The sequence below is a fragment of the Danio rerio genome, chromosome 16 (assembly GCF_049306965.1).
Source record: "Danio rerio strain Tuebingen ecotype United States chromosome 16, GRCz12tu, whole genome shotgun sequence".
NCBI lineage: Eukaryota > Metazoa > Chordata > Actinopteri > Cypriniformes > Danionidae > Danio > Danio rerio.
The window spans coordinates 14017993-14297756 of NC_133191.1; the positions used below are offsets into that span (position 1 = coordinate 14017993).

Consider the following 279764-nt stretch of genomic DNA (forward strand, 5'->3'; position numbering starts at 1 on the left):
CCTGGTAATGATATAAAACCACGTAAATTTAAATTGGTAAAAAGATGTATGAATGGTTCTGCAATAAATGCAACTTTATTTAAGAAGTGCTTTATTGAAGATGAATCATAGGCAATTAATGCATAATTAAATCTCCAGCTATTAATCTGCGCTTAATCTAATATCTAACAAATGAGTTGGAGTTAATAATCTCAAATCATCTGGTGCAGAATCGTGCAATCAAGTGCTGATCCTCAAACGGCGCCTCTGGCTAATCGACAGCCGTCATTCGCCATTTCAGCACCATGGAGAGCGATGCAATCAGCTCAGCGCACATAATCCACCGAGAGCATCAAATATTAACCACTCCTTGCTGGAACAGTAATTCATTTACGGGTTTTTTTTTCTCTCTCCTGGCACTAGGATTTGCACAGGTGAAAAGTGCGAGCTGTTTTGCAGTCTAGGCCCATGTGCAGCCGACAGATTTTAAATCTTTTTTTTTTTTGTATCTCGACTATATTGTGAATACTTGAAGCTCACATCTTCCCCCTCATCGGCTTCCCTTCCTACGTACAGCAATTAACCGGTGTACACTTAGCTATTCCAGGTGGGTGGGCCGCTGATTTGGCCGCTCAGGAAACCGGCTACGGAAACCGATCATCCGTCAATAACCGGCACAAATTACAGCCCGCAGTGCGCCCTCTAAATATGGGGAAAATACTGAGTATTTCATAAAAGTTTCCAGGAGGGAAATGCACTAAATATCAAAAAACTGTACGTGTTTATCATTACGTTTCAAATGCTGATTAAATTCAGGCAAAACAGCCTGCAAGGTAAGATGTCAAGTAAACTTCACAACTAAACAGCAGATCATTTGGAGAAAACGAATCTTTTAATTTCTATTGAACATGCTGTAATTATCCCAACATACAGGAAAAAAAACTTTTTAAATCTATCATTCCCAGTTTCAACTATCTTATATACGCCCAGCACATATGATTCTGTCTGGTTCTCGAATCTGATTGGTTGATAGCTGTGCGATATTTTGCAATATCATCACTCATTCAGCCTCTTTACCTTTGTGTATTACTCCGCCCAAGCAGAGGAATAAGCTCACCACAGTTTAACAATATTGCAGCTGCTGGTCAACATGATGTGATATTGTAATAAGATAAGATAATAAGAATGATGCCTTTTTTAAAAATATTTATTTAGCATGTTGGCAGCCAACAGACACATTTCATCACAAGATGGCAACAAAGACCACTTAATAAGCCCTTAGGGAAGAAAAACTTAAAATTTCAAACTACAGCTAAACAAATCATTATAAAAAAGGTAGGTTACATTCGATCTCTCTTTTGTATTTTTCATTGCTGTATTTATATAGTAATCTGTTAGTGTTTGCTTTGGCGTTTTCAGGGTTAATTATTGTTATCTCCAAATTGCAACATAGAGATACTGGGAAATGTCTGTAGACTGATGGCATTTCATGCCGTTCAGCCTTATAATTCTAAAATGTCAGCAAAATCACCTGTTATGTCATCACTTTAGATATTTCGCTAGAGAATCACTCAAATACTGGCTCTAAACTGATGTTTGTGTTTGCTGTTCTAACGTCAGCTGATATAAAAGCATTTTTAGACTCTCCATGTATTTCGATGAATCATCTGTAGAACTGCATTCCTAATCAAAACATTACTGCAGAAGACCAATTGCAGGTGCATGGACCCAAGATTTTTACCAAGATTCACACAGAAATCCGTTAAGTTTGGTAAAGGATCATGGTTTGGGGTTATATTCATTTTAGAGACGTGCGAGAGATCTAAAGAGTTGATAGCAACATCAACAGCCTGAAGACATTTGTGCTGCTTATTTCATTACATTACAAACCACATGACATGGCAAATTCGTCAGCAGGATAGCGCTCGTTCTCATACTTCAGCCTACACATCAAAATTCCTGAAAGCTAAGGAGGGCAAGGTGCTCCAGGATTGGCCAGCCCTGTCACCAGATAGGAACATTATTGAGCATGTAAGGGGTAAGATGGAGGAGGAGATGCTGAAGATGAATCCAAGTGATCTTGATGAACTCTGGGAGTCCTGCAAGAGCGCTTTCTTTGCCATTCCAGATGACTTTTATTAATGTGTTATTTGAGTCATTGCAGAGATGTATGGATGCAGTCCTATAAGCTCTTGGGAGTCATACACAATATTCATTGTTTTTCCACTGCAGCATGACTTTATATTCTATACTGTACATTATTTCTGTTAAGAGATGAGACTTTCGTCTAAGCAAAGTCAGACCTTACTGTCCTAACTATGTAATTAAAAATCAGGACATGAACATTTTTTATTATGGTGGAAGAAGGGTAATCTAGAGGCCTCTGCCTTTCATATAAGCCACTTCTGATACCAAATGATCAACTAAGTCAAGTAATTATGTGTTGTTCCTAAAACTTGGATAGGCGACAAGACTTTTGTCAGGTAGTGTTTATATTTATTTAAAGCCCAATCTTAATCTATAGAGTATAATATGGAGTTGGCTCACTATATCCAGATATAACTGCTTAGATCTTCAGGGAAAGCTTTCCACAGTTTTTGTGTGGTTATGGGATTTTTTTGTGCATTTGCGAGGTCGTGCATTGATGTTCGATGAAAAGCGCTCGCTTAGTCCACATTCTAAAGGTGTTCAGTTAGGTTGAGGTCAGGACTCTGTTTGGGGAGCAAAGTTCTTCACCACACCAAATTTGCTCATCCAAGTCTTTAAAGAACTTGCTTTTTGCAGTCAAGTTGGAACAGAAAGTGGTCCCTCCAAAACTGTTCCTCAAAATATAGGGGCATAAAATTATCTAGTGTTGGTAAATTAATGGTTGAGGATCACCTTTTGGGGAAAAGCCTAACCCCTGAATAACAAGCCCACACCACAATCCCCATAAAAAGCTGGAGATTACCTGGAGATGTGCCTCAGCATTCAATGACCCTGCTCTGATCTTACATGGCCTACCACTTTGTGGCAGAGTTGCTGCTGCTGTTGTTGTAATACCACTAACAGTTGTCCATGCCATATTTATTAGTGAGAAAATGTCCAGAATAGGCTTATTGCACAGGTGGTGATTGATCACAGTATTCAGTTTGTTTGTTTTTTGAGTTAATGAATGCTAAAACCGATGACCAATCCGAATACATCATGCTATAAAGATTTAACATTTAAAGTATGAACCATGAGTTATTGTCACATTTCCAACAGAAATGGAATATAAAGTAGAGTTTTATGATATTGCTCATCCTCACCATCTCTGTCTTGCAGTATAATAGTAAAATATGTCCCGTCCAAGCCATCAGACTGAGGTTGAAGGGGAAGAACTGTCATTTCCGAGAAAGCAAAATTCAGACCTGTTTTTTTTCTGTGGATTAACTTGACACCTCAAAAACAGCATTAAGTTCTAACAAAGCAAATTTTGTTTTCATGACAAATCAGCAGTCGACAAAAACACAGCGATTATAATTACAATACTATTATGGGGTAAGTACTGTGGGCACAAATGTAGATATCTTTCTTGCTGTAAATAAACATTGACATGTTGACATGACTTTGTTTTCAACAAAAATGGATAAGTTTGTTGGTTCATTTGCATGAAAAAGCCAAATTGGTTTTAAAGAGCAATTTTAAAAAGACAAAACATTTTTGTCTCGATGAACCAAAAAAACATGATTTTGTGAAAATGCTAAGATCAAGCCATGTGTATTATATGTTTTATAGGCATGTGAGAACATGACTAGAGCCCTGCATTTCAGCCAGAGCCCATCATGGCCCAACTTTTATTTTATGCCCCTAGTGCCGGCCTTGTGCCAACTTTTCACATCATAGCTAGCACGCATATCGGGCTTCAGAAAAAAAGAAAAAAAAAGTTCAGAAAAAAAACTTTTTAAAAAAGTTTAATGAGATCCAATGCGTGAGGTCCAGAAGCACCAGTGATGATTTCCAGCCACGTACAATGGAGAACGTAAAGAGAAAAATTGCCAATGGCAAACTTTAAGGTTCAAGAAACCCTCGAGTACTTTGAGATTTTAACAAGTTTGTGTGTGTTGAGTATCAGTTAAGACAATGTTAGCACCTGTCAGCTGCAATTGTGGGAAAAACTGGCTAATTTGGAGCTTTTGTCAGCTAATTTCATCTTCTGGGTTTAAAATGATTTCTGGGGCGGGATCAAAATCGGTGACGTAGCGCAAACCTGCAAGTGCAAAGATGACGCGTCGATTTCTCATTATTATTCATAGCGGAGTTCTCTTATCCTATGAGAAGAGCCGGCTTCTTAATTATTCATGACTGCACATGCTTTCCGAAGGGAAGGCAGACCTGCCAGTGCCAAGCTGTGAGACCCTGTTGATGACTGGGTGATACCGCGTCCACGGACCCACAGCCATTTAGCCATTTATGAAGGGTTGTATATGTTTGTTTCGATGATCCACGGGGTTTGTTGCATGGTTTTTTCAGTCAGAGTATCTTTTGGACATTGGATTTTTATTTTAGAAACGGATATTGAAAAACGAGCCAGTTTTTGATTTATGTTTTTAAATGAAAAAAATCAAATTGAAATTCAATGTTTTTTGATTGTTGGTTTTTAAAACGAAAATCCAAAAATGGCTCATTTTTCTTTTAGATGGTGAAAAACGAAAAACCAAAATTCAAAAATTATTATTATTTTTTTTTATTTTGAATAACAAAAAATAAAATCACCAGAAAAGAAAACGCATAAAGGCAATGCTGCCACACACAGGCTAGCCTATAGGCTATTATTTAATTCCACCTAATTATGTTATAAAAGGTATTTTCTTGTGATTGCAGGATTTTGTTAATACAGATTTTTCTCATTGAAGCCGGTTATATGGAACAACATAATTTACAATATATGCTTTATTTGCATTCCTCTTCAGGAGTGACAGTAACATTGGAATCATTGCTCATCTCTTTGTGTTATAGTTATATAATAGCAGGTTATTTTTTTGTTAAATTTCAATTTCTGTATTAAAATCTGCTGCTATATTTGCACATGGCTGTATGAAATTATGGATATATCCACTGTAGTGGGGTGATGACGCATGCACACAACTCATCTGCAAATTCAGTGATAGCCCGTTTTTAAAGATAAATTTCAGATAAAATTAATTGTTCATTTTTATTTTAAAATACTATGACTCATTGAAATGTGCGTAACGAACAACTGTGTTAATGCCTCCCTCATTTGAAATGAATTGTGGTCAAACTTCAGGAAGTGGAAGTATTATGGTTAACAACATTAAAACTGTCTTTTCAGAAAAGTGTTCAGTAAAGCAACCTAATGCTTGCTTTCAAATGTCAAAATAAAGGTTGATTCATGTAAAACAGGGGTGCTCAATCCTGTTCCTGGAGATCTACCCTACTGCAGATTTCAGTTGCTACCCATATCAAACACACCTGAACCAATTCATTAGGACCTGAACACCACTTGATAATTACAGGCAGGTGTGTTTGATATGGGTAGCAACTGAAATCTGCAGGAAGGTAGATCTCCAGGAACAGGATTGAGCACCCCTGATGTAAAACATGCCAACAAAAAATAAATATATAGCCTATAACCGGCCCTTATATGAGAAATAGGTTGTCTTACTTAGGAAAATTTGTCTTAACAAAATCCTGTTATAACAAGAAAAGACCTTTCATAACATTATAAAGTGGAAAAAAATAAAAGCCTATAGTAGGCTAGCAGGTCAGCATTTTGTCACCGAAATGGCCTACCTGGTTTCGAAATATATTTTTAAAAAAACAAGCCTTTATTCATTTTTGTTTTCTGGTGAATATATTTTTTGTTACTCAAAATAAAAATCAAATAATTATGAATTTTGTTTTTAAGTTTTTCACCATGAAAAAGAAAAACCAGCCGTTTTTTTAATTTTCGTTTTCAAATTTAAAACCCAAAATTAAAAAACGCATTGAATTTCAATTTCTGTTCTTTAATTGTAAAACGAAAATCAAAAAATGGCCAGTTTTTTTGTTTTTCAATATCCGTTTCTAAAATGAAAATTCAATGACCAAAAGATCCACTGACCGTTTTCCTCACGATGCTGTCAGGGCCGATACAGCAAAGCTGTTGGTTTGCAGCAAGCATTTTTATAGGGAGAGCAGTATGTGAATTGGAGAATGGCGGACGTTGTCTTTTATCAGGAGTTTTTTCACATTTAGACACATCGCCGTGCTGCTATGTTCGGCTAAATCCTCCAGATTACCAACAGGGCTAATGGTTAAAATAGCACTGAGTCTGACTCTGCATTCAGACCGGGGGATTGAGGGATAAGTCCTCATTTATAGTGTTTATATGAACACGATTATCTTTATAATAATAGAACAAATTGTAGTTGTGTTTATATGAAATTACAAATGACAAATGTAGCAGGAGATTAAATTACGGTTTATTTCTTTGTATTTTAACTTTGTAAACTTTAAATTCATGCATCTTCTCATGGTTTGTCTCATTTTGTGAACCGACTGACAACAGTTGTTCGCTCCCCTCCTTCTCCCCTGCCCACTCCTGCCCTTTACGCCCATTATCATGCATCTTTTGAAAAAATTCTGAGGTAGACTTGAACCGAAAGTAGGGGATGTCATGCCACTTTAAAGCTGTGAAAATCACTAGAGGAAAGGCAAACTTCTTGTCAACTTTTCAAATAGTGACAACTTTAAATGATGAGATAACTGGTTATGCATAATGCACAGCTTGAGGTAAGACACTGTGGACTACATACCGCTTGGATATTGATGTCACAAAAAAAACCTAAAACTTACATTAAAAAAAACCCCTCAAATTTCTCTAAAATTATTCACATGAATAAAACGAGCGAAAAACATCAACTTCCTATTAAATACAAATCTGGTCTGTTTTAATGGTTGTAACAGCTGTTTGACGAGTAAAAAAAAAAAAAGCTTCAGATTGGACTCGTGCAAAGATTTTGATAAGCTGTTGGACAAGGGCAAAGCTACAGCCTGTGCATCTCGTGCAGGGCTCTAAACATGACATCTAAAACAACATCAGTGTAGTATCCGTTCTTTATATGTGGATTAGTCAATTAGCTTTTATTTGATTATTGATGATTTGACATGATCCAGGATTGTTTGGCTCTTTGAAACTCATCTTCGAGCCGCTGTCCTAACAACAGGTCCGTAAGATCAAAGCTGCTAACGACAAACGCATATTTTGAACAGATATCAGATTTCTATTTCTGAAATATTAATGGTCGTTACTCTCACTGATATTCATTTCTTGAGGAACAATGATATCATTTTTTCTGGAGTCGTGCGCAGACGTAAATTTGAACAATGAAAGCCATAATATGCTGGTGGCTTGATTTTTCGATGCAAAATTATTCAAATGGCTATTCCTTATATCACAGAATAAAAAAACAACTACTTTAATTCCATTAGGCATAACAAATCCACTCTGTGGAAAAATAAATTGATGAAAATAGTAGTTTTTATATAAAGTATAAACCTGTCCTGTACACATATTAGAAATAGTGTTTTGCATTACATTTAGCAAACCATTTCATCTACTAAAACTTGTCATTTTCTTAACTCTTTGATAACTGGATGTTATTTAGATGATGTCATTACACTGCTGTGGTTGCATGGCTGATCATGGTTGCTAGGATTGATATATCTGCACTTGCCAATGAACACGAGTACAAACAGAATCTGAGAAAGCCTCATACAAATCTTTTCATCTGGTTGCTTGAAGAACCAAATCAGCCAGAGATAATTTATAATGGCTAAAATATCCAGTAGCTGTCGAATCATCTCAGATATTTCAAGCACGGCATGAAGAACAGACTACAGGACTGTATTTGCAGAGACGCACAGTGCTCCTTTGTGACATTGCCAACTACTGGCTTGGCATACAGAATACAAAGCTTTTGTGTCATACTTGTCACTTTGGCGGATCTGCGAAGAGCATCCTTTTGACAACACCAAAACCTTTTTAGTTCACTTGTCCTGTAAATATACCCCAACACAAGAGATGAACTAATTTAATCAGCTGATTTTTGATTCATTTAAAACCACTAGAATATCAGATGTTACATGATAAAATAAAACAGAATTAAGAAATACTGTACAAAAGTTTATCAAATGCATGCATCTAGATGCTGATGTCTGCTGCATAATTTATCTGGTTAAAGAAAAACTTCCTAAAAATGAAACCTCGTTTTCTCCGACATCAACAATACTGTTAAACAGATTAAATCCATGTTCTATGAAAATTATTTATACAGCAATATATAAAGCTAAAATGCATGCATTTCTGAACTTCGCTAACTTAACACATGATCAAAATAGTAATGTATTTGAATTAGGAAAGCTCAAATTAGTGTTGAATTGGATAATATTTTATTCAAATCAGTATTGGCAAAAAATAAATAATAATAAAAAGTGCACCCCTAAAAATACTTTTAATCAAATAAAAAGAGGAATCAAATTGCTCCCTAAAATGTCTTTATTTCTTATTAATTTAAATAACTTAAACGGCCACAAAATGCCCTAATGTTTATCCACAAGCTTTTAAATACGGGTAAACGGTTTCTGCCATCACATCCTGCCCAAAGTTTGTATGTTGTTAGCGAGGATCTTTTTTAACTGAAGGTCCACCACAGTATAACAACAGGCAACAACAAACTACAAGACGTGATTCCTTAAAAAAAGAAACATTCCACTTTTGGGAACAGGCTCATTTTACAACTCCCCTGGAGTTAAACAGTGAAGTTTCACCGTTTTTTAATTCATTCAGCTGATCTCCAAGTCAAGCAGGAAAAGTTTTAGCTTTTTTTTTTTTTTTACCATTTTTTTAATCCATTTAACCGATTTCCAGGTCTGTGGAGGAGCACTTTTAGCTTAGCTTAGCATAAATCATAGAATCAGACTAGATCATTAGCATCTTAATACAATAATTTTAAAAGGGAGTTTTTTTATGTTAGTTCTTAGCCATATTGAACTAGAAAACAGCAACTTCCAATTGTAAGAATAGGAAAACCATCAAAATCTTATGAAATTTGAGCAAGATGCTAGTTGTCTAATCCGATTCATTGATTTATGCTAAGCTAAAAGTGCTCCTCTACAGACCTGGAAATCGGTTAAATGGATTAAAAAAATGGTAAAAACTCAACTGTTTAATTGCAGGGAAGCTCTAAAATGAGGTTATTTCATCCCTTAAAAAGTGGAATGTTCCTTAAAAGAGCCTTTAGATAGAGACCAGCAGAGCCAGAGAAAAATGCAGCTATAGACATTTAAGAAAAATCTATTTTTAACAACCAAACTACTCAAAAGATGAGGACTACTTTCCACGATGAGGTTGCTCTTGATGGTTTAAATTTCATGATCAACTATTTGCCCATATTGCTCTGCCCCAACTGGCCTCGAGGCTTTAAGGAATCCATCTTAAACATCAGTGTTGGGTAAATGTAGCTGTTTGCTTAAAAAATGGGAACAAAAGGATTTTTGAAAAGAGACTATGAAATAGAAAAACAAAATTAGTACAAATTGGAAACAAAAATAATACCACACAAATACGCACTCACAAAAAAACAAAACAAAAACTCGAGTTTCAGACCACATTTTACCCCTCCCCCGTCTGTTATTCCTGATCTTCTTTCTCACCACAAACACACATACAATGATCCTATCCTGTGCAATGTACTTTTCCTGTTTAAACCCCACTGATAAACCTCAATGGGTTCAGTCCAAATATAACAAGACAGAATTACCGTCCTATCACACCTGCAATCTATCTAAATATATTATAAATTCTGTGCCGACAATATACACTAAAATCCAGCTGATGGTCATTATGTAATGCTAGAGGCCACAAATAAATGTTCAAAAACTTTTACTACCGCTTTCATAATCTGAACAATGATAAAACTTTCAAAAACATGGATGAAAAACCCCTTTTGTGAATGAAACAAAGAGAGAATTGCCACGAGGACAGTTCAAGTCCTGAGAGTAAAGTGGGAAGAGACGAATGCAACGAAAATGAGAGGAACATGACAAAACCAATGTGCCATCCTAAAACACAAGGACAGTTGGAGGAGGAGAAAAGGTGGTCTGCACACTTCAATATTTATATATACACAGAAAAGCACAGATCTTTTATAGCCGCCTCAGAGCTCGTTTCTTATCTGTTTTTTTCTTTGCGACTATATTAGTATTGCTAATATTGGAGTTGTTGGTGCCAGTACCCATTGTTGGCAAACCTGCCCCAACTACACGTTTGTTTGGGTCTCCTGCATGTTTCTTGGGTTGGGGTCCGTCTGCAGGTTCCTGAGGGGCCCCTGAAGTGCCTCCCATAGCATGAATCTCTGTTAGAAGATGAGCACGGGATGCATACTCCTTATAGTCCTCCAATAGTAACTTCCCAGCCTCTTCATTCAAAGCCGACTCTGGGTTTGGGTGGATCAGAAGGCACTTGATGGTCTAAAAGAAAGATTTGAGAAGTATGGAGGGTAAACAAGCTGTATAAAAAAAAAATCTGCTCTTACGAGTTCAAAAGTTTAGAATATAATGAAGATCTGGTCATCACAAATTTCTTGTTTCCATGGCCACATCTAACCTTGTTTGAACATACGGTTATTGTTGTAATATCAATACTCATTTAATAGATTTACATTGACTAATAGATTCAAGGTCTAATAGAACCACATTGAAAAAGCCGAACTGAATGGAACAATAGGATGAACTGTGCTGTGTTTGAGTTTTATTTCTCCAAGTAAGGAAAAAAATGCTCTAAAACATAATATGACAGAATAAGGCTTATAATAGCGCCACACCACACAAAGTTCTGTTATTTTAAAAGAGATTATTTATTCTGTTGAACACTCAAAGGTGTTTTGATGAAAGCTTAAAATCCTCAAACCATTGACATCTACGATAAGATTACAGTCAATGGTTACAGGTTTCCAGCTTTCTTTAAAATATCTTCTTTTGTATTCAAATGTGAGAAACTCAAACAGGTTTGAAACAAGTGAAGGGAGAGTAAATGACAGTTATCTCATCAAGGGTAAACAATAAAAATCAAGATCGACTTAGAATAAAACTTATGGCTACTGAAAAATTATCTTTGCCATTTAAATGAATAAAACTAATGCAACAATATTATTAGTTTGAACAAATTTTGTCATAATTGATGGAACTAACTACAACCCCAGATTTTAAACTATACATACACATGGATATAAAGATAGCCCAGTTTAGTGTCTGTATCAAATTAAATTGTGATTTTACATATAAAAGCATAGTAATAGAGCTGCACAATTAATCGTTGAAAGATCGCGATCTCGATTGGAGATCTACAATTCTGCCAATCATATTTTTAAGTTCAGAAGAGAAGAAAAGGCGGCTGCACGAGTCTTTTCATTGTTTCACACACGTTGCTCAGTCACATTGACACCTCCAAATGATGTTGAATGAGTCACATAATGTATTTATAAGGTATGATTCACCTAAAAATGTCATTTTTGTTTTCATATAATGATGTTTTCGCGGCCGGGAAATCACACGTGACGAGCTGCTGACCGTGAGCTGTTATCACAGAGAGGGCGCACGCACGCTCTACTTAATGATAATTTAGTGAACAGAACCTGCATATGATGCGAGTAACAGGTAAATAATAATCAGTAATGCAACATGTAAATAATATTCAGTTTGTGGCACAGAGTGATCGTTTGGGAGCAGCGCGCGTAGTATGAACAAGCACTTAGCAGTCAAAATAAAACCGAAAGTGTGCACTTCATTTAAATGATCATATCGCATTTTAGAGTTATGATTACTGCAAGCATTTGATATGTTTTTTTTTTCTTTCATAGCGACCCCACAGTTGTGCATGAAAATAAATGTTTACAATGTCAGTATAACTACTCTAGCCTATATATTGTTGAATATAATCTGATAATGGCAAATGTCTGATTTTACCAGTGAATAAATTTGTCTAATATGACAGATTGCAAGCATATATCTCAAACATATTAATTCAACATCAGAATTATTATAAGTAGAATAGAATTATTTATAAAAACCAGTAGACCTACACACAATATTATTATTGATGTTGTGCTATATTGTTTTACCATTCCTTTATTTTACATCTACAGAATCGTGAGAAAATCGTGATCTTTATTTTGAGCAAAAATAAATAAATAAATCGCGATTCTCATTTTAGCCAGAATCGTGCAGCTCTACATAGTAATTTCAAGTGAGAGTTTCTAAATGAGTAACAATTAGAGCTGCTTTTTTTTTTTTTTTTTTCTTTTTTAAATAGTTGCTAAATGATGTTTAACAGAGCAAAGAGATTTTCACAGTATGTCTGATATTTTTTCGTCTGGAGAAAGTCTTATTTGTTTTATTTCAGCTACAATAAAAGCAGTTTTTAATTTTTTAAAAACCATCTTAAGGTCAAAACTATTATCCCCTTAAAGCTATTCTTTTTTTGATAGTCTACAAAACAAACCATCGTTACACAATAACTTGCCTAATTACCCTAACCTGCCTAGTTAAGCTAATTAATCTAGTTAAACCTTTAAATGCCACTTTAAGCTGTATAGAAGTGTCTTGAAGACTATCTAGCCAAATATTATTTACTGTCATCATGGCTAAGATAAAATAAATCAGTTATTGAAATAAGTTAGTAAAACAATTATGTTTAGAAATGTGTTGAAAAAAATCTTCTCTCCTTTAAACAGAAATAGGGGGGAGGGGAATTAAACAATTCAGAGGGTTTAATAATTCTGGTTTCAACTGTAGTACACATTTGCTTTCTGCGATATAAATTGCGACATGACTAAAATTTCACCAAATGACTTGAATATCTCTATTTGAAAAATAATTGATTCATTTTGATTGATTGGCATGATTTGGCAAGGGGAGGGAACCAGGATCCATAAAACATAATGAATTACAAGCATATAAAAACAGAATAGATCAAATCTAAGTAAAATAAACAGTAAATTAACAGTTTATTGCATGTAAATGTAAATTATCACAGCAAAACTGCATAAATGACTATATGAATGAGTGATGCACTGATCTTGTTTTTTTTTTACATGGCCAATCCAGATTTATTTAGCAAATTTATTCAATACCGATTCCCAATTATACATAGGGCTTAACACTTTTTTCAGAAGCTGACTTTTAAAAGCAAAGCCACTTCATTAATTTGAATACAATAATACCCTAGGTTTTACTGTACTGGTTTATTGGACTGTTTTGATGGTAAACTATTTAATTTTTATTTATAAATGAAGCTTTATGAAGTGTAGCTAGCAGAACTGGGATCAAATTGTCCTTCTAAACTGATCTGGATTAGATTATGGACTAAAGTCCACAATGAACAGGAAGCTGCTGCAACTTTTATTTTTATATTGTGACTCAGTATATTAAATGAGAAAACAGTGGGCATGGCTTGTTTTTTCTGCTGCAAGCTGAATGGATGTAGTAAAGTAGGCATTTCATTCAGAAAGATAGTAAAAGGGGTTTTGAAAGTGATTTCATTTCAGCAAAACAGATTGATTAAACGTATATATTTATTAAATAATATTTTAGTGACTGAACATCTTTAGAAATAGAAAGATAACACATTAAATTCATGCAAAATATTGGAAAAAACAAACAAATTACAAACTACACAATTTACAATTTGTTAATTATATTAATTAAATATATATTTTTTGTTTCTTTTGATTTTCTTCATTCTTTAATTTTGATTTTAGATTTTTCCCTAAACATATAGATTAGGGCTACTAATTTTTGGACTGCTACCTTAAGTTATTTTTTTAGATTAGCTCCAGATTTTGCTTCAGTACTGAATAATCAAATGTATATGTACAAATACAATATTGTAAAGCATCCTATAGAAAACATTAAAAAGATTTGTGAGGGGTGTACTCATATACTGGGCACTGTATGTCCATGTACACGCACATATTTAATTACAGTTTAGATTTATTAATTCAACTGGTAAATCTAAGATGTTGCAGAACCTTATATTTTAGGGCAGGGGTGTCCAAACTCGGTACTGGAGGGCCTTCCCTAAACACACCTGCCTGGACTGAGTTTGGACACCCCTGTTTTAGGGAATTTCTGACCATGAAACAAAAGGGAAAAAAAATTTAGTCAATGTTTGAAAGAACTTCAGAAAGAATAAAATATTACTTACCAACAATACATGTCTCAAGCCCAGCTCTGCTTTCCAGTCTCTCTTGAGTACATTGACACAGATCTCACCCTTGTGCCCAACATTAGGATGGAAAATCTTTGTGAGGAAATAGCCTCTGGGAGGAACGGCAGGAAAGTCCTTCCCAAGCACCAAACGCATCCGGAACACACCACCTGCATATGGAGTTCCTTCTGTTGAGCAGAAGACGGGGGAAAACAAGTTGCAAGTGCAATGATTAGATCACGGCTTTCATTGAGAAGAGGAAACTGTGATAATCTCTACTTGCCTGGGCCCTCAATGGAAGTGTGCAGCTCTGTGATGTCCTCTTCACTGGGGTAGATTTTGATCCCCTCAGGAGGATCTGCTGCTAAAGCTGAAACTTCTTTATAGACGAGTCTCAACACTTGAGGCGGCAAGTTCTCCACATTTGAATTCTGCACACAATAAAATGTCAAATGTAACAAATTGCAAAATTTAAAAAATGGTGGGGAAAACTTTTTATTTAGAAAATAATACAAAATTATTAATTTTAAGAAACTTTAGCCTATACAAGTTCATAAACTTGATACATAATACATACATTACGGGTGAAGATTTTGGGATCAGTAGGATTTTTCAATGATTTAAAATAAGCTCATGTGGCTCACCAAGGCTGCATTTGTTTAATCAAAAATACAGAACAAATTACATAATTGTGAAATGTTATTGCACTGTAAAATAACCGTTCAAAAGTAATTCATAATTTAATAATTTATTCTAGTGATTTTAATGATGAAATTTCAGCTTTATTATTTTAGTCTCCAGAGTGACATGATCCTTCAAAAATCACGCTAACATTAGTTATTATTATTAATGGTAATAGTAATAAAAACAATAATGATGGAGTAATAATTTCATTTGAAACCACATACAGTAAGCAAGCAGTTATTTGATAGTATCACTACTATTAAAATAAACAAATAAACAAATGTAATAAATCAAAATAAATAATATAATGGAAAAAAACAAGAGCCTAGCACATCTGCTTCACCAAACAACAAAAATAGGTGGAATTTCGTTCATTTATCCACAATAAAATACACATTTATTTAATTAAAAAGCAAAAACACGAAGAAAAAAAGTGGAACAATTGTGCGACGTATATCATACTGAGCTTGTATCGTCTGGTAATCAAGCACTTAACAATAAATTATATTTTTCGGAACTTTTAGTTAGGATAAAGTAATAATTACCCAGTTACTTTAATATAATGCTTTATTACAAAAAGTATGACAAATGCCACACAATTCGACATTAGTGATGCATTAACGCGAGAAAAAGTTAAAAAGCCTTTTGTTAACAAACGTTCGTAAAAAAATATTAATGCTGCATAATACAGTGCTTATAATTACTGTCAATTTAACAATCAAAGCATATTTGAGTTTAAATCACATTACTGTAAAGAGTCTCTCAAAACAAGCTGAACGACTAAAAAGTAAGACAAATAAACAGTAAAGCTGTTTTGTTGTTGTTGTTGTAATCAGTTTGATGAATCACTCGTAAACAATACATAATTGAACCTACCATTTTTAGGCGTGCTGGATTTTTTAATCGGCAGCAAATTTGTCCCAAAGGAGAACTTAGCAGAACTGACACTCAACCGGCCGATTTGACGGATTCGGTGATCTGTAACCGGACTGACGGAACAAAACGATAACGAATCTAAAAGTTGCAACCAATCAAAGATAGCAAAGTATTCCAAGACGCCTGACTATTATATAAATAACCAAAACCAATTTTCACTGTGATGTCGGTCGGCTTGCTAGTGCTGCTATCAAACCAGGCTAGGCTAACTGTGGGATAGCTAGCTATTCTCCAGAGCTGCCTTTTGTGAAACTTCAATGCGACGTTGTCTTCAGATCAAATATCTCGTGTAAAGATTTTTTAAATCCAACGTGGTGTTAATTTCGTCTGCGGTAATTGATTTGTTTGATAGCTAGTCTGCTGCTGCTGACGGCTACTGTAGCCTGTTATCAGCTAGCAGTCTTTGACACGGAACAAAAATACAATTCGTCTAAGCAGCAGTTCGAAATACGTTTAACCAATCAGAATGTGAGAAGGACTTCACGTGCTCAACAATTAAAGCGTTTTGACCAATCAGAAGCACGGGTTGTGCTGACGTAGCTGGCCTTGGAAACCACTTCGACCAGAGAAAGTTGAGAATGCGAAAGATGCTGTTTGCTAATAGGTGCGTTTGAAAAACTCCTGCCCTCCCAGAGGCAGGGACTGATGTGTGGCTTCAAATCGACATCCAATGAAAGACGCAGAAAGAAATATAAGAAAAACTTTAGAGGTTTTTTATTACTGTAATTGGTTTCTTCTAGTGCAGATCACGATGGAAGAATTCTGAAAGATTGAGTTAAACTAAAGATTAATTTGCCTTAAAATACAGTTTTACTCACTCAACAATTAATGATTAAAAAGCTACATAATTTTTATTTTATTTTATGTAATATTTTAACAACATGTAATGATTTCACTGTTTTTACTTTTTTATTTTTTTTCCTGCATTCTGTATAAAATGTCAAATATTCCTTGTTTTTTATTTGGCTTTTTTTTTTTTTTTTTTTTTTTGATAATTCAGTTGCCATCATTTTGTTATTGATAATCGAACGAGGGTGTGGCAAACAATTTACCTTATTTCTTATTTAATTTCAATTTCATTTATAAAACACTTTAAAACAGTTGAAAGTGCTGACAATAGAGAGTAAAACAAAGCGTAGCACTTATTATAATGTCCACCTTGTTACTCCTGTCTAACTATATAGTTTTTTCATGGTAATAAATAAAATCAATACACATTACAAATGTTTTTTGGTTACTTGCATCCAAAGAACTAACCAACAGGATTTAATGGCATTGCAGTCTCGAAATACATTACATTTACAAAGTGCCATATAACAAGTCTTTTTTGAGATAATTCTTGTTTAGTAATACCTTTAAAAAATACTATTGCTATACTATACTATTGGTAAAGTGAAAAACATTTTAGCTCCTAGAAAATGTAAATATTACATAAACTATTTATTTGAAACACCTTCTAAAAGATATGAGAATTTTCTGTAATGGGGACATTTAGCCTGTGTTACATGTGAAAATTCTGTAAAAAATGATAAACCGTAATATCCTTAGCTGCACCTGTATATTTTTCTTATAGTTTAATAAGTTCTCCTTCGACTGAAATTTAATCTTGGAAAATAAAACATTTTTTTCAGGGACAGTAACTACCCTAAAATGTCACTGCATAGTTGCACGGTTTCAAAATATCATGGTATTGTGGCTCCAAAACATGTTCTTTTTAAATGTCTGGTTTAAAAAAAATAAAATAAAATTTGGAACAAACATATTTTATTTTGAGAAACATTTAAAATATTTTGGAACAGTAAACATGTCAGATTAAATAATTCATTAAATCACAGATTTATATACAATTTAAAATTGCATCTTTGGATATCTTTTCTGCTGGAGGTACTGTTGTACAAAAAACAAAAACAAAAAAGTAAAACAAAAATCTTACATACTGTAGGAACAGTATAGCAGAACATCTGAACAACTGTTCCAAACCACAGTATACCTTAAAAACGGTTTTCGTCCCATGCCTGAAATATACACAAAACTACATTTCAATTAGTACAACTGCTGTTTGCAGCACAAAAATAATAATGTTAATGCAAAATAAGAAAAGAACGTACTTTATTAACTATTATTTATATTCTTTGTTTGCAGTATATGGTGCTGGACACAAATCTGTAGTTTGATATTAATTGGTCTGTTTTTACTTATAAACAATTATATGGAGACTATATGAGCTGAAATCTTAATGATATTTTTTTCTTAATTTGTAAGTAAGTTTTACAGTAAAAAAATCTAGTTGGAAACACTTGTTTTGTTAACAAAACTACCGGAGGTCTATCATATTATTGAGGATGAAACCTGCAAAAATAAATTACACAAATGTTGGGGGAATAAGAAAATGCATGTTGACCTGAGGAAAAGTACAGAACTTTCTGTTTAGCATTTTCTCATTCCCCCAACACTCATGTAATTTATTTAATTGTTTTCTGCCCACACTATTATTTATTTAAATATTTATTTATGCATGAAATTGAGGATTTATATATACATTTATTTATTTGAATCTTTATTTACAAATTTATTTTATATTTGCATATTATTTATTGATTAATTTGGCTGAAAGACAGAGAAAATATGACTCCATTTCAAATATGAAATATGAAACACTCAACAAATATGTATTTACACGTTTACATAAGTAAAAAATCAGTTAAATGGGCTCAATTCTGTTTACAAATTTCTCTCTTTCTTTGTGTGTATACACACAAAACTTTAGGTTTTTGAGATGAACATATACTTACTACTGTAATGAAGACATTTTCCCTGACATTTATGTTGTCATAAATATTGTTACTGGTTCTGTTGCCAGTGCTGTATTTTGCAGGCTATATACGTTTAAAGAGTGTATAGTAGCATTCCTTTATGTCAAATGTCTCTGAATTACTGTTTATATGTAAGCTGCAATGTATATGGACCATGTAAAATCCTCTCACGCATCGCTCATCCGTAAATGCTGTTGTGACAATAAAGTGAGTTGAGTTGGGTTGAATGTAAAATAGCCAATAGTATCTGGATGCAGCCTTTATGATGCAAGCTGAGATTGCATGCCTCAGCGATGCAGTGTCAGACACTGCACTCAAATGTAACGAGTGACGTCACTGTGATGGTATAGGGGTGGGGTTCGGTGAGCCTATTAAAAAGCTTTGGATGCAGCCCAGATTGCAACTAATAGTTTTATTCATTAATAAATTAATTTTGTCGTTATAAGGAAAACGGAAATGCCTTACTATGAAATGAAAGAAATGAATTGCTGAAATGCAGCTGGATATAAAAAGAAAAAAAACTCAAAAAATAATAATGTTGCAGTATTTCAAGACGGCCGCCAGAGAGCACTCAAAGGCTAAGTATGCTGGATCATTTACTAAATATCAGTATTTAGAATCCATTAGTTAATGCCTAATCATTTAGCTTCTTTAAAATTGTTGTTGCCATAGAAACATTCTGACAGAATCAGTTATTTGCCTTATTTAAAAAAGAACATCTTACAAGAACATCTTACAATCCACTCATCCTGTGGTCATCTGCAGATGCATTGTCTGTAAGTTTATCATCTGTTTGTGTTTATATTCTATCTCAGATATTATTGGTATGCATAGATAACTATTTATGTACATCTTTTACATAGTTTCACTCAGTTTCAACATACTCAATGTGGCATAAAAATAAAGCAGCATTCTTCCACAATCTCACGTCTTGGAAAGAGTTTATCTGTCAGTCTAACTTTGGGAAGAACACTAAGGCTACACATTGTTCTGAGATTATTGCTGCTCTTCTTTTTAGTCTTCTATATGTTCTGTTTTTAGCAGTTAAAAAGCATGTGTCCACAATATAATAAGTTTATATTGGACAACATACACAGCAAAATATGGGGACCCAAAACAACTCTATGGGTGTTAATTTCAACACTTTGAAAGTGTCTCATGGGGTCCACTCAAAACAAAGTTAAATCAACACTTTCAAAAGGGTTGGCACATTGACACCGAAGTAAGGGTTAATTTTAACTCTGGGCAGAGTTAAAAAATTTAACTATATTTAACACTGCCTGGTGTAATATATTGTTATTTTATTCAACTCTCTTGAGTGTAAATATGGTAAAAAGGTCAAATAGACTGTAAATTACAAAAGAAAAAACATTTTATTTGAAAACATTCACCACTTCAACAATTCATTCAGTTTTTAAAATGCAACAATGTCAAATATGCTTTAAATGTTTTATTAGTACAGACAGTATCAACAAAATATGTATGACCAGTGCTCAAAAAGGCTGTTTCAGTCCTTTGGTCCAAACTTGATGTGTTATCAGAGCAATTTGAAAGTTCAATATATCGTCACTCATAGTTTACTTCTGAACTCATAGTTTTCTTCTGAAATTACATTTTAAACAACTTGGCGTGCAAATCTTTCACTTCTGGTGTTTCCTTGGTCCTCCATATTAAACACAGCAGTTTAAATGAAGGTATAAATGCTGTAAACTTGTGTGAAAACAAACTGGAGCTAGGAAATCTCATCAAGCATGTCCTGTGAATGAAGTGCTTCCCAGCCACAGGATGACCTTTTTATCCATGACGATGTATCAGCTGCTGATCGCTCGTCTGGTGGTTCCTGATGCACGGATATAGGGTGATGCTTATCCAAGAACTCTTCAAGACTCCAGCATGACTAAGAAAAATGTTTGAAAACAAACTGCAATCAAATTCTATGATATATTTAAAAGAACATTTAAAGTAAATAAAACATTCAAGAAATCTAAACTCACCTTTTGAAAATCTTCATGATGATCCACAACTTGACTCTCCCAGCTGGTTGATGTGACAGGATATGGAAAAGTAGAAAAAACACATATATCACTGTTGGATCTCCAAAAACAATTAGGTTAACCACTATGACTAGAACTGGAAAAACAGGCAGCTGTCTGTCCAGAATCCTGAATTTAACACAACACTTGGAGCAAAATTTAGAGGAGCTTAAAATCTTTTATATCATTTAGTGATGCTGACTTCCCCAAAATATTGGCCACAGTGTAAAAAATATTCATAAACTTCATAAACAACAGTTTTCTGTAAGCGTGTGCGTGCGTGTGTGTGTGTGCGTGTTTCTTTACCAGATTCAACTTGTTAGGCCCTTTCAGGTCCAGTATTGAGGCCACCTTTACTGGAGTCTAGCAGATGTTTCAGGTCCAAATATAACCTAAAATATTAGGATAAGCAGAAGAGGAAAAGTGCAAAGTAAAGAGCAAAACATTATTTAAATAACAGTTCACCCACAATACAAAACTTATCACCTTCATGTCATTCATTATTCTCTAATGCTCTAATACCCTCTCAGCTTATTGTGAAACAAATACAGAACTTTATCAAACATACCTTCATTATTATCACCACATATGACCAAGAAGGTGTGCTTGGTAATTTCACCAACTCTGGAAATACACCATCCGTCTCTAATCAGCCACCGTCACAGGGTCTTGTGTTATTGTATAGAGAACTGTGGCTGTTAAAAAAACAACAAAAAATTAGTATCTAACACATATGCATAACCTTCAGATAAAAGGAGAGATGAACATCACAAAGTATGCCTCACACTTTTTCAGATATCTTTTGATTCAGATGTTGATTATTGATAATAAATCTACAAATCAAACCTGTATCATCATTAGGCTGCTCAAATATGAATCAGTTGATTAATTTTACAGACAGGTGGCTGTTTACAACGCACTAAATTGTCTTTAATAAAAAGGAAATGTTGTGTACAGTAAGTTTAGCCTATAGTTTTAAGCACAATATCATGCGGGAGAAAAAGCTTGACTAAGATGTTCCTGACAACAGAAATAGCCTAACTTACTAACGTCAGACATCCCGAGTTGGGAAAAGTAATTTTCGGGGGATACAGAGTTGATTTGCGGGAGGTAGCGGGAGAAATGAGTACCTAAAGAACAATGGGATGACTTGCGCGCGACGTACCTAAAGAGCGGTGGGGGTGACTTGCGCGCGACGTACCTGAAGAGCTGGGAGGGATGCGGTGGAGAGGGGTGTGCAAAGTGTTTAATGACCGGGCGGGAGACGCGCGATTTCCGGGAGATTATCATTCATTTGCGGGCATCTACTTAGGCATCTGGGAGTCTCTGTGCATTTGCGGGATAACGTTAATGTTAGTCCCACAACTTCCGGGAGACTTCTGTAACCTTAAAAGTCTGAGAAAGTGCAAACGCGGTCATTTAAAGACATTAATGTTAACATTCCGACTTTAATGGTTGTCAACGCTTAATATAATTCAAGCGTACGTTATCACGCGAGTCTATCAACTAACGGTAACGTTATATGGACGGCCACGAATGAACCAGTTTAAAAGGGCCGCGGTGTTTAAAACAACCAAATTAACGTACACGAATAACAAACAATCATATGTTTTAGTCAGGAAGCCTTTTACAAGTAAGCATATGTTCATTTACTCACCAGATATGTTTTAGAAACTCTCCAGAGCTTATGGAAACCGTCCTGTGTTGCCGTTAGCATCCGGGCAGAGTAGGCTAAGGTTAGGCTGCTCCGGGGATTCCCTCGCTAGTTTGCTTCGAATTAAAGGAGAAGTGTCGATTTTATTTTACAGATGGGTAACAACGCACAAAATGGCATTAAGCGTGACAGAAATGTGTTGAAGATGTACATTTGATGTTTTTATGCACTATGTATGCGTGAGCATATATAAAACATTCTTGAAAAGAAGTCAATAGTAATGCAGTTAAGCTAGATACACAAACGACCATGAATGAACCGCAGAAGATTAAAATTGTCACTCCATTCTAAAGTTATTAACTTAACAATATGTTTACAACTGTATTTCCTTAGAGAAAGTAAGTAAAATACCAACATTTAGGTAGTTTGACTCACCAGTTGCTGTTCTAAACCTCAGATGGTCTGGAAAATTCTTCAGTGACTGGGGCTGCATGAATTCCCGGATGTTGGAAATAACACCACCAAGTGTAGAAAAGATAACTCCTTGATTTCGCACTGAATAAAATCAATTCTAACTCTTATTATATTCATTTATCAAAATCTAACTCTTTAACGTCAACACTTTACTCTGAAATGCTTCAACACCGAGAATTTAACTCAGATGAATTTGCTGTGTATGTCTAACAATTCACAAAGTAATACAAATAGAAAGAAAATGAGTGAAATTATATAATAAAAAACATGCCTCTTTTCTGATCTAGTAATAATAGTTTATTGATGCAATAATATTAATAATAATCACCATCATCATCATCATCATCATCATCAGTATAACAAAAACAATAACAACAACAATCTGCTGCGTAAAACATATGCTGGATAAGTTAGTGGTTAATTCCGATGTGGAGACCCTTGATTAATAAAGGGGCTAAGCCAAAAAGAAAATGAATGATTGAATTAATAATAATAATAATAATAATAATAATAACAAAATCTGCTTAAAAACAACTACACCAATCTGTTAATATGTTTTTGTGATTGTTGTTTTTGTTGTTTATGTTCTCATTATTGTGTTCTGTATTTTTGGCATTTCTTATTAAAATTGAAATATGAAAAGCATGATGATTAATATGTAAAATGTAATTTATTTTCTATTAATAATAATAATAATAATAATAATAATAATAGTTTTCAATAGCATTTGTACAATTATTTTAAAATGTTTTGTTCACTGTAATATGGAATAAAATATGCAAAGATATATACATAAAAAAAGATTTTTAAAGCTCCAACATATATAATATTAATCTATTATTATTATTATTATTATTATTATTATTAGTAGTAGTAGTAGTAGTAGCAGTAGTAGTAGTAGCAGTGGTTACTACAACTAATAATAATATTAATAAAACATTAATGTTTTTGACATTTATACAGTTTATTAGCACACAGTTTACAGTAATGTCTAAAACTGAAAAAAAGGGTTTGAGTTTTTATTTTGATCCCTGGATGACTTTTATATATTCGTATCCTTCATTGCAATTTGATTATTTAGTTAAGTTTCGTTTAGTTTAGTTTAGTTTAGTTTAGTTAATTTGTTTACAGGGTCAATGCACATTAATAAACATTACTGTAAAATGTGCCAGAATTAGCCAAGAATGTGTAGACCCCTTATGGAATGTTAAAAAGTCACACCTAAAATAGAAGCACAGCATTAAACATGAAATAAACTTTCATATATAAAATACAGTTAAAGTAAAAAAGACAAGAACAGACTGATGGCAGCAGAAGAGGACAAAAAGCCAAAGACAACAGTACAAATGTGTCAAGAATACAGTACTAATGCTGACAATGCTGATTTGCCAATAACCAATTTTTAACATGAGATTGAAAAGAACGGAAAGTGAGTGGTCTTCTAATTGTTGGTGGGATGGAGTTCCAATCCTTAGCAGCTTCCACTTTCACACAAGATCATTTTTTATGTAATTTTATATTTTATTTATTCGTTTATTATTCTTTATTATATTTTTTTGTAAAATGAGGGTCCCCCTATGGAGCGGCCGTGTGAACTGCAGCATGATCGCACGGGGCGTTCCCTCAACGCGACAACAACACAACTTCCGGCTGATCCTCACGGACAAGAAACAGGCGGCGTTCCCCTTTCACAGACCGCAACAGATTTCGTTAATAACAGCTTAATATTGTATGTTTAATGGACCAGTAAAGATCAGTTTCGCGGTACGTGTCAGGAGCATCAGTGGATAAATCGTTGCACTGCGGATTCAGTCTTCCAGAAGGTGAGATGATGATGTTTACGATGATGATGATGATGATGTATCCAGTCATGTGCTGTCAGCTTACGGGAACGCGAGTACATAACGTGTTTTTGGCCGTAATTACATGTTAATGGACGGTCTGAATGTGTTTGTGATGGCAGGGTGAGCATGAGCGAGGGCGAGGTGTTTCATGAGAAGCAGAGACTGGAGCTGTGCGCCATCCATGCCTTGAACAACGTGCTTCAGGAGAGAGTTTTCACTAAAGAGACCGCCGATGACATCTGCAAGCGGTGAGCGCGCGCGCGTGCACACGACTACAGTAACTTAACTGAAAGAGGTCATGGCATGGATTTTGTAAAATCATTGTAACATTTAAATTGAAGGTCACTTCTACTGTTAATATCATGTTTACACACACCACGCAAAAATATGTGTAAACAATTGAAGAGTTCAGATGCAAAACCCTCTAAATAAGGGGTCACCAATCTCGTTCCTGGAGGTCCGGTGGCCTGCAGGGTTTAACTCCAACTTGCCTCAACACACCTGCCTGGGTGTTTCAAGTATACCTAGTAAGACCTTGATTAGCTTGTTAAGGTGTGTTTGATTAGGGTTGGAGGTAAAATCTGCAGGACACCGGCCCTCCAGGAACAAGTTTGCTGATCCCTGCTCTAAATCCATCAGACCTCTTTTTTTTTTTTTTTTTTTTGTGAATGAACATTTCCTACCCGGCTTCTGATTGGGTTCAGAAGTTTCATTTATTGATAACGATAGGGTTATTAGCTAGTAAATGCAATATCTTTTTGTTTCAAAATGTCACTTTAAACATTTCAAAATTAGTTTTTTTAGCAAGGTCAATTTTCTTTTGCATCAAAACTAGCTAAATCCACCAGTGCTTTTTTAGCAAAACATACGGTGGCCGGGAAGTGCAAAACAACATTAAAGTTTGAAACACTTTAACAAAGCTCGAGACAAATTTACATTTTGACAAACATGTTTACCTATCATCAGACACAATTACATAGAAAAAAACAATTTTACCAAGGACAAAACAAATGTACATTTTAGAAAACAAATTAACATGACGCAAAACACTTTTACAAATCCCGAAACAAATTTACAATTACAGATTCCCTACGGAAAGGGAATGTACCACACCCCGAAGTGACATAGAATGTACCACACACCGGTAGTGACGCGGGGGAACGTTGTTGTTGTTGCTGGTGTGCGCGGTAAATTCGCGCTGTGGAGTACATGGCGTAAACAAAGTTTATGGTGACCGAACATGGACTGCGGTCGAGGGTTGTTTTGCCCGTTTTGTGGCAAACACTTGTGCAACTTAACACGGTTTTGCTTTGCGTGTGGTCGGTGTTTAGAGTTTATAAAGGACGCGGACCAGACCGAAACGCCAGACATGCTGCATCAATGTGTTTAATATTTTTACGAGATCCCCTCGGTACGCTGTAATTATGAACATGATGTCAAGTCTACACGGTGTAAACCTCTGCTTGAGGACTCTTAACGGTAAACTGAAGGAAGCCTGTGTTATGGTTTAACTGGTGTCCGTGTTAACTGAGGCCCCTTTTCAGATGTGCAAACTATCCACGTTTGCAGATTAGCAGATTGGTCACTTTTTCACAGCAACAAAACATGCCCATACCGAATAAAGATTCTAATTACTTGGTGTCAGTGTATCATTGTTGATTTAATATTTGTGTGGCAGAACAGCATAAACCAAAATTAATCTAAAGAAATTATTATAATTGACATGTCATCAACTGGATTTGAACCCAAGTCAATAGGTTCTACATGAGTATCAACCGACTTATCCAACTGAGCTACTCCGGTGTACAGGTTGAGATTGGTTTTGGTATCTTTATCAGTCAACATGTGCTGTGCTTTAAATGTTTCCATGGACTTGCATTTCCATGTTTTTATGCACTCTCACGCTGATATTTTCTCAGAATAGCTCTAATTTATTTTATCGCAGTTAGTCAAACCATAATTTTTATAGTTGTAGACTTGTGGAAACCTGTCTACAAAGTCACACAGTGTGTGTTACATTCCGGGTCAATACCGGTGTGTGGTACATTCTACGTCACTTCCGGGGTGTGGTACATTCCCTTTCCGTAGGGAATCTGTAATTGTAAATTTGTTTCGGGATTTGTAAAAGTGTTTTGCGTCTTGTTAATTTGTTTCCTAAAATGTAAATTTGTTTCGTCCTTTGTAAAATTGTTTTTCCTATGTAATTGTGTCTAATGATAAGTAAAAATGTTTTTCAAAATGTAAATTTGTCTCGAGCTTTGTAAAAGTGTTTCAAACTTTGTAATGTTGTTTTGCACTTCCCGGCCACTGTAAAAAACCCCTAAATCCACCATTTGAGACAATACAGTGTAGTTAGTTGAAAATCACTAAAAATGCAATTGGAAATAATTTTACCAAACATAAAACACCTAGAATTAAAAATATATAAATCTGTCAAGTAAGTGGTGGTTCATTCCGCTGTGGTAACCCCTGATAAACCAGGGACAAAGCCGAAGGAAAATGAATGAATGAATGAATGAATTCTGTCAAGTAAGAGCATTAATCAGTAACATTAACACTGACATTAATTAAATCTTAACAAGCTGTTGTCATTTCTGATATTTGGGATTTAGATTTAATGTAGATAGAGCAATGTAAACATAGGAAAATAAGCTTGTTAGGTTGAAATAATGTAGTGTAAAAACATTATGAAACATCAATATCTGTGCATTGTCTGTTAATATAAAACGCTGATCAGACATAAAGGTAATATAAAGTATTATATCTTTTAGAAAATAGCTTACATTAAAGGGCCATGAAACCCCCTCGTTTCATCAGGGTGTTTTCACACCTCTACTTTGGAAAAAGTCAGAAAAGTGGGCGTGTCCAGCTCTGTTTAGGGGGGAGTGTCGGAGGAAGAAAAGAGGCTTGGTTTGGGAGTGTCTATTTAGGCGCGCTGAATTTCAAAGTCAAAACACACACACACACACACAGGGGAGAAAGGGACTGTTTACATGGACATCTGTAGTCGAATTATTTGCCAAATTATTAAATGGTGGACTTTAACTGCAGTTTGGCTCTTTCATTCAGGGAATTCATTCATGTCCCTCGCGACAAACGTGATATTTGATTCGAGGATCTGCTCTAAGCGTGTATTTTTTATGCAATGTTTGATACCGCACGGCGAATGAGAGAAAAAAAAACTCAGCATTTCCCGGAAACTTTGATGCAAACGGCAGGTAGCTTCAGAAAGCCTCGTGTGTTAATCCGGTCACAAAATCCAACACGAGGTTATAGTTTGGTTGTAGTGCTAACTTGTTTACACTCTGTGCAATAGTTTGTTTGATACGAATAAAATACGAACTGAATAAACAAAGAGCACTGGTCGCCCACTTACAAAATCTGTAGAGACAGGACAATCACCAGCAACTAGAGCCGCGTCTTTATTTAGAGGAGACTACAAGCGAATTCGGATCTCAGCGTTTGCAGATGAGAACAGCTCTCAGGTAAACAATAATCCTCCTTTGACATGTAAGTTATTGTTGTCGAGCGTCGCGTACACTGTTAATCCACACGTGACTCCAGCTGTGCTCTCACAGGGGGAAAATGAAAACAAAACTTAACGGCAGCAAACTATAAAAGCAACACTTCTCGCTTGTTTTGCCAACACAACGTGGCGTCTCTGCCGTCTAAACACTGTGACAGTAATGAATATTAATGAAGTTGCACAATAGAGCGTGCTGATTGGTTTAAACCAAACTTTACTCATGCATTAATGCATCACACTGTAAGACGTAATATGACACACTCTGGCACAGACGTCCAGTCTGCACGCTGGAATACAACGCTATTATGTCATGGCCGTGACGCAGCCTCAAATTCGTTTTAAACCGGAAGTACGAATTTGCTTGAAATAACGCAAAAACAACCAATTTACACTTTTTAGTGAAATATAGGTGTCCTAATAGTGTTTTTAGCAGTGTGGGACACATATACGACTGTCAACAGCTCAAAAAATGTGTTTTGGTGTTTCGTGACCCTTTAACAGCTAAAACACAAGGTAGGTCCACTAGGCAAAAAGAGGACGTCTCTCAAATTATTTTAGAAACTGTCATTGATTCATTCTCACCATACTTAGGGTCTTGGGGCCTGTTTCAGTAAGGAGGTTCAAACAACTCTGAGTTTAAACTTGAACTTTTAAGTTTAAAGTTGATTTACCGAGAGATTAAAAACTCAGAGTTTTCGGTTTCAGAATAGCTGATCTGAGTTGGGTCAATCAGCTTTGAGTAGAGCAACTCAGAGTTAAGCGCGCACACCGTGACTATGAAAAGGCATTATCAATGGAGCGCAGATATTATGAGTGACCATGGCAACATCTTAAAAAAAAGAGATCAGCATTTCTTTCTCCAGCTGAATTTGATCTGCTCATGCAAAGTTATAGCAAATATGAGCGTATATATTTAAAAAGAAGCAACCATCAGTGAAACAGAGACAGCCTGGGAAAACAGCTGCTCAAGTTAATGCGTAATTTTTAATTTAAAGTATTTAAATATTTAAGTATAATAAAAAAAGGAATATAATGTGTGATGTTTATAAAATGTTTCTACACTTTTATACACGTTGATCAGTTTTAATAGATTAAAAAGTGCACTTGTGTGTCTGCCTTTTTATTAATCAAGTGATAGAGGTTGATAACATTTAGAAGGTAAGCAGAACTAAAAATAATTTTTAAAAAGAATAATAATCCCATTAATCTAGTAACAGTACATGTCAAAGGTTAAGCTAATTATGTATGAAAAAGGACAAGCCTCGTACGTGACTTTGTTCTGTGTGTGACAAAAATGTAGGCAATATCTATGTTTCCATCCAAATATATTACATAAATTTGTGCAAAACTGGAATATTGCATAAAATATGCAAATAAAGCAGCGTTTTTATCCAATGAGTCAAAGAGAACAAAATCGTCACTTCCTGATTAACAGTAAAAACAGAATTTACTGCGGTAGAAGAAGCTGCGTCAATTAATTATTTATTTAACAAATGTACTTGCGCCTCAGAGACACAAGACAATGCTGACACGCAATGAACACGTGGGGGCGTTTGAAGCCAGATGCGGAGACTCCCCAAGTCCAGACGCTCGGAGGTAATTAATAATATACAATAATACTGAAACAGTTCAGGCATTTTAGAATGACCAAAAACAACATTTAAGATGCTCTACAGTGTGCTCAGTCTGCTGGTTTGTCCATTCACTCACATTTTTATCATCATCTCTAACAAACCTTTTTTAAATGTACATACTGTAATTTGTTAAGTGCACTTCGTAGTTTATGCACAACTTTTCTTATCAAATAAAAGTTTAACCTACTCAGTTATGCACATGTTTTATTATGCGTATTTTCAAAACTTATGTGAATTATGACGTTTCCATTAATCGTTTTTATGGGCATCTCCAAAATGAGCTCTAAAATAGGTGGGTGGAAACGTAAGGCTAAGGCGAAAAATACGCTTCTTCTTTACAAAAGGGGAGGAGACCGACAGAAACTCAGAGTTTAGAGAATAAAACCTGCTCTGGACCAGGTTAGATTCACAGAGTAAGTTACCACGGTAACTGACTCTGAGTTAAAGTTACCTCTCTTTCAGAAACAGGTTTGACTTACCCCGATTTCTCGAGTTTAACAAACCTACCATTTTGAAACGGAAAACCCAGAGTTTCTCTCATTTCAGGGTTAAAATACTCTGAGTTTTCACTTAACCTGCTTTCTGAAACAGGCCCTTGGTCTCTTGTTTATCTTCATAGCATGCCTGTGGGATAAAAGAACGGTATCTTAACTCTTTCTTTCGTGAAATGGAGTTGCCGTTTAATGTATAGTAAATCTGACTCATTTAAAGTAGCGTTGCTGTGCAAAAACACGTTATGAATGCATGCTACACTTCCGACTGTACATAATTTTTATTTTTTTTTATAATGTACAGAGTTTTGAGGACAGTCGGGACAACCTCATCCAGTTCATCAAACTCCGTCTTTTAAAATCAAAATCGAAAGCGGAATAAAACACTTTCCTCATAAAAGCCAGCATATCAACGTGCCATTACTTAAAAACAAATGATTCGATGTGCGCCTTCTGATTGGTTCTTGGTATATAGCGGCTTTTGCTGTAAAGGCAAGTGGCGTTTAGCGGCTTTTACCAACAAACTGTTATGATTTGATAAATGGAAGCAAATCTGTTTGTTGATGGTGTAGTGCATGCCTAAAGCATTCACTCAATGTGATTCTCATTTTTGGCACGAGTGGAGTTTAGTGGTTTTGCATCTGAACTCTACTAACTACTGATTTTGTCCAAATTTTATGGTAGATATTTGATAGACCCTTTGGGCTCCTTTCCACTGAGCAGTATGGTTTAGTACAGTATGTTACACATTTATTTCCACTGATTGAAGTATCAAAATAGCGAACTGTACCACATCACTTTGTTGGGGCCCTTTTGTTAGGGTATCTAGCACAACAGTGCGGTACTAAAAGGAGAAGCTATACTCGCGACAGAACGCGACAATCCATAGATATATACACTAGATATGACATACGGACCCTGAGCATGCGTCAATAGCGTCGCCACGTTTGTACAGTACTCCTAGGACAAATGTCATTCAACCGCACTAGTCAGGACTAAAGCCAATGTGAAGATGTTGGACTTTATCGCTGTGTACGGGTGTAGTAACGAGCAAACAAACAAAACAAACTGACCAAAGACTCCCGATCATAGATATATGTATATATGTGTATATATCTCTGGCTCTGGATGGCCAGTCCTCCATTGCACCTGCTATTTCCACAGAGCTTCTTCTGTTTCTGTATTTGAGCTTTAAAGGACACGACACAAAGACAGAAGTGCTTACAGTTCAATATTAATTATGTTTCATAGAATTATAAAATACATAGCAAGCATGATTTGACAAAACACCACCTGAATCTCTCCCAGTTCAGTGCTGAATTCCGTTAAAATCTCCTCAAAGAAGGAGCAGCTCCAACAAGCAGAAGCTGTGAACTCTGAGCCACGACCTGTAAGTGTTTTTTATTTGTTAAAATTGATCATGACATGCACAGTGTCTAGCCTTAATGGTATGCTGTAGCAAAGATGTAAACAATAGGAAATGCTGTTTGGCACCGCTAAGGATTTAGCTACAAATACATATTTATCAGTCAAACTGCTGTACACACACACACTTACACTCACTTTTCACTCTTCACCAGCATGTGCAGTAACTCTCTATAGGCAAGTTTTCCTGCGTTTTACATCTCAGATTATGAAGTCGCAAAAGATATGTGAACGATTCATATTACTTACACAGGCATATTCTGAATATATGTGAAAGTCGTCGTGTAACACGTTGAGTTAAAAAAATACAGGAGAGCTCACCTAACTCATGTAGCAGCAGAAATCAATCACGGCTCACACAGGTTGCATCCCACATCATGTGTTTTATTCTTCTATCAGCGGTGTCCCTGTATATTACAGAAAATAACTTAATCCGAGCATCAGAGAAAAATAAAAATAAACATTGATCCCGTGCACTTGCGCTTTTCGTGTTACACGCGTCTACAGGCAGTTCACATACACACACACACACACACACACACACACACACACACACAAATATAGACACACACACACACACACACACACACACACACATATAGACACGCACACAATGGCAAACTCTCTTAAAGGAGCCGCACCCCATTTTCACTCGTTATAGACACTAGTCAGATTTTATTTTAGAGAGCGGGCATGAGATTGACTGACTGTTTACCAAAAAGCGCGTGCTTCTACTGGCGTGGCGTGGAGCCGATCCGCGAATCACAGCACATTATGACACATGACCAATCAGAGTCACTTGAGGGCAGGCCTTTCAGAGGAACTAGGAAATAATATATGTTTTCTTGTTAGCTGAGTAGCTGTATATAATCAAAGTAATGTAATGTAATGTAATGTAATGTAACTTGGATCATGCGACGGCTGCCAAAGGACAACGACGCCAGTGCGCTCACCACACACCAGCTATTGGTGGAGTGGAGAGACAGTGATACAGTCAATTCGGTGGAAGTGAAAGTGAGATTTATAAAAAAGAACGTGATTTCCTTCAAGTGAATATTCACAGCTAGTGTTTCTTCCCATACTGATGAACTTCTGGTGAACGGTTAATGTGACTTGTTTTCAATTTTATCTGATTTAAATATTAAAATTAAAATAAAATCAGTTAAATAGACTTAAGCGTTATTTATTTGTTCAAGCATAAGTCGTTTAGGTTCAGCAGGCAAATCTATTGAAAATACTGGGTTAAAATACATTTGCATATTTTAAAGACATTTTAATTTAATGCAGTGTTTCTTGTACATTCTGAGACCCACTTTATACCCTATGTCAATCAGGCAGTGAAGATCAAAGATTTTAAAGAAAACAGACATTAAACACAGCGATTTTATAACGGCATACAGTTCACTGGAAGCATTTGACCTAGATTACTGAAAAACTAAAAGTCCTTCTGCATACTTCTGCATATACCCTATACTGTAAAGCAGTGGTTACCAAACTTGTTCCTGGAGGGCCGGTGTCCTGGAAATTTTAGCTCCAACCCTAATCAAACACACCTGAACAAGCTAATCAAGGTCTTACTTGGTATACTTGAAACATCCAGGCAGGTGTGTTGAGGCAAGTTGGAGCTAAATCCTGCAGGGACACTGGCCCTCCAGGACCAAGATTGGTGCCCCCTGCTGTAAAGGAAAAAACTTGTTCCACGTAACGAACGATAAGCATGATATGTGAACAGAACAGAACCAATGGCTTTCTGTTTGTTCTGTTGTACACGACGCCACCATGTTACGGTTCTATTGGCAATGGAAACACAAGCCTGATCAGGGTGATCCATACTCAATCAAACTACTGTACTGAACCCCACCCCTCAGTGGACACTAGGCATTTTACAATTCTATGAGGCTGTGGGGTCTTTAAAAGCCTCTCAGGTAATGGACACTGTTTGGATCGGCTCACATCATTGCATAGGAAACAATACCAACATCCCCTCGCTATTGCACATGATAGCAAGTGAAAGACAGCATACATATAAAAAATGTCATTCAAAGACAAAGCATTGTTAAATTATTAACTTGCATATTTGAATGCAGTGGCTCTCAGATCCAGTACAGCTGATGGCTTTATGCGTCCCAAATGACATACTACACACTATGGATTTAAACACTCAATCATATTGTGTAGTATTTTGAGTTTAGTGTCTTTCTAAATGTAACACCATTTTTTTTTACTAAATGGAAATTCGTACCATTCATACCATTCATACAATACAAATCACAAAGAGAAAGATATAAAATTAGAGCTAAAACAAACAATTCTCACTGATAAAATGCCAAATCAAAAAGGCAAGTTTTCAACCTAGATTTAAAAACAGACAGATATGATATAAATAAAATACAGGGGCAGAGCATTCCACTATCTAGGACCAGCTACAGCAAAAGCACTGTCATCCCTGAATTTCAGCCTTGACTTATGCCGAGTTCAGACTGCATGATTTTCAAAGTAGTCGTGTCACAGATGTTTTCACACTGCATGACTATCTGGGCTTGCGTTTCGTCGCTGCTTTGTTTACACTGCAAGATGGTTCGGCGACATGGACATTCACATTGCACGACTTTACTATAGGGAGAATCTCCGACAACTTCGTCCAAACTACGTCTCACAGCCAAAAACATGTAGTATATCTTTTGGTATTAACTACATAATGAGAAAGAAGCCTTTAATGGGGTAGAAAATGTACATATTTGCTCACCTGGGTTTAAAGGGAATTAGCCATTTCTCCTTAACGTTGATAATAAACTAATTTCTTTCTGTATGAAATGTCAAACAGACACGGTCCTGCTCCTGAGTCTCGTCAAACCTCCACTAGTTTTCCCTCCATTTCGTGGGTCCAAATAAACCGAAAAAGAGCGCTTTTAACTTCTCCCCCAGCCTCCCGCTGGCCTGCAGCAGGTATACACACGCACACACACAAGTGAAAGCTGCTCTCTCATTGGCTGTAGGCGATCGCTGATGTTACTTTCAGTCAAAACTCAATTCACACGGCATGATTTGAATCGCCGACAGCTCCAGATATTTAGCATGCCAAATATCTCACAGGCATCGGCGACTCATCGGCGATTCTCTCAGATCGCGTCTTTGATCATTCATACTGTGTGATTGTCACTCATGTGCACGAGCAACGATTTGCCTGTGATTTCAGGCATTTGTCTGCGATTTCTCAAAACCTGTCGGCGAGCCGAAATCGGGGCTAAAATCACGCAGTCTGAACTAGGCATTAGGAATGTATAATAGTCTCTGGTTTGATGACCGAAGAGATCGACCAGGCTGATGTTCAGTGAACAGGTCTGACAGATATGAAGGTGTCAAACCATTTAGTGATTTAAAAACCAAGAGAAGAATTTAAAAAGTGGCACGATAGTGCACGGGCAACCAGTGCAAAGAGCATTGCTGCATCCCAATCAGCATACTATTCGTTCTAAATAGTATTTGAAAATAGAAATAGTATGACCCAAATCGTAGTATGTTGAAAAGAGGATGTCAAAGGCTTCCCGGATGGTTTACTATTTCCGGTCAAAATTTTAGGTGTAGAACCGTCCATACTCTAACCGCGAATATTGCCCACAGTACATAGTTAGTTGGACGTGAATTCGATGAGAACTACAAACGCGGGTGAAAAGTGTAAACAAACTACAAACATGATGGACTCGCGAGATCAACCTTTAAGTAGAGAGGCTTTGGTAAAGATGTTTGTATGATGGCTCTATTTTGACGGTCCATGCGCTAAACAGAAAGCGCAGGGCGCAAACGCATTCAGGGCATGTCAGAATCCATATTTGCTAATTAAAGGATGGGAAAATCCACTTTGGGTCGTGGCGCATAGTCTAAAAGGGTTGAGTTTATTTTCTTAATGAGTTATAGGTGTATTTTGAGAATAAACCAATCAGATTCTTATCTCCCATTCCCTTTAAGAGCCAGCTGAGTCACGCCATAAGCGCATTTGCTATTTACATGACGTAGTGTAAGTGGAAAAGCTGAGCATTTCACAAGCAAACAGTTAACAGTTTTTTCGCTCTCGTGGATAGGGAAACCTTTATGCACAGACATTATTAGCCTATAAATAATTAATTTTGTTTGTAAGCGCAAATATTTGTTTCAAAACTATATATAAATTCAGTTCTAATTTCCAGCAAACGAATAAATGAACAATAAAAACGAAGTGTATTCAAAAACCTGAGTTATAACCTAATACACATGCTGTGCCCCATCATGGTCTAAAACCTGACAGGTGGGCAAATCTAAGCTTGTTTTTAATAAAACAAATATAAATATGGATATAATAAATAATACTGCTAATAATAATAACATTATACAAAAGCAAATTGTTATGAATGAACTGAAAAAGCCTCCCGAGATGAAGAAGACATAAAAGCAGTGATTTTTCAAATTTATTTAGGCTAAAAAATAATATGTTTTGTAATATTTTAATTCTTTATATTTATATCCTATATATATTCTTTTTATATCCTATATATATCCTTAATATTTTAATTTTTTCATATGTAAAGATATTTGCGTATTGCTCTACATCTTGTGTGTAGGCTATTAAGCAGTGTGTAAGCGAGGCGCAACTCTGCGCCGGAGTTTAGACCGGGTTTGTTTTGGTCTAATGAAAAATCTATTATAGTTTCTCAAAATAGCAACTCACCAGCAGTGCGCCTCAGAACGCCTTGCTTTTTAGACCAGAACGCCTATGGGCGCAAATATATGCGCAAATGCATTTGCTACTTAAACAGCGCGGTGCAAAACGACTCTTGCATCAAGCTAAAACTAGCAAATAACATTTGCGCCGCGCTGCATTGCGCTGGGCGTATGATAGGGCCCAATATGTGCAATATATATTATTATAAAATTAATAAGTTTGGGAACATTGATACAGCCACAATCTTCTTATGATACAAACACAGATTGAATAGATCTGATCATGTAAATGTTTGTACAAACCATACTGCACATTTTCATTAATTTAACAATAACTTATAAAAATAGCTTCCAGTGAACTTATTTCTGCTGCCCAGTTTGAAAGATATTTTTTCAGCTTAAAACTGGATAAAAAATGCATCAAAAAGCTGTGTGAGAAATTAACACTTTAGACACTCAATCTTTAGCAGCTGGTCAGTTAACCATATTTTTTCCTATGTTTCTGCTCTCAGCTGTTTCTAGCATTTGCTGATGGTAAAAAATAAATAACTAAAGTGACCTTTAATTAGTATTTTGCACTTTAAAAATAAATATTCTGTTTATTTAAGATATTTTTCAGGATCTTAATATTTATTCTTTAATTCTTTTAATATATTGTTATGTTAAGGTTCACATTTATGAAACCAATAGTTAATAAGTTGGTTTTTATTTCCATATTTGCTGACTTTTGTTCCCAGTTTGATCTAGCTGTTCATACATTCCACTCAACGAAATAGGTAAAAGTAAAGTATTCATGATTTGTGCTGATATCGGATTTATATTGGTATTGGTTCGTACTAAAGGCTGCAATATCGGTATCGTATAGGAAGTTTAAATTTTGTATCGGGACACCTTAATCTACTATACATTTTCTTACCATAAAAAATTATCATAGAAGCTAGAATGGTGTAAAACTCAAACAATCAAATTAAATCTACTAAGATCCTACAAAAGTCCATGCCAGTGGGCCGAGCCTGAATTCTGAAGGTGGAGTATATGCAAATCAACCAATGTGACATAATGTCACTTTATTGGCAATTGAGTCATTATTACAGCTTGATTTAATGAATGTTTGGTTAATAATAAGTAGGATGTTTGAAGTGTTGAAACTTGCAGGATTAGAAACAAAGAGCTGTTATATGTAGAATGATCAAGACACATTTTAATTCTCATGTCATTGCTTCTCTCACTGTTGTTCTATATTCTCCAAACTAGGGCTGCACAATATATATCATTTCAGCATCGTTATTGCAATGTACGTATTCGCAATAGTCACATCGCAAGATATGCAATGTTGACTCTGAACTACAGTTGACCCGGAGATACAGAAATGTATTTATTTATAATGTATGTAATTACTGTATTAACACAGAATCTATATGATTTATACAAAATAGATTTTCTCACTTAGAATTTGTATCTTGTTTCTAGTCTGAATATCTACATTTCAAAGCAAAAACAAGACTATTTTGCTTGCCCCACTGGCTGTTTAAAGGAAAAACTTTTAATTTGGACCTATTTGTTCTGAAGTTAAAAACAAAACAATATTGTTACTTGCTCTAAGAATGTTTAGATGTTTACCTAAAAACGAGACAAAACAAAGTAAGAAAAGCTTTTTTGCATTTTGATTATTTAATTTCTGTACCTATATCCTGTTAGACCCCCCAGGAAACTTTTTGTGAAACTGTATTCATATCACTATATTTATCACAGAAAAATAAAATATTGCAATATCAGATTTTGTCCAATATCGTGCAGCTTTACTCTAAACCAAAGATGTGCTTGTTCCTTGCAGACTTGCCCCGCAGTGTGTAATGAATCCACACCGCTCAGTGCTGGGCACGGGAAACTATGATGTCAATGTCATCATGGCAGCTTTGCAGAGTCGAGGACTCGCTGCTGTCTGGTGGGACAAGCGCAGGTGAGTGTGAAAACGCTTCATTAATTTATTTTTGCTAAACACAAAAGAAGATATTTTGAAGAATGACAGAAAATGATGGCAATTGACATTCATAGTAGTAAACAAATACTATGGAAATCAATATTAGCTTTTCCATTTATGGCACTGTACTGTTGTCTCACTTTAGTTCACTATTGTTCGGGTTTTCATTTCCACTGCAGTTTATTACCACTTAATGTGGGTGGGGGGAGAGGGGGGGAGAGATTATTACTGTAATTGCTCTGCCTTTACTGTCTACCAATGAGAGGAACATCTGGACCTCTTCTACTGACACTGATGCTGCCATTTCAGCCATCTTTTTCTTGTGGTGGGATAAAGGGGAGCCTCACAGTAGGGCTGTGGGATTTGGGGAAAACATCTAATTGTGATTTTTTTTTTTTTTTTTTTGTTTATTTATTTATTTTTGTCAAATATTGCTTTTTGATTTACGATTTAATTCAAGCTTCAAGCTGATTTCAATTTAATTCAAGCTTCAGCTCAAATAATCTGTAAGCCGTGGCAACAATTCTGCAATAGCTCTTAAAAATGACCTGTTTTTGTTCGGTGTCTGTGACTTTGAAACCAAAATATTCCCATAAAACAACTGCTGTTTTTCTTTGATATTAATTCGTCCATGAATGCAGGTGCCACAATCCCACTTGTCAGCGACTTCCTGTTTGTTTTCTTTTTTTTTTGTGAGCATAGTTCAGCTGCCCAATTCTGATTGGGCAGAACAAAAGTGTGCTAACTCAGTTGGCTATTTATAAAGCCCCGGTTAGATCACACGATTTCGGCGCGATTTCCTTGACGTAGGGTGTCATGGGGAGTTGTAAATAGCAAATGGACAATGTGACGCAAGATTCAATCATTTCTTTTAGTGTAATGTGGCATAGTTCACGACAACTAATACCATGTCTGCAATGCTCGCAGAAAGCATAGCATGTTTATTTTCTGAAGCATAGCGGACTGGTTTCGAAGCACATCACCTCAGATGTTATTCGTTATTCTTCTTTACATATATACATATAAATATTTTATACTGCAGCCTCTTGCGATTTAACTAATCGCAACGTTTCAAATTGCAATTCGATTTCGATTAATTGCACAGCCCTACCTCACAGCAAGAAGATCACTGGTTTGAATCCCAGCTGTACCGGGTTGCCTTTCTCTGTGGAGTTTGCATGTTCTTCCCATGTGGTTTTTGATAAAGCAGGGACTTAGCCGAAGTAAAGTGAGTAAGGGTATAAAGACAGGTTAGTCTTGTGTTTTGTGAACCAACTGCTGACTTTTTAAATGTAGTGTTTGTTTTTGTTTGTTTTATAACAAATCCAGTGATGCTGGTAGTGACGATTCTCATGGACATATCTTGTGCGCATTTGCAATATGGGCATGTGGAAAGCCTTTTGAAGGCAAGCTTGAAATTATTAGCCTGAATAGCATAATAGCTAGTGCTAATTCTGCCTCTATTGGAGACCAAAAGCCACAATGTGATTGGTTCAGATGTGCTTCACATTACCAAGTTAGCATTTTGGGCTTCACAATAATAGGTAATACAGACATTTTCACCCCTCCATAGTAAGAAAATCTTTGTATACGGCATGTTTTAGTAATGGTGCGGCTCACTTGGAACCTCACCCGAGGTGGTACTAAAAGAGTACCAAGTTTTAAAAACAGTACACAGTGGAAAAGCCCCCAAAAGTGAGGATAACCAAAACAAACCATGCCATACCCTGCAGTAGAAAAGTACCTGAAGCCTATCGGTTGCAAACATACTTCAAAATATCTTCTTTTGTGATTTCCAGGAAAAAATAACATCAAACAAGTCTTTTTTTTAAACTTCTCTTGAACTTTCTTCATTTATGTGTAGGTCAGTACAGAATTTGTGCCTGGACAAAATTCAGGGCTTCATTTTGAATGTCCCGTCAAGGGTGTCACTGGGAATTGTGTCTCTCCCACTGAGACGGAGACACTGGCTGGCGGTACGAGAGGTTCACGGACACTTCTATAACCTAGACTCCAAATTAAAAGGGCCTGCCTGTATAGGTGGAGAAACAGAACTCAGGTGAGACTTTCAATAATATAATTATTTTAATAGTTTTAATTAATTTATTTTTAAATAAATAAAAAAAATTTACATACTGATGATTTTCTGCACTTCTGTACTCTGTTTTTCCACTGGAAGATGGAGTACATAATACCTATGTACTGTCATATGTCAAATGTGTAATTGAAATGTCAAAGAACAGATAATTCAATAAGAACATTAGCAGGACTGTACAATGGCAGGTGCTTCATAATATCACAGAAAACAGCAGACATACAGTCCAGACAGATTACATGATCTTATGCACCCCATTTACCCTTCATAAATTTGACATATTATCTAAGACTGCTGATGTGTCTAAAATGACTTTTATCTTTACTCTGTGTAAAAGGGGCTAGACATATATAGTTGAAGTCAGAATTATTAGCCCCCTTTGAATTTCTTTTTTTTAATATATATATATATATATATATATATATATATATATATATATATATATATATATATATATATATATATATATATATATTTCCCAAATTATGTTTTACAGACTAAGGAAATTTTCATAGTATGTCTGATAATATTTTGTCTTCTGGAGAAAGTCTTATTTGTTTAATTTTGGCTAGAATAAAATCAATTTTTAATTTTTAAAAAAAACATTTTAAGGTCAAAATTATTAGCCCCTTTACGCTATTCGATAGTCTACAGCAGTGGTTCCCAAAGTGGGGGTCGGGGGTCGCGGGACCCTGGCGCAGGGGTCGCGAGATGATTTGTATTTTAAAAAAAAGTGGGAAAATGTTTTAATTTAATTCAATACTTGTTAAAAAGTGTTTGCAGAAAACACTGATAAAAATAAATAAAATAAATAAAAACATAATTTAAATTTTAATTAAATGTGTAATTTTGTCCCAGACATTACGAGATTACGTCAGCGTCAATCACAATCAAGCTACATACATCACGCGCAGCAAGACAACGTCCCGCTTTTTTTTTTTTTTTTGCTAAAGCTAAATGTTGGAGGCTACAAATACATAATACCTGCTTTAAAAATGAAACGGTGTTTAATATCCACAACAGAAAAACCGAGAGAGGGAGAAAATTCACAGGTGAGGCCGGTTGATGGTGCGAAAACTGCAGTTGCGGAGGGAACATCCGAGAGGACAGCGGAGGTCAGTGAGGGTGAGCCGCAAGAAATGCCCTCCACTTCTGCTAAGGGTGCGCATTTTCCTCACTGACCAAAGATCTCCTCTCGCCGAGCACCTCACTGATCCTGGCTGGGTTACAAAGCTGGCATATTTGTCATCTATATTTGAAAAACTGAACGGACTTAACATGTCACTGCAGGGCGAAAACACGAGCATCCTGTCTCTTAATGATAAAGTGCAGGCATTTGTGCGCAAAGTGAAGAGGTGGAAAGAACGAGTGGAAACTGGGCGCATAGACATGTTCACCACACTAGACGAATTCCTCGAGGAAAATACATTGAGTGTAAATATTGTCAGGGAGTCTATTACTGAACATCTCCAAACCCTTCTGGATCATTTTAACAAGTACTTTCCAGAGGAAGGTACGCAAGAAAAACACGATTGGATTCGATCCCCTTTCAGTGCCACCGCAAACCATCTGACGTGTGACACGGAGGACGCGTTGATTGAACTTTTATCTGATCGAACCTTGAGGACACTTTTTGACTCAAAAACGCTGGACGAGTTCTGGATTTCGGTGAAGGATGAGTACCCGCAGCTTTCCAAAGCCGCTTTGGATACACTGATGCCATTTAAATCAACTAATTTATGCGAGAAGACTTTCTCCGCACTAACTTACATAAAAAAATAAACATAGATTGCGTCTTAATGTGGAAGATGATCTCCGTGTTGCCATCTCCAAAACTAAACCCAGACTGGATCTGCTTTGCTCAGCTCACAGCGCGCACCCATCACATTAAAGTGGTTCCCAAACCTGTCCTTAAGGACCCCGCATGTGTGTGTGCGCGCAAAAGTAACTAAACACATGAACTGAGGTCAAAACATCAGAGTCTTATGGCTAAAGAAAATATTCTGTCTTTTCTGTAAATATTGTTATGGTAAATTCGGTCATAGTTTAATTAAAGTAGTTCTGATTTAGTCTTTTAAAACAGTTGAACAAATGAAATGTAACTGGGTGACACAATGTTCTCTGAATTACTGTCCTCTTCATAAATGAAAAAATGCAAATAATCTTCTGTTTGACCGAAGTTATAGGTCAGTTCTGTTTTAGAATAAAGGCAAGATATTAATGTGTGTTTGTAGAATTAAACGTTTTAGATAAGTCTGTTTTAAACAGTGATCTTGATTTATTTTCTCAAGTTGCTGAATTATTAAAATCGTCTTACAGATTACATTTGTGTTTAGCATTTATTGTATGAGCCCGATCTCATGAAAGTGCGTATACGCCAAAATGAGTTTTTGCGTGCATATGATATGCACTTTATGGCATGTAATATGCACACACTCCTCACCCCTAATCCTTAAAGGGGAGGGGATGGGGGGTCGTGGGGCAGCAAAGCATTTATCATGGGGGTCGCGGGCTAAAAAGTTTGGGAACCCCTGGTCTACAGAACAAACCATCGTTACACAATAAATTGCATAATTACCCTAACTTGCATAGTTAACCTAATTACCCTAGTTAAGCCTTTAAATGTTACTTTAAGCTGTATAGAAGTGTCTGAAAGTATCTAGTCAAATATTATTTACTGTCATCATGGCAAAGATAAAATAAATCAGCTAATAGAAATGAGTTATTAAAACTATTATGTTTAGAAATGTGTTGAAAAAATATCTCTCGTTAAACAGAAATTGGGGAAAAAATAAACAGGGCGGCTAATAATTCAGGGGGGCTAATAATTCTGACTGCAACTGTACGTGGGTGTGCTAAGAAAATAACCATTATTCATGATGTCAGTTAGCCTACTACTTTATTAAAGGTATAGTTATTTAATAAAAGCAGCTATTGTACACATTGAAAAAGTATAGTTATATTTTATTTAGGGCTATATATTTATTTATTAGTCAAAGAATAAGCATATTCACAAAATAGACTATTGACTATGATTCTACAATTGCAGGTACATTTGGCATTTCAAATATTTAGGGGAAAGCACTTTTTATTAACTGCAATTCCCTCCAGAATCTCACTGAAAGGATATCCTATTAAGGATTTACATGGTTTTGAATAAGTCAGTGCTTAGCCAAACAGAGATTGTTATAATTACTTTTTTTTTTTGCTTTTAGGGAACAAATTATTTCTGTATAGTATTGTTTGTGTGCTCTGTTATAGACAAATTAGGTAATGTGTAGAAGTAACAATGAAGAATGAAATGAGTTAAAACCTTGTTTAAAGAAAATTGCTTTCTGTTTCTTACATTTCAACACTTCAAACCATGATGACATTTCACTTGTGGATACACGCACATCTGTTACATAATGTCAACACTGTTACCTTAAATGGGTAACAGTAACAGAACTTACAGCAAAAAACACTTATACACTGTACACAAAACTGTAATTCTTTAGCCCAAAAGTCTACTAGCTTGCATAAATACTTTGGGCACATGGCACTAACTAAACCAGGATAAAAAAAAATAAAATTTGATTAATGTGGGATCTGTGTCATTTTGAAACTGTGTTAACAGTTTTGGCAGTTTACAAAATAACTCTACTTGTAAGGTCTTTTTTAATTAAATATTTTCTCTGAGTCTACACACACACCTTTCAGTGCTTATCATCTTATCAACGAGAGGTAATTGACATCTTGTGATCTATGAAAATAAATAACACATTTTATAAATAATGTAAAATCTAACAATTCTTTATAAAAAAAAAAAAAGATGACTTTGCACACAAAGCCTACCTGCAATTATAAAATCACCCTTAAGTGACCACAAGACATTGTCAAAAACCTTTCACAAGCAATGGTAAAAGACAATTTTTATAGGCAATAAATAATGACACAACTAATGTGGTTTAAGGAGCAAAAACTTTTCATTTAAATACTCTCCTGCCATAAAATCTGACCAGGAAACTCATGTAAATGCATGTTCAGGAAGGTCAATATGTGCATAAAAAGCTGTGTCCATTTCTTTTTCACACTATTCTTCATTGCGCATGTTTGGTAAATACCGACAGGACAAAAAGCACGTAAAAAAACTGTGTGTAAATCCGACCCACAATTTATCTTGTTTTGAAGCTAGGGATGAAGTTAAACACAACAGGGTAAATTTGAATCTGTAAGTGGATAAAATTAATTTGAACATAGTATATGTTGGAATTTTTTGTAATATGAGTATATTTTATCATTTAAAGAGGTTATGCCCTTTTTACAAGATGTAAAATAAGTCACTGATGTCCCCAGTGTGTGTTTGTAAAGTGTAAAAAATACCACACAAATAATGTTATATTACTCTTTGAAACTGCCCCTTTTAGGCTTTGATCCTAATTGTGACATTGGGTAACTGTCACTTTAAATTCAAATGAGATTTTGCTCTTTTTCAAAAGAGGGCGGAGCTACAGATGCCTGTGTCAGCATAGTGGCAGATTCAAACACATCGAATGCCAATAGAGTGTAGGAACTATGACGTCACCTTGTAAATCGGCTGCTAGCATAAACCTGGTTCCCTTGATAAAATCCCCATAGGATTTTTCCATTGGCTTTTCGAAGATTGCAAATAATAAGCTCTGTGTTCAAACAATAGCCCCTTTCACACAGTGATACCGGTAAATATCTGGAAAATTTCCGGAACGACTTTACTGGTATATTCAAAAAAGCGCTGTTCACACAGGCGAGGACGTTACGGAAATTTTCCGGAAAAGAGCATTCACACATCCATTCCAAAATACCGGTAAATTCTGACATCATTCACCACAAATGAGCTTTAAACGGCTGCGCTTGTATTTGTAAACATTTGACTAAATTACAAACTCTGTGGATGATCAATATTGTGAACAACTTTCGCAGGATCACTTTCTCATGTCGAGATGTTCATAAGGCACAGGCTGTTTTCACAGGCACACGCAAAGCTTGAAGGTAAACAAACAACGGCTTATCATAAGCATCTCATCGATGATTATTTACACAGTTGGCATTAAGAAGAACATATAAACGTGATCTGACTAACTTTTAGCAGCTAAATGTGTCTGGAAAAATATTCAAAGGCTTTTATTCTCATGAACCGCGCGGACGTAAACGCGTCTGACTGTTGTGATTGGCTAAAGCAGACGTCTCACGTCAGCACGTTCTAGACGTGCACGCGCTTATTACGGTAATCTTCCTTTTGCATTCACACAGCGCAGCATTCCGGCAAATTGCCGGTAATGTTACAACTTCTCTTTCCGGAAAATAGCCAGAACGAATTTACCGGTATTTTCAAAAAGGACCTGTTCACACATACAGCCTTTCCGGAAAATTGCCGGCAATTTTCCGGAAAGGTCTGAATGTGTGAAAGGGGCTATTGTTCATTACTTTTTGTCCAGCCAGATAATCCTCACATGAAAATACAACTTTTATTAGTTGGGGCTCGCCTGTGACATCAGCACCACCCTGCGGCAGAGAACTTTTCAAGCTTTTTTTCAGAAATATGGTCTATGACAAAGATTTACCCTTTCACTTTATTTCATCATAATCCACACTATATATTATCAACAAATAAATAAGTGTATCCCTCGCATGCATGCCTCAGTAAAAGACAACAAAAATGAGGTGTAAGGGGACAAGTCTGTCAAATGCCTACAAGTTCCATCATAGACAAAGAACAACATTAAATATTCTTTTTTTTTTTTTTGTCACGAAGTACAGCGAAAAGCAGCACATACAGTCACATCTGCTATACATTTTAAGGAGGAGTGTAAATATTGCAGTTATGAAAGAGTTAAATGTGTTCAGATGAAGAAAAAACATGAAAAATCACTTGATCACGTTAAAATGACAGTTAATGCGATCTAAAATGCGATATGATTATTTAAATGATGTGCACGCTTTCGGTTTTATTTTCACTGTTAAGTGCGGTTCATATTTCTTGTGCGACTCCCAAACAATCGCTCTGTTAAACAAACTGAATGTTATTTACAGCTCAATTACCTGTTATTCACAGCCTATGCAGGTTCTGTTCACTTATTCACAGGCGAGCGCCCGCCCACTCTGAGGTAACCGCTCACGTCACTGGCGATTTCGCAGCTGCGAATACATTAATACATGAAGACAGAAATGGCATTTTTGGGTGAATTATACCTTATTAATACAGTATGTGACACTTTTTACACTGTTTGGAGATGTTCACGTTGCTGAGCATTGTATGTAAAAGAACAGGAAGATTTGTATGGCAGTCTTTGCATCTCTACTTAACGTAAAAAAAAATATGATTGTCAGAATCGTAGAAATGCTGGATTAAGATTGTCGAGAGGGTCGAATCAACGTCACGATCTTTTTTTGATTAATCGTGCAGCTCTAGCATAAGAGGTAACAAGGAATAGAACACAGCCAGGAATTATGCATCAAACCACAGCTCTAGAGGTGTAGTTGCAAGCGTACAAGTTTGCGATGCAGTTTGTGAATGTTCGTTGGAACGACGGATTTGGGAAATGCCAAATCAACAAACTAAGTTTATAAACAGCGGAACTTGCGACCTTGGTTAGCTAACAATGGTTTTCGTAAACACACTCCAGTTCAGCTCGATGATGTATAATGTCTCCGACACCGCCTGTAGTCCCATTTAGCAACTTGATAGCTACTGTCTTTTTAAAGAAGCGTAACCGATAAAAATAAAATAAAACTCAAGAGTGACATGTAACTGATGTGTTTTATGTCGTAGAATAAAACGTGAATAGGTGGTAGCCATGAACGGTATTTAAGCGATTTAATTGAAATCCCATTCAAAAAACCGAAGAAAACCGGGACTCCTATAATGCTAACTTGCTTTCGGGTTTTTATAAATAAATTGGCATCATACTTCCTCCACTCTATGGGGGAAAGATCGTCACTAATGGGCGGGGCTTTCTCCCTCTGATGACATGTACAATGGTAGAATGTCAATCAAACTGTTTCCGCAGACTGTTTTCATAATGTACGATTATTTATTTAATAAAATTTTACTATTAGCGGCTGGCTATATTCACCTTCCGTCACAACACAACTGCTTATAAAAGCCATTTTTGCACAATAGGTCCTCTTTAATTTCATTTTTTGGTGTATGTATTATCAAATGATAATAAAAAACAACTTTTCCTCCTCAATTTCAGGTCATTTCTTACTGAACAACTCTCTCAGGATGTAGCAGAGATGCTCCTCGTCGTCCAAAAGGAAGTGGACGAAGATGGAACATGGCTGAAGCCTGACGACACCAGGAAGTGATGTAACTGAACATTCTCTCTCTCTCTTTCTCTGTCAGTGTGGATTAAATACTGAAAGAGAAACCCTGGAGGCGCAGCAAGATCACATCCACAACCACACACACACATGCAAAGGGAAGTCCTAGTGTTTTCTCAAAACGAAGGATTGACGTCGCTCTCCTCTTTTTTTCTCTTTCTCTCCTCTCAGGAACTCCATCTCTCACTTTATCTCTATCTATGCACTCCACTGCTGAAGTAGATCAAAGATTCGTCTGTCTTTTGTTACAACTATGCACAGAAATGGTACTTTAGAGTCTCGTTCATTGCCTTTTTAGACGTCCGTGTGCAGATCTTTTACTATGCAGAAACACAAGAGGCAAGAGACGGAAGCTCTGTCTCTCGCTCGCGTCCTTTTCTTTTGCAAACCGCCTCATCGACGTCGAGCGAACAAATGAGAAGATTCCTGTTATTTATTTGAATTTCTACTCTGTAGTGTAGCGAATGTTGGAAATCGTCCTCACTGATTACTAATGTTTGTCGATTGTTAATTTCGGTTTTGGTGTCAGAGCTGGGTTTTGTTATTATATAAATGGTATTTAATCAAGACGTTGACTGCGTCAGTTGGATTTTGTTGAGGGAAGGGCGGAGGGGGAATTTAAGCCCGATGGGGTAAATATGACACTATAAGTGGACAAAATTAATAAAATGAATATGAATACAGTACATGTGGGATTCATTTTGTTTGTTTGTTTATTTTGTTTATTCTTTTTTGTATTGTTATTCTTTTTTTCCAGATATAATTGTAGGGGTAACCCAGTGGCTCCGTGGTTAGCACTGTCACCTCACAGCAAGAATGTCGCTGGTTCGAGTCCCAGTTGGGTCAGTTGACATTTCTGTGTGGAGTTTTGCCATCTTTAAAATGCCTCTCGGCAGTATGCTCAGGCATTCTGTCTGAATGGGGAGACATCAAATTCTCCAAAACCGCTTGCCAAGCGTACGATTGAATTTCATATTTGGAATCACCAATACAATTAAACTACATCTGTCTCTTTAGTTTCATTATTAAACGTTCAAATCATACAAAACCTGCAGAAACTCACATCTAGTCCGAGCCCCTTCTCTGAAGTATCGTCAGTCTATAGGGATCGATGATTGGCTCCTGTACTTTAAGGCGGGCTTTTTTTGCCGTAAAGTGATCGACAATTGGCTTCTTTACTTGAAGGAGGGCTTTAGTGGCCATATAATGATTGACGATTGGCTTCTCTACTAGAAGGCGGGCTTTATTCCCCATATATTGTTCAACGATTGGCTTTTCTACTAGAAGGAGGACTTTAGTCGTCATATAATGATCCACGATTGAAGGCAGGCTTTAGTCGCCATATAATGATCAACAATTGGCTTCTCTACTAGAAGGAGGGCTTTAGTCGCCATATAGTCAACGACGATTGGCTTCTCTATTAGAAGGCAGGTTTTATTTGCCATATAGTGATAGACGATTGGCTTCTTCTACTAGAAGGTAGGCTTTATTCGCCATATAGTCAACGATGATTGGCTTCTTTACTAGAAGGCGGGCTTTATTCGCCATATAGTGATCTACGATTGGCTTCTCTATTAGAAGGCGGGCTTTATTTGCCATATAGTGATCAACAATTGGCTTCTGTACTAGAAGGCGGGCTTTATTCGCCATATAGTGATGTACGATTGGCTTCTCTATTAGAAGGCGGGCTTTATTTGCCATATAGTGATCAACAATTGGCTTCTGTACTAGAAGGCGGGCTTTATTTGCCATATAGTACTAGAATGCGGGCTTTATTCGCCAAATTGACTGTTACACATTTCCCCATTCAAAACAATACGAGTGACATGTCTTGTGTACTCTAGTCTTTGGTAAAACATATGCTGTATAAGTTGGCAGTTCATTCCGCTGTGGAATAAAGAGACTGAGCCAAAGGAAAATGAATGACTGGATGATCATAATTGTTTATATTCATGAGTTTATCTCTCCTTCAGGCTGTAGTGACAGATGTTTGCGTTTTGGTGAACTTGTTCTTCTATTTTATTTATTTATTAAACAGAGACAATGCTTATTAATCATTAGTGAAAAACAAAACTGTGAATAAACCACAAGGGCTAATTTTCATCTGAGGCCCCTGACAGATTTTAAAACGGCAACCTTTAAATAAGAAAATAAAAAATTATTACCAAATATTACACATAAAGTATCAGTAAAAATTCACATAACGATAGATACAAAAATTGATAGCAATTTTATAAAAACTAGAAATAAAAATGACATGGATACAAACTGGATTCACTTTTTTATAAACTTTTAGCCGTTTAGCTGAAATTATCAGGAGAGACATTACACTGTTCATTTAAGCATTATTTGTTTAAAACGACTATTTATTTATAGTTTGACTTATTTTTAATATAAAATAAATCATTCAAACTTAGTTATATTTGCTTTTTGTTATATTACGTTTGAGTGTTTGTTTTTTTTAATCTTTGATATGTTTGACATTTATTTTAAGTCAGGTTTTGAATAATTTAAGTCATAGTATAGGCAATAATAGCCACACTGCTGGATAATGCAATGTATGTGTGTCTTTTTATTTGGTTTTGTTGTTGATTTAGACCAGGGGTTCTCAACCTTTTTTCTTAAGAAGGAACAAAAACCAAATATCATTGCAAGCCGTGGGCCAAAGGTAAATATACCATACTATAAAATTCTATAGCTAATTTATTAATACAAAATATTACTTTAAATCATATTAACTAATTCAGTCTAATTTTTAAAATTAAAATTGCAATCCCGGGTGTCACGGGGGTGCAGTGGGTAGCATGATCGCCTCACAGAAAGAAGATCGCTGGTTCGAGCCTCAGCTGGGTCAGTTGGCATCTCTGCGGAGTTTGCATGTTCTCCCCATGTTGGCGTGGGTTTCCTCCGGGTGCTCCCCCACAGTCTGAAGACATGCGGTACAGGAGAATTGAATAAGCTAGAATTTCCATAGTGTATGTATGTGAATGAGTATGTATGGATGTTTCCCAGAAATGGGTTGCAGCTGGAAGGGCATCCTCTGCGTAAAACATATGCTGGATAAGTTGGCGGTTCGTTCCGCTGTGGCGACCCAGATTATTAAAGGGACTAAGCCAAAATGAAAATGAATGAATGAATACAATTATGTTTTTATAGCACAGCGGTGTTCAATGCTGAGTACACTGGTCAAGTCAAGCAGAATCAGCTTTTGTCTCCATTTGAAACATTTAATTTCCATTAGCTTTTTTGGGCTTAGCAATAAAACAAACAAAATAGCAAAAAGTTACATTTAATTAGAAATTACAATCTCTAAACCGTGCCCATCATTCTCCCTCTCTTGTCAGATGGGATGGTGGGCCAAATCAAAGGTTACCATGGGCCAACTTTGGCCCGCAGGCACTAGTTTGGGCATCTCTGATTTAGATTTAGACTAAGATATACATTTGAAGTCATAATTATTAGCCCCCCTGTTTATTTTTCCCCAATTTCTGTTTAATGGAGAGATTATTTCAGCACATTTCTAAACATAATAGTTTTAATAACTCATTTCTAATAGCTGATTTATTTGATCTTTACCATGATGACAGTAAATCATATTTGTATATAGTCTACATATTCTGTAGACTATTGAAAAAATAAATAGCTTAAAAGGGCTAATAATATTGAACTTAGAATGGTGTTTAAAAAAATTAAAACTGCTTTTATTTTAGCCAAAATAAAACAAATTAGAGTTCCTCTGGAGTTTCCTAAAATTAAACATCATTTGGGAAATATTTGAAAAAAGAAAACAAATTTCAAAGGGGGGCTAATATTTCTGACTTTAACTGTAAATAATGTTTAATATTTTATTGAACAAAGTCTGAATTTAATGACAGCTTTAAAAAATGTGCCAAAAATAATCAAATATATTATTTATTTTATCAACTGTAGTATGTTATTGGATGGCTTTTTGTTCTTTGCATAATTTGTAATAGATTAGTAATGCTTTTAGGTAACAATAAGAATGTTGGATAAATCTCCAAATTGTATTTTGGTGGTGTGTTTATGTTATTATATCTACTCTGTTGCTTTTGTATTTAATGTTGACTCATTTTTGTATAATTTATAAAGGTTCATTTATATTTAATGTAATATTAATATTTTCTTAATGTAATAAATAATGTTAAAGAATATGACATGGGGCAAATAATTGCCCCTTAATGTAAAACACCAGACAGTAAGTAATAATGGTTGAAGTGTATGAATATATATGCGATTTATCTGTTTTAAATTAGATTTTTTCCGATTTCATTTCTCTCTAGACATTTGTAAAGGCGTTATGGCGGCTCAGTGGTTAGCACTGTCGCCTCAAAGCAAGAAGGTCGCTGGTTTGAGTCAGGGCTGGGCCAGTTGGCATTTCTGTATGGAGTTGGCATGTTCTCCCCATGTTCACAAGGGTTTCCCTTCGGTTTCATCAATATAAAGACGTGCCATATACAGTTGAAGTCAGAATTATTAGCCCCCTTTCAATTTTTTCTTCTTGTTAAAATATTTTTCAATTGATGTTTAACAGAGCAAGAAAATTTTCACAGTATGTCTGATAATGTATTTTTTTTTTCTGGAGAAAGTCTTATTTGTTTTATTTAGGCTCAAATAAAAGCAGTTTTGATTTTTTTAAAATACCATTTTAGGGAAAAAAATTAGCCCCTTTAAGCTATTTTTCTTCTCAATAGTCTTCAGAACAAACCATCTTTAGGCAATAACTTGTATAATTACCCTAACCTGCCTAGTTAACCTAGTTAAGCATTTAAATGTCACTTTAAGCTGTATAAAAGTGTCTTGAAAAATATCTAGTCAATTATTATTTACTGTCATCATGGCAAAGATAAAATAAATCAGTTATTAGAAATGAGTTATTAAAACTTTTAAGTTAGAAATGTGTTGAAAACAAACAGCTCTCCGTCAAACAGAAATTGGGGAAAAAATAAACAAGCGGTCTTATAATTCAGGGGGTCTAACAATTCTTCAACTGTAGGTGAATTGAACAAACTAAATTGTCAGTAGTGGATGAGTGTGTGTGTGTGTGTGTGTGTGTGTGTGTGTGTGTGTGTCGCGTGCGTGCGTGCGTGTGTGTGTGTGTTGCGGCTAGAAGGGCATCCACTGGAATAGTTGGCGTTTCACTCCGCTGTGGTGTCTCTGAAATAGAGACTAGGCGAACAAAAATAGAATTTGTAAAATTCTAAATTAAAATTCTAAATGACTGTATTATACAAAAATGGTTTGCTTTAAACGTTTGGAAGAGTCAAATAGCATGAGTTTTACATTTAAGGCAATAGACTTCATTTATTCATTCATTTTCATGTCGGCTTAGTCCCTTTATTAATCCGAGGTCGCCACAGCGGAATGAACCACCAACTTATCCAGCAAGTTTTTACGCAGCGGATGTCCATCTCTGGGAAAGGCAATAGACTTAATAACTTAAATAACTTTATATAACAAATACTAAAAATAATCTATTCGTAAAATATTTTAACTTATAAAAAAGCTCATTTCTGCTGTAACATAGATATAACCTATTATGTTTAAATTTCAAGATGCTTGTAGCACTTTGCATGAACAGGTATAAACGTATAAAACACACGCACACACACACACAAAAATATTCAGACCTCCTATGTTTGTTACTGTATTTTTTATTTCATTTATATTAGACTCTGTAGTGAAAAAGGATGCCATTCAAAAGGAGCATTAAACCATAGAAACTCATTTTTCAAGGATTAACAACAGGCCGAGAGCCAAGAGAAGGGACCAATGCAATTCCAAATGTATATACGATATATATACTGAACATGTCAAGAAGACGTCTGATACACACACACAGAGATGGTGTTCGCAGGATGTCCTGATGATTATTGCTGCTTACATTGTAGCCATTGCATTGCAATTGGCGAAACGCAATTGTATTGCTCAGAGCCAGCAGAGGAAACACACACTAGCCCTCAACAATCTTTTGTTTTTTTCAATTGATCATCAAAATGCATTAACAATCAACATTTATACAGTGAATATATATTTATATATATATATATATATATATATATATATATATATATATATATATATATATATATATATATATATATATATATATATATATATATATTTGAACCCAGAAGTTTACACACACTATTAAAGTCAGATGTTCATGTGACTAAACTTTTTCTCTTTTAGGCAAGTTTGAATTATCACATTTGTTTCTGTTATGCTTAATAGCAGAATAATGAGATATTTTTTGTAAAATTGTTACAACTATAATGCCTCTGAAAAGCTCAGATGATGGTGTTAAGGTTTTGGAAGTTTCTGATTGGCTAATTGACAACATTAAATTAGTTAATTGGAGGCACAACTGTAGAATAATATTTAAGGAAAACCTCAAACACACTGCTTCCTTGTGTGACAACATGGAAAAATCAACAAGCCAGAATCAACAAAAAAGTCACATTACAATTTGCAAAATTACACTGGGAAAAAAGAATAATTTTTGCAGACATGACCTGTGGTCTGATGGAAATGAGATTGAACTGTTTGGCCATAATGACCGGTGTTACATTTGGATTACAAAGGGATAGCTTACAAGCCTAGGAACACCATCACAACTGTGAAGTATGGGGGCGGCAGCATCATGTTGTGGGGCTTTTTGCTGCAGGAGGGACTGGTCTACTTCACAGGACAGATGGCATCATGAAGAAAGAACATTATGTAGACATGCTGATGCAACATGTCAAGAATTAAAACTTGGCCACAAATGCTCTTTCAACAGACCATGACCCTAAGCATACTGCCAAATTAGTTCAAATGTGCTTTAAGGACAACAAAGTGAATGTTTTGGAGTGGCCATCACAAAGCCCTGATTTCAATCCTATAGAAAATTTGTGGGCAGAGTTAAAAAAAGCTTGTGCGAGCAAGACAGCCTACAAATCTGACTCAGTTACACCAATTCTGTCAGGAGGAATGGGCAAAAAATCCTTCAAACTATTGTGAGAAGCTTGTGGAAGGATACCCAAAATATTTGAGCAAAGTTATACAGTTTAAAAGAAAAGCTATAAAAATACCAAGGAAATGTATGTAAATGTTTGACTCTCTAGAAATTAATAAAAAAATGTAAAAAATAAAATTCTCTCATTATTCTGGCATTTGGTAAATGTAAATTATTTAAGTAATCCTAACAGACCTAAAATATTAAACGTTTAGTATTTACCATCAGACATTTTAAAAATGGTTATGTTCCTTTTTTTAGAGTGTATGTAAACTTCTGGTTTCAACTGTATATATGTATATATATATATATATATATATATATATATATATATATATATATATATATATATATATATATATATATATATAAACATTATTCGTATATTTTTTATATAAATAATCATACCAGAGGGTATACAAGGTAGTACAGCATCGCCACTTATAAAATAGGGTTCTGTCAAATATTTAAAAAAGAAAGGTGAAGAGAAAACTGTATAATCATACAAAGAAATTGTGCCATCGCCACTATGTTTCTGTGACTACATATAACAATATCAAAACTCCAAAATAAAGTGGTTATACGTTTAAAAATAGAGCACTACTGTAACGTCAATACCATCTTGTTTCCACCAGCTATGTACAGATTGACACTAGAGGGAGAGGAAGTGACGGGGTTTTCGTAAGTCTGTTACACCCAAATGACTCAATGGTACTGACGCTACGCACGGATATTTAACACGTAATGTTTTAAATTAGTCTCCCGTCTCATAAAGTGTCCATCCATATGAAAACTAAACCTGGCTATATAGCTTTCTTTTCTATTATACAGAAAAATAATTAGTGCGAGTACAAGTTTCTTGAATGGGAGGGGTTGGAGTGTGATTGACTGCCGCCGTAGCCAGTCAGCATGCTGGGAGAGTACTGTGAAACCACCGGGCAGATCCGCAGTTCAGGAGAGCAGAGAAGGGAAAGAGAAAAGAGAGTAATATTATTATTTTTTAAAAATCTATACCTGTGTATGTATGCATGTGTGTATATATAAAAACATACAGTTTTTACAGAATTACTTTTAAATCCTTCGCTAAGCTCCACCCTTAGATACTGTTGTTCATGTTTCAGATAGCAAAGTCATTTATTTTTATTTACATATATTTATTTGAAGTATTTTAGTAAAAAATACACTGAACTGTGAAGCCAAGGTCAAACTAGAGTTTGCGATTGAGAAATTCTGTCGTATGGCACTGCAAAAAGGGGCGGAATTAAACAATATGATTAGACATATAACAAAGCGAGTGATTGCTCCATGTTTTAAATTCCTGTCCAGAGAGGTCATGTTTTGATCCTTGATTGGTTTCACGCGGTTAAGTGATGCGATTTCGCAGGTCAGAGTTCACTAAGCCAACTGCAAAACTTGACGCACAAACTTTAATTTCTGGTCTGACGCATTCGCGTGTGTATGAATGGAAGTCTATGGGGAGAAAAATGCAGTGTGACCGCAGCTTGATATGTAAACTCAAAACTGGGAGAGTTCATATCTGAACTGCAAGAATTAAACTCAGAACTGTGAAATTTGAGATGAAATGTGAGATGAAATTGTGAGATGTACAGGCGTAAAATCAAACCTATGAGATAAACTTGGAACTCCAAACTGCCAAAGATTTGAGTGAAGATTTAAACTGTGAACTGCGAGATGTAAACGTCAAACTGCAAAACGCCAATTCGTTAGAGTTGGATGTAAACTCAAAACTGCAAGATGTAAAGATTTATACCTAAAAATGCATGACGTGAATGTTAAACTTCAAGATGTACACTCAGAACTGTAAAAGTAAAGTATAGAACTGCAAGACATCAGTTCAGAACTGTGAGACGTAAATTCAGAAGTGCGAGTCGTAATAAAAGCTTAAATTTGTAAATGCGAGATGAAAGTGTGACAAGCAAAGCTGTAAACTCCAAACGTTGAGATGTAAGAACTGTGATGGTGCGATTACACCAGATATGAAGCAATTAAGCACAAGTGATTCACATGTTAAGTCAATGCAAAGGCGTAATTAGATATCATGCAGCTATTCGCGTGAATGATGCGAATCGAGTGAATGACATGGTGCGAACTGAGCATTTCAGGAGTTTGGCGTGCTTAACGTGTGATTTGCACAAATCGCTCAAGTTTAAAAAAATCTGAACTTTGCTGGACATTCGAGCTATGTTAACCAATCAGGAGCTTGCTCTAGTATGCTCAGGTATTCTGTCTGAATGAGGAAACTTCAAATTCTCCAAAACTGTTTGCCAAGCTTACATTTTTGGATTTACCAATAAACTTAAACAACAACTGTCTCATAAAATTTTTTTTTTAAACGTTTGAATTAAACAAAATTGGCATATTTTCAGGTTGCCTGAGCTAATGCGCATGCGCACTCGGAAGGAACGAAATCACGGTGGCGACCTGCTGGAAACGCAGGCCTGTGTAGTTCTACAGCACAGAGAATACAACCGGCCTCTGAGTGAGCTAAGAGAGATTCACGTGAGCTCTACTGGTCCTCCTATTGGCTGTCGCTCAAGGAAGTCACTCTTCATTAGTATAAAGTTGAATGATTCTCTACTTCTTTGCGTTGCTAGACACGCCCCACCTGGTCACTAACGGTCGCTGTCGCTCATGTAGACGGAGGTCTCTGGAAGTCGCTCACTATCCGTTTAAATGAACAGTCAATTGTTGCTTTTGCCGATGCGAGTTGCTCGTGATGTAAATAAGGCTTAATGTGTCGTCAGATCACGCTGCTCTTCTGAAGTAATTCACAACTTGGTCTTGATGGCGAATCTCTTCCAGAAATGACAGCGACTCTTTGTTTACAAGATTGTGGGCTTTTGAGTAGTTGCTGTCATGTGATGTGCGCTTGACAGGGTGAACTGTACCTCACATTTGTTTCATACAGATTACAAAGCAAAAAAGTACAGATTTTAAGCTTTTGGGATATATTTCTTATGTCTGTGTAACAAGTATATGCTGAGATTCCAGTCCTAAACACACACGTCTGGTCTAAGCTTTTCCCCCAGAGAAACGTCAGTCTATAGCAATTGATATATGGCTCCTGTACTAGTAGGCGGGGGTCTTCATTCGCCATATTCCCCATTCTTGTCTTGTGTATTCTATGGTCTTTGGCTGGGTGCACCTCTGAAGGATCCGATGGTGCCAGAAATGGTGCCAAACAAGTCCATGCTGTTTTTCAGCCTTCCATAACCATGTCATCCATTTTGCAATGAAAATTGAGTGATTTTGCATGACATGAATTTCACACGCAAATTAAATGAACTGCACGCACAAATAAAGCGAATAAACTCAAAATGCTCAAGCATTTAATTACACGACTTGACTATCGCAATTTACTTCTGGTGTAAACGCCCCCATGAGACGTAAAGTAGAAACTGTGAGACTGAAATTCAGAACTATGAGACATAAATATGGAAATGTGAGATGAATGTGTAAAATGTAGAGGCGTAAACTCCAAATTATGAGTTGTAAACTTGGATCTGCAAGATGGAAACGTGGAACTGTTAAAATTTAAAACTCCAGTCTGTGAGACATAAAGTTTTAAACTGGGAACTGCAGGATGTACACTGGGAACTGTCAGACGTAAACATTGAACTGTAAGATGTAATTCCGGAGTCGTGAAAAATAAACCCGTAACTGCTATAAGTAAAGATTTAAACGTCATGATGTAAATGTTAAACTTTGAGATGTAAACTCAGCACTACAAGATACAAAGATTTAAAGTCAAAACAGTAAGATGTAAACATTGAACTGCAAACGTAGGCTCGGAATTGTGAAATTCAGGCAGATAGCGATTGGTCAGTAACTTTTTAAGGTGGAGCTTAGTGAATAGTCGTTAGGTCTGCTCTGTCTTTGGGTCTGTTTGAATCTTTGCTTGTTGATTTTTCTGAGAAGGCCAAAGATCGTAGTGATGCGACAAAGACAAGGGGACTCACAGAGGGGGGTGGGGACTGTCTGTCACTCAAAGGCAGGTTCTCATAACCAGGGTTGCCATTGGAGGAAACGTTTGGAGTCCTGCATAAAGAAAGAGAGAGGAGCAGAGAGGAACCAGGTCAAGGGGACAATGGAGACGAGAGGAAACGGACAATAAAGAGTGACGTGCAGGGAAGAACCAGAGCCAGGAGCCGGGGTGGAGACAGGAAGAGAAAAGTTGGAAGAGAGTTAGAGAGAGGCGACATTTTTCACTTTTTCTAAGAGAAGATTGTTTTGATAAAGAAGTGAATTCTATACAAATATGCTAAATATATATATAAATGTATAGAATATGGATTTATTTTTGCATACATTTATTTTAAAGCACATGGAAATGTGATTGAAATGAGAAAAGATGTTTATGGGTCAAAGACGGGTTCTCTTGGATTTTTTTATTTATTTATTTATTTTTTTGTCTTAACATTAGAATTTATAGGTTCATAGCCAGCCTGATTAAAGGGTGGGGGTGTTCAGGGTTAACTTTTACAGTTATTCTTTTCATTTTCTATTTAATTAAGTAGAGATGTAAATGCTGCTTTTAATGACATTTTAAGCAGTTTTTAGCTTAATTAGCCTGTCAGATGATCTTCATAATTTTTTTATGTAAAAAAAAATATTTTCTCAACATTTAAAATAAAGATATATATATATATATATATATATATATATATATATATATATATATATATATATATATATATAAGTATTTTTTAAAATGCAAAGTACATCATATATCATTAGAAAAAAGAATAGGAATCTGTTTTAAATTAAAAACTTTAGTCTACCGTTCACTTATGTCAGATTGTGTTTTCTAGCAGCTGGATATTGAACTCATGAAAAAATATTTGTTTGCATTGGGCAAAACTGATTAGCTGAAGTCACAACAAATCGACAGCCAACAAAAGGTTTCCGCTTGGTCATAAAGCCTTTTTCGATGGGCTATTTTTACTACACTGTAAAAATGCTGGGTTCCACATAATCGATTTGTGTTGGGACAACATGAAGGAATTAAGTAATTAGTTTTACAAATTTAAGTGGATTGAACATAAATCAATTTAGTTGTCCCTCCCAAAAAAAAAAACCTCAAGAATTGTGTTGTTTCGGCTCATTTTAAATAAGTAGTTTGAACAAACAGCAAACATCATTTTTTGAGTGTACTTATGATGGCATAGAAGTCAAAATAAGACAAATGAGCTCATGTATGGCACAAGTTTTGGACCTTTCTCAGTGAGGGGTGGGTCTTTCGAACTCCCTGTGGCTACAGGCCTGATTTATCATTTTATTTATTGGCAAAATTTGACCAACATACATTTTCAGCTCACATACAGTATTAGAAATGCACTACATTACATTTTCAAGCTGATCATTAAGACTGATATCTGCTGAAATAAATAGTTTATATAAATTATACATAACATAAATTATACCTATATTTACTTGACTGATTATTAATTGAATGATAAATAAAAGGACTAAGCCGAAGGAAAATTAATTAATTCAAGAAATTTGAAAGAGACGGAAATAAAAACAGTTTAACTTCTATCCATTTCGACTAGTTGTTTCAGAATAACTGCTCTCAGTCAAGTACAGAAAACACAACATAACTCAAGTTAACATGCTTAACTACATTTTGAGGATCAAATTTAGATTTTGTTTTTGAATGTTATTTTAAGAGTTCACACTTAGCTGATGATTGATTATAAAGTGTGTTTGGCATGCTGTTCTGGGGAGAGCCCTGAGCTCATAGAATCCTCGAGCCCGGGGCTCTCTCCCGCTCGCAGGGCAAGAGGGGAGTTTGAGCTTAGGTAGATGTTGAGAACTCCTCTGCTATTTATGGTTAATGACAAATTAGAGATTGCTACAGAGAGATATACTGCTGATTAAGCTCGTATATGGTGCTAATTTGGTTTAGTCAATTCACCTATGTCGCAAGTTTTTGGACTATGGGAGGAAACCGGAGAACCTGGTGGAAACCCACGCGAGCACAGGGAGAATATGTACCCTCTGCACAGGAACATCTACTGGTCTGTTAGAGACTTGACCAGTGGAGTTCTTGCTGCGAGGCAACAGTGGTAAACACTTGGCCACCGTGCCACCATATCAAGGAAAAGAAAGGAGAAGTAGGGGTGGAAAAGAGGATTCTTCAAGCCAAAGAGGACCAAGGTAAGGAACTGTCTATTGAAAATGAGTTAGGAATCATTCGATTGGTGAATCATGCGTTAGCTAATGCGGGATCAGCTGTGGTCAATCATAAGCATGTGCTCCTCTCAAAATTAGTTATAAATGAACTTCACTGATATTAACATTGCTTTAACTTTAAGTGTTTAGAACATTAAAAAAAATTATATATATATATATATATATATATATATATATATACATATATACATATATACATATATACACACACATATATATACATATATAAATTGAAACTGAATATATTCATTTAATCCATTATCTATAAAAATAAGGATAGGTCAGGATAAATATGTTACTTTATTTACATCAATGTGTCAAACAATAATAGAACATGATTTTACTCATATTTAGATTTTATTTTTAAATTATTTGAAACCTATAATAGGCTTTCTACGTACGTCTTTGACCCTCATGTCAGATCTAATATACAGTTTTTAAAAAAAGGAATAATTGAAATTGAGAAAGAAACAGGGAATGTTGAAGCAGGGAGAAGAGAGAAACAGCACGGCTGACTGCAGTAGAACTGAAAAGACTGATGTCCATTCTGATAGAAACATCAGAGGGCAGGATTTACCCATATTGTGCATCGTCTCTGATTGGTGGATCTATGTCTGTCTTGTAATGATGGACAGACAAATAGACAGACACACAGACAGACAGACCTCTGGACTCATGTCTGTTATTTGGCTGGACTGTGCTTGACGTATAGACCTGTCTGTGTGTCTGTCTGTGTTTGTGTGTGTGTGTGTGTGTGTGTGTGTGAGAGAGAGAGAGAGAGAGAGAGAGAGAGAGTTTATGTCTGTCTGTCTGTGCGTTCTATCTAACACCTGTCTGTCTGCCTGTTTGTATGTGATCAGAACTTTATTTATTTTTCTGCCTGTGCATGAGACTTGTATTGTTTGTGCATGTGTATTGTCATAGTGTAATGGTCATTTATAACACAACTTAGATGCAAAGCATGAAACTAGAATCTGAGATTCTTCTACCAAAAAATATTAGAAAATCTACAAAACACATAAATATATTTAAAATTATTTTGGTTTAATTGTTTTAAAATGTTTGGAATAGAGTTTATTGAGAATTTATTTAGTGAAAAAGAGTCTAAACTAATACATAGTTTTGTAATTAAATACAAACAAATAACAAATTAATCTTAATAACTGCTTAAATGTAATGTTATTTGTATTATTATTTTAACCTGAAAGAAAAAAAAATGAATGAAGAACTGGAAAATATATGAATCAAGTTTAACTCAACTTTAAAAATAGATTTCTAAAAATGTTATAAACTCATTTCAACTAATAATTAAATTACAAAAACAACAAAAGAAAAACAGAATAAACCGGAATAAAAAATACAATAATAATAATAAATATTTGAATGACATTTAGCTTACGTTTTAAGCTATAATACACGATACATATGTGTATGAAGGTGTGTGTAAATTTAAAGATATAAATGTATTTATTTATTCATTCAAAATTCACATTTGATTCCTTAAAGCGATAGTTCACCTAAAATGAAATCCTTTACTGACACTCAAGTAACTAAACTTTTATGGAGTTATTTCTTCTGTTGAATGTATAAGAAGATATTGTCAAGAATCTTGGAATTACTGACGTCCAGGAACAAAAAAATTACTCTTATTTTTTTATATATTTAAAAATATCTTCTTTTGTATTCACCAAAAGAAAGAATCAAGCAGTTTTAGATCAAGTGAAGGAGAAATAAAGGATGGCAGAATAAACATTTTTGTGTGAACTATCCCCCTATACCCTACAAAGTGTGCTGTTGAGCTGCTGTGTGGGTGTTGTGTTGTGTGTGTGTGTCTGTGCTGTTGGTTTATGTGTTTAAAGCTCATTCTGTCTGTCTGTCTGTGTGTCTGTGCATGTGTTACTCACGGTAATGGAGGTGCGCTAGAAAAGGGGGGAGTCCAGGCGGCCCCCTGGTAACTATAGAAGGGGGGCAAAGCCCCTCGCTGGGAACCCGTGGCCGTCTGTCTACGTGCCTGATGAGAAGTGAAGGGGTCCTCGCTTTCACTGTCCGAGTCTTCATAATCGTCTGAATCACTGTGCCATTCGGTAACAATCATAGAACATAAAGAATGGCGAAACAAAACAAATGCTTTAGATCAAAACATATCCAGACACTGCAAATAAAGAGAGTAAAAAGGCAAGAAATAATAATAATTCTCACTATAATAATTCTGCTCATCTCTTCTAGATGATTGATTACATTTAAAACACATTTTTGTATCTCAAGATGTTTACCTGTGCAAATGGGGGATTATTTAATTAAATATGCACTTACAGCACAAAAATCAGAGCACTGGAGACAGATTTAAAATGACTGTTTAAAAAATCCTGTGAACAGACAGAAAACAGCTGCAACTGCAAATTCTGTAGGACTATTCACTGAACAATAAACGTGTGTAGGCCTGGAGTGTCCGTCTGTAAATTCAGTCTGGTCAAACATTAAGCAGACAGCAGCACCAATTCCACAAGTGTCTTCACACGGAACACATTTGCTCATGAGTTTGACATGTTCTTCCAAAATGTTTAAAGATATAAATCAATCACATTTACATACTATGACTCCACCTATGCACACTCTTATCGCTATGTGCCCACTAAAGTGTTTTTGTGCTGCAGAAATGCTAGCTGAGCGTTTTATTCTGTTGTCAATGGAAGCATTGCGTTGTTAAAAAGGCAGCTGCATAGCTGAGTGTTTTTTAAAATGCTTCGACAACTGGAGAAGGCCTCACAGCTCACGGATGTTTTTAGTACAGCGCTCACATTGCTGCTCAAAAAACACTTTGGTGGACACGCAGCTCACACTGTAAAAAATTTTTTTAATTTATTTATTTATCATTTTTAAACAGGAAAAGATTAAAAGATAATCGGGCCTGACTCAGCTTGAATGCTGTTTTTCAGCAGGTTCCTGCTCTGCAGAACATAAAAACAGACAAACATCTCATCCATCAACACAGTACAAACAATCACCAAACATATAAGATAAAGAAAAGCAAGCTACTAGCTCAGTGGCTACAGCGATAGTTGACCATCAGATGACGAGCATGGGATTTCTTAAAAAGTCTCAGTGTTGGTATTGTTTTGAGATGTTGTGGGATCTCATTCCAGACTCTTGTGAAAACATAAAAGAAAGATCTCTGTCCATAACAGTTTTTAAAAGCCGGTACTGGCAAACATCCATTTGTTATAGATCTGGTGGAACGATCAGTCCTTGTGTTGAGTTGGAAATGCTGGGTTTCACACAATTCTAGCTAACCCCCAAAAACACTCAAGAATTGTGTTGTTTCAGCGCATTTTAAATAAGCAGTTTTAACAAGCAGCAAAAATACGTTTTTGAGTATAATGGAAATGCCAAGATATGCATACATTTAAAAATCTGCATGAAATGTCAGTGTTTTTCTTTAAAGCAAGCAAAATAACCTAAAAAACAAGATTGTTTAGCTCTTTTAAAAATGGGTGTGATATAAAAAATGTACAATGTTTATTTTGCAAGCACAGATTGTTAGGGTGCTTTCACACCTGTGAATCGATTCAGTTGTTCTGAAACAGGGTTTAAAATTGTTACATTTTTGCTCTTTGCTCTTGGTGCGGTTCGCTTTCACACGGCAAAGTTTCTAATCGGACCAAAAGAGCTAAAACAAGTCACGTGTGAGTAAACTCTCCACACATTGATCAGAATGTCAGGGTTTATTATGAGTCCCGCTCAGCTGTCAGGGGAGGTGGTGGTTTGGTGGTGTTTGACAAGGTGCGCGCGCCGTGTCTGAAGAGCGAGGAGAGATGCGGTGGGGGAGGGGTGAGAAGGGTGCGTGACGTATTTGAGGACCGGGAGGGAGACAAAGATTACTGGGAGATTATCACTCGTTTGGGAGCATCCGGGAGACTCTCGAAACTTCCCGCCCAACTCATAATTCTCTCTTCATACAGCCGTATGCCTATTGCATATCCATAAAACACTGTGATATAACTGCACTCAGATCGTATCGCTTTCTCACTGCAATCAATCCGCTCCAGAGTTCGTTTCAATCGAGCCGAGACCACCTCATTCAAGCGACCTCCGACCGATTGATTTGGCGCGGATCCAAGCACGATTGCTGGTTTCACATACGCCAAATGAACCAAGCTAACTGAGCAAACGAGACAGGTTCCGAAACAAAAGTGTAGGTGTGAAAGCACCCTTAGTCTTTCAATGCACAATTAATGTAAATCCACTGAAGACAAAAACGTTTGGTTTGGTAATATTTAGTCAAAGTCTGACCATTTGCTTTCATATTTGGAGGGTTGGTCCTTTTTTTGTTGATCTCAGTTTGCAATAAGGAAATGATGCTTAATAAAAAAAGCCCCACCCCCTACTCAATATTCCATCAGTTGGAAGAACATCGACATACTGAAATAAAAGTCATGCACTTTAGTCCTCATAGACTGTAAGAAAAAAACATTTAATTCTTATTTATTTTGTCTGAAGCGGTGCAATAATTCTAGAAAATGCTTCTTCACTTGAGAATGTATAGATAATTCAGCTAAAGCAGTGTTTCTCAACCATGTAACTGGGGGACCACCAGCCCTGCACATTTTCTGTCTCCTTAACCAAACACACCAGATTCAGATCATTAGAGGCCTCATGTATCAACGCTGCGTAAGCACAAAAACTTTGTGTACGCCAGGTTTCACGCTCAAGTTTGGATTTACTAACGATAAAATTAACGTGAGAATAAGCATTGGTCCACACCAACTTTATGCCTGGCGTACGTTCATTCCTTGTGTGTCTGTTTTATTTCCATTGGCGACTCCTAGAGGCAGTTATGTTAAATTGCTCTCTACAAAGTGTCTTTGAGCTGTGCAATGGCAGCTGGATGAGACAGGTTCATCTGCATGTCTAGCAGGTATATAAATAAGGTTTTCATACAATGCAGTTGACCAGCCAAACATTAAAGCGCAATTTGCAGCAGTCGCCGGTTTGCCCAATGTAATCGAAGCGATCGACTGCACACACATTGCTATAAAGGCGCCATCTGAAGACGAATATGCATATGTGAATCAGATACATTTCCATTCAATAAATGTGCAAATAAAATATGATGCACAGACTTATTAATGATTCCTACTTGTCTTACTCGTGATGAAGAGTAGGTAAAATCTAATACAGTATGTAGCGGGGGGAAAAAGAAGAATGAGTTCATCAGACGCTAGATTCGAACTGAGTTCATGCTTGAACGTGTCAAAACATGTTGCCATCCATTTTACGAGCTACGCCACTCTCGCTCTTAAAGATATTACAAAATCTTACATCTTTACACACTATTTCTTTTTTAATCCACTCAGTGCAATCTTCAGACCCCACTGTGTAAACCACATCAGCTAAACTCTCCCACTCTATTTTTTTTCTTTTGTTATTAAGTATCAAGTAACACCGTTTTTCTCCAGTCTACCTCCGAAAGCAGCACCTCCAATTCACATTCTGTTCAAAGTTTCTCTTTTGGCTTGCTTTTGCCATTGTTTTTACGTTGGGTTTTGCAAAAGTAGAGTCATTAGCATCTTCATACGGGGGAGGAGGCAGGGAGGGGTTTTGTGCTGGTGCATGTGCGCTCAGTTTTACGTTCATTCGGATGTACAAAAAGAATATGCGTGGGATTCGGCGTACGCAGTTTTTCATACATCTGATTTTTTTTACTGCGTAAGCACATTTACAGCTTTGTGCGCAATGTTTTAGTATGATTTCAACACAAGTCTTTGTGCATGAGGCCCCAGATCATTAGCAGAGGCTGAAAAACCTGTAATAGGTGCGACAGACAAAGGAGACATTAAAAACATGCAGTGCTGTTAATCCTCCAGGAACATGGTTGAGAAACACTGAACTAAAGCAATGGGTCTTTTTCACTAAACATGCACAAATGTATTTCAGATGTTTTCAAGGATTCATCAAATAATTTGTACTAAAATTTTGGGAAAAAAGAGTTTAGCATTGGGTATAAACATTTTTGGTTTATTTACATATACATTAAAAAGACTTTATGAAAAGCCCAAAATCTGTAAATTGACAGGTGCGTAAATATTCTGTGCTTTTGCCTGCTGTGTCTCATGGCTATATACATACAGATATTGTCTTGAAATGAAATAATCCCTATCCAGAGCAGCATATAATCCTTTAATCTGTGTCACTCCTCTTTGCCATTTTAGTAATGTATGCATCTTCCATTTCCTGCCTGTGCAAATGGAGTTCAAGCATAGTCTTACCGCAATTAAACACTTCAGGCCGCCTCTGTGACTTCATAAAATTGGATTTGCCAACATCAGGCACTTGGTGGGTATATACCAACTGGAGCTGAATCAACAGTATGTGACTAAGCTTTGTGAACTAATGGTAATGGCGACATTAATACCATATCCAGATAACAGAAGTGAAGTGCATTTGAGCAGTAATGGCCTTAAGTTGAGATCATGTTTCTATCATCTGTGCATTGCTGATGAGTGCGGCTGTCAGGGTTTACATGTATATGACACTGAATGGAGCAGACCAGCAGCTCATCTCCATTAACACTCAGCTGCAGCTGATGTAGAGGATCATGTAAGTTGGTTTGCATTAAAATGATCATGTTTTCCGGTTCTGTGGGAGTATTAATGTCTTTGATAATGTTACACATGCGTACTTGAAAACAATTGACATCTTATTAGGATGACGTGTATTCCTTCGTCTTGATTTATACTGACGGATTGATTCGTTCTATATTTTGTATATAAAAACATAATTTTGTAAACTAAATGAAGGGTTATTATAAAACTGAAAACTTGAAGTGTTAAAAATACATGGGTCAAATAAAAAGGGGTTTAAACAATTGTTAAAACATAGTAACTATAGATGTATTTTTTCATACATTAAATCTATCATACATTTTTACTATGATTTACAAGAAGACAGCCACTAAAAATCTCATTCAGTGTAACCATAGTAAATATATCAAAATATCTTGTTGGGTATTTTTAATACACTTATAATTATTTATGGCATATTCAAATAAAAAAAAAATCACAAAAAATAAATAAATAAATGTCATTTAAATGTAGTTTTAAAACTAAAACAAGCTTTTTCTTTAAAAAAAAGTTCTTTTAAAAAAAGAATTTTAACACAGGTCAGTGTTATTTTTATGTATGCACATAAGTATTTTGGTTTCCAAATCCGATTGGCTGATAGCTTTGAGATATTCTGCAATATCAGCACCCATACAGCCTCTTCACTCTTGTGTATTACTTCGCCTACATGACAAGCAGAGGAACAACATAATGTACTTTTGTGGCTTTTTAGGTGAGAGTGTACAGTTGAAATCAGAATTATTAGCCCCCCTGAATTTTTAGCCCCAATTTCTTTTTAACAGAGAGATTTTTTCAACACGTTTCTAAATATAATAGTTTTAATAACTCAACTCTAATAACTGATTTATTTTATCTTTGCCATGATGACAGTAAATATTATTTGACTAGATATTTTTAAGACACTTCTACACAGCTTAAAGTGACATTTAAAGGCTTTACCAGGTTAACTAGGCAGGATAGGGTAATTAGGCAAGTTTTGTATAACGTGGGTTTGTTTTGTAGACAATCAGAAAAAAATTTGCTTAAAGGGGCTAATAATTTTGACCTTAAAATAGTTCATAAAAAGTAAAAATTGCTTTTATTCCAGCCAAAATAAAACAAATAAGACATTTCTTTAGAAGAACAAATATTATCAGACATTCAGTGAACATTTACTTGCTCTGTTAAACATCATTTAGAAAATTTAAAAAAGAAAAAAAATATCAAAGGGGGGGCTAATAAATCTGACTTCAACTGTTTAGATTACAACTATGCAGTTTATTTATAAGGGATAGTGCCTGTTTTAAATATTTATAATTTCGGAAATTCAGTGCATCCGTGGCCATTACCCTGCCATTGAGCAGAGCAAAAACTATTGACATTCCGCCACAAGATCGCCACAGAGACTCTTTTAGACTTTTCGTGTTTGATTTTCTTATTCATGCCGTCGAACTCGTAACAGTGCAATATGGCACACCTCCCACCAGTGCTGATATACAGCCATATCGCACTGCTATATATATTCAATGAATAGTATAGTATAGTTTAATGAATGAATATTAGTTCAATAAATAGTATGGTCAATGAATGACGGTGAATCATTATTTAATCCAAATTTTAAATGTTTGTTTATTCAAAAGACACTTTTCATGGATTTAATATGATTTTTTAAACTAATCTTTGACCAATATAATTTATACATGGGTCAAAGATTTGTCTGTCTATTAATCCATCCATCCATCTATCTGTCATCTGTCTATCTGTGTGGTTTTAGAGAACTGCAAGGAGTTTGGGAGTTGATATAAACCATGAAAATATGTTGATAAATGAATTAAATATTCATTTATACAATTTCTTCCCCCCCAAAAAATTCAGATCAAATGCATTTGGCTTAAAGAGAAAACTAGACTAAATATAAAAAAAATAGTTTGAATTTTTTAATTATAATACATTTTTAATCAAATAATGTCACAATTTGTAAAAACTTAAAGCGAAAGAGAAGGATTTAGATCAGGGGTGTCAAACTTAATTCCTGGAGGGCCGAAGCCCTGCACAGTTTAGTTCCAACCCTGCTCCAACACACTTACCTGTAGGTTTCAAACAAACCAGAAGGTCTCAATTAGTTTTATCAGGTGTGTTTAATTAGGGTTGGAACTAAACTGTGCAGAGCTGCGGCCCTTTTGGATCTGAGTTTGACACCTGTGCTTTAGATCCTCTGTAGATGTAAATGTATTTTTCTATGATTCTTCATTTCTAACACAGCTTTATAAAATAGAAATCGGTAACAAAAACAATAATAATATAAACTTTACAACTAATCATTTACCGTACAACCATATGGAAGACACAAATTCACATTTACATAAAGCACAGCCCTACTATTTATCTTGCATCTTTATTTTGCTGCTGTCATCAAATGAATTTGCAGCATAAATTCAATCAGATTTTCCTAAAAGCAGCAGCAGATGGGGCATTAGCCAAAGTGAAGGAATAAAGTTTAGCTAACCTGTGGAAGCTCCTCCAGGCTCCAGGGAGGGAGCAAAGAATAGCAGTGAAGGCCAAAGCGGAGAGAAAAGAGTAGAGAGACAGATAGAGCAGCCCCTCCATCCCATCATAGCACAGGCCTTTCAGAGAGTCCACGTAATCCTGAGAGAGTGACAGGACAACACATGAGTCCACTTGTTGTGACATGAAAACTGCTTGGCTGAGGTAAAAACCAGGCTGCCATGTTTACCTTGTTCAGGCCTCGACAGTTGAGAAGAGCAACCAGCTGATGGAAGTTTCCCTCGGTGGTGTTGAGGATCTGCTGAACCTCCCTGAGTGACCTCTGAAAAAGAGAAAACACAGCAGCTCAGCGGCAGGTGGAGAAGAGCTTCACTGCAGCTGCTATTGATCTGTGCTGTCAGTTGTTGGTACTGAGAGCAGTTTTAGCAGTGTTGACATACCTCTGCTTTTGGGAAGCGTGGAAGAGCATCTCTCTCCAGGCTGGAAAGATGAGAGTGGATGCTGGAAAGTGCTCTCTGGGACTGGGTCAGTATCTTATGCCAGTTCAACAAAAAAAATGTCGATTAACAGACATGTAATGACATATTTGAATGCATTCATTGTATGCATTTGTCTAGAGCAACACACGTTTAACTAGGTATTAAAGATTGAAGGCAAACTTTATAGTGGCTTGTGAAAGCCTGTTGGAAGTAGTTTGCTTAGTTTTAAAGGGATTGAAAAAGTAAAGATACTGTAGATAGATAGATAGATAGATAGATAGATAGATAGATAGATAGATAGATAGATAGATGGATGGATGGATGGATGGATGGATGGATGGATGGATGGATGGATGGATGGATGGATGGATGGATGGATGGATGGATAGATAGATAGATAGATAGATAGATAGATAGATAGATAGATAGATAGATAGATAGATAGATAGATAGATAGATAGATAGATAGATAGATAGATAGATAGAAATTAAATTAAAAATAATAATAATTGAAAAAAGAAAAGAAAAAGAGAGAGTACATAAATATCAAATCACAAACGGAAATATAGTACATATTTTTCAATTTTAATTATTAACAAAACCTTTTAAATGCACTTTTATTACATAAAATATCCAAATATTTTTATGCAAAAATGTTAAAAGAGCAAATAAAGAATTTAGATACAAAAACCTCTAAATGCCGCTTGACATTTTCTTCTAAAATTAGTATTTTTCTCATACTCCTGTATGTAGGCTCGGAAATTTGACTTTTAAAATGATGAATAAGTTATTTTCATTGCCTTTAAAGTGAAATAACTTAACATAAACATAGGAGCCTGGGAAAAATGCACATTTTAGGAGAACATTTCAGATGACAATTTCAGAGGTTTTTGCATCTCAACTCTTCATTAGAAATCTAAGAAATCTTTAAACTCTTTTTCTAGCAGTATAAAGAAACTTAGATTTGTGTATGTGAAATTTACATAATAATAAAATAAAAGTTTATAATAAAACCAGGGTCTTTTAAAGAGCAATCTTTAACATAATAACCCAAAATCATGTTTATACAATTAGGAAAATGTTTTTTTTTTTTTTTTTTAATATTATGAGCAATAAAAGCTTCAACATTAATCCAAAAATGTTGAGCATATTGGCAAGATCAAAATAAATGTGAAATAGTTTCATTAAAGCTTTTGAAAAAGAAATGTGTCAATAGAGCCTCCATTTTAGTACAGGGTAGCGCTCCTTTGAAATAAATGTGGGACCAAGGTGCAGTGGAGGACTGGCCATTCAGAGCCAGAGATATACACATATATACATATAGCCTGTCTGTGAAAGGGAGTTTTCATGGTGGTCAGTATTTCTTTTTGGGTGTTTTAAATCACTTTTCTACATTGATGGATAAGTGATCGCACAGGCATTGTCGACAAAGTGCATGTGTTTGTGTGCATGGAATGTATTATCCTCCCTCCCTATTAAATTTGATCTAATCCGTGTCCTGTTTGTGAATGAATCTTCGTCATGAATGACTTGTGTGAACCATCATTATCCCTGCATCTCAATCGCCTATCCTTTCTGATTTAAATGATATATAACCTTTGAAATATTCAATAATTTAGGATGGACAGTATGCACATTGAGGCGCAGGCACTGTTATGTTATCAGGCACTCTTATAAGTTACTTAAAAAAAGCTCCTTTGCCTTATGGTCAGTGCAGTAAGAGACTGTATTATCATCAATAATGATACTCGTTTAGCACAAAAGTTTATAACATACAAAATCACAAAAACGAAATATATGAAAGGTTGTGCCTTTATGCTTCGTTTTCTTTGTTTGCTCGTTACCACACCTGTACACAGCGCTAAAGTCCAGCGTCTTCATCACATTGGTTTTAATTTTGACTAGTGCAGTCAAATGACTTTCGTCCTGGGAGCACTGTACAAAAGTGGTGGCAGTATTGACGCATGCTCAGGGTCTTTATGCGATATCTAGTGTATATATCTCTGATATGAATTAATATGTTGTTAGAATGCATTTAGCATGAAATACTAGGTTGATAACATGTTTCTATTATGGATTTGCATGTTGACAACATGTTTCCAGTATGAATTAGCATGATGCTAGCAAGTTTTGAGTAAGCATTAGCATGTTGCTAGCATGTTTCAAGTATGCATTGGTATGTTGTTTTAATGTTTCTAGTATTAATTAACATGTTGCTAGCATGTTTCCTGTCGGGATTTGCTAGCATGTTTCCTTTACAGATTAGCATGTTGTTAGCATTTTTCCTGTACGGGTTAGCATGTTGTTCTTCTTTACATTATTAACTGGCATGTTGTTAGCATGGAGGGAAAACACAATATTTTTGCCATTCTGTGAGGAACCTTTTTAATCAAAAGAACCTTTATATTCAACAAAAAGTTATTTATAGTAGAAAAGTGCTATTTTTGTAGATCATTCTTCACACTAAAGCCATTTTTGACCTTTTCTTTTTTGAACAGTAGTCTTGATTCCATTACCCTTCAAACTGCACACATATTGACATTAACTAATAAAAATATACCTAATGAAGCCGAAAAGAAAATGAATAAATAAATGAAAGAAAAATGTCTGTTAAGAACTACAATATATGTTTTGATTAATCATAACACGGAGGGTTTTTTTCTTCAATGGAAGGGTACCAACCATTTTGTCCATGTCTTGAAACACTTCAGTCAGACTTACTGGAAATATATGCTTCAGCCTACATTTTTGTTGTTCCAGGTACATTTGTTGCACATTTACAATGACAGGGCACTGTCTGCATTTTGACAAATCTGAAATACATTTCTTGGGCTTTGGTTTTTCAAAAGTGTAAAGTACAAAGTGAGCTACCGAACAAACTGACCACACAAGAGTGTGAAGAAAGTAGTTTGATTTTGTATTCCTACCCAATCGGTTGACACCCGATCACTAATAATCCATAAGAAAATCTTTTTAAATATATTTAAGTAGTTATTGCAAAGAGTGTTTGATACATTAAAAATGTATTGTTAAGACATTTTTACAGCAAATTCTCTAAATAGGGAAACAAAACTAAAGCAACACATCCCTTTACAAAATTTTTATTAATACAAATACTATTTACAGAAGTAACCGGGCCATTAGAAAAAAAAAATCCTTAGTGTTTAGCCCTGTATACATCTAAAATCATAATGGTCTTAAAAGGGTCTTTAAAAAGTCTGCAGAAACCCTGTACTAATAATTAAGGACTGCTGTTTTGACGCATATATGGATCTGTGCTATTCAGAAAAAAAAAGCTAAAATATCAACCATTAGTAAATGCTCTAAAAATGAGTGGCTACAACACAAAGTTGGTAGTTTTAATCTACGGTAGTCTAGGGCACGTTCATAAACTGTGTGTGAGGGGACTACAAATTGCCAAACTCAGTAAAAAACAAATTGCAAAGTATTGATCTGTGTCCGCTAAAATAGGCAGTCTTCATGTGTGGAGAAGACGATGCCATCTCTACCCCTAATTCCTTTACTTAATACTATAGAATGGATTGAATGTTTAATATTGCCACGCAAAAGAAAATCAATGGTTGTATCTGCTGCTTGTACTGTGTATCATCATGGGCTCCTTACGATTATTTGGATGCTGTGTTGCTTTAATTAGTATTAGTCATTCCAAATTAAATTAATCAAATGTGTGTGTGTGTACTTGTGTGTGGTCAGTGTTAAACCAGCTTCTTTTTGCCTAATATTATTTCACTGTTTTTATAATTTGATGACCTTATGAATTCCCTCATTAATTCATCGGCTCCTCCAAAAATTGTCGGTCTATGTCTTTATTATAATGTCATAATCCTCTTTTTGTCTGTTCATCTGCACCGTGACATAAATGTCATTGCTTTCTAATCTTAATCTGTGCTTTGTGACATGACCATAATTCCTTATATTTGGGGTATTCTGCCTTGTGATAGCATATTAATGTTCTATTTTCTACTCCTTCACTAATCTCTATGACATCACCGTCTGCAGCATCATGTAACAAGATCGCGCACCTGTTGGAAAGGGCTGCTCATCTTCCTGCTGCAGGTTAGGTAATAATCCAGGACTTCTATTTGGAGAGAAGAGAGAGTGAGAAAAAATTAAAAATATGTATAGAAAGAGGTGCAGAAGATTATGAATGCGTCTCAGCTGGAGGCAGATGGTCGGACAGTTCTGTTTCAATACTTCGTGAGCTGCTACTGCCTACATAGGGGCTGTTTTTTTACATTCCACTGTTTTATCATAGTTTTAATATGTAGACATGCACTAGACAGACGTGTTTGACCACTGTGTTTGCTTCTTGCATCCTTTGAAGCAGCTTGTGTGTGACGCAATGTTTTAAATTCCAGTTCAGTAGAAAAAGTTCAAATTTGAATCCATAAACCTTTTTTATTTTGTTTTCTTTTTCTTTTTTGCATTCCACTGCCATGCATCTTGCTTTTCTGTGTCAACTGAACAGTAAAAAAAGCATCAGCTCTGGTTTTAGAAGTATTTTTTCTTATTAGTATTATTTAAACCATTAAGTCATTGTTAAAACATTTAAACCAAACCAATAAACAATGAAGAACTTCATTATTATAATCATAACATTACAAACTTTGACTTGAAACAAAGAAGTCTAAACTGTAAAAAAAATATTCATTTGATTTATTTAGGTGTGTGCAAACAATGTATATGGGCTGAATTTAAACAAACAAATAACATTTAGAATGTTCAAATTCATTTGTTTGATTAAATTCAGCCCATATAAATAGTTTGCAACCAATTACCTTAAAATGTGTAAGTCCGATAAATAATTGTTTTTAGTTATTTGATAATCAAACAAAAAGTCAAAAGTACAAGACCGTGTACTTAAAGGGATAGTTAAAAATAGATTAAAAAAATGGCCTTGCTCCAAACTAGTTTGAGCTTTTCGTTCGGTTAAACACAAAAGAAAATATTTTGAAAAATGTTAACAAGCTGTAACCATTTAAATCCACAGTGCAAAAAATAAATACTTTTCATTTGGTTACAGGTTTCCAACTTTTAAAAAAAAAAAATCTTCTTTTGTAAACAACAAAATGATGGCAAAATTTAACTGCACCTTTAAGGCTATAATGAGGGAAAGAGCTATGATTGAAACATTGTGAACAACACGATAATCTTAAAAAAGAAAATATATATAGTTGGTCAGATTTATTAGCCCCCTTTGAATTTTGTACTTGTTTTATTTCGGCTAGAATAAAAGCAGTTTTTAATTTTTTAAACACCATTTTAGGGACAAAATTATTAGCCCCTTTAAGGTATATTTTTTCTTGATAATCTACAGAAAAATCACTGTTATATAATAACTTGCCTAATTACCCTAACCTACCTAGTTAACCTGAATAACCTAGTTAAGCCTTTAAATGTCACTTTAAGCTGTATAGAAGTGTCTTGAAAAAGATCAAGAAAAATATTATATACTGTCGTGATGGCAAAGATAAAATAAATCAGTTATTAGACATTAGCTATTAAAACTTTTATGTTTAGAAATGTGTTGAATAAATCTTCTCTCCTATAAACAGAAATTGGGGAAAAAAATAAACAAGCGGTCTCATAAATCAGGGGGGCTAATAATTCTGACTTCAACTGTATTTGAAGTTGTTGGTTGATCTGTTAATGATATACTTCAAGTTTATTACAAAATATATTTTGCCAGATTTTGCTAAATGTGAGTCTGAGATGGATGAAATGCTGACATAGCATCATGGGTAATGTAGTATTCTGTATGTTTTCTGCTAATAAATAAATCTTTAAAAAGGTTCTATCTGACATTTTTCTCAAAATTGAGATATTCACATATTTTTATTAAATGACAACTTATTTACATTATATGATGTTTTTATTTACATTTTTTACAAGTTGTTTATATTTTAAGACTTTTTATTTAAAAAACGAAAAAGGTTTTTATCTGCAAGGTCGAATTCTAGCGTGGCTCTATAAGGTTCTTTTAGCATTTCAAATGCACACATGAAGACCAATCAAGATCAGCTTTCTTTGTCCTTCCACTGGACTGCTCTGTTGTTAAAGAAAAATGTAATATATTAAATGTGAAATATTTTTATTTGTGTATATATAGCTGGTGAAACATTTTTCTGTGTTTATTAAACTTTGTTAAAGAACTAATTTGCTCTTTGTCTGTTTTCTTTTAAAGTCTTTAAATTTGATATACGGTATATGCCGAGCTAGTGTTTTTCCCATACTGACAATCTTCCGGTAACCTGTTATTGTGAATTTTTTCCCAATCTATACGGTTCCTTTTACAGCAATCAATGTTCAAGCATAAAACAAGACAAAAAGCCATATGCTCTCACATGCCCATCAGAATAGGCAGGATAGCGCAGAAGCTCCATTGAATATACTAGGGTAAAATAAATGCTCATATTACTAAGACATGGCTGGGGGAAATGTAATTTAATGCAGTGCTTCTTTTACAATCTGAGACCCACTTTATATCGGATATCACTCAGCCAGTGGAGATCGCTGATTTTTAAAGAAAATTGACCTTAAATGTGCCAATTTTTGCATTGGCATTGAGTTGTCCGGAAGCGGTTAAACCAGGTTACTGGCAAATTCAAAGTCCTATTAGGATGCTTCGGCATATACTCTTTTAGGCTTGAAGGGCAAATAATTAATTTGATTTGAAGGTCTTAATTACAACAATAAATATGACCATATTGATTACAAAAAATGAACATATGCACTGGAAAAAACATTTAGCACAGCCTTGTATGCTTAATTTGAACAAGAAAAAAATATAAATTCAACATTAAATAAATGCAAAAATTTTACTTTCTCAAACATCAACATTGTTACAACACCAATTCTTATTATTAAATTAATAAGCAGACTGATTGTATTTCTTGAAAAGTAAAGTTTCAATTAATGATCTGCCAGACAGAACCTTAGAATTCCAAGCAGAAAATAACTTTTTAGAATATTCTATCTGCATTTGCTCTGTTTGGTACCCCGATTTGAAAATTTAAGAGAATTTTGAGTACATTTGGAGTACATTTTTTGCTCTCTGTCATGTTAATGTATTAAGGACAACTGTTACACACATATTGTTTGCTATATAAATGGCAAAAAACTTTGAAGCTCAATATCTCAAAGTCCTTTAGAATGCAGTTAGAACCTTATAATTCCAAGGTGACGATTTCTCTATGGACAAAATGAGCAAAGTTTTTAGGTTCAGAGACTAACTGTTGCACAATATTGACCTCATAATTTCACATAAAAGTGGGTGCAACCATTGAAACTAATTGTTTGTTGGTAATTTTTGGCTATAAAAATAAAAAGATGAAGCTTGTTATGATGCTGGACATTCGTCTTCTTTCTATAGCCTTCATATTTAACTCAGATGTGCTCCCTACAAAGCCAACTCAATAAGTTTTGAAACAGAGCAAATGTGTAAGAAAGAGCTTTACAGCACCTGGGCTTGTCCCAGAGTTGAAGTGAGTGGAGTTGAGCACAAATGTGTTTGGGTCAAAGCAAAAATCACTCAGGGCCTGAGAGAGGAAAAAATAGAGAGAAAGACAGCAAGAAAAAGAATTGAGCACTAAAGTGAATACAGAAGAGAGATGTCAACAGTGCGGCACAGTGACCAAGTGACATACTTCCCTCAGTCTCTCCGTCCCGCCGCTCTGACTGCTATTGATCTACAGTTTTCACTGACACACTTACAAACTGACCCTATTTTCATTTTTTTTCATCCCTCAAATTGTTCATCTGTCCGCTCTGCAGTGTCTCTTTATCACACACTTGCTCTCCCTGGTGGAATGTAAGTAATTAATCAAAGTGAAGAGGACTCAAAATTACCAAGAGCTGCACAAGTGGACTAAAGAGGGTAAAAAAAAGAGAGTGAAAGAGCGATAGAGAAGAAGCGAGTGTGTGTATGTGTGTGTGTATTATAAATGGGAGCACTAGGCAATTGTTCCTGTTAGCTGAATCTGTACAATGAAAGCCTTGTTTTGATGGCCAGCAACGGCCATCTCTTCCTGTCACTTTCCTTTCTTTCTTTCTTTCTTTCTTTCTTTCTTTCTTTCTTTCTTTCTTTCTTTCTTAACTAATTTTTTAAAATAAAAAAATGGTACTTCAGTCCCTGCTCTCCACTAATGTTAACTAATTACTAATTAAACAAACAATGGCAGCGAATTACCAATAATATGTTGACTCTTCCTATTTCTCTCCTTTACATTTTTTTTTCTAAACAAAATATATACAGTTACATCCATAAATATTTGGCCATTGACACAATTCTAACATTTTGGCTCTATATATACACAATGAAACGAAATGAAACAAACAAGATGTGCTTTAACTGCAGACTGTCAGCTTTAATTTGAGGATATTTGCATCCATATCAGGTGAACGATGTAGGAATTACAACCGTTTGCATGTGCCTCCCATTTGTTAAGGGCCAGAAGTAATGGGACAGAATAATAAGCATAAATCAAACTTTCACTTTTTAATCCTTGGATGCAAACAGAGGCGTAGCAACTGAGGGGATGTGGCCCTTACTTATACAGCCAGACCATTTAAAAACAGGTGATTAATAGTTATATGAATGTAAACTTTCGGATCTCATTCAACTTTTAAAATGTCCCCCAAACTTTTAAAATGTCCACTACACCCCTGCCCCCTGGTTGCAAATTCTTTGCAGATAATTACAGCCTGAAGTCTGGAACGCATTGACATCACCAGATGCTGGGTTTCATCCCTGGTGGTGCTCTGCCAGGCCTCTACAGTAACTGTCTTCAGTTCCTGCTTGTTCTTAGGGCATTTTCCCTTCAGTTTTGTCTTCAGCCAGTGAAATGCAAGCTCAATCAGATTCAGATCAGGTGATTGACTTGGCCATTGCAAAACATTCCACTTCTTTTCCTTCAAAACCTCGTTGGTTGCTTTTGCAGTATACTTTGGGGTTCATTCTCCATCTGCACTGTGAAGCACCGTCCTATGAGTTCTGAAGCATTTGGCTTAATATGAGCAGAAAATATCGCCTGAAACTCTTCAGAGATCATCCTGCTGCTTTTGTCAGCAGTCACATCATCAATAAATACAAGAGAACCAGTTCCATTGACAGCCATACATGCCCACGCCATGTCACTACTACCACCATGCTTCACTGCTTATGACCATGAGCAGTTCCTTTCCTTCTCCATACTCTTCTCTTCCCCTCACTCTGGTACAAGTTGATTTTGATCTCATCTGTCCATTAGATGTTGTCCCAGCACTGTGAATGCTTTTTTAGAACTCTAATCTGGCCTTCCTGTTTAGGCTCTGTTAAGGCTATCCGATGGTTTACGTCTTGTGGTGAACCTTCTATTCACTCTGGTGTAGTCTTCTCTTGATTGTTGACTCTGGCACACATACACCTAACTCCTGGAGAATGTTCTTGATCTTGCTAACTGTTGTGGAGGGTGTTTTCTTTACCAGGGAAACAATTCTTTAGTCATCAACCACAGTTGTATTCAATAGTCTTCTGGGTCTTTTGGTGTTGCTGAGCTCACTGGTGCACTCTTTCTTTTTAAGAATGTTCTTATCAGTTGTTTTGGCCACGCCTGATGTTTTTGTTATCTCATCAAATCTGATGGGTTTGTTTTGTTTTTTTTAGCCTAATGATGGCTCGCTTGACTGACCTTTTATCTGCTTGTTGTAATTGGGATAAAATAACACACACCCGGCCATGGAACAGCTTAAAAGCCAATTGTCCAATTACTTTTGGACCCTTAACAAGTGGGAGACACAGATGTAAAATGTTGTAGTTCCTACACTGTTCACCTGATTTGGATGTAAATGCCCTTAAATTAAAGCTGACAGTCTGCAGTTAAAGCACATATTGTTTGTTTAATTTCAAATCCATTGTGTTGGTGTAGAGTCAAAAATGAAGAATTGTTTCGATGTCCAAATATGTATGGACCTAACTGTATATTTTATATTGCATGTCATATCGTTTAGCTTGAATATTAACAAAACAAAATGTCAATGTAGATTATTTTGAAATCTATTGTTTCAGAATATTTTTGTTGTTACTGCTTTTGAGGCAAATTTAGGTCAAGAGTAATCTAAAAACAATCAAAAAGTAGACAAAACACATTTCCTAAAATATGTAATCCAAATTAAATGACTAACTACAATTTTCATAATACAACTGGTAAAATGCAGAATACAGTATGTAAGCAATCTATCCAATACTGACTAACATTCACGAAATGTGTTCAAAATGATTAAAAACAACTATTTAACTACAATATTTTAATATGTTTTAGTATTTATTTAGTTTTTTTATTATTATTCAGTTTTCCATGATCCTTTATAAATAATTTAATATGCTAAATTGCATATTAAACAGCTTAATATGCCTGTGGAAAGACATATTTTGCATAGTCATTTTTTGATCGGTTAAATGTGGTCTTGTTAATTTCTTATGTTGTACTTGTTGTTCTTTGCAATTGTAATTTATTTTTATTTACATTTGTATTTTCATATCTTACATATTTATACTTATCTTTCAAATGAAATAAGCTGACTTCTCACTTCCTCTCTGATACACTCAACATCACTCACTTCTTTTTGTTCTCATTGCTTTTAAGATCTCTTATGCTCATCTTCATGCCAGCATCCAATCCCCTTTATACCTCCCCCCATTTTTTATACAAAGAAACACACACACACACACACACACACACACGCACACACATACACACAAACACACACTCACACTGAATCTTTAATCTCTGCCCTATTTTCAAGCCTTTTTGGGATTGTGCCATGACTGCTGAGTTCCCAGAGTGGAAAACCTTTTTCAATCTAACACACTCTATTCCTCTCTCGCTCTTTCATAAGAACACAATAAGTGACTGCATCTTGGCTGTTGTGACCTTTTAAAATGTAAAAAGTCACATTCACAGAGCTTTGGCTGGATTTTTCTCCAAAAGCTCTCTCTCTCACACACACACACACACACACAGATGGTGGTTTTTCTGTGCTGGACGTCCGCTCTCGGAGAGCTGTTGTTTTTGTGTCGGGGAAGACGTTGCCTGAATACTCACCACCACAGTGGGTGTTTCCAGACCCAGAGAACCCCAGCTCATAAACAGAGACAACCAGGCCAGCACTGTCATCCTGCAAACACACACACATTTATACCATCTGCCCCTCTGTGCCTGAGTGGGACTCAGTAAGCAAAAATAAATTGACTTTTTTTCTGTAAGCATTTCCTATCTTGGGGAATTCGGACGCAAAACATACACAATAAAAGCAATGATGTATGGATATCAGCACTTGCTTGCACAGAGCTGATCAGTAATGAGTGTTACTTACAGAATAAGTAGCCAGCGGGACTGTTTGGCTAAACCCAGGAGAATGAAGAAACATACCACCAGATCCACCAAAAGCAGCAGCACATATGACAGCCACCTAAACCACATTTTCAGAACATAATAAATGCTAGATTCAAATCCTAGACCCAGAGTAACTGTTGTCAGACTTTTAAATGACAAATAAAAACATAAAATTCACTGCCCAGTAACCATTTAAATAAAATAAAATAAAATAAAATAAAATAAAATAAAATAAAATAAAATAAAATAAAATAAAATAAAATAAAATAAAATAAAATTAAATTAAATAAAATAAAATTAAATTAAATTAAAGACTTGAAGGCTGAAATTTTGCTAATGTGCCCATAAATGATATTGAATTATTTGATATTCACCTTCCTAGAAACCAAAGATATTTCATTTAATTCTATTGTATTTATGTTTGCTTGTTTGTTGTTGTCATTCATTCTCTACACCAGTCATTGCTTTAGAAGTTAGAAATCAGGAATGCCACAAAAGATAACTAAATTTTTAAATAAATGATGCTCGGCGATGCAGTGGCGCAGTATGTAGTGCTGTCGCCTCGCAGCAAGAAGGTCGCTGGTTCGAACCTCGGCTCAGTTCTGTGTGGAGTTTGCATGTTCTCCCTGTAATCGTGTGGGTTTCCTCCGGGTGCTCCGGTTTCCCCCACAGTCCAAAGACATGCGGTACAGGTCAATTGGGTAGGCTAAATTGTCCGTAGTGTGTGTGTGTGTGTATGTGTGTGTGTGTGTGTGTGTGTGTATGTGTGTGTGTGTGTGTGTGTGTGTGTGTGTGTGTGTGTGTGTGTGTGTGAATGGGTTGCGGCTAGAAGGGCATCCACTGCGTAAAACTGGAATAGTTGGCGTTTCACTCCGCTGTGGTGTCTCTGAAATAGAGACTAGGCGAACAAGAATAGAATTGTGTGTGTGGATGTTTCCCAGAGATGGGTTGTGGCTGGAAAAGCATCTGCTGCAAAATGTGCTGGATAAATTGGCGGTTCATTCCCGAATTAATAAAGGGACTAAGCCGACAAGAAAATGAATAAATGATGCTCTTTTGAACAAATAATTTAAAGAATTATAAAAATACAGTTTACAATTAATAAATAGTATTCAGCATTTTATAAGGTCACAAAAACTAAGACTCAGTTGCAACAAAAGGTTCGAGCGTTGCATCACAGAAATAAATTACATTTCAAAAATATCTAAATAAAGCAGATACAGTACATTCATATAATATTTTATTAATATTCTAACATTACCTCTGAAAAAACAGAGAAGTGAAGTGATAGTCAAAAGAAGCGTCTCAGAAGAAGGCCGTTTATGGAAACTACAGTGTTCATTTGTACATTCTAAAAATCCACATTTATAATGCCTCATAGTCGCTGACATTATACTATGGCTATTACAGTGCTATAACTGTAATGGCTGACAGCTGCTTCTCACTCAGGGCTGTCTATGCTAATGAGAGAAAGATAGTCACTAATAGGTTGGACTTTCCCCTCTGATGACATGTACAAAGGGAGAATGTCAATCAAAGTGCAGACTGTTTTCATGAAGTGTGATAATAAAAAATAAAATCAATTAATGTTTATTACAGGCTGTCTATATCTACTATCTACTGTTTCCACATATCTGTGTTTAAAGCCCTTATAAAAGTCATTTTTGCAAAATAGGTCCCCTTTAGCCTACAAAATCTCATTATCTTCCCTAGTCTTCCTCACCTGTAGTCTTCATTCACCATGAGGGTGTTTGCCGCCCATCCAGGAGAGAATGGTGCAGGAATGCTGTTGGCGGATGGACTGAGGGTTGGCGCTACAGAAGGTGGAGCAGGAGTTAGGGCTCCCACTATACTTTCACTTCCGTTTGTCCTGTAAAAGCCATCTGCGATGGGGATCAGGCCTCTTCCCAGTGTCAGGTTGGAGAGCAGAGACACGACCCGCTCTGACAGACGCCTGCAAGAGCGTGTGGGCACCAGCGCTGGCTTGTGTCCTCCAAACACATCCTCCATAGAGGTCAAGGGCCCTGAGACTGACCGCTGGAGTCCGGAAATAGTGTCTGAAACCTGGGGAGGATGATGGGAAAAGTACTTCATTTAAATGTACAATGTAAGAAATTGTAAACTGCAACCGTTAAATTAAGAAGTAATAATAGACTGGTGGACCCCATATAAACTCGCAAGCCCAGACAATTTTTTTACAATGTAGAGTTTATATTAGGGCTGCACAATATATTGTATAATGTGCACATTGGCAATAGTCACATCACAAGATATGCAATGTTGAGTTTGAATTATAGAGTAAGAACTGTATTTAATTACTTTATTTATACTGAATATATACGACTTAGACAACATTTTTTCTTACTTAGAATTTTTGTCTTGTTTCTAGTCCAAATATCTACATTTGAAAGTGAAAACAAGATTATTTTACTTACCCCACTGCAGATAATAAAGCTTGTTTTAAGGAAAAACTCTTAATTTTGACTTAATTCTTCTGAAGTTGAAAACAAAACAATATTTGTACATAATCTAAGATTTTTTTTTAGATATTTTAACTAGAAATAAGACAAAACAATTTAAGAAAAGCTTTTTTGCAATTATTCAATTTCTGTAGACAAATACTGTTAGACTCCCTAGAAAACAGTCAAATAGTGCTATTCAATCTATCTTGTGAAACCATATTTATATCGCAATAGTTATTAGAGAAAATTAAAAAATCGTAAAGTCCAATTTTCCAATATCTTCATATATTTTTCCAATATCTTTATATAATTTTTTTTGCGATTGCAAGTTTTAATCTTGCAATTCTGAGTTGATCTCGCAACTGTTTTCTGTAGGTTTCAGTTGTTTCACAATTTTGACAAATTTGCATAAATTTGCTTTTTTCCTCCCAATTAAGAAATTCATTTTCTCAGTTCTTTTATATCTTACAATTAATTTTTTTTCTTGCAATTCTGATTTTGTATCATGCAATTCCATCTGTAATTCTCATAATTGTATTATTTTTGCAGTTCTGACCTTTTATTTAGCGATTCTGAATTCATATCTAATAATTGTTTTTGTTCATAATTCTGAGTTTATAATTTGCAATTCAATCTTTTTTTCTGTCTTTAATTCTCAAAATTCTTAGTTGACATCTCAGAACTCTGAATTTCCCAATTTTGGCTTTAACTTGTGATAAATTTTTCTTACAATTTTGACATTTTTTTCTTGCAAATATGAGTTTTTTTGCAGTGAAAAAAAATATGAATTTTCAAATAACCTTATTTATTTATTTACTTTAGTCCATGGAGGAAATAGGCTTTAATAATTTGGATTATTCTGTGATACTAAATGCTTTTTAAGGCAGTTCATTCCCCTGTGGTGATCCCTGATTAATAAAGGGACTAAGCCAAAAGGAAAATGAATGCTTGAATAAATGCTTTTTATTTATTTATTTAAAATATAAATATAAATTTGGGCAGCACGGTGGCTCAGTGGTTAGCACTGTCGCCTCACAGCAATGGTTCGAGTCCTAGCTTGGCCAGTTGGCATTTCCGCCAACTGCAGCGTAAAACACATCTGCAGCGTAAAACACATGCCAGAATAGTTGGCAGTTCATTCCGCTGTGTTGACCCCTGACAATCAGAGAATTATTTTTATTTTAATGTTAATGTTAACTCATTATTCCTTAATGCTCTACAATTTTTCATTGTTAGTGAATATTACTATAAAGAGTGTATAGTTTTTAAAATAATTCTTAGACCCACACTGCAATTATTACAATAACTATACAGAAGAATGATTTTTTAAATCATTTTCAGAATAGAATTTTTTCTTGCTGATGAACAAACAGAAATGTACTCCAAAAATTGTACAAGTCCTATAGAATTCATGCTGCTTTACAGAGCACAGGCTTTTAAAGCGTCCGAGGCTTATAATAAACAGAGCAAAATCTTCTACTGGTGAGTGGACACTTACATACTTCTTATTACAATTATCCTTCTTTGGTGTGAATAGGCCATTACTTACTGAAGAGTGGTGGAAAAGATGTGAGATACATGACAATGGAACGAAAGAAGCAGGAATGAATGGAGAGGGCATTACAAGAGTGTACAGTACAAGTAAAGTAGGTCATTAATCAAACTGACGCACATTCATCGATCAACCATGTGAGCAACCAGCCAAATCAATACCAGGAGATGATTATATCTCAAACACAAATGTATTCAAACGCTCTCTCTCACTCCAACAAAATAAACGTATTTGCAATTACAGTACAATAAAATCAGGCAGCAATTCCTGTGCTCCTCCAATCCCTCATAAGGAGATTGATGGATAAGCTTTTGTGTGTGTGTGTGTGTGTGTGTGTGTGTGTGTGTGTGTGTGTGTGTGTGTGTGTGTGTGCGTGTGTGTGTGCGTTTGTGTGTGTGCGTGTGTGTGTGTGTGTGTGTTTATGTGCAAGTGCGTGTGTGTTTCTCACCAGAAGATCGATGGACGCCAGTGTGTAATTGGCAGTGAGCAAGGATGAGGTCAACTGATACATCCCATCGTTCGCCTCACTATTGCCGTAGAAACCAACGCCTATGGCAACACTACAAAAAGCAGAAATATGAACGAGAAAACAATGAGTGGAGACAAAGACAGACTGAGGAAAGAGAGCACAAACAGAGTACTGAAAGAGAAATTAGGAAACATAAATGAGTTTGGGGTCTGGATGTTTATTTTAATGCGTTTAAAAATGTCTATTATGTTCAGCAAGACTGCATTAATCTGTCAGAAAATGTCAAATTAAGTTAAAAAAAAAAAGTTATTACAGATTAAAAGAATGATTTTTTTATTATATATTTTAAAATGTTTATTTATTATGTTGGCTTGGTGTGACATTACTTTTTATAATTAGTGTCAAAAACAGTGGCGCTGCTTAATATTTTAGCCCAAATTTCAAGATTTCGGGATGTACGGGACGAACATTATTATTGGATTGGATTACTGCAGTATTTCTCAACTAATAGATCACAACTTGGTAAAACTGTATTTTTGGTAACACTTTATTTTGATGGTGCATTTGAGTTTTAGTAGACTGTCTGCTTAAAATCTGTTGATACTGCTCCTTCAACAGGCGTTCAACTGACTAAGAAACTTTGCAAGTACAAGTCAACTTACACTAACCCCAACCTAAAAGTCTGCTTATAATCTAATGAGAATTAGTTGGCATGTAGATGCAATATAGCTTAAATTCAACAAACGGACCATCAAAAAAAATGTGACCTACTTGTTTGTTTGTTTGTTTGTTTTAAGCTGTTGACATTTATGTACAAAATGGATGTGAAATGTGATTAAAAAGAAAACATGTCCTAACTCGGTCTCTGTGGTCTAATAAGATGTTGTCTGGCTACATGTCAGTGTTACATTTCTAATTCACTTTTCAGTACTTGTTATGATAATTAAAAGTCTCTTATCGCTGAAAATCAATCTTTTGTGACATATCAGCTCACAGTGCACTCTCTTTAATTACAAATGCAGTGATGCAAGTCATGTTAAGAAATTGCCAAAAATCTGCAATATATTACATCATGAGGCATTTTAATGGAGGTATCATATTCAATCTTTTAATCAGAAGAATTTTCATGCTGGTATTGTGTATTCTTAATGTTATTTGGTAATACCAAATTATTTTATTAGGTTTATACCAAATCAATAAAGGGATATTACACACATACAAATGAAAATGTGGTCAACATTTTACAACCTCCACTTGTTAAAAACCTGTTTAAGTTTATTTCTTCTTTTGAACACAAAGGAAGATATGCTGAATATTTTCCATTGACTTCCATTGTATTTTTTGTTTCTACCGTGGTAGTCACTGGCTTCTCAGAATATCTTGTTTTTGTGTTCAAAAGAAGAAAGAACCTTAAACAGGTTTTTAACAAGTGGAGGATGTAAAATAATGACCACATTTTCATTTGTATGTAATGTAATGTAATGTGTATTTATATAGCGCATTTATTGTGTATGGCCATACACCCAAAGCGCTTCACAATCATGAGGGGGGGTCTCTCCACACCACCACCAGTGTGCAGCATCCACTTGGATGATGCGACGGCTGCCACAGGACAACGGCACCAGTGCGCTCACCACACACCAGCTATTGGTGGAGTGGAGAGACAGTGATAGAGCCAATTCGGTGGTAGGGGATGATTGGGAGGCCATGATCGTAAGGGCCGATAGAGGGACTTTGGCCAGGACACCGGGGTTAGACCCCTGCTCTTTCACGAGAAGTGCCATGGGATTTTTAATGACCACAGAGAGTCGGGACCTCGGTTTAATGTCTCATCCGAAAGACGGCGCCCACTGACAGTGTAGTGTCCCCTTCACTTTTTACTGGGGCATTAGGACTCACACAGACCACAGGTTGAGCGCCCCCTGCTGGACTCACTAATACCACTTCCGACAGCAACCTAGTGTTCCCTAGTGGTCTCCCATCCAGGTACTGACCAGGCTCAGCCCTGCTTAGCTTCAGTGAGTAACCGGTCTTGGGCTGCAGGGTGACATGGCTGTGGCTGTGTATCTGTGTACTATCCCTTTACTTAATTGGTATGAACCTAATTCTAACCTATTCTAATATCTAACCTAATTCTGAGTACACAGTAAGACACTTTTTATCCATTTAACTACCCCACCAAAAAAAAGAATAACTCCTAATGTCGCTAGTTAGCACACTCAATGCATTGTTTTCAGCACATCCCATAATTTCTAAAATATCAACCCAAATGTTAAAAGTACCATAATTAATACATAATGTATACTATGAATAATCTGATATACTATGAATAATCTGAAAATATGAAGTTAATGACCAATCTATTTAAAAACACAATCAAAATAAAACATTTTTGAACACTGACTCATCTTTATTTTTTTGAAGTATGGCATGAAATATTTCAGATTCTCATTTAACAAGTTTTCTTGTTTATTTTATTTTTTTACAATAAAACCAAAATCAACTGTAGCAGTGCAACAGGATTATGTTTGTAAACAAAATGCAGTGTGTGTAAACCATTATTTAAAACAGTCATTCTTTAAATAACTTAAGCAGTCATTATTTAAAACAGTCAAAATATGGTCAACCATTTGGTAGAGCATGCAGTCAAAGGGCTAACCCTTTAATTGCTTGCTCTACTTAATGGTTGACCATATTAGTGTAAACTATCCCTTTAACTTCACTGTAATAACAAAAACTAGTTTGGGAATTCTATTTAATGTTGCATCCTAAAACTGTTTATTAATCTGGATCAGCCATATTCTTTCAATTTAAGAGTAAAGTCTCAATCTAACATATTAAAAGAAATGGTTCAATGAAAATTCTATCATCATTTACTTACTCTTCACTTGTTCAACACTTATTTGAGTATTTTTATTTTGTTGAACACAAAAGAAGATATTTAGAAAAAGTCTGGCACCCATATAATTTCAGCAACCAGCGTTCTTAAAAATATCTCCTTTTTTGTGTTCAACAGAAAAAAAACAAACTCATAAATGTTTAAAACAATATGAGGGACGGTAAAGGATGAGGTAATTTAAATTTATGGGTGAAATATGCCTTTAAGTAGTGTGTTAAGTAAATTGGGACTGTATACTTATGTGTGGCAGGCATTTTTGCGTAGAAAATATGAGGTTTTCCATAGTTTTTAAAAGTGTTTTTAAAAGAAACTAACTTATTTTTTCTAATGACAATAGAAAATTGTAGATCACATGCTCGGAACAGTGGAGCACCACTGATTTAAAGCACAATTTTATAAAAAAAAAAATTTCATAGTGTTTTAAAATAAAACTTTAGATAATTTTTCTTAATGACCATGAAAAAAAACGCTAGAGAACCGCTGATTAAAAGCATTATTTAATCAAAAATGATCCTTCCTGACCCCCCAAAAAAAACATTTAAACTTTTTACACATTTAAAATGGACTTAAAAAGAGCATTAGAATCCAAATCAACAGCCCTGTAAATCCACTCATTTACGTATCTATTTCACATTAAAATATTCAGATTAATGCTTAGGCCAGATGCTTGCCCGATCCCTTCAAACCTGCCAAATATAACCCAGTCCAATCTGTCTGTAACTGTTTGACCCAGATTACGCCAAAGCAAGCAGAAGTGTGTGTTTACGTGTTTCATACAGTATTTAATAGGAATCCTAAATGTGTTTAGTCCTCTACTACACTGTAAATGACTGTTTAGCCTTCAAATTCTCCAGAAAAAGAGGTCAGCGTGGACGGGAAGGCTGTGACGTCATTGAAACAATACTAATTTACACAAGCAATATATGTGCGACATCAAGGACATTAATGCATCGTGCTGATGGTTCAAACTCAATGAGGCATGAGAATGCATTAGGTTTCATAGCTCTGAATATATTAAACGGGATGGTGCTCTGCCAATATATGTGCGCTGAGATAACATAATTGAAGGAAATCATCCCTCGCAAATGTGCAAATGAAACAGCTTTATTTAGAACAGGAATGACATCTTTATTTAAAGCAAAAGGGAGACTCATATTGTTTCGTTTATATGGGCCGTTGGTTTGAAGTTGTTGCTGATAAGAGAAGAGAAGTCCTTAACTGTTTTTTTCTGCATTTTATGGTGTGAAACACTACATGGTTTAAATGGCTTAAATACTGTCAGGACTGTTTCTCTTTTTCTCTTATTTGTGCTTTTCCTGTGGGAATGAATGGATGATGTCAGGTACTAATTGTTTTCTGTTCTCTAAATGGTGAAAACTGCCTGATTGATGAAACTAAATAAAGATGACCTTATCAAAGTCCTGTCCCATTGTAGGCCATGAGAAATATCAAACTAAATACAATATCTTTGGAGCCTTCATATACAATCTACCCGAAAATACCCCTGGCAAATTCTGACTTCTGAAGTTTTTGTTCAAATGTAAATACGGAAATAAAAGTGAGAAATACTTTTTTCCACAATGATGCCTTTTGTACATCGTCTTATTATCATTTGGGATGAGCCTTTCTCATTTCCAGTAAAATAAAAAAACTTAAAACTTGCAGGTTGAATAAAAGAAACTTTAAGTTAGAATTTGCTAGGAGTATAAATCATTTCTGGCTTGAGTGTGCATACAAATGAAGTCAGAATTATTAGCCCCCTAAATTATTACCCCCTCTGTTTATTTTTTCCCCAATTTCAGTTTAACTGAGTGAAGATTTTTATCAACACATTTCTAAACATAAAAGTTTGTTCTGTAGACAATCGAAAATTAAAAACTGCTTTTATTCTAGCCGAAATAAAACATATACGGCTTTCTACAGAAGAAATAATATTATCAGACATACTGTGAACATTTCCTTGCTCTGTTAAACTTAATTTAGGAAATATTTAAAAAAGAAAAAAAATTCAAAGGGGGGCTTATAATTTTTACTTCAACTGTATATGTATATGTATATGTATATATAAGCTTTATGGAAACGACATTCAGCAGGTTTCTGAAAAGATTCCTTTTAAGTTTAATTATTGTAGACTACAACATGTTGTCATAGGTTTGAAGATGGAACAATTTTATAATGCTATACTTTATTTTTAAAAAATTTATATTTTTAAAAGAAATATGGTATCTTATATACAGTATTGTGTTTTTCAACATGAAAATACAAAAAAAAATAAACAAATAAATGAATTGATGTTACAGAGTCATAGATGTGTTTTTTAATCACAGCTCTCACAGTGACAGTGGTTGTGATCAAGCGTGTCAAATGAAAAGCAAATGAAAAGTGTCTTAAAGAAGGCAGGACATGTCGACTATTTGATTAGTCACAAGATTTGATAAGAAAGTGAAGTATAAGGTGACGTGAAAATAATCTGGGATCCAGAGACAGAAGTGACAACCTGCAAGCTTTGGATGTTTACATGCATCTTCCATGTGAATTTTATAACTGTTTTGGAGCACACTAACTTATGAATGTCCTAATGAATAACATGCAGATACTAACATCTAAAAAACATCTTTCTTTTAAATACCCAAGACCTAATCATCTGTTTCCTTCATTGTCATTCCAGCTTATTTATTTATTATCTTTTTTACTATTTTCATGTTCAAAATCACAAAAAGTTTGAAAAAAAAATGAAACTAGATATATTTAAGACAGGCGTCACAGTGGCTTAGTGGTTAGCACTGTACACTCACAGCAAGAAGTACACTAGTTCAAATCCAGGCTAGGTCAGTGGGCATTTTATGTGGAGTTTTCAAGTTCTCCCCGTGTTGCCGTGGGTTTCCTCAGAGTGCTCTGGTTTCCCCCGCAGTCCAAAGACATGCACTATAAGTGAATTGAATAAACTAAATTGACTGTGGTGAATGTATGTGTGTATGGATGTTTCCCAGTACTGGTTGCAGCTGGAAGGGCATCCGATGTGTAAAATATATACTGGAATAGTTCTCGGTTCATTCCACTGTGATGAATAAATGGACTAAGCCGAAGGAAAATTAATGAATGAATAAATATATTTAAGACCATTTTCCAATCCTAAAAATGTTATAGTATAATATATACGTTTTATTTTTAGACAACACAATAATTTTAACTTCAGAAGAGCCAAGAATTACATATTGAGATCAATAACCCTAATTTTTCTGTTATTTTGACCAATTTTTTTTTTTTTTTGGAAAAAATTATCACAGAATTTCTATTTGAAACTTTATAAAAGTATTATCAGCCCTTTACTGAAGAAAACAAACCCATACTTAATACCTTAAATCCAGTAAAACCAGATAAACTGCTGTATATTTATGCTGTATGCGATTTTCAGAGAAGTAAAAAGTTTACAATCAAACAAAATATGTTTTTACAGATTGTAAAAATATATATAATGTATTCCCACATCCATGCAAACCATTTAGTAAAAAAACAACTTTTAATAGCAACAAAAAGGCCTTTAGTTTCTCCGTTGGTTAAATTAAAAAAGCCAGAATTCACTTTTCAGAAACTTTTTTTTTCAAAAAGCAGTTCCATGCACCTTTACTTGAACAATATTCATATATTTATGTTATATATTAAAAATATTATATTATAGATCATACGCAAAAATAAAACCGCTAAACAGCACCAGCTAAAATTTGCAAAGGCTGTTTTTGCAGAAATGTCTCCACCATCTTCTCATCAGAGAGTTACCGCTGTCACATGAAAATGACTGTCATTAGCGGGTCTTACCAACACAATGTGACGGCTGCAACCGACACCCATGTGACACAGCAGATGCCCCGCCCCTTTTTGCCACTGTAACCATGGCCACCGCTGGCATCATCATCTTCTTCTTCCTCCTCTGCATCTCTGCCTGATTCGCCCCGATGGCAGCAGCAGTAGTGGATGAGGAAACACAGAATCACCAGCAGCGAGAGTACAAGAGCGATGGCCGAGAAGCTGGACAACACAAGCAGAGTCTGTGGAGAGAAATAGAGAAGGAAAAATAACCACACACTCAATAGTTGTTCGTGAAGTTCTTTGCTGGTGTATCAGTATCAGTTTTGTTATTGGTCTAAGACAAGGATTAAGAATCGTTTAGATGCTAAATATGACCATCTTCATCTGAGAGATGCCCATCCTAAAATGTTAAATGTCTAAAATTTATTTTAAACATGTTATTATTAATTACTTTTTATAAATATACATTTATTTTTAAACATTCATTTACTTTATTTTCGGCTTAGTCCCTTTATTAATCTGGGGTCACCACAGTGGAATGAACCGCCAACTTATCCAGCACAGCGGATGCCTGCTGCAACCCATCACTGGGAAACATCCAATACACACTTATACACTACGGAAAATTTTGCTTACCCAATTCACCTATACCGCATGTCTTTGGACTTGTGGGAGAAACCGGAGCACCCGAAGGAATACAGGTAGAACGTGCAAACTCCACACAGAAATGCCAACTGACCCAGCCGAGGCTCGAACCAGCGACTTTCTTGCTGTGAGGTGATCGTGCTACCCACTGCGCAACTCTGACGCCCTATTAAAAAAAATGTTTAATTCAATTTTGTTATTAAAAAATCTCTGTAATTTATTTGACTCTTATTTTAATTTTTATAATAATTATTTTATACTAGTTCTATTAGATTATAATAATTGTAATCTAATCATCATCTGATTTTGCTTTGTTTGTTTCTTTTATAGTAATGGACTATATAAAATATTTTGTAGTTTTGTGAATGATAACAACTTTGCTACCTTAATAAGCCCACTATATACTGTATCACCAGTTGGGAGTTTTTAAAATTTTTATTTTAATTTTTTTATTCATTTAACAAATATAGAAAATTTACTTATTTTTTTATATAGTACTATATTTGGGCGACGCAGTGGTGCAGTAGGTAGTGCTGTCGCCTCACAGCAAGAAGGTCGCTGGGTCGCTGGTTCGAGCCTCGGCTTAGTTGGCTTTTCTCTGTGGAGTTTGCATGTTCTCACTGCGTTCGCGTGGGTTTCCTTCGGGTGCTCCGGTTTCCCCCCCCAGTCCAAAGACATGCGGTACAGGTGAATTGGGTAGGCTAAATTGTCCGTAGTGTATGAGTGTGTGTGTGAATGAGTGTGTGTGGATGCTTCCCAGAGATGGGTTGCGGCTGGAAGGGCATCCGCTGCGTAAAAACTTGCTGGATAAGTTGGCAGTTTATTCCGCTGTGGCGACCCCAGATTAATAAAGGGACTAAGCCGACAAGAAAAATGAAAGATGAAGTACTATATTTTTATTATAGTATAATATTTGGCTTAATATAGTACTTTACAGAGATTTAAAGGATCTGAGTTGAATATTTGTTAAATATAATTTAAATATTGGCTTTATTTATGTAAAAAAAAATCAAATATTACAAAAATATGATATTATATATTTTTGGGTCTGGTCAGGAGCTCAGTTTTTACTTTGCTTTTTACTAGGAATTACTCAATTCATTAAGTTTATTTATTTTATTCGCTGTAAAAAAAATAATTATAGCAAAAGTAGTAAAAAGCAATTATTTTTGAGTGTGTATATTTGAGTGTGTTTATTGGTCTTAATATTTTTTTTCATTTAAGTAAACTTTTTAAAATGTTATTTAAATGAATTAATTTGTTATTATATATATATATATATATATATATATATATATATATATATATATATATATATATATATATATATATATATATTTGAATGAATCAATGAAAAATTGATCATTGATTAAATTAATTTAAGGCATTTTAAAAATGAAAACGTAGCAGTAAATGTAGTAAAATTGATTCCTCAACACTAGAAACTGTAGGAACATATATCATTTCATTAGATCACATTCAATTCAATTGCTTGTCATTTCACTATAATTATTTGTAAAACTTACTATCAATCACACAATGAGAATTATTTTAAGGTAAATCCTGCACCATTTCTTTCCCATTTAATAGCACAGAGTACACGTACATCATATCTGCTTACTGTTCCAGCATCTGCATATACAGTATGCAAAGCAGTGTGCCATAAAATGGAGGATGTCTCTTTAATCTTATTGGCTAAAACAGCACTGAGGCTTCACTCAGAGAGAGCGCAGGGAGGTGTAATTAAAGCTTGACGTCACGTTCAAACACACATTGTGCATTCAGGCTTCAAATACTATACATTTGCAATCTGGTCCTAATTCATCTTCCACAATTTCTCTCTCTCTCTGTCTCTCTTTCCTTCTCGTCTCCCTGTGGTTCACTCTTCCGCTCACTCATCCCTCACTGTTCTCCCCCTTTCTTTCTTTTTATCCACGCCACTGGATCTCTATTAATAATCTGTGACCTACTTAAATACATTTACTGCTTTTCCCTCTGATTCTCTCTCTCTCTCTCTTGTTTTTTTCATCTCTCTCTTTTCTCTCCTCTCTTTCCAGTTCCCACTATTATCCATGAGTATTTCTCTCTCATTTCTCCTCTCTACCATCTCTCTCACAGTCTGTTATTTCCCTAACACATCTTTCTCTTATCATCTGCGTCTTATCCGCTAAAGCCATTCAGGCAGCAGGCGTAATCTGGATTTGTCTCTTCCACCTTTATTAATTTGCAGTTGGGCATTTTTTTATTTTCATTTTTTTTTTTTCAAATGGTAACCACATTGCAGCTGTTTAATTTCTGCATTAATAGTGTCACTAGATGGAATCGCACATAAAGTGCTACAATAGTATCTGAAGCAAACATTATTTATTTATTTGCATAAGAGAATATAGTGTATAAGTCATGTTTCAGAAGCATAAATACCATTAGTATTCTTCAAAGGGACATGAATAACACTATCTGATAAACCTTTTAAGTGAAGAACACTCCACTTGTTTTGGAAATAGGCTCATTTTACAAGTCACCTAAAGTTGAGTTTTACCATTTTTTAATCTATTCAGCAGATCTCCAAGTCTGGCGGATACACTTTTAGCGTAGCATAGCATTAATCATTGAATCGGATTGGACCATTAGCATCTTGCTCAACTTTTTATTTTCTGTTGATCTTAAAGTGTAACTACAGAAGAGTCAAGCTTTAAATTAGAAAATAATCTACTTTTTTTTTTTTTTTTTGAAGTTTTTGATGTTAATGGCTAATGGCTAATGAAGATGCTAATGGTCTAATCGAATTCAGTAATTCATGCTAAGCTAAGTTAAAATAGCTCCCACCAGACCCGGAGATTGGCTGAATGAATTCAAAAATAAACTTTAATTATAGGATCTTGTAAAATGACCCTATTTAAAAAAATATTGACTGTTTCCTTAAAGGCAGATCTAAGTTGTGAACTCCAACACTCTTTAAAAAAAGCGAGGGATTAAAAGTATTTTTTTTCTATTACTTTTTTTTTGGTTCCTCAAAGTGAAAATTTCTATTTGATCATCTAAAAAACGTTTATTACTATAGAAAAGTCCCCTACATGTTGAAGGTTCTTCATGGAACCATCATAGCTAAATAACTTTGTAGGTTTTCAATGACAGGTGTTTTTGGTTTTGTTTGTTAAAAAAAAAAATCATGCAGAAAACTACATTACCCACGATGCTGTACTGAAAATCATCTAAATTCTTAAATCCCTTATCAAATGACAATTTCTATCATTGTGATTCCCCTTGCAGTTGGTGGGTTTTGTTCATGCTTATAAAGCCTTCCAAAAACTGCTTTGACAAAAACAAAAATGTAATAATAATAATAAATAGTAAAATACTACCAGAACTTGCTTTGGTTATCTTGCTTCAAGATTTACCAGTTGCTGAGCATTCATAACCTTGCATTTCACACTGTAGAATCCTAAACCATGACTAAAAGTTCAAATGAATCAGCGTTGAAGAGGTCATTCAATCTGACTTTGTAAAATGCTGAAATCACAATTTGCATACAAATTGCAAAGTTGGGAGGTCCATGTATAATACGCGAATTTGGGCATATTTTTTTGTTAGGTTAGTGAAAAAAGAATGCAACCAAGGTCACTGAAAAACGTAGTAGGTAAAGTTGTTAGCTATAATTACTGTTATTACACAGCTCTTAGGACCACTTGAGGAAAATTGAGGAATGAATACAAGAGGAATTGGTCAATCATGACATTACAAAGCATTCTTAGATAACAGCCACTAAAACTATTGAAAGTATTTAGATCTTAACCAATAGTAAACAGTTTGTCAACTCAGTCACATTTTAAAAAGGCATAACAATCTGTAAATCACTGATTTGATTTCACTTCCACTTCCTTAAAGTTTACACTATTTAACATTAATAATGATTTAATTTGCTGTAAATTAAACTCTTGTTGCTTACAATTCCAGTTTAAGGAAAAATGCTTAAAATGTTCTCAAAATTTTTAATGAATCTTATCTGTCACACATATTCTTGACTGTTTGGTATCATATTGTGATGGAATAATAAAAGAAGAAGGTTTGTGTAGGCTCCATCCAGCCATTTTTTCTTTTTACTGTTATTTTGTTTTCTTATAATTAAAAAGTTAGCAAATTATTATTCCTCAGATTGAAGTTTTCTGTCTAACTGCTTACCTTTGTAGCAAGTAGCTGTGTAATAAGCGAGATAATGTGCATCTAGCTGGTGGTTCTCTAAAAATGAAGCCCAACAGGCTTATTAACAGGCCAACAAAAAGCAGACCTTGATGCCCCATTCATATGGGGCTTCAGCGTCAACGCTTAACTAAAGGTGGTCTGAAGTTGGGGCTAAAATTGAGCGTCATAGCAGCATCAGCCAATGAAATTCAGTCAGCAATGGGCCACTGTCTAGCTGGTGTATTTGCATACAGCGATCTGATTGGCTGATGCTTCCGTCGGCGCTTGAAAAGTTGAACTAGTCCCAACTTCTGCAGCGAGCAATGCTGAAGTGGCGCATATGGATCTACAATGCAGTTCGGCAACGCTTGACATCACCCATTCAAAGTGAATGGGAAGCGTTGACGCTGACGTCCCGTATGAATGGGGCATAACTAACAAGTTTGTACTTCATTAATCAGGTCAAATATAGTGACGCCATAAACTGCATTACTGAGCCAATGTTGCTCAGTTTGGTTGCTAACGATGTTTTGATAAGAACAAAATATGCAGTGTTTGGAGTTTTTACGACCCTGATTTTGTCTTTAATTATTTTACTTAATCATGATTAATTTAATTGTTTACTGTTGGTTGCAACCCAAGCTCATTCTGAAATGTAGTCCCGTGGACGTTTCTGGAGACCGCGAAATACGTCCCGGGAGGTAATTATGGCTGCATTTCATTTTTTTAAGCGAACGCTACAGGGAGGTGTGATGCCGTTCCCTTTCGCGCTTGCCGGCTGACCGCTTACCTCCGTGTGGAGGGCTTTCCCGCCGCAATCAGTTTGTCCGGTTAGCTCATCGTGTGCGTCGGCGGACTTCAGATGCAGAGAGGAGGAGTTCCAGAAATCAGGTAAGACAAAAACAGAATCCAAAAAATAAAGCGAACGAGTTCATAGCAGGGTGAGAACGTGGTGAAATCTGAAAACGTGTTTAAAAACAAACAGACGAGGGCTTTTCTTCTTCTAGACGGCTTTTCTAAATTGTTGCTCAGGTTTAGGGAAGTGAGCGGGCAGGCGAGTCAGTCGGTAAAACTGGTTGGGTTCAGGGAAGGAGGAGGGTGGGTCAGCCGATTGGCCGGTCGCGCAGTCAATCATTCGGTCAGTCAGACATCGGCTTCTGGTGGGTTGACGCGAGAACAGCGCGGGCGTGAGCGGCACTCACAAGAGAAGAAAAGCGCACACAGCAGCCTCTCGCGGATTCGCGTAGACAAAAACTGCACAAATACGTACCTCCCGGGATGTATTTTGCAGTCTCCAGACACGTCCGCTGGACTACGTTTTCAGAATGACCCTGGGTTGGTTTTTTTATGTTTGTTTGAGTGCCGATCTGTGCAGGCTATTGCTGCTAACCAAATTGTCCCTCTAGGACAATAAAGATATTCCAATCCAATCGAACCACAGTTTAAGTACAACATACTTGTAGTTGACTTTTTAAATCTGTACACTTACAATTAACAGAAATAAAACTAAAGCAAAATCTGTCATTTACATACATTACTGATGAAGGTCTGTCTAAAGCTTGCAATTTATAGTAATGGTTACATATAGTATTGGTTATACCTAAGAACTATTTATATTTGTATTGGCAATTTGATAATTTTATGTAATGCAAATCATGCAATTGTGATGTTTTCTTTATGGATGTGCAGTATGTATAGTGCTGAACAGAGGTCTTTAGTCCTGCTCTAGGGACCAACTATCCAGCAGAGTTCAGCTCCAACCCTAATTAAACACACCCGGAGCACTTAATCAAGCGTTTATCAAATGATCCTGAATGCAGGTGTGCTGAAGCAGGTTGAAAATAAACTTTGGGTTCTCAGGAGCAGACCTCTGGTGCAGAGCACAGTAGTTTATTGCTGATGTTGCCACAGAAGAGTTGGCTCAGTCAGTAGGAGTCAGTAAAGTTTTTATTATTTATATTTTTCCCAGTGTATGCCTACATTATTCAAACATTTGACAAAAGAATCTGACAGCTTCTCACATTTACCTCAAGCCCTTCCTATGCTAACAACAATAGCTGGGGTTCAGTAAACAAGATGTTTTAGACAGCATTACGTCACTCTTTCTACATTTGGTCTGTCATATGAAAAGAGACAAAGTCTCAGAACAACACATATAAGTTGTGTTTTGATCCTGTATGCTGAATAGTCAGAAGCTTTTGAACAAATTGGTTAAGTGGATAATTTAATGACTTTTTCATCTTCAAGTCCACATGAAATCAAACTTTACAATACTTATTTTACTAGCGCATTTTGTTAACCTTAAGTTGAAAAATGTATATGTTTGTAATGATAAAGCTGGGCAACTGAAGTGGAATTCCATATACATCCATGTGAATAATCAGCTGTCTCCATTATGCTTGTCTTGTTTACTGTTGGTTACTAGGTAACCAATACTATAGTCAGCTGCTCTATAACAACTTGATGTGAATTGCATTCTTTTTTCCTTCGAAAAAGATTTGGTGACACGGTGGCTCAGTTGTTAGCACTGTAGCCTCACAGTAAGGTCACTGGCTGGACCAGTTGGCATTTCTGTGCGGAGTTTGCATGTTCTCCCTGTATTCACATGGGTTTCCTAAGGGTGCTCCGTTTTTTTGAATTGGGTAAACAAAATTGGCCGTAGTGAATGAGTATGTGTGAATGCCAGTGTAAAGTGATGTTTCCCAGTACTGGGTTATGGCTGGAAGGGCATCCGCTGCATAAACATATGACGGAATAGCTGGCGGTTCATTCCGCTGTGGTGACCCCTGATAAATAAGGGACTAAACTGAAGGAAAATGAATGAATGAATGAATGAATGAATGAATAAAAGAATAAAAAATAGCTAAATATTAGAATGGAAACCCAGCTACTCTCTAGCTGTAACTGATTCAGGAAACTCATGAACATTCAGTAAAATATTGTGTAGAACATTACGTTAGGGGGCGAGGCAGTGAGAAGCAAGAAGGTCGCTGGGTCGTTGGTTCGAACCTCGGCTCAGTTGGTGTTTCTGTGTGGAGTTTGCATGTTCTCCCTGCCTTCACGTGGGTTTCCTTCGGGTGCTCCGGTTTCCCCCACAGTCCAAAGACATGCAGTACAGGTGAATTGGGTAGGCTAAATTGTCTGTAGTGTGTGTGTAAATGTGTGTGTGGATGTTTCCCAGAGATGGGTTGTGGCTGGAAAGGCATTCGCTGCGTAAAAACTTGCTGGATAAGTTGACGGTTCATTCCGCTGTGGCGACCCCGGATTAATAAAGGGACTAAGCCGACAAGAAAATGAATGAATAATTGAACATTATGTTAGGTATAGTGTCTATACCAGGGGTGCCCAAACTTTAAAGGGCCAAAAAACAAACTTAATTGAGGGCTGTGGGCCAAAGGTACATTAAAGTTTCCATGAGTAAGCCCCTAATTTATTTTCTAATATTTAAAAATTAAAGTCCCACTTTATATTAAGTGTCCTTAACTAATGTACTTGCATCAAAAAATAAATACAATGTACTTAATGTGTTGAAAATGTATTGCAGTACACTTCTGGTGCCCTTAAGTTGGGATACAGGTCAGGTTATGCACAGCATTGGTGGTATTGGTAGGTTTAAGGGAGGGTTAAGGTATAAGGGATGGTCAACAGTATAATTACAAATGTAATTACAGAAATTAATTACAGATGTAATTACATACAGATATTTAATCAAGCGTAAGTACAATGTAAAAACATGTATCTATACAATAAGTACATTGTAATGAATTATTAAGGTCAGTGTAATACATATTAATTAAGGCCACAATATAAAATGGGACCAAAATTTTTAAAAAGTTTAATGAATTTATTACAGCAAAAATGTGTTCGGGGGTGAGGTCTCTGAATAACTGTGTTGAGAACCGTAAACTGTAAAAAAGTAACTGTACTGTGGTGTTAGTAACTGTATTATGCACCTGGTTTTGGGCGGCCGCTGCTATACGGCGGATACTGTACCAAAGTTGGGTGTTATATAGCAAAACGGGAGGGTTGCGGGAGGAACATGGGAGACTCCCGGGAAAAACAGGAGTGTTGAAGTAAAAGAACTTCACAGAGGATTTTAAATGCACCTGTACTTTTGAGTCAAAGTTACAAATGAAACAAATTGTATCCAAATATTAGCAAAATGTGGAAACACACTTATGAAATAAACTGTATATCTATCATGACAAAGTTATTGTTTTAAAATCAGTCCTTCATGCTTTTAGTCTCTGCTACTTTGAGTCTACAGTTCTTTACCCACTGAACATTAAAAAACGTGAGATGCAAACTCAATTTTGCCTCTATAAATTGCAGACAGAAAAGTGCTTCTAATGGTTTTGACTTTAACACTCCAGTTTAATCTCTCTGAGAGTGCATTAGAGTGCTGTGAGTTAGAGTATGTTCTGCAAGTCGATAAGTAAATATTTCTGACAGCATGAAAAAAACAATGTTTCTGGATGTTCACATGCTATATGGCACATATGTGATATCATTTGGACAAACTCTCAGAGGGAGCACACGAAGGAGAGAACAAAATAGAGAGAGCGAGACAGAAATAAATGTGTGTCGCTCTGAATGATGAGCGTGCCCACCACCAGCTGTCAGGTGTGAAAATTGTTTTTGAAAGTGAGAAACAAGAAGGCAGAGAGAGAGGGTTACCTGCTGGTACTCCCAGCTGTCTGGAGTGAACACGCTGTCTCGCATCTGCATGGTTAAGCTCAGGCGAGGGATGGCATGGCATAACCGTACCCATACTGAGGGGGTGTAGTTGGGCACTGTTGCTATGGCCGCCATGGCTGCTGTAATCCACCTCTGTTTTTCTCAAGAATCTGTAATGGTTAAAAAAAGTGATTATTAACATAAACCTCAGAGATCGAGTCAGCTGTGATGTTTGTGTATAGACTTTTTATTACTCTTTTTAGGCGCACTTTACAATAAGGCTTCATTAGTTAATGTATTTAATCACATGAAGTAATAATGAACAACACTTGCACAGGATTTATTAATTATGATTCAGCATTTACTAATACATTAATGAAATACAAATTCATGCTTGTTAACATTAGTTAACGCTCTATGAGTTAACAAACTAATAATGAGCAACTTTATTTTCATAAACTAACATCAAAGCCCTGGTCAGATCACACAAATTTGTCATGATTTTGGCACGATTTCCTTGACGTGTGGGATTCGTAAAAGACAAATGGGCATTGTGACACGAGATTGAATAGTTTCTTCACGTGTAATGTGGCACAACAACTGATACCATGCCTGCAATACCTCATGACACCATCACAAAAAGTCTAGCATGTTTGATTTTGAGTTCTATCACGTGGGTGACACTGGGCAATAGGAGCACATAATTTCTCGGTTATCTCAGCGGGTGCCTGCTGTTAATGCACCGGTCAGGTAATTTAAAAAGTAGACGGCATATGTAATTATTGGTGTTTAATGGGTGAATAAGATCAATCATTGGTTTTGCAAACTTTAACTACCTTTTCTAAAATATTAAGGTGTTTTAAGCAATTTTATCTGATAGACTGGCACAAATATGCAGACATCTTCATTCCCACAACGAGTTTCTGAGTTCTCTCATCCTTCCAACAGAGTTTGTTCCTTCAAGGTAATCTGGGAACATGCTCAGTATCGCGAATACATTGCAAAAGCATTTCATGCTAATTCAAATTTGTCATTACTAGTGAAAACAGTTTAATACAGTCTATCTGAAATTAGCCTATTATTATTTTATTTAACAAACCAACACAATCTCACAGCAATTCATGTTTTGGCGCATACAGCAGACTTGTTTTGAAGTGCTTTACCTCAAATGTTATTCGTTATTCTTGTCTATAGATAACTACACAACAAAATATACATAAAAATTAAGATAAAAACTATAGCGAACGAAATTCGAAAAGAAAAAAAAATTAATGAATTATAAGTTTTTTTGAAGTATTTTTGTTTGTGCTCCTCCGCCACTCAACAATAATATTAAATTATTTGTTTTGCTCTATGGAAAATAAAGATTTAATGAATGCTTCACTCTAATTGTTGTATCACAAACCTCTGTCATATATTTGTAAATGTTTTTATATTTCATTATTTTAAAGATTATGTCTTGAGCAATTGATTTTCCTTGATGCTGATGTGCTTTCATTTTCTCTGTCTCACTCTCAGCAGTTCAGGCTAAGGAGTGTTTAATAAGCAACCCTGGCAGGAAAATAAACATTTAGATTACAAAGAAAATATGTTAATATTATAAAGGAATAATAAGTTTAATTCTATCCATGTTGTAACAAACGCCCTTAAATAATGGAGTTAAGACTGAAATAAGATTTTTTTTTTAAATGAAATTGAGATAGAAAATATCGTTAAAGCAACACTTGTTGCTGCTTTGGGAAATAACGCTCGTCGCATACTTAATGGGATGACTGATTTTGAATAAACGTGTAGTCTAGCACTTTGTTACCTACTACAAGTCAGTATTTTATCAAGAGAAAAAAAATGCATAATCTGACAGTGACTTTCGTAACCGACAAAAAAAATCGTGTAATCTGACAGCGACTTAACATAGATTAATAAATACCCTTTTCAATGCAATGTTTAGTGTTTGCTCACGTTGGTAAATACATTAAATAGTACAACCTTATTGTAAAGCATTCCACATATATTCACATTAACACAATATATTTTTTTACCATTATCATATTTTCTATAATATGTAATATTATTGTTTATATAAAGAGAGAAAACAGTAGCATTTGAGTAATAAAACTAACAATGTGTGAAAAATATAAATAGACAAGTTATAATTTGCTTGGTTGACTTGCTTGTTGATTTTTACTTCCTAATAGAGGTTGTTGTGAGATACTTTGGAAAATAAGGTATTTATTTTTTCTACTCATTTTCTAGAACACATTATCTAATACAAATACACATTAAAATTCTTTGTTGTTGAAAAATAATTATTTTTAAAAATGTAAGCGGTTAATTGTAAATAACTAAAATAAAGACATGATTTCAACACTTAAAAGGAAAGTTTACTCAAAAATAAACATTTACTCACTATTTTCACCCCCTCAAGTGTTTTCAGACTTTTACGAGTTTCTTCATTCTGTTGAAACAATGTTCAATATTTTGAAAACCTTCAGTATTTGGAAACCTGTCTGGAAACCATTGATTTAGCAATAAAACAAATACTATAAAAGTCAGTGATTGCAGGTTTCCAACTTTTTTCAAAAGAAATGATTTTGCGTTCAACAGAAAAAAAGAAACTCACACAGGATCTGGACAAGTAAAAGTTGAAGAAATGATGACAGATTTTTCAGTTTGGAGTGAACTATGCCTTTAATGTGTTAAATTAACTTTATACAATACATTTATTACACCGCAGTTTGTGGACCCTCACATCTTTCCATTTGTGTATCCACCTTATTTTTATGTAAGAGCAGACTTTGGCATTTAAAAATGTAATGTGTTTGACTTCCTGTGTCATCCAGTTTAGCTGTTTTACTGCCTGTTTCGCAAACTGTATTTCTGAACATAATATTGCACTTAATGATTAACTCTGGTTTGTAGAACAAACAGTTTTACTGTTTACTGCTCTGTTCTTTTATTTGACAATTCTCTTTAGCGACTAATGAATCAGAAGTGTCACACATTTACAGTAAGCAGCTTACTTGAAAACAAGATAAAAAGGGTGGAATGACAAATGTGGTTCAATGATGTTCGATTTTAATCACACATCCACATAAATACAAACTATATAACATGTACAAAAAGAAAAGGAAACCCTTAAGAAAAAGAAGAGCAAGGAGGAGCAGAATGAAGTAAAGAGGAACATGGAATAACATGCGGAAATGACAGGAGAAACAAGGAAGAGGTTGAAAGTAGGTTAAGTAGAAACACACACACAAACATTTTCATTACCAGGACTGAGGTCCACTGGGAACACAATGGGGATTAAGTGATTAGATCATCAATGTTAAGAGAAGAGCCTTGAGGACACTGAGCATCCATTAGATCTTGATGCAGCTCACAAAAGCTTTTGGGGTTTTGTGGCGCCGAAATCTCACACAAGGGCTCCTTGTATCATTTTTTTCTTTAGGCTTTACAAAGTAATTATGACCTCATCTCGGGGTATTACATTTGTGAAATCATCATTATGTGTTATTGATAGGACTAATGGGATGAGTCCATGACCTATGAGCTACAAAATTGTGATGACCAAATTGTCAAACCAAATTGTCAATCATCAAATGCTTTGTGGAATACACTCCAATAACATTACAACCAGATTTACATTATTATAATAAAAAGCAACACGTTCCAGCACTATTAATTCAACAAGATATTAAAGAGCAAGTACACTGTAAAGAAAAAAAGGTAGACTCTACCTAAAATTTGAAGGTAACTTGCTGCACAGACTCAACCTTTAACCTAAAAAGCAATGCAGCAATTTGCCATCAAATTTTAAGTTGAGTCCACATTTACTTTGTCTAACTGTGATTTTCTGCCCCCTGCTGTGATGGGACCAGTTATGTATATTTTCAATTAAGTAATAGGAAGTTTAATCAAGTCTTTGTCAAAATTGTGAGTAGGCCGACATGAAACCTGCACGTGCAGAAATGTGCAGATTTATGCAGATTTTAGCCCATCATTGACTCTACATATTTACTTGTGTAAATGTGTGTAAATTTATATTTATTCAGTTTTTAATTCATTTTACTAATATTATTTTGATATAATAAAATAATATTAAAATGTTCGAATTATTTATTTACAATACAGTTTGTAAAGTAATATTTTCTTTCCATTAGTAGATATATTATATAAGGGACTTGCTTTGTTTACCAAATAAGTGAATCTAATTGAATTTGCATTGTAAACATTAAATAAAAGTTAAAAAGGTTTTATTTTTTATTTCATATATTATTGGTCCCACTTTATATTAAGTGTCCTTAACTACTATGTACTTCTATCAAAAAATAAATACAATGTACTTAACGTGTTTATGTATTTGAGAACACTTGTGGTGCTTTTGAGTTGGGATAGAGGTTGGGTTATGAACAGGTTTGGTGGTATGGGTAGGTTAAAGGGTGGATTAAGGTGTAAGGGATGGTCAACATTGTATTTACAAATGTAATTACAAAAGTTAATTACAGATGTATTTACATACAGGTTTTTAATCAAGCATAAGTACACAGTTAATACATGTATTTATACAATAAGTACATTGTAACAAACTACTAATTCCTGTGTAAGTACTTATTAGTTAAGGCCACTTAATATAAAGTGGGACCATTAAGTTTTTAGTTATAATACTCCTAAAATCATTCTGCAAAAATCTGCAGTTTTTTTTTTTTTTACAAAATTCTCTGCTGAAATAGCAAAATAAATGTCCGCAAATTCTGTCTGGCCCTAGTTATAAGCCATAAAATAAAGCAACCAGCTATAGGAAAACCATACAGTTACAAACGTTGATTTTATCCAAACGAAATCTGACAAAATAAATCTGACAATAAAAAGTACAATAAAAAGTACAGAACTGTATACCTAATGGCTTTGATGAGGTAAAGAACTGACACAGTAACATTAAAATTAATATATATACAGTTGATGTCAGAATTATTACTCCCCCCTATACCCCGAATTATTGTTATTTTTATTATTTTTCAAATGATGTTTAACAGAGCAAGGAAATTTTCACAGTATATCTGATAATATTTTGTCTACTGGTCAGTATTCTTTATTCATTCTTCATTATAAATAAGTCTTATTTGTTTTACTTCGGCTAGAATAAAAGCAGCTTTGAATTTTTGAAAACCATTTTAAGGTCAAAATTATTAGCCACTTTAAGCTATATATATATATATTTATATTCTACAGAACAAACCATCATTAAACAATAACTTGCCTAATTACCCTAATTAACCTTTAAATGTCACTTTAAACTGTATAGAAGTGTCCTGAAAAAATATCTAGAAAATTATTATTACCTGTCATCATGGGACAGATAAAATAAATCAGTTATTAGAAATGAGTTATTAAAATTATTATCGTTAGAAATGTGTTGAAAAAAAATCTGCTCTCCTTTAAAGAGAAATTGGGTCAAAAATAAACAGGGGGGCTTAATAATTCTGACTTATTCATTATACTGAAAGCATAGGGAGATCTGATTACGTCATCTGCTCGATAGTAGTGTGGGCTGAAGATCTATTTTGATGCTGGTTTCTCAATACTGTTGGTATTATCTGCATAGAATCATGGGTGGGTGGCTCAGTGATAAGCATTGTTGCCTAATATGCTAAAAAGCCTAATATAACCAGGAAGTTGGTGGTTTGAAGGTAGCACTTCATTGTGGAGTTTGCATGTTCTCCCTGTGTCCTCCGGGTGCTCCAGTGTTCCCCACAGTCCAAAGACATGCAGTATAGGTGAACTGGATCAACTAAATTGGCTGTAGTGTATGAGTATGTGTGTGAATGAGAGAACACACCAGCACTAGGTGTTTAAGTGTTAGTGTACTCTTAGTGCTGCTTTGTGGCGGTAGGGCATCCACCGCATATGTCAGAGTAATTGGTGGTTCATTCCACTGTGTGGACCCCTAATAATCATTGACTAAGCCGAAGGAAGATTAGTGAGTGAGAATTATGGATAATGTTGTTTTTCTGCACAAATACAGCAATTAAACATGATTGTGTTAAAAAAAATAAGTTAAATGCATAAAGCTTGAATAAAAAAATACAATCAGAGGTCTTGACAGGAAGCCTTTAACCGGTTATTATATGATAAATTGGAATAGGGCTGCACAATATAGATCGTTTCAGCAATACTGTAGCAGTAGTCACATTCATACATTCATTTTCTTTTTAGCTTAGTCCCTTTATTAATCCAGGGTCGCCACAGCAGAATAAACCGCCAACTTATCCAGCATATGTTTTTCCGCAGCGGATGCCCTTCCAGCCTCAACTCATCGCTGGGAAACATCCACGCACACTTATTCACACACACACACTATGGACAATTTAGCCTACCCAATTTATCTATACCACAAGTCTTTGGACTGTGGGGGAAACCCACACCAACACGGGGAAAACATGCAAACTCCACACAGAAATGCCAACTGACCCAGCCAAGCCTCGAACCAGCAACCTTCTTGCTGTAAGGCTACCCACTGCGCTACTGCGTCGCCTGTAGTCCTGTTGCAGGATGTGTAATTTTGAGTCTGAATAGACCCTTTTGATGTTTTTGAGTTTCTCAGTAGCGGAAGGCGTCATGGTTGGGTAAACTCATAGTGCACTGGATGGGAGAGTTCAACAAAAAATTATCTTACAATCCTATTTGCTGAAATAATAAAAGAAATACTCCACGACGGTGTTCTCAAGACTTTCAGAAAAAGGAAAAAAATAGTGTGAGACTGACGACGGCAGTCAGAGGAGAGAATAACTTCAAATTTACTCTCAACCCCAAAGACGCTGCATTAGAAACACCTCGCATAAGCGGTAATTCGTTTTTTTGTAATTTGACGCAATGATAATATAATACATTCATGGATGCACATATATGTTCATATGCTTTTTTACATTATTAAAATTATTAAAAACTTCCCAGGATTAAAGAGTATGATCACTGTTGAATGCATCATAACAGACTTGTGAAAAGGGTCCATAATAGTTCAACAGGACCTGCTTTTTGTCAAGTTTCTAATCCAAATATCTAAAAACTCTTAAAGCAAGAAGCATTTTCTAATTTTCTAATTGTAAACCTTTTTTTTATAATTCAGAAAAACTTTCTTTAAATTATGGTGGAGTGGGGGGGGGGCAATGGGGATAAGTCAAATATTACTATTTCCAACTAAAAAACAAGATTAACTTACATCACTTGTCGATTATTTTGCAGGTTAAAGGAATAAGTAACAGAAAACAAAAATCTTTTGTTCTTGTCTCGACAATTCTTCTTAATTTAAGAATTGTTATATTTTTGGACAAGACAGAAACGTAAAGCATTTTTGTAAAGATTTGCAGAGTCACTTCAAAGTTTATTAGAGTGATAATGTATCATTTGTATGTGTTTGTGACTGTGTTCAATGTGACGATAACTGTTTTCAAGGTATACCGTGGTTTGGAAAAGTCAAGGTTTTAAAACTGCCAAAATATTTTGTAAAACCATTCCTAAGGTGTGTGTAAGATTTTTTTATTAACATTTTTTTATAACAGTATCTCCAGCAGAAAACATATCCAAAGATGCCATTTTAAATTGTAAAGAAATCTGTGTTTTGTTTACTGTTACAAACTATTTATTCTTTCAAAAATTAAAATATATTGTTTTCAAAGGGAAAAAAATGTTTTTTACCCAGACATTTAAAAAGAATATATTTTAGAGCAGAAATCACAATAGCATGATACAGTGAAACTGTGATATTTTTAATCAAGGTTATCATACCGTTAGAATCTTACACCGGCCCATGCCTAGACTGTGTACACATTTCAAGTGAGTTTAAAACATTTGGGCACAAGAAATTATGAAGTTTAAAGGTTTATAACTTTTATATTTAAACTTTCAATGTTTTGCCCACTCCTACTTATGTGAAAGAATAGGTCAATAGTATGGATGTGTTGAATGCAGATTCTGATTGACTAATGAATATTCTAAGGTATGCACAGTTTGAATTTTAAGTTCAAATGAGTAGAATTAACTTTCAGTAAATTTTGAGTTAACTACAATCATTTAACTTGATAAAGTTGACTGTTGGGTTGGGTGAGAAAAACACATAATTAACCCTTTAACTAATCCACCAAGAAAAAAAAATGTTTGAATTGCATTTCATTACTCTTAATGTCGCTATAACAAACTCAATGCATTTTTTTTCAACAAATCCCATAATTTATCATTATTACATATACTATGAAAAATCTCACAATATGAAGTGTAAGACCAATTTATTTTAAAACATAATCTAAACAAAACATTTTGAATACTAAATCATCTTATTTTTTTGAAGAATGCCATGAAATATTTCACTCTCTCATTTAGTTTTCTTGTTTTGTTTAGTTTTTATTTTACAATAGAAGCAACACCAAGTGTAGTAGTGCAACAGGATTATGTTTGTTTGATGTTTTTTTTTTTGTAAACCAACAATGCTGTGTGTGTAAACCATTATTTAATTCTTTAAATGACTTTAACAGTCATTATTTAAAACAGTCAAAACATGGTCAACCATTTGGTAGAGCGGCAGTCAAAGGGCTAAGAAAGTTTTGACCATATTACAGTTCTATATCAATGCTACAAATGATTTCATTTTTAAAAGTGAAAAGCCAGCAACTGCAAAATGACCAAAACCCACAAAGACATTGATCAAGCAAAGATATATATTAGTATAATAGTAAATGACAAAGCAGGTCCTTGTTTTTCTTCTTACAAAATAGTGTATAATCTAAGAAAAGGGTGTATTTTTTCCCCAGCTCTCTATAAAGACACATATTTAAATGCCCTGCCACTTATCAATGAAACAGAAAGTGTTTTTGAAAGAGGGGAACTTACAGCTTAGATATTAGTAGAGATGCAGCTCAGAGACTCGGGCAACTCACAAATGTTAAATTTCTTTTTATTATAATCTCCTGTCAAAGGCTTAGGATACTCGCTCTGAAATGATGTTTTGAAATTAGCAATGGAGGCTTGGCTATAGAGATATGTAAGAAACTAATGACTTAAATGTCTTAAAACAAATCACCTAAACGCCGTCATTAGCGCATTTGGTAAACATGATAATTTAAACAGAATAACTGACTCTTCATCCGCTTTCTTCACAGCCATATTATCACCTCAGATGTGCTTTATTTCTAATAATTTGGTGGCACGTTGTCAATTGTTTTTACAAGTGAAATTAATACTAGGAATTATTCATTTTGACATATATAAATAAATAAATAAATAAATAAATAAATAAATAAATAAATAAATATATACATACATACATACATACATACATACATACATACATACATATATATATTACAACATATATACATACAATATATATATTTGATTGTAGATATTAACACTTTACATTTGTAAATTATGAACTATTATTAGCTATTATCATTGGCTACACATATCTGATAGGGCTACACTGTAAAAAAAATGCAAAGGATTCCACACAATATATTTATGCTGTCACAACATAAATTGATTAAGTTAACGTAACATATATGGATTGTGGATTGAAAGTGAATTGAAAATAAAGCAATTAAGTTGTAAGCATTAAAAAACCCTCAAGAACTGTGTTGATTTAGCTCATTGTTCATAAGTAGTTCGAACAGGCAGCAAAAAAATTTTTACCATTGTATGTCTGCAACATCCTCTGCATTGATATACCATAGTTAACATTTGAAACAGATAAAAAAAAAAGTTTCAAATAGTTCATATATTTCCTAAGTGATGCTTAACAGAGCAAGAATTCTCACAGTATTTGCTTTGTTTTTTCTGGAAAAAGTCTTACATTTATTTTAGTTTGGCTGCAATAAAATGAATTTTTACCTTTAAAAAAATTATTCAAAGTTCAATATAATATGTTTAATCATTTTAAGATCAATATTATTAACCAGATATGATTTTTTTTTTGATTGGTCACAGATTAAACCACTTGTATCCAATGACTTGCCTTATTAACCCAACTTGCCCACTTAAACAGATTTACATAGTTAAGTCTTTAAATATAACTTTAAGCTGAATGAAAAACTAGTAATGCCAATCCAGCATTATTTGGACTAACAGGTAACCTCACAGCCATAAGATGTTTAAACACTTTCCAACAATAAATCGCAAGTTTCATTTCCATGATCTGACCAATTGCGATAAAACATTGTTTTGTCATTCAGAGCTATTCTGAGAAAATATCAACGTGAGAGTTTTCAGAAACATGAGTCCACAACCAAAGCAAACCATAAGTTGACTGTTAAAGATATCAAACTCGACTCTGTATAGTCCTGAATAGCCAGCCTGATCTCATGAGAAAACGTAAGTATTTTACGTTTGTCAGTTTAGTGGCTAATTTGTACAAGTTCAGTCAAATAAAAATGTACGAATTTAAAAAGGAGGCGTGGCAACCAACTCCACCCCTAAACCCAAACGTCATTGGGTGGTGAGTAAATTTTAATAAATTGTACAAAATATATCGTACGAATTAGCCAGTAAATAAAAAATTTATGAATTTTTTACGAATTACTGATACGTGTGCTGAACCTTTTGACTATACAAGTTTGAATTCCTTGATGACATGTACATTTTACATATTTTAAAGATTAATTTTGGTTATATGTTGTTCTGACACACAAATATTAAAATCAATAATGTTTATAAATAATATTAATAATAATAAACATTAAAAATTCAGTTCTTAAATCAGGTCTACTAATGACTCAGTATCGTTCCTTTTGCACCCACACCTGTCCAGCATTGTTTGATCAAACAGGTAACATCACACCATAGTCATAATATGCTTAAACACCTTTCTAAAAACTATTTCCAAGATCTGACCATGTCATCTGACTTAATCTAAACATTTAACATCTCACATTCCTAAACGAGCAAGAAACTGCAGGCTCCATCACGAATAACCCTTACAATAGTGTCTGATGAATTTAGCTCATAATGATGTCTGCAGGCTATTCATTTACCGTTAGTGTGAACTACCAGAATGCAGTGGGTCAAGGCAATACACTGGTGAATTGTGGTGATTTGCTTGGTGCAGAATTATCACAACAAAGCCCGTTCTCAAATGCAACTGGGAATAAAAGCACAATAATGTGAAACGGTGTTATAAACGTGCAGACCGTGACCGAGACTGGAACACTACAGCGCATCTGAGCATGATGCATTCTGTCAGCTTGTTATAAGAATGGTTCGCATTGCATAACGCAAGAGACATAATGCCAGTTTGGAAATGGAGCAAGAGAGAGAAGATTTGCAGAACAAAACACCTTCCATTTTTATTCCTTTCATTTCTGTACTGAAAGGTAAAATAGTCTTTTTTTTTAGATTCGCTATAATTATACACAACAGATATGTGCAAAATAAAAATGGTTTCCAGGATTACCAATGATGTCATCAAGAGGAGCTGTCATCCAAAATAAGCCATTTTAAGCTTGATGACAACTCAGTAGATTTAAACATATTTTTGGAATTGCCATTTCATGACACTAGAAGTAAACATGCGTCTCTGGCTTAGCTCAATAACATTTTATGAACACTTAAACCATAAATCTGAAATTTTTACATGATTACATGAGCATGCTAATGACATGTAGATATTTGAAAGTGTGGTCATGTCTTTGCAATATTTTCCATTATACTTTTAAATTCAGAATACATCATTTTCATATACAACTAAACTCAGAACCCCTCACCCCCTGCATATTAATTTGTATAATCGACTGCTTTATTAAAAGAAAAAATTAACCTTTGATTACATTGAACTTTGCTATGCATAAACAAAAGCTTAGCATTTTAATTGCTAATAACACCCTCCATGAATAATCAAAGCCTGGACTGCCTCTGGAAAGTAATAAATTTGAAATAATAGTCCAGCAAATGACCAATGATAATGGTGTGAAATAATTAGTCATACAGCATTAACATTTAAAATGGCTATTATAATACTTTGTGGAAATAATGACCTGACTTCACTCGAACAGTCGATCAACCGTTTTATATATCAGATAATTACAAACAATATAATGAAATGAGGCTATATACAGTTGAAGTAAGTATTATTAGACCCTTAGCCCCCCTGTATATTTTCCCCAATTTATGTTTAACAAGGAGAAGATTTTTTTTCAACACATTTCTAAACATAACAGTTTTAATAACTAATTTCTAATAATTATTTTATCTTTGCCATTATGACAGTAAATGATATTTTACTAAATATTTTTTCAAGACACTTCTATGCAGCTTAAAGTGACATTTAAAGGCTTCACTAGGTTCAGTTGGTTAACTAGGCAGGATAGGGTAATTAGGGAAGTTGTTGTATAACAATGGTTTGTTAGACTATCGAAAAAATTTATAGCTTAAAGGGGCTAATAATTTTGACATTAAAATAGTTTTAAAAAAATTTAAAACTGGTTTTATTCCAGCCAAAATAAAACAAATAAGAAAAAATATTATCAGACATACTGTTAAAATGTCCTTGCTCTGTTAAACATCATTTAGGAAATATTTAAAAACAATTGAAGGGGGCCAATCATTTTGACTTTAACTGTATGCATGCATGTATATATATATATATATATATATATATATATATATATATATATATATATATATATATATACACCAATATATATATATATATATATATATATTTTTTTTTTTTTTTTTAACTGTATGCATGTATGTACATATATATATATATATATATATATTTTTTTTTTTTAACTGTATGCATGTATGTACATATATATATATATATATATATATATATATATATATATATATATATATATATATATATATATATACACCAATTTCTGTTTAATGGAGGGAAGATTGTTTCAGCACATTTCTGAGCATAATAGTTTTAAAAACTTATTTCTAATAACTGATTTATTTTATCTTTGACATGATGACAGTAAATAATATTTTACTAGATATTTTTCAAGACACTTTTATACAGCTTAAAGTGACATTTAAAGGCTTAACTAGGTTAATAAGGTAAACTAGGCAGGTCAGGGTAATTAGGCAAGTTATTGTATAACGATTGTTTGTTCTGTAGATTATCGAAAAAAAATTAGCTTAAAGGGGCTAATAATTTTGTCCCAAAAATGGTTTTAAAAAAATTTAAAACTGCTTTTATTCTAGCCGAAAGAAAACAAATAACACTTTCTCCAGAAGAAAAAATATTATTAGACATACTGTGAAAATGTCCTTGCTCTGTTAAAAATAATTTGGGAAAAAATAAAATAAAATAAAAAGTTAGCCTATTTGTTGTTCCTATGGATGTCAATAGGACACAGGCTTTTGACTATCTTCAAGATATCTTCCTTTGTGTTTAACAGAAGAAAAAACTTATACAAACTTGAGGGTAAATAGTGCGGAAATTGTCATTATGGGCGAACTATTACTTTTAAAAAAGGCCATACTCATCACTACTGTGATTCAGAACAAATAAGTGGCATACAAGGTGGTCTGAAGAAAGTTCATAAGGGTCACTGCATGGGGCCATCGTTTGTATTTATGTTTGGTGTGTCAATAAGTAAAATAGCTCTTTACAAAGAAATGTATATATAGACAATAATTCACAACAATGCAATTGTTCCTAAACAAACAGGTATTGACGAAAGCTTCAAAATGACCAGAAACTAAATAGGCCAGGATTGATTGTTGTTTGCACTTGTTGTGTGAGCTGACCCGCGCAAGACCAATCGATCTTATTCTCTCTGACAGACTGACTGACTTGCATGCTTGTTTATGGAAATCATATCCAACAGTATACTCACAGCTCTTTGTCTTGGCGTCAGGAAACATTACGGGGATCTTTTGTTTGAATTGACTCGCAATTCCCTCGCACACCCTACTAAATTATCTGAACACATTTTCACTATTTGACACGGCTAATGAACCCCATTTTTATGGCACAGTTGTAAAAGGTTGCCCACCTTAATTTGTAGTGCTTCCACGTCTCTCAGGCTCGTGAAACGTTAAGTTGGTTTGCGATTAGAAACTGAGACCGGTGACCGTTGAAACGGTTTGCATCCTGAGTGTGATATCGACAAAACTACAGGAGGCTATTTTCAGTTCCAGTCTTTGTGCTCGCTGATGGATGGGAAACAGGTCTTCAGAGGAAGAGGCGAGAATCCCCGAGGGGTGTTTTAGGAGAGGAATGACTCCTTCAAATCCCGACGCCTATCCGTCAGTTTCACTCTATCTGAAATCCGCCGAGAACTTGAAGCATCGTCCACTGCTGGACGCCAGGACTCATTGAAACCGAAAAAACTTCCGAAATTAATCGCCTTCAGTCAGAAGGAAATCCCACAACTATGTCGTCGACGTAGCTTCCACACAAAATAAATGTCCAGTGTGCAGAAATAGCAAATCCATAACATCCAGTGCAATTGAAATCCTTACAGCTGAAGAGTGTTCGTTCAAAATGCTCACGTTAACTATTGCTATTTTGCTTTTTAAAACATTTCTCGTAGGAAAATAGGTGTGTTTACATGAACTGTTCCATATTAAGACTCTAAATAGCCTAATTTAAGTAAGCGAATGTCAGATTAAAAATACTGGTGTGGTCCTGAGGGTCCCAATGATCAGGACTGAACTTCTCTTTCCCTCTCCCTATCTCTCTCTCTCACACACACACACAGACACACACTGTGGGTGTTTGTGTGCAGGAGACAAAAAGGGATGGAGGGATTTACACATGTACTGTATTTAGAGAGCACAACACAAAATGACAGACTAAAAGACAGATGATTGTGTGAAACCAGCATATCTAGTCCATTCATTGGTCAAATCTGAGTTTAAAAATGCACATGAGGAGATTTCTGAAATGTAATTTATGCACTTTAGCAATGAACACAGAATTCCCTGCTTTATATGATTATTTAAAGCCCTCATTTGCCACAAATTAAGCAGGTCATGGAAAGGGCTGAGAGGATGCTAGACTGTCGTTGTGAGGTTTAACTGAGATGGTGGATTAAATCCAAAAAAACTACAATGAAAACAACAGAACGAGGAAGGGATGGAGAGATGGGTATTTGTGTGCCAAGGGAGTATGGGGGATATGAATGCATGAGAGAGGGAGGGTGGTGTTGGTTTTTCTGTGTCACTGAAAGAGAAAGCGAGTGAGGATGGGGGAAGGGTGCTGGATAGAGGAGCGCAGGAGGAGGGAGGGAGCCAGGGATGGAGAGACCGACTGCACGAGCATTCATATATGTGTGTAGTGTGTGCATGTTTCCAGGAGGAAGGAGAAAATGATGTTAGGTATGCAAGACTTCCTCGCTGACATCTCTCAGACAGAGCTGCTACAGTTATGTGCACGCATACGCGAGACAAAAAAGATTCATAAATTGAGCTGTTTGGTTTGATTTCATCTCCGGTTTGATGTAATGGGTCTCAAGACATTTTTAGGGGCTAAACGTACAGCTGTTCAAGGCTGTTTGTTTGATCTTGAATTATTGAGAGTGTGTTGCTGAAATACACAGCGGTGGATTATTTATTTATGTGCAGTCCACTTTCAGCGAAGAAAAAAGATTACACATTCGCCCTCATGTCCAATTTGATAAGTGGTCCAAAAATACTGCAATGGACTGAGCCACTTAGCAACATCTTACAATGTGTGAAAGAAAAAGAAATCAAGAAATAACCATGCTTTAAGCCAGCAGTGTATGCCTTTGCTCTTGGGTTGTTTTAGCACATATTTGGGTAAAATATTGATCAACTTAACATTTTTGTTATTTTCTTTATACAGTCAGATTTATTAGCCCCCCTTTGATTTTTTTTCTTTTTTAAATATTTCCCAAATGATGTTTAACAGAGCAAGGAAGTTTTTACAGTATGTCTGATAATATTTTTTTTTGCTGAAGAAAGTCTTATTTATTTTATTTCGGCTAGAATAAAAGCAGTTTTATATTTTTTCAAAGTCTTTGTAAGGACAACATTTTTAGCCCATTTACGCTATTTTTTCTCGAAAGTGTACAGAACAAACCATCCTTATACAATAACTTGCCTAATTATCCTAACCTGCTTACCCTAGTTAAGCCTTTAAATGTCACTTTAAGCCACATAAATGTCTTGAAAAATATCTAAAATATTACTACCTGTCATCATGGCAAAGATAGAATAATCAGTTATTAGAAATGAGTTATTAAAACTGTTATGTTTAGAAATGTGTTAAAAATCTTCTCTCCATTAAATAAATTGGGGGAAAAATAAGCCAATAATTCAGGGAGCCTAATAATTCTGACTTCAACTGTACATTGGCAAGGTAATAAATATAAAAGAATTTACAAAACAAAACTTCGATCTTCGAAGAGTCATCAAATGATTCTTCAAACTATTCCTGACAAATTTTTTTTATTGATATATACAACTACAGTGAAAGATATTTCAGTAAGCTAAAATCACTGTAAATCTTCTTCCGTAAATCAGGGTAAAAATCTATAAGTTAAAAAAAGAAAACAATTTAGTATGACTTTTATATGGAGGGCTTTTGTTGACAATTTCTTTTTCATCTTTGACCCACAAACAAACATTAATAATAAGAAAAGCTAACTATATTTGTACTTAGAAGTACATCTAAACAAAAATAGAACATAGTTTCTTTAAATATATTATTAAAAATTAAGATTGAAAAAAATCAATTAAATTAAATAAAGCGTGTGTCAAAGCTGTGCAATTTTTTGGCCATTCAAAACAATTTTGCTTCCATTCTGAATTAAGATTACAGCACATAAAATAACTTACAATCAACTGAGTGTAAAGAACTTACAAGCCCCTTTCACACACAGTGATAACTATAAATATCCAGAAGATTTCCAGAACAACTTGAAAATTCAAAAAAGCACTGTTCACACAGTCAAGGATGTTCCAGAATATTTCTGAAAAACACCATTTACATGTCCATTCAAAATACCTGTAAATTCTGACATCATTAACCAGAAATGAGCTCTAAACGGCTGCGTTTGTATCTGTAAACATTTGACTACATTACAAACTCTGTGGATGGATTAGTATTGTGAACAACTTCAATGAAAACATATGTAGGAACACTTTCGCATGTCGAGATGTACATAATGTGTGTGTGCTGGCGCTCACCAGCTGCTTCATGTGCACACTAGGCATGGGACGATAACCGTTTTCAAGGTTTACTGTGATTTGGAAAAGTCAAGGTTTTAAAACCGTCAAAATTTTCTGCTATTTTCTGCTTCCTCCTAAGGTATGTGTACGTTTTTTTTTTTCTTAATTTTTTTGTTTGTTTTGAGGACAACAGTATCACCAGCAAAAAGGATATCCAACGATGCCGTTTTAAATTGTAAAAATATATCTGTTTTTGAAATAAATGAAGAGAGCAGAAGTCAATGATTCATTTTTAATTATTTTATAATTTATTTAGCCGGACATGTTTACTGTTCCAAAATATTCAAATATAATATATTGTGTTTTAAAGGGAAAACGTTTTTGTTTTTTACCCAGACATTTAAAAATATATATATTTTAGAGCAGTAATCACAATACTGTGATACCGTGAAACCATTATATTAAGTGTCGCTTATACCTGTGAACTTACATGGTAACTAGATGTGTAAGTACAGTCGTATGTACTATAACTACAGTGCATGTATACACTGGTACCAAGGTCCTTTTAAGGCAAGTCATTTTAATCGGCGGCCATCTTTGAAACGCCTTTCGGGCAGTATGCTCGGGCATTCTGTCTGAATGGGTAAACATCAAATTCTCCAAAACTACTTGCAAAGCTTACAATAACATTTCATATTACGAATCACCAATAAAACTAAGCAACAACTGTCTATTTAGTTTCATTTCTAAATGTTCGTATCACACAAAATCTGCAGAAACTCGTGTCTGGTCCGAGCCCCTCCCCTGGAGAATTGTCATTCTAGCAATCGCTGATTGGCTACTGTATTAGAAGGTGGGCTTTATTCACCATATAGCAATCGCTGATTGGCTCCGAGAAGGCGGGGCTTTATTCGCCATATTGACAGTTACACTTTTCTCCATTCAAAAGTATACGAGTGACACGTCTTGTGTTTTCTAGTCTTTGCTAGTAGATAGTATTAACTTGTGTAATAATGATGTAACACATGTACCAACACACTGAATAGTATGTGTGAGTTTAAATGTGTAACAGGACTTTGGTGAAAACACTAAAAAAGTACACTTCTGTAACAAAAATTACATAAGTGCATTGTGTAACAACAATATAAAAAAATCCAAGTTACAAATTGTTAACTCAGATTAAAATCGTAAGTTAGATGAACATATTTTAGATTTAGAATCTAACTAGATTTAGTTAGATTTTTGTGATAACAGTTGTATTTACTCATGAAAATGATTTAACTGCATGTCAATAACTGTTTGTTTAATTGAAGTAAAAAATTCAGTTGAGGAGCCTTTAAATTTTGTTTTCTTAATTTGAGCGTTTAGTAAAAAATAAAAAGTTGAGTTTAAAATTTTAAAGCAACTGGCTGCAAAGAAATGTTGAGTTTATCAAGCTTCAGTGGTTGAAGTTGTGCCAAATTATTTCGTAAAGTATGACTTAAACCAGCCTATTTTGTCAACTTAAAAAAATAATAATTTAGCACTTCAACCACTGAAGCTTAGAAGATCTCAAAATTTATCTTCAGCTGGTTGCTTTAAAATTTTAAGTTGACTCAACTTTTTATGCTTTACAGTGCAGGTGTTTTCCCATTTCCAAACTTGTTTGCATATCATGTACTTCTGAACACTGTATTAGAATAAGAGTGGCAGAACTAATGCTTCACCTTGTGATACCAGTGTAACAGGGTAAATCCTCAGGAACTGTCCACTCAATATAAAGTGTAAAATGGTCACAAATTACTGTGTAATATATAAAACCTAAGCCATTCTAAGCCATTCTGCCAAAAAAGTATAAGTGCATATAGAAATATACAAATGCCTTATGTTTATATGTTGGTAAATTGTACAATTACATCAGTAATATGCACTAAAAGGGGTATTAAAGATTGTTATTAATGTCCTGTCACACTACCATGTACCAGTGTATACATACACTGTAGTTACATACTAACTACACATCTAGTTACCATGTAAGTTCACAGGTATAAGCGACAATATAAAGTGGGACCACACCGGCCCATGCCTAGTGCACATGCGTCAAACAACTGAAGCAGAGCTTAAATGTGAACAAACAGCGGTTTATCATGAGCAGTTTACACAGTCAGCATTCAGAAGGAACATAGAAATGTTATCTGACTTTAATCTAGCAGCTAAATGTGTCTGGAAAAAAATTCAAAAGCCTTTATTTTCATAAACAGTGTAAATGCGTCTGAATGTTCTGATTAGCTGGAGTAGACGTCTCACGTTAGCGAGTTGTAAGCGTGAACGCACTCTTTCCGGCAATTTTCCTTCTGCGTTCACACAGCGCAACATTCCGGCAACTTGCCAGGAACGGAATTTCTGTTTGCGGAAAATTGCCGCCAATTTTTTAGAAAGGTCTGAATGAGTGAAAGGGGCTACAGTGAGTGCAGTGTTGCTAATTTTTGTGTTATCGAGAATTGAAATTTTCATTTATTCATTTTCTTTTAGCTTAGTCTCTATTTTAGAGGTCACCACAGCATATGTTCTACACAGCGGATGCCCTTCCAGCTGCAACCCAGTACTGGAAAACACCCACACACACACACACACACACACACACACACACACACTCATACACTTTGGACAAATTAGCTCGTCCAATTCACCTATAGCGCATGTCTTTGAACTGTAGGGGAAACCAGAGCACCCAGAGGAAACCCATGGGAACACGGGGAGAACATGCAAACTCCACACAGAAAGCCTCCTGGCCCAGCGAGAACTCGAACTAGCGACCTTTTTGCTGTGAGGCAACAGTGCTAACCACAATTGAAAATTTGTGTTATCAAAGTTTGGGTTTGTAAAAAGAAGATAATTGTTATAAAAATATTAGCAAAATTCAATATAGTTTGTTAAAGGAACTTTTTAAATATCCATTTTGTACAAAGAAAGATACATTTTCTTTGCAGCTACTGCATTTAAAATAAGCACCTGCACTATGGTGACTGCCTTCAAGTCTTAGATCATGAGACTGTTTATTTAAGTAAAAACACATCAAGTATTTGATGTATGTGAAATCATCTGAGCTCAGGTGACAAATCCAGGCACTACACATTGGGCAGCTGCACGGCACATACAACCTGATAGAACCCACTCTCCGTGTTTCTCTGACCTTTCACGCAAAGGTACAGCTTATTTACTTCCAGCTTTCCAAAGTTGACATCTTTAGCCAATTTCACAGTCCCGATCCCTTCAAACATCTTCTCAGCCTTGGGCTCCCTCTTCACTTTGGCCAGTGTGAGATGGTACGACGGGCATCGGGAATGCCGGTGAAGCCAACCTTTATCTTTGAAGGCTTCTTGAAGGGGCGAATTCAGACTCTGCACATCTGAGGACGGCTGTGGGACTACGTGGAGAACGGTTCCATTAAAGTGCTTCAGTTTAGGTGCGAACGTCACGGAAATTGGAGGTTTGTGGGAGCTTCGGACTATGGTGCGCATGAGCTCAGCGGCAGCACTGACCTCCTCTGCACTGTTGAGCACAAGTAAGGAGAGGGTGACGTGTAAAGTTGCCGGATTAACCCACATTGGCTCTGACTGAGGGAGGGTGGACAGAACTTTTCTCTGAACTCGCTGGAAGGCCTGGAGAGCAGCGGGAGAATCCACGCGGAAGCAGATGAAGTGGGTGGGCTTGCGTGGCGGTGGCCGTTTGGACTGTGGTTGTGGCAGGATGGCCGACGCTAGTTCTGCTTCTGAGCCACTCACTCCATCCCAGCTGTCCTTCCATTCCTCCGCTATTTCCGCTTGTTCAACTTTTTGAGTGACAGTCAGATTTCCAGCCAAATGATTTAAAGTAGGATCTTCAGCAGTTGCTGTGTTTTCGCCTTCTGGTGCAGATTCTGTTCGGGAGAGTAGGATGTGGTCTTTGGTTTCTTCCTCTGCGTTTTCATTTCCTGAGTGATTTAGGGCGTCTCCCTGTGATTGTTTGTTTTTTGATGGTGTTATTACAGATGCAACATCATCCTGTACTTCAGATAATTCAGTCGATTGATCAGGGTCAGTGGAAACATCTGCTGCATTGGTGGATTCTTCTTGTTGTCCAGTGTCAGATGTTAGATTGTCTGAAATTGAATGATTGCATTATTGTTTAGAGTAATCATTAAACTTTTTTAACCAATTTAATGTTGAGTAAGTTACCTCAAAATAAAGTAATTAATTACATGATCAAAATGTAGTTAAACTAATTTTCTGATTACTTTATCTGAAGAGTACTGTAATTACTTAATAAGTAATTGAATCACTTGACTCAATATTACTTAAACACCCCATAAATCCCGATGAATAGACAGTAGAAATGAAACTCTTTCAGAGTATTACAGGAATCAGAGAGTGAAATTCAATACATTTTCAGACGATTTTTAAAAATCTACATACATTTTAAGACCTTATAACCACTTTTCAACCAGAAACATTGGCGAGATTTTAACTTACAGTATATTTATAAATATTAATGTAAGAAACTAATCCAAAACTAAAACATTATTCATAAACTGAATAAAAAGCTATTAAATCTAACTAATTCAGCAGGTTGGCGCCTATAGAACTGCAGAAATAACGGTGTTGCCTTGGTTACTGCAGTAGCAGCATGATGTCAAATCTAGCAGGATTTTATTGATTTCATAAACTACACAGCATCCTGATATTCGCAGATTTCATTCAGGCAAACTTTAGCATATAACCATACATTGAATAATCAAAAATGATATAAAATTGAATACCTTGCAAAATAGCATTTAAGACTTTTTAATATTTTTTTCTTTACATTGATTTATCAACTTTTAGTACTTTTTTAGACCCCACAGACACCCTGTCTTTGCATTTGAGTTAAACAGGGCGTTTTTCTTTGGTAAAAAAAAAAAAAAAAAAAGATTAACAATTAAGCAGTTGTAAACATGATATACACCAAAACAAAAAGAGAGATGGAAATTAATGAAGCCATATTTCATACATAACAAATAATGACAGTATTTTCATACTCAAATTTTTCTTGAGCATGTGCAATTGCCTTAATTAATTTAATTTACCGTTTAAAAAAAATAAAAAATTATTCTGCTTCTCCGAACTGATTTATACAGAACTATTGAATTTGTGTACAGTATTTTAGATATATCTATAAAAAAGTAAGTTTAATTTAAGGACCTAAACATGAAAAGTGATCTTTATTTTACTTTATTGGCGAAAAAGTAATTTAAATACAGTAAAGAGTTACTTTGTAACTACAGTAAATACATCCAACACTGAACACAGCAGAAATTTTAATTTTAATAATAACCTATTAATTTGACTTACTATGTGGTTAGGCTAAGAGAGCAGGTCAGGGTTAGTTGCAGGTCATTATGAATAATTTACTGTAATTATGAATAAAGTTGCGAGTAATTATAACAAAGTGCATGTAATGTGTACCAAGGACACCTTATAATAAAGGATTACCTCATATAATATTCTATTAGTTATACCAATATCATGTTTATATAATAAAATTATATTTTATTATTTGAATTCATTCATTCATTCATTTTCTTTTTGGCTTAGTCCCTTTATTAATCCTCGCCACAGCGGAATGAACCGCCAACTTATCCAGCATATCTTTTATGCAGTGGATGCCCTTCCAGCTGCAACCCATCACTGGGAAACATCCACAGACACTCATTCACACACATACACTACAGACAATTTAGCTTACCCAATTGACACATGTCTTTAGACTTGTGGGGGAAACCGGAGCACCCGGAAGAAACCCACGTGATCATGGGGAGAGCATACAAACTCCACACAGAAATGTCTACTAACCCTGCCGAGGCTCGAACCAGCGACCTTCTTGCTGTGAGGTGATCCTGCTACCTACTGCGCCACCATGATGCCTTATAACTTGAATGATATCTTAAATGTTTACAATTTGATTGCATGATGCTGTTTTTGTTTCACACACAACAAACACATTAAAATGCATTTTGTAGTAAATAAATCATCTTGACTATGACTCTTCTATTTTTATTATTATGCTTTTTTATTTGTATCTAAATTCCTTTGAATATAAATATTAAGAGTTTCAATCTCATAACCAATAAAAATATTGCATTCACTCTTGGAAAGAAACACTTATTAGGGTTTTAAACGCTTATTAAATATTATTATTAAATGAACATATTCTGTTTTTATTATTGTATTATTATATTTTGATAGATATGTTAAATAGTTTCTTGCATAGTAATAATTGAAAACATATGCCAAGTAGAATCATGTGATGTGAAAATTATCAAGTAGAATCATGTGATGTGAAAAAAAGCTGCTTGGTCCAGGCAACATACACACAAAAAATATAAAACTAATTATTTAATCTCTCATTAATTCTCACACACACACACACAAATTATTTTAAAAGTCAGCAAATGTGTTAAGAACTAAACTTTTAACATTTTATGATACAACAAGATTAGTTCACATGTGGTGACTAATAAGTTAAGTATTCACTATAATGAGGGCAGGGAAACTCCCTTATTTTAAAACATTGCCATTAAACTGAAATGTGCATTAAACTGAATTTTATAGATTTATTTCCTAATTTGAACTTTTTACATGCCATTGACCTAATAACGCAATGTTTTTAAATAGGTTGCATCTATGAGTTTAATGTATTTTCACATTGTGTGAACACCCTGTAATGTAACTTAAAAACAAGACATAGGTTGCTTATAACCGCATGTCTATTGATTTATTTATGTGAAGGTCTCAAACTAGAAATTCCCTATGCATGCTGTATATACGGCCACTGAAGCATATTCAAGCAATAGCCGACTGCATTTCTTTAAATGGCCACTGATGTCGCTAAAAACAAGGGTTCTGAATTCTACATCTGACCTTTCAAGACTACTGACAAAATACTGGAGAAGAGTTTCTAAGCATGGACCAAAATAATACTGTCGCTCACCTTGTTGTTGATTTTCACCACAAAAAGGAGGCAAAATAGTCTGGCCTGTTGAGCCAAAGACCCGATCAGTGCGACTGTCTCTATCCCACACCCGCTGGCCTTTGTAGCTGAAATACTGGATCCTATGGCGAGGGAGAGCCAGCTCTTCAGAGAAGTCACAGTCACACACCTGATGAGTAACATATGAGCTTTAAGACTGCTTATTACAACACACAATACATGATGATTAAACAAACACTCCACTTTTTGGAAAAATATACTCATTTTACAAGTTCCCTAGAAGTTCAGTTTCAGTTTTACCTTTTTCAAATCCATTTAGCCTTAGCTTAGCATAAACAATTAAATCGGATTAGACCATTAGCATCTCACTCAAAAATCAAAGAGTTTTGATAATTTTCCTATATAAACTGCAATCTTCTGTCATTAGATTATTTACTCAACCAACATAAAATAATTAATAACTATAAATAATTAATAAACTATACTCTCACTCTCAATTTTGCTGCCTTACCACAGTTGTCGCAGATGTAGTGATGTTATGCAGTGTCTGACAACAGTCCCCAGATTAATTTACAACATGACCACCTGCTTGCACAGGGAGTATGTGTGTGCTTTGTAATGTTGTGCCTGCTGCAGCCATGGTAAGGCAGCAAATTTCCTTGATTATGATGCCTATCTTCTAGCTATTGGTCTTAGTACACTATGTAACTACAGAAAAGTCAAGCTTTAAATAGGAAAATTATTAAAACTCTTTGGTCATTTTTGAACAAGATGCTAATGGTCTAATCCAATTCAAAGATCTATGCTAAGCTACGCTAAACATGCTCCTGCCTGACCTGAAGATTGGCTGAATGGATTAAAAATGGGTAAAACTTAACTGTTTAACTCAAGGAGAGATGTAAAATGAGCCTATTTTCTTATTTAAACTGGAGTGTTTCTTTAACAATATTACTGATTCTTCAACCTGAGTGTCCCATGAGAAATCAGAGAAGGGGCGTTCCAGCACTCCTAGAAAGCGGTCTAGGTGGCCAACTATAAAATCATCAGGGTGAACTGATGCATCCCAGATGATTCTGGAGATGACTTCATCAGCCGTACGCATCCGTGGCTTCTTCTTAGATCCTGAGGGAGGCGTATATTTGTAAATGTGAAGATTGAATCGGAATGTTAAAGTGTCTTCATTGTTAAATTGATCATCACACCTTTTTTCTCAATATTTTCATGCTGTATGTCTGTGTGACATTTTTTCCCATTTTTTCGGCTCTTGCTCTGCTTTTCTGTGACGGCTGTATCGTCTTTCTCTGAGTTTGTGGTTTGTGGGACGTCAAGCACACTGTGAAGTTAGGAAAAAGCCATGCATTATTTATCCACTAAGCTTCAATGTGTATTGCCAAGATCTATCACATTTTACATCTTTTACAAGACGCTGTGCCAACTGCAGTTGCAAAGAAAATATACAGATAATAAATCATGTCTAGCATTACATAAGTTCACTAGTTGAGTCTCTACCATCCGGTGACTGACAGACCTGTGAGACAAACGACATCTGTCTCCAAAATGACATCTGCCCAGGAGGAAGTGCTGGCAAATATTTGGGCCAGTTTCTTGTTTAATCTCATCTGAAGTCATATGAAGGGAAGGAGAGGAAGTTGAGTAAAATCATTCACAGAAATGAAAACAATGTATTAAAATAAACAAATTATCATAATGTTTATTTATAACTCTGAAATAAAAGAAAAGTTATGGTTAACAAAAATGCAAATCTGAGGCTTATGTCTGTTTCAGTGCAACTTAAACCTCAAATCCACTCCACCCTCCACCTACACGTCTACACACCTCTTATGACATAACAAGCCAAAACACAATACTGTTCAAAAGATTGGGGTTAGTAAGATTACAGCTGCAAAAAAAATGACAATATATATATATGAATATAATAATATATATATTTGAGTGAGTGTGTGTGTGTGTGTGTGTGTGTATATATATAATAGTATATATATATATATATATATATATATATATATATATATATATATATATATATATATATTTTTTTTTTTTTTTTTTTTTTTTTTTTTTTTTTTTTACTTAAACTTTATTGTGTTTTTAGTAAACATGGTTATCAACAGTGGCAATAGCAGAATTCCTCAACATTGACTTACACTCAAAAGTGTAAACAATGGTTGATGATAATATGAAACAAAATTGTATAAATGCTTATAAATGTTCACACAAACTAACAAACATATATGGGATAGATGGATAGATAGATAGATAGATAGATAGATAGATAGATAGATAGATAGATAGATAGATAGATAGATAGATAGACAGACAGACAGACAGACAGACAGACAGACAGACAGACAGACAGACAGACAGACAGACAGACAGACAGACAGACAGATAGATAGATAGATAGACAGACAGACAGACAGACAGACAGACAGACAGACAGACAGACAGACAGACAGACAGACAGACAGACAGACAGACAGATAGATAGATAGATAGATAGACAGACAGACAGACAGACAGACAGACAGACAGACAGACAGACAGACAGACAGACAGACAGACAGGCAGGTAGGTAGGTGGATAGTTAGACAGACAGACAGACAGACAGACAGACAGACAGACAGACAGACAGACGGATGGATGGATAGGCAGATGGATGGACAGATAGATGGATAGAACAGATAGAAAGACAGATAGATACATGGATGGATAGATAGATAGATAGATAGATAGATAGATAGATAGATAGATAGATAGATAGATAGATAGATAGATAGATAGATAGATAGATAGATAGATAGATAGATAGATAGATAGATAGATAGATAGATAGATAGATAGACGGATGGATAGATGGATAAATAAATTTTCATCCAACTATTCTGGCACATTTGGGAAACACCCATCTAATCTTGCATTTTATTGATTTCATAAACTACACAGCATCCTGATTTTCGCAGATTTCATTTAGGCAAACTTTAGCATTTAACCATACATTGAATAATCAAAAATGACATACAATTTAATACCTTGCAAAATAGCATTTAAGACTTTTTAATACTTTGTAAGGCACTTAAATATTTCTACTTTGATCTATCAACTTTTAATACTTTTTAAGACACCCTGTTTTAAAGCTATTGGACTTTCGGTCATCATATATAGCACAATAATTGTTGTTCCTGTATGTGCTTTTAGCAGTAGTAGTTTGAAGCAGACCTCTCTTTGTGAGTTTTATATTATCAACCCTGCACTTACAGTAAGCCTACAGCAATTTTGTACAAAACAAACCTATGGTTGGCAAGAGATTATAATGAGTGAATTAAAAACGATTTTCACTGCCATCTTCAGGTCACTTGCATCGTAGCGTCATAATATCTAGTATTTGTTGAAGGCGGAGAGCTCAACCTTTTTATCACCTCAAAAGTAAATTAGTTTAAGCCCAGTTTGAAGAAACATATTTTAAACTATTTAAAACAAAACCACAAAATTCACAATTACTATAATTCTCAAATGGTGATTAATAACCTGTAGAATCTAAAAACATATTTTTAAATGTATAGATGACATTGTATCTCAGTAGAGTGTAAATAAATATAATGTGTTTTACCTGGCTGGATCTGTTGATCAGACTCCTCAGTGGGGTTTCCCCGAGTTGTCTCTTCCTCAATCTCCATGTCTGACAGCTTCAACAGAGCTTCAACTGAAACAGACGTGTCTCATTTAGTCATATAGAAGGAAAACAACGTAACATTAAGTGGTGTCATTTTGCCATAATGTTCTACTGTAGTCGGTGTGACAAGAACATTAAGTTGAGATTATTATGACCTACCTCGAAGAAACCGAGAAAGTATCACACAACTTAGCTTGTTGACTGGTTAGTTTAAATGTTAACATGTACAGGATGACATCATCTGCCACAAATGACTCATAGCTAGTGTATATACACGGCTACGTGAATGATTAAAACCAATAGAAAAAAAACAGTGTAGATGAAAAATAGTAATTTTGAACATATTGTTTAGATTTCTAGTAAAGTGTACACTTATTTTTTTTATATATGTATTCATTATTTTCAATTTTACTTACTGTACTACCGGGACAACGTGCATAAACGCCACTTCCTGTTTGAAATGGAAGCTTGGGTATTGTAGTTTTTCTTCAGTGGAAGGTCCGAATTGTTTCCGCGAATCGATTCTTTTGCACAGTTCAATTTGGGCATATTTTAATTTCAATTTTGCACCTGATTTATGTATATGACATAAAATGACTCAAAAAAACATGGATTATGGTTTCATATGTTGTTGTTGTTAATGAAATATATTTATTGTAATTCAGTGTGTTGCACTGTAATTATGTTTATTCCAGCCAAATTGCATGACACGAACGAAACTTGCATTTAAAATGTACAATACTAAACATTAATTAACTAATTTTGCTGGAATTTTTTGCACATTTCGTTGCTAACTCGACTTCTTGGCCAGTGATTTGTAAATGAATATTCAGGTAAGATCTCATTAAGGCCTGCTCAACTGAATCATCAAAAAGATCCGATTCACCCTGAAGAAGATTCACTCAAGGATCAAGGCTTGCTCGAAGGCATTCGGGGATTACGGAAGAGCTCACGTCAATTACGAATATCAAAATATACCTCGTTCACCATGTAAAAAACACCAGAAGAACATTTTGGTGGATTATTTGGACTGTACCGATGGCTGTTCAGCGTGAGAGACAAGAGCAGCTGTGAGTCACGCACACACACGCGTTGTTGTGATCTAAGCGCGTGACTTTCCCATCACATGACACACAAGACTGAAAAGGACAACATAAACACAATAAAACTATTAATTACGATCGCGTTTCAGGATAAATTTACTAAGCTCTGTATCGATGAGAATAACGACCCATTTATGTTGAATAGTAGTTATACGTTAAATTGTAAGGAAGGCTGATGAACATGCAGAACCTGTAGATGGTTGCCATTGTCAACGCTTTGTAATGTAATGTTCAGTTGTTCATAATTTACTGTAAGTACCAGTCGGCGCTAAAGCTTCACGCAGCTAACACAGGTAAGGAACGTGTGTCTTTTTATTTAGGTTTGTGAATACATAAAAATGAACAAATATATTGTATACCTTTCTACATAACTAAGGCGTTATATTGTATGTTGTAACATACGTATTCTGGATTGTTGTATTTAAATTTGCTGATGACTTCCTTAATTACATTTGTTGAATGTTTTTTTTTTCACTCCTTTAACGAAATCTTAAGATTATGGATAAGAATAGGGTTGTTATATTTTAAATTTATTGAAATATGCTGTATGTAGAGTGATTAAAATCTAAAATCGCAAACTCAAACTGAGTAATAAAACAAACATTAAAATATGCCTATGTTATTATTTTACAACTAGTTAGTTAACTTTATTTTTAACTTTAATTGACAGTATGATGCTGGCTGGATATCTCGCAGTTAAAACTTTATATTCACTTTTTTTTTTATTATTTCATCTTTATTCCTCATAATACGGATTATTTCTCTGTCCATTACACATGTAAACATTATTTTCTACCATGACTTTATATATTTCTCTATTACATTTTTTTTTCAGAATTGATGAGTATTTCACAGCTGTAAAAATATCTCACAATCACAACATTATTTTTCATAAATGAAACTTTATTTCACATAAGCACCATTGTTCTTCTTTGTAAATCTTACATTTGCAAATATATCTCACAATTGTGACTTAATATCTTACAACCACAGCTGTGTGTCTTAGAATTGCAGCTTATTTTGTGTCTCACAGTTGTGAATCTATTTCAAAAAGTGCTAGTGGAAGTCACACAAGGATACTTTTGTATCAAATAGTTTATTAACATTGCAATACTTATAACATGATATATACATCTGTGATATTTCAACAATTGTAATATTTTGCACAGTCCTACAATAATCCCTCCTCAACACTGTGATGTGACTGTTTCAGTTATTGAGGTAGCACACATTTTGATGTCTAATAAATCTAAGGAATATTTAACAATGATGTAATATCTTATAATTATTTTATATCTTACAATTGCATTTTTTTCTCACAGTTTTGTCTTTAAATCTTACAATTTACAACCTTATTTCACAACATAATTCTGCCTTTATTTGTTATAATTGCAATTTTAATTATCATAATTGTGACTGTCTTAAAATTGCAGCTTTATTTATCATATTTACTCTTGTATATTTTACAATTACAAATTAATTTTATAGCAACTAAGACTTTATTTCTCACATTAATTGTGACATTGTTTCTCAATTTTAATTTTACTTGTCGTACTTGCTCTTGTATTTCTCACAATTGGATGCTTCTATTTAATATATCTTACAAGTGAAACTTTATTTCTTATTACTGTGAAGATGTCGAAATGCTATTCGCTTGTTAGGTCTACCGTCAAGCAACACAGCTTTCAGGTCCAAGCACTTTCATCAAATGGTACTAGTAGCAACACACAGAGCACAGTAATATTTTTGAAAGTTATGATAAATATATTTAGATCCATGCCTAATATCAGATGGCTCAGATGAATGTTTTTTTTTTGAAATTGGTAAAATATTGGTGGAAGTCCAGAGAACTTCAGCTTAGTCCTTGAATAATTGAGTCCCTGTAATTGAGTAATTGGTGGTACATTCCGCCGTGGTTCATTCTGACTTTGTAAGAAGCTTACTTTACCATGTGTTATATAAATAAAAAGTGGTCATAAACAAATATTTGCTCAATTCAAATGAGTAGTGACTTGGACCAGGAAACAGTATTCCATACATTATGATTTAACAAGCAGATTATTGTGCGGCTTTAAAAGGACAGTTTACCCAAAAATGACAATTCTGTCATCCTATACTTACTCTTTTCTTGGTTCAAATCATTAAGACTTTCTTTCTTCTGTTGAACAAAAAAGATGATATTTAGAAAAATGTCAAAAACCTGTAACCGTTGACTTTCATAATACTTGTTTTCCTATTATGGAAGCCAAAGGTTACACGTTTTCAGCTTTCTTTATTATATCTACCTTTCTGTTCAACAAAATAAAGAAACTCATGAAGGTTTAGAAGAACCACATGGTGAGTAAATAGTCAGTAAATATTCATTTTTGGATGAATTACCCCTTTAAACCACAAGTGTCGAAGCCAGTTCCTGCAGGGCCGCAGCCCTGCACGGTTTAGTTCCAGCCCTGCTTCAACACACTGAAGCTGCAATCACACTGCACTTTTCTCCCCATAGACTTACATTCATACGCACGCAAATGCGTCAGAATGGAAACGCAAGCTCGTGCGATAAGTTTTGCAGTATGCTGCATTGCAAACTTCAAGTTTGGTGAACTCTGACCTGCAAAATCACATCACGTGATTGCGTGAGACCTCTCCCGCTCTGACCTTTCTGCACAGAAATTTAAATCATGGAACAATCGCTCGCTGTTTTTAAATGTCTAATCATCTTGTTTAACACCGCCTCTTTTTGCAGCACTGTACGACAGAATTTTGCATACTCAAATTCTAATGTGACTATGGCATTACCTGTTGGTTTCAAACAAGACTGACAGGCTGTTTCTTAATTCCAAGAAAGCAGATAACGGACTTGCGTTCTTGTGGAGACCGGTCTTGCCAGGTGTCCTCGGAAGAACGAACTCAGGAGACCGCGAGGGCAGAGAACGCGTCCTTTGAGAAATGAAATGCTGCGTTCTTCCTGATGGTCACGTGACCTTCACGCGTTTTAAATGAAAATTATTTAAACATTACAGCTCTCATACCACGATTTATTGTTTTTCCCCTCTTCAAAATATATACTTTGTATAAAAGCATTATAAATATACTCTGCACAATATAAATAAAACTAATTTTAATACGAATTTCAGCAAACAAACACCCTTAATGTGTTTATTCCTTTATTAAGATATTCATGTTAATGTTTACTTTCACTGTTTCATTTAGGGAAACTCCTGAGGTAAATAAGTGATATCTCTGAACTTTAATAATAAATCTAAATAAAATGCTGCACTTCCCATCTCCAGTCGCAATGACTTCTGGGACTTACAGAGCGAGTTCGGTGTTCAAGTCTGCATCAGTGCGTCCTCGATATCAAGAACACATCCGGGAAGTTTCACACGTCCTCCATACTTGTCTTGAGTATTGGAAGTGAACTTAGGCAGTTGATGATGATGTTGCACGAGAACACGAGGACGCAAGACCGCTGAAGAACTCATATTGAGAAACAGCCACAGACTCTATAAGTTTGATCAGGTGTGTTTAATTAGGGCTGGAACTAAACTGCAGAGCTGCGGCCCTCCAGGAACTGGCTTTGACACCTGTGCTATAAACCAAACTCATAATATCAAAATCTATATCTCTAAAATCTATAAAGCTGATAATTCATCATCTCATATAAGAATATGTTTGTTTCCTCCAGATGAACGCTTTAGTTGCCCTGTGCCACTTTTGTGAGCTCCATGGCCCACGGACGCTGTTTTGTACCGAAGCCGTCCACCCTCCGTCCCCTTCACCTCCACAGCCGGGCTCAGCCATTCCCGGAGAGCGAGAGCGGGAGGCTGACCGAGAGGGTGAAGGGCTCACCATGAGGGCCAACAGCTCTGCCACACAGAGAGCGGACATGTGTGAGGTGAGCGAGAGGGGAGTGTCATCATCATAACCCAAATGTGAATCCACAAATTTGTAGTCTAATACAGTATCTGTGTTTCTCTTGTCAGGGCTGTCGCTCTTTACCTGCGTCTCACCCAGGCTTTGTGAGTGTGGACGGTGAGACAGGAATCCGCTATCTGAGCCATCAACATCCCCGGCAGCCTCAGCTCTTCAGCGTGGTGCGACAGGCATGTGTGCGCAGTCTCAGCTGTGAGGTATGTGGTTGTGTTTTTGGCTGCATTTACACTGCAGATCTTGATGGTCAATTCCGGTTTTGTTTTATATTAGTTTATATTGGTTACGTCACGTGGCTGACACTGCGCTCTCTCGCTCTCGTTAACATGCTTAAAAACCTGTGCTACATGACAGTATAAAAGCTGTTTAAGTCCTCTTGTATGTGATTTGAGGTTTGGGACTCTGCTGAAGTCTGTTCTGAAATGAAAGAGTCAGACTTGATGTCATTTGCTATTTGGTTTTTAATGACTCGCATTGACAGGTGAAAATCCGATCTACCTGCTTACACTGCAGACACAAGATCAAAGATCTGATTCATATCGGATACATTTCCACATGAACAAGGCCTGAATCTGATTTGAGTAAATCGGAATCCATGTGATTTGTTTCTGCTTACACGTACACTTGCAATATCCGATCTATGCCACATGGGAGGAAAAAAATCGTAATTGGATCACTTGAACCATACAGTGTAAATGCGGCCTTTGTGACCATTTTAAAAAGAAAATTTGATAAAAGCATCTATGTGTTAGCCCGTAGACCCTACATCACCCAACCCGCTACGAGCTGGGATCGAACCGGCGACTTTCCGCATGGGAGTTTGTTGCTCTACTAAGAAAGCTAAAGACCATGGCCTCTAGAGTCTGTTGCTAGAGTACTTTGGAGGTCAGAGGAGTGAGGTTTACCTGCACAGCACTTACTAGCTGTCCTACACCAGCTACTACCTGGCCTACACCAGCTACTAAATGGCCTACACCTACACAGCTTTCAAAGTTGGAAAGAATTGTTATTTTTGAATAATTTCTTCATCTGACCAGTTTGTTTGAAGAGAAACACAGAATAAAATAGTAACTGATTATATTGACAGCAGAGGAGATTACATTGTTAGCATTATGGTTAAATGGTGGAAAAGCTGGCGGGCCGGCCAGACCTTTGCAGGACCTCAGGGTCAATTGTAGTCCTGGCGGGGCTGGATGGCGCTGAGCCATGGCTTAAGTCTTGAGGAGAGCAGGGCTCTGGCTGTAGTTGTAGTTGTTTGTTGGTTCTTTCCTGATCAGTAAGCTAAATAGTGTATTGCTGTAGATTTTTGGAGCTGGAGCGTTTTTGTAGTTTGACGCATTCTTTGAGACAAAGATAACTTGTAAAAACCCTGACTATTTATAGTGAGTTAGGAATCATCTGATTGGTAGTCATGCATTAGTTAAGGCGAGACCAGCCGTGTTCAATCATAATCACGTGCTTCTCTCGAAATTAGTTTATAAATAAACTTCACTTCTGACTTATATGTTAAACTACACTTTTGTGTGACTTATATGACAAATATTTCTTAATTAAATGTTGTAAATACAACTTTAGTTCTCAGAATTGTGTATTTGTATTTTTACTTTATTGTGCACATTCACACTTGTATACCTCATAATTTCAACTATATTTTACAAAAATTAGACTTTATTTTTAAGCATCGCAACATTATATCTAAGGATGTTAAAAAAAAAGTCTAATATTTGTCTAATATTTAAAATAGGCACTATCCTTAAAAATACACAGAATAGTCGTAATCTCAACAACTACATTCTCGCCTCAAAAGTACAGTATGTTGTCCAACAGCTGCAATATTTTTATCAAACTGTTGTGAGTTTATTGATCTGCTGTCACTGTATGTGGCTGGAGTAATACAGAAGAGTGGGGAAGCTGTATAAGGTCTGATATTGCAGAATATCACATGGCTATCAGCCAATCAGATTTGAAAACCAGACAGAATTATTGTACAAATATGTACAGTTGAACTCAGAATTATTAGCCCCGTTTATTTTTTTCCCCAATTTTTGTTTAACAGAAATAAAAAATTTTCAACACATTTCTCGATATAACAGTTTTAATAACTCATTTCTAATAACTGATTTTTTACCTTTGCCATGACGACAGTAAATAGTATTTGACTAGAAATTTTTCAAGACACTTCTATACAACTTAAAGTGACATTTAAAGCCTTAACTTGGCAGGTTAGGGTAATTAAGCAAGTTATTGTATAATGATGGTTTGTTCTGTAGACTCGAATCGAAAAAATATAGCCCAAAGGGGCTAATAATTTTGACCTTAAAACGGTGTTTAAAAAATTAAAAACTGCTTTTATTAAAATTAAATAAGGGTGCTTTCACACCTAGACTTTTGTTTCGGAACCTGTCTCATTTGCCCAGTTAGTTTGGTTCGTTTGGCATATGTGAATCCAGCAATCACGTTCAGATCTGCACCAAATCAATCGGTCCGAGATCGCCTGAATGAGGTGGTCTCGGCTCGATTGAAGCAAACTTTGGATTCGGATTGATTGTAGTGAGAAAGCAATACCATCCCAGCCCGGCTATATCACAGTGTTTTATGGATATGTAATAGGCATACGGTTATATGAAGAGAGTATTATGAGTAGAGCGGGAGGTCATTCCAGACATCCCAAGTCTCCCGGAAGTTTCAGGAGTCTCCCACAAATGCACAGAGACTCCCGGCTGTCTGCAAACGAGTGATAATCTCACGGTAATGGTGCATCTCCCTCCCGGTCCTCAAATACGCACCCTTCTCACCCCTCCCCACCGCATCCTCCTCGCTCTTCAGACACGTCGCGTGCATCCTGTCAAACACCACCAACCCCCGCAAAATAAACCATGAAACTTATTTAAGCTATTTTACACAGGTGTGGAAGCACCCTAAGACTTTCTCCAGAAGAAAAAATCAGACATACTGTGAACATTTTCTTGCTCTGTTAAACGTCATTAGGAAATATTTAAAAAAAGAAAACAAAATTCAAAGGAGGGCTAATAATTCTGACTCAACTGTTTATATAAAAATTCAACACTATATATAATCTTCTCCTGCAGGTTTGTCCTGGTCGCGAGGGGCCAATCTTCTTCGGAGACGAACAGCATGGCTTCGTTTTCTCTCATACGTTTTTCATCAAAGACAACCTGGCACGGGGCTTTCAGCGCTGGTACAGCATCGTGGTGGTGGCCATGGACAGGATTTACCTTATCAACTCGTGGCCGTTTCTATTACGCCACCTGCGGCTCACCATTCAGAGTCTCCAGAACACAGCGCTCAAGGTAGTGGAGCAATGATCGACTGAGAGCCTGTTGAAGCGTGGAGATCCTGAATGCTCGATGACAACGTGCTGTGCTGGTTGTTGTGTTGCAGGTGTTTGACAGCGAGCAGTGTGTGTGTCCTCAGAGGGCTCTGCGGATGAACAGTACCTTCTCTCCGGCAGTGTTTCCTCACCAGCGCAGTGGAAACGCAGCCCGTTCGCTCACCTCTCTGACACAGCATCCCAATCTGTGGGACAGTCTGCACTCCTCATTCAGCTGGTACAGAGCACACACACACACTTTGATGAGCGCTTATATTGACACTATATCACTTTATGGTCAAATTAAATTTCTCACAATTGATATTTTTCACGTGTCGTCGCACCATTAGAGGAACGCCCCCCTGGCAGATAATGGTAGTAAAATGCCAGATAATGGTATTGCAATAAGGTTTAGCATTACTAACTAACAAGGAGACACACCTGAGCTGCGCTTCTGCAGAATTCCTCTAGAGAAAGCCAGAAAAGAATAACTTTATGGATTTATGCCAATGGTAGCATCATGGACCCATAACAATCCATGGCACTGGTGAAATATATATGGTCAAAATATAAATAGCAGAAGTGAATGAATAGATCAGGGCTGCTCAACCCTGTTTCTGGAGATTTGCCTTCCTCCAACCCTTATCAAACACAACTAATGCCTAGTTCAGACTGCGTGATTTTAGCCCTGATTTTGGCTCGCCGACAGGTTTTGAGAAATGCCTAAAATCACAGGCAAATCGCTGCTCGTGCACGTAAGTGACAATCACACAGTATGAACGATCAAAGACATGATCAGAGAGAATCGCCGATGAGTCGCCGATGCCTGTGAGATATTTGGCATGCTAAATATCTGGAGCTGTCGGCGATTCAAATCATGCCGTGTGAATTGAGTTTTGACTGAAAATAACATCAGCGATCGCCTACAGCCAATGAGAGAGCAGCTTTCACTTGTGTGTGTGCGTGTGTATACCTGCTGCAGGCCAGCAGGAGACTGGGGGAGAAGTTAAAAGCGCTCTTTTTCGGTTTATTTAGACCCACGAAATGGAGGAAAAACTAGTGGAGGTTTGACAGGACTCAGGAGCAACCATGTCTGTTTGACGTTTCATACAGAAAGAAATTAGTTTATTATCAACATTGAGGAGAAATGGCTAATTCCCTTTAAAACCTAGGTGAGCAAATATGTACATTTTCTACCCCATTCAAGGCTTCTTTCTCATTATGTAGTTAGTAACAAAAGATATACTACGTGTTTTAGGCTGTGAGACACAGTTTGGACGAAGTTGTCGGCGATTCTTCCTATAGTAAAGTAATGCAATGTGAAAGTCCCTGTCGCCGATCCATCTTGCAGTGTAAACAAAGCAGCAACGAAACGCTAGCCCAGATAGTCATGCAGTGTGAAAACATCTGTGACACGACTACTTTGAAAATCATGCAGTCTGAACTCGGCAAAAACCAACTAAGCTGGATCTTAAGTAGCACCTGGTAATCACAAACAGGTGTGTTTAATCAGGGTTGCAGCTGAACTCTGGATGAAGGTGGGGCTGTTTCTCAATTCCCAGAACGCAGAGAACAGACTTGCGTTCTTGTGGAGATCGGTCTTGCCAGGTGTGCTCGGAAGAACGAACTGTCAACTGCGATGACAGAGAACGCATCCAGTGAGAAATGAGATGCAGCGTTCTTCCTGATGGTCACATGACCTTCATGTGTTTTTAATGGAATATTATTTAAACATTACAGCATTCATACAGGGATTTATTGTTTTTACCCTTTGCAAAATATATACTGTGCATAAAAACATTATTAATTTACTCTACACAATATAAATAAAATAGATTTTAATATGAATTTCAGCCAGTAAACACCGTTTATGTGTTTATTTCTTTATTAAGATGTCAATGGTAATGTTTATATTCACCATTTCATTTAGGGAAACTCCTGAGGTAAAAAAGTGATATCTCTAAACTTTTATAATAAATCTATATAAAATGCTGCGAATCCCATTTCCAGTAGCAATGACTTCTGGGACTTCTAGATCGGTGCCAAATCTCAAGAACACATCCAGGAAGTTTTGCGTGCACTGCAAAAAATGCTTTTCTTACGTAGATTTTTTTTGTCTTGTTTCTAGTCCAAATATCTAAAAATTCTTATATCAAGAAATATTTTCTAGGCAAGCAAAATATATGGTCTTGTTTTCAGAAATAATATCCCAATATTAAGGGAGTTTTTCCTTGAAACAAGCAAAATAATCTGCCAATGGGGTAAGCAAATTAATCTTGGTTTTCCTTTTGACATAAGATTCTTTTGCTTACCCCATTGGCAGATTATTTAGCTTGTTTTAAGGGAAAACTCACTTACTTTTGGCATATTATATCTTAAAACAAGACAGTATGTTTTGCTTGTCTAGAAAATGCTTCTTGATTTAAGAGTTTTTAGATATTTGGACTAGAAACAAGACAAAAAATGTAAGTAGGAAAAGCATTTTTTTGCTGTGTGTCCTCTGTTCTTGCGGTCTTGAGTATTGGAACTGAACTTTGGCTGCTGATGATGACGTTACACGAGAACATGAGGACGCAAGACCGCTGATGAACGCATATTGAAAAACAGCCTAGATCTCCAGGAACAGGATTGAGCACCCCTGGAATAAATATTTCCTACCTGAAAATGTCAATCTATGTAAAAGAAACAGACGCCAAATATAAAAGCAGACACTCTACGTGATTTAACACTGTCACTAATGATTAAATCACTAGGAATATCCAATATTGTTAGATGTAAGAATTGGAGCTTTGATAGGGACATGATTGTTTTAAATGACTGAAAAATGGTTGCGGGTGCAGTATATGGATCGCAAGTGCCCACAATTTACTGTTTGTGCTAATATCTGGGTTTTGTTCTGTTGATCCAAATATATTCGTAGCTTTTTATTATTATTCTTTAAATAAATTTATTTATGAGTTATATGGCAAATTAATGTAAAAAAAGACAAAAACAAAATAATTACATTTCAAAAAGTATAGATAGTATTAACTCCAGTGCATACAATGTAAAAAAAAAATTAATAAAAAAACATGCCAACAGATAAAAAGGTACAAAATAATGTGGCTTCAAATATTCATGGCTTGAAACAGATGTAAATATGACCGGTTTGTGCTGCGTTTCTATGGAGATCCCAGTGTAGCTACCATTGCAGCTACCATTATTTTTTTGTCCGGCATTCTCTGCCGAGGGTCACCTAACTAAAAATGATCAATTGGTACTTTTTAATGCATTTTTTTCATAGCTGATCCTCTATATTTTTTATTGTGATTTTATTTTTTTTATAATTTTGACATTTTGCGTATAAATTAGGCTGTTGTTTCTCTTAATTGCTCTTTACATCTTATGAATGTGACTTTCTCACAATTCCTATTTTTTGACTAAAAAAATGAGGCATTTATACAATTGTGACTTTATTAACAAAATGATTTTGTGCTATTGTGATACATTGGCCTATGCACTATATGTCAAAAATGCAACTTTATTTCTCATAATTGTGACTTTTTCATAATTGTGTCGATCCCAGTTTGTAAGACCAACAAATAATAACTTGACTTCGAGTTGATCATTTGGAAAAGTAGAAGAAGGTCGATTTTTCAGATGAATCATTGCAGTCATTGCAGTGATGTATGGATGCAGTCCTCCTAGCTCAAAGGAGTCATACACAATATTAATTCTTTTTCCACTGCTCCATGACTTTATATTACATACTGGACATTTTTTCTGTTAAGTGACAAGACTTTTGTCTAAGCAAAGTCAGACCTTACTGTCCTAATTAAATCATTAAAAATCAAGGCTGATCACATTTTATTTTTGATAAAATAAGCGTAATCTAGAGGCCTGTGCCTTTCATATAAGCCACTTCTGAAAGCAAATGATCGACTAGAGGTCAAGTTTTTTTTTCTTCCTTAAACTTGGATAGATTACAAAACGTTTGTCAGGTAGTGTTAATATCAAAGCTACAAATTTATTTTTTATAATTATGACTTTATTTCTCATAGTTACACATTTTTTAAGTCATAATTGTGGCTCATGTCCTACTTTATGTCTTATTATTGTCTTTAAATATCAAAATTACTATATATTTATCATAATTGTAATTTTATGTAAGATTTTTTGTTAGATTTAGACTTTTATAAACCAATTTACAACTTTATTTCTAATAAATTAAAACTTTTTTTGTCCTCATTTTTTTCATCACAGTTGTCACTTTATTTTTCATACTTGCCTTTTATATGACACAGTTGCAATTTCTTGTTTAATTCACCACTGTCTGGCATAATATCTCAATTGCATCTTTATTTAGCTACTAGCATAACAAATGTACCTGTTCTGATATTTGCAAAAATATTTTGGGTCATATTTTTACAATCTCTCTGACTGACTGAGGTAGATTTGTCAGGGTTTTCTGGCATTTAAGGAAGGACCAGCAGACAAGTCTTAACTTTATATAGAATATCTCTGGGTTTCAGAGTTTAGTCTTTCTTTATTTAGACGTCACAGATCTTATCTGTGAACAAACAGCTTGCAACACTTCAAAGACAAAGGAAAGAATCAAATTGCATCATCTGACCTCTTTAATTCTCTGTGTTGTAGGTTGCTGAAAGCTTGTGGCAGTCGGTTAACAGAGAAACTTTTGGAAGGAGCACCCACAGAAGATACACTCGTTCTTATTGAAAGACAAACTGGTAACTGAATCCATTAAATCAATATATATATATATATATATATATATATATATATATATATATATATATATATATATATATATATATATATATATATATATAATGATGTATGTAAAACAGCAAGAGATTTAAGATTTGTTGTTAATAAATTCCTTTTTTTTTTTGCACACAGCCAGATGTAAATAGAATCTAAATAAATGTGTGTGGATATTTGGAATCACATGAGGTTATTGATTCCGTAGGATTAAATGAGTTTGTCTCCTAACAAATTGATTTTTTTTCAACTGGGTGTCTGACCCAGATTTTTCCTTTCCCAACTGACTGCCAAACTAACAGCTGTCCTGTCATTTACTGATGAACCTTTGGGAACTTTAATCTGTTATTACTACATGCCTCCCTGGAATACTTGATTCTGACTGGTCAATCCATACATTCCAATGTATGTTATTTTCAGATAACAACCAGCAAAACATAATATATATATTATCACATTACTAGCACAGAGGACCTGTCAAGTTTTGTTTGTGTCAAGCTATAGGAAACAATATATTCCTTGTTTTTGTGATGAAATTAACACAATATATATATATATATATATATATATATATATATATATATATATATATATATATATATATATTTATATATATATATATATATATATATATATATATATATATATATATATATATATATATATATATATATATATATTTATATATATATATATATATATATATATATATATATATATATATATTTATATATATATATATATATATATATATATATATATATATATATATATATWTWTATATATATATATATATATATATATATATATATATATATATATATATATATATATATATATATATATATATTTACAATTGAAGTCTTATTAGCCCCCCTGAATTATAAGTCACTTTTTTTTTTAATTTTATTTTATTTTTTTTTAACCAAATTTCTGTTTACCGGAGAGATTTTTACAACACATTCCTAAACATAATAGTTTTAATAACTCATTTCTAATAACTGAGTTGCCATGATGACAGTAATTAATATTTGACTAGATATTTTTCAAGACACTTCTATACAGCTTAAAGTCATTTAAAGGCTCAACTAGGTTAATTGGGTTAACTAGGCAGACTAATATATTTGACCTTAAAAAGGCTTTTAAAAAATCTAAAACTGAAATAAAACAAATAAGACTTTCTTCAGAAGAAAAAAAATATTATCAGACATACTGTGAAAATTTCCTCAATCTGTTAAACATAATTTGGGAAATATTTAATCATTCAGAGTATATCCAATCCAAAAATAATATATTGAAGCAAAGCAACTGTCACAAACACTCCAATATGCAACCCATCCTATCTTTTGGTCTTCCTCTCGGAGTATTTAGATTTGTATGAAGCCAGTCCCAACTACGTCCAGTCATATCTGGAGAAAAGAGCACTAATATAGACAGATTTTCAGATGCAGAACTCCACAATTTTTTGTAATTAGAGTGTGGATGGTTTTACACTTAAAATTTTGACTGGAAATAGTAACCCATCCGGGACCTTTGGCATACTTTTTTCAACATACTACGATTTGGGACATACTAATTCTATTTTCAAATACCATTTAGGACGGATAGTATGCGAATTGGGACGCAGCAAATAATGTCTACAGCAGGCGCAATTATATCACGCAGTACCTGAGAATAGTCCCCAGTTAGGCAACTTCCAACGTGGCCACCTGCTTCCACAATGGTCTTCCATGATGCTAATGGTCTAATCCAGTTAAGTTAAAAATGCTCCCGTCAGACCGGGAAATAAGCTTAATGATTTAAACAATGGATGTTAACTTTACAGGAGTTGTAAAGCTGCCTATTTTTTTGTAAAGAGCGCTTCTTTAAGCACTAGTCCTCCCTGGAGCAACACAAACTAAGGGTCTTTTAGAACCTCACCAAACAGAAATACTTGACTCCCTTAAATCCCAAATGAGTACAAACAAGAATTCAAAAATATAAAAGACAGTCTTCCTCATAATACACACATATTTACAGATGGATCAAAACAGACAAAGGAGTTTACAGAAGTAGTTTTTAACCAAGATTTTCATTGTTATTATTATTATTTTGTAAATGAGATCCCTGGAGAACATTTAGTCTCCACAGCTGAAGCTTGTGCAGTAAACCTAGCTTAAGACACAGCACCAATTTTATTTTTAATTCACACACTCTGAGTCTTGTATTCAGGCAATAGAATATTTTTAGTTTGACCACAAAAGGAAGAAAAGTCACACTTTTAGCGAATAAACCGTTCAATATCGTGTAAGGCAGTGCTTTCCAAAGTGGGGGTCAATAAAGGGGAGTTGCTTGGTGATTTCCAAATATCTAATCCGTTTTATTAAACTATCAGAACTACCATATTTTATTCATAACCTACAGAAAATAAAAATAGTAGTTAATAGTTAAAATAAAACAACATGCAAATAAAAAGCCATCAGCGTCATCCATTTTTTTCCATTGGATTGCGAACCCGGTGAGATTATATTATATTAAAGACACAACAATATGCAGCATATCAGATTTCATGACACAAGTTTAAACTTTCTGACATCTCTACAGCACTAACATACATAACAAACAACTACAGGCCCTGACTAAACATGGAGGAGGATCTCTGAGTGGCGTTCTCCAAAATTAAACAAAGATTAAACTCTAGCCTCTGGCCCATTGTTGTGTGTGGCGATGCGTGCAAGGTTTCTCAATTTTTAACCACTTTAAAGGATATTGGGGGTCGGAAGTCACTGGCATTGTTATTTTGGGGGTCGCTGAAAAGATAAGGAACCCCTGATGTAAGACATAAGTATATTGTAAGATTTTGACTATGTTTGGCAGAAAGAAAATTCACACTTTGTTTAATTCTTCAACAGAGCAGGAGGAAGAGATGAGTGGCTGGGATGGTGCTGAAGGGGGCGGATCTAACCCACAGTCCAGCCAGTCAGAGAGTGTTCAGGCTAAAGACTTTCAGTTTGATGATAGAAGGCAAGAGGACCTCATTGGGCCGAAATTCAAATCACTAAGACATTTAAGACAGGTGAAGAAACGTGTACAAGAATACTAGTAGCAAGTTGTGTTTACCAAGTAGATATTTGTACCAAGTAGATAATATTTGATCATCTGGCAGGTCTTGGGTACTGCAGATTTCCGGCAGTTGACATGGCATGTGCTCATGGGAAACCAAGTCATATGGAGAGGAGCAGACCCTGGTCTTATCCAGTCAGCTTTCAATGTGCTGAAGGTCAGCTGAACACTTATGCATAGAAGATTTTCATCACACATCACTGAATTTGCTTCTTACACTGTAATAAAGGCTGGGATCCACACAATTGATATGTGTTAGGACAACAGGAAGGAATTAAGTTAACTTATTAGTTTAGAAATGTGAGTGTATTTAACATAAAACAATTAAGTTGAATTAAATTCTGTTATTTCAGCTCCTTTTAAAGAGCCCCTATTTTGCATTATAAACGGTCATATTTTGGTTTTGGGGGTCTTCAACAGCAGTCTGATATGCATACAAGGTCAAAAAACACTTTGATTGTCTTATAACTTGCATTTATTTGTACCTAATTATTCCAACGATTCCCACATGGTTTGTTTAGTGATTCATTTGTTCCAAACCTCTCCTTTGTGTGGTGCTAATCTGTGCTGATTGGTCCGATGACCCAGTCTGTTGTGATTGGTCGACTGCGTGAGAACCCTTGCAATCAGCGCTAGATGAAGAGAAACGCCCAGCATGGTTAAGAAGTTGTCATAGTCAAAGCACAGAGTAGATGTGTGAGCCCAATGCAGCAATGCATTAAAGCAATACAGTTAAACACCAGCATATTCCTCTATCCATAACCATAACCCCAAGTAATAACAATGACACACATTCAGTATTAATCCACACAGTGGTGAATGTTGAACTATTTTGAAAATTGACCGCACCACACAAGCACAAGACACATTTAAATTGGTAAAGGAAGAAATGTGTTGTGTTTTCAACTGGATGCAATATGTGAAATAGCCCTTACAGATTTAACCTGAGAGATACAGTACAAGCACCGATCTGAGCGATTACAGGTTATAACACACTATTACTTATTTTGCAAACCACAGAAAACAAAGCAACCATTTTAATTGCACTTCACGTTTTGTAGGAAGGAGAAACAGGATCTGGAGGAAGAAGAAATGGTTACTGACAATGTCCCATACATTAGTAGTCTTTGCTGATCTTTCTTTTAATAACAAACGACCGGTGAATCTCATGCTGCAAGATAGACTATTGTATCAATCGCCAGAAAAATGACCAGAACAAACACAGCACTAGGTTGGCTATACTGTGGTGTTGCTGTGAAAATGAACTTTGATTCTTTATTCCCCACAGCCGCATGTCTGGCCATCTCTCACTGATATTAATCTTCACAATCCCACAATCCCTCGCACTCTGGTAGTGTCTGAAGGGAAAGGCGTGTTCACGTTTTACCGGATCCAGCAGTTCATATTTAGTATTGTTTTATTTCGACGTTGATACAAACAGGCAAAAAATCCAGATGAACGACAAATCATTTAAATGACTGAGTTGAATCTTTTATTAAAAAAAATAATGTTTTTAAACAAGATGCATTTTCAGATTTTACCCTCGGTTAAATTTGCAACCTGTGTCACACACTTCATGGAAGCTCATTTTCAAAAACCCATAATAGGACCTCTTTAAATAAGCTGTTTGAATAAACAGCAAACATTTTTTTGAGTATAGGATCTTCAGAATTGTGTTTTAGAGAAAAGATGTATATTTAAAAATGTATTTTTAAATGAATTTATACTTTGTTTACAGATCCAAAAAATTTATTAAAACATATAGAATTGTTATTAAAAAGGTAAAAAGTTTAACCATTATATTAAAAAGTAATAAAAAAAATAATAATTAAAAACATTGATGTATAAAATAATATAATAGATGTTTTTAATGGATAAATTAGACCAGACAGAATTTAAATAGATTTTTTATACATAAAAAACATGTTAAATATAAGTAAAATGTCTATTTAATGTAAATAATGTCGATGAAAATGCAATGCTAAAATATGGGAGAAATTTTCTTACTCATGTTATCGTCTTTTAATTTAAAAACAGCTTAAAATAAAGTGTAAAACGAAGTGGTTTGATAGATTTTGGTAAAGTTTTAAGACTTAAAATGAAAATGAATGAGAATTTCAGGACTGCACTGTGATCCTTGAATATCTTATTTGATTATATTATATATCTTATACTGTGCATTGTTAAAAGATTCCTGTTCTAATTATGCCTTAAAAAAACTCATTTACATTTTAGTGGATGATTTCTCTAAGTCATTATTATTTTATTTTATCATTTATATGATATGATATGGCATAATATCATATATGATATGACATGTTATGATATTATATGATATATGATGCTGATGATAATTTTATTCCAAAATGAGAAAAATAGCAATGATAAAGTAAAAGTAGCTGTGCCCAAACCTTCAGCTGGAAAGCATTATTAAAGGAGAAGCTGAAAATCTTGCTAAATCTCTTCTAATCCTTATTTGTGACCATTTCCCAGGCTTTGCTTCCAGTTGGCTGTGTGCGAGCAGTGCAGTACAGTCCTCACTATGAGGAAGCATATCGGTGCAACTTCCTTGGCCTTAGTCCAGACGTACCCATCCCAGCCCACGTCAGCTCCTCAGGTATCTTCTGTTCTTTAGAAACCTTTTTATTGAAAAAAACCCTCTGTTGTACACACATTTTCCACAAGTAGTTGAAAATACATGTTTAAAAAGCCCCAAGAGGTCTGACCCCATTAACCCATTGTATTCTCATGCCATCCCTGAGGCATTGCAGTAGTTGAGGGTCAAACTTACGCAAACATTAACACTCACTTCAGTCCCGCTCTCTTAATCTTCATCCAGCATCTCGAGGGGAACATGTTGTTTATCTAACAAGATTTCTATCAAGACAAACATACATATATGCAACAGAGGCCTCAAACTAAGTGTTTTAGGGTGTTCTTTGTCAGAGTTTGATTTAAATCCCATTTCCCAACTTGTGTGCGACTGTTTTCTATCTAAACACAGCGAATCTGCTTCATAACTCTTTGTCAGGTTCATTTGAAGTTCAACACACTGATAGAGCCTCCTGAAGGTTTAACCTCTGTCTTTCTCCGTCTCGATTTGTCTTCCAGAGTTTTCTGTGCTGGTGGATGTACTGAGCGCAGAGCGAGGTTGTGTAAACCCCGTTTCAGACGATGACATTCTGTCACTTTACCAGTTCCACATTAGCAGTGCCAACACACAACCAACAGATAAAGGTAAGCGCGTGAACATAACATCAGTTGGGTTGCTATTAGTCTTTAGATTTACACTCTAGCCAAAATGCTCGAGTTTTTCTCTTGTGTTTTAATAAAGTTTCACCTTTACACAATCTGCATTTAGATATTAGCAAAAGCACTGTACAACAAATACTAGGCTAGTTTTTGGCGTAGTCATCTTGTTAGTAAACAGTACATAGCGTTGATGTGAATGCAGAACTTGCAATGAGTGTAAGGTCTTTAACGGCATAATGTGATGTAAATCCAATCTTTGCTGATGGATTGTTAGCAAACACTTGTGCAACAATGTTATCATGTTCTCCACTGTTGTAGAGTGTTTGTTTGTGCTAGCCTTTAATCTACAGCTCTTTAAACACCTACTATGCGTGCACATGATGTCATCACTTTCTTAGACTCTCATTTGTTGCGTGTTTACATGGACAAACAGTGGCTGCGCTTTCAAAGACTTCCACGTTTACAGGTTTATGTGATTTCCAATTCAAAAACACAGTCGTCTCTTAAATGAACAGGCATGTGTATGTCAGGCAAAATGTATGTCATTTTGGTTGAAAGTATTATGATGTTAATGGCCCCTCAGAAATCTTTTTTAAAGGGATCTCTTGATATGAAGGTTTGTATGTCTTAATATAATGTAAATGATGCCTCTGTGAAGTATGTAGAAAAAACACAACATATTTAGGCTTTTTTTGTTTTTTAAATCCACAATCTGGGTGCTCCACCTCTTTCTGTAAATATATTTCTATTGTAAATGCAGCACAAATGGTGATACAAAACTATGATATGGTGCCACATTGTGCAGCTTTTGCTTCTAATGGGCTATATGTACAGCAAGTGTTTTTCAGCCACTGATAAACTTCTGGTGAAAGCTTAATGCGACTATTTTCAATTTCATAAGGTTCCTTTTACAGCATCAACATTGTAATGTAATTAAAATACATTCAGTTAAATTAACTTAAGCATTATTTAGTTGTTCATGTGTAAAACGAAATGAAAGACCACGTAAGTGCGATTGCCGTCAGTAGCATCAGGCTAGTTCAGAAACTCCACTGAAAATATTGGAGTGTAATAAACTGTCTTATTTTAAAGACGTGATGGTAGAAAATGGAATTTGATGCAGTGCTTCTTCTCTGGTCTGAAACGCACTTCATATCGTATATCTATCAGGCAGTGAGGATCACTGATCTTTAAAGAAATCACACCTTAAACGTGGTAATTTTATAATGGAAAGACAGTTCACCGGAATCGGCTGGCTGGCTGGCTGAAATGAAAAGTCTGTGTGCATATGTCTCATTTTCAATCAAAGGGATGTTAATTTTCATTACCGGTATTTTTTTTCCTCCAACATTAAAACATTAAATGCCTCAGGAAATCAAGTTTAATATACATTGAGAAAAAGCAGAGAAAAGAAATGAAAGGGAACAAAGATGCCGATGCTTGTCAACATCTGTCGCAGAAGACACTGTGTATTAGTTTATGTTAAACGCTGAACTTACTGACTCTAGTGAAACTGTCTGATCGCCAGCTCTCTCCGTGAATGAGCTAAACTTTCAATTCAGTGACAGTTTCACTTGGTCTTAAGTAAACAAGGATTTTTAGAATATTGTAAATGTCATGTTTTTACTTCTTTTACATTATATCTAGGCCAGAGGTTGCGTTAACCGAATATTTTCCGTCATTGACAGATTTTTTTCAGCTGTGACGGAAAAAATCTGAAGGTGATCCATCAATTTGACGGATTATTCTGAGGGGGATCTGTTGTAATTTGTTGCTAACTGTAATTTCCACTCCTGTCCAGCTGATGGCGATTGCCCTTGTTTTGTCACCTCTTGTCAGCACTGCAGAGTTGTAAAAATGTCACTAGAGCCGAGTATGAGAAACTTCTTTATATTTCCAAATAGTTGTGATAATAATAATAATAAAGGTGAAAACGAGGAAGTGATGCAGTGGACGATGAAGAACAAACAGAAAAAAATCAGTCACCGACAGCTGTTACGGGCCAACCAAGTCGCAGCAAGGAGATCAGGTGCTTTGGAGTGCGTCGTCAGCTGAGCACTACCGAATGAGTGCTTGTAGGATCAGTAAATCCCACAATCAGAGAATCCAGCAAACTTCTGATCACTTCCTTGGGAGAAATGTTTCCTAACTATAAAACGCTGGCTGAAGTGGCTCTAGTAATTCCGGTCTCCAGTGTGGCAGCAGAACGCAGCTTCAGCCGCCAGAACAAAATTAAAACTGTCAAGGGTCAAGGCAGATAGGAGTTTTTGTTCATTTGCAAATAAATAAATGAATAATTTAGCCTAAATGTCAATAACAAGTTATGACAGAATTTTTACAACCCTCTCCGTCAAAATGACGGGCAATGAGAAAGTCTAACACAACCTCTGATGTAGGCATACAAGTCTTGACACCAAGGGTTCGCTTGAAGTCCCATTCTCACTACTAGTGACTTTGTAGCTGCCTTTCACCCTGGGTAGTGATTGAAGTCGCTAGTGGGAATTCCAACTAGACATGGGTTGGTTTAATATTCTGATGGTATGATAACCTTGGATAAAAAGATCACAGTTTCACAGTATTACAGTATTATGATTACTGCTCTAAAATATGTTCTTTTTAAAGGTCTGGGTAAAAAAAACTAAAGAAAATTTCCCCCTATTGAACCCAATATATTATATTTTAAAAAACATTTCAAATGTTTTGGATTGGTAATTAAATCAGCCTAAATAATTTAAATAAATGAATGGCTTCTGCTATCTTCAAACACAAAATTGAAAAGGCTTCTTTGGATATCTTTTTTTCCTCTGGATATAAAAGAAGCCACTGCACTTTTCAGGTCTGAAGCGTGCTTGGATGTTGGTGCATAAGAGATTTGTTTTTCACATGTTTGCTGAATCGTAGGCTGACCGGTAGCTTTTGATGTGGAGGGGCCTTTTCTGCTGGAGATACTGTTGCCCTAAAAACTAAATAAAATAGTTGTAAAAAAAACATGTAAGAAAAATGTACATACACCATAGAAACTATATGACAGAACATTTTTGCAGTTTTAAAACCTTGACTTAAACCGCGGTAAACCTTGTAACCGGTTATCGTCCCATGCCTAGGTCCAATCTTGATCTTGCTTGGGTAATGTTTATGATGATATTCACTGACAGCGAATGAGTTTTCCTACCACTGAAAGCAAATATGTTGGAGGCGAAACACTAAATGTGATTTCATTTCATTAAAATAGTTAACTACAGAGGTCAACAAAGAAACTTGTGCTCTTGTTTGCCATTGCAGCTCTGTGCCTCAGTGTAGCTTCACACAGCACAGAGATTGAAGCCCCTAAATTTGTATAATTCTACAATTGACCATTCATTTGAATGTAGAATTAAAGGGCCATGAAACCGCTTTGTTTCAGCAGGGTGTTTTCACACCTCTACCTTGGAAAAAGTCAGGAAAGTGGGCGTGTCCAGCTCTGTTTAGGGGGAGTGTTGGAGGAGCAAAAGAGAGATGATATGGGAGTGTCACGTACAAATTTGCTCGAAATAACGCAAAAACAACCAATTTTCACTTTTTAGTGAAAGTTTTTTAGTGAAATATTTGTTTTCCAACAGTGTTTTTAGCAGTGTGGGACACATATACGACTGTCAACAGCTCAAAAATGTGTTTCGGTGTTTCGTGACCCTTTAACAACTTCTAGCGATCTCTGGCTACACGAGTGAGAAACCTTCGTTGTATTCTCCGCCAGGGCCGGAGTGGGACTCTTTTTCAGCCCTGGAGTTTCAAGCCTCAGACCGGCCCACCTCAGTTCTTCACTGACTATATTAAAATAAGGTCATTTCCAATTCAGTTTCTAATTACACTATCATGTCTTTTTTTGAGAAAACAGCTCTTTTAGAACTTCAAATGTTCAACAACCCTTACAGTATTATGTCTTAACAATAAAAATGAAAAAAAAAAAGGTACTTAGACAAGGACCGAACCTAGGTTGGCCGCGTCATAATCTAACGTACTAACCACTGTACCACAACAGCTGTACGTTGAATGGTGACTTATCTAGTTATATCATCATTAACCTGCAGGCTGCATCCTGCTCACGAGGCTACGAGAAAATAGATAAAAAGAGCAGAGCTGCGGTAAAATAATGAATAAGAAGGCTGTGGTCAAGTAAATAAATAAATTATTTTTAAAAAGTGTGACTGCTGAGAGCAACAGATTCTGGAACTAGGGACACCGGCCCTCGCGGCCAAAAAACGGACCGGCCCAACGGGAATTCTCCCAGTCCTCCCGATTAGCCAATCCGGGCCTATTCTCCGCCTACACAGACAGGCGTTTCCAGCAGATGAATAGCCACAATGACAGAGCACACTTTTATTTTTTATCTTTGGAATTAAGTATTCTATGTACTAATTCAATTCATATTTAGTGCCTTATTTAAAAATCTTGTTTTTAGTGGCAAAAATATGAATTCGCTGCCAGAGAATATCATTCATAAACATCAACTAAGCAACATAAGGCAGCTATTAAAGATGCTGGTATGAATGATTGATGAGGGAAAAGTCTAGATGGAATACAGCTGCGGATACTGTCATTAATATAGCATTATTTTTGTGACGCTGTACAACAATAATTGATATTTTGCATTACTCTAAGGGTTGGCTTTAGGGATAGGGTAGGGGTAGACTTAATAAAATACATTTTAATCTGTAATTTAATAAATAATATGATAAATGCTCTGTATAGTAAATGTTTTTACATTACTGTGAGGGTTGGGTTTAGAATTAGAGTAGGGGAAGATTTTAATAAAATACAATTTAATGGATAATTAAATAAATAATATGAAGAATTTTGTAAATTATTACAGAATTACAATCAGCTGTATCCCTTCTAGCAACAACCCTAATACCGGAGCTGAGAGAGGATCACATCAGCTCTATTGATGCTCCTATTGGCTGTCGCTCACAAAAGTTGCTCTATATTTGCATGAAGGATTCTCCGCTTTGTCGTATTGCTAGACGCACTACATTTGATCGCCAATGGTCACTGTCGCTCAAAGCCACCATTGAAATGAATGGTTGCTTGTTGCTTTCTTTTTGTGTGAATGAGGCTTTAATGCGTCTTTCTTATTGTGTGTCTTTTCTGTCTCAGGTCCAACTCTTCTGAATAAGCTCGAAGTGGCTCTTTCTAATGAGAATCTGTCCGTGGAGGTGGTCTCGCTCTGCCTACTCTGTCTGAAAGAGGAGTGGATGAAGTAAATTTGCATTTTGTTTTTCATTATATACACTGTTTCATGTCTGTTTAGAGTCTATACTCATTAGTCTAACGCTTAACAGACTTCAAACTAAATATCCATCAATAGTACTTGCTCAGGAGTTTTTGTGTTTAATTTTCCTTTATCTAATAATAGAGCAGCATGATGAATGTTTTAAAGATCAGTCTCCGCACAAACACCCACACAATCTTATTCCAAAATGAAGCGATTCTCTGTTTATTAAACCTTTGACACGTATGATAATTTAGATCCCAGTCTGACCCAGAGACAACAGTTCTCGTGCTGTTTTGAAACAGCTTTAGCCTTGTGTTTTAAGCCGCACAATATTATTATTTCTGTTACAAAAAGTCAAATTAGCACAGAAGTACTGGGTTAAAAGTTTATCGATTTAGTTATGTCTGTGGTATTATTAAAGTGAGGAACTCGCCCTTTTTAAAAATAATTTCATGCTCAGTCAACGTTTTCAGCTAAATATTTAAACTGTTTTCAGTCAAATTATTTAATAATTAAACTTATGCTCAAAACAGGAATATCACATAAAACATTTGCGAATGAAGCACCAATTTCACATAAAAAATGAACGATATATTTATTACACTGTTCATCTTTGTTAATGTTATTTAAAGGTGCAGTATGTAAGCTTGACACCCAGTGGTTGAACTAGGTGTCGCATTTGTTGGATCATAACAAACCCAAGCACAGGTTGCCAGATTGAGGACCAAAAGGAACGAGAAGAGTCTGGCTGCAGAGTTGCACTTGCACCTTCAGCCTTGTGAAGCAAGTGAAATCATTTACAATCGCCACCTGTACTCTCCTGTCACGTCACTTGCAATCGGCACAAATAAACCGAAAGTATGTTTCCATTTCGTTTGCGTTCCCAGTGGCGACGTTATCAAATAATTCCAAGTACCTAAGTTGTATTCCATGACAAATCTCAACCTCCTCCCCACCCCCCCAGTGCAGCTGCAACAGTCTCTTCTTGATCCCAGCCCAGTTTATAGGTCCTCCAATCATAATATCAAGATCGATTTGATAAAGGGACGTCTCGACTCGCTTAATGGAAAAAAAGTGACACAGATGAAGTGTAACATTAGTGCAGAGCTGTTTTTCATACAAGCAACCAAAGGTGGTGATTGTAAATGACGTCACTTGCAAAGGAATCATGGTTGCCTGAGCCTGAAGGTGCAAGTGCAAATCTGCAGCCAGACTCTATTGAAAGGAGCGAGTTTGATGATTTAGCCTAAAGGCTGATTTAAATCGTGTTCTAAATAAAACCAATGGCACACGAAGGAATATTTTGCATATTCCAGGAGTTTTTGTTCTAACCTACACCTCCAACTGATATATTACAAACGACTTACTATTTCTTGCAGCTGAACAACAGAAAACTGACAAGATCTCCTCAGGTACACTTCATGTGCACTATTCAGTGTTAAATGCTAACAATGTGAGTTTAAAGGGCCATGAAACCCCCTCTTTCAGCAGGGTGTTTTCACACCTTTACTTTGGAAAAAGTCAGAAAAGTGGGCGTGTCCAGCTCTGTTTAGGGGGGAGTGTCAGAAGAAGAAAAGAGGCATGGTGTGGGAGTGTCTATTTGGGCGCGCTGAATTTCAGAGTCAAAACACACAACCACAGCGGACAAAGTGACTGTGTTTACATCTGTAGTCGAATTATTTGCCAAATTATTAAATGGTGGACTTTAACTGCAGTTTGGCTTTTATTCAGGGAATTCATAAAATACGAACTGAATAAACAAAGAGCACTGGTCGCTCACTTACCAAATCTGTAGAGACAGGACAATTCACAGCAAATAGAGCCGCATCTTTACTAAGAGGAGACTACAAGCGAATTCGGATCTCAGCGTTTGCAGATGAGAACAGCTCTCAGGTAAACAATAATCCTCCTTAGACACGTAAGTTATTGTTGGCGAGCGTCACGTACACTGTTAATCCACACGTCTGAGCTCTCACAGAGAGAAAAAGAAAACGAAACTTAACGGCAGCAAACTATAAAAGCAACACTTCACGCTTATTTTGCCAACACAACGTGGCGTCTCTGTCGTCTAAACACTATGACAGTAATGAATATTAATGAAGTTGCACAATAGAGCGCGCTGACTGGTTTGAACCAAACTTTACTCATGCATTAATGCAGCAGGCTGTAAGATGTAATAAGACACACTCTGGCACAGACGCCCAGTCTGCACGCTGGAATACAACGCTATTATGTCATGACCGTGACGCAGCTTCAAAAATTCATTTCAAACCAGTAGTACGAATTTGCTTGAAATAACGCAAAAACAACCAATTTACACTTTTTAGTGAAATATAGGTGTCCTAGTAGTGTTTTTAGCGGTGTGGGACACATATACGACTGTCAACAGTTAAAAAAATGTGTTTTGGTGTTTCGTGACCCTTTAAATGCAATTTTACGTGACATTCATTTTTATACTAGTGAATGCAGCAGCAAAGAGCTCCCCTCAGATCTTGAAAATAAAATAAACCGTTTGAAATTGAACTTTAGACTGAAAACCAACACATATCAGTGATTTATCATGTACATTTAATAATGTTAAAGAGGTTTAATATGTATTAATTATATTATAAACTTTACCATTTCATGAGTGAGTGCATATTCTGTGCTTCTCAATGGCTGTATTTAAATTTCTGTCGCAAACAGCCTAATTGCTTATTACTGCAAATCTCGTCACATAGCGTGTTGTTAGGACACGGGGTTTCTATGTAACCTGCTCACCTAATGTTTACACTTGTAATATTTAAATCACTTGCTAATTTATAACCTAATGTGGAACTCTGAATCTGCGTCTCATTTTGCAGCCTGCTACTGTCCACCGGAGGTCGCATTTCAGTCACGGATGCATGCTTTGAGAGCCTTTCTGACTGAATGAATCAAAAACACTGTTTTCCAACCCAGCGTGCTGAAAAATAATTGGCTAAACTGGCAGTGGGTGGGTTAAAAGAACCAAAACAAAGACAGAGGTTCTGGCACGGAAAACACATTTTCAAAGCAGAATATCTGACTTCAGCTTTGTTTTTCAGATAAACAATATTTACTTAGCATGTTTTTTAGATATATTTGCAAACATATTGTGGGATTTTTATGCTTCAGAAGAGTCAAAAACTAACATACAGCACCTTTAATATAAAAATAGTTGTTCATTTTTAGGCCTTGTTAACATTCATGATTTATATGAGTATATTCTGCATCATTATTCCAGTCTTCAGTGACACATGATTCTCTTTTATTTATATGACAAAAAATAAGTGAATATGCTTAATTCGTCAAGGATATACACAATAAAGTTTTACAAACAATACTTATTTTCATTGTGGTCCCAATGATTGATCCAGTTCTAATATGATAGATCAAGAAAGAATTATCATTGTAAAAGTTGAAAATATGATGTTTTTTCACAAACAAACATATATTATTGTTTGATATTTTTGTGGAAACCATGATCATTTTTCTGAGATTTTTTTGTTAGGACATAAAAAAAACATTTAATTTAAATATTAATAATAATTTCTTAACTAAATGAATCATTCAAAATAGCGTGCGCTAATAATAACAAATTGATTGTTCTATATATTAAAAAATGCAATATGCTTTGTCTTTGGAATGTGCCATTATATAACTTAAATGTTTTGGCTGGTCTCCTTTTTCCCGTAATGCTCCGCCGTATTCACTACTTCCCAATCTCCTCTTTGTCCTGTTTTCCTGTTGTCTGTTTATTGTTCCTCTGTTCACCATCTGTGCTTCCTCTCACCACACGCTCCACTTGTTCTCTCTTCTACAGCAAAGTAAAAGTGCTGTTCAAGTTCTCTAAAGTGGACGGCAGAGGTAAAGAGGACACCCAAAAGGTTTTGGCCCTGCTGGGGGCCACGGGGCCAGGAGAAGAGGACAATGTGCGGCTTCTTAAGTTCTGGATGACAGGATTGAGCAAACTCTACAAGAGCCATCTGATGACAGCAGTCAGAGGTGGAGAGAGGACTTTGAGCCAGTGAGAGAGACTGAAAGCGGGGGACAATGGACTCATTGCTAGCATTAGATGAAAGGAATGCGTGTGTATGTGTGCGGTTGTGTCTATGTGTGTGTGTGTCAGTTACTGGAAATGGGGGCCAGGCCTGAGAATGTGTTTTTCTTGCATGCTACGAAGAGAAAGTTAAAGCTATCAATGTGATTGAAGCCTCAAACGTTTTCACTTCGACATGTGCATTTTAATGGAATGTTGTTTTACCGTCATGACTAGACATGTCCTTTTTCTGTCTTCTTCACCGTGCGTCTAATAAAGCGCACGGTCCATTGCGTTTATGGGAACCAGGCAGAGTATCAGTTGACATGATACTGTTTGGGGTTTTGTAGTTCACATTATCTCATGTTTGAGTGCATCTGACACGTCCGAGAGAGAGAATGTGTATTTTAGGAGCGATGTTATTTATATTTGTTTTAACTTATTTTAAACAAATGCCTTTTATTTTGGACTCACACGTGTTCAATAAAGACTGTGTGCTAATTAAGTTGTGAGGACTCAAACTTATTTTTATATTAATTATATGAAGAGTTCAGATGCAAAAACCTCTAAATACCATCTGAAATTTTTCAGAAGCTCCTGTCTGTATGTTCACTGTCTGTAAATCTACTATTATGGCAAAAATAGGTTCTTTGCATTGCCTTTACAATGAAATAACTAAACAAAAATATTAAAGGCTGAGAAAAATGCTCATTTTAGAAGAGAATTTCTGACAGCACTTTTTTGCATCTGAACTCACCATATGTTTTTTCGTAAGATAATTATACAGTCAACAAACAATGAACATTACATTTATTGTTGAAGATAGACAGATGAATGGATGGATGGATGGACTGGCGGAGATAGATAGATAGATAGATAGATAGATAGATAGATAGATAGATAGATAGATAGATAGATAGATAGATAGATAGATAGATTAGATGGATGGATGGATGGATGGATGGATGGATGGATGGATGGATGGATAGATAGATAGATAGATAGATAGATAGATAGATAGATAGATAGATAGATAGATAGATAGATAGATAGATAGATAGATAGATAGATAGATAGATAGATAGATAGATAGATAGATAGATAGATAGATAGATAGAGATGGACGGACGGACGGATTGGATAGATGGACGGATAGACAGATACACGGATAGATAGATAGATAGATAGATAGATAGATAGATAGATAGATAGATAGATAGATAGATAGATAGATAGATAGATAGATAGATAGATAGATAGATAGATAGATAGATAGATAGATAGATAGATAGATAGAGATGGACGGACGGATTGATGGATAGATGGACGGATAGACAGATACACGGATAGATAGATAGATAGATAGATAGATAGATAGATAGATAGATAGATAGATAGATAGATAGATAGATAGATAGATAGATAGATAGAGTAAATTTTGTTTGTATTGTCTTTTCAATAATTAATATCATATTTCGTGTAAAAATGCATTCTTTCGTCTTTGTTTTCAGAAACTTGCAATTAAGACAGACAGACAGACAGACAGACAGACAGATAGACAGATAGATAGATAGATAGATAGATAGATAGATAGATAGATAGATAGATAGATAGATAGATAGATAGATAGATAGATAGATAGATAGATAGATAGATAGATAGATAGATAGATAGATAGATAGATAGATGGATGGACGAACGGGCGGATGGACATAGATGGATAGATGGATAGACAGATAAAAAGACGGATAGACAAACTACTGGATAGATGGATAGTTAGACAAACAGAAAAACAGACAGACAGACGGATGAATGGATGGATGGACGGATAGATAGGTAGACGGATAGACAAAAAGATATATAGACAGATAGAAAGACGGATAGACACAAACAAATGGATAGATAGTTAGTCAGATAGACAGACAGACAGAAAGACTAATAGATAGATGGATCAAAGGATGGACAAACGAATGGATAAGTAGATAGAGATTTCTGAAATGAAGAGCTCGTTTGTGAAAGATAACCCTCATTTTTACCATTTTTAGAAATGAAACGCTTCAATTCTCAATGTAAAACCTAATTGTTCCATTATGTGGATGAGAACTATTACAAAACATGTTTAAAAACATTTTATATTATGTTCCAATGAAAAAAAACGTTTGGAAGAACATAAGGGTGAATAAATCACAAACTCCTGACAAAGCTTTCTTTTTTGGGGCCAAACTGAATCTTAAGCGCTGCCATGAGAAGGCTTCTGAATAATTTAACAATTACTCTGGAGCTATTACAGTTTTACAGCATCTTCCAACGTGCTATAAAATCTTAAAGGGACAGTGCACCTAAAACTAAAAATCTTATTTCCATTAAACACAAAAGATGATATTTTAAGGAAAGCTGGAAACCGTTATCCATTAATATATAAATAGTTACTTTTTCTACCATGAAAGTCAATGGTTACAGGGGCTTTAGGCTTTCTGGAAAAATACCCTCTTTTCTGTTCAAATGTACAAAAAAAAAAAAAAAAAACCTCTATGGGCCCTATAATACACCCGGCGCCATGTAGCGCGACGCAATAGTTATTTGCTAGTTTCAGCTTGGCGCAAGAGTCGTTTTGAGATGTTGCGCCACGCTGTTTAAATAGCAAAGGCATTTGCGCTCATATGTGCACCCAGAGACTATCTGGTCTAAAAAGGAAGGCGTCCTGAGGTGCATTGCTGGAAACTATTGCTATTTTGAGAAACTATAATAGATTTTTTTAATAGACCAGAACAAACCCGGTCTAAACTCCAGCACAGAGTTGCGCCTCGCTTACACACTGCTTAATACACACAAGATGTAGAGCAATACGCAAATATCTTTACATATGAAATAGAATTAAATATTAAGGATATATATAGGATATAATAAGAATATATATATAGGATATAAATATAAAGGGCGAGGCAGTGACGCAGTAGGTAGTGCTGTCGCCTCACAGCAAGAAGGTCGCTGGTTCGAACCTCGACTCAGTTGGCATTTCTGTGTGGAGTTTGCATGTTCTCCCTGCCTTCGCGTGGGTTTCCTCCGGGTGCTCCGGTTTCCCCCACAGTCCAAAGACATGCGGTACAGGTGAATTGCGTAGGCTAAATTGTCCGTAGTGTATGAGTGTGTGTTTGAATGTGTGTGTGGATGTTTCCCAGAGATGGGTTGCGGCTGGAAGGGCATCCGCTGCGTAAAAACTTGCTGGATAAGTTGGCGGTTCATTCCGCTGTGGCGACCCCAGATTAATAAAGGGATTAAGCCGAAAAGAAAATGAATGAATGAATAAATATAAAGGATTAAAATATTACAAAACATATTATTTTCTAGCCTACATAATTATAAAAAAACCACTGCTTTTACGCCTTCTTCATCTCGGGAGGCTTTTTCAGTTCATTCAATTTGCTTTTGTATAATGTTATTATTATTATTAGCAGTATCATTTATTATATCCATATTTATATCTGTTTTATTAAAAAGAAGCTTAGATTTGCCCACCTGTCAGGTGTTAGACCATATGGGGCACAGCTTGTGTTTTAGGATATAACTCAGCATTTTGAACACACTTCTTTATTATTGTTCATTTATTCGTTTGCTGAAAATTAGAACTGAATTTAGAAACAGTTTTTACGAAATTACAAACAAACAAAATTAATTATTTATAGGCTAATGATGTCTGTGCCCATAAGGTTTTCCTATCCACTAGAGCGAAAGTGAAAGTTATTAATTCATCTCTCATTCTCGCACAGTAGATGCTCTGTTTAACTGTTTTCTTGCTAGTGAAATTCTCAGTTTTTCCACTTACACTTACTTTACGTCATGTAAATAGCAAATGTGCCATGGCGCGACGCAACTGACTCTTAAAGGGAATGGGAGATAAGACTCTGATTGGTTTACTCTCAAAACACACCTATAACTCATTAAGAAAATAAACTCAACCCTTTTAGACCATGCGCCACGGCGCAAAGCAGATTTTTCTGTCGTTAACATAGCAAAAGTGGATTCTGACACGCCCTGAAATTGTTTGCGCTCTGTGCTTTGCGCATGGACCGTCAAAATAGAGCCCTATGAGGTTTGGAACAAGTCACGGGTGACTTTCAAATAATCTGCCAGTGGGTTAAGCAAAATAATATGGTTTTGTGCAAAAATCAATCCAAAGGCAATTGAAAAATGTGGAAAAAAAAAATTTAAAGCCTTTATTGACATGGCTATTACTTAAAACTGTGACTATGCATTTCGGTAAACACTTCCCTTCATCAGAATAACACTATCTCATGAATTCAACCTTACCCTGATGAAGGCAAGTGTTTGCCGTAACACATAGTCACAGTTTAGGATATAGCCATGTCAATAAAGACTTTATTAACACTGTCTTTATTGATTTTAGTAGCTTTTTACATGTACAACAGAAATCAAGACCAACATACAAAATAATAATAATAATAATAATAATAAATAAAAAATAAAACAATAAAAAAAGTAATAAAAATACAAATTTACAAACATATAAGTAAATGTATGTTCTTACAGTATAAAGGTAAGTCCAACACAATCTCATGGCAAATCGTAACTTTTTCATTTAGTGGCTAATTCGAACATTTTAGTACTATTTGCTCTTCCCCCAATGAAGGTTGGGTTTAGGGGTGGGGTTAGGTGCCACGCCTACTTTTTTAAATCGACTGAACTCGTACAAATTCGTACGAATTAGCCACTAAACTGGCAAAACGTAAAATTGATACGTTTTCTCATGAGATCAGGCTGGGTAAGTCATATAACAACCACAGTACATCAATAGCAGGTAATACAAGTTATACAAAGAAAATATATGTATCAGCTTCCTTCAAAAAAAACTACTTTTTGAAAATTTTGAAAAACTTTTTTTTTTCAGTTTTCTCTTGACAGGTAAATTATTTTTTCTAAAGTCAAACAATGAGACAATACCCTCAACCATTGTCCAAAATGCCATTCTGTATTTTTCCAACAACAAGCTATTTGCATGTAATAAACAGAAAATTAACCGTTTCTTATCCAATAAAGGCTTTTTATTTTTATTTTTTTCCACATTTATTGAGTCCCTTGGATTGATCTTTGCTGTTTACTCTGATGAATCCCTTACCCAAAGAGCACCAACACATTAATTAAGCTACCTCTGAGCACTTTTTGTTTTATTTTGGATTAATATGTTATTCCTTTAAAATAAGTTGATTTTGCTTACCCCTTAGGTTGACTTTAGGTTATTTCTTAAAATAAGACAATATTTTTGCTTGTCAAGAAATTGCTTTTTGAATTTTTAGATATTTTGACTAAAAAACTAAAAGTAGAAAAGCCTTTCTGTAGTGTAAATGATGGCATAATGTTAATTTTGCTTGAACTATCCCTTTAAGCGATGCAGTAAATACTGCGCTAGCATGTACCCTGACCATCCCACCATAAGCACCTCTTATGTAAGGACGCTCTAGTGTTTCAATGTGGTATGTGGACCACTGAAAGGCTCAGGACAGGTATCAGGTTTTACTAGGGTAATTATTCATTATATACACCTCTAATTTTTTGAATGTGTGGGCATATATATATAATATATATATATATATATATATATATATATATATATATATATACATACAGTTGAAGTCAGAATTATTAGCCCCCCTTTAATTTATTTTTATATTTCCTAAATGATGTTTAACAGAGCAAGGAAATTTTCACAGTATGTCTGATAATATTTTGTCTTCTTGAGAAGTCTTATTTGTTTTATTTAACTTAGAATAAAAGCAGCTTTTAATTTATTAAAACCCATTTAAAGGTCAAAATTCTTAGCCCCTTTAAGCTGTATATTTTTCGACAGTCTACAGAACAAACCATCATTATATAATAACTTGCCTAATCACCCTTACCTGCCTAGCTAACCTAATTAACCTAGTTAAGCCTTTAAATTTCACTTTAAGCTGTATAGAAGTGTCTTGAAAAATATCAAGTCAAATATTATTTACTGTCATCATGGTAAAGATAAAATAAATCAGTTATTACAAATAAGTTATTAAAACTATTATGTTTAGAAATGTGTTGAAAAAATCTCTTTGTCAAACAGAAATTGGGGGAAAAAAACAGGGGAGCTAATAATTCAGGGGGGCTAATAATTATGACTTAAAATATATGCAGCTAATAATCTGTAGTTTTTGTGATTAAAAAGGTTGCTCTGCACTGATTAAAACAGTTATCTCCTGTCAATCCAAAGAGGGTGGGAAAAAACATCTAATCTGTGCTGCATTCTGGACTACTAATATTCTGCATGTCAGAACTTCTGTTAAACCTTCAATTGCTTAAAGAACAACAGGGCAAGTGATCTGACAAGTTTGTCAAAGTCAGTCAATGTTAATATGATTTAATATATTCAGCAGTAATAGCAGATATCATTCTGGATTACCAGCTATCTGCTCAAATTTAAAACATGATGTATTTAAAGAAACAGTTTAGAGTCATGAATATGATTGTCATTTTAAATAGTCGTTTAAATCATTAAACTCTTTTCCAATATCATTCAAGATGCTCATTTTTACCCATTAGTGAATTTGTCCGTGGAAGTTTGCATGTTTTCACTCTCATGGTGGCCATGAAAGACTTTTATATACATCAAGTTATTTGGATCATATCATTTTAGGGGGGTTAAAAATGTGCAACAAGTCATCAGTGCAGGTTCAACGAAAGAAGGAATTCAGCCAAATGTGCCAATGTGTGGGTGTGGATGTCACTCTGAGGATTTCAAGATTTACGTACACTCCTGTCTGCAGACGCTGATTGATGACGAAGTATTATTACTAGGATATTATGACGCACATAGATAACAAGGCATTTGTGAAGATTTATTGTAAGATTTATGTTGTTACCATGTAACTCTTTATAGATACTCCAAATTGGAAATAACAGCTCTATAGCACTACAATAATGCAATGAGAAAAAGTTCATTCAAATAGAACTTTTAATCTTTAAAAACATATTAGTCAATATACATTGTAAAAAATCTATGAACAATTAGTCATATGTTTTTAGTTCATTGTAACTTAATAAACTAAGGTAATCATGTCCTAACTTAATTTTATAAGTTATGCAAGCAGTTTAAAGTCAATTTTACATAAACTAAGTTCAATGGACTCATAAGGTTATTTTGATTCAGCTTAGAAATGTAAGGCAACCAGAATGTTTTTACAGTGTAGAATTTACCATCAGTTCAGAGTGTTATTGACAGGAATGAACTATTTTTTCTTTCATAATAATGATAGCTAGCTAGTTATACACAGAGGCAACCTTAAAATTGAAATTCTTTCATCATTTTCTCACCCACCACCTGTTTTAAACCTATTGAGATTTTTTTCTTGTGTTGAACACAAAATAAGATATGTTGAAGAATGTTGGAAACCAAAAGTTAAAGAAACAAAAATGACCTAAAAATGAAAATGTACTTACATTTATGCACCTTAAACCTTTATGAGTTTCCTCTTCTAGCAGGAAGGAAGTCAATGGTTACAAGTTTTCAGCTTTCTTCAAAATATAGGCAGCCAGGGGGTTTCAGGTGGTTCGAAAGACCTCCAACACCACCAACCCCGCCCCACCACTGACAAAGTCCAGAATTTGGCCCCTATATGAGCTCATTTGTCCCATTTTTGACACACTTTAAAACCCAAAAAGTTAAGGTAACTCAAACCATTTGAGGAAACCGATTGCTACAAATGATTTAAGTTCAAAAACTAATCAGTACTGTGAACTTAATCCATTTGAGTACACAAAGCAATTTGAGCACAGTAAAACTAAATAAGTGAAGAGAACTCAAACCAACTGAGTATTGTAAAACTCAATAAGTTAAGGCAACTCAAACCGTTTGAGGAAACCGATTGCAACAAACCATTCGAGTTAAAAAAACAAATCTATATGAGTACTGTGAACTTACTCCATTTAAGTTGAAGTAATGAGGTATTTAAATAACTCTTTACTTTCAACACTGAGTTTAAAACTCTTTTCAAAGGAGAAGAATTAACTTGGGTTTTACAGTCCAGTATGCCATCATAAATTGTGAAAATAACCAATAGAACAAGTCTTTAAAACTAATTTAATTTTTAATTATTCAAATTTACTAAATCTGACTGAAAAAAAATGAGCTGGCCAGTTTGTTATTTACCTACAGGTCACAGTTTTGTTATGTTTTTAGTTGGTTTTCACAAAGTTTTAACAGATTTCTAATATTTTGATGATGCATGATAATAAACTTGTGTTTCAAAAACTTTCACACTTTCAAAACTATTTAAAATGTTTAATTTATAATTCCAACCTCATAACATTTAAAAAAAACTGTAATAACTTTTAAATGCACAATAAAACAGTTTAGGCGACGCAGTGGCGCAGTAGGTAGTGCTGTCGCCTCACAGCAAGAAGGTCGCTGGGTCGCTGGTTCGATCCTTGGCTCAGTTGGCGTTTCTGCGTGGAGTTTGCATGTTCTCCCTGCGTTTGCGTGGGTTTCCTTCGGTGCTCTGGTTTCCCCCACAATCCAAAGACATGCGGTACAGGTGAATTGGGTAGACTAAATTGTCCGTAGTGTATGAGTGTGTGTGTGTGAATGTGTGTGTGGATGTTTCCCAGAGATGGGATGTGGCTGGAAAGGCATCCGCTGCGTAAAAAAATGTGCTGGATAAGTTGGCGGTTCATTCCGCTGTGGCGACCCCGCATTCATAAAGGGACTAAGCCGACAAGAAAATTAATAAATGAATAAAACAGTTTAATTGCACATTTTTATATAAACACTGTGGTAAAATAGTATGTTAAGCAATTTTGGAAATATTTTTGTTGCATCAAAAAGTGTGGTTATGATCACCATGCGCCAAGCCGATGCAGCAAAGATTATTGCTTTAAATATCACTAAAATGCAGTATTTGAACCTCACAATTTAATAGAAATTGAGAAGAATAACTGCAAAAAGCTCCACTTTTTGAGCAAAAAGGACCATCCCGTTCAATACGCTGACTACGGGCCTGAAAAACATATATTTTTGTGTTCAAAAGAAGAAACTTGGACAGATTTGGAATAAGTAAAGTGTGAGTAAATGACAACAGAACTGTAAATTTGAATGTCTTTCCTGTGCATCTCCTATACATTTCTGGTCTATATTACTGATTTCCAACATTCTTCAAAATATCTTCTTTTGTGTTTAACAGAAAAAAAACATGACAGAAACTTATTAGTTTGCAAGTACCCGAGGGAGAGTAAATGTGGAGTAATTGTTTTAGGTAAACAAACCCTTTAACTATTGCTACAGATGGAAATTGTAAGTGCTACCAACACTTTTATTGCAAGCCACACACACAAACACACACATTATGCAACAAGAACAATGTTTCTTTGATTCAGTCTCTCATGTGACTGCTGTGTTTGAACCACAAACTGATGGCTTTGTCTGCATAAATGACAACATACTTGAATTAATCATATATAGGCATCACATGTCTGACAATGAGTAATCTGGAAAAGAGTGAATTACATAAACATGGCTTCTTATTGCAAGCATAAAAGCCAATATGCGTAGTCATCACTTCCCCCTGATGAGGGGTCGAAGGAGCAACAGACATGAATGCTTGAGAGGGGAGGAGGAAAATTAAAAACAGACTGCATGACTAAGACTGAACCTGGGAAGGCCGTGCATTGAGTACTGATAAAGAGAGGAGAGAAAGAGGGGGAGTGCATGCTGTTTAATGAGGTAAAGGGGTGGAGAGCTTTAAAGAGAGCGAGGAGAGAGACTGAACTGCAAGGACTTTCACTTTCAGAGTGCAAACAGCCTCCACACTGTCTCTGCTCCTTCAGGACGGATCAAATGTTTTGCTCTCAAGTCTGCCAGCTAGAAACCAAAGCCTCCAAACAAGGTGGCTGGAAAGGAAGGAAAGCACGAGGAGTAAAAGAAACAGGAAACTGAAATCCCATAGGAAACAGAGGAGTAGCTTGGTATCCATCAGAATTCTTATTTTTTTTCCATCTGAAGATTGGGAATTTCCAAATGTCTGACTGGGATTGAGCCAGTGGGACTGAAAGGAGAGCAGCTGTCAATGAGGAACTGGGGAGAAAGTGCAGCAGTTGGAGGAAAAGGAGACGTGGGTTAGGATTTACTGCTGGGAAAGCCACCGAGATTGAGTTTCTTTCATAACTTTGGCGAAGCAATCTGTCGTTCAGAAGGACTCGGTTCTGAAGAACATGGGGAATATGGCCCACATTGGCCGGTAGAAGCATGTCACCAACAGGTAACGCGATTCGCGCGCTTTACTGACGATTAAATGATGTGCAGGTTAAAATTAATATTTTATCAGGCTCTGCGTGTGGTGTTTGAGATATTCACTGTATTAAATGGTTGTCTGGTTTGATGATTTTCGGGCGTTTAACGCTCTGGTGCACACGTTGTTTACCTTTGCCTTTCAGTGCTGTTACTTCTATCAATATTGACTGTTCAAGGAAGTGGGTGCGATGATTTTATGAAGACGACGATCAGAAATCTGCAGGACTCCGTAAACATTGAAAGAACGAGCGGATTCGTGAGTTTCGCATTTTTAATAATGCCTATTTGCTTGCTGGAAAGTTCGCGGTTGGTTTTATCTGTCTCGTGTTGATCCACTGACCTTTTTGATTGCTCTGTCGTTTTGATGATCCATGTGAAGCACATGCATCGACAGTTTAAGCTTTGGCTTTGTTAAAGAATGTGCAATTTGACGTTTTAATATATATTCTGCAGCCAGAAGTGTTCCCGAAGAACTACGCCGTGTCTCACTATTTCAACGACAGCGCGCTGTGCAATGAGCCGGTAAGATGACAGTTCAACACGGGCCAGTCAGTGACGTGATGATGCACGTTTTATTTGCATGATCTTCTTCTGTGTTTATTAAACATGTATTACAAATACTCTTTAGTTGGATGCAATAATGATAAACGTATTTAGATTTCTGAATTATTGGGGCCTAGTATCAAAAACAGTTGTCAGTAAGGATTATTCTGTGTAAACATGTTAATCCAAATTGCAGAAAAAACATTTAATGCAAATTCTTAACCCTCCAATCTCAGCACACTAATGAACACGGGCTTATTTGTAAACAAATATGCCTATTAAAGATTTATCTCTCTTCCTTGAAAGTTTATTTACCCCAAAATGCTTAATTAATGTTCTCTAAAGAGGGACATTGCTTATAATAGAGTAAACAAATTTAATAATCCAATGCAAAAAAAGACCGATTGCAATGGCAAACATGTCGTGTTGTGCAGTAGGATGCAAAATTTAATCAAATACAAAACTTAAAATTTTACTGCACACCACACTGCTTTAAATGCCAACTGCAGACGTGTTTGGCTAAGAGCCATCGTTAGAGCTGAATGGAGTAAGGACTTAATTATCGACTCTGCAGTTCTCATTTTATATCAGGTAAGTTCACGCTGGCCTAACCTGACTTGATAACATGGTAATTACTTGATAACTTGGTAATCATAGAACATAATTTTTTTTCACATGGCTCTCTTGTAAAATCACTTGGAGCTTTAATGAGATTGTATACTTGGGGCTGGATGATTGCCCATTTCGTCTTATCCAATATTCATTGGGAGGGAGCTATCGCAAATGGACCTGTCGGATGAACGCCTCTCTTTAATATTAATTTTGCTAAATAACTATGTTATCACAGGGTGACAAGCTGTTATAACATGCTGAAAGCATTATGTAAATGATATATATATAATAAGTAATCAATATCACTTATCGCTAATACAACAACAAACTATGTACCTTATTGGATGTCATTCCCTCGCTTTAAATGCAAGCTCTCCCTTATTTTTCTGCAACCTCGCTGCACGCACATCCTGCATGTTTACAAATCAGTAATTCGCCTATAGTTAAATGTGAATAAAACATAAATTATATGTGATTAAATATAAGTTTGTGTCTCTTCTGAAGACCTGGATTAAGTCTCTCAGTTCTTGTAGATTTATCTTTTGATTTTATAATGGATGTTTTAAAGCACTGGAGTTGTCTCTGCAATTTGATTCAGAATATCTTCATTTGTGTTCTGACGATGAGCACTAAGGGTGACAAAATTAAAGAATATAAGTATTAGAAGATTAATTATAACCCCACATTTTAATCTTTATTTATTAAAGCAAAATATAAGAAATGTAACATTCATTCATTCATTTTCTTGTCGGCTTAGTCCCTTTATTAATATGGGGTCACCACTGCGGAATGAACCGCCAACCAGCAAGTTTTTATGCAGCGGATGCCCTTCCAGCTGCAACCCATCTCTGGGAAACATCCACACGCACATTCACACATACTCTCATACACTACAGACAATTTAGCCTGCCCAATTCACCTGTACTGTATGTCTTTGGACTGTGGGGGAAACCGAAGCACCCGGAGGAAACCCACGCAAATGCAGGGAGAACATGCAAACTCCACACAGAAACGCCAAGTGAGCGACCTTCTTGCTGTAAGTCGACAGCACTACATACTGCTTCGCCCAGAAATTTAACATATTTTACCCAAAACAATGTGTAAGGGTCTTTTTAAAACTATAGCCTCCTGTATTTGTCACTGAGTCAATTTAAAAATCGTCACTCATCTTGACAGTTTTTATAAACTTTATTAAATACCGAGACCTAATTTTGATTTGATGTGTCTTTGTGTGTGTGAGTGTAGTGTTGTGTGTTCAGTGCTGCTGCAATCCTGTCACATTCTTGGCTTCAGCTCCTCCAACACCTCAACAGAGTTCACCTCAAATACGGGTTCATCAGCGAGCTGACGCACACATTGGACAACATAGCAAAAGAGGTACTGTCATATATAAATTCTACATACATTTGCATCTCCTTTTTATCCTACCATAATCATAGCATAATTTTAAAATGCTGTAGCAACATATTTACATTATTGATTACTGAGAGATCTTCAATGTTATTTGTCATCTTTTGTAAACAGAAAATCCTAGAACTTCCAGATCTCTCTGCTTTTCCATCTGTTGAGTCATCACCTGAAGGTCTTTTATTCTCAACCTCATCCCTCTTCACGCGATGGCTCAGTTTGGATTGTGCTTTCGGAGAGCATCCCTGCATCTTCCCCACACCAAGTGAAGCTGATCAAGGAAATACGGCATTAGAGGAGGAAGAGAAAGTGGAGAATGGAGAAACTGTGGATGAGCAGCGGCCTCTGAAAGAAGGAGAGACTAGTAAAATACAACATGATCCGACCAACGCCTATGCAGAGTCACGTTCTCCAAGTTTCTCTCACTGGACCGTATCTATTCTGTGGATAACATCGAGACTGATCTGGTGAGAATTGAGAAATCAGTTTTAAATGTGCCACAAAATTTAGCCAGAAGGAGGCTTCACTTTGAAAGGACAGCTGCAGTGTTTGTCTCCTCGATTCAGTTTGGAAGCTAATTCACTTTACACTGCTAAAAAAAAGCTTAGCACTTGCATGGGGATACTGAATAATCTCAAAATGTTTGGATGCAGTTATGGATCCATCTCTGTGGAAAAGGGAGGATATGAAAACAGACATGTCTAATAAGATGGTCAATTTTACCTGTACTTTTCACGCTTGTGTGTTTTTTTTTTCTGCATCATGTCTGCACTGATTGTATCTATCATTTCCCAAGTGTTTCTGAATTGTGAATTATGTGTCATTCGTAATAATTCAGGTAAAACCTGTCGACTGAATGTTTTAACAATGAATGTAGTGAAAAAGCGAACTATACATGAAGCCAAAAGTATCCGCTTATCGCTCAGTGTTTAAGAGGACAACAAAACTTATTTACTACAGTAAATTCAAGCCATATGAAACTGTAAAACTGTAGCATAGGAACCACAGCACCATCAGATGCAAGCTACTCTGTGAAATAAAAAGAAAAAAGTTACAAAAGTCATGTTTACAAGTATCCCTGTAGAGAAGGTTACTACTACAAACACGTTTTACTCAAACGAATTTAACAATCCGTCTGTTGTTGATGTACATGTGTTGTCTGTTTTTACCTGTAGATTTTTATACATAAATAAATTCTTAAAAGTGAACGCAGCGTGTGCATGAGCTGAATATTAATTACAGTTGTTTTTGATCTAGACTATACGCTTTTGTTTGTCAGAGTGTGTGTATGAGGACTTTCTCTAGTAGCAGATGGATGGAGGGACTTGCAGATGATGGTACAAACAACAAGACGCCACAGAGACCTTTTGTTCACACAATTTTGCAGTCTTGCCAGCTGGGACATCTTAAACACATGCATGAAACATAACCCTTGTCATTTTTTTACTTCATTATTAGCCTATAGCTAAAGTGTAGCCATATTTTTGGTTGTATTTATTATCATAAATGCAGTAAATTGCAGTAAATCTACAAATGCCGTGACTAAGCTGGTTAGTTTTTTGTAAGATAATTGTCCAGCCAGCAAACAAATGAAATTTTATTGTTGAAAACACATTACTTTCGTTCCTAAATTTGCAGGGCTTGTTATGTACAAATGTACATGTGTTATGTATTAGCACAATTGAGCCAAACCACATGAAAACTAGCACAGACCAAGCCTCTGTAACAGCCTAAACCACACACACACAAACACATACAATTTATTTACAAATTGTAGTTGACTTACAATTTACTTTACATACTTTTTATGTCTAAAGGGCATTAAATTATAATAAAAGATGCAACTTTTTATTTTTTAATCTATTAGTGAATTAATAAATGACATACATGTTATATAATAATAATAATAATAAATAACGTACCGATATTATTCTTATTTCATTAGTTATTATTTGTTATCAGGTAAGGCCTGCAAATACTTCTTCAGCAGAGAAATCATGCACAGATTTTTACAAGCTTACTTACAAGCTCAAGACAATATAAGTGCTAATGCTGATTACTGGAAAAGATTCTTGACTAGGGCAACATTTCCCGCAAGCTCCGTGGCTTGGGATCTTTCCAAATCTGTACAGGGCTCACCGTCAGACGAGCGCTTTAAACCACGTGGCGTGAAGCGGAAATCCGCCGCTTTCTCAAAATGTCCGCGTCCGACGAACACACGCTGCCGCAGGAGGAGGAGGATGAGTTTGAGGACATGGAGGCGAGTGAAAGCGACGAGGATGATATGGAAGGAGAAGAACAGAACGGGGACGGGCAGGAGAAAGTCTATGTGCCCGGTCTGCAGCCGCTTCAGCCGGGAGAAGAGCTGGAGATGGACCACTCCGCTTACCGCATGTATCACGAATGCCAGACCGGTTAGTCTCTACCCGAAGTTTCCACCAAATATAAACATACACGATGTATTTATGTGCAGGGATGTATAGTGCATAATTCCACAAAAAAAATAAAAATAAATAAATAATAAATAAAAGGAAAAAGCAGGCTGCCACAACAAAACATGTTTGTTTATTACTTGAGCAACGATAATTATTATTTTAACCATATTTTGTATTACATACTATGGTACTGGCAGTACCCTATTTTGCGTCTTAGCTATAAAATGGTCTGATTATGGCATTCTAAAGGATGTGTACTGAAAATTGTGTTGAAAGATTACAGCATTTGGGATTGTTAAATTATGCTTTTACAATTTTATTAACATCGTTATTAATTTTAATATTATTTTATATTTAGATCTGTGTTCAGAACAATTTACCTATTGTTGTTATTACTACTGCATTAACAATATCTCACACTTCTTTTGATTGTTTTTTTTTCTTTTTCCTTAGAATTGTGAGGCAAAGTTGAAAGGTTTTGATAATTAGCTTTCTTATGGACTTTTGTCAGTTATTTTAGTAATGTTAGTAACATTAAAGGTGAAAGATAGTTGGTCAATTTTCAGAATGTAATGCACATCTTTTGCACATCTATTGTCACACTTCTGACTTTTACATTCACATTAATAAAAATAATAATTATTATTATTGAGCAATTCCATGCAAATGTAAACCTTGACATGAAAGAAATGAAGTGTTTACCAAAATGGTGAAACCCTTTCAGATTTTTTTTGTGTGTAAGCTTGTAATTTACAAGACTGTCAGAAATGTCTCTGTCATTGTTATATTTGATTTACCAAAGTCACACAAAAATCCATTTCACATCCATCATATCCATAATGAAGCTTTTTTTTCCCTCAAAAATGCAAAAAACGTTAAATAAAATAAAATTCAATCATGTTTATTCTATAGAGAGCCTCTCTTATTTTTTAATCAGCAGTATTTCTTTTGGCTTGTGCAGTTTAATTCACAGAATTTCTATAAAGTATGTTGTACACTGTAAACTTTCAGATTTTTTGTCACATCCATAATGCATTGTTTATTTTCTCATTTAAAGTATAAAAAAATGTTTTCAGATTGATATTTTTCTCATCCCAGAAGTCTGTCTTTAGTTGTTTTGGAGAATATAAACCGGTGTTTAAATATAATGTTAACATATACTTTCTCTGTGTGTTTTTATGTTTTGAGTTTTTACTGCAAATGTCACATTCTTAATGCTGTAATTATCGCACTGTGCACTTCTGCAATAGTCACATCGCAGGATGACCAGAAACCACAATTCAGAACATGATTTGTGTAGCACCCTAGAGTGAAAGATTTTTACTTGGGTATGTTTTAAGGAACTGTGACTAAGATATCAAGCAAACTTAAACCAAAAAATTCAATGTAACAATGATTAAATTGTATTTAATTATTTATACAATGTAGACGATATACTTGATTAACGTTGAATTTATGTTAAACTCCACAGACAAACCATAAAACATTTTTTTAAATCCATTTTCTACTATGTTCATTTTTGTTTGCAAATTGTTTGTTTTATGCTGATGTATGAATTCTTTACTAGTAGTTATTTCGGTCATCTTTTGTGAAAATATATTCATATCGCAATGAACAGCATATCACAAAAAACTAAATATCACAATGTCAGTTTTTTCATGCAGCCCTATTATAAAGTAATACATTTATTTTTTCCATTGATGATAATCCTCTCCAAATCCAAGTATTATACAGTAAAACCATTCAGATAAACAGTTTTTAATAGTAGTAATTAATTTTTATACTTAAATCAACATAAAATGCAGTAAAACAAAGTCATGCATAAGTTTCTTAAGAATCTTTCAACTTTAAATAATGAACACAACAACTTGTATGTTTATAATAATGTATGTCGATTTTGTTTATTTCTTGTGAAACTCCCCATAATAGGTGAACTTGTGTTTCTTCTGCAGGTGCTCCATGTCTGAGTTTTGATGTAGTGCTTGATGGAGAAGGCGACAGGAGAGAGCAGTTTCCCCTCTCTATGGTGCTGTGTGCTGGAACACAGGCAGACACTGCACTCAGCAACAGGTGAACTCACAGCGCTACTTTATTATTTTAATATAAGTTTATGATGTTTGGATTCCTGCATGTTCTCGTGGGTTTCCTCGGGGTGCTCCGGTTTCCCTCATAGACCAAAGACATGCTGTACAGGTGAATTCGATAAGTTAAATTGGCTGTAGTGTGTGTAAATGCAAGAGTGTATGGGAGTTTCCTAGTGTTGGGTTGCAGCTGGAAAGGCATCCACTGTGTAAAATATATGCTGAATAATTTGTCAGTTCATTCTGCTGTGGCAACCCCTGATTAAAGGACTAAAGCAGGGGTCACCAAACTTGTTCCTGGAGGGCCAGTGTCCTGCAGATTTTAGCTCCAACCCTAATCAAACACACCTGAACAAGCTAATCAAGGTCTTACTAGATGTACTTGACACAATCAGGGAGGTGTGTTAAGGCAAGTTGAAGCTAAATCCTGGAGGGACACTGGCCCTCCAGGACCGAGATTGGTGACCCCTGGACTAAAGGCTGATTTATACTTCTGCGTCAAATGCACGCGTATGCTATGGCGTTGACGCATCGCCGACGGCCACGGCGTAGGGCTTTGCTGAAGTGCACCTTTCAAAAAATGTAACTACATGTCGCAACGACGCGTAGCACAAGCTCTGTGATTGGTCTGCTTGGTAGCGCTGACGAGTCTGACAAGTGTGGAGTCCTGTGAAGGAGCTCCGAATGAAAAGTTTTGTTTTGTGTTTACCTCATAGTTTAAGTTGTTGCACATCTGCCAGATCCTGCCTCAAAATGAGCGAGTTTAAACCACTTGTACATTCAGGAAGTGTATAGGAAAAGCAAAGCACCAGCAAAGAAACTCGACACAGAGGAACATTTACACCTTAATGCCAACTAGCGTTTCGGAAGTGTTAATGCAGACCAACAGAGACAGTGCGCAGAAGTATAAATGCACAGCTACGCGCGTTGCATGTGCCGTGGGTTACGCCGGTCACTTGACGCAGAAGTATAAACCAGGCTTAAGCCGAAAAAGAAAATGAATTAATTAATGTTTGGCTTTCCCAACCAGCACTCAGAGATGATGACGTTTTCTCAATCTCTATCCAGGCTTATTGTCATGCGCATGCACAACCTTCAGGGAACTGAGAAAAAAAAAGATGAAGACAAAAGCAGTGATGAAGAAAGTGACGAAGATGAAGACGACGAAGACGAAGATAAGAAACCACAGTTGGAGCTGGCCATGATGCCACATTATGGAGGCATCAATAGAGTCAGAGTAAGTCTATTTTACTCCTTATGGTTTGGTTCATTACAGTTTTGTAATGTACATGTTTTCCAAGGTTTTAAGCAGTATGTACAAGTCAGAAATTGAATTGAGTCCACTCAAAAGTAGGTCTGCATGATTAATCTAAGGTGATTTGTGTGTGTTTCTCAGTAAAGCCGTACTGTAATCAGCAGCAAGTCTCAAGCATGTGCTTTCAGGTGTATCAACATTTACAACACACTGTTGTAATGCACTGACATTTTCTTTTCGGCTTAGTCCCTTTACTAATCAGGATTACCTTCCAGCTGCAACCTATCACTGGGAAACACCCATACACACTTATTCACACACACATATACTACAGACAATTTTGATTACCCAATTCACCTATAGCACATATCTTTGGACTGTGCAGAAACCGGTGCACCTGGAGAAAACCCACGTAAACGTGGGGAGAACATGCAAACTTCAAATAGCACCTCTTGCCGCTAATGTGCTGATAAACTTTGCAAAATAATATTAAATGCAGATGATTTATTGGATGATAATGAAATAGAAGATATTCATTCTGTGATTTGACCAGTGTTTGTGTTGTTTCTCAGTGCACTATGACTGCCATGTCTGAAAGGATGTGAAAATACCACAATAATAACATGTTTTTTACTTCAAACATACTTCATAACTTCAGTTGAGTGTTTGAAATAAATCCTTCTTAGACATTATTCATTAGTCGAGTGGTTAATAGCCATACCTAATCAATGAAAGCGGTTTATTTATTAACGGGTACTAGGATTTTTACTTGGACATTTACTACAGATCACACAACTTCAAGTAGGCATCGCTGCAGCAAGGAGACTTCCAAGTGCAATTGACTTATGCCACAGGTGGGCTGGGTTTAGGGTTGGTGTAGGTATAGTAGACATTAATAAAACACAACAGGTTATTGTGGGGTTGGGGTAGGTGTAGGCCTGTCATGATAAGAATTTTTTGTTGTGTGATATATTGTCACAGAATTTGTTGCGATAAAATATATTATTGTTATTTTGAGATCATTTTATGCCACTGATTATATAATGATTATATAACGGCATAGTAATGCAAATAAACACTTGTCATTCTTAAGGTCATTTAAATTTTATAATTTGATGTTAAAAAGCTTATTGTACTATTATAAATAATATTAAATTACCTATTAGGTAAATGTCCCATTATACAGGGTGGGTCATTTATATGTATACACCTTAATAAAATGGGAATGGTTGGTGATATTAATGTCCTGTTTGTTACACATTAGTATTTGTGATAGGACTTGTAAACAACTCATGAAAGAATAAAGTTACGTTTAAAACCAAGCACGCTATTGTTTTTCATGTGAAATTCCCAATAAGTTTATTAAGGTGTATCCATATAAATGGCCCACCCTGTATACTTTGACACGGTTGAGACATCTCGTGAAACGTAAATGTCATTGTAAAATGGGTTATTTGTAATTTACTGGGAAACAAGAAAAATAATATTAGCAGGTTAATATTCAAAAACACTAGTCTAAACTCGATTTGGTTGTGTACAGCACACTTGTTTTTTTAATTCATTCATTTGCCTTCAGCTTAGTCTCTATTTCAGAGGTTGCCACAGCGAAATGAACCACCAAATGAATCATTACAAAATTTACTTAATTCTGATAAATAAATAGTTAATGATAAACTACAAATATGATCTTAAATTCACTTAGAATGAAGAGTCCGTGTGAGTCTGGAGTATTCAGTGCTCATGAACCCACTGAGAACAGCCTTAACTCTGCTACTGCTTCTGAAATCTACCACTGACTCTGGTGCATGTCTCTATAGTGGTTAAACATGAGATTCAATTCATTTTAGCTACATCTAACCATCTGTTTTAGTTAAATTTTGCAACGGCAAAAATTATCGAGGTCATCTCCAAGTCGATATAATGATTATTGTGACTAGGTAGATATAGACAATCATAAAACCCAAAAGGTTGGACTTTGTCGTGTACAAGACAGTAAAATAAATGAAACCTCTAGAATGTGTGTACAGCTTACTTTGAGCTAAAGTCCCACCCACTCAGAGCTGACCAGCCAATCTGAAGCTGTCTCTGACCTCCGTTCATAACCTTGCTTTGCTTATCTGACAAGATGTGTCTGACAGCCATAGCTTTTTATTAATTTAATTTCAATTGAGAATGCGGTCCTAGTCAAAAGTCTTCTGTTACTGAAGCATTTAAAAGCTCTGTCTATCAGATTTATCTGTAAGCAGATATACAAGTGAAATGTTGTCGGTTGTTTACCACAAGTTTTTATTTCAAATGAAGATATGAGCAAATGGGTAACAAAGTGGCTGTGAAATGTGTATTAAACACATTTCAGTAATAATGTTAGGCTAGTTACCTCAGACAGCCAATGACTTTATATTTGATCAATAAAACTTATTTCAGAGCTAGATCCGGGTTATAGACTGGGGTTTGTAAATGCTAGGTCATTGGAGAGTGTGGCTGGGTGTGCTATCCCTAATACTATACTACTAATACTATATATTAACAGACTAGTGTCAAAGGAAGGTTCGAAACTACTCAACAAAGACCTTTTGTAAATTTCAGAATCAATTGTTAGCCAAGTAGGTACCCTTTGTCACATGTAGTTTACTTAAACATCATCTGTTGATACTTGAACAGGTCACCCAGCGAGGGGAACAGACATTAGCAGCGGTGTGGTCGGAGAAAGGCCAGGTGGAGATTTTTGACCTTCGACTACAACTTGAAGCAGTGCATAATTCAACAGCGATGTCAGCCTTCATCAAGCAGGAGAAGGAAGCCACGCCCCTTTTTAGTTTTGCTGGTCATATGTCAGAAGGATTTGCCATTGATTGGTCACCCAAGGTGCCAGGTGAGTAACGTGGATTGTGGGAAATAGTTTTCAGGTTTGCCAAAATAATTTTAGTCATTGGTCAAAAAATGGTGATGTTTAATGTCATTTTTCATGTTGTGTACATAATATGAAAAAGCTTCATTAGGAAAAATGCTAAGTTTCACACAATCGATTTGTCCAGAGACCACATGAAGGAATTAAGTTGCTTTAAACTTAGATTTAAATAAAATAAGTGGAGTAAACATAAAACAATTAAGTTGTGCCAAAGAACACTCACTAATTGTTTCAGTTCGTTTAAAATAAGTAGTTTGAGCAAACATCTATGTATTTTTTAAGTGTAGCTATGTGGATGCTATAGGCTTAGTAAACCATACTGTTTTCTCTTTTTTTCCCAATTTGCATCTTTTATGTTGATCAATCAAGATCTTCTAGGACCAGTTTGCACTTTAAGATGTATTTTTGTTGCCACACACAAGTTTTACTTTTTCACTTTTTCTTAAGCAACTTTGCCATGCTTGAAGCTTAAAGGTAGAATATAATTAAACATTTCCAGGTTTTGATGAATACAGGTTCCAGGTTTCCAGGTTTCTACATTAATACTTTACAAGTATAGCACTTTTCTTTTTCCTTTTCAACAACAATGCCATTTTTACATATCTTTTAAACACATATTTATTTAAACGGTCAAGTTTTTTTTTGTCTGCAATCAGTTCATGTTCAAACTATTTTAAATGTTAAAAGTGGCTGACAATAATACATATTCTTAATAATAGTAATTAATTTGCCTCGTTTTTGAAGTAGCTGCTTAATTGGCCCACTACACTACTGTATTTCAACACTGGTAAAAAAAAAGTTTGAGAACCACTTCCCTAAAGCATCTTAGAGGACCTTATGGGTAAAATCATTGTTTTCTTTATTGTTCCACTCGTTCCAAAGCTGTTTGAGCCATTTTTTTCTGTTTAACACAAAGTATGTACTGAAGAATGTTTGGAAAACAACAGCAACTTTTAATAGTGTATTTTAATGGCTTCTTTTCCCCAACGTTCTTCAGAATATCTTGTTTTGTGTTTAGCAGAACAATGACATTTATGAATAGATAATAAGGTGTCTAGATTATTGGGACTGCTGCTCTAGAATCTGACTTACATAATCCTTTCACGTTCACTTACCTCAGGACGCATGGTGAGTGGCGACTGTAAGAAGAACATTCATGTCTGGGAGCCACAGGAGGGCGGCACATGGAAAATAGACCAGCGGCCTTTCAGCTCACACAGCAAGTCTGTTGAAGACCTGCAGTGGTCTCCTACTGAAGCCACGGTATGCCATTCTGATGAGAAAACCATATTAACATTTTAATTTCTTTAAAAAGTGGATGAAATGGGTAAATTCACTCTCTCTCCAGGTCTTTGCTTCATGTTCAGTGGATCAGTCCATTCGCATATGGGACATCAGAGCACCACCCAATTCCATGCTTTCAGCCAATGAGGCTCATTCTTCAGATGTCAATGTTATCAGCTGGAACCGGACTGAACCTTTTATATTGTCCGGAGGAGATGATGGCCTCCTCAAGGTCTGGGATTTAAGGCAGTTTCAGGTGAGCAAAAGCAAGAGGAAACAAACATTTTGTTGTTGTTGTTTTGTTTTTTCGTTTAAAATAATAGAGTTTTAATTTTCTCCTCATTTACTTACCCTATAGTTGTTCTGAACTTCAGTTTTTTCCCCTTGTGCTGTTTAACACAAATGTTGAAGAATGTTGGAAACCTGTAACCATTGACTTCCATAGTGTTTTTCTTTCTTAATTGGTAACAATTTCCAACATTTTTCCTTTTGTGTTCAACAGAAGAAACTTAAACTAGTTTGGAATAAGACGTGGGTGGGTAAATGACAACAAACTTCTCATTTTTAGATTAATTGTGCCTTTAAGTAAAAAATGGAGTCGGGAAACACATAAAGAGGCTGTCTTTGTTGTGTAATTTGTTTGTCAAGTATGTTGTTTCAAGACATCTAACAATTGCTTACTTGCAAACAACAAAGCTGGAAAAATGCTAAGTCAGGATGTAAAAAATGAGCTTACACTGTAAAAATGCTGGGTTCCACAAATGATTTGTGTTGGGGCAACATGAAGGAAATAAGTTAACTTATTAGCTTTTACAAATTGAAGTGAATTGAACATAACAATTAGGTACTCCCACAAAAAACCCTTAAGAATTGTTGTTTTAGAGCATTTCAAATAAGTAGTTTGAACAAAAAGCCAGTGCCTTTTTTTGTGTATATAGTTGTATTATATATGTATTGTAGTTTTTAAATCATTGTGGTGTAGGGATATTGTACAGTTTGAACCCAAAATGACCAGTCTGATGAAGAAGAGCCGGAGTCAGAGATTCAAGTATAGAAAGTTTACTGAAGATAGTCTGCGGTTTCATCAGCAGAAGCCAGCTTCAACACTCGCAATGAGTTCGTAGGCTGCTCCATTTACAATCACAAACATCAACAGTTATACTCTTTCATAACGTCATTTAACTGCTTCATACATATAGGTGTTTAAACCTGATTGAACACAGTTAGACTTAGAAAACCTCCTAGTGGGTGGGTGTGTGCATATGTCAGACCCCCTAGTTTTTTGTTTTGTTTTTTGTTTTTGCAGTAATTCCCTGAAATTTAATGAACATCGTAATACCAGCCATACGTGGAAAACAAACAATGTCTTTTAATTCGGTCAAGTCCAGTGGCCGTCATGCTTGCTTTTCTGTCTGTTCCATTTCTTTGTTTTTTTAGATGTTTACTCTAACTTTCTTTTGCAGTCTGGTCACAATGTTTGTTTGAGCCCTGGTCGACCATGGCTCGTTATTATATGTGTAAATAATTACGCTGTAAAACATCTCTCGGCTGTGTAAGTGTGTATTTTAAACATGGCGGATCCGTTGTTTTCATTCTGGCTTGTTGCGCAAGCGAATGACGTATCTCTGTAAAGCAATAGTGTTCAGCTGCGCATCTAGCTTTGCCTTTTGGTACCCTTTCGAAAAGGTGCCGAAAAAGTGGTACGAACCGAACCGTACCAAACTACTCAGTGGAAACGGGCCATAAGGTCACCATATAGTATAGGCCTTTAAAGATTCAACTTTATTAATAATGATAAAGACATGATAAAGGACATGTGTTACTCCATCCTGGCGTGGACATCCATCAGAAAATCCACGCCATCAGAGGAATAAAATTTGGGCTAAAAACATCTGCAAGACTTTTTGTTTCAAGTCTGCTTTCCTGAACTGCATTTATTTAATAATATTGTAAAGCACGAATACAATATTATTAAATTATTACAATTTAAAACCACACTTATTTTTTTAATAGTATTTTCAAATGGCGTATATTCCTATAGTGCAATAATACTGTTGTGTTGCTCAGGAAGCTTTTGTTTATTATAATGTCTTAAACATTTGTGCTGCCTAATGATTTATTTTTTTAATAGTATTTTGTTGCAGAAAGAACAGTATTCATTGCAAAAAGTGAAGCCACCTAAAATGATACAGAATATATTAAACAATTTATAACCTAATTATTTGAAGTGGAATGTTGATTATTTCTGCATTTATTAACGGGTCACTGTTGTGTTGATTTTTTTTCTCAGTCTGGACGTCCGGTGGCCAGTTTTAAGCAGCACAGTGCACCTGTAACGTCAGTGCAGTGGAGCCCCGTTGACTCCAGTGTGTTTGCCGCCTCTGGAGCCGATGATGTTATCAGCCAATGGGATCTGTCGGTGGAGTCATGTGACATGGGAGGACAAGCCGAGGATGTGAAACAGCTGCCGCCACAGCTACTGTTCCTTCACCAGGGCCAGAAAGAAGTGAAGGAGCTCCATTGGCACCCGCAGATTCCCGGAGTCCTCATTTCCACAGCGCTGTCGGGATTCAACATCTTCAGAACTATTTCTGTGTAGAGTGCGTTTGTTTATGAGAGAGAGAGCGATTGGCCTGTTGTTTATTTCAGGCTGAAAGAGTGTGCAGGTGTGCCATTTTAAGTGTATATAGATGGATGAGCGGAATATTTAGGTATGCGTGACTCATATGTATCATTGTTCATTTTCCTCGAAACCAAATTTCTTCCACTCCTTGAGGCTGTAATGATGTCATTGCATGAATAATTACTAAATGGTGCCTGTTAAAGAGCATTCTGAATCATCCACAAGTCTGGTGGTTTTGTATCGGCTGTTTATAAATGCTAAAACTAACATATTTATCAAATGAAACATTTTTTAATTGAGAATCCTAAATTTAATGATTCTCAGTTAAACTATGTAATATAATAGTGCATATTTGTGAGCAAACGTTTTGTATCATATTTGATACAGTTGTATTTGAGGTCTCAAAGCATCAGCAATCTGCAGAATTTCTGCTCAGAATTTTGTAAAAAAAAAAAAAGTAATAATAATAAATAATAAATAAATCTGCAGATTTTTATAAGAAGGGATTTTGAGAGTATAGTAACTGAAAACTTAACATTAAATAAAAAATAAAATACATAAAAATAGGAAAATTATCTTTTTAAACTTGCAACTTTTAAACTTCTATAACTTTTTTTTTTACTTTTAACTTAGATCTTTTTGTTTGGTAAACAAAGTAAGTGTCATATTTTATATCTTCTAAAAGAAAGTTTATATTCCTTTACAAATTGCATAAACTTTTGTATATTAGTCAATAATATTACTGAAGTAAATATAAAACTATAAACAGTTGAAGTCAGAATTATTCACCCCCCTGCTTATTTTTTCCCAATTTTTGTTTAACGGAGAGAACATTTCAACACATTTCTAAACGTAACAGTTTTAATAACTCATCTCTAATAACTGATTTATTTTATCTTTGCCATGATGACAGTAAATAATATTTGACTAGATATTTTTCAAGACACTTCTATACAGCGTAAAGTAACATTTAAAGGCTTAACTAGGTTAATTAGGATAATTAGGCAAGTTATTGTATAACCATGGTTTGTTCTGCAGACGGTTGAAACAATATAGCTTAAAAGGGCTAATAATTTTGACCTTAAAAGAATTTTTCAAAAAATTAAAAACTGCTGTTATTCTAGCCAAAAAAAAAAAGCAAATAAAACTTTCTCCAGAAGAAACAAAATTATCAGCCATACTGTGAAAATGTCCTTGCTCTGTTAAACATCATTTAGGAAATATTTAAAAAAAGAACAAAAAAATAATAATAAAAAATTTAATATATATATATATGATTGTATAACACACACACATACAGTTGAAGTCAGAATTTTTAGCCCCCCTCTGAATTTTTTTTTCCTTTTAATTATAGAGCAAGGAAATTTTCACAGTATATCTGATTATTTTTTTTTCTTCTGGAGAAAGTCTTATTTGTTTTATTTCAGCTAGAATAAAAGCAGTTTTAAATATTTTATAAACATTTAAGGTCAAAATTATTAGCCCCTTTAAGCTTTATATTGTTTCAATAGTCTACAGAACAAACCATCATTATATAATAACTTGCCTAATTACCCTAACCTGCCTAGTTAACCTAATTAACCTAGTTAAGTCTTTAAATGTCACTTTACTCTGTATAGAAGTTTCTTGAAAAATATCTAGTCAAATACTATTTACTGTCATCATGCAAATGATAAAATAAATCAGTGATTAGAAATGAGTTAATAAAACTGTTGTGTTTAGAAATGTGCTGAAAAAAATCGTCTCCATTAAACAGAAATTGGGGAACAAAATAAACAGGGGCTAATTTACATCAGTAAATAAATACTCAATGAGCTTTAAAAAAATCTGGATTTCTGCCTGTATGCAGATTTCATGTATACGGGACGATAACAGTTTGCAAGGTTTACCACCATTTGGAAAAGTCAAGGTTTTAAAACCATCAAAATCTTCTGCTATACCATTCCTACAGTATATGTAAGACTTTTTAAAGGAAAATAGTATCTCCAGCAGAAAAATATATCCAAAGTTGTTTTAAAATGTGATAAGTCTGTGTTTTTGAAACTAATAAAGACAGCAGAACTATTTAGCCTGACATGTTTACAAAATATTTGAAATGTTCCTCAAAATAAAATCTGTTGTGTTCAAAGGGGGAAAAAAAGTCTTTGTTTTTTTTTTTTTTTTTACCAGATATTTAAAATACTTTAGAGAAGTAATCACTATATTAGGAAACTAATATTAGGATATTTTTATCCAAGGTTATCATACCATCAGAATCTTATACCGGCCCATGCTTACTCGTATAATATTATAATATTCATCAGATTTTGATGTTTTTTTGTTTTGTTTTTTTTATTAAAAAGAAGAAAAAAAAATCTGTTTCAACTCTACATGCTCATACTCTACAGACCAAAAGATTTTTTCAGAAAAGTGTTATCTGTCGGTCTCTTTCAGGCAGTGAACATGACAAAGAAATATTTAAGTCCATCTAAAGCCGCTAAATACAGCCTGGAGCTGGAGGAGTTGGAATTTTGTGTACAACACCCTCAAACTGTTTTGAATGGCCAACTTTAAAGATGACTAAAGAAAATATACGATAAGCTACATAAAAATCATGCTACATGCAAATATTAAATATCACGACAGGTTATTTTCAATTGATGTGTTATAATGCACCCACTAAGTGCTCTGAATTTTCCATTAGGGCTGTGAAAACCGCTATCTTGTGGTTCCAGTGGCTCTAGCTGGAGAGAGGAAATGGTTTAGATATGGAAGGATGCCCTCCAGTGTAAGTATGATGAAAGGGCCTGTTTACATTTTTGGCCCTTTTTGACATTTTTGTTATTACTCAACTTCACTTCCAGCAATTGTTCGCTTTCATACTTTGATCTACAGCCAACGATGCAAGACAAATAACTTGGGTCAATTATTTGACACTTAAAAATAGTAATATAATAAGAAAAATAAATGTAGTGTAATGTAAAATTAACTTAAAACTATGTTTGTTCAACCATCCTGAAAATTCTCTCACTATTATCCAATGTAAATAAAAATGCCAGCGTGAGTAAAATACAGCAGGAATTCATTTATTTACCTGATTTTAAAATAAGATATATATCAATAAAGCAGTACGCGTACACAAATGCACATTCAAAGAATACAACATGCCACAAATAGTTTTATAAAAATTTAATTACATATTTTGGTCTAGCCCCAGTCTACATGGTTTAAACTGAGTGGTTTTGGGTGTACAATGATGACTGATTGTCTAGTATACGTATTCAAACCAAACAAATGTGAAAGCAAGATAAAAACAGCTTTTGAAAATGAATCCAGCCTAATAAAAGCTTTCTATGTTTCCCTTTATAAAGTGGTCAAGAGCTATAATTATTATCATCATTATTCATTCACAGTTTATAAACTATGCACTTGTTTAGCTTTTAAGACTATTTTGTAGTGTGTAACTTTAGTTTACATTTCTTTTTTACCATTTCTAAACGAGTACATCTTCAAAAACGCAATCGGATTGCTCTCATTTCTTAAGATATGTATGCTTATGTAATAAAAATTCCAGCATTTGTGAATGCATTCAGCAACCTTGCATCCTTACACAAAAAGAAATGCTACTTTTCAGTGAAAATAGGCAAGGTGAAGATAGAAAACATCTTCATTTAAGGCACTGTGCATAAGAATAATATCAGGAATTATTGGTAATGTATGTGGTATTTGGCTTTTAAAATGTAACAGCTGTTATTCTGAGGGAACATTTACATGCCAACTGTGCAGTAAACATGTAAAAGTTTTTACTTCTATATGTGACCCTGGACCACAAAAGCAATTCAGTTTGTGAGAATTGCCAAAAATACATACAAGTTATAATTATCTGTTATATTTAGAGCATTAAAGTAAAGATCATCTTCCATGAAGACATCTAGCAAACTTCCCACCCTAATTATATCAATATGTAATATTTAATAAGAAATATGCATTGCTAAGAACTTCATTCAGACATCTTTAAAGCAGATTTTCTCAATAATTCGATTGTTTTGAACCCTCAGATTTCAGATTTTCAAATAGTTGTTACTCGTCCAATAATTGTCCTATTACAAACTATACATTAATGGTAAGATTATTTCTTATTTCAGCTTTTAGATGATCTCCAATAAACTATCCCTCATTAGTGGCAACACGGAGGCTCAATGGTTAGTACTGTGGCCTCACAGCAAAAAGGTTGCTGGTTCAAGTCCCGGTTGGGTCAGTTAGCATTTCTGTGTAGAGGGTGTTGGCGTGGGTTTCCTCTGGGTGCTCCGGTTTCCCCCACAGTCCAAAGACATGTGCTATAATATATTGAATAAACTAAATTGGCCGTAGTGAATGTGTGTGCATGTAAGGTTTTTCCCAGTACTAGGTTGCAGCTAGAAAGGCATCCGCTGTGTAAAACATATGCTGGATAAGTTGGCAGTTCATTCCACTGTGCTGACTAACCCCTGATGAATAAAGGATCTAAGCCCAAGGATAATGAATGATCCTCATGAATGGTTTTGTGGTTCAAGGCCACTTATAAACAAATCACACAAATGACTATGCATGTAATATGCATGCCAGGCCAGAAGGTAGCGATGCCACTTTTTAAAGAAACACCACTCGCCTGTGCACTATAGCTGCGTCTCAAATGGCACACTATACACTTATGCACTGTACTTATGCACTTACACACTCAACAGCTTAGTATATGTATGTAGTGTTGTCCCAAATGAAACACTAATGTTTTTTTACTAAGCGGAAATTCAAACCATTTCCCTGATGACGTTTGACGGCTGCCAAATCAGTGAAATAAATGACCAAAATACCAAGTAATACCTGCCATGAGTGTAACCGCATTCACTAACAGGAGGTGCTATAACCACTCTCAGAGGAGAATTTTCACCATCTAAAATAAATAGTTATCAAACATGTGCGCCTGATACCTCCGCCCCTTCCGCCTCGTGAGCAAAGCTGCGGTCGTTGAGTGTGTGAAGTGTCCATCATTACACACTTCACTTTACCAGCTGAATGAGTGCATCATCCGGGTAATTAAAGTGCATTTATTATTTTTAATTTTTTAGTGTGAATGCACTACTTAGACTATGTATACTACAAAATGGCGTAGAATAGTCTATAAGTATGCTATTTGGGACGCAGCTATTGTCTTGCAGTCCAGCATTTTTGTTTTGGTTACTCAAAGCAAATTGTGAGTGATTCCACAATTGTCATAAAATCACTTCTTTTTTTCTTTTTTTTTTTTACACAGAACAACAACGGCACTTTGAAACCCATTTTGTGTTTGCATTAAGGCAACAAAATGGCTTTGACTTGTTTGGCGTTGAACAATGATGTGTGTGTAAACACCCCCTTTGGTTTCAGTTTTCTATGAACTCCAGCTATTTCCTTTAAATCGAGATTAAATTGGTTTCCAGTTACCTGAACAAGGTGAAGTGCCCCATAACAGATCTATAAAGTGGAAGATTTGCTGTTCAATATTATACAGCTTAAACCTTGGGAGACGTACTTGTAAGACTGTTTCCTGGGTTATTCTTTTATATTATCTCACCGTCCGTGGGAGACTTTCAGAATATGTAGTTATAAAATCCAATAAAAATATAAAACCGTCCTTTTCTCATAAAATAGATCCGAAAACGAGTAAACGCAATCGTAAACTTCATAAGGCTATAAAAGAGAGTTCCAAATTGTCCTCAAGAAGTAATTTTCTCTCCCTGCTGGTTGTTTTTTTTTTTTTTTTTAATGCTTCAGTTCACTTGATCCATCCACTTCTTTTTGGTCCTCAAAATGCTTGCAATGTCCTCTTAAAGCCCGATTTCATCATCAAGCTCGTCCTCAAACGTGTATCCCTGTTCTCCATTGGCAGTCTCCTCCTCTGAATCGGAATCTGAAAGGTGTTGGTCTTCTCTCCTTCTGTCCAGCGGTGAGACTCCTTCATATTCTGAGCTCGCTGAGGAAGAAAGGCTCGGAGAGTTTTCCTCTCTTCGGTTAACCATCTCCTCTTGTCTCGGGTCATTATCGAAAGCCGTCCTCCCACTTATCTCCTGCATCCCTTTATTTGGCCTCATTTCTTCTCCTTCAGCTTCAAGCCCCTCGATCACTTCCTGACGACCGATGATCTCATCGCGCTTGTCGCTGAAGCGCACTTTAGGCCTGAGCCCTTTGGATTTGATGCCGTTGACCTCATTCAGCTGCTCGTCTCTCAACTCTCTGCTCAAGCTTTCCATTCTCATCCTCTCGTTCAACTCATTACCAACATTTCTTGATGACATCATCGCATCTTTCGATCCACTCGTAAAAACCTCTTCGTTGCCTTTGCAAGAACCCATCGTCAGTCCGTCCATCACTCCCAGAACATCTCCCAAAATCGAAGGCCCTAAATCCAAATCGAGGTCAAATGAAGAAACTGAATCGGAATGTCGGAGCTCGCTTGGACTGCTATCTTCCACGTATTTCATTTCATCGTTATGGTTTGTCTCAATGTCTTGGTTCTCAGTCATGGAGGGGGTGGCCGTGACTGGTTGAGCGGTGTTGGGATCTGGACTTGAGGGCCCATGGCTGGACAGAAAGGAGGTGTCCCCAAAAGCGTCTCCACCACGACCGATGTGCATGGTGTGACGGAAATCACCCAGAGGAGCTGAGATCATGGTGGGGTCCAGACGAGGGGCTCGGGATGATTTGTGGAGAGGCATTGTTGCAACTGAGGAACAAAATCACAAAGTCAAACGGTGTAAGAAACATTTCCAATGCAATAATATGTTTTATAATTAAACTACATCCAATCCAGTTACTGAATTAAATCACTAAGGGTGCTTCTGGAAAATAGTAAGAATGCTTGATGTGATATATTGGTCACGCTTTACGATAAGGTTTCCATTTTCTAGCATCAGCTAAGACTTAACAATACTTTTACAGCGTTTATTAATGATAGTTAACTGTTAATTACAACATTAATCAAAATCCAAAACTGTGCTTGAGGAAATGAGTTGCACTGTGAATCAACGAATGAGTTATTTTCAATAACTAATGTTAACAAAGATTAAAATATTGTCATGTATGTAATGTTTGTTGATGGTTAGATTACATTAAAGCAGGGAGTCTCGAACTGAAATGACTGACTGAAATGAAAGTGACTGACTTTTAACACTCAAGCACAAGAAAATAGTGGAAACCTGATGCACTCAGACATTCTTCCCCAGAGTAGATGCAGTCAAAGCTCCTGTTTGTTTCTTGTTGTATATATTGAAGAGGTAGTTTAAATAATAGACATAATAACTATTATTATTTTGTCCCAATTAGTTGTTGCTTAACCAAAAGTTTAACAGATAGCGTAAGACAGCAGAAAGCAGATTTAGTAACTTTAGTGACTTTACTGGAAATTGCTCTTCTCAATATCTTTCTTTTTTGTAAAACTACGAGAAGGGGGGGGGACATTTTTAATTCAGCCAGCAGTAAAACCTTATTAATGAACATTCTTATACAAATCTTAATAAGCATATAAGGAAAATCTATTAAATGAGACTATTTGAGTCTAATATTTATATTCATATTAAATATGATCATATTTACACCACCAGCATAACATGTAAGCCATGGAGATGTGTTTGTACAACAAAATACAAATGATATAAAATGTATTATAATCAAACGACCCATAAATATTTACAGAAAGAGCTTTAGTAAAATAGAGCACTTTCAGACATATATTTCAACATTTAAATCAGCCCCAGAAATAATCTGAATGCACTTTACTCTTGACTACATACACTGAGAGAAACTGAAAGTAACCCAGATATATAGCACATGTGCAGTAGGTGGGGGGTCAAAACCACAAGTGGCTATATGCGACTGCGCAACAATGACTGATTCAAAAAAATATGTTCTGGTGGGCCGATTCGCGTTATATTTTAAAGTCAGTTGCAGGTCGGAATAAGGAAGAGGGAGGTCCGCAAATGACCCGAGGGCCAGCAGTTTGCAATAAATGGTCTCGAACTCAATTCCTGCAGCTCTGCATAGTTAAGCTTAAACCACCTAGTCTCTGTTAGTCTTGAACACCTTGATTAGTTGGATTAGCTGTGTTTGATTAGGGTTGGAGCAAAACTGCAGAGCTGCAGCCCTCCAGGAAGCGAGACAGTTCACCCTTTAAACTTTTAAGCATTTTTATCTTCTGTTAAACACAAAATTAACATTTCTGAAGAAACTTGGAATCATTGATAACTATTGACTGAAATTATTGACTTCCATAGTGTTTGTTTTTCCAACTATAGAGGTCAATGGTTACAGGTTTTCAGCTTTCTTCAAAATATATTCCACATTCAATAGAAGAAAGAAACAACCTTAATATAATACTGTGCAGTAAGCACAATATTTTGTCCCATCTATCAAAGGCTATGACTGAACCTTGCATTTATACAAGGAGATCATGCCCAAATTTATATTGACTACTGTGTTGTGATTGTTGATCCTCTCAGCAGCATGATATACAAAACATATTCAAATTCTTAATGGGTTATTTATAGCCAACAAAGTACATCACCTTTATAATAACAAAAAAAACTATTACTCACTTTAGTTCATCTCATACTGTCCCTTTACAATCATTAAATCTCTCTCCAACGCACCTTGATTACACTAACTCAGTACTGAACAAAAACCTTTTGCAGCATATTGACCATTGAGTGTACTCTGTCAAATAAAATAACTTCTGACTGGCCATTTCATACACAAACATCCCTGGCTGCATGCTGTACCTTAATGCTAAAACAGCACGCCAATAGAAAGCAATTGGTTCTTTCCAGATATACAAACACATTGGAGCATTAGCCAATTCTGCTTCACCAGTATACTATTGTTACAGCTTTTGCTTTCATTTTAAAGCCCTCAAACAGTACACCAACATTGAAGCTGCCCCAAATTACCTATATTTATCACACAATGCGCATTAAATATGGGTTAATTTCCATTGTGAAGTAGGCCTACTATTCCACATCGTTATTAATTCAGAATATATGAGATGATGTAAATTCATTTTAATACAGTTATACAAGGACAAAATTGTTAAATATGTTGTTGCCTATGTTTTCAATATAGTATCAGAAACGTTTTATAATATAAAATGTGCAAAACATGTTTCTAAATCTCTTTCCTCATCTTATTCAGTGGAACTCAGTGGGTGAGGTGAGATGAGACGAGATAAACGTCTCGTTGTCTTAGATCTGTATATTTTTATATTTCCAGGTATGAAATCATAGCAGGAGCTACGATTGCGTAAAGCTTGTTAAAAAGAGCAGTTGACAGACGCCGAAAGCCAAGCTCGGACTTGTTATGTGAAGCGCGTGCTAAATGCCTTCTTCCCTCCAGCATTCTCGCGAGGTCGAGACACAAATCTCAGACAACGACCGAACCCACCATAAGATATAAACTTAGTTTTAAAATATTTTATTTATTTAATATTTAAATAGCTACAATTATTTTTTTACAAACACTCACTGTAATACTTTGTAGAGCCTACGAACGTTTGTTTTCATGTTAATAGCGAACTATAAAATATTCAATATTTTCGACAAAACACGTAAGAATAAACATGTTTCCCCTTTTTAATGCTTGTTAATATCCTGTTTGGTCTCATATGAGAGGCTGATTTGTTCAAGAAAACCCCGTTTACGTGACCTATTCATAAACAACTGCAACAGCTGGAAAGAGGATCAGTTCAGGCATCTGTACCAGATCTGTTGACCACGGGTATGAAATCGACTATACTAAAGGTTTGCTCTGCTGAAAGATATTATTTAAAGAAACCTTTTAAATACATTGTATACGTATTTCCTCTAAACAAAACAGTGTGACTGCAGTCTTTAAACTCTTACCAGTGGTCTTAATTTTAAGCAGAAGACCTGCCTTTTCCCCCCAGGAACGTGTCCTCCTGTCCAGTAAAGCTGTAATAAAGCAAACATTATATTTTTTGTGAATTAATTTATCAGCCAGCACAGTTTAAACCAGTGAAGCTCTCTGGAGTGGGAGTTGCAGCCAAAAGTTAACGTTACGCGCCCAACTGTGAGTCGAATTGATTTCGTATAAAACGGTTGAACTGAACTTACATTGATAACCGTGTGCTTGTCAATAGGTTTGTACCTGTTTGTTCCTCGTTTAAGCGATAGCTTCTTTAAATATCCTCGTTTTTCTTCTTTTACAGACTTTTCTGGCGTCGCTGTTCTCTCCGATATTTCTTTTTTTCCTTTAGGGATGGGCAAGGAAGTGACGTGACTTTTATGGGAGCGCTTTGCTCCAGCTGAAAGTAGCGACTGACGCATGTCTGCCTTTCCTCTCTGCTTTCTTCCGTCAGAACAAAACTATTTCACACCAATTTTCCTTTTAATAATCGTCGACATTTTCTGTTATCATTATTATGTTGAGCTAGATTTAAATGTGGGTCTGTATTTAAAAATGGATGACACAAGGTTTATTTTAAAGTGAGGAGAGGACTTCTAATATCAGAGAGTTATAGTTATTGTTATGGGCATTGTGTAGAACTGTTTGTACAGTGTGTTTGAGTTTATTGCTATGGATGAAACACAATGAAAACAGTTTGGAATCCAGTCTGTCAACATTTTGAGCGTACTGAAGCTGAACCTGTTCTGTTTTGTATTGTATCTCCACCTATCACTTTCAACATCAATTTTATCAGTGCAAGGCCACAACGAAAAGTTTGACATTTTAAGTTAATCTGTAAATTATGACATTTTAAAAGGCAATCTTTTTTTAACAAAACAGTTGTTTTGTTAATAGATAATAGAAAATCTGCAAGTATTTTAATCTGTAATTATAGTGTAATATCTGAAAAGAATAACAGATTACTTATATTAAATAAAAAACACACAATATTAGGATTATAAATTATAGTATCTATAAATAGTATGTCTTAATATGTAAATATGTAAAATAGCTTGAGGGAAAAGACTGAGTGTAATGCAAAGGTTATTAAGAGATGTACAAATTAACATCCTTGTATTTTGCTAGTTTTTTTATTTGATACATGCAACTTTTCATCAACATATGCCATATATATATATCAAGTAAACTTAGGATGCCTCCATCCATAATATTTATCTTTAAATACTAATGTTGTTATAAAACATTCGATCAGGTAATCTGTAAAGCATGATATGAAATCATTCATTCATTTTTTTTTTCGGCTCAGTCCCTTTATTAATCTGGGGTCGCCACAGCACAATGAACCACCAACTTATCCAGCATATGTTTTACGCAGCAGATGCCCGTCCAGCTGCAACCCATCACTGGGAAACTTCCATACACACTCATACACTACAGAAAATTTTAGCTTACCCATTTTCACCTGTACCACATGTCTTTGGACATGTGGAGGAAACCAGAGCACCCAGAGAAACCCATATATACAGGGGAAAAACATGCAAACTCCACACAGAAATGCCAACTGACCCAGCTGGGGCTCGAATCAGCGACCTTCTTGCTGTGAGGTGACAGCACTACCCACTCCATCGCCCTACAAACTGAATATTTGTTTTATATTTGGCATCTGTTACAATATGGTAAATCCAAACTAAAACATTTGGTGAGGAATAGATGTTAAATTCTGATAGCTTAGAAAGTTTGTCACAGATTTTTAAGATACTTAATGTAAACCTATATGATAATCACACACTATGTTCTAATATTATGTATTAATTTTTAAATGTTTAATTTTAGGACCAAAACTCTGGGCCCTCAACTCAGAGGAGCAAAATCTATGCCATTACTATTGAATGTATAAATAAACATTCTTATAAGAGCCCATTTGTTTATCTAGAAATAGCAAGATTAATATAATCATTTAATCAACACTGTGCAGGAAAAATACTGAAAGGAGAAATCTTTCTAGATTATACTATAATCATTTTACATACGTTTTTTAACTGATATATTGGGCTTTAATTTTTTATATGATATTAAAACCAAAGATCTTAAAGACTATGAAGTCTAAATATGAAAAGTCTTTCTTCCTTGGTGGCTTGAATTTCCTGCCTGGGAAGAGAATTCAAGGATGCTGCAGCTGAGCCATGAATCACATCACTTCCTCTTTCTCAGCACAGCTTACGTCACACTCAAGCACACCATCACTGGGACTACTAATACAATGATGAATGGCTGGAAGTGTTGCCAATGTATGAGATCATACGTAATACCATACATTACTCAATGAGGATTTTGCTGGGTTGGTGACTACAATGAATACAAATGAATAGAACAGTATTTTTGCATCTATTCAATGTGAAAAACAGATTTTAACAGTGTTTAAACATTTTTTTTCCCAGAAGAATTTTAGTAACTGCTTATTGCCACCAATAGAAAAAAAAACACTATTAAAGTGTCTAACATTCTTCAAACTATATTCTGTTGTGTTTTACTGACAAAAAGTTAAAAGAGTTTAGAGTTTAAAGCAAGTGTAGGGAGAGAGTAAATGATGACAACAGTTTGTGTGAACCATCCCTTTATGGGTTTGTAAAGCCAATAAGTGTATCAAACTAACCTCTGTACAAAAAACAACACAGAAGATGTACAGTAGGCTTACGGTCCGTGTACATTTTGTTCATTTGTTTTCCATTTTCAAACAGAATAAAGGAAATGGAGAAAACGCCCGTTTTTCCGTTTTTCTTTTGCTCACGAGAAAACGAAAAAACGAGATTTTGGCTGGATTTTCGTTTTTTGGTTTAGGGTAGGAAAACGGATAAACGACTTTAAAATTCATTTTACACATGTAGGCGGTGCTGAAACGCCCACTTTCCTTTAATTGGTTAACCAAATCTGCGCTCGTGACGTCACCCTCAAAATAAAAGCCTTACACGCAGGCTTTTAATTAATATTATTTAATTATATATATAAACAAAGTTTACATATTCTATCATTTGAACCACACACAGTTAGCAGGCTTACATTCATTGCGTAAGTATAAATTAAATAAAAACGTAAATCAGCAGTATTCTTAGACATTTGTCATTAAAATAAGGTCATAGTTCACTGCCAAGCTTCTTGCTGCTGTGCACCTGATGCAGAGCAAAGATAGCCATTTCCGAGGAGCACCTGGTTTACATGATTGTTTCAGAGCTATTGTAGGCCTAAATAATAGCCTACTCTGTATAAAATAATAATTTATTATTATTATTATTATTATTATTATTATTATTATTATTATTATTATTATTAGGCCTATTATTATTAGTATTGTTATTATTATTATTTACTTAGTTATTCAATGGTTGTAAGAACACATTGGACCCTGCATGGGGCGATAATAAATGGTACCATTTGTTTCTATTGGATTTTCTCCTATTTTAATTTAATATGCCTTTAGCCTATTGTAAATATTTATTTGATAATTATTACTTTTTTATTGCAAGGTCAAAGTAGGCCTGTCTTATTATTATTATTTTTTGTTATTATTTTGTCGTTGTTGTTGTTATTATTATTGTAGCAGGGACATAGCCACAGGTGTGGCAGAGTGTGCTGGTGCCACCCAAAGTGGCATCTTGCACCTGAAAATAGATGCCTTCGCGCTCAAGCGGGCGCAAAAAAAACTTGCACAGGCAAAAGTAATGATGAATGTGTTGAAGGAAAAAAAAAACATTCTAATTATTTGTTAATAAAATAGTGCAACATTATTCTCAGTCAGTGTAGGCTGAAAAAATTAAGATCGCCAGCATTTCAAGGGTGGTTTTATTTTTAGTTCATTGCTGTGACGCGCTATATTTCACTAAGGCTGCATGAGACTGCGCATCTTGCTTATTTTCTCTATTTTACATACAGAACATATCATACAGTCCAGGTTCTACCGTTCTAGTGAGTGTGGGGCATTGCTTTACGGTGGTAAAGTGGATTATTTCTTGGCAAATTCATAATGATTCACTTTGTTTAGTAATAAATTTCATAGTTATAAAATAACTACATTTCAAGAATATGTTAACACTTTCAACTATTTAGGATTATTTATTGCATCAAAAGTAATTTCAAAGTAACATTAAATGTACGTATAAACTGCTTAATTTGTGTGTGTGTAAACACCTAAGATGCAAAAAGCTTATTTAGACCAGAATAGGCCTACTAAATGCAACGGTCAATGTATGTAAACTTATGACCTAAAATGTCTTAAATGACTAAATTTAAGTCTTTTTAAGTTTTTAAATAATTTAAGTTTAACATTTATAAACTTTAAACTTCAAATTAACAGAGTATGGCAAATAAATTGTTTATTAAATGGAGGTCAGGTGTCTATCTTAATTATAATTATTAAATATTATGAAACTACAGTGGTGTATTGGAGAGTACGCACCTTTTAATTAATTAATTTTAAATAAGTGGTTTATCCTAAATAAAATGCAATGGGATCGGTGTGCAATGAATAGTTTGAAAACCCCTGGTTCAGACTAGACGAGCTAGCTGTCTGTGCGCTGCGCTAATAACTTGGCATTTGCTCTTTTCGGTGCTGCCAGATGCATTTATAGTGCATAAAAAATAAAAAAAGGTAATTCGGTAAAGCGCGCGATGCGCGCAGAAATAAGCGCACTATAAGCATATGTCGAATTAAGTTCTCTTTTTCTTTAATCAAGACTTTTCCATTCGAGGAATTACAGTTATTAATAGCTTAGTCCTTATAAACGATCAATTTATAAAATACAAAATTTACGGATCAAGCCTAATGAAGAATAAGAAGAATATGCAACGCATTATGATCCTTGAATGATCAGAGCGCATTTATATAAACTATATATTTTATATAATCCATAAATATTAAAAAACATTATACATTTAAAGTAATGGAACATTATATGTTATAAAATCTAAACTATTATTTAGGCTACAGTACAGGCTGTTCAGCGCGTGCGTCAAAGAAAAGACTTGACACAATCTCTATAAAAACTTGTTGTTTTATTTACAATATCTAAAGGGATATAAAACATCTAACATGCATCTCCATTCTCAACGAGTTTCTGTGTTCTGCATCCTTCACAGACCGAGGTCTCATTCCGAGGTAATCTGTAAATATTCTCATTTGGTTCTGGCACATTCTTGATTAAAAGTGAAACTGACCGGTGCAACGGATGATTTGTCATCTAGAGTGACTACAGTTATAATACAGGTTATGGAACTATTTCACTTTAATTTCATATTATTATTTTATTAAACAAACAAACCAGTTTTTGTTTTGGCTCTGCATGCAGCGTATTGGATCTTTGAAGCATTGCACTTCAAATGTTATTCCTTTTTTTTTGTTGTATTTTTTATATTTTTAATTATACAACACAAAATTGGTTCTAAACAGATACATTTTCCTATAGGCTATGATGAAGTGTATATTTTTGTTCACACAGGTCCTATACAAAACTGTGTGGATGGATGATTTGTTTCTCTGTGAAAATCACTCATTTAATAAGCAAAACAGGCCAAAATGTTGTTTAGCTTGCGTCAAACTGGATGGACAATTTACAAACATATTGAATACAAAGGCTGGTTATTTTATGCAATGAGGGACAATAGGCCTATTACAAATTAAAGAAAATTATTTGCATATTAAAACGAAAATATATAATACAACAACAGATCCTACCTCATAAGAAATGACTTTAGATAATGTAAATAAGCATCAAGTTTTTTTTTTTGAGATTGTGTGTCTAATTCAGTAGTGTAGTGCGTTCGCGTGGGTTTTCTCCGGGTGCTCCGGTTTTCCCCACAGTAAAAAGACATGCGGTACAGGTGAATTGGGTAGGCTAAATTGTCCGTACTGTATAAGTGTGTGTGTATGTGTGGATGTTTCCCAGAGATGGGTTGTGGCTGGAAGGGCATCCGCTGCATAAAAACTTGCTAAATAAGTTGGCGGTTCATTCCGCTGTGGCGACCCCAGATTAATAAAGGGACTAATCCGACAAGAAAATGAATGAATAATGTGCAATACTAATTTAAAATACGTGTCACTAACCTTATATGTGAAATAGCAGGGCCGCTGTAGCACTTTCTCAAGAAGAGCAAATGTCAAATTATTAGCGCAACGCACATGTAGCGAGCTCATCTGTTTGTCGGAACTACTAGACACAATTTTTTTATCAACTATAATGTGTTTAATTAGTTAATTTGAAATTTATTTCATTATTCCAGCAATACTTGTTGAGTGAAAGAATGCGCTAGAAATATGCATTGCGGCTCCCTTTATTGTACAGGCTTTTTGCACTTAAACATTTTTAGGTTCGGCTCTCGAATTAGTAAGGTTATGAGTAAATGTTATTTAAAATATTTAAAGCCTGCCATCTAGCCTACAATAACAGCAAATTTAATAATAAAAAAATAATAATAAGACAGGCCTACTTTGGCGTTGCAATAAAATAGTATTAATTATCAAATAAATAATTACAATATATAATTAAAATAGGAAGAAATAAATGAAAACAAATGGTACCCTTTGTTTTTATAGCAGGGCCCAAAGTGTTCTTATTCTGGTAACAACTATTAAAAAGAAAAAAAAAAACACACCAAACAATAAAAACACTAGTAACTGATAATAATAATAATAATAATAATAATTATTATTATTATTATTATTATTATTATTATAAAGCCCTTGCTCTGAAACAATCATGCAAACCAGGTGCTCCTCGGAAATGGCTATCTTTGCTCTGCATCAGGTGCACAGCAGCAAGAAGATTGGCAGTGAACTATGACCTTATTTTAATGACAAATGTCTAAGAATACTGCTGATTTACGTTTTTATTTAATTTATACTTACGCAATGAATGTAAGCCTGCTAACTGTGTGTGGTTCAAATGATAGAATATGTAAACTTTGTTTATATATATAATTAAATAATATTAATTAAAAGCCTGCGTGTAAGGCTTTTATTTTGAGGGTGACGTCACGAGCGCAGATTTGGTTGACCAATTAGAGGAAAGTGGGCGTTTCAGCACCGCCTACATGTGTAAAATGAATTTTAAAGTCGTTTATCCGTTTTCCTACCCTAAACCAAAAAACGAAAATCCAGCCAAAATCTCGTTTTTTCGTTTTCTCGTGAGCAAAAGAAAAACGGAAAAACGGGCGTTTTCTCCATTTCCTTTATTCTGTTTGAAAATGGAAAACAAATGAACAAAATGTACACGGACCGTGTGATCCTTAAAATCTTTTTTTTCTTCACCTTTAAAAAAACGTAATCGAGGACTTTAAATTTGAAAATGAGCTCAACGTGCGCCTGCTCTGTTCGTTGTGCTGCTTGTTGTGTGTGTCAGTCTGAGGATGTCTGACAACGCAGAATCTCCTACAGAAAACCAGAAAGATGAACCTTCGCTTCAGCACGCTGTCACAGATCACTCTGAGTCATCGGACGAGAAGAAAAAGAGTATGTTTTTAGCATTGTATATCTACGACAAAACAAACGTTCATAGTTTTATTTTAAGTGTTTATTTTGAGCAGACTATCATCGAGCTACTTCCGCGATTTCTCATAGATTGACAGCTCTGTCAACCAATGAGCTTTCTATTTGTATGTAAACGGCCAATGGCTGTCCAAGTAGGCGTGTGCTTCTCACGACAAGGGCTTGTGAGTTGTAGTTTTGTTTATTGGAGAAAATGCTAATGCTATACGCTAATTTAATCAAATCCAGTGTTGCTCAACATTCTGCTGAATCATTCAACCTTAGATAATAAGATATTAGTGAATTTCATACAATTTATTGTGTTTGTGTAAACCCATTTGTGAACCAATGGCTTTATCGTACTGTAAAGTAAGTTAACGTTCATGATTTTAATACAGCGTTCATCGTGCAGATGTTGTTTACATATAATAGCACGTTTTACCTGCTTTTAAACATTACTGTTATAATTTGACGTCACACAGCATTTTACATGAGCTTTAGAATTGCGTTTTTCTATAAAATAATAGTAAAAATGTAAGTTATGTTTAAAAATTTTAAATGGTATATTAAAAAAACAAAAAGCCAGTTAAGTAAAGATTTTTCGTAAAATCACTGGTCAATTACATTTACATGCCAAATGTTTAGTTTAAAGAACAATGTTATACAATCAAATGAAAATTATCTGAATAACATGTTTACCTTATAATAAAAGTTTATTTTATATTTGTTTACAATTTTTTTATTATTGAAAAGTCCCTGAATACCAATTAAGAAAGTTTTTCTATTCAATTCAATTTACCTTTTTTTGTATAGTGCTTTTACAATGTAGATTGTGTCAAAACAGCTTTACATAAATAATCATAGTAAATTGGAACAGTGTAGTTCAGTTTTTAGTTTTTCAGTTTAGTTCAGTGTGGTTTAATAATCACTACTGAGAGTGTAAACACTGAAAAGCAAATCCATCAATGCATAGCTGTACCTTTCCCAAACCATGCAAGCCAGTGGCGACAGCTGCGAGGGGAAAAAAAAAAACTTCACCACTTGGCGAAAGTGAAGAAAAAAAAACTTGAGAGAACACAAAGCAATATGGAATAAAATAAACAAAACACAGTAAATGATTTCCACTTTACAAACTTATTTTATATTGTATGTAATTTGTAATAGTTTTTATCTGCATAAAACATACAGACCATTTCAATGTGGTGATGTCATTGGCCCATGAACATTACCTGCTTGTTATCAAACTATTTCATTACTGTAACAAGAGGCAATTCAATCATAACCTTGTGTTAAAACAGCTGTCATAAGATTATTTATCAAAAGCGAAGTACGTTGCAACCTTTGTTTTTTTTTACATCCCTCAAAATGGTCTAAAGTCCACATCATCTGCTTTACTTGATTTTATTGTCCCCCCTCTCCATTTTTTAGTTGATGTGCTTTTAAAGGCGGTCGGTGACACACCCATCATGAAGACCAAAAAATGGTCTGTGGAGAGAAGGAGGACGATACAGTCACTCGCCCAGTTCATCTCACGCTTCCTCAAGCTGGAGCCCAGCGAACAGTTGGTAAGTTGTTTCATTAAAGAGTAGTGGAAAGACCACAGAAAGTATACTTTGTTTTTAAATTTGTTCTCATGTTTACATCACATTTAATAAAACTGATGGTTGCTTCTATACGCTTTCAACAAAAATATGCTATCTGTATTCTTGTAAGCTTCCCTCAAACTATTAAGTGAGAGAATAATTTCTGCAGAATACACTTGAAGCTAAATAGAGATGTGATTATTATGTAATGTGTTCTGTTGGTTTCTCTTGCTTTTTTATGTTTATGTTTAACAGTCAATTATAAACCACACCAAATGCCAAAATGTCTGCCTGGTTTGTGCAAAAACAGGAATATTCTCATTAATCGTAATATCTAATATTAATTAATCCAATTATAGCACTAATATATGTACCAAAGATGATCAGTGGTTTTGTGTTTATTGGTGATTAACACATCACAAAATGCACTTAATTGTTTTTTATATATTCAGTACAAAAATTTAGACTGACAGTTTTTAAAACAAAATTTATTTAGGGTTAATAGGCTTATAAAAAATGTCATTTATTGTAACAAAAATTTCTATATTAATATTCAAAGGTATATTTGGAACAAGAATAATTTTATTACACTTTATAAACCTCAAAGCTATAGATGTACATCAAAGATATAGCAGCAACGAAACATTTTCTTGTGGAATGCCCTATTTTTAATGATATCAGACAGCAGTTTTCATCTGGAGAGACTTTAATAAATGAAATATTTTATATGTTAATCCTTCTAAAATCTGACATTTAATTATCAAAAGTAAACAGTTTTAGATTTTTGTCTTGTATATTATCATTATTGTTATTTATGTATTTTTTCTTATGTATTTATTGATGTTGATGACTTTTAATTGTTAGAATATTTTTATGATTATAGAAAGGGTTATTTATAAAATGTGGTAAACTTGGTCTTTTTTTTTTGCCATGACATAGCCATAGAAGCTGACATGGCAATATACTCAAAATTCTCCCTCTCTATAGCAGCAACGAGAGCCAAACAAACTAGCCTGACAGATGATTATCTATTACCAACCTTTTGCTTGGTGTATCCTGGCCTTAAGAATCACAGTGCAGCCACAAAAGCCTTTATACTTTACTACTATTTTTCAAACCAATAGGTTTTAATGTTTTGAGAATAAGAAGATTTTAAGCATTTTAAATATAATAAAACTTAATGTGATCACTTTTTGTTTTGTATATTTTCATTAGTATGTAATCATTTATTTATTTATATTTAGATTTTGATGGGAGCGCAGAAGTGGGATGTCTTGTCCTTTCGTTACAGTCATGTAAAGATTTTAGGAAACTCTATTGAATATGGTTTTCCATATTGAAGAAAATATACTTAAAACTGTGGTGTCCTTGGAAGGTGTTAAAATTTGGAAGATAAAACCTCTAAATGAAAAATAACAGCACATGACATCTCATACAGTGTCATTGTTCATTTAATGAAACTCCACTTATTTTATTTATTTGTTTTTATCATTGAAAAATAGGATTTTTTTTACACCTCCATGGAGTTAAACACTTACATCATTTATTATGATCAATGGAAGATGAACAGTTGCTATTTTCTAGGCTGATATGGCTAATAACTATACCCATATCTAGGCATAATACACACAAAACTTTACTGCTGTACAATAGTTGCAGCAGGCGCAATGATATTACACAGCACCTGGAAATAGTCCAAAGATAGGTACATAGGTAACTGCTTTATAATATCAGACAACTTTTCAATTTCTGTTAGTGTTAGTACGCAGTGTCACTACAAAAGAGTCAAACTTTCAATTGGAAAATTATTAAACTTTTATTTATTTATTTATTTGAACAAGAAGTTAATGGTTTAATCCAATTCAGTGATCTATGCTTAGCTAAATGTGCTCCTGCCAGACCAGGAGATCAGCTGAATGGATTTAAAAATGGTAAAACTCAACTCTGTGGCATGTGTAAAATTAGCCAATTTTGGGGAAAAATTGGAAAAGTTCCTTTTAACAAAATTAAACCAAGATAGAAAAGCCATGGGTTGCAAACTTCTGTTCAGATGACTGTAGATCTGCTTTTAGCAGTATTTACTCAAAATATTCATTTTCTGATATGAAATAAAATTAAACACAAGAAGAACAGTGAAATGATGACTGTTTTTTTAATTAATAAATGCTTCATCTTTGTTTTTTCTTCCATCAGTTTATTTATGTTAATCAGTCGTTTGCGCCATCACCGGACCAAGAAGTTGGTGTGCTTTTTGAGGTAATTTTTCCCCCTTTATTGCCAAATGTTTCTCTGCCTCCTGTTGGCTTTTTACTCTTTTCCTCTTTTTACTTTTTCACTCGCCATTTTGACAGTAGTACAGCCACTGCAGATAAAGGTTAATTTTTAATAGTGTGTTTGGTTTAATTAAAACTAACTCTGGTGTGATTGTTCTGTATTATTTAAAAAAAAAAAACATTTGTTAAACATCCAAAATGTGCACCATACTAATCAAATAAAAAACATTTAAACAAAAATACAACACAAGCAGAAATGTAACTGTGATAGAAAATAGGGAAACACTTGATATGGTATAATAGTTAAAACGACTCTTGCGCCAAGCTTAAACTAGCAAACAACAATTGTGTCGCGCCTTGCGCCACATTGCGCCGGGTGTATGATAGGGCCCTTTAAGTGCAAGTAAAATCTAATAAGACACCATACATTTGAACACTTGTGTTATAACTTATATGACGGATGGATATAATTGGTTGTTGGCATTTTGCAGGTCATTTCTTGTACACCATTTTAATGATTTGTCAAATTAACATTGTTGTTGTGCTCTGTTTTACAGTGTTTCGGAAGTGACGGCAAACTAGTTCTTCATTACTGCAAGTCTCAGGCCTGGGGATGAATGTACCGCTCTCTTTTTTTCTCTCCTATTTTTTGTCTCCATCATTTATACACATACATGTCCAATAACATCACTTATGCATAATTATTAGTTTTTATAACTTATTGATTTTCATGTCTTATATTTTGTAAATAATAAAGTGTAAATAATATTGTAAAACAGTTTATTTCTTGCTTGTTTTTTTTTTTTTTAAAGAGCAGCTCAGGTGAGAGGAATGGCTGGAAAACATAAAAAACACCAAATACCTTTAGCAGCTGATTGTGATGGATGTTTTGAGTGTTTAAGCTCATGTTGAAGTGATTTACAGGCACAAGGACAGTATGTGATTCTCAGATTCCCAGTGATTACTTTTGCACAGACGGGGTTGGTAATATAATGTCCCAGGACAGAACGAGTCACATGTGAGGGGTGTGAAGAACAGGTGGGACAGAGGAATGTTTAAAAAAGGGTTGGATGGAGGAATGTAGAACAAGACAGGATAGAAAGATGGAGACGGCGCTAACAGATGGACTGAAGAGGGATTATGGATGCTCTTCGTAGAGTCTGACACTAATTTCCAAGGAAAGGCAGGAAAAGGAGGAGATTTGGGCAGGATTGTACCAAAAAAAGGGGAAAAGCTGAAATAATCGCAAAAAGGATAAGAAGGGAAACTGCTTTCTAAAGCAAAGAGACGACGACCTTCTGTGTTTAACACCTACACAGAAGGAACAAAAATACGACGATTAATGGATCGACATAGGAGGAAATTATTCAGAAGGACATGATGTAAGAAGATTAACTGTCAGGTAAAAATCATCTTTTTCACGCTTAATAATATGTCGATTTTTATATAGAATGGTACTGCAGATACTTCTTTATAGTACAAATGTAAAAATAAGTGCTTTTATATTCATAAACATCGTTTGATGTGTAAAAAAACGAGAAAACATTTAGTGCCTAATACCGTTCTTATGGCATATAAATGCATGTTGCACTAAAATGTGTTAAAAGATTCTGCAAAACTTCGAAATGTACAGTAGTTTGGAGATTTTCCCATTAGGTCTTTGAAAGTGAGTTTTGTTTTTGTAACCTAAAGTAATATAGTCAGCTTTATTCCAATTTCTATAAAGCTCCAGTTCCTATTGCAGTTCTTATTAAGGATAAACATAAAATATGACTACCTTTAAAAAAAAAATACATGCACACCTACAAAGCCCAAACAGATTAAAACAGATTATTAAAGGATTACAAGTAACGTTAGACTTAATGCAAGGGCTTAACTCATAATTTCATCACGTAACTTCAAGCGTAATCCTTTGAATTCTCTCTCTTTTCTCATTTTTTAAATCCCATTCAGCGGTGTACTGAATGATGCGTTGGGAAACATCAATAATAGTTTGTCGTCATTTTTGTAGCATTACATAAACATGTTTGTATACCTCGTGTTTACAGTTCTGTGAGGTCTAAGGTCTTAAATGGGTCTTAATTCTTCCCTCCTACAATCAGTCTTAAACCAGAGCACAAAATCACGCACTCTTAAAGTCATGGCATTGAATGTTGCATGCTCTGCAAAAAGTAAATATATTCCTTGTGTATTATTGTCGTTTAATGCAATAACTATATACTTCTATATCAAGATACATTTACTTAATAGCATCTTCTTTTTGAAGGAACTGTTTAAATTTTTCTGACCAACATTTTTTTCATATCTAAGTGTAAATTTGCTTTCCAAGTACTTGCATCTCAATTTAGGAAAATGTAGACATGTGCATTGAAGTTAAATATTTTAATGTGATTAAGCTGTATAGTAAAAGTGACTCCATTAATTTTTTTATTGCTAAATATTTAGATATTGAAGTGTTTTACTGGTTGAATGTGTGGTCTATAAATTTACATTTAGGGAGCAAATTAAACTATTGTGTTCTCTTCAGTATTCATTATTGCGTAAATTTGTAATTATGATTTACCTTCACAAAAACTGCAGAACCATAATGTTATATATAACCTCTTGCAAAAACTAAGTATATAATTAACAAATAAGAGATTTTTATTTATTTATTTAGTGCTGTCCTACTAAGCACTTTGAACTGAAAATTCTGTCATCATTTACTCGTCCTTTACTTGTTTTAATCCAGTTTGAGTTTCTTCTGTTGAACACAAAAGAGAATGTATTTTAGAGAAAGCTGAAGCCTGTAAACATTGACTTCTATAGTTTTTTTTTTTCAATGGAAGTTAAGGGTTGCAAGTTTTCTTCTTTCTTCAACATATCTTCTTTAATGTTCATCAGAAGAAAGAATTTCAAACGATTGGAACCAGTTAAGTAAATTAAAATAGTAGTGAGTAAATATTTTTTTGGATGAACTGTCAGCTTAAACCATATGCTGTTTTTTTCAGAAAAAAAAAATCAGCTGGCAACACAATGTGTTAAGAATCAATTCAATTAAACTGGATGATTGTGGAAGGGCAGCACTAAATAAAAACAATATGATTTTAAGGCAAATGATAAAGGTGTCATTATTTTGTTAAAAAAAAAAAAAAATATATATATATTTTTTTTTTTTTTCAGAATTTTTTACTTATTATAAAAATAAAAAGTTGTGTACGAGTTCTTTGCTTTTAAGTGTGGATAGATGTCTTTAAGTGTCATGCAGTAACTGTTGGAAATGGTTCAAACAGAAATATGCAGAAAATGAAGGATTTATCTGAAGAACTGTTTAACTGCTTACGATACACAGGGGATTCATGAACTGAAAAATAGATCATACACACACTCAAAAGTATGATTGGATTGTCTACATTTTGCCCAAGTTTAGATTGAAATAATCTAAAAGAGTAAATATTACAATGATATGGCAAGTAAAGCTTATGGTAAGGCATATGCTAGGGATATGTGTTTGATGTAGGGTTTTGGGAAAATCATTTATATATATATATATATATATATATATATATATATATATATATATATATATATATATATATATATATATATATATATATCCATATATACACACACACACATGTATATATATATATATATATATATATATATATATATATATATATATATATATATATATATATATATATATATATATATATATATATATATATATATATATGATTTTTCCAAAACCCTACATTTTTTTTTTTGAACCAAAAAGAACCAAAATTGGAAACCATGTTTATTGTGAATAAAATACAATTTAAAAGTCTTGAGGAACACATTAAATAATATTTGCTGTATTGTTTGCAATGAAGTAACTTTGGAAATCACTGCTTTTTTATTTGTGTTTTCCATACTGTACTTACTTGATTTTTGGGGTTGTATTATTCAAGGGTAGGTACACTTTTGCACTGTTTAATTTGTTTCTATTTAGGTATGACTTGTTCCTAACATTTTGTTGTGTCTGCTTATTCAGAACACACTTGTATAAATAAAATGCCAAAAACTATTTCTATATCTTATTTTGTTAAAGTATTAATTATTATTAAATTCTGCATGGTTATGATTTATATAACCCCTTTAAAAAGTTACTTTCTCAAAGCAATTTATATACAAATTAAGACAACATACAGTGGTGTGAAAAGGGGTTTTGTGATTTCTTAATGTTTGTCACACTCTGTTTCAGATCAAATCAAACTAGTTTAAGAATTTGCTAAGGGTAACACAAGTAAACATGTAATGCAGTTATGAAATGGTTTTCATTATTAGAGGAAAACCCCCAAACCGCATTGTCCTGTGTGAAAATGTGTTTGCCCCCCTGTTAAAACACAACTCTCTAGTCACACCCAGGGCTGATTAATGCTTAATCTGTTCGCAATACAGAAATCACTTAAATAGGACCTGCCTGACTAAGTAAAGAAGACCAAATGACCCCTAAAAGATAGACTTTATGTTAAGATAAAAAGGAAAAAAAGAGAAATAAACTAATCTACCAGTCTTGAAATTATTATGAACTCATTTCTAAAGCTTTTAGACGGCAGCAAATCTACAAATGGCAAAAACACTGAACAATAGGGAACCTTTCTACAATAACATCCAAAGACCTTCAGGCCTCATTTGCCTCGATTTCATGATTCATCATAAGAATGAGACCGAGTAAAAAAAGGTTGGTATGGCAGAGTTTAAGATGAAAACCACTAATGAGCAAAATAACACAACGGCTTGGTGATTCCCAAGACTTTTTGAAAGGTGTTTGTCTCATTATGTGTGGTGTAAAAGTAACACCGAATTTCAGAAACAGAACATACCAACAGTAAACGGGTGGTGGTAGTATGATGGGGTGTGTTGCTGCTTCAGGACATGGAAGACCTGCTGTGATAAATAAAACCATGAATTCAAATGTGTACCAAAAACACCCTGATGGAGAATATCCCGATATCTGTTAGAGAAATCAAGATTAAGCAAACTTGGGTTCTGCAGAAGGACAATTACCCAAACCATACCAGCAAGTCGACTTCTATATAGCTGAAGAAAATCAAAATGAGAACTTTGGACTGGCCTTGTCAAAGTCCTGACCTCAATCCAATTAATATTTAACGGTATGTGGCTAAATTATAACAATTGCGAAGATGATGGGGCAAAGTTCTTCCACAGCACTGTAACAGACTCATTGCAAGTTATCGGAAATGCTTAAGATGTTGTTGCTGCTAAGGGTGGCCCAACAGGTTATTAGGCTCAGGAGCAAACACTTTTTCACAAAGGGATATGTAGTTTTTTATTTTGTTTTTCTTTCAAAACCTTTATTTCAAAATTACATGGTGTTTACTTGTATTATCTTAAACTAAAAAGTGTATTAGTTTGATTATCTGAAACATTAAAGTATGACAAACATGCTAAAAATAAATAATTAGTTTCTCACCACTATATAGTAAAGATGTGTCTAAAATTCAAGAATTTTTTAGTTATGTGATGTTTTGGTTGCTACAAATGGTTATAAGAAATTAACTTAATAAATAATATAAATAATAATAAAAATAAATGAAAAATAATAGGCTTTTTAATTAATTTCAAATGAATAATTTATATAATTATATGCTGCTGCCAAACGCATGTGAGGGAGTGAAGATATTATAATCTAACTTTTATAACACTAAAAAACCTCTCCATTCCCTTTAAAGTGATATTCACCCAAAATTGTAAATTACTCTCTTATTTGTTCATCCTCAAGAGTTTCTGTTGAACACAAAAGGAGATATTTTGAAAAATGTTCAAAATCGGTGACCACTGACATCCATATAGGAAATACAAATACTATGGAAGTCAATGGTTACTTCTTTTAGCATTCTTTAAAATATCTTCTTTTGTGTTCAACAGAAGAAAGAAATTCAAACTGGTAAGTAAAGGGTAAATAAACAATAATAGAATTATCTCTTTAGGTTGTACTGCCAAGTACAGCGTTTAAATGTATAAGCCTGTAACAAATGTTGTTCTTCCCTCTCTTATCAAGGTTCTTCCCTTATCTGACCCTCTCCTTTAATAAATCCACATCTTCATTTATCCTACCATCTGCCATAGTGATCTCTCTTATTCATTTCTGCTTAATACCATTTTCTCAATTCCTTTGTCATCCCAGAAGACATATTTTGCTTAATCATCCCGGATTGCCCTTCATACAGCCAGCTCTGCCTTCTCTCTGGTTAGCATGTTGGAGCACATGTCCAGACGCTCTCGTTCCCTGCTCTCTCTTATCCTGACCTCCCTCGCCCTCGCTTTATCTGTGCTGGCTTTCTGTACGTCCTACTGGTGTGAGGGAACGCACAAGGTGGTCAAACCTCTCTGCCTTTCACCTGTCAAGATGAAGAACTGCGGACAGAACGACAGCGAGCCTTACACTACAGGTATGACCTCATGTCATATTACTGTTTGATATTTCCTCTGTAAAAATAGCATTCTGGAAACACGAGTGTGACATTACCAGAAATATTATTAACTTAACAATAAGAAGTTTTATAAACAAAGTGGTTGAGTAAATGACTCATTGATTTAAAAACATAATAATTTACTAGTATAGCCTGCTAAAACTGTTATATCAGTTGTATGAATATTTAAAGGGTTAGTTCACCCAAAGATGAACATTCTGCCACTCACCCTTGTGTCATTTCAATCCGCTGAGACCTTTCAATTGAAAAGATATTTTCAATTAAGAGCACTCTGTGACATCAGTCTTTCAACTTTAATAATAAAAACGACAGGAATTACAGCATAATACATACATAAATACATTATATTACATACAGTCAGCAGCGAAACACACAAGCTATGACACTATAAAACAATGGCTGGCTCTGCATTGATTTTCCAGCCTGATCTCATGAGAAAACATAAGTATTTTATGTTTTGCCAGTTTAGTGGCTAATTCGTACAAATTCGTATGAGTTCAGTCGTGCGAAAATGTACGATTTTAAAAAGGAGGCGTGGCACCTAACCCCACCCCTAAACTTAACCATCATTGGGTGATGAGCAAATTCTACTAAATTGTACGAATTAGATTGTACGAATTCATACGAATTAACCACAATATCAAAAAGTTACAAATTGCCATGAGATTGTGTTGGATTTTCTTGAGCCCAGTACTTTAGGCATACTGTATGTACCCTGCAGGAGCCTGCACTCGGCTACCGAACATTGCTTTGTTCCCAAAGATGCACAAAATCAGTCTCAAAGACGTTTACCTTTAACGTCTCACCCTGGTAGAATGACTGCTTAATCTTACTTGAGTATAATTTAATTGACCAATAAATAAACTCTCTATGTATTTATTTTCATTATACCCTTTTTTATAAACAATCTACAACGATCTACAAATGCGCAAATTAATGTAATTGTGTAATTTTTTTCAAAAATTGTACCTGACTAAGTAGTTAAATTATGTTTTATACTTTTACTCGAGTATATTTTTAGTTGGGGTGACGCAGTGGCGCAGTAGGTAGTGCTGTTTCCTCACAGCAAGAAGGTCGCTGGTTCGAGCCTCGGCTGGGTCAGTTGGAGTTTGCATGTTCTCCCTGTGTTTGCATGACTTTCCTTCGGGTGCTCTGGTTTCCCCCACAGTCCAAAGACATGCGATACAGGTGAATTGAGTAGGTTAAATTGTCCGTTGTGAATGAGTGTATATGGAGGTTTCCCAGAGATGGGTTGCACCTGGAACTGCATAAGTTGGCGGTTCATTCCACTGTGGTGACCCCAGATTAATAAAGGGACTAAGCCGAAAAGAAAATGAATGAATATTAGTACAATATTCAATATATATATATACAATACAATATTAAGTCCTGTGATTCCGGCAGCTAGCTCTCTGCAACTATGACATGGTCGCCCACTAAAGCTAAGCAGGGCTGTGCTCGTTCTTTAGCTGGATGGGAGATCACATGGGAAAGATTGGTTGGATCCAGAAGTGTTTTCAACTCAACCTGCGGCCTATGTGGGTCCTAACGCCTTAGTATATTGATGGGGACTTTACACTGCTCAGTGAGCACTGTCTTTCGGATTAAACATTAAACCGAGGTCCTGACTTTCTGTGGTCGTTAAAAATCCCAGGATGTCCTTCAAAAAATGTAGGGGTTTAACCCTGGCATCTTGGCCAAATTTTCCCACTAAACTTTGTCCATCATGGCCTCCTAACCATCCCCATATCATAATTAGCTTCATCACTCTGTCTCCTCTACACCAATCAGCTGGTGTGTGGTGTGTGGCCTGGTGTAATATGGCTGCTGTTGCATCATCCAGGCGGATGCTACACACAGGTGTTAGATGAGTAGATTCCCCAAAAAATGTGTAAAGCACTTTAAGTGGTCAGAAAATCGCTATATAAATTGAAGGATTTGTTGTTGTTGTTATTATTATTATTATTATTATTATTCCTGTTTAATCAAATCATGCATAGAACAATCACATCAGGCATACAACTTTAAGACAGAGACGCATTATAAATGCAGCGAACAGTGCATATTTCTGTATATAACATTGTGCTAATCTGAGTGTGCTTCACACATGTGAGTGGGCTTCTCAAACTGCATATTAGACACTCTCCCCTTTCCATATGCATGAAGAAAAAAAAATAACTTCAAAGAACTAACTTTGACTTGTCACACATTCATGTATGCTGCTCTGTGATGATTTGAAGTGCTTCTTTTATCCTCACTTGTAATTTGCTTCAGATAAAATGTCTGCAAAATGAATAAATGTAAATGTTAAAGACACTTATATGTTATATTTAACTTATCAGAACATTAATTTCAGTACTAAAAGATCAGATTGATAAAGTTGATAAATTTCAATGAAATTGTGTTAAATCAGCTAAATTATATCTTCAATATAGATCTTATCTCTCATTTTCAAAAGGCGTCTGAAATATGGCCATACAGGATAAGGCAATAATCAGTACGTCCAAGTAGAGAACATGTTGGTAATGTTCTGCTAGTAAGCAAATGGTTAAAAGTGGAAGTTTTAATTACCCAATTTTTGAAGACATTGGTTGAGTGAAAGAATCAATTACTTGTGATTTATAAAATGGTGGCTGCTTATTGGTGAAATAATGTAGCCTGCAGAAACAGTAAAAAGGCAAATATTTTGAATGATGTGATTAAGTGCATGACTCAATTCATATTTCTTCATAAAACAAGATTTGTTTATAAAACAAGACAATGAAATAGAAATTGTCTGACTAACGCTCTGTCATCTTTGTGGATTCTGTAATTTGTATGTAGAGATGCAAAGCAGTTCAAACAAATAATGAACTTCCCCAAGCAACAACCCACTCATTCAGGTGGCTATCTTGTTTATTGGTTATCTTTTTTCTCAGAAAGCCCCACTCCGGACCCACGGGGCCCATTACCAACATTATCAACAAAGCGGAGAGAGGAACTTGCCAGGATTCGCCAAAGGCAATTAGCCAATGCAGTGCAGTACATCTGGGAGACGGGAGAAGACAAGTACACCTTCAGATATTTCCACACAGGATTCTGGCAGTCTTGCGAAAAACATGCTGATGGTAAGAAAAAGTCTCATGAAGAGAATTAAAATGAAAGAGTCTGTCCCTTTGCCATTGTCTTTTATAACTTCTCATCTTTTCATGCATCGACTGCAAAAAGAAATAGGCTTGACGTTTATGTTGCTCTTTCCTATACACTAGCTACTATAAAAACTGCAAGCTTAAATGAATTTGCAAAGTGCTACCATATCCACCTCATTGCCAACCACCCAAAAAATCTGAACAGCAGGTTGCCATAAAATTTAAGGTTCAGTCAATATTTTAGTTGTATAGGACAAAAATATCAAAGTAGTGATTTTATACGCATAATGTGAACAGCCAATATGCTGCTGAACAACCGAACCTTATATTGTGTAATCATAAACCGTGAGATTTGGGTTTACATTGCACACAATCTTCCGGTAGATTGTGAATTGGTACCTTGCTAAAATAGTATGGAAATCGCACAGTGCCTACCCTAGGGATACCTAGGGAGAAAGCTGAAGTCGGTGACCTCTGCCCATTGTAAGATGGTTGAAGGTGAGCTGGTTGAAGATCTGGAGCAGTGTGACATGGATTTAACAGAAATTGTGGAGTGATTTACTCCCTTTTCTCCACTGTCGTTAAAACTGTCTGAAACTATCATGCCTGAGCAGGGGCGGACTGGCCATAGGGAGCACCGACACATTTCCTGGTGGTCTCATGGTCACTCTGGCCTGCTACGCTGAATTTGGTTTGCCCTTTCCTCACTCCACCCTCTCACCCCACTCACCAATCACTACAGTGTCCTGAGGTTCAATAACTGTCCTGGGTAAAAACACTAACCCAGTCTGCTCCTGTGCCTGAGTGTAGTCCTCCTGAGAGTCAGCACGTCCACTCAAACCCGGTTCTTCATGCTGTGTGCTTGCCGCTGGTCTGCCAGTCTACATTGGTGTTTCAGTTGGAGGATCCCTCATCTCCACCTACAGCTTCAGAATACTGGACTCTAGCTTGGTGTGTTGTCCCAGTGGCTACACTATGGCTTCTGACTCTTCTTCTCAACCATTACCCATCAGTTCACTGGCTTTACTGTGCTCTCTTGTCCCTACGGTCTGGTGTTAACCATCCTGCACCTTAGGATTCCCCTCCTTTGGCTTTGCCTCATCCTTCCAACAGACTCTACTATCCCTCCAGCTCCACCTCAGTCCTCGGTCACTCTTCAGGGCCCCTCTACATAGATCGATAATGCCATTGGCTCGCCCGCAGGTCTCCAGTTTCTCCTAAATCACCTGATCACCTTGAATTATTAGCTTTTGTATGTACCTAGGGCTCCTGTGCCACCTGCTCTGCTAACATCATCCGGCCCTCTGTAGTCGTTTCTCCTTCTCCCTCTGTTTGCTCCACCGTGGTCAAGAAAGGATGTGATCTTGTCTGACTTCTCCTGCTTGAAGTCCCTGCAGTTTCCACCCAGTTCCTCCAAGTCCCTCAAGTTGTATCTTTGGCTGCTCCCACTGTCTAGTCTGTCCTAATCTCTTTTGTCATCTCCTGGGCTCCTCACTTTGCCATTGCCTCCCTGGTATTCTCCTTTAGCTGTTAAACTTAAGTCCCTTCCCTGGACCCTTTCATCATCTCCACTTCACCATACCTTACCAACCACCCCCCGCTACCCCCACTCTGAATATTGCTGATAGTAACAAGGAAGCACCTTTTTCAACGAAGAGCATACTGTCAGGATTGGTGTGGTCTTGGTGTATTTTTGTTGTGTCCTAGACCCGGTTTCTTCCCATGTTAAGTTACTTGTTTCTTCCGGTTTCCACCTCATTTACCTGATTATACACAGTAAAATCTTCAGAGTAAAATTTACTCAGTTCAGAGAACATTTGGTCCCTCTCTAAATTGAGCAAAATTTACTCAACAGCAGAGTTAAAGTTAATGAGACAATGATGGGGTTAATTAAGTGATGATTGAGCACTGATGATGAACACCTGCTGTTATTAAGCAGAAACAGAAGAGAAGCAGCAGCAGCTTTGCTCATTGGTTACCTGATTGACTTTATTTCTGTCAGATGTTCACAAAAGTCCATATAAGATTTATTGAGAATTAACCGTTTTAGTTATTTACATTTTACAAAAAGAACATGTTTTTTTTTTTTGTCTGATGTAACCATCATGGAGAAAAGTGGTTAATTTACTTGGACTTGATTTCTAATGTTAATTTTTCTTTACTTGCAATAACAAGTTTAAAGAGAGCACATGTGATCAAGTTGATTGTTCCTGTATGGGTTCTTACTCTTGATAAGAGTAACTGTACAAGAAATTATGTTTAGATGATGGTTTATCCTATAAGAAACAAAATTCAGTGTTTTTCAAGAGAATAGACCTCAGCTCTGGTGTTGTATTAAAACAAATTGAGCATCTGAATCACTTTAGAGACACAGACATAAATAATTAGCGTATCTATCTCAACAGTGGTTAGAGTTTTTTTTTTTTTTTTTTAATGCTGCAGTGCATGTTAAGACAATCATACGACATTTATCCATAGTTCCCAGCATGCACTGTTGGGAAAAAAAAAAAAAAAACTAACCATAGTTGAGAACCATTCGCTGATTCTTTATGTCTGTGGGTTTTTAGTGTTTCAGAGGTTCAATGTGTTTTATGATCTGATAAAAGTATTGATGAGCTCCATTTTCTTAAAACAGTGCTCCTTTTGTGATACAACATTATTTAAACTTATTAGGTCAAAACCAATTTTACTGATTTGACCAGTGACTAATCCACCACAGAGTCAGTTATCCAGAGCACAACTGCTCTCTTTATACAGTATTTGCCACAATACACTATTTGGCAAACAAAGAGAAACTAATATTAGAAATCGAGTCAGAGTCCAAGTAAAGCAGCTACTGTTCTCCTCAATGGTGACAGCTTAAACACAAAAAGTGTTTTTTTTATTTATTTATTTTTTTTAATGTTGTTGTATAAAAAAGTAAATTCTTAATAATATCACTATATGGAATTTTATAGAGTGTGGCACAAATAAGGCCAAACAGGTTGTTAATAAGTAAAGCTGCTGTTTGTGGAGTTACTTAATGATCCTTTGCTGAGATTTTGAGAGATTTGATGTGTTTTATTTCAGTTTATTTAATCTACGGCTGTGACTTAAGGTAGATGTAGTTTTGTGTTTCTCTTCTCTGTTTCTGCTTATTAACAGCAGGTGTTCATCATCAGTGCTCAATCATCACTTAATTAACCCCATCATTGTCTCATTAACTTTAACTCTGCTGCTGAGTAAATTTTGCTCAATTTAGAGAGGGACCAAATGTTCTCTGAACTGAGTAAATTTTACTCTTAAGATTTTACTGTGTAGCAAGTTTTTTATTGTTGTTTTCCTCTTGTGTCTCTGTCAGGTCTAATTTGGCCCATTATCACTGAGCGGTACAGTACGTATGGTCGGTACGAGTCAACTTTATCAGTCTTGTGTTTCCACTGCCAAAAGGGTACCAGTGTTACCCTTTTGGTGGGTGTGGTGTATGACAGAAAGTTTCAGTCAACGTCATTTTCGCTCAAGGAAATATCAAAGTAAAGCTGTTGCCTATGGCAGAGGTTCTCAAAGTGGGGGTCGGGACCCCCCGAGGGGTCGCGGGACAATGAAGGGGGGTCGCCTGGTGATTTTCAAAAATCAATTAATTTTTATTAAACCTTAAGACTTACTGTATTTTATCAATAACCTACTGTTGAGAAAGAATAGTTGTTTATAGTTACTATAAACTATATAATTACTATAGTAGCTTATAGTTACTAGTTCTATTGGATTGCGACTTCTCGGGTAATTACATTATACTAAAGACACAGCAATACTGTCAGATGCAGCAGATTTTTTAACACCAGGTTAAACTTTCTAGCCCATTTACAGCACTGACATACATAAAAAAAACAAAGAATAGACTTGGGTCTATTGGTGTGTGTGTGCGCGTCATTGCATACAAGGTTTCTGTATTTATAACCACCACCTCAGAGAATGTTGGGGGTCACGAGTCACTGGCATTCTCATTTTAGGGGTCACTGGCTGAAAAGTTTGGGAACCCCTGGCCTATGGGTCGTTCAAATATCATATGAGAAGTACTTGTCACAAAACTTAAATACTTGTGTATAAATGTTCATTACTAACTTTTCTATAAACATGATTTGATTAAAACTGCAGATCAATGACAGTGCAAAATAGCCTTCAGTAATCATGCCCACATTATCATCATCAGCTCAAGAAGATCGTTATTTCAAATATCCCACTTTTTGTCGACCTCGCAAAACAACAACAGGACGTGGCAGATTTTGTCCTTCTTAGCTTTGTAAATGTTCATGACACCAATGATATTGACTGTAGCAGTTTTCAATCCATCCAAAACCAAAAGAAATAAATGTTTCTCTAGAAAAATTGAATAGAAAATGCTGTGAAAATGTCCTTGCTCTGATAAGCATCACACAGGGAACATTTAAAAAATAATATAAATTTCACAGGTGTCTTAATAATATTGTCTTCAACTCTATTAGTTTCTGCCTTGAATGGAAATTCCTGAACCAAAGAAATCAACCCAAAATATTAAATGTAGTAGGCAAGTTTAGAAAAAGGTGGATATAATTCCTCTGTCAAAGTGATTGTATTGTTTTAGACATTTAATTCCATTGTTCACTCTTGTTAATTTTGCTACATTTCAGGAGAACGATGTCGTCGGTTCATGGATCTCACTCCTGGAGAGACACATGGTAAGATGATTCCTGCAAAATTATATAACGATATCATAGTAATTCATTCATTCATTTTCTCTTCGGCTTAGTGCCTTTATTAATCTGGGGTTGCCACACCAGAATTAAACGCCAACTTATCCGAAAGGAGTCTGGCTGCAGACCTGGTGCAGTGCAATCTGGGCTGCATCCAATGCTTTTTAATGGGCTCACCTAACCCCACCCCTAATCCTACCTGTCACAGTGACGTCACTAGCTTCATTTTAGATTGTGTCTGACATTGCATCGCTGAGTGATGCAGTCTCAGCTTGCATCATAAAGGCTGCATCCTGATAGTATTGACTTATCCAGCAAATGTTTTTCGCACCGGATGCCCTTACAGTCGCAACCCATCACTGGAAAACATCCATACACACTCAGTCACAAACACACACTACGGCCAATGTGAGCCTGACTCTATATGCGCTCAAATAAGAGAACATTATATGTTTGTGTTCCTCTCTGCCTGCTGCAGGTGTGCTGTGGTTGTCAATGGTCGCAGAGTTCATGTACATCAGTTTGTTGGGCATGGGCTTCCTGCTCATGTGGGTGGAGGTGTTGTGCGCCCATAAAGAAATGCATGCGCTCAAAATTAACGCATTCGCTGCAATGTGCACTGTGCTCTCAGGTAAGAGACCGGTGCAACAGTTCTCTCTTGTGGTACATTTGGGTAATGCAGTCTTTGGTGATAATTGTAGGAGAGTGATATTTTGTTGAATCCCGTTCTGTGTTGAGTGTAATTAATTAGTTATAAAGGTAACTAGCAAGTGTACTGTACTGAAATTATATTACTTATCCACTTTGAAAAGTAAAGTAAGGGATTACTCATGTTTAGGTATTTTACGAACAGTTACTTATTGTCAGTTTTAGATGTTATTATTTATAAAGTAACTAGTTACAGTAATTTAATTACTCATCCACTGAAGGATGAGTAAAGGATTACTACTAAGATTTAAGTAATTTAATTACAGTTACCTACCTTAAATACTGTAAATAAATTCAACATTTCTGTATAAAACAGTGTCATTCTACTTGTTATCCACATATATTATGCAAAATAATTATTTTTTTATTCAAATAAAGTTACAATTATCACAGTGATTGCCTAAAACAATAAACTAAGACATTAGTCAATTACAATAAATTGCATGTATGAAATATGGTGTCTGCTTTGAAATGTTACCTGTCATCATGATACATCCATAATAATATGTTTAACTAAAAGGCCATATTTGACTGAAATACTAATAAGTAATAAGTAACAATATTTCTTTTTTAGTAATTACATTATTTTCAGACAGTAATTAAACAATTTAAATCATGTGATGAGTAATTATTTACTTTTTAAAGTAATTTACGCAACACTGTCTGTGTCAAATTTGGCTTCCATGTTTCAGGATTGTTAGGGATGGTGGCTCATATGATGTACACCACCGTATTTCAGCTGACTGTGATTGTGGGGCCCAAAGACTGGAGGCCTCAGACGTGGGACTATGGCTGGTCATTTGCGTGAGTATATGCTCACAGAATATATAAATGGCAAAATGTGACTTGAATGTGATCTGAATTAAGACATACTTCATTTGTACTTTAAATTATGAAGTGAAACTAGATCGTTCTTAATTTTTTGTAATCTCATTATTTTTTGGGCCAGTGGACTGCTCTAGAGCAGTGGTTCTCAAATGGGGGGTCGAGACCCCCCGAGGGGTCGTGGGACAATGAAGGGGGGTCGCCTGGTGATTTTCAAAAATCTATTTATTTTTATTAAACCATAAGAATTACCATATTTTATCTATAACCTACTGAAAAGAAAAAAATTGTCATTTATAGTTACTATATACTACTGTATATAGTTACTATAGTAGCTTTTAGTTACTAGTTCTATTGGATTGCGATCGCTGGGGTAATTACATTATATTAAAGACACAGCAATAGCTTCAGATGCAGCAGATAGATATTATAACACCAGCTTAAGCTTTCTGGCCCATTTACAGCCCTAACATACATAAAATAATCTACGAAGAATAAACTTTGGTCTATTGGTGTGTGTGCACCATTGCATGCAAAGTTTCTGTATTTATAACCACCTCAGAGGATATTGGGGGTCGCGAGCCACTGGCATTGTTATTTTAGGGGTCGCGGGCTAAAAAGTTTGGGAACCCCTGCTCTAGAGCATACAATTTTAACGACAGATTAGACTAAAGGCACTAGCTTAGCACAACTACAAAGTTTGATAATTTAGGACAGGGGTGCCCAAACTTTTTCTTATAAAGGGCCAAAATCCAAGCTTGATTGGGAGCTGTGGGCCGAAAGTAAATGTAGCGAACTGTATTACATTAAAGTAGCCATGGGTAATTTCCTCATTTATTTCATGATCTTTATCAATCAAAATTAAATTTTTTGAAAATGTATTTTATTTTAACAAACATATTACAAGAAAATCAATTAAAAAATCTATTTATAAAACAATGTTCAATGCAAAATACTCTAGTCATGCTTGCTGAACAGCCTTAGCCTTGATTTGCACGCTGATGTCTTCTGCTTTGTCCCCTATTCGTTGTGAAACTAAGTACATTTAAAAAAATCTGATTCACGTACAACATGTAATTAAAACATTTAATTTCAGTTTGCTTTTCTTGTAGCTCAACAATAAAACAAACAAACAAAATGTTACATTAAAATAGAAATGACAATCTCTGACGAAGGTATTCCCCAACCCTTTCCAATCATTTCCTTTCTGGCGTGCCAAATCTGAGGATATAAAGGGCCAACTTTGGACGCGGAGCCCTAGTTTGGGCATCTCTGATTAAGGAGAATAACATTTGTTTTTTACTTTATAACAGTGTTGTAATCTGTCAGCCATTGTGGGTTTATATTACAAATAATGAGGCATAAATTATAAAATATTATGGTCACCCTTTTTTTTAAACTACAAGTCTCATTTAAAACCATGAGTTTACTAAAATAAACTCATAATTTGATGCAAATTATTTGCTATGGTATTTAGTTTTAAAATAGTTTTTAGACTTTTATAAGTAGTAGTTAGGTTTAGATGTTAGGTAGAATTATGTTGAATAAGATCATCATGAATGAGTATAAGTACAGTTAAATAATCAATATCTTAATAATAGATAAGTTACTGTAATAAGCAACTAATATGACTAATGAGAGTTTGTACTTAAAGGGTTAGTATTTACTATGGAATGAGAGTGTAGTTTCCTGACATATCAGCTTAGAAAATAGCAACCTTTCACTTTCTGCAGCCTTAGTACACAATGTAGCTACAGACGAGTCAAACTATAAATTTTACATTTTTTAACACAATGCTAATGGTCTAATCCGATTCAATGATCTATGCTAAGCTAAGCTAAAATATCTCAACTCAGAGATTGGCTGAATGGATTCAAACATGGTAAAACTTAACTGTTTATCTTTTTAAAAGTTGTTAAGAGAGCTTAGAAGTGTCAGTCAGAACTGTGGGAAGAAGCTGAATCACATTTATCCAATTGCATAAATGAGGCTCAGGAAACAAACTCTGGTCACATGTTGTTGAGGGTTCTTTTGTTGAATTTAAGTTACATTTCATCTACATGCAAACTAATTCTCATTAGATTATAAGCAGACTGTTAGGTTGGGGTTAGAATTAGGGTTAGGGTTAGTGTAAGTTGACATGTGCTAGCAAAGTTTTTTATAGTCAGTTAAATGTCTGTTGAAGGAGCAGTATTAACATATAATACGCAGACAGTCTACTAATACATAAATGGACAATCAAAATATAATGCTACTCAAACTCTTGTTAACTTTTTAACATCCCACTTTCTTTTACTTGGTTGTTGTTCTCACCTCTCCTCTCCCAGGCTGGCATGGGTGTCTTTCAGCTGCTGCATGGGCGCTGCAGTCATGACCCTTAACTCTTACACTAAAACAATCATCGAGAGGCATCACCGCCAGAGGCTTCGGTTAGAGGAGGCCCGCGCCACAACACACGCTCCATCCTATGATGAGGTGGTGCCGGGGGGCGGCCTGTACTCCGTCAGCGGCCTTTTACAGTGTCCCAATGGGATGATTGACTCTGTGTGGGCATCAGATGGGAGCATGGGACTGGTGCAGCAGGGGGATGTGCCCACTCTGGTACTGGTTGGAGGATGCGGATCAGATTCGTGTGAAGACTGCGAGAGAGAAATGGACGAGATGAAGCTGACCATGAATGGAATTGACTCTCCTTGCTAAAAGAGGATAATGTGAGTTGAAGTGTTAGTTCATCCAAAAATGAGAATTCTGTCATTCTACAGGGGTGCTTGATTATGATTTGACTTTTTAATGTTTAGTTAGTGTGTTGTGTTGCTGTTTGCTAAACAGCATCCTCAAAGTTAGAGCACTCAAAGTTTAAAGCTCAGGGAGGTGATTTATTTTACAGAATTAGTTTTTTTTTTTTAAACCTTGTGACATCACAAATTTTACAATTTTACCTAAACCCCACCCTCAGGCCTGTCTTTTAAAAAAAAAAAAGTGTATTATGTGGTCAGCCAATCAGAACACAGAGGGCTAGCTGACCCATCAGACTTTTATTAAGTCTCATAATATATTTCCAAGGGTTATTTTAAAATCCAGTGAAAATCCAGCTAATATTATGATATTTTTAAAGTTGGAATCAAGTTTAGGATAAAAATAATAAATCAAATAATATTTTGAAGAGGGAAAATTAAGCATAGTAAATAGAAATAATAAGTTAAAGCTAGTTAATATAGCTCTAAATTTCCATGCATGTTCAATACAAACTCAAGGAGGTGGAGATCAATATCAAAAGTATTAGTAATTTATTAAGTACAAACAGATAATTTGATTTGTGTCTTTGGTCGCACAAATATGTCCTATTAGTTATACAATGCTATCCAAGAGGACACATCAGGCACTCTGCATGTCCCCCACAACTAAAGACCTAATTTATAATCATAGAAGAAGATGGCGGGTCGTCTCCCTGTCAGCTTTTTGTTTTTGCACCATCTGGAGTTTCCCTTTTCTGCACAGAAGAACTCAGCAGTTAAATACACATGCTTTGAGGCCTCCACAGGCCCCAATATGTTTTCATAAAGGATAACTCATATAAGCATTCCACTCTCAGCAAGCATGTCTACATTTTTGGTTACACAGAAAATCAGAAGCGAGACACATGCTATTTTTATTGATTCTGCTGCATCTTTCTTGTCTAAAATAGCTCCTTCTGAAAAATGCATCATTAGTAAGCAAAACATATCTCACTCCTAGAAGAGTTTTGATTAACATATCCTTTCATAGAGCATACAAAACATTTCCAGTAAAGAGTAAATAATGACTGTAATCTGTAATGCAAATAATTAAACATTTCTTTAAGCATACACAATATATATATATATATATATATATATATATATATATATATATATATATATATATATATATATATATATATATATATATATATATATATAAAGTAAGAATTATAAGCCCACCTTTGAATTTTTATTCTTTTTAAAAATATTTCCTAAATAATGTTTAACAGAGCAAGGAAATTTTCACAGTATGTCTCATAATATTTTTTCTTCTGGAGAAAGTCTTATTTTTTTTATTTTGGCTAAAATAAAAGCAGTTTTATTTTTTTTAAACAACATTTTAGGGTCAAAATTATTAGCCCCTTTAATCTATATATTTTTCGATAGCCTACAGGACAAACATTATTAATAATTTGCCTAATCACCCTAACCTGCCTAGTTAACCTAATTAACCTAGTTAAGCCTTTAAATGTCACTTTAATCTGTACAGAAGTGTCTCGAAAAATATTTAGTAAAATATTATTTACTGTCATCATGGCAAAGATAAAATAAATCAGTTATTAGAAATGAGTTATTAAAACTATTATGTTTAGAAATGTGTTGAAAAAAATCTTCCCATTAAACAGAAATTGGGGGAAAAAAATAAACAGGGTGCTATTAATTCAGGGGGGCTAATGACATGACTTCAACTGTATGGATATGTATATATTTTCTTACAGTGTTTTATTATTATTATTATTATTATTATTATTATTATTATTATTATGTGAATTTCAAAACAACTTGCTGAAACAAAATTTTTGGGAAGAAAGGAAAACTACTGGTTGGTGATAATACAATGGGTAGGCTCCACCTTCCTTGATATAGAAGTTTTTATTTTAGTGCCACTTACCAGACATTAAACTTCTGTACTCATCTGATACATCCAACAAAATATTGCCAAATTTACTTATAACAGATTCACAGAAGAAAAAAATGCATTAAACAATTGATTTGAATTAGACATTTCCTTTCCAAAAAAAAAGAACCACAACATGCTGTCAAGCAATTATTTATTGTAACCTCTACAGCCACACATTTTCATGACACTGTGGTTTTAAGAAACCCACATCCTAAATGGAGAAAAGAATTGTCACATGTTAATGGACCATTTTCCTTTTAATTAACCATTAGCTAATACTTGTAGCTCAATAAATTCATAATAAATGAATAAATTACTGCTTAATAACAACTAAAGCTTAAAAGTTATTTGGTAGTAATTAGGGAGACAGAATACGATCATGCAGAATGCATACTTTGTAAAAAATAAACAGCCAATGTCTTAATAACAGGCAGGTAAAAAGCCACTATAGTGATTAGTGAGAATTGGTACTTATCTAAAAAGTACCAAAAATGCTGCACAAATAAACCAACAACTAAAAATGCATCCATTCATTCATTTATTCATTTTCTTTTCGGCTTAATCCCTTTACAACTAAAAATCATGGCAGTAAAAAACAGCAGCTGTAGTTATCAGTATTTTACAGTTCAAACTTTGTAGAAACCTTAAAATAAATGTAGAAAATGTACATAAAGGACAGTATTTCGTTAATATATATTAATACAGTAATACATGCACCATTGAAACACTATTTAAATAAACATTATTTATCAAAATAAGATGCAACATAAAACTCTAATATACTAATGAGAAAATAACTAAAAATACCCATACAGGCTAATGTCATTCAGGGAATTCTGGCAAAGTCATTTTACAGTTATTCATTATTAAGCAAAGTTACTTTAAAAATGTAGCACATTTCTACTGTAGCAGTTTTGTAGCATCAAATGTTATTTATTTTTAGTCAAAATCACAACCTTTTTTACAGTAGTTGGTTACCATTGATGTCTTTTGTATAAAGTTTAAGTCTTCAAATATTTCAAACTTAGACATGTTTGGATTGACATGAGAGTGAATAAATAATGTCTGTTTTTTATTTATTATTTTTTTGGATGAACTAACCCAGGAGGTTTTTACAAAAAAGGCCTTGTGCTAACTGACAGACTAGTGAAAATGGTGTATGGAGTGTCTCTAAGTTTTTTTCAGGTATTTGTGTGGCTGCAATTCAGTCAGTATGAGTAAGAGATATTATGTAAAGAGAAATGATGTCTCCATTATTGTGTGAAGCATGCATTGAGTGGATTTGCAAGAGTAAAGATTGTGGGAAATTAAATGTATATATTGGAAGGTTTGCGCCTCCTGAGTGGATTATACTGAGACCACTAAAGCCTGTATTATTTAAAGCTATTGATCACATCTGTTATATTTGAACAGAAAGGGTTTTTCCTTTACTGTATCTTAATCTTTTGGTGTGGAACTTTAACTCAAACCATCAAAAGTAAATTCGTATATAGAGTACAATAAAATACAGCATTTTTTTTTTTGTAAAACAGTGTTTTATATACTTTGCATATATGTAAAATTATTAATATTACACATACGCACCTATTTCATGAAAATCATCAGATGCCATTGCTGGTGTACACATTTTCAAAACCATTTCATCATTACAAAATCTAACATTTTTTTTTAAATGTCCTCCATTAAATTGTGCTTTTATTTGTGTCATGTGGGGTTTCTTTCATTTCTAACAGCAAAAATAAAGACACAAATATTTGTTTTTGTGATAACCAAACCATTTTAGCCAAATATGTGTATGTTTAATTTAAAAAAAGTAATGATACCCCCCAATACCCCCGACCACACTCCACCCCTTTTTATTGTGTAAGCTGCTTTAATTTCTTTAATATTTTGCAAAGAGAGACAGACTACAAAATCAACCTACAGAGGGCGTAGTCCTCACAAAATGACACGTTGCAATTAACTAATGGGCAGAGGAATAAAGGATTTCAAAAGTAATGGGCAAAAATACAATAAAATGTATATATATATATATATATATATATATATATATATATATATATATATATATATATATATATATATATATATATATATATACATATATATATATATATATATATATATATATATATATATATATATATATATATATACATATATATATATAAATATATATATATATATACATACATATATACATATATATATATATATATATATACATATATATATATATATATATATATATATATATATATACATATATACACACACATACATATATATATATATATATATATATATATATATATATACACATACATATATATATATATATATACATATATATACGTATATATATATATATATATATATATATATATATATATATATATATATATATATATATATATATATATATATATATCTATACATACATACATACATATACATACATACATACATATATATATATATATATATATATATATATATATATATATATATCGAAATGTACTACAAAATACAGCAGCAACAGCAAGTATTAAAATAAAATACGGTATTTTGTATATTGAAGATACTACAAAATACTTAAGGGAGCAAGAGACCTATTGGATCAATCCCTTCACCTTTAAAATGACTTAGTGAAGTAAACAATGTTTGACACCAACAGCATTTCTCTAAGCAAGTTTAAGTAAGCTTCTCTACCAACTTATTGCCCTCTACTTCGTTACATGAGGAAGTATTTATAAACTTTTGTTTCTCTTAGATTTTAGTATAAAATTTGTACAAATTTCAGACAGAAAGTCCTGTCTTAAAGATGATCTCTTTAAACACTGTAAAAACGATCTGATGCAGATAATGAGTTACTGTAGGAATGAGGAACATACTATATCTCTTCATCCATTGGGTGGCAAGTAAAATTGCCACCCTCTCTTAACAGTCTTACTGTATATATTAAAAGGATGATATATAAAGAGTTTTATTTTAATAAATTTATATTGTTTTTTGCAATTGTACTATTTAATGCACAACATAAAACATGAAATCTCTAAAAATGGAGTCATCTGTTTTTGCAAATAAACTCTTCATACATATCTTGCTGCAGCTGTGTAACAGGAGTTTTAAGTTTTTGACCAGGCTGTATTGGCTGGAGTATTCTTACTATATTTGTGTCTACAAACTGTATTGTGGCGACGTGGTGGCGCAGTAGGTAGTGCTGTCACCTCACAACAAGAAGGTCCCTGGTTCGAGCCTCAGTTGACGTTTCTGTGTGGAGTTTGCATGTTCTCCCTGCGTTTGCGTGGGTTTCCTCCAGTTGCTTCGGTTTCCCCCACAGTCCAAAGACATGCGGTACAGATGAATTGGGTATGCTAAATTGTCCATAGTGTATGAGTGTGATTGAGTGTGTATAGATGTTTCCCAGTAATGGGTTGCAGCTGGAAGAGCATCCGCTGCATAAAAAAAGATGCTGGAAAAGTTGGTGGTTCATTCCGCTGTGGCGACCCTGGATTAATAAAAGGACTTAGTCAAAAAGAAAATGAATGAATGAATGAAAGAATATAATGTATTTGCCACTTTGACATCTTTAGACTATTTTAGGTTTATTTTAGACTACTTTAGGTATTTCCACTGTAGGACTATGTTGTTTGTCAATCTTTCAACATCAGCAATCCATCTAAAACTATTATTTGTGCAGTTTACTCATACTCCTAAGAGATTTTCAGTTCCTCAATAACTGGAAGAGTCTCAGTTTACCCCCAACACCAGTACACAATCTTTATTTCTAAACTTTCTCTGCACTGCATTCCCACCTGCAGGACTGAGACTGAAAATAATTATGTTCTGTAGGCTCCATATTCCTGTTTTTGGACTAACTTCCATCAAATTTCTTAAGCAAAGATGCTGATGCATTGCACACTATACTGCCATTAAATATTAAAGGTCTACATAAAGCACCTTCTTCATTAATAATCAATTTTGTGGTCTGATTTCAAGCCTAGGCAAATAACCGAGAAAGCATCTGAAGCCGCATTTTTATGATGTCATCATGTAGACTTACAAAGTATTTTACAGTATTTTAAAATACAAAAATACAAGACACTAAAGTATTTTGATACAAAATATTAATTTTCATAAACCCCAGCAAATACAAATTACTGAATACAATTTTGTATTTGAAATATGTAATTGAAATACAATACTGCCCATCCCTGTATCTCAATCCATTATTTTCCCCTTTAAATTAATTATCATGAAGGTTCAAAGAAAAATAGACAGAAAAATATCATATATTGAAGAGATGGGAATGATAAGTGTAGGAAGAGATTAAAAAAGTCTAGAGCATGATTATGTCAGTTATCTGAATTTGAACTTAAATCAAAAGGAAAGAATGGATTGTAAACTGTGTTATAAAAAGATTATAGAAATCTCAACAAACATTGCAATCAGGGATGCATTGGTAGGATTTTTTTTTGCCAATACAATACTGATTATATCCGTACTGATTTTTACATTTATTTGTGTGCATACAGTACATTGAGGGCACAACATTACCACGGCTTGACAGTTTGACACACAAAAAAGTTAATCCAGGATTACGAGTAAATATTGCCACAAGCATGTTAAACCTCTCACAACTAGCAGACCATTAGAGATTAATGTGCTGCCTAGTCCAGCGGTTCACTTGCACTCTTCACCTCAACAACAACTCAACACTCACACAGACAAAGTAACGCCTCATGACATGTTTGATGGTTTCAGTTTTAATCCACAGCAACTGACAACAAAAAACAAATCTGCATAATACAAATGGTAAACATTATTGGCTATATTGTGCTATCATCCTGGATGATAAGTCAGTTTTTTTTAAGCACAGCCTAAAGGCTTATTCACCCTCATCTGCATTTACCTCTTTTGCAAGAAAAACTCGACTTTTTGGTTTATGAGGAAAAAAGGGTTTCCTTACAGCTTAAGGGTGTCGTTATAATGTAATCTTTCAGAAATTCTTCACTCTACATTTGTCACACACATTTCAACACGTATTTCCAGAAGAGACAATTTACTATCAGTTTATAATCATTATTAACAATGACATTCTGCAATCTATCATGACTCACTCAATATTGGACACTCTCAGAAATAAAAGGTACAAGAACTGTCACTGGGGTACCTTTCCAAAAGGTATGCATATGTACTTAAGGGAACACTTCATGTTTTTGAAAACACGCTCATTTTACAAGTCTCCTGAAGTTAAACAGGTGAGCTTTACCATTTTTAAAGCCATTCATTCGATCTTCCGGAGCACATATAGCTTAGCTTAGCTGGCAACACTTTATTTTGATGATTCAGTTGAGTTTTAGTCGACTGTCTGCCTAATATCTGTTGACACTGCTCCTTCAACAGACAATTAACTGACTAAGAAACTTTGCAAGTACATGTAAACTTACACTAACCCCAACCTAACAGTCTACTTATAATCTAATGAAAATAGTTGGCATGTAGATGCAATGTAACTTAAATTTAACAAAGGGACCATTAAAATAAAGTGTGACCGCTTAGCTTAGCATAAAAATCACTGAATCAGATTAGACCATTGCAATAGATCATTTCCTTAAAGCTTGACTCTTCTGTAGTTACACTGTTTACACTGATTGAAGCTAAGCTAAGCTAAGCTAAACGACCCTGGGGTTGGATTATTTACTGTTTAACTGTAGGTGACTTGTAAAATGAACCTATTTCCAATTAAAGTGGAGTGTTCCTTTAAAGGGTCCATTTCAGCACCTTAATGGTACATAACTAAAAAGTACAAAAGTCTACCTTTTGTATTTTTAGGTACTGATATGTACATTTGAGGTTACAGTTAAAGTGGGAAGCATATGGCCAAAAAACAAAAATAAATAAATAAAAATCAAATAAAAATACATGCTTTATCATTCTTTTTGTATTATTTCTTCTGGTGCTCGAACTGAATAAGGTGGATAGCGTCTTCATTCTCCAGAATACCTTGAATAAACTCGCCCTCAGCCAATCGCTCTGGAAGAGAAAGAGAAAGAGGTGACACACGAGTGTAGATTTAGCATGGACGAAGAGAGCGTCCCCACTAATAACCACTGTCTCCACCAAATTCTCTTAGAAATTGCGCAGTCAAGATTAACCTGGACATGCAGAAAAGGTTGAATCACATACTTTACTTAAGTCCCGCCCCCCAAACACATATGAACATTGTGATTGGCTGAGCCTTTTCTTGCTGTCATGTTCAGATGTAACAGCGCCAAAACTAGGCAGGGGAATTCTCCCGTGCAAGAATAAGGTGGGTGAGGTGGGTGACATGCAAGTGAGGATGGTGGCAGCTAAAAAAGGTGGGCATAAGGAGCTTTTTCAAAAAAAGTGTGTCACATAAGCTCAAGTTCGCTTCTGAATACTGTACATCATTATAATAGTACCATTAAGGCTTGTATTTTTTCCCACTTTGACACATAATCTAACGTTATAGCAGGCTGATATAGTCTGTGAATAATATAGTCTGACAACTAACTGCAAAATAAACTGCTAAATGTAAAAGTTTATGATCCCTGTCAGTTCTTCTAATCTCTCAGAGTAGCTAGCATTCGAATTTTGGTTGAACTTATTTGTCAGAAAAACTACAGCCTGTGCTCTATCTATTTTTATTAATACGGATGTATGAGACATACATAAATTATTTATCATTCCTTTAACATTATACTGTTGCTTAATTTAACTTAACAAATTGCATTGAGAGTGGATTAAACTATTCTGGAGGGAGTTCATAGGTCCCCACCAATGTCAGGAGCAAACCTACGACCTTGAGGTGACAACACTTAATCGTTTAGCGGTGGTGTTTTACATTATCACGATACCACAATATTTTTTAAAACCATAAAATGTGACAAGTAAAAATATAACTGTTTACCGTTATCCTTTTTATTGAAGTACGACCACAGTTTATCTGCTCTCTTTTCAGGAGTGTTCTCATCGGCTGGCAGACTTTCTTGGTCCTCTTTGGGAATCAGCTTAAAGATAGCCTGGAGATCAGCAGGATGGAAGAAAAGTGGAGATGATGAGAGGAAATAAAGGACAAAAATTTACCTGCAAAACAATCTAAAACCTTTCTCCCTCATGTACATTTATGACTAGAAATTTGTAATGATGTTGAACAGTGAAAACCTTGGCTCCGAGTTAGTCTGCTTGTTTATTTGTTGACTGTGAACATCTTAGTGGAGGATTAGCCAACCATGAGGTCAGGGTTAGTATACTTAGTACACACATTCTTGTGTTTATTTAGGCCCTGTTTACCCTTGGTAATACTGTTTTCTCAGTGATTCAGACATGGTTAGCCAAAATATATTAACATTTACTCTATGTATTCATTTAAACATGTCTCTTGTGACCACTTATTCTCAGATTCTTCAATTGCTTTCCTATTTTTTCATCACACTCAGTGTTATGCTTAAGTACTACTAAATGGCAAAGCTATTTACGTGTGAACAAGCAAGCAAATGAAAAGAATTTCCAACTATACAGTAGTAAAACTTTGTGACAAAACAAGTATGTATACATTTGAACGTGCAATAGATACCAGAAAGCAAATATTATAAGTATCTAGTCCAGAGAGTGTGTGCTGCCTCACAGCATGTCTTAAAAGATCATGGTTAGTTTAGTCGCAAATCCAAAACATTTTTGCGGTGGTATAAAATGAACATTTCAGTCTCCATATACAAGGTTGTTGCTAGATCGAATATGGTTGCGGCTGGAAGTTAATGAGAATTATTTATAATATTATTAATAATTTTCCCATTTATTGTATTTTATTCACGTCTACCCCCACCCAACCCTAAACCCAACTGTCACAGTAATGTAAAAACAGTAGTTGTACCGAATAATATTTATGCTATCTATTAAATTACCCAACAAATGTTTTATTTTTTAACACCTAACCCTACCCCAAACCTAAACCCAACCATCACAGTACTGTAAAAATTATTAATTATTGTTATACAGTGTCATATAAAAATCCAGCCGGCCATGTGTCCGATCTAGACTTTACCCATTTACAGTTAGATTTAGTATCTTCCACATACACTGATGAAAATATTAAGTCCAGATGTAAACAGGGTCTTATAGTCAGAAGAATGTCTGCTGAGAGCCCATTAACATAAAGTACTAGCTTATGTAGGCAGCCTACGAATAATTTTATGATTCCCAGCCAGTATAGGACATTCCAATTTGATTTTTAGAATTGTTTTGAAACCACTATGAATATTCTGTGACAAAACAAGGAACATTTTGAGGCATACTCAGAACATTCTGAGGACCAAAAAAATTGTTAGCTGGCTCGTCGCGATAGGAGAAAAGTATCAAAGCTTTTCCAAACTATTCACTTTTGGAAGCTTTTGAAACCCCAGGGACACCTGCTGGTCAATACAGTGTAAACACAACAATAAGTAGTTAAATATGCATAAAAACGGGGTTTTATCAATACACAAGACATGCCACGTGTGTCTTTTTGAATGGGGAAAAGTGTAACTGTCAATACGGTGAATAAAGCCCCGCCTACTAGTACAGGAGCCAATCATTGATCGCTACATGGTGAACAAAGCCCGCCTTCTAGTACAGGAGCTAAAAATTATTCGCTTTAGACTAGAGAAAGGTGCTTAGACCAGACAAGAGTTTCTGAAGATTTTGTGTGATTTGGACGCTTAAAATTAAACTACAGAGACAGTTCTTGTTTAATTTCATTGCTGATTCCTAATAGGAAATTCAGTCATAAATTTGGCAAGCAATTTTGGGGAATTTGATGTTTCCCCATTCAAACAGAATGCCCGAGTATACTGGCCGAGAGACATTTTAAAGATAGCCGCCGAGTGAAATGTTTGCCTTAAAGGTACTTTGGTTTTATATACTAACAGCAAACATATTATTGAAAGTATAAATTATTTTATGTAATAAGCTAATGATCTAATCTAAAAACTCTATTACTATCAACTATTTTTATTCTTTTAATTCTACAAATAGTATTAGTAACATTAATAATCATTAACATTACATTAAGAAATTTATTTAAAAAAAAAAAGTTTACATGTTTGCTGCTGAAATGTTTTGAAATCTTATTGCGCCATCGCCCATTTGTGAGATTGCAATGAAACCTTGTTTACTGACATCTTGTATTGTTGGTATTTTGATTCACACTCCGAATCTCTAAGTTTAAAAAAATTATACATAAAGGTTTCAAAGCTTCATAAAGCAGTGCCCTGAAAGCAGCCATTACTATATGAAAAGTACATATATCGAAGTGTTTTCAAAATGAAGTGTTACAAAAGCAGCTGAAGCCATTAGTTAATTGGGAGAGCCAAATAAAGCACCATCTGTACTTCAACTGGAGGTAATCATCAGAAGTAGGACCACTAATGCCAAGGGTCATCAGCATTGACTTTAGTTTTGCCTGACCACAGATGACCTGGATCTTAAAAGACCAGTGAGCTAAGGAGATGTTTATCTCGGACACGTAAGACACGTAAGAATAATACAGATTAGAGGCTCCTGGCAAAACCACACACTGGCCTCAGCGCAGCTCAGTATTTAATACTGGCACGATGACAATGACATTTACACTTATAAACCAGCAAATCAGTGATCTCAAAGCCTGAGTATAAGGTCAATCTTGATGTGTCATTCTATCTGTGTTGGGATGAACAGTAATACTTTGGTTTGATGGTTCACTTTAGTTAATTGGGTGAATATAGATAATTTTAAAATACAGCTATGAGTTCTTATAGTAGACTTTGCGCTCAATATCTGAAAATAGAAACCTGAGAATGCTAACTTCTGGAAACTGGTTTCTAAGTGCAGTCGCTGCTCTGATCTCAGTGGAAACTACAAATATGTGAATTTGCTAAAATGACTGACATCAAGTGCATGTGCATTATAGATTCAGTCAAATCACCTTATTCTCTGCGTACGAGCAGGCGCAGCCATTTGAATCTTTTTGGATCGAAACTTCTGGTCTCATTCACTTCCACACGTTTTTAGACGTTAAAAACAGCTTGTTCTGCTGCTTGATGCTTTAAACTGATATTTTCTTATTATATGATTCTGCTCTGTCTGTATAGTCATGCAAACACTTGTTTGTAAGGCAAGTAGTTTGACCGTTTTCTGTGGTTTATTATTCCTAGTCATTTCTCCTATAGGCAGCTGAATCAGAAGTTCTAAAACAATCGGAAAAACGAACGCACTTCCGCATTTAAGACTAAAGTCAATAGGCCTGCATGAGTTCTTGACATAACTACAATAAATGTTGACTACAGGACTGATTGTGTGCAGGCACATAGTGTTCATTTACCATGTGATATCGCCAACTACTGGTCTGGAGCAAACGATACAAGTTCTTTCACTCATTGTCGAAGATCTGTGTGAATGGGGATTGTTTTAACAGTGTTTGTATAGGAATGTTATCAAAATTGCATTAGATAGACGTTTATGTTTTTAGTATGTTGTTGTGTAAATGTAGCTGTGGTTGGAAAGTACCAACAGAATGATTAAAGATGACCATTAGAGTGCAGCCAGATGAATGTATTAAAATAAGTTAATTTATGCCTATTCATCAAAAAGGAAAGTGTTTCTCCTGCCCAGCAGTATCTACATTGAATATTTTTATACATTAGTAAATTGTCTATAAATCATCGTGAACATTAGCTCTGCTTACATCATTGAATTATAATACACAACAGGGCAGTTGAATGCTTAATTCTGATTGGCTGATGAAAGTTCTATGAACTATTTTCATTTAAACACACAGCTAAATTAGTCCCAGGCAGCTTTAGTCTTCATTATAGTTCTATATGACTTTGCCAAGGGATTTCTTTTATTTCCAACGCAATCCCACAGCAAATCGCACATAATAGTGGTATTAAGTATTTGCAGGTAAGTTATTTGATTATAGTTTGTAAGCATGCCTCCTTTTAAAAATCGTACATGTTTATACAAATGAAAATGTATGAGTTTGTATGAATAAGCCATCTTTTTCTGATAATACATAAAATAGTTGTTTCCTCGTGAGATCGGGCTGGTTATTCACAGTTTACAACTGTAAACAATCAAATCAAAACAAATGAATTTGGATAAGGAGGCACGGTAGCTCAGTGCTTAGCATTGTCGCTTCACAGCAGGAAGGTTGCTGGTTCTAGCTCCAGTTGGGCCAGTTGACATTTCTGTGTGGAGTTTGCATTTTCTCCCCATGTTGGCATGGGTTTGGTGTTCCAGTTTTTTTCCAGTATATGTGAATTGGGTAAACAAAATTGGCCGTAGTGTATGAGTGTGTGTGTGAATGGGTGTTTTCCTGTAACGGGTTGTGGCTGGAAGGGTGAGTATGCTGAGTAAAACATATGCCGGAATAGTTGTTGGTTCATTCCGCTTTGATTACCTCTGATAAATAAGAGACTAAGCTGAAGGAAAATGGGTGAAGGTTTTGGATGAGGTGCTTTAGAAACTAGACACACATGATCAATTTCTGTCCGGTCAGTTATTTATTACCTGGCAGATGCACCTTATGGTATTGTAAGTGTTAACAAGTTTTTACTCTTTATGACTCTTTACATGGTCCCTGGACATCACCAAAGAATCGTCTGGCAGGTGCAATTTAAGCCACTGTTTACTGTGACTTCTGTGACCCACTTATCCAGCATCTTTCTAAAAAAAAACATTTCACACTGTAATCCCCACACCCACCTGTCTCTGTGCTAATGGCTGTCTGCATCAGAAAAGGCCTATGTGTACGGTTATTGTTCACGATAAACCATTTATCGGATGGCTTATTCTGGGATCGTCCAATTCCATTAGCTATGTTCTGAGGCACTCAAAGCTGATAAGACGTTTGGCTTCTTTCTTTATAGCGAGGCCTTGTGTATTGCTTGTTTTCATTATTGTTGACTGAAAGCGAGGTTCCCTGATTAAATGCAGACAGTGAGATTAAAGAATGATTAAAAAGTATTGATGTGAGCACGGTATTGGGGATATTGGAATGAACTGTCAGAAGGAGGAAAATGTCACAAGAGCTGAGATTTAATTTATGATTAAAAAATTCAAAATTCGTTCAGATTTGTTAACAAAAAAAAATTACTCTGGAATTTACTCAGATCTCTATAACGATAAGAATGTATAATAAAGTCTATATAAAAACAGTTACATGAGTAACATTTAACAATAACATTCATTTATTAATATTAATGAATGCATTCATAAACAAAAAGCAATACTATTGTTACAAAAATTATAAAACTTTTGAAACATTAATGAACAAACACACAGTTAGCTCAGTTTTTTAAATTATTTTCTAATATTATGAATAAAATTGTAATTGTTAATGCTGAACGAATTTAACGTTAAATTCGAGTCAATTTAAAAGTTAACTATGAATAATAAATATACATTTGTGTTAACTACACTGTTCATCAGAAGGTCATGATTCACACTCATTAAACAATTACTTTGTATAGCTTTATTTTACATTCGTAGGGGATACAAAACCCAGACGTTTCGGCAAAGAAATAAAGCTATACAAAGTAATTATTTAATGAGTGTGAATTATGACCTTCTGAATAACATTATTTACTAGATTAATGCACCAAAACATTTAAAAATGCGAGCGTGCAGTGCAAACTTCATTACTGAACCACACTGCTAACCCTTACTGTAGATTATGCGGTAAATAACTGTAAAATATTCAGTGTTGCTGTAATAGAAGGAAATAGTATTTTACTGTAAAAAAAAAAAAAAAAAGCCCAGTAAGGTCTAACAGTGTAGTTAATTGAACAAATGAAGAGTTTAGATGCAAAAACCTCTAAAAGCCATCTGATATTTTCTTCTACAATTAGCATTTTTCTCCGACTCCTGTGTCTAAGCTCAGTAATTTTACTTTTATAGTGACAAATAAGTTATTTACATTGCCATTAAAGTGAAATAACTGAACATAAACATAGGAGGCTGACAAAAATGGTCATTTAAGGAGAACATTTCAGATGGCATTTACAGTTTTTTGCATTGGAGCTTTTCAAATGCTTCCCTATTGTAAAGTTTTACTAGAAGATTTTAACTGATTTTAACTTTGTTTTTAGAACAAGGCCTGGACAGGCCTTGCAAGTTGTCACATCTTTAAGAAGTCTATTCAACTGTTTGGTCAAACAGGTATTGTCTATTATTAAGCAGATTGCACACCAGAAGTGCCGCTCGGCGCCGCGACACGGCGCACACATGACAGTTTACATATCACACACCAGACGCGCACATTCGAATGATATTTAACATGAAACTAATCAACTAACATGAAAAATTAACTGCGTCCTGAGCCATGGCCGGGCGCCACCGACAGCCGCCGACTTGCGGCGCCGGTGTGTGTATCCTGATAGAAACCTATGTTTAGAATTCTAAAATGCATGGCCCTGCGTGGGGCTCTGGGCGCGCCGCCGAGCGGCGCTTCTGGTGTGCGACCTGCTTTACAACTTGCTCTGTAAGGCAATGAATAATGTGACAACATATACCAAATAGCGTATAAAACCAAGTTATTATATTTATTTAGGGAAAATGGGGCTAGTTAGAACAGTAACACTTTGTTTTGATGGTCCATGTGGTATTAGTAGACTGTCTGCATAACATTTGTTGATATGCTCCTTTAACAGACATTTAACTGACTATAAGAAACTTTGCAAGTACATGTCAACACTAACCCCAAGCCCAACCTAACAGTACTTTTAATCTAATGAGAATTAGTTGGCATGTAGATGCAATATAACTTCAATTCAACAAACGGACCATCAAAATAAAGTGTGACCATTGGTTCAATGTGCATTCAATAACATTCATCCTGGAGAGTTATGGTGACAAATTTTATTAAAACATGTGACGACAAGCCCCAGTGTAACTATAATAGCTATAATTACTTGTATATAATGTTGAAGCCACACAGCAGTGCCACAGTATGTTTGTAATATTACAGGTATTCACCAACATTTGACCTACCTGGCAGATTTCTGCAACTTCTGACTTGGTTATGTAGCCATTTTTGTCGACATCGAAAAGTGAGAAGGCCCACTCCAGCTTGCGCTCCGTCTTTCCGGTTGATGTCATATGTAGAGCAATAATGTATTCCTTGAAATCCAGCGTTCCGTCATCATTGGTGTCAAAGGAGCGGAAGACGTGCTGGGCGTATGAGGTGGTGTCACATTCCGGAAAAAATCGTTCGTAGATCTTTTTAAACTCTTCAGGTGTGATACGGCCAGACGGACACTGCTTCTGGAAGTTCTCGTACCACTGCGACAGTTCGTTCTCTGAGAACTTGGTGTTGAGTTTGAGATCCTCCAGGATCTCCTTGGACATAGCACTGCTTTTGGCATTCCCCATTTTTGAAGGCTTGTGGAGAGCACAGACGAGGGCTCAGAAAAGCTTTGCTCTTTTCACAACCAGAGACACTCTGTATGTGCTGTAGCTGCTCTTGTTGGGGTGTGCTCAGAAAATCTCTTTTTTATTGGGTGTCTGCAATTAGTGTCCCATAAAATTCTTGCTGCTCGTTTTCCTTTGGAAAGCACAGTCAGAAGTTACTCCAGAGAGTTAGCAGAAGAAGACTGGCATCCGTTGTTTTGCAGCTCTCTGATGAGCGGGGAAGAATTAGTGTCATCTGCTGATGCTGAACCTGATGGGAGGGGGGATGAGCAGGGGTGGGGCAGGTTAACTAAGGCTGTTACCTTTGAGTGCACGTTTAAGACTTTAAAGAGGGATTTGACATGGCTGAGCCTCTGAGCCCAAAATGAACAGACGGCCCCCTTTCCACAAATGATTACTGTAACAACCCAGATACAATCTATCTGTCAAACACTTTTCTCTTTTAAACAGTGCAGTTATAACATTACAGGAATTTGAAATATGGCAATACATGCAAATTACATATATGACATAACTCTTTTTTCACACCGGGCTGTGTAGTTTTGGTTTTGTTTTCTTTTAATAGCAACCATTTAAAACCGCAAGATGTGTATAAGATTCATGAGATAAGTGTAAGATATATACTGTATACTATAGTGGCGACGCAGTGGTGCAGTAGGTAGTGCTGTCGCCTCGCAGCAAAAAGGTTGCTGGTTCGAGCCTCGGCTGGGTCAGTTGGCAATTCTGTGTGGAGTTTGCATGTTCTCTCTGCGTTCGCGTGGGTTTTCTCCGGGTGCTCCGGTTTCCCCCACAGTCCAAAGACTAGAACCCTAGAGATGGGTTGCAGTTGGAAGGACATCAAGTCCTGGACTTTCTTACTCAAAACAATCTCATGGACAACAAGCAATCCGGCTTTAAGAAAGGCCACTCAACTGAGACTGCCCTGCTCTCGGTCGTGGAGGATCTCAGACTGGCTAAAGCAGACTCTAAATCATCAGTCCTCATTTTGCTGGACTTGTCAGCTGCTTTTGACACTGTCAACCACCAGATCCTGCTATCTACGCTTGAGTCACTGGGCGTTGCGGGCACTGTTATACAATGGTTCAGATCTTACCTCTCTGACAGGTCATTCAGGGTGTCTTGGAGGGGAGAGGTGTCCAACCTACAGCATCTAAACACTGGGGTACCTCAAGGCTCTGTTCTTGGGCCACTTCTCTTCTCCATCTACACATCATCTCTAGGACCAGTCATCCAGAGACATGGATTCTCCTACCACTGCTATGCTGATGATACCCAGCTATACCTCTCTTTTCATCCTGATGATCCCTCGGTTCCAGCTCGTATCTCAGCCTGCCTGTTGGATATTTCACACTGGATGAAAGATCATCATCTTCAGCTGAACCTCGCAAAAACGGAAATGCTTGTAGTTTCTGCCAACCCGACTCTACACCATAACTTTTCAATCCAGATGGATGGGGCAACCATTACTGCATCCAAAATGGTGAAAAGCCTTGGAGTAACGATTGATGACCAACTAAACTTCTCTGACCACATTTCTAGAACTGCTCGATCGTGCAGATTTGCACTCTATAACATCAGAAAGATCCGACCCTTCTTATCTGAACATGCAGCTCAACTCCTTGTTCAAGCTCTTGTTCTCTCCAAACTGGATTACTGCAACTCTCTACTAGCTGGGCTTCCAGCTAACTCTATCAAGCCTCTTCAACTGCTCCAGAATGCAGCAGCACGAGTTGTCTTCAATGAACCTAAACGAGCACATGTCACTCCGCTGCTAGTCCGTTTGCACTGGCTGCCAGTTGCTGCTCGCATCAAATTCAAAACTCTGATGTTTGCCTACAAAGTGACTTCTGGCCTAGCACCTTCTTATCTGCACTCACTTCTGCAGATCTATGTGCCCTCCAGAAACTTGCGTTCTGTGAATGAACGTCGCCTCGTGGTTCCATCCCAAAGAGGGAAAAAATCACTTTGGCGAACGCTCACGCTCAATCTGCCCAGTTGGTGGAATGAACTCCCTAACTGCATCAGAACAGCAGAGTCACTCGCTATTTTCAAGAAACGACTAAAAACTCAACTATTTAGTCTCCACTTCACTTCCTAATCTGCAATTGCCTATTTGAATATCACACTAACTGTACAAAAAAAAAAAAAAAAAAAAAAAACACTACTAACACTTCCCTTCTTAGACTTTACAGACCTGAAACTTGCCTTTAGTACGTATTCACTGTTGCTCTTAGTTGTGTAAATTTGCTTCCTTGTCCTCATTTGTAAGTCGCTTTGGATAAAAGCGTCTGCTAAATGACTAAATGTAAATGTAAATGTATACATACAGGGGTTGGACAATAGAAATGAAACACTGGCCAATTTAGTGTTGGAGGTTTCATGGCTAAATTGTACCAGCCTGGTGGCCAATCTTCATTGGTTCTACATTCTCTCTGTAAAGCTGCAGTCACGATACATTTTGTGCCCCATAGACCTTTCATGTGCATGCAAATGTGGCAGACCAAAAACGCAAGCTTGTGCGTCATGTCGCATGTCGCTGCATTCTAAAGTTCAAGCTTGGTGAGCTCTGACCTGCAAAATCACATCATTTGATTGTGTAAGAACAATACAAGACCAAAAATGTGACCTCTCTGTACAGAAATTTTTTAATATGGAGCGATCGCTCACATTCTGTGTGATCATCTTGTTCAATCCCGCTCCTTTTTCGCTGTGTCATTCGGAATTTCACAAGAACAAACTCTAGACTGCAGCTTAAGAGCAGTGTGTGAAGGTTTGATTAGCAGAATAAAAAAATGTTGCAAAGCACACAACATTAAGGGTGACATATCAGAGTTCAAAAGAGGACATATTTTTAGAGCGTGTATTGTTGCCGCATCTGTGACCAAGACAGCAAGTCTTTGTGATGTATCAAGAGCAACGATATTCAGGGTAATGTGAGCATAACACCAAGAAGAAGAACCACACCCAACTGGAGTTACAGTCTGAAAGGGATGTCTGGGTGCTAACCTGGATTGTCTCCAAAAAAACACAGCTGGCCAACCCACTGCAGAATTAAATGTGCACCTCAACTCTCCTGTTTCCACCAAATCTGTTTCTCTGGAGCTCCACAGGGTCAGTATACATGACCGGGCTGCTATAACTAAACCTTTGGTCACTTGTGCCAATTTCCGTATTATTGTCACTATATAAACAATGAAATATAATAAAACAATGCAAAACTACATTCTGCACACATTTCAAAGACCTGGCTGCGGAGGAAGAGGATACAGGTGGGCTACCCACAGTCACAACCTGTCTCCAATAGAGAATGTGTGTTGCATTTTAAAGTGCAAACGAAGGTCCCGTACTTTACCCCCATATATATATGAGAGTCACGGTGGCATAGTGGGTAGCACAATCACCTCACAGCGAGAAGGTTGCTAGTTCAAGCCACGGCTGGGTCAATTGGCATTTCTGTGTGGAGTTTGCATGTTCTCCCCGTGTTCGCATGGGTTTCCTCCAGGTGCTTCAGTTTCCCCCACAAGTCCAAAGACATGTGCTATAGGTGAATAGGGTAAGCTAAATTGACCGTAGTGTATGTGTGAATAAGTGTGTATGGATGGTTCCCAGTGATGGGTTGCAGCTGGAAGGGCATGCTGTGTAAAACATATACTGGATAAGTTGGTGGTTCATTCCATTCATGCATGTTTATCTACATAGGCAGTGTCTGTGTCCCTCCAGTGACGATATACAGTCATATTGCCTTGCTACGAGTGTGATATTGCGTTTATACAACATTTCAACAGCATTATAGAGTATAGTAAAAAAGAAAATCAAACACGGAGAGTCTAAAAATCCTTTCGTATGAGGAACTACTTTCTTACACCATTCATCCACATCTGCAGCTGACATCAGAACGCTCTGGTTACTAAAGTAACCCTCGTTCCCTGCGGAGGGGAACGGAAATGCTATTAGTGGATTTGATTTAGAAAATCCACGTATTGGGAGGATTCGGTTCAGAAGCCACTTGTCTGAAAGAGTATGGAACGGGCCAATGAATGCCAATGAATTGGCAGCGTAAGCTTGCGCACGTGTGCTTCATTGCCAATTAACTCCGCATATAAGCACAGGTGGAGCAAGTATTCGCTATCTATTTAAGCTGAAGAGACTTTACTAACAGCTAAGGGACAGTCATTATGGTGATGGTAAATAGCATTTCCGTTCCCCTCCTTGGGGATTGAGGGTTACTTTAGTGACCAGAGCGTTTCCCTTCGGGTGGGGAACTCCAATGCTATTAGTGGATTTGATTTAGAAAATCCACGTATTGGGAGAACTATGGAAAATGCCATAATGACTGCACCTTACCAACGGCTCCGATAAGAGGATAGTCAAGCAAGCGTGACGCACCCACATCATGGGAGACACGGTCCTCCAACGTGTCCCTGGCCCTAACTTATCCCACTTCAACGGAAGTTTTACGGATTTAGGTATATTTTTTGGGAAGTTGTTGGTAGAGATCTGCGCGGGACTAAATTTTGAATCCCACTCCCGCCCGCACCCGCCAGGTTTTAGCCCGAACCCGACCGCTCCCGCTTATATTAAGAATTTATTGTCCTGCTGCCCGACCCGCCCAGTTTTCTGGCCGCCGCACCCCATCCCGCTAAAGAGCGGGGGAGAACAAAACCGAAAATCCCCCAGCTATACAGTCCAGACAGCCAAGCTGTCTGTATAAACACACACACACACAGCACCAAGCACACACACACAGACAAATCTCTCTCTCATACGCGCGCGCGCACTAACATACACACAAGCATCAAGCAGACACACAGGTGTTTGCTGTTATATCAACTCGAAGGCTTGTAATACCATGTATCAAGTACCAATGTAATACCAAAAGGTTTTATATAAAGGTGTATAAATACTGAGTTGTGACAGCTCTGGGCCGCAGCGCACATTACTCTAGGAATCGGGCAGTGAGTCCACAAGCATCCGGAGTCCGGCAGCCGGAGCCGGGCTGAGTGGTAAGTCTCTGGCAGGCGAAAATCTAGCCGGAACTGGCCCGAGTGTATTTTGCTATCTGGGAAAACTCTCTCTCTCTCTCTCATTCATGCGCGCGCGCACTAACACAGGCGAAGCTCTCTCTCTCTCTCTCTCTCTCTCTCTCTCTCATTCACATAGCAATATCCGCGATATTGCTAGACAGCCCGCTCCCGTCCCAAGTTAAACCCGTTACCGACCGCTCCCGCGATTTATTCGGAAATTTATTCCCGCACTGCAGAAATCTGGTCGGGTCCTGCGGCGCCCGCGGGACAGCCACGGGAATGCAGACCTCTAGTCGTGGGCATCTAGATAATTCTAGGAAAATACGACAGTAGGTTGGGAAGCGTGCAATCCCGATAGGGAGGACGCTGCGGAGGCCATCCGCTACCCAATGGGGGAGTGCGCATAAAGAAGGTGGTTAGCAGAGAGGGAAGACACGGGTCCACCCAAGAGGGGGGCCTGAACTGTGGCAGAATAGGCATATGGGATCACCTAGTGGGGATCACGCATAGCAGGCACCTATACCCAAAACGTGGGCTGACCAGCGGGCAGACCTACAACGTAGTGGGCCAGCAAGTGACTCCTCCGCTGAGTCAGTGCTGGGGGCCACAGAGGAATCTGCAGGGCTCACCTGACAGGGAATTTTACTGACAGATAAAAAGGCGCACATATCTCCGTGTTAGGGAGAATGGCGCAGCAAGCGTGTTTCAACACCCTACCGAGTTGTCCTATATCACCAAAGGGTTACCTAATACCCTTGTGGAAACCGGCTCCACTCGCAGATTGTAAAACCTTGCAAATGTGTTTGGTGTCGCCCAGCCCGCAGCTATACAGATGTCTGTTAGAGAGGTGCCGCGTGCACGCACCCAAGAGGATGCGATGCTCCGAGTGGAGTGCGCACGCACTCTCAGGGGACATGGCTCACCTCGGCTCTGATAAGCGAGAGAATGGCATCCACAATCCAGCGCTTTGCACTTCCCTGCTGCTGACCGCCATAACAGACTGCTTAGATGATCTAAACTCTGAGTGCGGTCCAGATAATACGCAAGGCGCGAACTGGACAAATAAAGAAAGGGCTGGGTCTGCCTCCTTCGGGGGCAGCACTTGCAGGCTAACTACCTGGTATTAAAACGGAATGGTAGGAACCTTGGGCACGTATCGTGGGCGGGGTCTCAGGACGTGAGAGAAAGCCAGCCCAATTACAGGCACGAGTCACTGACCGAAAAATGCCTCCGGGTCCCCGACCCTCTAATTGATATCAACGCGACCAGCAGAGCTGTCTTCAGGAACAGAAAAGATACTGAGTCGAGGATCGAAGGGATCTGACGCGACTCTTGTAACGAGGGCGAGATCCTAAGAGGGCATGAGAGGGGGGCGGGGAGGATTAATTCGCCTAGCGCCCCTGAGGAACCGGATGATGAGGTTATGCATTCCCACGGTGCTGCCAGCCACTGCGTCATGAGAGCGGAGATGGCAGCCACGTAACCTTGAGTGTGGAGGGCGACAGCCTGCTCTCCAGCTTCTCTTGGCGTAAAGAAAGCACAACGCTGATCTGGCAAATTACGGGGGTCTTCTCTGCGAGAGACGCACCATTCAGTGAATAGACTTCAGGGCAAGGCGTGCTCAGGGAGGGGGCTCTAGCCCGATTGACGATATTAGCCACTGCAATCGGTAGGTTACCTAAGTCTTCCTCGCGTCTAAGGACCACCCGGAGGTTAAAAAAGTTCGGCGAGGGTGCCAGATGGTGCCCTGTCCCTGAAAGAGTAGGTGCTCTCTCAAGTGGAACTGCCAGGGGAGGGCCATCGCGAGGAGGGAGAGCTCTGACATCCAGGTCCGGTTGGGCCAGAGGGGCGCAACCAGCAACCTGTTCTTCGTCCTCCCTGACCTCGCACAGTAACTGCGCGAGCAGGCTCACTGGGGGAAACGCGTATTTGCGCATGCCCCGAGGCCAGCTGTGAGCCAGTACATCCGTGCCGAGAGCCCTCGGTCAGGGAAAAGAACAACTGGCAACGAGCAATCTCGGGGGAAGCAACAGATCGTTCTGAGCTTCCCCGAATCGCGCCCATATCAGCTGAACAGACTCTGGGTGAAGTCTCCATTCTCCAGGACGTAAGGCTGCCGTGAGAGCATATCGGCTGCACGGTTGAGCTTGCCTGAATGTAAATGTGCAGCGATTTCAACCGCGGATGACTCCAGAGGAGCAGACGGCAGGCGAGCTGAGACATGCGGCGAGAGCGAATACCCCCCAAGTGGTTGATATACGCCACCGCCGCCGTGCTGGTCAGTGTTGCTGCTCCAGCACCGGAAAAAAACGGTGGAGAGCGAGAAACGGAAGAGCTGGAGGTGAGAGATTTGCTCTCACTCCGCACCCGAGCTCCGGAGAGGAGGCTCGAGGGGTGGGAGAAAGGAGACCGTCTTCCCAGCGCTCATGAGCCACTGGCGAAACGCACCGAACCTGCTAGCTAGAAAGCATAGCGTCCCAGACTGGCAGATTTCGGGCTGTCACATCCGGGGAAGTGGAAAAGTGCTCTTTCATGATGTTTTCATGGCAGTAAAAAGTGCTGTTGGAAATGGGGCCCCTCCAGCGGGGAAAGAGCAAGTTCCCTCTTCTCCAGATGGCCTGTCCCAGGGATGCTTCACGGTCCATTGCCAGACTTAGCGGCGTTCTGGGCAGGGGGGGCTGCCTGCTTTGGAGGCGCTCGACGCGCTCGCTTCGCCAGAGGCGAGGAACAGGTATGGAAGGCACGGCGGGCGGAGCGGGCTTACGGACCCGCCGATAAGACATCACCCATCAGACTGCTCTCTCACCGCCTCAAATTCCTGGGTGAATTCACAGATGGTGTCGCCGAACATGCTAGCTTGGGATATGGGGAAGTCAAGAAAGCGGACTTTGTCGACTTCACGCATATCAGCCAGGAGTGGCGCTCCTGGATCACTAGTGTGGACATCGTTCTCCCCAATGCACACGCAGCAGACTCAGTAGTCCGAAGAGCTTAGTCGGCTGTGGTGCGAAGCTCATAAGCCTGGGTTGGACCCACCCTCGTGCAGCTCGGCCAGCGCCTGCGCTTGGTAGCGCTGGTAGGTGGCTATCGCATGCAAGGCGGAAGCAGCCTGGCTCGCAGCCTTGTAAGCTCTAGCTCCGAGGGGAGCAGTTAACTTACAGGCTTTGGATGGGAGACGAGGCGGACCCCACCAAGAAGAGGCGCCGCGCGGATTGACCGCCATCGCGCACTCAACCTGAGGAATCGCCACATACCCCCTGGCCGTTCCACCGTCAAGAGTGGTGAGGGTGGAGGGACACGCAGCACAAGCAGATAAAAGTGCCCTTCAAGGCCGCGTGAGCCTACTGTGCACCTCTGGGAAGAAGGTGACGCCCCTCTAGTCGGTCCGGCCACGGAGCTGGGGGATAAACCATCTCCAACCCACGGCCGAAGCAGCCCAGGAAAGCACGGCTAACATGTCCGTTTCAGGATCTGTTTTGACAGCGCTCACCTGCCCGGAGGGGGTGAGCGGGTCTGGATCATCAATGGACAATAAAAGCCCTCCCTCCGATGCCGCGGTGGACGTCTGGGCTCCGGTGTCATCGAGCGTAAGGGCTACCATCTGTTAGACAGATCGCGTCCCCCGCCCGAAGCTTGGATGGAGCGCTTGAAGGAGCGGGAGGTCCGCGGGCCTGTGGGCGACGGATTATCTCTCGCTGAAACCCTCAGATCTGCCCGAGTGCCCGCTGCAGAGCAGGGGACAACTGGGGTGGTTTGCCCTTTTGCAAAGGCTAGCCGCGATCTTTACTGCGCAACAGTCATGGCATCGCAATGACGACATGAACTGCCCACGAGCAGCGCATTAACATGCTGGACCCCCCAGGCATGCAACGCAGTGCCCGTGCCCATCATCCGAGGACAGGAAACCACCGTATCAAGAAACGCACAGTCGGAGCGCCGTCCTGAAAAGGACGTGCTGCAAGACTGTGTTGCTCGCTTTGCGAAGTTGCAACTTTATACGCACCGCTCTGGAGGACCGGACCCAAAGAACGCCAGGCAAGGGAGAAACCCAGCTCGACCGTCTGCCGCTACATGTACACACTCTGGACCGGGAGAATGCTCTCGTTCGCTCGGAATCGCTGGATCACAGCAGGAGGAACCCTCATCGACTTGATCAGAAAGTCTCTGAAGCAAAAAGGACGGCGCTGGCTCGCTCCAGGTGTGCTTATATGCTGGGATAATTGGCAATAAGGCACACCTGCGCAAGCTTACGCTGCCAATTCATTGCTTCATTGGCCCGTTCAATACTATTTCAGACAAGCGGCTTCTGAACCGAATCCTCCCATACGTGGATTTTCCAAGATCAAATCCACTTATAGCACTGAAGTTCCCCAACCGAAGGGGAACTGGATTTTTCAGCAAGCAAGAGTATTGTATTATATTAGTACTTTCTTAGTGGCTCTAATATTTAGTGTTTTAACAGCCACTGGTCTGATATCACCTATTACTAGTCAAATGTATAGAAAGTATAGAAACAAATTAGCAAAAATGGCAGAAAATAAGCAGTAGTAAATATCTATTTTATATTAACTATTTATTTTATATTATTTTATTTTTGGCTCATAAACTATTATTAATAACTATTTTAACTATTTTTATAGTCCTGAACATACATTCATGTCCTCGTCTGATAGCCTAAAGCAGGTCGCACACCAGAAGCGCCGCTCGGCGGCGCGCCGCGCAGCGCCACGCAGCGCCATGTATTTTAGAATTCTAAACATAGGTTTCTATCAGGATACACACACCGGCGCCGCAAGTTGGCGGCTGTCGGCGGCGCCCGGCGACGGCTCAGGACGCAGTTCATTTTTCAGCCGCGCCACAGAGCGCCATCTGATTAGTTTCATGTTAAATATCATTCGAATGTGCGCGTCTGGTGTGCGATACTTTAAACTGTCATGTACGCGCTGTGTCGCGGCGCCGAGCGGCGCTTCTGGTGTGCGACCTGCTTAAGGTATCTGTCACGGTTGTGGATCTATCTGCTCTTTATTTGAAGTGTCTGCGTTGTGTGACAGTTATTTATATGGTATGTGTTTCTAGTATGTGTGCTTCTCTCTCTGTGTTTGTGTGGGAGTCGCGTGCCTGTCAGTGGGTGTTTGTTTTTATGTCGTCAGCTGAGCGGTCACATGATCATTGTCACCGGAACTATTGCGCAACACCGCTCAACTGATAATCAGCGCGCTGCAGGTGTAGCGCATTTTGTGTGCCTATAAATGTTCAGCGTTCCTGTCTCACTTTGTCAGTTCGTTGTTTTGTTCACGGTCTTCTGTGTTCCTGTCAGGCTCTCCTCGTTGATTTTGCTGGTGGTGAGTGGGCTGGTTGTTTCTCTTGTGCAGTCACTAGTTGCTTCCTGTTTACATCTATGTAGATGTGTGATCCTCCCTGTCGACGTCTGTCATGGACATTTTATCGGCGCTGCCGATCCAACCTTCTCCTCTTCATTGACTCTATGGACTACTGCACTCCCAGCCTTTTTCCCTTTTTCCTGTTTTTGTGATACTCGTCAATAAAGACTGTTTTACTTGCATTTGGGTTCCACGTCTTTTATGTGTGGCCGTGACAGAACGAACTGACCAACATGGACCCAGTAAGTAAGGCGCAGATCCAGGAAGTGTTGCTCAGCAGTGTTGCCAGAATGCAGCAGCAGGATCAGCAGATGGAGATAACCAGCCAGGCCATCCATGCACTCGTCCACCAGGTCTCCGAGCTTGCTAATCAAGTCCAGCGACTCAGCTCGGATCTCAGCACCGGTTCCACACTGTCTATTACTTCCGTCGATCCACCTGTCCACCCTGTTTTTAATGAGAGCCCCCGGACCTCTGAACCGCGACTACCTCCACCACAATGTTATGCAGGTGAACCCCATTTATGTAAAGCCTTTTTAGCCAAATGTTCTCTTTATATATCGCTCCAGCCCTCATTTTTTCCCACCGAGGAGAGCAAGGTGGCATTTTTAATTAATTTACTGTCTGGCAAGGCGGCATTATGGGGGACCTCGGTTTGGGAGAGGAAACTTCCCTGTTGTGAGACTTTTAAAGCCTTTTCAGAGGAACTCAGGGTGGTCTTCGATCTAGCGGCGTCGGGGAGGGAGGCTTCCAGAAGGCTTGCTGAGCTCCGTCAGGAGAATCATACTGTGGCTGAGTACTCCATTGACTTCCGTACCCTGGCGATCGAGTGCGGTTGGAACAGCGAGGCACAACTGGACATGTTTCTTCACGGACTAGCAGACCACATCAAGGATGAGATTTACGCCTTGGAGCTTCCCACAACACTGGAGGATCTCATCAGTCTGGCTATTAGAGTGGACCGTCGACTGCAGCGCAGAGGGGTTCATAAGGAGCGTCGCTCTCAACGCCTTCCCTCACCGACCTGTTTTGCGGAGGTAACGCCCCCTGCTCCGGATCCTGAGCCTATACAAGTGGGAGGATTTCGTCTTTCATCAGAGGAAAGACGTCGCCGGCGTACAGGGGGGTTATGCATGTACTGTGGTGTTGCAGGTCATTTTGCGGCCGTGTGTCCAGTCAAGAGCAGTAAGTCATCCACTGATAGAAGTTTATTGGTGGCTGAGATTATGGGTGAGAAGGACTCCTCCATTAACACATCCTTATCTATTAAGTTGTGTGTTAATTCTAACTTTCATGATTGCAACGCACTCATTGATTCAGGAGCTGAAGGGAATTTTATTGACTCTAAACTAGTTAATGAACTTAAGATTCCTTTTACTTCTCTTTCTTCACCCATCGCTGTGTATGCTCTTAGTGGAGTTTCCCTCCAACCTGTCACGCACATCACAGCTCCCATTAGACTCATCACTTCTGGTAATCATACTGAAACCATTTCTTTCTTTCTCACCGACACTGCTAATAATCCTGTCATTCTGGGACATCCGTGGTTGGTGTTACACAAGCCCCACATTAATTGGGGTCACAACGCAGTTTTTTCTTGGAGTGAGAGTTGTCATAAGTCGTGTTTATTGTCTGCTTGTTCCACTGTTCCTTGTTCTGTGTTTCAGGAGGAGCAGGTGGATCTGTCAAACGTGCCCCGTGAGTACCATGACCTGAAGAGAGTGTTCAGTAAGTCCCGGGCTGCTTCTCTACCTCCTAATCGTCCCTATGACTGTGCTATAGATCTATTGCCAGGTACGTCTCCGCCTAAGGGCAAGTTATATTCGCTGTCTGTCCCAGAGAGGGAGGCCATGGAGAAATATATTTCTGATTCTTTAGCAGCCAAGATCATCCGCCCGTCTTCTTCACCGGCGGGGGCGGGATTTTTTTTTGTGAAAAAGAAGGATGGTTCCCTTCGTCCGTGCATAGACTATCGAGGGCTGAACAGCATCACGGTTAAGAACACGTATCCTTTGCCGCTGATGTCTTCAGCCTTCGAGCGCCTGCAGGGGGCGAACTTTTTCACAAAATTAGATCTCCGCAATGCTTATCATTTGGTTCGCATAAGACCCGGGGATGAGTGGAAAACAGCGTTTAACACCCCTAGAGGGCATTTTGAGTACTGCGTTCTGCCCTTCGGCCTTTCTAACGCTCCGGCTGTTTTCCAGGCACTCGTCAATGACGTGTTGAGAGATATGATAGATTAGTTTATCTATGTCTACCTGGATGACATCCTGATTTTTTCTCACTCTCTCCAGGAACACATTCAACACGTCAGACGAGTGTTGCAGAGGCTGTTAGAGAATGGGCTTTATGTCAAGGCGGAGAAATGCGTTTTTCATGCACAGTCTGTTCAGTTCCTGGGGCATATCGTGTCAGTCGAGGGGATGCGCATGGATCCAGAAAAGATTCAGGCTGTGGTAAATTGGCCAACCCCAGATTCTCGTAAGGCCCTGCAAAGATTTCTGGGCTTTGCCAATTTTTACCGGCGTTTTATTCGCAATTTCAGCCAGCTCGCCGCGCCTCTGACTTCCTTGACCTCCTCCAAGACGCCGTTCAGGTGGTCTAGCGCAGCAGAAGCTGCTTTTTCCAAACTGAAAGGCTGCTTTGTTTCAGCCCCGATCCTCATTGCTCCTGATCCTTCCCGGCAGTTTGTGGTGGAGGTCGATGCGTCAGAGGTTGGGGTCGGAGCCATCCTGTCCCAGCGCTCCGCCTCGGATGGCAAGGTCCATCCTTGCGCGTATTTTTCTCATCGATTATCCTCTGCAGAAAGAAATTACGACATTGGTAATCGTGAGTTGTTGGCCGTCAAGCTTGCATTGGAGGAGTGGCGTCACTGGTTAGAGGGCTCAGGGGTGCCTTTTATCGTCTGGACCGATCATAAGAATCTTGAGTATATTAAATCCGCTAAAAGATTAAACTCCAGGCAGGCTCGGTGGGCATTATTTTTCGGTCGGTTTAATTTTACAATCTCTTACAGACCAGGCTCCAAAAACATCAAACCTGACGCATTATCACGTCTTTTTGACCCGTCGGATCGCACGTCATCACCTGATCCTGTGCTTCCCCAGAGGATTGTTGTAGCGAACATTTCCTGGGAAATCGAGTCGAGGGTTCGCACAGCTCTGGATGGGGTAACGCCCCCGATCGGATGCCCACCGAATCGGTTATTCGTGCCGGAGGAATTACGGTCCGACGTTGTCCGGTGGGGTCATTCCTCCAAGGTAGCTTGTCATCCAGGGGTGAGTCGCACATTATTCGTTGTCAAACAACGATTCTGGTGGCCAGCTATGGCTCGTGATGTGCGCGATTTTGTATTGGCTTGCTCTGTCTGTGCAGTTTCCAAGTCTTCCAATCGCCCACCTGCGGGGCTCCTTCAACCGCTGTCAGTGCCTTCGAGACCCTGGTCACACATCTCGCTAGATTTTGTTACGGGTCTTCCATCCTCTAACGGTAACACGGTAGTTTTGACCGTGGTGGACAGGTTCTCGAAAGCTGCTCATTTTATCTCTCTGCCCAAATTACCATCAGCCAGAGAGACAGCGGTTGCTGTTATTGATCATGTCTTTCGCATTCATGGCCTCCCGACGGATGTGGTTTCTGACAGGGGGCCTCAGTTTGTCTCTAAATTCTGGAGAGAATTCTGCCGTTTATTGGGGGCCACTGTCAGTCTTTCTTCTGGTTTTCATCCCCAGAGTAACGGCCAGACCGAGAGAGCCAATCAGGATCTTGAGCGCACATTGCGATGTTTGGTCTCACAGAATCCTTCCTCTTGGAGTCAGCAACTTTCGTGGGTGGAGTACGCACATAATTCGTTACCAGTGTCGGCTACGGGCCTTTCTCCGTTTCAGTGTAGTCTAGGTTACCAGCCACCAGTTTTTCCCAGTCTGGAATCCGAAGTCGCGGTTCCCTCCGTTCATGCCTTTGTCCAGAGGTGCCGTCGCACTTGGAACAGGGCCAGACAGACCCTCCTCCAAGCGGGGACGCGCACCAAGGCTAAAGCCGATCGCCACCGGTCTAAGCCTCCCGTTTACGTTGTCGGTCAAAAAGTGTGGCTTTCTTCCAAAAATATTCCTCTCCGCACCGTTTGTAATAAATTAGCTCCTAAATTTATTGGCCCTTTTATTGTCACTAAAATCATTAGTCCTGTGGCAATCCGCCTCAAATTACCTCCAGCGTACAGGAGAATTCATCCCGTATTTCATGTATCCAAAGTAAAGCCCGTTTTTCATACGGCAATTAATCCGCACACACCAGTTCCCCCCCCGCCGCGTCTCGTAGATGGGGAGACTGCTTATTCGGTTAAGCGCATTCTGGACTCTAGACGGAGGGGACGAGGATTTCAGTACTTGGTGGACTGGGAAGGTTACGGTCCGGAGGAGAGAAGTTGGGTTCCGGCCGGGGACATATTGGACCACTCTCTTATCGATGATTACAATCGCCAGGTAGGCTCGTCTGGGGACGCCAGGAGGCGTCCCTAGGGGAGAGGGTAATGTCACGGTTGTGGATCTATCTGCTCTTTATTTGAAGTGTCTGCGTTGTGTGACAGTTATTTATATGGTATGTGTTTCTAGTATGTGTGCTTCTCTCTCTGTGTTTGTGTGGGAGTCGCGTGCCTGTCAGTGGGTGTTTGTTTTTATGTCGTCAGCTGAGCGGTCACATGATCATTGTCACCGGAACTATTGCGCAACACCGCTCAACTGATAATCAGCGCGCTGCAGGTGTAGCGCATTTTGTGTGCCTATAAATGTTCAGCGTTCCTGTCTCACTTTGTCAGTTCGTTGTTTTGTTCACGGTCTTCTGTGTTCCTGTCAGGCTCTCCTCGTTGATTTTGCTGGTGGTGAGTGGGCTGGTTGTTTCTCTTGTGCAGTCACTAGTTGCTTCCTGTTTACATCTATGTAGATGTGTGATCCTCCCTGTCGACGTCTGTCATGGACATTTTATCGGCGCTGCCGATCCAACCTTCTCCTCTTCATTGACTCTATGGACTACTGCACTCCCAGCCTTTTTCCCTTTTTCCTGTTTTTGTGATACTCGTCAATAAAGACTGTTTTACTTGCATTTGGGTTCCACGTCTTTTATGTGTGATCGTGACAGTATCACACACTAGACGCGCACATTCGAATGATATATAATATGAAACTAATCAGATGGCGCTCTGTGGCGCGGCTGAAAAATGAACTGCGTCCTGAGCCGTCGCCGGGCGCCGCCGACAGCCGCCGACTTGCGGCGCCGGTGTGTGTATCCTGATAGAAACCTATGTTTAGAATTCTAAAATACATGGCGCTGCGTGGCGCTGCGCGGCGCGCCGCCGAGCGGCGCTTCTGGTGTGCAACCTGCTTAAGGGCCTACTCACACAAAGTGTGAGTGGGCTGAATAGGGCTCAGGCGCGGTTCACTTTGGGCTTTGGTGCAGTACGCTTGTGTGTGTGCCAAAGCCCGAAACTGAAAGCGAGACGTGACTTTTAAGGGGCTGTTTCATGTGGATTTATAATTCATTCTTACTGTTAAGTAAACGCAAACTGCCGTAGTTCATTAAATACGCAAACCCCTCACTGCACCACAGCTGCACCTTCAGCAAACCTCCTAACTCCTGCAGCACGAGGACTTTATGATTGTTTATGAGCGTCAAAAGTGGCGGATCTGTTCGGCAAAATATCTGACTGTGTGTCACCGCATCCTTAAGGACTAAAGCGATATATCTAGAGAAATCTCCAGTGTGCTGGGCAAGAGCGCTTAGTGAACAGTGCAGCGTCGATGACGTAAACGTGCCCAGGCCCGATTGTAATGTGAGTGCGGGCCATCAGGGTTGACGGGAGGGAGGACAAGCGTGCTTTGGCCCGGTTTGAGGCAACTGCACATATTGTGAGTACGCCCTTAGTCCTCTTAATAAATTCAGAGCTTTTCAACACTAACAGCATCACTAGACAACTAAATTGACCCTTTGTAATGTTCAAAATAAAACCTTAACCCTCTACTGCACAGCGTAACCATACGGCAACATGATACTTATGTTAATTTCCCTGCCACTGTTTCTTTAAGACCAACATATATATTTTTTTTATTGGAAAGAGAAGACCTTAGAGTAGCCAATGATGTGCTCTGGTTAAGTTACATGACATCCAGTGTTTTTCTGTAGCCTGATTTCTGACAGACGGGCGTTTATTGTGAGTAGTTGGTAAATGCAAATGTAAACAACAATAAAAATAAAGGATAAAATTATGTCAGATTCACAAAAAAATCTGAAACATCACCTCCAGTAAGTTATGATGACATGTTCAACAACTCATTTTAAATCAAATTAGTTTTTTTGTAAATCAATCACATATGTGTTTTGTTTTACCAAATGGCAACACTGTGCAACAGTGGAACATAAAATATTGCAATAGGTTAGCAAGCTAGCAAGGTCAGCTTTGAACTTTTAAGTTGTAACATAAACAACATGATTGGTAGTAATATCATATTGATTAGTCATGTGCTAATGCCATTTGCATTATGGATAAAATCTAGTTTTAATGGCAATACTACTTTTGAATAGATACCAATACAGGAGCAGTTTATTAGCGAACATCACCATGTAAGTGAAACAAGAAAAGGACAGAACTGGCTCTTCCTGTTTATGTAAAGCACTTTGAATTGCCACTGTGTATGAAATGTGCTATATAAATTAACTTGCCTTGCCTTGCCTTCTTGCAGATGAAAGTGAGGATGAGATGGGTTTAGTGACCATGAGAAGGATGCAGACTGGAGATTTGATAGAGACAGTTCAGGTAAGTTAGCTCAGATGCAGATAAGACAGGCGTAGAATAGTATATAATATAATATATATAAACATTGTTAGCTAGTAACTACATTATTCTGATGCATCTGGATATACTAGACTTGTTATTTATTTGTTATATTTACTGGAGAAAATATTTATATTTACTGAATATAGTATACATGATAATACAATATTATGATTGTTTTCAATTATATTCAGCAAAAAAAAATAGAATAAATGAAAGCTTTTGGAATATGAGTTGTGATAATGTATGGTCAAGGTGTTATTTATAAGTTCTGTGTTAAAGCTCATATTGCTGCAACACCAATTAAGTTATTTCACACAAAAAAAAAATATATTAATTATAAGGAAAGTTGTAAATTCGAAATTTCTAAGATTCACTGTTGGACATTGTACCTTAAAAAAGATTTTTTTTTCTTTTTTTTTTTCCACAGCACTACAAGTTAAGCCATTTTAAGAAAAGAAAAACGGTCCACATATATATATATATATATATATATATATATATATATATATATATATATATATATATATATATATTTACAGGTTTATCATAATGCGTGAGGTAGAGGGTTAAATCATAAAGACATGTTTTTCCTTAGTAAACTTAAACAACAGTATTTTATCCTCCTCAATGATTGAATGGTGCTTGTACACTGAAAAAAATCTGCCAAAAAATACCAGTCCAATCTTATAAAAAAGATATAATTATGTTAATTATTGTCAGAAAAGTGGCTAATTCTAATGAATTCTAAAGACTTCATTATTATGAAAACAGTTTTGTAAAAAATAATAATAATTTGAAATGTTGTCAATAAAAAAATCTATCAATAAATGAACACTATCTGTTAATCAAATTTATTTCTAATCAAGGTTTAATTAAAAAAAAAAAACATACGGGTAATTTTCTGGTTGGACATCTGTTTTTCAATCTGTTTTATCCTCAGTGTAGTGGTATGTGTATGGTACATACACTGTAGGCCTTAAGAGAACTGCATATAAAATCATCAGGTCATGTTTGGCTCATTGGCTAATGCTGTTCTAGCGGCTCTGCTTAAGTCCGCTTGTAAATATCATTAGATTGTTGAACCTGTGACAAATACAGCCTCCCTCTAGTCGGGTCAATCTAAATAAATGCTGGCAGTGCTTTAGCTGCATGTTTATCTGACATCTACTCCAGGCTTTCTTTAGCCAAACACACACCTTTTCCTTAGCACAACAACAACTGACTCACACTCGCAGCTTTAGATCCGCTGTTCACTTGCTTTAATTCATTTTGGGTTTTTTTAGGTACTGTCACCTCACAGCAAGAAGATCGCTGGTTCGAGTCCCAGCTGGGCCAGTTGGCATTTCTGTGTGGAGTTTACATCTTCTGGGTGCTCTGGTTTCCCACACAGTCCTAGAACTAAATTGGCCATAGTGTATAAGTCTGTGAGTGTTTGTGGGTGTTTCTTAGTACTGGGTTTTGGCTGGAAGGGCATCCGTTGCGTGAAACATGCTGGAATAGTTGGCGGTTCATTCCACTGTGGTCACCTCTGATAAATCAGAGACTAAGCTGAAGGAAAATGAATGAAATGAAATGAAGTTTTAAGGAATGTGTATAAAGTTGTTGAAGTGTGACCATACAGTAAGTCATCACTGTGGTGATTAGTGTCAAACTTTTAGTTACAACTTACTTTTTAGTTACGACTTCACAAAGTCATATGAATTACCCACTAATTTGCCGAAACATTAAGTAGTTATATTTACAAAAATAGCATTAAGACGTGTATCTTAAAATGTTAAAAAATAAATAAATCCTTAAAAATGGCCTTCAGAAGCTGATTTAAATAAAATGTGAAGGTGAAAGTCGTGGCATGCATGCCATGGTGACCCATACTCAGAATTTGTGCTCTACATTTTATCCATCCAAGTGCGCGCGCACACACACAATTTTTTTTTTTATTAAATCCGAAAACTCTCTAACAGCAAGAGTCTGCAGATTTCAGCAAAAATCTGTATCAACAAAACAGTCCATGTCTTCAATTCAATGTGTTCAATTGTAATTTTATCAAGCATTGAGAAAATTTGGTGCACGAAAATAAACATTATTTATTAATAATAATAATAATAATAATACATTTTATTTGTAATGCGTTTTTCTTAGACTCAAAGCACTAAATTTAACCGTTTCTTCTCTTCAGTACATGTTGCATATTTAAAAGAGCGTTTCAAGAGTTCCCACTTAGATATGCTTGGCACTTATAGCAGGTTTGGCATGCTGTCCCGGGAGAGAACCCTGAGCTCGGAGATATTTGAGCCCAGGGCTCCTGCTCGGTCTAGAAGCATATCAGGAGAACCGAGATCAGGTAGGTCTCGATCGCTCCCCCTTTAGAAGGGGAGAAAAAGGAGGAGATGGGGTGGAAGGGGGGATTCTTCCAAAAGGAAGGTGCAATAAGGAGAAAGTGATCCATTTATATTAAGCTAGGATCATTCTGATTGGATTATTACTGATTACGGATGAGTGGCCAGCGGTGCACAATCATATCACGTGCTCCTCTCGAAATTAGTTTATGAAACTTCACTTGTGAGTCCTGCCGCTGACGTATAACCAGGATGCCTGCACAGGACTTTCCCTGCTTGAAACAGTGTGTGGGTATATGGGCGGTTCTTGATACCTTTTTTTATTAATTGAATTTCAAGAAACCTTGCTTTCTGTGCGGGTCCGAGAGCTCTTACATGTAGTTCTGAAAACACAATCTCATGCTAATTCGTAGCTTTTTAAATTATTGTCTAAATCATATTGATTTGTACGATCTTGTTCCTACATTTTAGTATAATTTGCTCATCCCCCAATGAGGGGTAGGTTTAGTGGTGGGTTTTGGGGCATGCCTCTTTATAAATCATACATTTAGATACAAGTAATATCTTAGAAATTTGTATGAATGAGAAGCTTTTACCTTTGAGATCGGGCTGTTCTGAAAAGTGTTTCTAGAAGCAAGTGCTGCACATATTTATAAATTAATCTAAATGTTGCTCTCAGCATTGTACATCATAGGTCTCAAACTCGATTCCTGGAGGGTCGCAGCTCTGCACAGTTTTGCTTCAACCCTAATCAAACACAGCTGATCCAACTTATCAAGGTGTTCAAGACTATTTTGAACACTCGATAATTTGGATCAGCTGTGTTTGATTAGGGTTGGATTAAAACTGTGGCCCTCCAGGAATCGAGTTTGAGACCTATGTTGTAGATGGTTTGTGAATTCAGCAATATAGATAGCAAATATACATCATTGCTGCAAATATTTCCAACTTATTTAAAGAATAGAATGACAATGTCCTTTGAGGACTGATTAGATTGTTGAAAGTCGGCCGTCCGCAATGTCTGGGTGTTTCAGATGTAACATTGGAGTCAGTGTACAACGGAGTTGAGGATCCACATGCAATATATTGAAAGCTTAGCAATGGTCAAACAGAAACCAACATTAGCATGAGAGTAATCCACAGAGTAGTTGTGGTCACAGGCAAAGAGGTCAGTGCGGGTAGAAAACAGCATAAACAAGAAGCAAGGCAAGGATCAACAGGTACTGCAAAACTAGACGCGAATAACACTTTCTATTGTAACAGGTAAACAGGACTCAGCCCTGAGTGTGTGCAAGTGTGGTTCATAAATAATCCAGGATATTAGTCATTGATGAGCGTCCAGCTGTGTGTACGTAATCAGGGGTGATGTGGAACTGGTGTGTGAGTGAGGTGCCTGATGGGAAATGTAGTGCAGTTCGGTGGTGGAATTGTAGTTCAGGTGATAGTGAGGGTTTCCAGCAATATAGAAGGGCTAGATCGCTGATGATCGTGACAACAATGATGACAGGAAAGGTGAGCAAAATTTTACAGACTGAATCCTGTCATATTCATTTAAACCACTACCTCCCACAAAGGCAGGGCAGAAATGTGACACTCAGTGATAACCTCACACTAAATGCTTTCCATGTGACCAGAAGTGAAGAAAGTCAGTTTGAGCGGGAGGGAATGTTATGGCAATTGATTAAAGATTCTGCGGCCAAATAAATGTTTAGAAAATAGTGAAGGGCACATATTGTTTATATCAAGCACTGCAATATGGAGTTAACTATTAACTGTTGTTCAGGAGCAGGACCCTGTGTCACTCTGCCATCTCATCCAATCACAGATACATCCAATCACAGGTCAACCCTCTTGTTCACGTCATGCCATCATTATAAATGTAACATCCATACAATGTCAACCTTTAACATCATTAGACGTTGATATTTGGTTGATTTTAGGTTGGATGTTGGACATTGACATAAACCGACTTAATTCTGGCATAAACCCGTTGTTCAGTTCCAAACAAAATGCAACATCCCCACAACGGTGCAACAATGGGATACAACGTCAATCTGACATCATGTTGATGTCCTGTGCCTGCTGGGTTCTCTTTCGTCCTAGGTTGAATTGAGGGGCAGATATGATACTCGGCAGATATGATACTCGGCATATATGATACTCTGTCCTGAGTCTCTTTGAGCAATCATCATAGGATGCCCAAATAAACATACGGTCCCATCCCTTACTCCCTTTTGCCCATTCCCCTTCATTCCGCCATCACCTTCCCCTTATAAACCTCTTTCTCTACCCTTTCATCCTTACATGCATTCAATAAAGTTGGCCCTAACTTCATGGCGTGGTGTGGGCCTTGCTAGTGAAATACATATACAAATGCAAAGAGTAAATTTTGATTTCATTCTAATTTTGAAATTGTGTCTATTCAAAAATATCTTCTAAGCTACCAAAAATTATTACTAAAATTTGACAATTCAGGCGACACATTGGGTAGCACAATCGCCTCATAGCAAGAAGGTCGCTGGTTCATGCCTCAGCTGGGTCAGCTGGCATTTCTGTGTGGAGTTTGCACATTCTCCCAGTGTTTGAGTGGGTTTCCTACGGTAGCTCCAGTTTTCCCCACAAGTCCAAAGACATGTGCTGTAGGTCAGTGGTTCTCAAAACGGGGGTCCGGACCCCCAGGGGGTTGTAGGACAATGATTGCTTGGGGATTTCCAAAAATTAAATTCAATTTTATTAAACTTTATTAAAATTACCATATTTTATCCATAACCCACAGAAGAAAAAAGTAGTAGTTAATAGTTATAGTAGTTAATTAAAATAGTAGTTAATTTTATGCTACGCCTGGGGCGATTAGGTTACATTAAAGACACATCATATTGATTTTATGGCACCAGATTGAACTTTTGAACACCTTTACGGCACTCATGTACTGGATATAAAAAACAAATACAGGCCACAACTAAACATGGAGGATGGTCTCCGAGTGGCAATCTTCAAAATTTCGTGTTAAATAAACTTGGGCCTATTGGAATGTGTGTGTGTGTATGTAAGGTTTATATATTAATAACTACCTCTGAGAATATTGGGGGTCGCGAGTCACTGGCTATGTATTTTTGGGGGTCGCTCGTTAAAAAGTTTGGGAACCCCTGTTGCGAATTGAATAAACTAACTTAGACATAGTGTATAAGTGTGATTGAGTTTGTATGGGTGTTTCCCAGTGATGGGTTGCATCTGGAAGGATAGCCGCTGTGTTAAACATATCCTGGATGAGTTGGTGGTTTTGCTGTGGTGACATCAGATTAATAAAGGGACTAAGCCAAAAAAATGAATGAATTAATGATTTAATTCAACACATTAAATTAGTAAGATCTGAGATTGTAGGCCTATACAGTATAAAAGCGTTGAAACTCTCCTATGATCAGGAAAAAAAAATCTGGATATTTTTTTTCCCTCTGTCCCTATAAATTCTCCCTCATCAGGTCACACGTACATTTAGACCTTAAGCTGTAACTTTCCAAAACACTCTCATGATACAGGTCTGGCCTGCCTTTAATCTCTGGATTTATTTACCTCCCTTGGAAACACCAGACACACCTCACTCTTCTCTCTTTTAGCACAGGGATTTTCTCTGCGCTATTCCAGGGATTTCAAGAGCACTTTTATTGGATTACCTGTCAGAGCGAATTACACCGCGCCCAACTTGACAGCAAATTGTGGGACGTGGTGTAGAAGGATTGCCGGGACTGGTGAAGAGATTTAGCGTAGTTGTTGTTGTGCTGGCTGAGTGTGGTTTTGTGTCAGTGGAGTGAATCTGATCAAATTGCAAATAACACCATGATACACATCAAAATCACCTCTGGAGATTGATATCATGGAACGCTTGTTTCCGTCCACCAATACTGTCAAAAAAGAAAGAAAGAGTTGACTCAGCTTTCAACCCAATTACTTAACTCAACTTGATTTAAGTTTGTGCCTTAAAATTTATAAGTTGAGTCAATGTTTTTTTACAGTGTATCCTTATGTGACTATCGCATAAAAACGCTTAATGGAAATGGCAAGGTGTGTTTACATTTTGAAAATGCGCATAGAAAACCTATATGTGAAGTTTATTCATAAACTAATTTCGAGAGGAGCACGTGATTATGATTGAACACAGCTGGTTCTGCATTAGCATGCATGATCCACCAATCAGGTCATTCCTAACTCACTATAAAGAGCCAGGGTTTTTTCACTACAGTCATCTTCGATTTAAAGAATCCCCCCTTCCACCCCTACCTCTTCACCTTTCCTTCCATAGGGCAGCACGGTGGCCCAGTGATTAGCACTGTCGCCTCACAGCAAGAACGTCACCGGTTCTAGTCCTTTAACAGGCCAGTGGTCGTTTCTGTGTGTAGTTTGCATGTTCTTCCCGTGCTTGCGTGGGTTTTCCCCGGGTCCTCCGGTTTCCTCCCACATTCCAAAAACATGCACAACAAGTGAATTGATAAATCTAAATTTTGCACTACAGTTAATCTCTCACCATGCAGCATATCTTTTCATAGCATTCAATTTTTAGTCATCAGTTTTTATCAAGGGGGAGTTGTCGAGATCTACCTGAGCTCAAGGCTCCCCTCTTGCCCTCCAAACGGGAGGGAGCCCAGGGCTCAAGAACCTTTCAGCTCAGGGCTCTCTCCCGAGACAGCATGCCAAACTTGCTTATAATCAATCATTAGCTAAGTGTGAACTCTTGAAGTTTTTTTATCCAAAAGGAAAAATGCACATAAACTATGAAGGAAACACATTTACCAAATAAATTCCAGCTTGTGCATCAAAAGTCATGTCATGTCATGTAATTTTCATCCACTTATCCAGGGCCGGGTCGCGGGGGCAGCAGTCTGAGAGAACTGCAGACTTCCCTCTCCCCAGACACTTCCTTCAGCTCTTCTGGTTGATCCCAAGGGGTTCCCAGACATAGTCCCTCCAGCATGTCCTGGTTCTTCCATGAGCCCTCCTTCCTGTGGGACATGCCTGGAACACCTCCCTAGTTAGGTGTCCTGGAGGCATCTGAAGCAGATGCCCGAACCACCTCAGCTGACTTCTCTCGATGTGGAGGAGCAGTGGCTCCACTTGGAGCTCCTCCCGGGTGACAGAGCTCCTCACCCATTCACAGATGATGCTGTTCTGTTGGCTCCATCAAACATGAACCTTCAGCATCCACTGCAGGGGTTTGCAGCAGAGTGTGATGCGGCTGGGATGAGAATCTGTACCTCCAAGTCCGAGGCCATGGTGCTCCACTGGAAAAAGGTAGTTTGCCATCTCCAGGTTCGAGGAAAGTCCTTCACCAATTGGAGGAGTTTAAGTATCTTGGGGTTTTGTTCATGAGTGAGGGAAGGATGGAACGTGAGATTGACAGGCGGATTGGTGCAGCAGCAGCATTAATGTGGTTGATGTACAGGACCGTTATGGTAAAAAAAGGAGCTGAGCCAAAAGGCAAAGCTCTCGGTTTACCGGTCAATCTACGTTCCTACTCTCACCTATGGTCATGAGCTTTGGGTCATGAGCATAAAAGTCATGTTGTTTTATTTAAGAGACCATGTGATAACAAAAATGGCTGTTGTGGGACAGCATCAATTAACAAATTAGCAGATCGACCACATTCTAAAACATCTTTAGTTTTGGTAATTTTAAAATCCCTTCATTTAAGTCTGTCTTCAAAGTGCTTTGGTATTGTCTTCCAGAACTTTCTTGAGTTGCTTCACTTCCAAATATCTTCTCACACCTCACACCTGTCTTCATCTAAGGTGCAAGTAATGTACTATAAAAGAAGAAAGGCCCACTGTGACTTCTCTAAGCACAGTAAATTCCATTTTCCTTTTTGTTACTTGGTGTCAGTTTATAATTAAATTTTGATTTTGTTCTTTTTGACTAATTGGATGGAAGTGATGCTTTATTCACAAATGTTTTATATGATAGTCTAGTTTCATTTGCCTCTTTGGATGTAAACATAGCTACAGATGAAGAAATTTACCATTTGAATACCGACAAGACTCAAAGTCACAACTGACAGCAGATATTTCTTGAGCTTGGAATTGATTATGATATACGACAGTGGTGATTTAGCACAATAACCATTTCTCACTCCTGAGAACGAGGCACGTACACAGGATAGCAATTGAAATGTCAAAAAGGGCAGGGGAGACCAAAGGGGAAATTGCTTTCAAAGGGAAAAGCAAACTTTCTGGTTAGAAAACAATACCCCTTTTAAAAAGCCAGTGGGTTCTTGAGCAAAGGCAGTGAGGGTGGGAGCAGAGGAAGGGAGGGAGTCTTAGATAAATACAAGTTAATGGGTCATAATGATGTCTAATGACAGACATCGCTTTCCTTTGGGACACAAAGGGCAATGGAAACAAACAAATGATAAGGAAAATAAAAACAACAGTCCGCCGACTCTGTGGTGGGTACAGGCTGGTCTGCAAGAAGTTAAACGCTATATAAATTGTTGTAGAGCATTGCACTGGCATTCAGCATGTCTGAGCCTGAGAGAACATTCTGAAAAAACATTTGAAAACATACTGGATTACCAACGTTTCAGAATAATCAGTCAAATTAATGATTCTCTTCATGTTTCGGGATGCTATATTATTCGTGCGAAAGTTTACATACAAGGAAAAAAGGTGAGAAATTTATACTAAATAAATATTTGTTAATTATTATTATTTATTTTAAAAAATTTTAATAATTAGATTAGATCATTTTATTGAATTAACAGTAACCTGTTTCAGCTCCAGAATAAAATAAAATGATAATAACTCCAACACTTTAGCTCCAAGTTAAAATTGTCTAACAATTATTTTTATTTTTGTCACAGTTGTGATTTTATGAAGAAGACATTGTCAGATTTATTTTTTTAATTCCATGGCATAAACAAGCTTTTCTGTATGAAAACGTATTTGGATAAACAATAATGATTAATATAATTCTGAGAGTCTCACTATTAGTATATTTTTTAAAAATCGTCACCTTGGAATTATAAGGTTCTATCTGCGTTCTGAAGGATTTTGAGATATTGAGATTCAAAGGTTTTGCATTCCATTGCAAGCGGTATGTTTGTAACATTTGCTTTTCAAATTAAAAGTATTTAAATGTAAACAACTTATAAAAACATCCCATAATGTAAATAAGTGGTTATTTAATAACAATATGGCAATAACTCAATTTAGACAAAAATGCCAGATAGAACCTTATAATGCCAAGATATATAAATAAAAATAAATGGGGGAAAAAGCCAGCATTTTAGCCAGCAATTTATATTCCCTATAACTAATCTTGAGATTACATTTAACCATTTTGACACTTTTCTGAGAATTGGTGTTTCTCACAAGACTCCAAAAATGAAGTTTTTTCCTTTCTGAGGAAAAAAAGACAAAATTATGAGATGAATTGCAAAAAACTCTCACTTAAAGCTATATAAATCTATATAATTGTTATTATTTACATTTATATAGTCTGCACTTTCCGAAATAGATATTAGTAATAGTGTTCTTTTATATTGTCATTTTTGTTATCACGACAGTGGTGGTTTCTGTGCTTAATATGCTGATCTTTCCAGCTCACAATGAATTTTTCAGAATTCCAACTCAACCAATAAAAATGTCAAATGTTTAAGCTAAGTCTGAGGCTACATCCTGCCATTTTATCTTACTGCAAGCTTTATGTTTAATTAAAGAGCTAGTAAGTATTATTGCCCAGATTAATCTTTTGTCTCTACCTTTTTGTTAAATAGTAAGGCCAGACAAAATCTGCAGACATTTTTGGTATTTCTGTATTTTTGTAATTTTGTAAAGACATCTGCAAATCTATGTAGAATGATTTTGTTAATATTATAACTAAAATGAAATAAAATATATAACATTTAACTTTTATTTAATATTTACAATGCAAATCATGTTAGACCCACTTGTTTGGTAAACAAAGCAGGTCTTTCATTTATTATTTCTACTAAAAGATAGAAAATATCTTTCCAGCTCACAATGAATTTCTCAGAATTCCAACTTTTCCATTAAAAAAAGCTCAAATTTCTGAGCTATTTCTGAGGCTACATTCAGCCATTTTGTCTATCTGCAAGCTTTACATTATAATAAAGAGCTAGAAAATATTACAGCCCAGATTAATCTTTTGTTTCTGGATTTTTGTTAAGTAATAAGGCCAGACAGAATTTGCAGGCATTTTTGCTATTTCTGTGAAAAATTTTGTAAAAACATCTGCTAATTTATGTGGAATGATTTTGGTAAAATAATAACTAAAACTTAAAAAAACATGAAATAAAATTAATAACCTGTTAACTTTAATTTAAGGTTTGCATTGAAAATCCAATTAAATCAACTTGTTTGGTAAACAAAGCAAGTCTCTCATTTATTATATCTACTAAAAGACAGAACATATTTTTCAGCTCAGAATTAAGATTAAATTCAACCATTTTGACACTTTTCTGACATTTTCTGAATTCCAACTTTTATTTTTCCATTGAAAAGGTCAAATGTTTGAAAAGTCTGAGGCTACATCCTGCCATTTTATCTTACTGCAAGCTTTACGTTTAATTAAAGAGCGAGTACATATTACTGCCCTGATTAATTTTTTGTGTCTACGTTTTTGTTAAGTAATAAGGCCAGACAGAATCTGTAGACACTTTTTGCTATTTCTGTATTTTTGTAATTTTGTAAAAACATCTGCTGATTTATGTGAAAATGATTTTGGTAATATAAATAAAAAATAAATAAGTAATAAAATTAATAACTTTTTTAACTTTTAAAGGTTTACAATGCAAATCCAATGACATGCACTTGTTTGGTAAACAAAGCAAGTCTCTCGTTTATTATATTTACTAAAAGACAGAAAAAATTACTTTACAAACTGTATAGTAAAAAAATCAACATTTGCATATTAGTCAATAATATTACTGACATTAATAAAAACTCAGCAAATAAATACATTCACACAATTAGCAAATAAATTAGTAAATTAATAGACACAATGGGCTAAAAAATCTGAGGAAATCTGCAGATTCTGTGTGGGCCTAAAGTATGTAAAGTAATAAGCCGAATAAGCACTGTACATCCAGCCTCTTGTTTTTGTGGAATAAAGTCCTTCATTATATGATAGCCAGGCTTAAAAGGGTTAATTTTGCAAAAACAACTGGCTGGATGTACATCATACCTTACTTATATCAAAACTTAATTTTTAATATAAGATTTTTAAAAAAATAATATGCTGATAATATTTGACTTGTGGTCTTGTATTCACAGAAAGTGTTGAAATGCCTTACACATCCCATATGAGTAAACATAAGAAGATCAATTACAGAAGATTCACGACTTGACCAGAAAACTGCTTATTACAGTCTTTTGGTTTTGATTTTGTTTTTGAAAATTGATTTTGTTAAATGTGAAGGACTGAACATACATCAACAGGAGAGCAAGAAAACTTAAAAAAGATTAAAAAAAAATTGTGGAGCCCATCAACAATGGAGGAACCCATGGATTCTGGAGCCCCCCAAACCGTAAAATATGACCCAAAATCAGAAACTGTAACGTTACCCAATGGGCTAGTGTCTGTGGCCGGTGTTACAGTGGTGACAGGGGGAGCAGAGCTGTCCTGCGGATCCTGTATGTTGGCTTTTGGGGTTTGGGGAACTCTGGTCGGACTGAGTGTTGTGTCAGTGGGTTTGTGGGACAATTCAACACACGTGAACAGTGGTCTGTCACACCTTCTGGCACTTGGGTTGGTGCTGCTTCTCACCAGCTTCAGTCTGGTAGTTGTGATCTTTTTCCTTCGTTTCTTAATGAAACAGAGAAGAATGGCAGCCAGAAGAGAAAGGGCAGAAGCCAACCTAGTGCTGGTGAATGACTATGCAGAAGTTATTTTAAAAAGAGTCACTGTGTGAAGGAGCAGATTAATGAAAACCTATGTTGTGATATTTCTAAATGTTGAATAAATCAGACTCTGTGCTATAGGAACCGTTTTGCTATATCCTGAGTGCTTTCAGAATGCACAGGGGACACATTTGATTCCTCAGCCATGTGTTTTATTAAAATCAATGGTTTTATGAAATTTTCCTGTAGAGTCTACAGTAACATACTGTAAATCAATTACAGTGGTACCTCGCCCTAACACGGTTCACCTTTCGCAGTCTCGCACATTTTAGTGCAATTTGACATGTTTTTTTTTTTTTACAGTGCATTGTTCTGTGACCTGATTCACGCATTTTGTTCTGCATCCTGCTTGGCTGTAGTCCATTGTCAATCAATCTCTTCCCTGCCATGTCACCTGTATAGTGCAGAATGTGTTCAGCTTGCCAAATTGATGTAAATCTTTAATTGCTAGCAGTGTGACTCTGAAGTGCTGTACTGTGTGTTTGCAAGTTTTCTCCCCAACAAACCCCATAATGTCCACGAAACATTCTGCGCCATCAAAGGCACCCACAGTAGCACCCAAAAGGCAGAGTAAGATGCTAACCATCGCACAAAAAGTTGGACTTCTGGACATGCTAAAGGAAGGTAGAAGTTACGCAAGTGTTTAAACAAGAGAGAAAAGTATGTAAATGCAAATGCCTGTCTAAGAAACGTGTATAAAGAGTGTATGAGATGTTTTACAGCGTTAAAACATCTATAATAATTGTAAAAACTAAAGGGGACAACTTCGTGGATTTCCCCTATTGCGGGCTATTACGCAACTCCCGCGATTAACAAAAGACCACTGTACAGCAAAAAAACTGTATTTACATCTACAGCACCATTTATCTTGCTATATATGTATTTTCAGTATTGTATAGCTTCACTGTTAAATATACAGTAATGCAACTTTAAAATACAGTAACATACCGCATAACTGTCCTGAATAAAATAGTTCATATTACAGTTAAATAGTTAAATTTACCAAAAATCGTTAACAGTGTATTTTGATATGTATATTGTGCAATGTATAAGTGTAATGTTTAATGACTTTTAATTTTTCAAAATGATGTAATGTCTGAATAATTTTACCTATTTATCCATGTTTATACTATTATGTAGTTTTGTCTAATCAGAAGAAAAAAAAATTCAACTGTTTTTTATGAAGAAAGAATGTTTTTGGAGTAGTTCTGTTATGACAGTCATAATATTTTCTAAGATCTCAGATGAAAAAGCAACGTTTCAAAAGTAAACATCGTCTATAGTGCACATCATAAAAGTAATTTTGAACAAAAAATTATTTTGAACAAACTTTGGTACATAAAAAGCTTTGGTACATTCCTGTCATCGATTATAGTTTTTATGCAATTATTATAGACAGCTGTTTTTCTGCTTTACAATTACGTTTTTTTTCTTCTCTTTTTTACTACACATTTGAATTTATTATTATCACATGCCATACATTGAAAAGTGTCAGTTTGTATGTTGATTTTTAGTATTTTGAGTTTGTATGTTGCTAAACAATATATATATATATATATATATATATATATATATATATATATATATATATATATATATATATTGTATATATATTAACAAGGAAACTTTTACAGTATGTCTAATGATATATATATATATATATATATATATATATATATATATATATATATATATATATATATATAAATCTGCTATTTGCCAATGTTAAGGAGGATTCCAGAAGCATACAAAGCAAATAAGTAAATCTGTAATATTTGCATTACATTTTCTTAATTGCCAGATATCTAGAAGAATAAAAATATTCTAGTAAAGAGTAAAAAAAGAACGTATGAAAGAAAGGTATATAAAAACTCATGAATTTACAAATATCTGCATGTATTCTTAATGTGTGCATTTAATGCGTCAAGTACTTGCACTGGGTTTTGTGAAAGACTTGAATGCTGAAATAATGTTAATAAACGTACTACATTATGTAATTAGCTTTTTTAATAGTATTTATTGTTTTATTATGCTTTAAACAGCAATGAAAAACCTGTAAGCTATTACATTTAAGCTTTTCCCTCGATCTTGGTTTTAAAAGGAACTGTTCTCTGTAAAGACAGTAATGTCTCCACCTGCTGATCACCTTTGTTATTGTTGGAAGCAATTTACTTTACTGAACGTTATACTGCTACCACCAAACATTTTAATTTATTCTAATAAACATTTAAATAAAAACTTTAGGTTATTCAGTTATTATTGATCTTCAATACTGGCCTGCATATGCATTTTTTATTATACCAACTATTTTGTACATTTAAGTAGAATACCTAACTTACAATGTGTAGAAAATGAAAACATTTGATGGAGTAGATGTTTTTTTTTTTTTTATTAGGATGATTTTTTAAATTAATATTACATCTTCAATAATGATGGAAATGTTTGATTATCACTTATTGCAAAAGGCAAAAATGAGAAGCATGGAAAATCTAAAAGTGGGTCAACTTAATGTAGCTGCAACAATAGTTCAGCTAGCATTTACAGCAATGTTAGTCATTTTTCAGCCACCTTTTATATTACTGTATACTACAGACAACATATTTTTCATAAAAAAATAAAACATTTCATTTTTATGGCTTGCTTTTTTCTAAATAAAATGCATAAAACAGCAGTTCAATATTTTATATTCCGCATATTCAATATCCTGGGGGTGTTTGTTATTATGTCATGCATTTGTAAAACATATATATAAAATTTATGTTTGTTTATTGCCCCCATGTATTTTGGTTATTGCATTCAGTAATAGTTATTATATTCAGAATGTGTGGGTGAGGAGCACAAAGCCATCAGCCCTCCAACATTTTTTTCAATGATTGGTTATCTGGCGATGTCCCAAAGTCTCTTTCTAGACACATGTCTCCATTCCCTCCTTCAGGGAATTTAGGTTACAGAGGTGAAGAGGTTTTTTTTGACATATTAATATATAGATTAATAATAAATAATTAACTGAAAATAATTATTAAAAATAATTAACTGAAAGGTTTGTAAATTGACATTGTATTAATGAATATTCTTTTTGTAAAAAAGTTCTGCGTGCCAACCATAACTGCCAGTATTTTTTCATGAATTTTGCAGAACCTTTTTTTACAGTGTATATACTGCATATATCCATGCATGCATATATACATCATTAATAAAAATGACAAAAAGAAAGAAAAAGAAAATAAAAAGGGAAAAAAAGGAAAAAGGTTTTGCATATATAAATACCAATACATACACAGTGTGGCAGAGCGGACTGCGGAGGAGGGGGAGAAGTTAAAGGTGCTGTATGTACGTTTTTGACTCTTCTAAAGCATAAAATATCATAATTTGTTTGCTGATATTTAAGAAACACGCCAAGTGAACTTGTTTATCTGAAAAACAATGCTGAAGTCTAGTTTTCTGCTTTGAAAATGTGTTTTCCGTGCCAGAACAAGGTCTTTATGTTCTTTTAACCTGCCCACTGATAGTTTAGCCAATTATATGTCAGCACCCTGGCTTGCCTTAGTGGAAAACTGCGTATTTCATTCATTCATTCAGAAAACATCTGAAAGCATGCATCTGTGACCGAAATGCAACTCCTGGTGGACAGTAGCAGACTCCAAAATGAGACAGATTCAGTTCCACATGAGGTTATTAATTAGCAAATAATATAAATATTATGAGTGTAAACAATAGGTGAGCAGATTACATTGTTACCGCGTGTCACATTGTTAGCGTTTAACACCGAATAAGCCACATGAGTTGTACATGAGGTGATTATTGTCATAGTTTTCTGTTGTTCACCTGTGAAAAACAGAAGCCGTTTCTAATATATCACTTCGAGGTGTTGCTTAACATGAAAACTCCATTTAATATGGAAAATATTCCTTCTATTGGGTGCCGTTGCTTTTATTTAGAACACGATTAAAATCATTCACTCCTGTCCTCAATCTGGCAACCTGCACTTCCGTTTGTTTGATACAGAATGTGATGGGATCAACTCTAGTCTAATTTTATTGCAGTGGTTATACCCATTTTTCTAAGATGGAGAAGGGTGAGCAACCAGAAATGACCCCCAAGCTACTTAGTTTGATGAAACAACCAACTACGCCACCAAATTGTGACATTAACTCAGAGGACTGGGGCTACTCACAGGAGTGATCACTCATGAAAGTTATTCACTATACACTTTCAGACCACAACACACTCAAGTCACTTGCATCATAAAGTGTCCCACAGTAAACACTGGCACAACAGCGCCAACACCAAAAAAGTTTCTTGACCAGTGGGCCCCCAGCTCTTGCAAGGAATGTAAAAAAAATTATAACAAAAAGCCACCAACTGAGAAGGGGCTTCACTCTCAAATTATGTTTATTAATCAATGTTAATTTCAATATTTACTAATGCATTATAAAAATCTAAATTTGTGCTTGATAACATTGAAAACATGAAATTCTCTTAAGATTTGGTATCAAAAATTTTCAAACTCTCTGAACTGTAATCTGACCCCTATTACTTGAATTCACTCCCTCACAGTCAGATAGAACCTTTTAATCATTTAAAGACAAATTAATTATAGCAGTAAGCAGAGGTGGGACCAAGTCATTGTTTGGCAAGTCACAAGTAAGTCTCAATTCATTGCCCTCAAGTCCCGAGTCAAGTCCCGAGTCAAGACAGGCAAGTCCCGAGTCAAGTCCCAAGTCAAAGGCAACAAGTCTCAAGTCAAGTCCAAAGTCCTGCAGTTTGATTTTCAAGTCTTTTCAAGTCTTTTTAACAGAAAAATAAAATTTAAACAGATTATGTATGGCTGTAAGATCTGTATTTATTAAACAAACCTTTTTTTTAATGAAAGAACATTGCTTAGATATATAAAGATACAAATGTAATTTTCTGAAAAAGTGCTAAACAGTGCTGCGTCTCGTCTACACAGCCTATTGCACAAGAATGAGTTCCACCAAAAAAGAGTCCATTTGCTGCAAAGTAAAATTGAGTGAAATTGGTATTTTATCAATTGAATCTCGTGTGTGCTGAAGAGATGGAGATCGCAAATCTGTCTAGCAGCAATGTAAAATGGTAGCACATATTCTAAATGAAGTAGGCTACTTCATACAAACAATAACATTGTTTTCTTCACATAACAATGAAGAACTTTGCTCTCTACCTTGTGTGATGCTCGTGCACCGATTTCCTCTGTGGACAAAACTGCTTGCGAGCTCTTAAATATACGCTGCTCACGCGCAAATTTTCTCGCTCTCAAATATGCACTGCTCACGCACACATTTTCCTGCGCGCTCTCAGAGATTATATAAAGAATTTGTGTCTTGTGTTTCCTCCTTTTGTGCTTTTTGATATGATTTATATTGAGGCAATATTTATTAACAATAACCAAAATACTAAAATAGACTTACATATTACATTTTTTATCTAATAAACCACAACATTTTGGCTGTATGTTTTATGATGAGATATTTCCAGTTTCAAACACTTAAAGACAGAGAATAGATGTTGGATATAAAGAATGCATTTTGTTTTACAAACATTTTACATTAACATTCACATTAAACATTCAAAAGGTGCACCATACTAATCAAATAAAAAACATTTAAACAAAAATATAACTAACGCAAGCAGAAATGTAACTGTGATAAAAATAAGGAAAAACTTGATTTGGCATTATAGCCTACTGTACTATTCACTCTTTAAATAAATACCACTATCAATCCCATTTTATCATGGTAACTTAAATAAAGTGAACACGTCTCTGCTGTCTTCCACATTATTGATGAGATTGTGGAGGACATTTTCCATGTCATCCTCTTCATTTTGAGGAAAAGCTGTTCCACAGGGCCCCTGTACTATAGTAAAGTACTTTAATTAATCTGTTGGGGTCATATTATAGTTGCTATGGTAACACAAGTGTAATATAAACAAATGACCCAGTGCTGTAGTTTTTTTACAGTATTGGGTATATTATACTTCACCACACTTTACTGTAGTAAAACTACACTCTGTATTTCATTTTATTAGTTCACTATTCTTAATGCTACAGTATGCTGAAGCATTCATTAACAACTTGTAAATAATACTAGGCTTAAACATAGGCAGTATACCTAACTCTCAAAAACACTAGTATTTATTATAGAATTTACCTTAACCTCATAGTTTTTCGTGTATTGTTACTAAATAGTTTAGCAATATATAAACCATATCAACATTCTGGAATAATCAATTTATTAGGAGGATATCTGGAGAGCAAAAGCAGGAAAGGTATGAAGCGCCAGTGTGGACAAAACTCAAGCAAACGCAGAGAGACTGAATACGCGCGTGAGAGACCAGCAAATCAGATTGAAGTACCTGCCCACTGGTGAAAGTAATGTCAGAGCCAATCAGATATTTCTTTATTTTCATAAAGAACGGGGTTCGAATCCCACTTAGGCACTTGTAAACAATAATTTTAGAACATTTTGTCAAAAATCCCTACTGAAAAAACAGCTTAAACCAGCCTAGGCTGGTTGGCTGGTTTTAGAGGGGTTTTGGACATTTCCAGGCTGGTTTCCAGCCATTTCCAGCCTGGTCTTAGCTGGTCAAGCTGGGAGATGACCAGCTAAAACCAGCTATGTCCAGCTAAAACCAGCTTGACCAGCCTGGTTTTTGCTGGTCAGTTTCCAGCCTGACCAGCTAAGACCAGGCTGGAAATGGCTGGAAACCAGCCTTAGATACACAAAGTATCTAAAACTTGTTTTCATGTTTGAATAGCCAATAAATGTGCTAAATAAATTAAAATATAAATACCCACAGTGAAACAGTTATATAAATTTAAATATTAGTTTAAATACATTCATAGTGGTTTTAAATATCTTTTAATATGTTAAGTAGAGAAGTTCACATTCAACAAACTGAATAAAACAAGTCTTCGTTTTTAGTTTATTTAAAAACAATTACAAATGAAGTAATTCAACTCACAATTAAATGATCTCATTGAGTGATGGAATAATAAAGGTAAAACTTTAATTGAATGATCAGTCAAGTGTTTCCAAATGAAATCTGTTAAAATAAGAGTCCTACAAAACAGGAACAAAGACACTCATGAAACAAAATGTGATTGTTAATTGTATTTTTTATTAGATGGTTGGTTTTAAGTACTTTAAAAATAGTAGATAATCCTTAAATATAGAGGGGGAAATACAGAAAAACAAACAAACAGAAATTTAACAATATAGATGCATTACATTACAATCTCGCAATAAAAAATGTAATTAAAAACCATATAGAGGACTAAAATATTGCTAAGAGGCATAACATCAACAATAATAAAAATACCTTTAAGGTTTTAAATACTAAATAAAATTAATAGTATTAATCAAAAATATGAAAAATGTAACACTTTACAATAAGGTTGTATTAATTAATTAAGTTTATGCATGTACTAATGTGAACAAACAATGCAGTGCAGTTCATTACAGTATTCATTATTTTATGCTTTAATTAATGGAAATAAAATGATTGGTTAATTTTTGTTAACTCACAGTGCATTAACATTAATGTTAACAAGCATACCTTTAAATTGTAATAATGCAATAGTAAATGTTAAACTATAATTAATAAAGGTTTAGAAGTATAGTTCATTATTAGTTCATGTTAGTACATAGATTAACTAAAGAAACCTTATTGCAAAATGTCACCAGAAAATAACAAAATACTTTTTTTTTTTTTACAGTTTTAAGAGCTTTAAAAATAAATTAAATATCTAGTTATTATGGCATGTAATTAATGTTACTACTAATTAAATAGTTAGAAAATACTGTCAGAGGATGGGCAAAACACAAAGATAAAACATAATATGCGCATTGACACAAACGACCAAGTGCAAAAACATAAATTACAGCCATGTTCATTCATAATCATATGATATAAATCACGAGAGGGTAAATTTGGTTTAAAAAAAACTGAAGTTCATTGACTTTTGCACAACAGTAACACATTGCGAGTAGTAAAGTCTCTTACCTTTGACAGATGTTGTAAATCCGCTGAATAAAACAAAAGGAGCAGATCGCGGATGTGTTTATTTCTCTCTCTGAGTCAGAATGAAAATGGCATCTTCAAATTTCCCGCTGGTGCAAAAACACGGAAGTGCGCCACAAAGCGCTAGTGGTCGAAAGTATGCGTGCATGCTCTCTGTCACACACGCGCACACACACGCAGAGATAGAGCGTTCTGTGTCAACATACTTTTTATCTTTGGGCTTTTTATAGAAAGTAGCAAGTCTTTACAAGTCAATAGGTGCAAGTCCAAGTGAAAGTCCGAGTCATTTATGTTCAAGTCCAAGTCGAGTTGCAAGTCTTTTTATATTTTGTCAAGTCGAGTCTGAAGTCATCAAATTCATGACTCGAGTCTGACTCGAGTCCAAGTCACATGACTCGAGTCCACACCTCTGGCAGTAAGTGATCTTTATATAGACAAAATATTTGCTTCATTCACTCAGCTTAGAGAAAAGTTTGGGTTACCTACCCTTCAGTGTATCAGGTGTTGTTTTATTAGCACTAATCTCCAATACTGTACAAGGAAGACCATAGGGTTTAAATTTTTTTGTTTGTGTGCGCAAGAAATGGGCAGGGCTTAAGTTCCATATCGACGTCATGCCGGCACAGCTTAAGACTCGTTTTGAAAATGATTCAATTGAAGCACTATTAGTGCTTTTTTTTTTACTTCTCTTAGAGCTCTGTTACACACTACATGGAAGGTTTTTTTTTTTTTTTTTTCAAAAACCCATAATAGGGGCTCTTTAAGCTTACTATTTTTAACGACTACCATGGATGAAACGGAGGGAGTACGCAATGTTTAATGTCTATACCTGGTAATAAGATGCACTTTGGTCGATTGGATCACAGGTAAAACAAGAGACGCATAATGTTCAAATCTGGCATTTAAATGGGATTAAAGTATTTTGTCAACTTCTGACCATGTTGTACTGTACTTCTCTGATCTTTCAATCTAATACTGTGGGGAAGAAACTATCCATCATGTAATTTTTATCAACGATTGTACAGTTAGTACTAAAGCAATTAAATACCTATGAACATATTATGCAACAAGGTTTAGTTTCCAACTAGTTCATATTTCAGATTTTATACTGTTTTATAGTTTTAACATCTATATAATATACACTATTATTATATACACATTTAAATGTGTTAGATTGTTAGTTAAATATTTTAGAACA

General features: G+C 36.0%; 12 protein-coding genes and 2 long non-coding RNA genes across 30 annotated transcripts; 7 read left to right on the forward strand and 7 right to left on the reverse strand.

The window, feature by feature from the left end:
- Window positions 1-3911: 3911 nt before the first annotated feature.
- LOC141378181 (uncharacterized) lies at window positions 3912-8242 on the reverse strand. The gene is made up of 2 exons (XR_012392048.1): window positions 5571-8242; window positions 3912-5376 (listed from the first exon to the last, which is right to left on the reverse strand). It is a non-coding gene; the product is annotated as an uncharacterized lncRNA (long non-coding RNA).
- A 240-nt stretch (window positions 8243-8482) lies between these two features.
- ube2s (ubiquitin-conjugating enzyme E2S) lies at window positions 8483-16252 on the reverse strand. Its single transcript, NM_001025536.1, is given in 4 exon segments — window positions 8483-10473; window positions 14207-14397; window positions 14493-14640; window positions 15770-16252. Coding segments are annotated over 4 exon segments (666 nt in total). The 5' UTR covers window positions 15773-16252; the 3' UTR covers window positions 8483-10149.
- Window positions 16253-19996: 3744 nt separating this feature from the next.
- Window positions 19997-22812, reverse strand: LOC137490512 (uncharacterized). The gene is made up of 6 exons (XR_011010086.2): window positions 22765-22812; window positions 22333-22445; window positions 21244-21370; window positions 20982-21067; window positions 20637-20679; window positions 19997-20539 (listed from the first exon to the last, which is right to left on the reverse strand). It is a non-coding gene; the product is annotated as an uncharacterized lncRNA (long non-coding RNA).
- Window positions 22813-24444: 1632 nt separating this feature from the next.
- Window positions 24445-48521, forward strand: josd2 (Josephin domain containing 2). The gene is given in 5 exon segments (NM_200151.2): window positions 24445-24626; window positions 24767-24895; window positions 38253-38378; window positions 40264-40458; window positions 47709-48521. Coding segments are annotated over 4 exon segments (555 nt in total). The 5' UTR covers window positions 24445-24626; window positions 24767-24773; the 3' UTR covers window positions 47821-48521.
- A 6720-nt stretch (window positions 48522-55241) lies between these two features.
- ttyh1 (tweety family member 1) lies at window positions 55242-117385 on the reverse strand. Of its 5 annotated transcripts, XM_009292146.5 has the most exons (16): window positions 116727-117385; window positions 105140-105187; window positions 102733-102902; window positions 93241-93470; window positions 86505-86616; window positions 83766-84106; window positions 82023-82118; window positions 81752-81824; window positions 78133-78208; window positions 74693-74748; window positions 70611-70703; window positions 70400-70492; window positions 70172-70311; window positions 62971-63138; window positions 58831-58909; window positions 55243-55773 (listed from the first exon to the last, which is right to left on the reverse strand). In XM_009292146.5, the coding sequence occupies exons 3-16, from the start codon at window positions 102865-102867 to the stop codon at window positions 55690-55692; spliced, it is 1776 nt and encodes a 591-aa protein (XP_009290421.2). In that variant the 5' UTR covers window positions 102868-102902; window positions 105140-105187; window positions 116727-117385; the 3' UTR covers window positions 55243-55689. The 5 variants fall into 5 exon arrangements, with proteins under 5 accessions (XP_003200200.3, XP_009290420.2, XP_009290421.2 ...); XM_003200152.7 differs by lacking the exon at window positions 105140-105187 and having other exon boundaries at window positions 55242-55773; window positions 63078-63138; XM_009292145.5 differs by lacking the exon at window positions 105140-105187 and having other exon boundaries at window positions 55242-55773.
- Window positions 117386-122676: 5291 nt separating this feature from the next.
- On the reverse strand, window positions 122677-131003 carry leng9 (leukocyte receptor cluster (LRC) member 9). Of its 3 annotated transcripts, XM_068214016.2 has the most exons (8): window positions 130963-131003; window positions 130706-130824; window positions 130484-130576; window positions 128384-128474; window positions 128058-128188; window positions 127820-127977; window positions 126856-127024; window positions 122677-123988 (listed from the first exon to the last, which is right to left on the reverse strand). In XM_068214016.2, the coding sequence occupies exons 3-8, from the start codon at window positions 130548-130550 to the stop codon at window positions 122976-122978; spliced, it is 1629 nt and encodes a 542-aa protein (XP_068070117.2). In that variant the 5' UTR covers window positions 130551-130576; window positions 130706-130824; window positions 130963-131003; the 3' UTR covers window positions 122677-122975.
- A 443-nt stretch (window positions 131004-131446) lies between these two features.
- flcn (folliculin) lies at window positions 131447-159814 on the forward strand. 4 transcript variants are annotated; one of them, XM_073925290.1, is made up of 12 exons: window positions 131447-131616; window positions 135329-135538; window positions 135627-136177; window positions 136228-138884; window positions 138976-139142; window positions 143540-143631; window positions 146557-146720; window positions 146811-146924; window positions 149261-149384; window positions 149879-150004; window positions 155153-155255; window positions 159094-159814. In XM_073925290.1, exons 4-12 carry the CDS (start codon window positions 138795-138797, stop codon window positions 159299-159301), a joined length of 1188 nt encoding a protein of 395 aa, XP_073781391.1. In that variant the 5' UTR covers window positions 131447-131616; window positions 135329-135538; window positions 135627-136177; window positions 136228-138794; the 3' UTR covers window positions 159302-159814.
- Window positions 159815-168884: 9070 nt separating this feature from the next.
- On the forward strand, window positions 168885-173403 carry zgc:174888. The gene is given in 5 exon segments (NM_001113584.2): window positions 168885-169601; window positions 169777-169889; window positions 170087-170155; window positions 172034-172165; window positions 172313-173403. Coding segments are annotated over 5 exon segments (681 nt in total). The 5' UTR covers window positions 168885-169588; the 3' UTR covers window positions 172667-173403.
- A 991-nt stretch (window positions 173404-174394) lies between these two features.
- On the forward strand, window positions 174395-184988 carry grwd1 (glutamate-rich WD repeat containing 1). Its single transcript, NM_001003509.1, is given in 7 exon segments — window positions 174395-174609; window positions 176583-176700; window positions 177780-177948; window positions 180628-180838; window positions 181995-182137; window positions 182223-182414; window positions 184449-184988. Coding segments are annotated over 7 exon segments (1302 nt in total). The 5' UTR covers window positions 174395-174449; the 3' UTR covers window positions 184758-184988.
- Window positions 184989-187832: 2844 nt separating this feature from the next.
- Window positions 187833-195060, reverse strand: cdc42ep5 (CDC42 effector protein (Rho GTPase binding) 5). Of its 4 annotated transcripts, none has more exon segments than NM_001045846.2 (3): window positions 189934-191499; window positions 194666-194734; window positions 194931-195060. In NM_001045846.2, a coding segment is annotated over 1 exon segment (888 nt). In that variant the 5' UTR covers window positions 191492-191499; window positions 194666-194734; window positions 194931-195060; the 3' UTR covers window positions 189934-190603.
- Window positions 195061-202060: 7000 nt separating this feature from the next.
- On the forward strand, window positions 202061-209179 carry atg12 (ATG12 autophagy related 12 homolog (S. cerevisiae)). 3 transcript variants are annotated; one of them, XM_073925231.1, is made up of 5 exons: window positions 202061-202188; window positions 203632-203768; window positions 205980-206042; window positions 206617-206678; window positions 206877-209179. In XM_073925231.1, the coding sequence occupies exons 1-4, from the start codon at window positions 202086-202088 to the stop codon at window positions 206674-206676; spliced, it is 363 nt and encodes a 120-aa protein (XP_073781332.1). In that variant the 5' UTR covers window positions 202061-202085; the 3' UTR covers window positions 206677-206678; window positions 206877-209179.
- si:ch211-149k23.9 lies at window positions 207142-225623 on the forward strand. 3 transcript variants are annotated; one of them, XM_021466875.3, is made up of 7 exons: window positions 207142-207461; window positions 212109-212499; window positions 215460-215648; window positions 220316-220363; window positions 220857-221009; window positions 221779-221890; window positions 224239-225623. In XM_021466875.3, exons 2-7 carry the CDS (start codon window positions 212304-212306, stop codon window positions 224609-224611), a joined length of 1071 nt encoding a protein of 356 aa, XP_021322550.2. In that variant the 5' UTR covers window positions 207142-207461; window positions 212109-212303; the 3' UTR covers window positions 224612-225623. The 3 variants fall into 3 exon arrangements, with proteins under 3 accessions (XP_021322550.2, XP_009290424.2, XP_073782042.1); XM_009292149.5 differs by having other exon boundaries at window positions 212235-212499; window positions 224239-225077; XM_073925941.1 differs by having other exon boundaries at window positions 212303-212499; window positions 224239-225077.
- Window positions 225624-231342: 5719 nt separating this feature from the next.
- rcvrn2 (recoverin 2) lies at window positions 231343-241087 on the reverse strand. Its single transcript, NM_199964.1, is given in 3 exon segments — window positions 231343-232630; window positions 233529-233640; window positions 240626-241087. Coding segments are annotated over 3 exon segments (582 nt in total). The 5' UTR covers window positions 241007-241087; the 3' UTR covers window positions 231343-232541.
- A 26026-nt stretch (window positions 241088-267113) lies between these two features.
- Window positions 267114-271968, forward strand: LOC108179520 (uncharacterized). Its single transcript, NM_001386439.1, has 2 exons — window positions 267114-267268; window positions 269897-271968. Exon 2 carries the CDS (start codon window positions 270115-270117, stop codon window positions 270532-270534), a length of 420 nt encoding a protein of 139 aa, NP_001373368.1. The 5' UTR covers window positions 267114-267268; window positions 269897-270114; the 3' UTR covers window positions 270535-271968.
- Window positions 271969-279764: the final 7796 nt, after the last annotated feature.

Bases quoted from the DNA above. Each gene is read 5' to 3' on its own strand.
- ttyh1 (XM_009292145.5), bottom strand. From the start codon at position 102,867: ATGGCGGCCATAGCAACAGTGCCCAACTACACCCCCTCAGTATGGGTA. The intron at 82,119-83,765 runs GTGAGGAAGACT...AATGTGGTTTAG, and splicing joins ATGGTGAATGAAGACTACAG to GTGGCTGTCATATGTGCTGC. The intron at 58,910-62,970 runs GTGAGTAACACA...TTCTTTATGCAG, and splicing joins TCTAGCGCACCTCCATTACC to GACTCCAAACGTTTCCTCCA.
- leng9 (XM_068214016.2), bottom strand. From the start codon at position 130,550: ATGGAGATTGAGGAAGAGACAACTCGGGGAAACCCCACTGAGGAGTCT. The intron at 128,475-130,483 runs GTAAAACACATT...ATATGACTTCAG, and splicing joins TGATCAACAGATCCAGCCAG to ATGAGATTAAACAAGAAACT. The intron at 127,025-127,819 runs GTTGAAGAATCA...GTTACTCATCAG, and splicing joins ATTTCTCATGGGACACTCAG to GTGTGTGACTGTGACTTCTC.
- flcn (XM_005157899.5), top strand. From the start codon at position 135,329: ATGAACGCTTTAGTTGCCCTGTGCCACTTTTGTGAGCTCCATGGCCCA. The intron at 135,774-138,662 runs GTATGTGGTTGT...CTTCTCCTGCAG, and splicing joins TGCGCAGTCTCAGCTGTGAG to GTTTGTCCTGGTCGCGAGGG. The intron at 139,143-143,539 runs GTACAGAGCACA...TCTGTGTTGTAG, and splicing joins CTGCACTCCTCATTCAGCTG to GTTGCTGAAAGCTTGTGGCA.
- cdc42ep5 (XM_073925113.1), bottom strand. From the start codon at position 191,491: ATGCCTCTCCACAAATCATCCCGAGCCCCTCGTCTGGACCCCACCATG.
- atg12 (XM_073925231.1), top strand. From the start codon at position 202,086: ATGTCTGACAACGCAGAATCTCCTACAGAAAACCAGAAAGATGAACCT. The intron at 202,189-203,631 runs GTATGTTTTTAG...TCCATTTTTTAG, and splicing joins ATCGGACGAGAAGAAAAAGA to TTGATGTGCTTTTAAAGGCG. The intron at 203,769-205,979 runs GTAAGTTGTTTC...TTCTTCCATCAG, and splicing joins TGGAGCCCAGCGAACAGTTG to TTTATTTATGTTAATCAGTC.
- si:ch211-149k23.9 (XM_021466875.3), top strand. From the start codon at position 212,304: ATGTTGGAGCACATGTCCAGACGCTCTCGTTCCCTGCTCTCTCTTATC. The intron at 215,649-220,315 runs GTAAGAAAAAGT...GCTACATTTCAG, and splicing joins TTGCGAAAAACATGCTGATG to GAGAACGATGTCGTCGGTTC. The intron at 221,010-221,778 runs GTAAGAGACCGG...TCCATGTTTCAG, and splicing joins AATGTGCACTGTGCTCTCAG to GATTGTTAGGGATGGTGGCT.
- LOC108179520 (NM_001386439.1), top strand. From the start codon at position 270,115: ATGGAGGAACCCATGGATTCTGGAGCCCCCCAAACCGTAAAATATGAC.